General features: G+C 44.5%; 2 protein-coding genes across 3 annotated transcripts; both read left to right on the top strand.

Annotated features, from left to right (window-relative positions):
* The first annotated feature begins 55,296 nt into the window (after nt 1-55,296).
* LOC143788283 (calcium-activated chloride channel regulator 1-like) lies at nt 55,297-117,531 on the top strand. The gene is made up of 14 exons (XM_077277823.1): nt 55,297-55,477; nt 55,685-55,822; nt 56,886-57,036; nt 60,984-61,092; nt 71,404-71,587; nt 72,600-72,824; nt 76,220-76,444; nt 100,248-100,428; nt 101,020-101,117; nt 104,133-104,354; nt 105,716-105,986; nt 110,662-110,823; nt 112,760-112,996; nt 116,915-117,531. The coding sequence occupies exons 1-14, from the start codon at nt 55,319-55,321 to the stop codon at nt 117,319-117,321; spliced, it is 2,769 nt and encodes a 922-aa protein (XP_077133938.1). The 5' UTR covers nt 55,297-55,318; the 3' UTR covers nt 117,322-117,531.
* Nucleotides 117,532-162,219: 44,688 nt separating this feature from the next.
* Nucleotides 162,220-227,351, top strand: LOC143788479 (calcium-activated chloride channel regulator 1-like). Of its 2 annotated transcripts, XM_077278172.1 has the most exons (14): nt 162,220-162,435; nt 166,653-166,793; nt 173,647-173,797; nt 179,015-179,123; nt 191,292-191,469; nt 193,212-193,436; nt 194,228-194,455; nt 194,541-194,715; nt 197,734-197,840; nt 211,311-211,532; nt 213,040-213,310; nt 213,822-213,986; nt 216,158-216,394; nt 226,116-227,351. In XM_077278172.1, exons 1-14 carry the CDS (start codon nt 162,283-162,285, stop codon nt 227,339-227,341), a joined length of 3,588 nt encoding a protein of 1,195 aa, XP_077134287.1. In that variant the 5' UTR covers nt 162,220-162,282; the 3' UTR covers nt 227,342-227,351. The 2 variants fall into 2 exon arrangements, with proteins under 2 accessions (XP_077134287.1, XP_077134288.1); XM_077278173.1 differs by lacking the exon at nt 193,212-193,436.
* Nucleotides 227,352-241,213: the final 13,862 nt, after the last annotated feature.

The following is a 241,213-nucleotide window of genomic DNA, read 5'->3' as shown; positions in this document are numbered from 1 at the left end:
CCAGTTTATGAGGACATCCAGCAGAGGGCGCATCACCGTGACTCAATATAAGTATAGATCATCCAGTTTTCCTTTCAGCACCCGGGGTTTACAGGCACGAGCGAGTGCTTTAGCACAGCTCATGCCTGTAAAATGATTTAACCCCTTCAGATGGATTTAATTCGTGGGACGTGACAGATCAACAGAAGGTATGTATATTGTTGGTTTATTATTTTGCCAAGCGAGGGTCTTCAGGTGGATTGAGAGAGCAATAAAATATTAAAACAACCTGTGTGTTTATTTCATTAAAATACTTTTTAATAATGTGTGTGTTTTTTTAACCCTTTCATACAATTGGATTAATAATGGATAGGTGTCATAATTGACGCCTCTCCATTATTAATCTGGCTTAATGTCACCTTACAATAGCAAGGTGACATTAACCCTTCGTTACCCCATATCCCACCGCTACACAGGAGTGGGAAGAGAGTGGCCAAGTGCCAGAATAGGCGCATCTTCCAGATGTGCCTTTTCTGGGGTGGCTGGGGGCAGATGTTTGTAGCCAGGGGGGGCCAATAACCATGGACCCTCTCTAGGCTATTAATATCTGCCCTCAGTCACTGGCTTTACCACTCTGGCGGAGAAAATTGCGCGGGAGCCCACGCCAATTTTTTCCGCCATTTAACACTTTATTTTAGCAGCTACGGCACCCAAATTTTGCACATACACACTACTAACATTAGTAGTGTGGAATATGCAAAAAAAAAGGGATATGAGATGGTTTACTGTATGTAAACCATGTCTCATATCCTGTCGGGTTTGTGAAGGAGAAATGAAAAGCCGGCAATTGAATTACCGGCTTTTCACTAACACCGCTGCGTATTTCTCGCAAGTCACACTGCTGGTCCGTGTGGAATCCATATTTTTCTCGCCCCCATAGACTTTCATTGGTGATTTTTTTCCGCAATACGGTGACAAACGCAGCATGCTGCGATTTTGTATGGCAGTAGAAGACCGTATAATACGGATCCGTAAAATACGGCTGATAGGAGCTGGGCCATAGAGAATCATTGGGCCATGTGTTATGCGTATTTTACGGATGTATTTTCTGCGCTCATACGTCCGTAAAACTCGCCAGTGTGACACCGGCCATATAGTGGGCCTGATTTATTCACTTGTCTCCCATATATATATATATATATATATAAAAAAAAAAAAATTTAAATAAAGGGAGAATAATCTTGGCAAATCTGTGCCAGTGTTGTCTGTGGTATCTGTCATTCATTTTGTGCCACAGAAAATATACAGTGATATAGTGGGCCTGATTTATTCACTTGTCTCCCATATCCCCCCAAAAAAACATTAAATAAAGGGAGAATAATCTTGGCAAATCTGTGCCAGTGTTGTCTGTGGTATCTGTCATTCTTTTTTGCCACAGAAAATATACTGTGATATAGTGGGCCTGATTAAATCCTGCATTCTCCCACACATAAAGAGGGAAATTTCTATTGCCAGTGTGTGCATCTGCGTGCGTCAGTCCTGTTCGTGGCATATCTGCCAGCCTCTTTCTGCCAATCAAACTGTGTAGTGTAATCCAGTGGGCCTGATTGTTCCCTGCATTCTCCCACACATAAAGAGTGAGATTTCTATTGCCAGTGTGTGCATCTTAGTGCGTCAGTCCTGTTCGTGGCATATCTGCCAGCCTCTTTCTGCCAATCAAACTGTGTTGTGTAATCCAGTGGGCCTGACTGTTCCCTGCATTCTCCCACACATAAAAAAGGGAGATTTTAATTCACAACAAGTTTACGTACACCTTCTACCTGCTTGTACAGGACCACATAACGGTTGTTAGTTTGGTTTCATTTTTCCAAGAATGAGGAAGTCTGGTGGAAGAGGTCGTGGCCGTGGGCGGTCATTGCCAGCTGGTAATGATGGTGGTGGTGGTGGTGGAGCATCTGGTGGTAGTGGGAAAAGCAAAAAAGCACCTAAGTCTCAAGTTGTTGAGCCCGCGTCATCGTCTGGCTACACAAGGCCTCGAAGGCTCCCTTTTCTGGGAGTAGGAAAACCGCTTTTAAAGCCAGAGCAGCAGGAACAAGTTTTGGCTTTCATTGCTGACTCTGCCTCTAGCTCTTTCGCCTCCTCCTCGGAAAGAGGAGTGCGTCATCAGTGGATGTTCCCGGTCAGGGACAAGTCACTTCCTTGTGTTCTTCACCCAGAACAACAGAGAAGGATGCGTCAGGCGACACAACAGAATACTCCATGGTGCTATTTACACATACCGTTCCTGGGTTAGAAAGGGAAATTGTTAACAGGCCATGCCCATTACAAGATGAATCGGACATGGAGTGCACAGATGCACAGCCACAGCCAGATTATTATGCTGTTCCTTTGACTCAGATCAGAACATTGCCCTCGCAGTGAACTGATCCAGAATCTGACCCTGATGATACTATTAAGCCCCGTCACGAACGCTATAGCACCGGCTTACACGGTGACCCAGAGGAAGGTGCCCAGGACATAGAAGAGGAGGTCATAGATGACACAGTTGTTGACCCCGATTGGCAGCCATTGGGGGAACAGGGTACAGGCGGCAGTAGCTCTGAAGCGGAGGAGGAGGAGCCGCAGCAGGCATCAACATCACAACAGGTTCCATCTGGCAGGCCCGTATCAGGTCAAAAACGTGTGGCAAAACCAAAACCAGTTGTAGGACAGCGTGGCCATCCAGTTAAAGTAGCTCAGTGTGCAATGCCTGAAAAGGTATCCGATAGTAGGAAGAATGCAGTCTGGTATTTTTTTAACCAAGATCCAAATGATCAGTGCAAAGTCATCTGTAAGAAATGCTCAAGGACCTTCAGCAGAGGTCAGAATGTTTAAAATCTAAATACAAGTTGCATGCGTAGACATTTAACCACCATGCACTTGCAAGCCTGGACTAACTACCAAATGTCCCCTAACGTTGTAGCACCCTCTCACAATGAAGCTAGTCAGCAACGCTACATCCCTTCCCTCACTGTAAGCCCACCGTTTACCACACCACCAGCAGTAAATGTGGCGGTTTCGTCGCAAGGCCAAAGCCGTCAGGGAATCACCAGGTTCGTGGTAGGAAACACTGTATGTAGGACAACAGCAAGAATACCATCACCAACACTCTCTGTCTGCCATGTCCACCGGCACCCCCGCTAGTTCCACCCTATGCAGCTCTCCAGTCCAGCTCACCCTACATGAGACTCTCGTTAGGAAAAGGAAGTACTCATCCTTGCATCCGCATACACAGGGTTTGAACGCCCACATTACTAGACTAATCTCGTTAGAGATGATGCCCTACCGTTTAGTTGAAACCGAAGCTTTCAAAGCCCTGATGGACTACGCTGTACCACGCTATGAGCTACCCAGTCGACTGTTGTGAAATTGGATTCTGGGCACCCCCGGTGGCCACTGGTGGAATTGAACTTGTGTGCATCATCCCCTCTGTTCACCTGCTCCCATCAGGATGTGGGAGTCGCTATATAACCTTGCTCCTCTGTCAGTTTCATGCCGGTCATCAATGTAATCAGAAGCCTTTCTGTGCATGTTCCTGCTACCAGACAACTCTCAGCTAAGTTGGACTTTTGTCCTTGTTTGTTTTTGCTTTTTGTTCCAGTTCACAGCTGCTGTTTCGTTACTGTGTCTGGAAAGCTTTGGTGATCGGAAATTGCCACTCTGGTGTTATGAGTTAATGCTAGAGTCTTAAAGTAATTTCTGGATGGTGTTTTGATAGGGTTTTCAGCTGACCATGAAAGTGCCCTTTCTGTCTTTCTGCTATCTAGTAAGCGGACCTCGATTTTGCTAAACCTATTTTCATACTACGTTTGTCATTTCGTCTTAAATCACCGCCAATATATGTGGGGGCCTCTGTCTGCCTTTTGGGGAAATTTCTCTAGAGGTGAGCCAGGACTGTATTTTCCTCTGCCAGGATTAGTTAGTTCTCCGGCTGGCGCTGGGCATCTAGGGATAAAAAAAACGTAGGCATGCTACCCGGCTACTTCTAGTTGTGCGGCAGGTTTTAGTTCATGGTCAGTATAGTTTCCATCTTCCAAGAGCTAGTTCTCATATATGCTGGGCTATGTTCTCTCGCCATTGAGAATCATGACAGTTTGACCGGCCCAAAAAGGGTTAAATTACTGCTGAGAAAGGAGAGAAAAAAGAAGTCTGCTACAATTTTTTTTTTTTTTTTTCCCCTCTAGTTCTGAGTGTGCTCATAATTGAATCACTTGCTAGTCTGCCTATACTGCAGCCTCCCTCTCTTTCTCTCCTTCTAATCCTTGAATGGCTCTGTGTTCACCTGTTTGAAATGGATCTTCAGAGTGTAGCTACAGGTTTGAATAATCTTGCCACGAAAGTACAAAATTTGCAAGATTTTGTTGTTTATGCACCTATGTCTGAGCCTAGAATTCCTTTGCCCGAATTCTTCTCAGGGAATAGATCTCACTTTCAAAATTTTAAAAATAATTGCAAATTGTTTTTGTCCCTGAGGTCTCGCTCTGCCGGAGACCCTGCACAGCAGGTCAGGATTGTAATTTCCTTGCTCCGGGGCGACCCTCAAGACTGGGCTTTTGCATTGGCACCAGGGGATCCTGCGTTGCTCAATGTGGATGCGTTTTTTCTGGCCTTGGGGTTGCTTTATGAGGAACCTCATTTAGAGCTCCAGGCGGAAAAGGCCTTGATGTCCCTATCTCAGGGGCAAGATGAAGCTGAAATATACTGCCAAAATTTCCGCAAATGGTCTGTGCTTACTCAGTGGAATGAGTGCGCCCTGGCGGCGATTTTCAGAGAAGGTCTCTCTGATGCCATTAAGGATGTTATGGTGGGGTTCCCTGTGCCTGCGGGTCTGAATGAGTCCATGACGATGGCTATTCAGATCGATAGGCGTCTGCGGGAGCGCAAACCTGTGCACCATTTGGCGGTGTCTACTGAGGAAACGCCAGAAAATATGCAATGTGATAGAATTCTGTCCAGAAGCGAGCGGCAGAATTTTAGACGAAAAAATGGGTTGTGCTTCTATTGTGGTGATTCAACTCATGTTATATCAGCATGCTCTAAGTGTACTAAGAAGCCTGACAAGTCTGTTTCGATTAGCACTTTACAGTCTAAGTTTATTCTATCTGTGACCCTGATTTGTTCTTTATCATCTATTACCGCGGACGCCTATGTCGACTCTGGCGCCGCTTTGAGTCTTATGGATTGGTCCTTTGCCAAACGCTGTGGGTATGATTTGGAGCCATTGGAGGCTCCGATACCTCTGAAAGGGATTGACTCCACCCCATTGGCTAGTAATAAACCACAATACTGGACACAAGTGACTATGCGTGTTAATCCGGATCACCAGGAGATTATTCGCTTTCTGGTGCTGTATAATCTACATGATGTTTTGGTGCTAGGATTGCCATGGCTGCAATCTCATAACCCAGTCCTCGACTGGAAAGCTATGTCTGTGTTAAGCTGGGGATGTAAAGGGACTCATGGGGACGTACCTTTGGTTTCCATTTCATCATCTATTCCCTCTGAGATTCCTGAATTCTTGTCTGACTTTCGTAACGTTTTTGAAGAACCCAAGCTTGGTTCACTACCTCCGCACCGGGAGTGCGATTGTGCCATAGACTTGATTCCGGGTAGTAAATACCCTAAGGGTCGTTTATTTAATCTGTCTGTGCCTGAACACGCTGCTATGCGAGAATATATAAAGGAGTCCTTGGAAAAGGGACATATTCGTCCTTCGTCATCTCCCTTAGGAGCCGGTTTTTTCTTTGTGTCTAAGAAAGACGGCTCTTTGAGGCCGTGTATTGATTATCGACTTTTGAATAAAATCACGGTTAAATATCAATATCCGTTACCACTGCTTACTGATTTGTTTGCTCGTATAAAGGGGGCCAAGTGGTTCTCTAAGATTGATCTCCGTGGGGCGTATAATTTGGTGCGAATCAAGCAAGGGGATGAGTGGAAAACCGCATTTAATACGCCCGAGGGCCATTTTGAGTATTTGGTGATGCCTTTTGGTCTTTCAAATGCCCCTTCAGTCTTCCAGTCCTTTATGCATGACATTTTCCGCGATTATTTGGATAAATTTATGATTGTGTATCTGGATGATATTCTGATTTTTTCGGATGACTGGGACTCTCATGTCCAGCAGGTCAGGAGGGTTTTTCAGGTTTTGCGGTCTAATTCCTTGTGTGTGAAGGGTTCTAAATGCGTTTTTGGGGTTCAAAAGATTTCCTTCTTGGGATACATTTTTTCCCCCTCTTCCATCGAGATGGATCCTGTCAAGGTTCAGGCTATTTGTGATTGGACGCAACCCTCTTCTCTTAAGAGTCTGCAGAAATTTTTGGGCTTTGCTAACTTTTATCGCCGATTTATTGCTGGTTTTTCTGATGTTGTTAAACCATTGACTGATTTGACTAAGAAGGGTGCTGATGTTGCTGATTGGTCCCCTGATGCTGTGGAGGCCTTTCGGGAGCTTAAGCGCCGCTTTTCTTCCGCCCCAGTGTTACGTCAGCCTGATGTTGCTCTTCCTTTTCAGGTTGAGGTCGACGCTTCTGAAATCGGAGCTGGGGCGGTGTTGTCGCAGAGAAGTTCCAACTGCTCCGTGATGAGACCTTGTGCTTTTTTTTCCCGTAAATTTTCGCCCGCCGAGCGGAATTATGATATTGGGAATCGGGAGCTTTTGGCCATGAAGTGGGCTTTTGAGGAGTGGCGTCACTGGCTTGAGGGGGCCAGACATCAGGTGGTGGTATTGACTGACCACAAAAATTTAATTTACCTTGAGTCTGCCAGGCGCCTGAATCCTAGACAGGCGCGCTGGTCGTTGTTTTTCTCTCGGTTTAATTTTGTGGTGTCATACCTACCGGGTTCTAAGAATGTTAAGGCGGATGCCCTTTCTAGGAGTTTTGAGCCTGACTCCCCTGGTAATTCTGAGCCCACAGGTATCCTTAAGGATGGAGTGATATTGTCTGCCGTTTCTCCAGACCTGCGGCGGGCCTTGCAGGAGTTTCAGGCGGATAGACCTGATCGTTGCCCACCTGGTAGACTGTTTGTTCCTGATGATTGGACCAGTAGAGTCATCTCTGAGGTTCATTCTTCTGCGTTGGCAGGTCATCCTGGAATTTTTGGTACCAGGGATTTGGTGGCAAGGTCCTTCTGGTGGCCTTCCCTGTCACGAGATGTGCGAGGCTTTGTGCAGTCTTGTGACGTTTGTGCTCGGGCCAAGCCTTGTTGTTCTCGGGCTAGTGGATTTTTGTTACCCTTGCCTATCCCGAAGAGACCTTGGACGCACATCTCGATGGATTTTATTTCGGATCTGCCTGTTTCTCAGAAGATGTCTGTCATCTGGGTGGTGTGTGACCGTTTCTCTAAGATGGTCCATCTGGTTCCCTTGCCTAAGTTGCCTTCTTCTTCTGAGTTGGTTCCTCTGTTTTTTCAAAATGTTGTTCGTTTGCATGGTATTCCGGAGAATATCGTTTCTGACAGAGGGACCCAATTCGTGTCTAGATTTTGGCGGGCATTCTGTGCTAGGATGGGCATAGATTTGTCTTTTTCGTCTGCTTTCCATCCTCAGACTAATGGCCAGACCGAGCGGACTAATCAGACCTTGGAGACATATTTGAGGTGTTTTGTGTCTGCGGATCAGGATGATTGGGTTGCTTTTTTGCCTTTGGCGGAGTTCGCCCTCAATAATCGGGCCAGCTCTGCCACCTTGGTGTCCCCGTTTTTCTGTAATTCGGGGTTTCATCCTCGATTTTCCTCCGGTCAAGTGGAATCTTCGGATTGTCCTGGAGTGGATGCTGTGGTGGAGAGGTTGCATCAGATTTGGGGGCAGGTGGTGGACAATTTGAAGTTGTCCCAGGAGAAGACTCAGCTTTTTGCCAACCGCCGTCGTCGTGTTGGTCCTCGGCTCTGTGTTGGGGACTTGGTGTGGTTGTCTTCTCGTTTTGTCCCTATGAGGGTCTCTTCTCCTAAGTTTAAGCCTCGGTTCATCGGCCCGTACAAGATATTGGAGATTCTTAACCCTGTGTCCTTCCGTTTGGACCTCCCTGCATCCTTTTCTATTCATAATGTTTTTCATCGGTCATTATTGCGCAGGTATGAGGTACCGGTTGTGCCTTCCGTTGAGCCTCCTGCTCCGGTGTTGGTTGAGGGTGAGTTGGAGTACGTTGTGGAAAAGATCTTAGACTCTCGTGTTTCCAGACGGAAACTCCAGTATCTGGTCAAATGGAAGGGATACGGTCAGGAGGATAATTCTTGGGTCACTGCCTCTGATGTTCATGCCTCCGATCTTGTCCGTGCCTTTCATAGGGCTCATTCTGATCGCCCTGGTGGTTCTGGTGAGGGTTCGGTGCCCCCTCCTTGAGGGGGGGGGTACTGTTGTGAAATTGGATTCTGGGCTCCCCCGGTGGCCACTGGTGGAATTGAACTTGTGTGCATCATCCCCTCTGTTCACCTGCTCCCATCAGGATGTGGGAGTCGCTATATAACCTTGCTCCTCTGTCAGTTTCATGCCGGTCATCAATGTAATCAGAAGCCTTTCTGTGCATGTTCCTGCTACCAGACAACTCTCAGCTAAGTTGGACTTTTGTCCTTGTTTGTTTTTGCTTTTTGTTCCAGTTCACAGCTGCTGTTTCGTTACTGTGTCTGGAAAGCTTTGGTGATCGGAAATTGCCACTCTGGTGTTATGAGTTAATGCTAGAGTCTTAAAGTAATTTCTGGATGGTGTTTTGATAGGGTTTTCAGCTGACCATGAAAGTGCCCTTTCTGTCTTTCTGCTATCTAGTAAGCGGACCTCGATTTTGCTAAACCTATTTTCATACTACGTTTGTCATTTCGTCTTAAATCACCGCCAATATATGTGGGGGCCTCTGTCTGCCTTTTGGGGAAATTTCTCTAGAGGTGAGCCAGGACTGTATTTTCCTCTGCCAGGATTAGTTAGTTCTCCGGCTGGCGCTGGGCATCTAGGGATAAAAAAAACGTAGGCATGCTACCCGGCTACTTCTAGTTGTGCGGCAGGTTTTAGTTCATGGTCAGTATAGTTTCCATCTTCCAAGAGCTAGTTCTCATATATGCTGGGCTATGTTCTCTCGCCATTGAGAATCATGACAGTCGACACTTCTTTTCGAGAAAACCCATCCCAGCCCTCCACCAGCATGTAAAAGACCGCATAGTCCATGCACTCAGGCAATCTGTGAGTAGAAAGGTGCACCTGACAACAGATGCATGGACCAGTAGGCATGGCCAGGGGTGTTACGTCTCCATCACGGCACACTGGGTTAATGTGGTGGATGCAGGGTCCACAGGGGACAGCAACATTGGGACAGATCTTCCTAGCCCACGGTCTAGGAAACAGTTGGCTGTAGGCGTTCGTCCCCCCTCCTCCTCCTCCTCGTCCTCCAGCAGAAGCGAGAGCTCATCCACAGACCGCAGTCGCACGACCACTCCATCTGCAGCTGCCACTGTTGCACACGAGGTGTCCCATTATGGAACAGCTAGTGGCAAACGTCAGCAGGCAGTATTGGCAATGAAGTCTTTGGGCGACAACAGACACACCGCGGAAGTTTTGTCAGAGTTCTTGCAGCAAGAAACTCAGTCATGGCTGGGCACTGTACATCTTGAGGCAGGCAAGGTAGTGATTGATAACGGAATGAACTTTATGGCTGCCATAGCCCTTTCACAACTGAAACACATTCCTTGCCTGGCTCACACCTTAAACTGTTGTGAACTCCGTTTTCAGGCTCCCTCTTGTGGTCACAGATGGTATTGTGTGACTTTGGTTTTTTGGCTCCCCCTGGTGGTTTGGTTTATTATCCTGCGGGTCTGCTGGATCAGCTGCCTCGTTATTCACCAGGGAGGCTCCTATTTAGCTCTGCTTCACTTCCACTTGTTGCCGGCTGTCAATGTATTCAGTGCTATTCTGATTACTCCTGATTATCTCGTTTTCTGCCTCTTCAGGATAAGCTAAGTTCTGTTTGAATATTTTTTGCTCATCTGCCTGCAATATGATTTCTGTGTATGATGAGTCTAGTCCAGCTTGCTAATATATATAAAATTAAAACACAGTTATACCACCAATGTAGGGGATACAATAATATATATCCTCCTCAATACTCAAGATCCACCAATTCCTGGTATGCTGTGTAAGTGAGTGACAACCGCCACCTAGTGGAGACAAAAAACCCAACCACCTATCTATGGATCACCAGAGAGCACCAAGCCAAGAAAGTGTATTAAAGTTATACTTTATTCAATATACATCACAATAACTCCATAAATATTTTATAATATTAATAAACTAAAATCAATTAAAATTAATAGTTGAACACAGGACAAAAAGATGATAACATATAATATACCAGCCAAATTCACATAAATAATCCCTTAACCTCACGGTTTATATGTGAAGAATTCAGTAAGAGGATAAAAAGTGCAAATGTGCTATAAATATGTATAAAAGAGGGCAAACGCAATAAAAAATAAATTAATAAAGCACCCTGCTCTATAATTTAAACCATACTCAGCAGTGTTGAGCTCAAGGTGCAATTGTGCTCAAAGATATATGTGCTAAAATAATAGCATACAAAAGTGCAAAGTGCTACGGCATTGCATTCAGCCGATTCAATACCACACAAATGTGCAAAAAAACACGAGGGGGACTATCAAAATTGCAGGTAAATACCTATGAATGGCCGCGTCCTGTGTACACGCACCCCAACGCGCGTTTCGGATTCCTTCCTTCGTCCTGACGAAGGAAGGAATCCGAAACGCGCGTTGGGGTGCGTGTACACAGGACGCGGCCATTCATAGGTATTTACCTGCAATTTTGATAGTCCCCCTCGTGTTTTTTTGCACATTTGTGTGGTATTGAATCGGCTGAATGCAATGCCGTAGCACTTTGCACTTTTGTATGCTATTATTTTAGCACATATATCTTTGAGCACAATTGCACCTTGAGCTCAACACTGCTGAGTATGGTTTAAATTATAGAGCAGGGTGCTTTATTAATTTATTTTTTATTGCGTTTGCCCTCTTTTATACATATTTATAGCACATTTGCACTTTTTATCCTCTTACTGAATTCTTCACATATAAACCGTGAGGTTAAGGGATTATTTATGTGAATTTGGCCGGTATATTATATGTTATCATCTTTTTGTCCTGTGTTCAACTATTCATTTTAATTGATTTTAGTTTATTAATATTATAAAATATTTATGGAGTTATTGTGATGTATATTGAATAAAGTATAACTTTAATACACTTTCTTGGCTTGGTGCTCTCTGGTGATCCATAGATAGGTGGTTGGGTTTTTTGTCTCAGCTTGCTAATATGTGATCTCTTTTTGCTGGTAAGCTCTGGGGTACGGAGTTGCTTCCCCCGCACCGTTAGTTGGTGCGGGGGCTCGAGCAATCTCTGCGTGGATATTTTGAATAGGGTTTTTTATTGACCGCACAGTTCCCTTCCTATTTTCTGCTATCTAGTATTAGCGGGCCTCATTTGCTAAATCTGATTTCATCTCTGCGTTTGTGCTTTCCCCTTAACTCACCGTTAATATTTGTGGGGGGCTATTCTATATCTTTGGGGTCATTCCACTGAGGCAAGTGAGGACTTACTTTCCCTCCAGGAATAGTCAGTTTCTCAGGCCGTGACGAGACGTCTAGGATTTTTAGGTAACGTTCCACGGCTGCCTATAGTTGTTTGCGGATAGGATCAGGTTGCGGTCAATCTAGTTACCACTTCCCCAGAGCTAGTAGTCTGTTCAGTTACTTAGCTAGTCCGACCTGCGATCCTTGCCACTAGGATCATAACATTAAACCTGGTGGTGCAGTGCTTTCTGAAAAGTTATCCGGGGTTACCCGACCTGCTCCTGAAAGTGCGCAGACTTTGCTCGCACATCCGCCGTTCGCCCGTACACTCCAGCCGTATGCAGAACCATCAGCGGTCTTTGCAACTTCCCCAGCATCGCCTAATCATCGACGTTGCAACAAGGTGGAACTCCACACTGCACATGCTTCAGAGACTGTGCGAACAGAGGCGTGCTGTTATGTATTTGTGGGAGGATACACATACACGGGTAGGCAGTTGGATGGCAGACATGGAGTTGTCAGGTGTGCAGTGGTCGAAGCTACAAGACCTGTGTCAAGTCCTTCAGTGTTTTGAGGAATGCACACGACTGGTTAGTGCAGACAAAGCCATAATAAGCATGAGCATCCCCCTAATGCACCTGCTGATGCAAAGTTTGACGCACATAAAGGAGCAGGCGTCTGCAGCCGAGGATGAGGGAAGCCTAGATGACAGTCAGCCATTGTCAGCTCAGGGAAGTCTACAGGACAAGGTGGGGGGCGAAGAGGAGGAGAACGAGGAGGATGATGGGGATGAGTATTTTTTGGATGAAGAAGCTTCTCAGGGGGCAATAGAAACTGCTGTCGTTGCAAGGCCGGGTTCAGGTTTTTTGAGGGAGACAAGTGACGTTGATTTGGCCGAAAGTGCTCCTCAACCCAGCACATGCACTGATTTGACAACTGAAACATTGGCCCACATGGCGGATTATGTCTTGCGTATCCTCAAAAGGGACCCACGCATTATAAAAATGATGACCGATGACGATTACTGGTTGGCCTGCCTCCCTGATCCTCGCTATAAAGGCAAATTGCAAAATATCATGCCACATGAGAACCTCAAACAAATATTGGCAACCAAACAAGCTACTCTTGTAGACCGTTTGATTCAGGCATTCCCAGCACACAGCGCCGGTGATGGTTCTCACACGAGCTGCAGGGGGCAACAGGGCAGAGGTGTTAGAGGTGCACAAATCAGAAGTGGCGTTGGACAGAGAGGTTTTCTGACCAGGTTGTGGAGTGATTTTGCAATGACCGCAGACACTACAGGTACTGCAGCATCAATTCAAAGTGACAGGAGACAACATTTGTCCAGTATGGTTACTAACTATTTTTCATCCCTTATCGATGTTCTCCCTCAACCGTCATTCCCATTTGATTACTGGGCATCCAAATTAGACACCTGGCCTGAATTAGCAGAATAGGCATTGCAGGAGCTTGCTTGCCCAGCAGCTAGTGTGCTATCAGAAAGAGTATTCAGTGCTGCTGGTTCAATACTGACCGAAAAAAGGACTCGTCTGGTGACCCAAAATGATGATGATCTAACCTTCACTAAAATGAACCACTCATGGATTTCTAATTATTTTGCCCCACCTTTCCCGGCTGACACCTAGCTTTCCTGAAAAAAGGTCTTGCTTTGGGACTGGTGTTACTGACTGTTCCAATCTCTAAATTTGCAGCTGCGGTTTGTACAGCATACAACATGTTTACACCTCCCTAAATGGCCTAACTCCCCCCACGGGGCCGTGGTCTCGCCACTTGGCGCAAGCACCCGTCAGAGTGCCGTTTGTCTGAAGAGGTGGGTGTGCCCACTTTTGGTCGACGGCACTGCCACTGGGTCCGTCATAGTACAATGAAGTGTCTCTGGCGGTGGTGGCGCGCACCCAACGTCAGACATGAGGGGCCCTGGTCCTGTACCGCCGGCCACGAGAGAGTGCCCCCCGCAGCTCAAACAGTGCTCTACCACTTGCAAAATTATCTCTCGCTGCTCCAACACTGTTTAGTCTATGCGCTGAAATCCTTCAATGCCTGGCACTGACAATAACAATTTGTTGACATGTATGATGCTATTTAAAATAGGCAGGGGCCCTGTCCTACTTTTACAACAGTAAATACTTTGCGCCAAATTACAATGTCTGAAAGTCAGCATAGGAGCCCAACCCTGTACCGAAGTATGCCCCCCCTTTTTTTTGGGGGGGGGGGGCGAGATGTTGACATCTATTTAGTTTTTGGGAGTACTTACTGTCTGCGGTCCCTCCTTCGAATTGTCCTCCGCTGAGCACAGCAATGCTGCCTGTGTACCCCTGCCACATAATGGAAGCTGCATAGAGCCTATTTTGTTATTTTAGGCCTTCTACATCTGTCTGCGGTCCCTCCTTCGAATTGTCCTCCGCTGAGCACAGCAATGCTGCCTGTGTACCCCTGCCACATAATGGAAGCTGCATAGAGCCTATTTTGTTATTTTAGGCCTTCTAAGTCTGTCTGCGGTCACTCCTTCGAATTGTCCTCCTGAGAGCACAGCAATGCTGCCTGTGTACCCCTGCCACATAATGGAAGCTGCATAGAGCCTATTTAGTTATTTTAGGCCTTCTAAGTCTGTCTGCGGTCCCTCCTTCGAATTGTCCTCTGCTGAGCACAGCAATGCTGCCTGTGTACCCCTGCCACATAATGGAAGCTGCCTAGAGCCTATTTTGTTATTTTAGGCCTTCTACGTCTGTCTGCGGTCCCTCCTTCGAATTGTCCTCCGCTGAGCACAGCAATGCTGCCTGTGTACCCCTGCCATATAATGGAAGCTGCATAGAGCCTATTTTGTTATTTTAGGCCTTTTACATCTGTCTGCGGTCCCTCCTTCCAATTGTCCTACGCTGACCACACCAATGCTACCTGTGTACCCCGCCACATAATGGAAGCTGCATAGAGCCTATTTTGTTATTTTAGGCCTACTAAGTCTGTCTGCGGTCCCTCCTTCCAATTGTCCTCCGCTGACCACACCAATGCTGCCTGTGTACCCCTGCCACATAATGGAAGCTGCATAGAGGATATTTTGTTATTTTAGGCCTACTAAGTCAGTCTGCGGTCACTCCTTCCAATTGTCCTACCCTGACCACACCAATGCTGCCTGTGTACCCCTGCCACATAATGGAAGCTACATAGTGCCTATTTTGTTATTTTAGGCCTACTAAGTCTGTCTGCGGTCACTCCTTCCAATTGTCCTCCGCTGACCACAGCAATGATGCCTGTGTACCCCTGTAGCCTAATTTAAACCGCATCGAGCCTGCTTTATTATTTTAGGCCTAGGAAGTCTGTCTGCGGTCCCTCCTTGAAATCGTCCTCCGCTGACCACAACAATGCTGCCTGTGTACCCCTGTAGCCTACTTTAAACTGCATAGAGCCTACTTTCTATTGTAGGCCTACTACCTGTGTCTGTCTCGGCCAGTCCACTCCTTACAGTTGTCCTCCACTGAACAAAGCTATGCCGCCTGTGTACTCCTGTTACCATTTGTGAACTGCATTTATCCTACTTACTTATTTGTGCCTAGTAACTGTGTAAGCCTCTCATAACAGTTGTCCTCCACCACAGAACCCAGTTATGCCACTTGTGTACTCCTTTTACCAATTTTGAACTGAATATAGCCTTCCTTTTTATTTTAGGCCTACTTCATGTGTCAGAGCCACTAATTACACATGCCCTCCTCCGCTGAACCACGCTATGCTGCAAGTGTACTCCACTCCAATTTTGAACTGCATTTTGCCTAATTACTTATTTAGGCCTACTTATTGTGTCTGTCTCCTGTTATGGTTCTCAATGGCAAGAGAACATAGCCCAGCAAACATAAGTACTAGCTCTTGGAAGGATGGAAACTAAACTGACCATGAACTAAACCTGCCGCACAACTAACAGTAGCCGGGTAGCGTTGCCTACGTTTTTATCCCTAGACGCCCAGCGCCGGCCGGAGGACTAACTAATCCTGGCAGAGGAAAATATAGTCCTGGCTCACCTCTAGAGAAATTTCCCCGATAGGCAGACAGAGGCCCCCACATATATTGGCGGTGATTTTAGATGAAATGACAAACGTAGTATGAAAATAGGTTTAGCAAAATTGAGGTCCGCTTACTAGATAGCAGGAAGACAGAAAGGGCACTTTCATGGTCAGCTGAAAACCCTATCAAAATACCATCCTGAAATTACTTTAAGACTCTAGTATTAACTCATAACATCAGAGTGGCAATTTCAGATCACAAGAGCTTTCCAGACACAGAAACGAAACTACAGCTGTGAACTGGAACAAAATGCAAAAACAAACGAGGACTAAAGTCCAACTTAGCTGGGAGTTGTCTAGCAGCAGGAACATGCACAGAAAGGCTTCTGATTACAATGTTGACCGGCATGGAAGTGACAGAGGAGCAAGGTTAAATAGCGACTCCCACATCCTGATGGAAACAGGTGAACAGAGGGGATGATGCACACCAGTTCAATTCCACCAGTGGCCACCGGGGGAGCCCAAAATCCAATTTCACAACAGTACCCCCCCCTCAAGGAGGGGGCACCGAACCCTCACCAGAACCACCAGGGCGATCAGGATGAGCCCTATGAAAGGCACGGACCAGATCGGAGGCATGAACATCAGAGGCAGTCACCCAAGAATTATCCTCCTGACCGTATCCCTTCCATTTGACCAGATACTGGAGTTTCCGTCTGGAAACACGGGAGTCCAAGATTTTTTCCACAACGTACTCCAACTCGCCCTCAACCAACACCGGAGCAGGAGGCTCAACGGAAGGCACAACCGGTACCTCATACCTGCGCAACAATGACCGATGAAAAACATTATGAATAGAAAAAGATGCAGGGAGGTCCAAACGGAAGGACACAGGGTTAAGAATCTCCAATATCTTGTACGGGCCGATGAACCGAGGCTTAAACTTAGGAGAAGAAACCCTCATAGGGACAAAACGAGAAGACAACCACACCAAGTCCCCAACACAAAGCCGAGGACCAACCCGACGCCGGCGGTTGGCAAAAAGCTGAGTCTTCTCCTGGGACAACTTCAAATTGTCCACTACCTGCCCCCAAATCTGATGCAACCTCTCCACCACAGCATCCACTCCAGGACAATCCAAAGATTCCACCTGACCAGAAGAAAATCGAGGATGAAACCCCGAATTACAGAAAAAAGGAGACACCAAGGTGGCAGAGCTGGCCCGATTATTGAGGGCAAACTCCGCTAAAGGCAAAAAAGCAACCCAATCATCCTGATCTGCAGACACAAAACACCTCAAATATGTCTCCAAGGTCTGATTCGTCCGCTCGGTCTGGCCATTTGTCTGAGGATGGAAAGCAGACGAGAAAGACAAATCTATGCCCATCCTAGCACAGAATGCTCGCCAAAATCTAGACACGAATTGGGTTCCTCTGTCAGAAACGATATTCTCCGGAATACCATGCAAACGGACCACATTTTGAAAAAACAGAGGAACCAACTCAGAAGAAGAAGGCAACTTAGGCAGGGGAACCAAATGGACCATCTTAGAGAAACGGTAACACACCACCCAGATGACAGACATCTTCTGAGAAACAGGAAGATCCGAAATAAAATCCATCAAGATGTGCGTCCAGGGCCTCTTCGGGATAGGCAAGGGCAACAACAATCCACTAGCCCGAGAACAACAAGGCTTGGCCCGAGCACAAACGTCACAAGACTGCACAAAGCCTCGCACATCTCGAGACAGGGAAGGCCACCAGAAGGACCTTGCCACCAAATCCCTGGTACCAAAGATTCCAGGATGACCTGTCAACGCAGAAGAATGAACCTCAGAAATGACTTTACTGGTCCAATCATCAGGAACAAACAGTCTACCAGGTGGGCAACGATCAGGTCTATCCGCCTGAAACTCCTGCAAGGCCCGCCGCAGGTCTGGAGAAACGGCAGACAATATCACTCCATCCTTAAGGATACCTGTAGGTTCAGAGTTACCAGGGGAGTCAGGCTCAAAACTCCTAGAAAGGGCATCCGCCTTAACATTCTTAGAACCCGGCAGGTAGGACACCACAAAATTAAACCGAGAGAAAAACAACGACCAGCGCGCCTGTCTAGGATTCAGGCGTCTGGCGGACTCAAGATAAATTAGATTTTTGTGGTCAGTCAATACCACCACCTGATGTCTAGCCCCCTCAAGCCAATGACGCCACTCCTCAAAAGCCCACTTCATGGCCAAAAGCTCCCGATTCCCAACATCATAATTCCGCTCGGCGGGCGAAAATTTACGCGAGAAAAAGGCACAAGGTCTCATCACGGAACAATCGGAACTTCTCTGCGACAAAACTGCCCCAGCTCCGATTTCAGAAGCGTCGACCTCAACCTGAAAAGGAAGAGCAACATCAGGCTGACGCAACACAGGGGCGGAAGAAAAGCGGCGCTTAAGCTCCCGAAAGGCCTCCACAGCAGCAGGGGACCAATCAGCAACATCAGCACCCTTCTTAGTCAAATCAGTCAATGGTTTAACAACATCAGAAAAACCAGCAATAAATCGACGATAAAAGTTAGCAAAGCCCAAAAATTTCTGAAGACTCTTAAGAGAAGAGGGTTGCGTCCAATCACAAATAGCCTGAACCTTGACAGGATCCATCTCGATGGAAGAGGGGGAAAAAATATATCCCAAAAAGGAAATCTTTTGAACCCCAAAAACGCACTTAGAACCCTTCACACACAAGGAATTAGACCGCAAAACCTGAAAAACCCTCCTGACCTGCTGGACATGAGAGTCCCAGTCATCCGAAAAAATCAAAATATCATCCAGATACACAATCATAAATTTATCCAAATAATCACGGAAAATGTCATGCATAAAGGACTGAAAGACTGAAGGGGCATTTGAAAGACCAAAAGGCATCACCAAATACTCAAAGTGGCCCTCGGGCGTATTAAATGCGGTCTTCCACTCATCCCCCTGCTTAATTCGCACCAAATTATACGCCCCACGGAGATCTATCTTAGAGAACCACTTGGCCCCCTTTATGCGAGCAAACAAATCAGTCAGCAGTGGCAACGGATATTGATATTTAACCGTGATTTTATTCAAAAGCCGATAATCAATACACGGTCTCAAAGAGCCATCTTTCTTAGCCACAAAGAAAAAACCGGCTCCTAAGGGAGATGACGAAGGACGAATATGTCCCTTTTCCAAGGACTCCTTTATATATTCTCGCATAGCAGCATGTTCAGGCACAGACAGATTAAATAAACGACCCTTAGGGTATTTACTACCCGGAATCAAATCTATGGCACAATCGCACTCCCGGTGCGGAGGTAATGAACCAAGCTTAGGTTCTTCAAAAACATCACGATATTCAGTCAAGAATTCAGGAATCTCAGAGGGAATAGATGATGAAATGGAAACCACAGGTACGTCCCCATGCGTCCCCTTACATCCCCAGCTTAACACAGACATAGCTTTCCAGTCAAGGACTGGGTTATGAGATTGCAGCCATGGCAATCCAAGCACCAACACATCATGTAGGTTATACAGCACAAGAAAGCGAATAATCTCCTGATGATCCGGATTAATCCGCATAGTTACTTGTGTCCAGTATTGTGGTTTATTACTAGCCAATGGGGTGGAGTCAATCCCCTTCAGGGGTATAGGAGTTTCAAGAGGCTCCAAATCATACCCACAGCGTTTGGCAAAGGACCAATCCATAAGACTCAAAGCGGCGCCAGAGTCGACATAGGCATCCGCGGTAATAGATGATAAAGAACAAATCAGGGTCACAGATAGAATAAACTTAGACTGCAAAGTGCCAATTGAAACAGACTTATCAAGCTTCTTAGTACGCTTAGAGCATGCTGATATAACATGAGTTGAATCACCGCAATAGAAGCACAACCCATTTTTTCGTCTTAAATTCTGCCGTTCACTTCTGGACAGAATTCTATCACATTGCATATTCTCTGGCGTCTTCTCAGTAGACACCGCCAAATGGTGCACAGGTTTGCGCTCCCGCAGACGCCTATCGATCTGGATAGCCATTGTCATGGACTCATTCAGACCCGCAGGCACAGGGAACCCCACCATAACATCCTTAATGGCATCAGAGAGACCCTCTCTGAAATTCGCCGCCAGGGCGCACTCATTCCACTGAGTAAGCACAGCCCATTTACGGAATTTCTGGCAGTATATTTCCGCTTCGTCTTGCCCCTGAGATAGGGACATCAAGGCCTTTTCCGCCTGAAGCTCTAACTGAGGTTCCTCATAAAGCAACCCCAAGGCCAGAAAAAACGCATCCACATTGAGCAACGCAGGATCCCCTGGAGCCAATGCAAAAGCCCAATCCTGAGGGTCGCCCCGGAGCAAGGAAATCACAATCCTGACCTGCTGAGCAGGATCTCCAGCAGAGCGAGATTTCAGGGACAAAAACAACTTGCAATTATTTTTGAAATTTTGAAAGCAAGATCTATTCCCCGAGAAAAATTCAGGCAAAGGAATTCTAGGTTCAGATATAGGAACATGAACAACAAAATCTTGTAAATTTTGAACTTTCGTGGTGAGATTATTCAAACCTGCAGCTAAACTCTGAATATCCATTTTAAACAGGTGAACACAGAGCCATTCCAGGATTAGAAGGAGAGAGAGAGAGAGAAAGGCTGCAATATAGGCAGACTTGCAAGAGATTCAATTACAAGCACACTCAGAACTGAAGGGAAGGGGAAAAAAAAAAAAAAAAAAATCTTCAGCAGACTTCTCTTTTCTCTCCTTTCTCTGTCAATTAATTTAACCCTTTTTGGCCGGTCAAACTGTTATGGTTCTCAATGGCAAGAGAACATAGCCCAGCAAACATAAGTACTAGCTCTTGGAAGGATGGAAACTAAACTGACCATGAACTAAACCTGCCGCACAACTAACAGTAGCCGGGTAGCGTTGCCTACGTTTTTATCCCTAGACGCCCAGCGCCGGCCGGAGGACTAACTAATCCTGGCAGAGGAAAATATAGTCCTGGCTCACCTCTAGAGAAATTTCCCCAAAAGGCAGACAGAGGCCCCCACAAATATTGGCGGTGATTTTAGATGAAATGACAAACGTAGTATGAAAATAGGTTTAGCAAAATTGAGGTCCGCTTACTAGATAGCAGGAAGACAGAAAGGGCACTTTCATGGTCAGCTGAAAACCCTATCAAAATACCATCCTGAAATTACTTTAAGACTCTAGTATTAACTCATAACATCAGAGTGGCAATTTCAGATCACAAGAGCTTTCCAGACACAGAAACGAAACTACAGCTGTGAACTGGAACAAAATGCAAAAACAAACGAGGACTAAAGTCCAACTTAGCTGGGAGTTGTCTAGCAGCAGGAACATGCACAGAAAGGCTTCTGATTACAATGTTGACCGGCATGGAAGTGACAGAGGAGCAAGGTTAAATAGCGACTCCCACATCCTGATGGAAACAGGTGAACAGAGGGGATGATGCACACCAGTTCAATTCCACCAGTGGCCACCGGGGGAGCCCAAAATCCAATTTCACAACAGTCTCCCATTACAGTTGTCCTCCACTGTACAAAGCTGAGCTTCAGTCTTCAGGCTCTCATTAAGTAGTTGTTGTTAATATGTGTGGTTGGGGCCTACTATCGGTGTCTGGCCCTCAAAGGGGTTCTCCAGGTTTACTTGCCTGAGCTTCAATCTTCAGGCTCTCATTAAGTAGTTGTTGTTAATATGTGTGGTTGGGGCCTACTATCGGTGTCTGGCCCTCAAAGGGGTTCTCCAGGTTTACTTGCCTGAGCTTCAATCTTCAGGCTCTCATTAAGTAGTTGTTGTTAATATGTGTGGTTGGGGCCTACTAACGGTGTCTGCCGCTCCCTAGTGTTGTCCTCCACTGTACAAAGCTGAGCTTCAATCTTCAGGCTCTCATTAAGTAGTTGTTGTTAATATGTGTGGTTGGGGCCTACTAACGGTGTCTGCCGCTCCCTGGTGTTGTCCTCCACTGTACAAAGCTGAGCTTCAATCTTCAGGCTCTCATTAAGTAGTTGTTGTTAATATGTGTGGTTGGGGCCTACTAACGGTGTCTGCCGCTCCCTGGTGTTGTCCTCCACTGTACAAAGCTGAGCTTCAATCTTCAGGCTCTCATTAAGTAGTTGTTGTTAATTTGTGTGGTTGGGGCCTACTAACGGTGTCTGGCCCTCAAAGGTGTTCTCCAGGTTTACTTGCCTGAGCTTCAATCTTCAGGCTCTCATTAAGTAGTTGTTGTTAATATGTGTGGTTGGGGCCTACTATCGGTGTCTGGCCCTCAAAGGGGTTCTCCAGTTTTACCCTAGGGGAACGTCTGTTGATAAATGGGGGAAAGGTCTTTAAAGGGGAAATGTTTGTGACGCCACCTGTGGTATTCGGTCAGGGTGACCGACCCCACAAGTGAAGTGTATCCCCAGGGCTTCCCAGAGTGTAAATGGTGAATGGTGTGAGGTGCAGTGAATAACGAGGACACCAGGTTGCAGTCTCTTTACCTTTACTGAAGGCTTCAGTGTCCACAGTCTAGGGTACGGACCACAGGGCAGGCAGAGTCCGGCTGGTCTGAAGGCAAATCCATAGTCCCCTTATCCAGGTGGAATTCAGTAGCCTTCGTCTAGCACCTGGGTGTTGTAGTACCTCCCTGCTGAGCTTCTCGGTAAGGTCCTCACAACTATTGGAGATGTTAAGTCTCTTTCTCTCTGTCCCCCTGATGGATAGGATAGGACAAAACCCATATGACTGGTGGCCTGAGGCTTTTTACAGGGACCCTACGACGCCCCGACCCCCACAAGTTGCCACCGTGCCTCCTGGGTATAAGGTCGGGCAGCTAACGTGGAATTAACTGTCCTGCCAGTCTCTGAAGTAAAGCGTAGAGATCCTTACTCCCCTGGTATTCTGGCCACCGGGATTCCTGCGCCTCAGAAGGAGGCAGCCTTTCACAGGGCAGTACTCCTCTTCTGGTTTCCTCTCCTTTTGCTATGACTTCGTTTCTCACTCACTGCAATACACTTCTCTTCAATGTCTCTTTCTTAGGACGCTGCCGCACGTGGGGCAGGCGCAGCTCCGTTGACCCTCGTCCTCCTCAAACCGCAGTCTGGATCTGACTGGAGCTCACTCCAGCCAGCTTCTCTCTGCTGCTGACTTCTGACTCTGACTAACTTCCTATCCCAAACCACCAGTTTTACCTAACCGTGAGGAGTGCCCTAATAGATAGAAGCTTAGCTCCCCCTGGCGGTCTGGAGTGTGAAGTGTGTTGTGTGGTTTGTGATACCTGGTAAAGAGATCTCCTTTATTGCCTTCAGAAGTAATATCACTCCCCCTGGTGGAAGAATAACATTACTGCAACGACCAGGACTCTGGGGCGCTGCAGAGAGGTCTAGGATCATTACAATCGCAGTGTGGAGCGTTGTTTGTTTCCCTGGCTCCATGCGTTCTTGGTGCAGTTATGCATTTGTATAGTGGTTTGTGCAATTTGGCGCACCTTTTCCTCACCTGTGTTATGCACTTTTTGTAATAAAGATTAATTATATTTTACATACATTTGCGGACTACAGTATATGGTAGTTTTTTTGGTCTTCCTACCTTTTCTCTCCTTTCAGCTGTGTGTGCATCTAAGGTCGCACATTCAGGTGAAATATATTGCTGCTCCCTACACTCCAAGCTTTTTAAAGCCGCCGGCCACTCAGATGTCAACAGTCAACATTTCTGTGCCCGTCATGGGTGGTGCATGACTTTACACCGACAGTGGAGGATGAAGAAGACAATGTTTGCTGTGGGAGTGAGGACAAGTAAGAATTATTTATTTATTTTAAATATGTTTTGAAAGAGCACCAGACATTATTAATAAAGAGACCCAGGCAGGGGACATTATAAACTAAGGGGTCCAGGATGGGGGACCTTATTAAATAAAGGGCCCAGGGTGGGGTGCAATATTACAGAAAGGGGGACATTACAGAATAGGTGACATTATTACAGGACAGGACAAGGACGGAGGACATTATTATAGAATAGGGAACATTATTACAGGAATAGGCCAAGGTGGGAGACTTTGTTACTGGATAGGGGCCAGAATGGGTGACTTTATTACTGATAGAGGCCAGGAAGGGGAATATTATTGCTGGATGGAAGACATTATTAAAGGACGGGGGACATTAATGCAGGATACAAAAAAATAGAAAAAATCAGACTGCTCCAGCGATGAAAAGGTAAGTATAAAACTTCTCTTTTACTGACATATCATGGAGGATAGGGCAGACCAACACCTTTTTTGGCATTCAAGCCTTAGTCATGATAAATTTGTAAATGACAAATATGCCCTTATAAACAGTATCAATAGAACAAGTAACCCATGTGTGAATATCTACCGATACTACTGGTTGATATTCACACAAGGGTTGCTTGTTCTAATGATATATTAGCAATTATTTTCTATTCTTTCCTAAATCTTTTTGATATGCTGTGTCAATAATTTAATTACAATATCCTCTGTATTTGAGTCTAGATTTTATGTTGTCAGATGCTTTAATAAAAAATTGCCTTCATCAGAGCATAACCTTCTTGCTCTTGAAAATTCCCCTAAGGTATGGATGCAATGGTGTGAAATGGATGGACACTGTTGGCTCGTAGTGTGGTATTCCCACTGATAGGTTTGCGATATGTAGAACATATGAAGTTTATGGAGAGATTTCTCTGGAATAAGACATCAAATCGCAGATATCAAGGTGTCATTTTATTAGACTTTATATAAGCTTCATGTCCATGTAGACCAGAGGTGTTAAACTGCATTCCTCGAGGGCCGCTAACAGGTCATGTTTTCAGGATTTCCTTAGCATTCCACAAGGTGCTGGAATCATTCTGTGCAGGTGATTAAATTATCACCTGTGCAATACAAGGAAATCCTGAAAACATGACCTGTTGGTGGCCCTCGAGGAATGCAGTTTGACACCTCTGATGTAGACGGCTTAGAAGGCTTGATCCTACTGACAGATTCCCATTAAGGGGAAGGCAAAATGTTTATCCAGCTTACATACATCAGTGCATACGAATAAAGCACATCTGTCAGTTCAGATGTGACAATATTCTGTTATTTTCACAATATAATGACCCCAATGTATTCCAGAATGCAAGAACTATTACAAGGTTGTACACACAACTGGTAACAAGGAAGTATTACCAGTAAATTATTGTTTAGCACAAGGAAAAAGAACAACAGACGCACAAGTGGTGAAACTGAACGTATGTTTGTTTGATCAACTCAAAGCACACAAAGTAAGGAAGTAAAATGTAATCGCTTTAATCACTTAAAGGGGTTGTCCTGGCTGAATTCAGAAGTCTGCAGTCTGATGAATTGTGATATTGTCACTATAACCCTACACACCTTGTGTGGGTGGTCAGTCATGTTACCATATGTATATGATTTGAATACTTGTGGTCACGTACCGACTAGTCTCATCCCGATTCTCACAATTCTTTTCTATTGAGAGAAGCCAGGAAAGTCTAGTCAGGATGTTACCCCCATTACACAAATTTCATTTACAGTCAAGTGACCACCAACCCACATGGGGAATACAGAAGAATCGTAGCAGTGCACACATCGCACATTGTCACAATTTGGCACATTGAGGGACTGCACAATATTTATTTCTGTATGGACAACTCCTTTAAGAATGCATCCAGTTATAGCATTGCCGCAATTTCTTATTTGTTTATTTTATCATTACTGCGTTCCGAAAGAGACAACTGTTTTTTCTGTGTTGAGGTTGTTTTTTTTTGTTGGCTGTTTTTTTTTGTCGGCTGTTTTTTTTGTCAATGATATCATCTTGGTGTTCATACAAGTTATCAATTAAATTGTATTAACTCATTCATGGGAAAGAAGGGTGGAAAAGAATTAATATGTTTCCATTGTTTATTTTTTAAGTTTTAAATATTACAAAATTCCTTGTAGATAAATAACATGTTGGGGGTGAGGCAGAATGAATACAAACAGTATTTTAGGATTACTGTTTTTATTTTTTTAAGAAATAACTGCGAAGGATAAATACACACACTTTATGTTGCATATACACTGCATGTTACACAGCCAGACACACAATCTCCATGCTATACATACTTTACTCTAAACAGACTGCATTTTATAAACACAACTCATGTGATTACACACATACACAATCCACACTTTATGTTATCACAGACTCCATGCTAAACACACACACGCACACGCACACACACACTTGACTTGTACTTTAAGTCTTTGTTTAAACTACTTATATTAAGCTATTCCCTCTTGTTTTAAAAAGCAAACCTTAATAAAACAGTTGGTTCTGTCATGACCTGTTATAATTAGTGATGGGTGAGCATGCTCAGCACTGCTCGGTGCTCGTTAGATCATCACTTGTTGGAAAAGCGTGACACTTGATCGAGTATCTGGGTGCTCGCTCAGCATGCTCTATTTCCCGCCCTGCATGTTTGGCGTCTGATTTTCAGCCATTAAACATGCAAGGATTGCCTTCCAATAAGGGTAATGCCATAGCCATGTTGCCTACTGGCATTACTATGATTGGCCAGCTGCATAGCGGCATCGGGTCTATATAAGACACAGAGACGCCATCTTGGGCGCATTGTATCGGGAAATAGTGTAGGGAGAGTCATTGCTGCAGAATGGACAGTGTGTTGTATAGCGTGTACTTGGATGCTGGTGCAAGATTAACCCCTTCCTGACATGTGTTTGACATGTACTGCTCTGCGGGAGCTGCATTCTTGCAATCAGCAGTACATGTATAGCGGCTAGTGTTGAGCGATACTTTCCGATATCGGAAAGTATCGGTATCGGAAAGTATCGGCCGATACCGTCAAAATATCGGATCCAATCCGATACCGATACCCGATCCCAATGCAAGTCAATGGGACGAAAATATCGGAATTAAAATAAACCCTTTATAAACTTGTAGGTTCATTCTACATGAAGGAAAACAACTAAGAATAATGTAGGATGTATTGGGGGACGTGGCGGAGACATTAAAGGCACAGAGGTTTAGCCCAATGTAATAGAATAGCAGGTTTTTGTTTTTTTTTATGACGTTCGGCGGTAGAAAGATTTAGACTATGTTAATTTTTTTTTATTTTGTCAGATATTGATGTTTCACTACTTCCACGCCCTTCACCTTCTTTTTTACTTCTCCCACACTTTCTTCTTCATTATCCTCATCATCAGCTTCTTTGACATCAACTTCTTCACCTTATTCATCTTCTTCTTCATCTTCTACCTATTATTTTTTTGGTTACATTGTTCATATTCTTTTTATTTTACTATTATCTTCATCATATTCTACTTCTTCATCATATTCTTATTTGTGACAGGCATTCCCGTAGTTGTTATCTATAAAAGTTTGAAGATTACACCTTCCGTTCTGCCTGTCACAAAACAGTTACATTTGTCCGCGTTCAGTTTGGCCTGCAGCATCAGGCTTTATCCAGGGGCACCACGAGGAGGAACGGACTCACCCCCATACACTGCTTAGTCTTCTTCTGCTTATAATTTAGATAATATTTTTTGCTCTGATATTTAGTGTTATGCTTAATGTTCTTCTGCTCTTTGTTCTGCAGCCTCTTGTTCTTCTGCTTCTTGGTCTTCCAGGTCGTCGTCGTCTCCAGGGTCGTCGTCTCCGGGGTCGTCGTCATCGGGGTGGTCTTCAGGGTCGTCGTCTCCGGGGTCGTCGTCATCGGGGTGGTCTTCGGGGTCATCGTCTCCAAGGTCGTCGTCATCACGGTGGTTGTCGTCTCTGGTGTCGTCGTCATCTTAGGGGTGGTCTTCTGGGTCATCGTGTTTAGTCTCTTGAACTTGGAAATGTAGCAGAAGGTACAAGAAGGCTGAGAAAATGCCGAGAACCAGCTGATGGAACTGGAACTCGGATGGCTACCCGAAGGTCCAAGAGCCAATGGAACTACCGAGGACCAGCTGACGTTACTGGAACCCGGTTACTAAGCAGGAGGTACCCGTGCCTGAAAGCACTACCAAGGACCACCTGACGTTGGTGGAACTCGGATACCCAGAGGGAGGCACCTAAGCCAAAGGCTCTGCCCGGAACCAGCTGACGGTACTGGAACCAGGATGGGGAGCAGAAGGTACAAGAGCAAAAGACACTGCCGAGAACCAGCTGACGGTGCTGGAACCCGGATGGGTAGCCGAAGGTCCAAGAGCCAATGGAACTACCGAGGACCAGCTGACGTTACTGGAACCCGGTTACTAAGCAGGAGGTACCCGTGCCTGAAAGCACTACCAAGGACCACCTGACGTTGGTGGAACTCGGATACCCAGAGGGAGGCACCTAAGCCAAAGGCTCTGCCCGGAACCAGCTGACGGTACTGGAACCAGGATGGGGAGCAGAAGGTACAAGAGCAAGTGTCTGCGTGGCTTTTGCAGGACACGATGCCGGCTGCACAGCAGGGGAACAGCTGGCGGTGCTGAACCCCACTGACACATTGGCTGGTGTTTTTCTCTGTGCAGCTAGCAGTACCGGGCCCCAACTGGCGGTGTTGGAGCCCGGGGTCAGCAGGAGGAGGAGATGGAGCAGAGTGTAGGCCGAAGCCTGCACTGGCGGCAGCTTTTGGGTCTGTTGTGCCTGCGTGGCAGTTGCAGGACACGTTGCTGGCTGCACAGCAGGGGAACAGCTGGCGGTGCTGAACCCCACTGACACATTGGCTGGTGTTTTTCTCTGTGCAGCTAGCAGTACCGGGCCCCAACTGGCGGTGTTGGAGCCCAGGGCTCTGCAGGGGGAGCAGAGTGTAGGCCGAAGCCTAATTGAACCAATTTCAAAGGTAACCTTTAACCCCCCCTCAGGGGTTACAAAGTAGAAGAGCCACAGCTTATGCAGCAGTAGTGCTGCACAAGTCAAAGGTTGCTCTTTTAATTTCGCTCCTTGCACACGCTGAATGAAACACGTATAACATTTAGCCCTTTAAACAGTCAAACTGTGTTGGAGGCGCGAGTTCCCTTTGTAATGAGACGCAGCACAGATGTCAAGAATCCCACCTTGGTGCTGGGTGCAGCCTCCTGAGCGTTGTTATTTGCTGTACAGGAGTCTGCGCTGTCGTGTGATCCCCTGGCCTAGCGCTGTTAGCGCTGCCCATGTTCTGGCATCATTTAATGTCGGCCGGTGCGGTTCGCGATGACCATGAATCCCAGCCCCGCAGTGTCTTAACATTGTTAAAACACTGCGGGGCTGGGATTCAGGGCCTGGCGCAGCACATATGTTCGCCTCTCACACTCGGGTCCTTACACCCGCTTCAGACTGTGCGGCGTCATCTGATCCCTTATCGCATGCCACGGCCATGAAGCCGCACAGTCCGCAGAAGGCGGAAGGAGATGAGGGACAGGCGAACTGATGCACTGATCATGCCCGTCAATCACACCCTCGCAGTCCCAATAAATAAGACAACGAGGGGCGTTGTGTAGGTCAGGGCGGCCGCAGAGGCGCAGGCAGCCAAACAATGATGCCAGAAGACGGGCAGCGCTACCAAGGGGGTTGCAGCGTGTCATTACAAAGGAAAGTCACACCACCGGGACGGTTAAATGGTCACACAGAGGACACATTTTAGACGTGTTTTCAGTTCCACATGTGCGAGGAGAATACGTTTATGAGCCACCTTGCACACATGCAGCATTACCGCTGTACAAGGTGGCCTTTAAAACGTACAAACGCCTGGGGGAGGGGGGACAGGTTCCCTTCAATTTCAGTTCTTGTGTCTGCGTGGCTTTTGCAGGACACGATGCCGGCTGCACAGCAGGGGAACAGCTGGCGGTGCTGAACCCCACTGACACATTGGCTGGTGTTTTTCTCTGTGCAGCTAGCAGTACCGGGCCCCAACTGGCGGTGTTGGAGCCCGGGGTCAGCAGGAGGAGGAGATGGAGCAGAGTGTAGGCCGAAGCCTGCACTGGCGGCAGCTTTTGGGTCTGTTGTGCCTGCGTGGCAGTTGCAGGACACGTTGCCGGCTGCACAGCAGGGGAACAGCTGGCGGTGCTGAACCCCACTGACACATTGGCTGGTGTTTTTCTCTGTGCAGCTAGCAGTACCGGGCCCCAACTGGCGGTGTTGGAGCCCGGGGTCAGCAGGAGGAGGAGATGGAGCAGAGTGTAGGCCGAAGCCTGCACTGGCGGCAGCTTTTGGGTCTGTTGTGCCTGCGTGGCAGTTGCAGGACACGTTGCCGGCTGCACAGCAGGGGAACAGCTGGCGGTGCTGAACCCCACTGACACATTGGCTGGTGTTTTTCTCTGTGCAGCTAGCAGTACCGGGCCCCAACTGGCGGTGTTGGAGCCCAGGGCTCTGCAGGGGGAGCAGAGTGTAGGCCGAAGCCTAATTGAACCAATTTCAAAGGTAACCTTTAACCCCCCCTCAGGGGTTACAAAGTAGAAGAGCCACAGCTTATGCAGCAGTAGTGCTGCACAAGTCAAAGGTTGCTCTTTTAATTTCGCTCCTTGCACACGCTGAATGAAACACGTATAACATTTAGCCCTTTAAACAGTCAAACTGTGTTGGAGGCGCGAGTTCCCTTTGTAATGAGACGCAGCACAGATGTCAAGAATCCCACCTTGGTGCTGGGTGCAGCCTCCTGAGCGTTGTTATTTGCTGTACAGGAGTCTGCGCTGTCGTGTTATCCCCTGGCCTAGCGCTGTTAGCGCTGCCCATGTTCTGGCATCATTTAATGTCGGCCGGTGCGGTTCGCGATGACCATGAATCCCAGCCCCGCAGTGTCTTAACATTGTTAAAACACTGCGGGGCTGGGATTCAGGGCCTGGCGCAGCACATATGTTCGCCTCTCACACTCGGGTCCTTACACCCGCTTCAGACTGTGCGGCGTCATCTGATCCCTTATCGCATGCCACGGCCATGAAGCCGCACAGTCCGCAGAAGGCGGAAGGAGATGAGGGACAGGCGAACTGATGCACTGATCATGCCCGTCAATCACACCCTCGCAGTCCCAATGAATAAGACAACGAGGGGCGTTGTGTGGGTCAGGGCGGCCGCAGAGGCGCAGGCAGCCAAACAATGATGCCAGAAGACGGGCAGCGCTACCAAGGGGGTTGCAGCGTGTCATTACAAAGGAAAGTCACACCACCGGGACGGTTAAATGGTCACACAGAGGACACATTTTAGACGTGTTTTCAGTTCCACATGTGCGAGGAGAATACGTTTATGAGCCACCTTGCACACATGCAGCATTACCGCTGTACAAGGTGGCCTTTAAAACGTACAAACGCCTGGGGGAGGGGGGACAGGTTCCCTTCAATTTCAGTTCTTGTGTCTGCGTGGCTTTTGCAGGACACGATGCCGGCTGCACAGCAGGGGAACAGCTGGCGGTGCTGAACCCCACTGACACATTGGCTGGTGTTTTTCTCTGTGCAGCTAGCAGTACCGGGCCCCAACTGGCGGTGTTGGAGCCCGGGGTCAGCAGGAGGAGGAGATGGAGCAGAGTGTAGGCCGAAGCCTGCACTGGCGGCAGCTTTTGGGTCTGTTGTGCCTGCGTGGCAGTTGCAGGACACGTTGCCGGCTGCACAGCAGGGGAACAGCTGGCGGTGCTGAACCCCACTGACACATTGGCTGGTGTTTTTCTCTGTGCAGCTAGCAGTACCGGGCCCCAACTGGCGGTGTTAGAGCCCAGGGTCAGCAGGAGGAGCAGGGGGAGCGGAGTGTAGGCCGAAGCCTGCACTGGAGCAAGTTGAAAGGAAACCTTTAACCCCCCCCCCAGGCGTTTGTAGCTGGAAGAGCCATCGTGTACACCACTAATGCTGGAAAAGGTAAACTTAGCTCTTTTAATTATGGTCCTTGCAGATGCTGAACCTAACACTTATGAAATGTGTCCCCTCACAGCGTTCAACCGTCCGGTAGGTGGAACTTTCCTTTGTCATGTGACGCAGCACAGCCGTCATTTTTACCCCCTTGGCGCCGTGCGCCGCCTCCTCAGCGTTGTTTGAATCTGTCCCGGAGCCTGCGCTGTTAGGTTACCCCTTGGCCATGCACACATTTCGCGCTGCCCGTCTTCTGACATCATTTGCTGTCAGGCTGGCTGCGCCTGTGTGGGTGCGCTGTCCGAGATTCAGCCTCGCGGTGTCGTGTAATGTAATCCCACCGCGGGCCTGGGATCCGTGGCCATGCGCAGTGCATATCCTCACCTCTCACTCCCCTCCCTACGGCTTCTTCAGACTGTGCGGTGTCACGGCCGTGGCATGCTATTAGGGATCAGCTGACACCGAACAGTCTTTAGAAGCCGTAGGGAGGGGAGTGAGAGGCGAGGATATGCACTGCGCATGGCCACGGATCCCAGGCCCGCGGTGGGATTACATTACACGACACCGCGAGGCTGAATCTCGGACAGCGCACCCACACAGGCGCAGCCAGCCTGACAGCAAATGATGTCAGAAGACGGGCAGCGCGAAATGTGTGCATGGCCAAGGGGTAACCTAACAGCGCAGGCTCCGGGACAGATTCAAACAACGCTGAGGAGGCGGCGCACGGCGCCAAGGGGGTAAAAATGACGGCTGTGCTGCGTCACATGACAAAGGAAAGTTCCACCTACCGGACGGTTGAACGCTGTGAGGGGACACATTTCATAAGTGTTAGGTTCAGCATCTGCAAGGAGCACCACAAAAAGAGGCACTTTTTCCCTTTGCATCATTACTGCTGCACAAGGTGGCTCCTTCAGTAACAAACGCCTGGGGGGGGGGGGGACAGGTTCCCTTAAATTTAACTTGTTGTGCCTGCGTGGCGGTCGCAGTACACGTTGCCGTATACACAGCAGGGGAACAGCTGGCGGTGCTGAACCCCACTAACACATTTGCGAGGTGTTTGGCTCTGTGCGTACAGCACTTCTGGACGGCAACTGGCGGTGTTAGAGCCCAGGGACAGGTGGAGGAGGAGGAGGTTGGAGGAGGTTGGAGGAGGTAGGAGGGATTGCCACACACACAGCAGGGGAACAGCTGACGTTACTGAACCCCAATAACAGAGGAGGGACTGTTGACTGTGCGTACAGCACTTCTGGACGGCAACTGGCGGTGTTGGAGCCCAGGGACAGGTGGAGGAGGAGGAGGTTGGAGGAGGTTGGAGGAGGTAGGAGGGATTGCCACACACACAGCAGGGGAACAGCTGACGTTACTGAACCCCAATAACAGAGGAGGGACTGTTGACTGTGCGTACAGCACTTCTGGACGGCAACTGGCGGTGTTGGAGCCCAGGGACAGGTGGAGGAGGAGGAGGTTGGAGGAGGTTGGAGGAGGTAGGAGGGATTGCCACACACACAGCAGGGGAACAGCTGACGTTACTGAACCCCAATAACAGAGGAGGGACTGTTGACTGTGCGTACAGCACTTCTGGACGGCAACTGGCGGTGTTGGAGCCCAGGGACAGGTGGAGGAGGAGGAGGTTGGAGGAGGTTGGAGGAGGTAGGAGGGATTGCCACACACACAGCAGGGGAACAGCTGACGTTACTGAACCCCAATAACAGAGGAGGGACTGTTGACTGTGCGTACAGCACTTCTGGACGGCAACTGGCGGTGTTGGAGCCCAGGGACAGGTGGAGGAGGAGGAGGTTGGAGGAGGTTGGAGGAGGTAGGAAGGATTGCCACACACACAGCAGGGGAACAGCTGACGTTACTGAACCCCAATAACAGAGGAGGGACTGTTGACTGTGCGTACAGCACTTCTGGACGGCAACTGGCGGTGTTGGAGCCCAGGGACAGGTGGAGGAGGAGGAGGTTGGAGGAGGTTGGAGGGATTGCCACACACACAGCAGGGGAACAGCTGACGTTACTGAACCCCAATAACAGAGGAGCGACTGTTGACTGTGCGTACAGCACTTCTGGACGGCAACTGGCGGTGTTGGAGCCCAGGGACAGGTGGAGGAGGAGGAGGTTGGAGGAGGTAGGAGGGATTGCCACACACACAGCAGGGGAACAGCTGACGTTACTGAACCCCAATAACAGAGGAGCGACTGTTGACTGTGCGTACAGCACTTCTGGACGGCAACTGGCGGTGTTGGAGCCCAGGGACAGGTGGAGGAGGAGGAGGTTGGAGGAGGTAGGAGGGATTGCCACACACACAGCAGGGGAACAGCTGACGTTACTGAACCCCAATAACAGAGGAGGGACTGTTGACTGTGCGTACAGCACTTCTGGACGGCAACTGGCGGTGTTGGAGCCCAGGGACAGGTGGAGGAGGAGGAGGAGGTTGGAGGAGGTAGGAGGGATTGCCACACACACAGCAGGGGAACAGCTGACGTTACTGAACCCCAATAACAGAGGAGCGACTGTTGACTGTGCGTACAGCACTTCTGGACGGCAACTGGCGGTGTTGGAGCCCAGGGACAGGTGGAGGAGGAGGAGGTTGGAGGAGGTAGGAGGGATTGCCACACACACAGCAGGGGAACAGCTGACGTTACTGAACCCCAATAACAGAGGAGGGACTGTTGACTGTGCGTACAGCACTTCTGGACGGCAACTGGCGGTGTTGGAGCCCAGGGACAGGTGGAGGAGGAGGAGGTTGGAGGAGGTAGGAGGGATTGCCACACACACAGCAGGGGAACAGCTGACGTTACTGAACCCCAATAACAGAGGAGGGACTGTTGACTGTGCGTACAGCACTTCTGGACGGCAACTGGCGGTGTTGGAGCCCAGGGACAGGTGGAGGAGGAGGAGGAGGTTGGAGGAGGTAGGAGGGATTGCCACACACACAGCAGGGGAACAGCTGACGTTACTGAACCCCAATAACAGAGGAACGACTGTTGACTGTGCGTACAGCACTTCTGGACGGCAACTGGCGGTGTTGGAGCCCAGGGACAGGTGGAGGAGGAGGAGGTTGGAGGAGGTAGGAGGGATTGCCACACACACAGCAGGGGAACAGCTGATGTTACTGAACCCCAATAACAGAGGAGGGACTGTTGACTGTGCGTACAGCACTTCTGGACGGCAACTGGCGGTGTTGGAGCCCAGGGACAGGTGGAGGAGGAGGAGGTTGGAGGAGGTAGGAGGGATTGCCACACACACAGCAGGGGAACAGCTGACGTTACTGAACCCCAATAACAGAGGAGCGACTGTTGACTGTGCGTACAGCACTTCTGGACGGCAACTGGCGGTGTTGGAGCCCAGGGACAGGTGGAGGAGGAGGAGGTTGGAGGAGGTAGGAGGGATTTCCACACACACAGCAGGGGAACAGCTGACGTTACTGAACCCCAATAACAGAGGAGGGACTGTTGACTGTGCGTACAGCACTTCTGGACGGCAACTGGCGGTGTTGGAGCCCAGGGACAGGTGGAGGAGGAGGAGGAGGTTGGAGGAGGTAGGAGGGATTGCCACACACACAGCAGGGGAACAGCTGACGTTACTGAACCCCAATAACAGAGGAGCGACTGTTGACTGTGCGTACAGCACTTCTGGACGGCAACTGGCGGTGTTGGAGCCCAGGGACAGGTGGAGGAGGAGGAGGTTGGAGGAGGTAGGAGGGATTGCCACACACACAGCAGGGGAACAGCTGACGTTACTGAACCCCAATAACAGAGGAGGGACTGTTGACTGTGCGTACAGCACTTCTGGACGGCAACTGGCGGTGTTGGAGCCCAGGGACAGGTGGAGGAGGAGGAGGTTGGAGGAGGTTGGAGGAGGTAGGAGGGATTGCCACACACACAGCAGGGGAACAGCTGACGTTACTGAACCCCAATAACAGAGGAGGGACTGTTGACTGTGCGTACAGCACTTCTGGACGGCAACTGGCGGTGTTGGAGCCCAGGGACAGGTGGAGGAGGAGGAGGTTGGAGGAGGTTGGAGGAGGTAGGAGGGATTGCCACACACACAGCAGGGGAACAGCTGACGTTACTGAACCCCAATAACAGAGGAGGGACTGTTGACTGTGCGTACAGCACTTCTGGACGGCAACTGGCGGTGTTGGAGCCCAGGGACAGGTGGAGGAGGAGGAGGTTGGAGGAGGTTGGAGGAGGTAGGAGGGATTGCCACACACACAGCAGGGGAACAGCTGACGTTACTGAACCCCAATAACAGAGGAGGGACTGTTGACTGTGCGTACAGCACTTCTGGACGGCAACTGGCGGTGTTGGAGCCCAGGGACAGGTGGAGGAGGAGGAGGTTGGAGGAGGTTGGAGGAGGTAGGAGGGATTGCCACACACACAGCAGGGGAACAGCTGACGTTACTGAACCCCAATAACAGAGGAGGGACTGTTGACTGTGCGTACAGCACTTCTGGACGGCAACTGGCGGTGTTGGAGCCCAGGGACAGGTGGAGGAGGAGGAGGTTGGAGGAGGTTGGAGGAGGTAGGAAGGATTGCCACACACACAGCAGGGGAACAGCTGACGTTACTGAACCCCAATAACAGAGGAGGGACTGTTGACTGTGCGTACAGCACTTCTGGACGGCAACTGGCGGTGTTGGAGCCCAGGGACAGGTGGAGGAGGAGGAGGTTGGAGGAGGTTGGAGGGATTGCCACACACACAGCAGGGGAACAGCTGACGTTACTGAACCCCAATAACAGAGGAGCGACTGTTGACTGTGCGTACAGCACTTCTGGACGGCAACTGGCGGTGTTGGAGCCCAGGGACAGGTGGAGGAGGAGGAGGTTGGAGGAGGTAGGAGGGATTGCCACACACACAGCAGGGGAACAGCTGACGTTACTGAACCCCAATAACAGAGGAGCGACTGTTGACTGTGCGTACAGCACTTCTGGACGGCAACTGGCGGTGTTGGAGCCCAGGGACAGGTGGAGGAGGAGGAGGTTGGAGGAGGTAGGAGGGATTGCCACACACACAGCAGGGGAACAGCTGACGTTACTGAACCCCAATAACAGAGGAGGGACTGTTGACTGTGCGTACAGCACTTCTGGACGGCAACTGGCGGTGTTGGAGCCCAGGGACAGGTGGAGGAGGAGGAGGTTGGAGGAGGTTGGAGGAGGTAGGAGGGATTGCCACACACACAGCAGGGGAACAGCTGACGTTACTGAACCCCAATAACAGAGGAGGGACTGTTGACTGTGCGTACAGCACTTCTGGACGGCAACTGGCGGTGTTGGAGCCCAGGGACAGGTGGAGGAGGAGGAGGAGGTTGGAGGAGGTAGGAGGGATTGCCACACACACAGCAGGGGAACAGCTGATGTTACTGAACCCCAATAACAGAGGAGCGACTGTTGACTGTGCGTACAGCACTTCTGGACGGCAACTGGCGGTGTTGGAGCCCAGGGACAGGTGGAGGAGGAGGAGGTTGGAGGAGGTAGGAGGGATTGCCACACACACAGCAGGGGAACAGCTGACGTTACTGAACCCCAATAACAGAGGAGGGACTGTTGACTGTGCGTACAGCACTTCTGGACGGCAACTGGCGGTGTTGGAGCCCAGGGACAGGTGGAGGAGGAGGAGGTTGGAGGAGGTAGGAGGGATTGCCACACACACAGCAGGGGAACAGCTGACGTTACTGAACCCCAATAACAGAGGAGGGACTGTTGACTGTGCGTACAGCACTTCTGGACGGCAACTGGCGGTGTTGGAGCCCAGGGACAGGTGGAGGAGGAGGAGGAGGTTGGAGGAGGTAGGAGGGATTGCCACACACACAGCAGGGGAACAGCTGACGTTACTGAACCCCAATAACAGAGGAGCGACTGTTGACTGTGCGTACAGCACTTCTGGACGGCAACTGGCGGTGTTGGAGCCCAGGGACAGGTGGAGGAGGAGGAGGTTGGAGGAGGTAGGAGGGATTGCCACACACACAGCAGGGGAACAGCTGACGTTACTGAACCCCAATAACAGAGGAGGGACTGTTGACTGTGCGTACAGCACTTCTGGACGGCAACTGGCGGTGTTGGAGCCCAGGGACAGGTGGAGGAGGAGGAGGTTGGAGGAGGTAGGAGGGATTGCCACACACACAGCAGGGGAACAGCTGACGTTACTGAACCCCAATAACAGAGGAGCGACTGTTGACTGTGCGTACAGCACTTCTGGATGGCAACTGGCGGTGTTGGAGCCCAGGGACAGGTGGAGGAGGAGGAGGTTGGAGGAGGTAGGAGGGATTGCCACACACACAGCAGGGGAACAGCTGACGTTACTGAACCCCAATAACAGAGGAGGGACTGTTGACTGTGCGTACAGCACTTCTGGACGGCAACTGGCGGTGTTGGAGCCCAGGGACAGGTGGAGGAGGAGGAGGTTGGAGGAGGTTGGAGGAGGTAGGAGGGATTGCCACACACACAGCAGGGGAACAGCTGACGTTACTGAACCCCAATAACAGAGGAGGGACTGTTGACTGTGCGTACAGCACTTCTGGACGGCAACTGGCGGTGTTGGAGCCCAGGGACAGGTGGAGGAGGAGGAGGAGGTTGGAGGAGGTAGGAGGGATTGCCACACACACAGCAGGGGAACAGCTGATGTTACTGAACCCCAATAACAGAGGAGCGACTGTTGACTGTGCGTACAGCACTTCTGGACGGCAACTGGCGGTGTTGGAGCCCAGGGACAGGTGGAGGAGGAGGAGGTTGGAGGAGGTAGGAGGGATTGCCACACACACAGCAGGGGAACAGCTGACGTTACTGAACCCCAATAACAGAGGAGGGACTGTTGACTGTGCGTACAGCACTTCTGGACGGCAACTGGCGGTGTTGGAGCCCAGGGACAGGTGGAGGAGGAGGAAGTTGGAGGAGGTAGGAGGTTTTGCCACACACACAGCAGGGGAACAGCTGACGTTACTGAACCCCAATAACAGAGGAGGGACTGTTGACTGTGCGTACAGCACTTCTGGACGGCAACTGGCGGTGTTGGAGCCCAGGGACAGGTGGAGGAGGAGGAGGAGGTTGGAGGAGGTAGGAGGGATTGCCACACACACAGCAGGGGAACAGCTGACGTTACTGAACCCCAATAACAGAGGAGCGACTGTTGACTGTGCGTACAGCACTTCTGGACGGCAACTGGCGGTGTTGGAGCCCAGGGACAGGTGGAGGAGGAGGAGGTTGGAGGAGGTAGGAGGGATTGCCACACACACAGCAGGGGAACAGCTGACGTTACTGAACCCCAATAACAGAGGAGGGACTGTTGACTGTGCGTACAGCACTTCTGGACGGCAACTGGCGGTGTTGGAGCCCAGGGACAGGTGGAGGAGGAGGTGGAGGTTGGAGGAGGTAGGAGGGATTGCCACACACACAGCAGGGGAACAGCTGACATTACTGAACCCCAATAACAGAGGAGCGACTGTTGACTGTGCGTACAGCACTTCTGGACGGCAACTGGCGGTGTTGGAGCCCAGGGACAGGTGGAGGAGGAGGAGGTTGGAGGAGGTAGGAGGGATTGCCACACACACAGCAGGGGAACAGCTGACGTTACTGAACCCCAATAACAGAGGAGGGACTGTTGACTGTGCGTACAGCACTTCTGGACGGCAACTGGCGGTGTTGGAGCCCAGGGACAGGTGGAGGAGGAGGAGGTTGGAGGAGGTAGGAGGGATTGCCACACACACAGCAGGGGAACAGCTGACGTTACTGAACCCCAATAACAGAGGAGGGACTGTTGACTGTGCGTACAGCACTTCTGGACGGCAACTGGCGGTGTTGTAGCCCAGGGACAGGTGGAGGAGGAGGAGGAGGTTGGAGGAGGTAGGAGGGATTGCCACACACACAGCAGGGGAACAGCTGACGTTACTGAACCCCAATAACAGAGGAGCGACTGTTGACTGTGCGTACAGCACTTCTGGACGGCAACTGGCGGTGTTGGAGCCCAGGAACAGGTGGAGGAGGAGGAGGTTGGAGGAGGTAGGAGGGATTGCCACACACACAGCAGGGGAACAGCTGACGTTACTGAACCCCAATAACAGAGGAGGGACTGTTGACTGTGCGTACAGCACTTCTGGACGGCAACTGGCGGTGTTGGAGCCCAGGGACAGGTGGAGGAGGAGGAGGTTGGAGGAGGTAGGAGGGATTGCCACACACACAGCAGGGGAACAGCTGATGTTACTGAACCCCAATAACAGAGGAGGGACTGTTGACTGTGCGTACAGCACTTCTGGACGGCAACTGGCGGTGTTGGAGCCCAGGGACAGGTGGAGGAGGAGGAGGAGGTTGGAGGAGGTAGGAGGGATTGCCACACACACAGCAGGGGAACAGCTGACGTTACTGAACCCCAATAACAGAGGAGGGACTGTTGACTGTGCGTACAGCACTTCTGGACGGCAACTGGCGGTGTTGGAGCCCAGGGACAGGTGGAGGAGGAGGAGGAGGTTGGAGGAGGTAGGAGGGATTGCCACACACACAGCAGGGGAACAGCTGACGTTACTGAACCCCAATAACAGAGGAGCGACTGTTGACTGTGCGTACAGCACTTCTGGACGGCAACTGGCGGTGTTGGAGCCCAGGGACAGGTGGAGGAGGAGGAGGTTGGAGGAGGTAGGAGGGATTGCCACACACACAGCAGGGGAACAGCTGACGTTACTGAACCCCAATAACAGAGGAGGGACTGTTGACTGTGCGTACAGCACTTCTGGATGGCAACTGGCGGTGTTGGAGCCCAGGGACAGGTGGAGGAGGAGGAGGTTGGAGGAGGTTGAAGGAGGTAGGAGGGATTGCCACACACACAGCAGGGGAACAGCTGACGTTACTGAACCCCAATAACAGAGGAGGGACTGTTGACTGTGCGTACAGCACTTCTGGACGGCAACTGGCGGTGTTGGAGCCCAGGGACAGGTGGAGGAGGAGGAGGAGGTTGGAGGAGGTAGGAGGGATTGCCACACACACAGCAGGGGAACAGCTGACGTTACTGAACCCCAATAACAGAGGAGCGACTGTTGACTGTGCGTACAGCACTTCTGGACGGCAACTGGCGGTGTTGGAGCCCAGGGACAGGTGGAAAAGCAGAGGAACACAATGTAGGCCGAAGCCTGAGAAAGTCGAAAGGGAACCTTTAACCCCCCCCCAAGGCGTTTGTAGCTGAAAGAGCCAGCTTGTGCAGCACAAAAGATGCAAAAGGAAAAGGTGGCTCTTTTCATCATGCTCCTTGCAAACACAGAACTAAACACTTATAAAATGTGTCCCCTGCAACCGTAAAACCGTCCTGGAGGTGGGACTTTCCTTCGTAATGTGACGCAGCACAGCCGTCATTCCTACCCCCCCGGCGACGCGCACTGGCTCCTCAGCGTTGTTTGATTCCGTCCCGGAGCCTGCGCTGTTATGTTATCCCGTGGCCAGGCACACTTAGCGCTGCCCGTCTTCTGGCATCATTTGGTGTCAGGATGGCTGCGCCTGTGCGGCCGCGCTGGCAGAGAGCCCGCCTCGCAGTGTCTTCTGATTTAATCCCACCGCGGGCCTGGGATCCATGGACATGCGCAGTGCATATCCTCGCCTCTCACTCCCCTCCCTACGGCTTCTTAAGACTGTGCGGTGTCACGGCCGTGGCATGCTATTATGGACCAGCTGACACCGAACAGTCTGAAGAAGCCATAGGGAGATGAGTGAGAGGTGGAGGTTCAGATATGCACTGGGCATGTCCATGGATCCCAGGCCCCCAGTGGGATTAAATCAGAAGACACTGCGAGGCGGGCTCTCTGCCAGCGCGGCCGCACAGGCGCAGCCATCCTGACACCAAATGATGCCAGAAGACGGGCAGCGCTAAGTGTGCCTGGCCACGGGATAACATAACAGCGCAGGCTCCGGGACGGAATCAAACAACGCTGAGGAGCGGGTGCGCGGCGCCGGGGGGGTAGGAATGACGGCTGTGCTGCGTCACATTACGAAGGAAAGTCCCACCTCCGGGACGGTGTTACGGTATCAGTGGACACATTTTATAAGTGTTAAGTTCTGCGTGTGCAAGGTGCTAAACAAAAATAGCTACCTTTTCCTTGTGCAGCATTACTGCTGCACAAGGTGGCTCTTTCAGTAACAAACGCCTTGGGGGGGGGGGACAGATTCCCTTACATTTCAGTTGTTGTGTCAGCGTGGCGGTCGCATGACACATTGCCGGCTACACAGCTGGGGATCAGCTGACGTTACTGAAACCCAATAACACTGGGTCGTATGTTTTGACTGTGCAGACGGCACTTCTGAGCCTCAACTGGCGGTGTTGGAGCCCAGGAATTTAAGTTCAGGTGGTAGAAAGATGAACACAACAGGAGACCTGGATAACGTATACAGTGACCTAATTATTTAATCAGGAGGAGGAGTGGCAAATTCCTGCGAGATCCAGGCCTTGTTCATTTTCAGGAAAGTAAGCCGGTCAACGTTATCGGAGGATAGTCGCATGCGACGGTCAGTTAGTACACCACCTGCAGCACTAAAGACACGTTCCGATAATACACTGGCCGCAGGGCAAGACAGCACCTCCAATGCATACTGGCTTAGCTCTGGCCATGTATCCAGCTTTGAGACCCAAAACTTGAAAGGGGAAGAGCCGTCTGGGAGTACAGCAAGAGGGCAAGACATGTAGTCTGTCACCATCTGACGGAACCGTTGCCTCCTGCTGACTGGAGCCGTCTGTGATGGTGTAGACTTTTGTGGGGGGCACAGAAAACTGTGCCACAGTTGGGCCATACTGGTCTTGCCTTGGGCAGAGGCACTGCTTCTGCTCCCTCTTTGTGCAGAGCCTCCACCACTGCCTGGACGCACTGAGCTGCTTTGGAATGCACTAGCAGAACTTCTCTCAGTTGGAATGGAGAAGATGATGGAATTGACCAGTGTGTCTTGGTACTCCCGCATTTTTCGCTCCCGGTTCAACGGTGTGATGAGGCTTTCTACGTTGTCCCGGTAGCGAGGATCGAGGAGGGTGAACACCCAATAATCAGACATGTTGAGAATGTGGGCGATGCGGCGGTCGTTTCTCAGGCACTGCAGCATGTAATCCACCATGTGCTGCAGACTGCCAACTGCCCAAGAAACGCTGTCCCCTGCTGGAGGCGTGATCTCTGCCTGCTCGTCATCACCCCACCCTCGCTGTACGCACTAAGTACTGGACAATTCGGTAACTCCCTCCTCTGGACGGACGTCTTCCTCCTCCATTGACTCCTCCTCATCCTCCTCACAAACTGTCCCCTGCCTACGCGTTTGTGAGGAACCACGTGGCGCTGACTGTCCAGAAGATGATGGAAATGGTGAATCCTCATCCTCCACCTCTTCCACAACATCATCCCTTAGCGCTTGCAGTGATTTTTCAAGCAGGCAGATAAGGGGGACAGTCATGCTGACTAGTGCATCATCTGCACTCGCCATCCGCGTGGAATAATCAAAGGGACGCAAAACCTGGCAGACGTCATTCATAGTGGCCCACTCTGTGGTTGTGAAGTCTGTACGGCGCTGACTGCGACTTTTTTGCGCCTGAAGCAGCTGGTACTCCATTACAGCTTGCTGCTGCTCACACAACCGCTCCAACATATGTAACGTGGAATTCCACCTGGTAGGTAGGTCACATATGATGCGATGTTCCGGCAGGCGGTGTCGGCGCTGCAGAGCCGCAATGCGCGCTTTTGCCGTGCTGGAACGCCGCAAGTGAGCACACTCTAGGCGGACCTTGTGCAGCAGTGCATCAAGATCCGGATAGTCCCTCAAAAAGCTCTGCACGACCAAATTGAGCACATGTGCCAGACATGGGATGTGAGTGAGGTTGCCGAGGCCCAGAGCTGCCACCAGATTTCGGCCATTATCACACACTACCATGCCTGGCTGGAGATTCGCTGGCACAAACCACACATCGCTCTCCTGCTTGATGGCATTCCAGAGCTCCTGCGCTGTGTGGCTACGATTCCCCAAAAAAATTAATTTCAACACGGCCTGTTGACGTTTGGCCACGGCTGTGCTCATGTCGGTCGTAACAGGTACACGTTCATCACGGGTCCATGTGGAGGTGGACTGTGACGGCTCCTGCAGCGATGATTCTGAGGAACTGGTGTAAGAGGAGGAGTCAATGCGTACAGAATGGATTCCTGCAATCCTTGGAGTGGGCAGGACACGTCCTGCGCCACTCGCACGGTCTGTACCCGGCTCAACGACATTAACCCAATGGGCAGTGAGGGAAAGGTATCGCCCCTGTCCATGTTGACTGGTCCACGCATCGGTGGTGAGGTGGACCTTGCTACTGACGGCGTTCAGTAGCGCGTGTTTTATGTGTCCCTCCACATGCTTGTGCAGGGCAGGGACGGCTTGCCTGCTGAAGTAAAAGCGGCTGGGCACATTGTACTGTGGGACTGCCAATGACATCAAGTCACGGAAGCTGTCAGTCTCCACCAGCCTGAATGACAGCATTTCCAGTGACAGAAGTTTGGCAATGCCTGCAGTCAGAGCCTGTGCTCGTGGGTGGTTTGACGAGAAAGGCCGCCTTTTCTCCCATGCCTGTACTACCGATGGCTGTAGACTGGGCTGGGAGTGTGTGGATGACTGGGAAAGTGGTGCTGCGGGTGGAATTACAGCGGGTCTCTGGACAACAGGGCCAGAGGTTCTTCCACGGCGATCCTGGGAGGAAGCCGAACCAGCTGCGTGTGAGCTAGAGGAAGAGGCAACACGAGCTGAAGAGGTGGTAGCTGCCGCTGTTGGTTGGCCTACCTCTTCAGTGTGTTTTTCTAACTCCGCCGGGTGCCTGTTGCGCACATGTTTCCACATGTTGGAGGTATTGAGGTTGCTGACATTTTTCCCTCTTTTGACTTTTTGATGACACACCTTGCATCTGACATAGCAAATGTCATCTGCAACTGTGTCAAAAAAGGACCAGGCACTGCAAGTCTTGGGAGCGCCCTTTTTGGCTTTTGGAAGAGACATGCTCCTAACGGGTGCCAAAGCGGAGGCTGCAGGATCCGCAGTCTTCCCCCTCCCTCTCCCTCTTTGGGCCGTACGGGGAATCTCTTCCTCAGAGCTGCTCCCACCACCTTCCTGTCCCTCACGCCAAGATGGGTCGAGGACCTCATCATCTACACTACCCTCTGCCCCCCACTGCTCCTCCTGGGTAGTCTCAGCAGCAGAGCACGCACCAGTAAGTGGCACCTGAGTGTCATCATCAGCTGATGCGGCCTGCGATGTGGTGACCGGAGCCACTGGCCCACCCGCCTCTTCAGAGGAAGACAGAAAAAGCTGTTGGGCATCACTGCACCCTGCCTCTTCTTCCATTTCTCCAATGCTGCTTGGCTGGCCCCCTGTTTCCAAGCCAAGAGATTCAGAGAACAGAAGTAGAGACGGCTCCTGTCCTGGGCTCTCTGTCTGCCTGGGCAATTTGGCAGGTGGTGAAGAGACAGATGGCTGCTCTCCAGTGCTCTGTGTCTGAGAGGATGTGGCACTAATGGAAGTTGATGCATTAGCTGCCATCCATCCGACAACAGCTTCAATTTGTTCTTGACGCAGCAGCGGTGTACGGCGCTCTGACACAAAGCTGCGCATGAACGACTGTTGCCTGGTGAAAGTGGGTGCTGATGAGTCACCGGTGCCCGCAGCAGGCACAGAATCCCCACGTCCCCTTCCTGCTCCGCGCCCACGCCCACGCCCACGTGCCTTACTCACTGCCTTCTTCATCTTGGTTGACTGATAAAGATAAGCAGAAAAGTACTAACGGATTTGTGTGCTTATTCCTGAGCAACTCCTCCTAACAGGTATAAGAAACACTAATTTTCTAAAGTGTGGACTAGACTTTAATATGAGCTAATGTGGCCTACACAAATGTAAAGTGGTGTCACTGGTGTGTTTGGTGAACTTTATTATTTATTTATTTTTGGGGGGCTGAACTGACAACAGATAGAGCCCGTGCAGACAGACGTAAACGGCGCTGCAAGGCCCAAAAACCCTCCTCTACGTTATCCTATGTAGTGTTTTTCCACAAGTTAGCTGGAGACGGGTGGAAAGACACTAATAGGATTTTTTTAAATAAATTAGCAGCAACCTACACTACTTGAAAAAAAAAGAAAATTGATTTGGCGGTATGACGCAGTGAACAACCCTGAGCTGGAGACAACCAGGCTATGGCTGCTCACAGACTACAGGGCGAGCTGCAATCACACGGAGACCGTGCAGACAGCCGTAAACGGCGCTGCAAGGCCCAAAAACCCTCCTCTACTTTATCCTATGTAGTGTTTTTCCACAAATTAGCTGGAGACGGGTGGAAAGACACTAATAGGATTTTTTTAAATAAATTAGCAGCAGACTACACTACTTGAAAAAAAAACAAAACAAAAAGAACAGTATGAGGCAATGAACCACCCTCCCTGAACTGAATACAACCAGCTATGGATGGCCTATGTGGCTGCACTCAGACTAGAGAGTGGGCTGCACTCACACACACACACACACACAGACCTTGCAGATCGCTGTGAAAACAGCGGTACAAGGCAAAAGCAAGGTGAATAGTAGGTGAACACAGCGGTTGCTAAATTAGCCTTTGGAAAGCACAAAGAAGCAAATCGCTATCTCTAAACTGTCCCTCAGTCAGCAAACAGCGTCCTGTCACTAACTGAATTCACAGCAGAGTGATCGCAAAATGGCGCCAGCGACTTTTAAACTGCAGCATGACATCATTTCAGCAGCCAATCACAGCCTTGCCAGTAGTTTCATGCCCTCCATGCTAAACAGGATGTGCCCACACTTGGAATCATTCTCATTGGCTGAATTTCTGCATTTTGAATCTTGGAACTTCCGATTCCGGTATCCGATACGCGGCAAGTATCGGAATCCCGGTATCGGAATTCCGATACCGCAAGTATCGGCCGATACCCGATACTTGCGGTATCGGAATGCTCAACACTAATAGCGGCACAATTGTGTGATCTCATGCTGAGCGCTGCGGCGATTGTGTGTGGGTGTCAGCTTTGTGTCAGCTGAAAATGTTGTGCTCTGACTAGTGTAGGGATAGGATGCACTCGAGTAAGAGACAGTGTCAGACTCTGTGGGTGGAACAGCCTCTCCATGGGCACTGTGCACCAGTCCGTGTGAGGGAAATTGTCCAAACACAGCGTTGCTTCTTTCAAAAACTGTAATGAAAGTAGGAATAATTTTCTGGCACATCAGTTTACAGTGATTTTAAAAAGTTTGTTTCACTGGATTTGTGCAACATTTTTGATAATTTTTTCATCAACAATCCTAAAGTGTTAGTAGCACCTTTGCTTGAAGCAAATGCAAATTATTTGCTTCTTTTTTGGGTAGTTCTTTTCATTAACTCGATGTGCCTTATTTTCAATTTACATATGGATCTAGTAAGGGATTAGGTCAGTTTCTTGACTTGAGAAAACATTCTCTTGGAGGCATTTCCAACCACATTTTTGTTTTCGACTCTTCCACAGTCGTCAGCATAAGGCCTCATATGAACTCCAAGGCTCCAGTTCATGAGGACATCCAGCAGAGGGCGCATCACCGCAACTCAAGGTAAGTACAGATCATCCTGCTTTCCTTTCAGAACCCGGGGTTTACAGGCACGAGTGAGTGCTTTAGCACAGCTCCTGGCTGTAAAATGATTTAACCCCTTCAGATGGATTTACTTCGTGGGACGTGACAGAACATCTGAAGGTATGTATATTGTTGGTTTATTATTTTGCCAAGCGAGGGTCTTCAGGTGGATTGAGAGAGCAATAAAATATTAAAACAACCGCTGTGTTTATTTCATTAAAATACTTTTTAATAATGTGTGTGTGGTTTTTTTTAACCATGTCATACAATTGGATTAATAATGGATAGGTGTCATAATTGACGCCTCTCCATTATTAATCTGGCTTAATGCCACCTTACAATAGCAAGGTGACATTAACCCTTCATTACCCCATATCCCACCGCTACAGGGGAGTGGGAAGAGAGTGGCCAAGTGCCAGAATAGGCGCATCTTCCAGATGTGCCTTTTCTGGGGTGGCTGGGGGCAGATGTTTGTAGTCAGGGGGGGCCAATAACCATGGACCCTCTCTAGGCTATTAATATCTGCCCTCAGTCACTGGCTTTACCACTCTGGCGGAGAAAATTGCACGGGAGCCTACACCAATTTTTTCCGCCATTTAACCCTTTATTTTAGCAGCTACAGAGCCCAAATTTTGCACATACACACTACTAACATTAGTAGTGTGGAATATGCAAAAAAAAAAGAGGGATATGACATGGTTTACTGTATGTAAACCATGTCTCATATCCTGTCGGGTTTGGGAAGGAGAAATGAAAAGCCGGCAATTGAATTACCGGCTTTTCACTAACCGGTGCGTATTTCTCGCAAGTCACACTGCTGGTCCGTGTGGAATCCGTATTTTTATCGCCCCCATAGACTTTCATTGGCGATTTTTTTGCACAATACGGTGACAAACGCAGCATGCTGCGATTTTCTACGGCCGTACAAGACCGTATAATACGGATCAGTAAAATACGGCTGATAGGAGCTGGGACATAGGGAATCATTGGGCCATGTGTTATGCGTATTTTACGGACGTAGTTTATGCGCTCATAAGTCCGTAAAACTCGCTAGTGTGACGCCGGCTTTATTCCAATACTTTAAGGCTGTGTGCATACGTTCAGGATTATTCACATTTTTTTCTCATTTTTTCATGATAAAAATGCTATAAAAATGCTTAAAAAATCATTTTTAATGCAATCTGCAATTTTTGTGCACATGATGCGTTTTTTTTTCCGTGAAAAAAACGTATCACGGTAAAAAATGCAGCATGTTTATTAATTTTGCGGATTTTTTGTGTTTTTCTCGCTATTTAATGCATTGGGAAGCTTCGGAAAAAAATGAGCAAAAAACGCGCAAAAATGCAGAAAAAACGCATGCGTATTTCCTGCAGAAAAAGTCCAGTTTTGTTCAGGAAAATTCTGCAGAAAATCCTGAACGTGTGCACATAGCCTTAACCCCTTCACGACCTTGCCCTTTTCCGTTTTTGCATTCTCGTTTTTCGCTCCTCTCCTTCCCAGAGCCATAATTTTTTAAATTTTCCATCAATATGGCCATGTGAGGACTTGTTTTTTGCGGGACAAGTTGAACTTTTCAACGACATTATTGGTTTTAGCATGTCGTGTACTAGAAAACAGGAAAAAAAATTCCAAGTGTGGTGAAATTGCAAAAACAATGCAATCCCACAATTGTTTTTTGTTTGGCTTTTTTGCTAGGTTCACTAAATGATAAAACTAACCTGCGACTTTGATTCTCCAGGTTATTACGAGTTCATAGACACCAAACATGTCTAGGTTACGTTTTATCTGAGTGGTAAAAAAAAATTCCAAACTTTGCTAAAAAAAAATAATTGCACAATTTTCCAATACCCGTAGCGTCTCCATTTTTCGTGATCTGGGGTCAGGTGAGGGCTTATTTTTTGCATGCCGAGCTGGCATTTTTAATTATACCCTTTTGGTGCAGATATGTTCTTTTGATCGCCCATAATTACATTTCAATGCAATGTCGCGGCGACCAAAAAAAACGTAATTCTGGCGTTTCTAATTTTTTTCTCGCTACGCCGTTTAGCGATCAGGTTAATCCTTTTTTTTATTGATAGATTGGGCGATTCTGAACGCAGCCATATTTGGCATATGTGTAGGTTTGATTTTTCTTTTATTGTTTTATTTTGAATGGGGCGAAAGGGGGGTGATTTAAACTTTTATATTTTTTTATTTTTTTTATATTTTTTAAAACTTTTTTTTAAACTTTTGCCATGATTCAATAGCCTTCAATTCAATAGAAGCTGGCACAACTCGATCGGCTCAGTTACATAGAGGCAATGATCAGATCACTGCTATGTAGCTGAATTGCAGGCTTGCTATGAGCGCCGACCACAGGGTGGCGCTCACAGCAGGCCGGCATCAGTAACCATAGAGGCCTCAAGAACCTCTGTGGTTACTGTCCTGATGCATCGCAGACCCCCGATCATGTGACGCGGTCGGCGATGGGATCATTTCCGGCCCCGCAGCCGGAAGCGCCAGTTAAATGCCACTGTCAGCATTTGACAGCGGCATTTAACTGGTTAACCCCTCCATGCCGCGGCCCGTTTTTGTGTTTTCGTTTTTTGCTCCCCTCCTTCCCAGAGCCATAACTTTTTTATTTTTCCATCAATATGGCCATGTGAGGGCTTGTTTTTTTGCGAGACGAGTTGTACTTTTGTCGCGGCGACCAAAAAAACGTAATTCTGGCGTTTCGAATTTTTTTCTCGCTACGCTGTTTAGCGATCAGGTTAATGCTTTTTCTTATTGATAGATCGGGCAATTCTGAACTCGGCGATACCAAATATGTGTAGATTTGATTTTTTTTTATTGTTTTATTTTGGATGGGGGAAAGGGGGGTGATTTAAACTTTCATATTTTTTTTATTTTTTCATATTTTTAAAAACTTTTTTTTTACTTTTGCCATGCTTCAATAGCCTCCATGGGAAGCTAGAAGCTGGCACCACTCGATCGGCTCTGCTACATAGTAGCGATCTGATGTTCGCTGCTATGTAGCAGAAATGCAGGTGTGCTGTGAGCGCCGACCACAGGGTGGCGCTCACAGCAGGCCGGCATTAGTAACCATAGAGGTCTCAAGGACCTCTATGGTTACCATCCTGATGCATCGCTGACCCCCGATCATGTGATGGAGGTCGGCGATGACGTCATTTCCGTCCGGAAGCGCCGGTTAAATGCCGCTGTCTGCGTTTGACAGACGCATTTAACATGTTAATAGCGGCAAGTAAATAGCAATTTCACCCGCCGCTATTGTGCGCACATGTCAGCTGTACAAAACAGCTGACATGTCGCGACTTTGATGTGGGCTCACCGCCGGAGCCCACATCAAAGAGGGAGACACGACATGCGCAGTAATAGTACGGCGCATGTCGTGAAAGGGTTAATAGCGGTGGGTGAATCGCAATTTCACCCGCCGCTATTGCGGACACATGTCAGCTGTTCAAAACAGCTCACATGTCCCGGCTTTGGGGTGGGCTCAGTGCTGGAGCCCACATCAAAGCAGGGGACCCGTCCTCTGCAGTAATAGTATGGCGGAGATCGGGAAGGGGTTAAAAATCGGCGTCGGGAGGATGGGAGCAGGAGTGGAATGGACGACGGCCGTTTCGCGCTGCAGTGGCGCTTCTACTGGTCACACAGGTGAGTGAAACTGACATCACCTTTTAACAGAGGGAGGCAGCAAAACCCTACCCCGGTGCTTAAACACATGTGCGGCAGCTATACACAACAATTAAAATGTCGAGTGCGCATAATCCATATGGCCTCTCTTTTTAGTAGAAGCTTATGCAGATCTCCTCCTTGCACTGGAAGAGACACCCTTTCTATGCCAGCAAAGGAAAGCACCTGTGCATTGGAGGTGTGTCTCTTTCATCACGTGCAAAACGACCCATGTGGTTTATGTGGTTTTATGTTGCTGTAAGTCCTTCTATATTGGTAAGACCATTCGCCCCCTCTATGTGAGGTTCAGAGACCATTACAACTTGATCGGTTCAGGCAAGGGAGTTCCACGTTTGATTAAACATGTTAGGGAATTCCATGGAGGAAACTCACAGGTGCTTTCCTTTGCTGGCATAGAAAGGGTGTCTCTTCCAGTGCAAAGAGGAGATCTGCATAAGCTTCTACTAAAAGAGAGGCCATATGGATTATGCGCACTCGAGCGCAGGAATCCGCTGGTTTGAATGAAAGATTGGATATGTCTAGTGTTGAGCATTCCGATACCGCAAGTATCGGGTATCGGCCGATATTTGCTGTATCGGAATTCCGATACCGAGATCCGATACTTTTGTGGTATCGGGTATCGGTATCGAAACAACATTAATGTGTAAAAGAAAGAATTAAAATAAAAAATATTGCTATACTCACCTCTCTGACGCAGCCTGGACCTCACCGAGGGAACCGGCAGCGTTGTTTGCTTAAAATGCGTGCTTTTCCTTCCTTCCGTGACGTCACGGCTTCTGATTGGTCGCGTGCCGCCCATGTGGCCGCGACGCGACCAATCACAGCAAGCCGTGACGTAATTTTCAGGTCCTTCTAGGCATTCAGTATTTTAAAATTACGTTCCGGCTTTGTGATTGGTCGCGTCGCAGTCACATGGGTGACGCGACCAATCACAAGCCGTGACGTCACGGGAGGCAGGAGACGCGCGCATTTTAAAATGCGCGCGTCTCCTGCCTCCCGTGACGTCACGGCTTGTGATTGGTCGCGTCACCCATGTGACTGCGACGCGACCAATCACAAAGCCGGAACGTAATTTTAAAATACTGAATGCCTAGAAGGACCTGAAAATTACGTCACGGCTTGCTGTGATTGGTCGCGTCGCGGCCACATGGGCGGCACGCGACCAATCAGAAGCCGTGACGTCACGGAAGGAAGGAAAAGCGCGCATTTTAAGCAAACAACGCTGCCGGTTCCCTCGGTGAGGTGAGTATAGCAATATTTTTTATTTTAATTCTTTATTTTACACATTAGTATGGTTCCCAGGGCCTGAAGGAGAGTTTCCTCTCCTTCAGACCCTGGGAACCATCAGGAATACCGTCCGATACTTGAGTCCCATTGACTTGTATTGGTATCGGGTATCGGTATCGGATTAGATCCGATACTTTGCCGGTATCGGCCGATACTTTCCGATACCGATACTTTCAAGTATCGGACGGTATCGCTCAACACTAGATATGTCCATTTTCCTGTAATAAGCCGGTTTTATTGTGTTTTTGTATTGTTTTCATTTGTTTTCTAAATGCATTTTAATTGTTGTGTATAGCTGCTGCACATGAGTTCAAGCACCGGGGTGGGGTTTAGCTGCCTCCCTCTGACCAGTAGAAGCGCTACTGCAGCGCGAAACGGCCGTCGTCCATTCCACTCCTGCTCCCATCCTCCCGACGCCAATATTTTAAAGTATTGGAATAAAGACTTTTTTTAACCAATGAGTGCCATCCATTTCATTCAATTTTTGTATCTATTATGGCTATTTTCTTTGGAGTGGCACCCAGGCTCATGGAGCACTTAATGCTGTATATATGCTTGCAGCATCAGCTCATGGAATTACCTGTGGGCTTCCCCGCTGTGCGGATTAACACTTTGTTGGATATAACTAGTATGGTTTGTGAAATCTTGCAGACAGATTCCCTTCAATAAGAGTAAATAAGACCTTAATACTACAGTATATAAACTACAGTATGTAGAGAAATTTGCCAAATTTACCATCAAAGAAGACGTTACTTGCCATAAATATGTGCAGCGCCCCAGAGTCCTGGTCGTTGCAGTACTGTGGCTCCGCCGCAAAGGGGAGCTATGGTACGTCTGATGGCACTGAAGGAGTTCATCTGACCAGGTATCACAGACACCAATACATTTCACAGCCGGGCCTCCAGGGGGAGCTAAGGGTTCTATTCATTAGGCCACTCCTCACATACTGGTAAAACTGGGGGTCAGGCAGGAAGTTAGAAAGAAAGCCGACTGGATGGGAACCAGGCAACACCTTGTGGCAGAGGGTGTTGCAGGGGAAGATTCGGTAGGGTCCCTGTCAGGGGTGGGATCCTGACAGAGACTTGGCAACTTGAGCGAACGTAACGGGGCCGTGCCTGCTCAGCATAGCGGCGGTGCCCAAGGAGGGATTGGAAGCGAGATAGATTGTGCTGAGTGAGAAACGAGATCAAAGCAAGAAGGAGAATACCAGTAGGAGTCGTGCTGTAAGACCGAGGCAACATCCTACTGAGGCGCATAACCGGCGGCCGGAACGCCAAGGGAGTATTACAATATTCAGCTTCAAGCAATACTCTAAACCAACGGCATCAGGCATCAGGGAGGGACAGAGGATTAGCAGAACATCATCTAATCGAGTTGTGAGGGAACTTAAGAAACTGACACAACAGTTGTGGGGACTTTCCGTAAGCACAGCAGGGAAGGACCGCAACACATAGCGCTAGAAGGAAGGCACAGATTTCCACCTGTTAAGAGAACTCTGGAAGTGCCATTGGACCGGCCGGACTTGCGAAGCCTGGTTATCCGGACTCCGGACTGAGGACCCAGAGATCTTCAGTAAAGAGGTAAAGAGACTGCAACCTGGTGTCCTCGTTATTTACTGCACCGCACCACCACATCCACCTATCATCATTATCCGATACAGTGCGTCCCTCGGCAGGGTCACGGACCGGGGCCTAGCCACCGTGACAACCCCAGAGCAGAGACTCAGAGGCCCGGTACCGGGTACCCCTCGGCCCTGCGGCGGTGGGGGCGCTGCATATGCGACGCCCACCTGGGTCGTGGGGTACTCGGAACTGGGTTGGACAGTTCTTTGGGGAAGTCACGGGGCCGTGACCCAACTCCGTGGCCCTGGGCGTGCAATAAAAATGCAAGGGGGAAAGTTATTTGGGATTGATTTGTGACGCCACCCGTGGTGTTTGGCAAGGGATGGCCGACGCTGTGGTTCAGGTCCACTGGGGCTGATGGTGATGCAGCAAAGAAGGTACAGCTCCCCACGGGTAGAGCGGGGCCCCAGGGCAAATAAAACAGGCGCTTCAGGCGGTGGTGAATGTTGGGGTACGGAGAATAAGCAAGGGATGCAGAAAAATAGAGTTTTCTTTACCTTTACTTCTCGGTAGATGAACATGCAATCCGGGGTACCAGTTACCGATGACAGAAAGAGTTCGGCTAGCCTGGAAGCATTCAGGGATCCACCTTACCAGGTGGGGTTGGAGGCCTTCCTGCTGCGTTCCCTTATCGGGTCCCTGCTGTCTGTAGCTAAGCTGCTGCCCTCTCCTGCATGTTGGCTTTGTCCTGTATGGCAGACAGCGCGAGCCTATCATGGGCACTGCATTTTCACTGGCAGCATCGGGTTCTTGGCCTGCTGTGGTGCCGCCAGGTGTTCGGTGTGGCCAGGGGGCTTACAGTCCCCTGCCCTCCAGATATGGCTGTCGGGGCGTACAGCACCCGCACAGCCAAGGACTCTGGCGTCCTTCTTGTCAGCGCTCCGCTCCGGGGTCAGCTCTGATGCAGCTGCAATTCCCCAGAGTCCTTGTCTCTGCTCCTCTCTCTCTTCTCACACTCACTCCCTCACAGACTACACTGACTCCTCCTCTCGACCAGAGAGGGCAGATTCCCAGAAGTCTGGTCTAGAGCTCCCCCTTCTGGCCTGAGGTCAGAATTGTGATGCATGCTGTGTATTACCTGGCATGGGGACCTCTTCCTGCTTCCAGGCATGACATCACCCTTCAGAGGGAGGCAATGTCACCGTGGCAACCGGACTCTGGGGTGCCACAAATATGTATTTTTAAGTGATGTATATGCAGCTGTTCTCCTGAATCTGGTGGTGTTTTTCTTTTGCTTCCGTGCACCACCATTCCTGAGATTTAGCCCCTCGCTTCCTTGTATGTAAATCTAGCTTTTTTAACATGAGAACCACACCCACTTGGCTAAAGAGACTAGATTTACTTACTGGGAAGAGGGGTCATATACCTAGAGAACAGGAAGGAGCAGGAATAAAAGAAAAAGAACGTTATATTTGTGGCAAGTGACAGCTCCACTTTGACTGCTCCTGCCAAAATTCTGATTAACCGTTCTGAAAATATTGTTAAATAAAAGGTACTGAAATAATTGGGGGATATCACTAAAAGATAACATTTTTAAAGTTTTTAATCCTTCCTTATGTACATACAGGGAATATTAAAAACCTGATCAATATGTCAGGAGGAAACTCCCTCTCCATCATAAACTAACAGTTGCAGGTAAACACACACCTCCAATGGTAACAGAGATGACAGAGCAAACATATATATAGGAGGCTTTCACAATCGATTCTGTCAGTGAACGGTGCCTGTACAAAGCAGAGGATGAAGCTCTGGATGCTCGCAGGGTTCATTGTGGCATCAGAAGTCTTCTGGAGTGCCGGCAGTTCTATGGTTAAACTTGACAATGGTGGATATGAAGACATCGTCATCGCCATTAACCCAAGTTTACAAGAAGATGCAAAAATAATCACCAAAATCCAGGTACTTCCAGAGAGATTCCTTTAAGTTACTGAGTAATCACATATTAGACTGCAAGCTCATAGGACCAGGTTCTCTTTCTGTATTTGCCTTGTTGATTATTAACTGCTTTATAATGTATTGTGAATATTCAATGAATGTGATGGCATTAGATAATGATTATTAAAATCTAAAACATGTTCCATTACTCCATGTTTTATATTTTTTCAGGATATGATAAAAGAAGCAACCACATATCTGTTCTACGCCACCAAGAAACGACTTTATATAAGAAGCGTAAAAATCCTAATCCCTGCATCCTGGCCCAACAGAAATTACACCAAGAGTAAAACAGAGACCTATGACAAGGTTCAGTATAAATGCTCCATGTTGTTCCTAAATGTTTTCCTTTATTATATTAGTAATTGATTCACTTATGGCTACAGTTTTATAATGGAAATGTAAATATGAAAAGTTTAGATGTATTTTTTGTGTGGTGTAATGTCAATTCTATTATTATCGTGACGCACTACAGCTCCATAAGTTCAAAATATCTGGTAATGATATCTTCATCAGTACAGTTATGATGTACTGCCGATGATGCTGATGTTTTTCTCATGCAGTGGAGATTATTGATGTTGCATATCTTTTTCTAAAATGTTATGCAGCTAGTAATATAAACACGTGTAAGAGAAAATGGCCATGTGCTGTAAACTTGCTTCATATATATGGGTGCTTGAGTGGCTATATGTATCTGTCACAGATTTAGAAGCCATATACCAACAATATTTTTTTTTGTCAGACTACTGATTGTCAAAAAATGGATGGCAATTTACTCCCCTGGAAAAAAAAAGATAAATAGTTTGATACCTTCCAAACAATTCCGTTGAAAAAAAAAATTAAAATGAAAGCAAAATTTAGCCAATATGGGCACCTGGAGTTAAATACTGGAAGAACTAATAACCAAATTCAAATCACTTATTTTTTTTCCACACTACTACTTTTTCCCTTGCATAACCATTCTTTAGTAATGATTAATAAGTGGAGTGGGATTAACTTGGGTTTCAGGCGGCGTTCACACTTATAACAATAATAAAGATATACTGTACATTCTAATGAATTTCCAAGGATTGGCGTGAGAATAGAATACCAGCTATCAGTAGTATTAGCTATTAATTATAGGACGCCAAAAAGTAGAAACTAATGAGAAAAACAAGTCTGTGTGGGTTTCTGAAACAAAGAGGAATCGGAGACTTCACTTTTTAGTTCACGCAAAGATTACCCTAACGAGGTGAAGGTCACTACCACAGCAAGCCGCCTCCCAGCCAGAAAGTGTTTTTCAGTTGATTGGTATTACCTGTTATATTGCAATCATAATTTATTTATTTAATACTAATTACATTAATTAATTTTCCGTATATATCCCACCTAGGCAGATGTTATTATTGCTAGCCCTTACTTGAAATACAGAGATGATCCATACACTTTACAATACGGACGCTGCGGGGAACCAGGAAAGTACATTCACCTAACACCTAAATTCTTACTGGATGACAATCTAATCTCAGTGTATGGACCTCGAGGTATGGAAACTTAGAACAGAATATTTAAAGGGATTTTCCACTACTGTGGTACTGATGACATGTTCTTGGATAGGTCATCAATATCAGATCGGTGTTGGACTGACACCCAGCAGCTCCAACAAATAGTTGTTACCAGCTCCAGCGACAGCTAAGTAAACATATAAACTGTGTATGGAGCTGGAACAGCACAGCTCTGTCCACTGTTTAGTGGCTGCTCACACATACTAGGAGCTAAGCTCAGGCACCTGGGAGCCGCCACTTGACAGTGTTAAGAACTGTGCTGTTCCGAGTACGAAAATTGTTGATTGAGTTATTGATGATCCATACACTTTACAATACGGACGCTGCGGGGAACCAGGAAATCTTTGATTTCGTCAGAAAGACTATACCGAGTGGAATACCTATTAGGATTACAGGGTTCGAGCAGAGGTGTATGGATGATCCTCTGGGAGGGGGGGTTATTTCTTTTCTGTATTCTTCCTTTACTAGTGTACAGAAAGAGAAAAAGCTTAAATTTATGCGACAATGGGAGGAGGATCTAGGGTTTGATATCTCATTGAAGGAGTGGCAGAGCTGTTGTGATGCCTTGTCTAGGGGCTCCCATCAGGTATCATTGGTTGAATCTTCTCTTAAAGTCTTACATAGAACATACCTGGTCCCAACGAGACTGCATATCATATATCCACTGGTTTCTGACAAATGCTTTAGGGGTTGTGACGCACCGGGGGACATGAGTCACATATGGTGGTCCTGTCCGGTGGTTGCTGATCTGTGGCGGGAGGTGAAGCTTCTACTGGATAGGATGATTGAAAAAGAGACATCAATGAATCCATTGACCCTCCTTCTGGGATTAAAACCGCAGGGGATATCGAAAAAAATGCACAGACTGGTGGTGTTATTGGGAATGGCAACCAAAATACATATAGCGTCAAAATGGAGATCTCCTGCACTTTCAATATCTCTTGTCAAAGAAAGAATGAACACTATCATGATATATGAACGCATTCAAGCGACAAGAACTGATAGCTGGAACTCCTTCTTCCAGACCTGGTCACCATGGCTTGAACTGTGTCCGGATGGTCAAATGCAGTTGGCTCTTACTTTGTCTCCCTGAGATATAACTTTTTATTTCTATCATCGAAAGAGTGAAAACTCTGACCTGGATACTATTGATTACCGATCAGTGCTTACTGTTAAGTAGGAGTATTATTATTGTACTAATTGCAGAGTGGTTTTAAACTGTAGTTGGACATGCACTTATTCCCTTTTGTTTCTGTCTTGTCTTTGTCTCATCTTTCATTATTCAACATTAATGCTTTCCCCACATATTACAATGTTAGCGTTGATAATTATGCAAATTTTTGTATTTTATGTACTCCTATGTTGGGAGATTATTGTGAAATTTTTGTTTTCCAAATAAAAAATATTGAAACAAAAAAAAAAGAAATACAGAGATGATCCATACACTTTACAATACGGACGCTGCGGGGAACCAGGAAAGTACATTCACCTAACACCTAAATTCTTACTGGATGACAATCTAATCTCAGTGTATGGACCTCGAGGTATGGAAACTTAGAACAGAATATTTAAAGGGATTTTCCACTACTGTGGTACTGATGACATGTTCTTGGATAGGTCATCAATATCAGATCGGTGTTGGACTGACACCCAGCAGCTCCAACAAATAGTTGTTACCAGCTCCAGCGACAGCTAAGTAAACATATAAACTGTGTATGGAGCTGGAACAGCACAGCTCTGTCCACTGTTTAGTGGCTGCTCACACATACTAGGAGCTAAGCTCAGGCACCTGGGAGCCGCCACTTGACAGTGTTAAGAACTGTGCTGTTCCGAGTACGAAAATTGTTTACATCCGACTGCTGAAGCCGATAACAGCTGATCAATGGGGGTGTTGGATGTTGGACCTGGATTGACATGATATTAACATCCAAATCCGATGGACAAATCATCATTATTAAAGTAGTGGACAATATGTTTAATATTGGTTCATTGCAAATAAATTGATGTTGATTTTAAATAAAATGTGTGATATTTTCATCTTGATCCATAGTGTAAAACATGCAAAATTATATATTTAGCAACTTAGGCCATGTTCACATTGCATGTTGCATTTTTTCTGCAGCCAAAACCTGATCTCTTTTCAGTAAAAACAACTTGCAAATAAAATGCAGGTTTTGCTGCCTTATATGTTGCTTTCCTTGCTGCATTTTTGTTGCTTTTATTGCTGTGTTTTTCTAAGCTCCCAAAGTTCAGCTTTACTTCCACTCTACGGTCACCTGAGTTCATGGAAAAATACACAATTGCAAATGCAAAACAGGGGAAGTTGAATTGGTAGGGCATTGGTTACTTAACACATTGGTAGGGCATTGATTTTGTTGGACATTGTTTACTTTCACACATTGGTCAGGCATTGAGTTGGCTGGACATTGTTTACTTTTACATAAATCACTCATTAAATTAAACTGTACTAATATTATCAGCCATGCTCATATGAGAATACCAAGATATTATAGTTCCATATAAAGGATTTTTGTGGATATTGTCCGCGCTGCTGAACAAATCGAAATCCGGACGTATTGATGAAAAGGAATGGTGGTTTTATTCAACGCGTTTCGAAGATATGTGTGTGGTATTTCCTGAGGAAGAAGTCATATACAGACTTCGAAATGCGTTGAATAAAACCACCATTCCTTTTCATCAATACGTCTGGATTTCCATTTGTTCAGCAGCGTGGACAATATCCACAAAATTCCTTTATATGGTTCCTGACATGGTCAATCCTTGACCCATGGATCTGCGGCAGCTGACATTTATATGCCCTATCAATGGGGCACCAGGTGAGCAGTTTTCTGAATAACAGATTCTGGAATTGTCAGATAAGACCCTATGTGCGCTTCTTCTCTCCTGTAGTTTTTTTTGTAAGATATTATGGTTTACATTTGGGAAAATTACAAAAATAAATGGGATTCACATCCTGCTCTACCTGAAATTTTATCCACCAACAACGCTGTGAAAAACGAATAGCAGTTTTTTTGTTGCATTTTTGCACTTACTCGTTGTTTTATGTGTGAAAACATGCTTCCAAAACGCTGCAAAAATGCTGAAAGTATTGACTTGCTGCAGTTTCCAAAAATGTAACAGTTTTCCAAATCAGCCAAGGAAAAAAAACAAGCCTGTGCATGACCTTTCTCAGTCTCATAGCTTTTGCTGGTACTGTAAAAAGCAGCCTTTAATTTTCATTAAAAAATGCAGCAAAAATGCATTGTGTGAAGAAAGCCTGAAGGAAACTATGTAATCAGTAAAGTGTGGGCAGTTGTGCTTGTTAATTTGTATTTTATGGCGCAGCATCCTACAGTCTAAACTCTAAGGCCTTGTTCACACACTGCAGATCTATCATGTTTTTGTGGAGTTTTTTCTACTCTGATTTGTCACAAAACCTGAAGAGTTTCCTGATTACCAGCAAAGTGAATGAGAATCTTGAAGTCTCATGTACACGTTTCTAATTTTTCCCTTGCAAATTTGGTGTAGACTTGAATCTGCAGAATGTCAATTCTTAGAGATTTTGCTGCAGATTTCACCCATACTAATGAGTGGGGGAACATCTGCCACAAAAACCCAGTATTTCTGCACCAAATACTTAACGTTTTCACATACCCTTATAATCACATCATATTTAGTACATTTTCCCTCCATTAAGTTCCCTTATATAGTAACCAAAGACCTTCTTTTTTTGAGCCACTAAACACCATTGAGATGTATTTTTGTAGTGATGAAAGAAGTTGAAGCTTTTATGGAAACTTTTTGATAACCATCAAACACCTTTAAATAGATTAAAAATTCGTAATATTTGGGGGTGATTTAGCTCCTATAATTGCTCAACAATTCATTGAGCATGTTTTGTAACACATTTCATATTATGTCTTAAGGAAGAGTGTTTGTCCATGAATGGGCTCACCTACGATGGGGTGTCTATGATGAGTACAGCACAGACACTCCCTACTACATTGGACAAAATGGAAGAGTAGAAGCAACAAGGTCCCCATTATATTCTTGTACTTAGGTATAGAATGGTGAAGTTGGCATAAGTTCATAGTAAAGTGATTTCCATTATAGCTTTGATAACATTCTCAGGGAAGTTACCAAATTGTTTTTTTTCCTGGTTGAGCTCTCTCCAATCCTTCCTGAATGCAGCACTCCGGATCATATTCATTTCCAACCGCTACACTGATGCCTCTACCCTGTGCCAGTCATTGCACTGGTTGCCAATCTACTACAGTGTTCAATATAAACTTATCACTCTCAACCACAGTGTGCTCCATGTTTCAGCACCACACTACATCTCCTCCCTTGTCTCAGTCTACTACCATGCCCATGACCTCCATTCTGCTAATGACCAAAGACTAAGATCCTGAATAATCCCAACCTTCCCCTCACATCTTTAAAACTTCTCACGTGCTGTGCTAATTCTTTGGAATGCACTACCAAAGTCCATTCGATTAATTCCCAATACCCCCAGTTTTAACTCATTTTTTTGGACTGGCCTATCGCCCCACCCACTTATCTAATTATCCTTGTTTTGCCAAATTAGGACCCTTGTAGCATCTATTTTTCTATGATATATTTACAAATTCTTAACAAATTTGTAAAGAAATAAGAGAGAAGGAAATATTTTCACCCAAAGTGAATGTAATGGGAGAAAGAAAAAGAAAGTAAATCTTACCAGAGGCTGAACAATAGCCATAGCAGCCATAGCAGTAGGTGGCCTTGGACACCAGCCAAATAAATCTCCCCAAAACCTGCATCTGCTTTGCTACTAGTAATACATTCCTACAGGATGCAGCACGTTCAATGACAGGAGAGGCAGTGGGCTGGGATCTGATCTTATAAACCTGGGAAGGAAAGAGATAAATAAACAATTATCTTGCTCGAAGGACATAAGTATTAACCCCTTAACGACCGCCGATACGCCTTTTAACGGCGGCCGCTAAGGGTACTTAAACCACAGCGCCGTTAATTAACGGCGCTGTGGAAAAAGTGAATAGCGCCCCCCAGAGTCGGATTTTCTCTGGGGTCTCGGTTGCCGAGGGTAGCCGAGACCCCAGAGAACATGATTCGGGGTTTTTTACCGACCCCCGAGTTGCGATCGCCGGTAATTAACCATTTACCGGCGGTCGCAACAACAACAAAAAAAACGCGATTTGCCATTTAATTTCTCTGTCCTCCGATGTGATCGCACATCGGAGGACAGAGAAATAGGGTCCCCGATGGCCCCCGATAGCCCCCCAATACTCACCTATCTCCCTCGGTGCTCCTCGTGGCTCCTGATGGGCACCACCATCTTTTTTACGGGGAAAAAATGGCGGGCGCATGCGCAGTGCGCCCGCCGCCCGGCACCCGGAAGATCTTTAGGGTCTTGGCTGCCGGGGGTAGCCGAGACCCCAAAGAACATGATCGGGGTCGGTTTTTACCGACCCCTGTTTTGCGATCGCTGGTAATTAACTGTTTACCGGCGACCGCAAAAAAAAAAAAAGCGATCTGTAATTCTCTGTCCTCTGATGTGATCGCACATCAGAAGACAAAGAAATAGGGGGATTCGGGGACCCTATCATACTCACCCGGTGTCCCTGGGTCCTCCTGCGTCTCCTCTTGCCGGCCGGCTTCTTCCTTGGGAAAGAAAATGGCGGGCGCATGCGCAGTGCGCCCGCCATCTGCTGCCATCTGCCGGCCGGCAGGAGAGACGAGTTGGGGCTAAAATTTGGGTTAGGGTTAGGGCTAGGGTTAGGGTTAGGGCTAGGGCTAGGGTTAGGGTTAGGGCTAGGGTTGGGGCTAAATTTAGGGTTAGGGTTGGGGCTAAATTTAGGGTTAGGGCTAGGGTTAGGGTTAGGCTACTTTCACACTAGCGTTTTTTGGCTTCCGTCGCAATGCGTCGTTTGGAGAAAAAACGCATCCTGCAAAAGTGCTTGCAGGATGCGTTTTTTCTCCATTGACTTGCATTAGCGACACATTGTGACGGATTGCCACACGTCGCATCCGTCGTGCGACGGATGCGTCGTGCTTTGGCGGACCATCGGCACAAAAAAAGCTACATGTAACTTTTTTTGTGCGACGTGTCCGCCATTTCCGACCGCGCATGCGCGACCGGAACTCCGCCCCCGCCTCCCCGCACCTCATAATGGGGCAGCGGATGCGTTGAAAAAACAGCATCCGCTGCACCCGTTGTGCGGCGCTTACAACGCTAGCGTCGGTACGTCGGTCCGACACACTGCGATGGGCCGAGTACAACGCTAGTGTGAAAGTAGCCTTAGGCTTCTTTCACACTTGCGTCGGAACGGGGCGGTCGCAATGCGTCGGCCCGACGTACCGACGCACGTTGTGAAAATTGTGCACAACGTGGGCAGCGGATGCAGTTTTTCAACGCATCCGCTGCCCAGTCTATGTCCTGGGGAGGAGGGGGCAGAGTTACGGCCACGCATGCATGGAAATGGCGGACGCGACGTGCAAAAAAAAGGTTACATTGAACTTTTTTGTGACAACGGTCTTCCAAAACACAACGGATCCAGTGCACAATGGACGCGACGTGTGGCCATCCGTCGGTAATACAAGTCTATGGGCAAAAAAGGCATCCTGTGGGCACATTTGCAGGATCCGTTTTTTGTCCAAAACGACGGATTGTGACGGATGCCACACGACGCAAGTGTGAAAGTAGCCTTAGGGTTAGGGTTGGGGCTAAAGTTAGGACTAGGGTTAGGGTTAAATTTAGGGTTAGGGTTGGGGCTAAAGTTAGGGTTAGGGCTAGGGTTAGGGTTAAATTTAGGGTTAGGGTTGGGGTTAAAGTTAGGGTAAGGGCTAGGGTTGGGGCTAAAATTAGGGTTAGGGTTGGGGCTAAAGTTAGGGTTAGAGTTGGGATTAGGGTTAGGGTTTGTATTAGGGTTGGTATTAGGGTTAAATTTGGGATTAGGGTTGGGATTAGGGTTACGTTTGGGATTAGGGTTGGGATTAGGGTTAGGGTTGGGATTAGGGTTAAGGTTAGGGTTGGGATTAGGGTTAGGGGTGTATTGGGATTAGGGTTAGGTTTGAGGTTAGGGTTGAGATTAGGGTTAGGGGTGTGTTGGATTTAGGGTTTTGATTAGGGTTATGGTTAGGGTTGAGATTAGGGCTGTTTTGGGGTTAGGGTTGTGATTATCGTTAGGGTTGTGATTAGGATTATGGATCGGGTTGAGATTAGGGTTAGGGGTGTGTTGGAGTTAGGGTTGGAGTTAGAATTGGGGGGTTTCCACTGTTTAGGTACATCAGGGTGTCTCCAAACAAGACAGCCAATTTTGCGCTAAAAAGTCAAATGGTGCTCCCTCCCTTCTGAGCTCTGCCGTGCGCCCAAACAGTGGTTTACCCCCACATATGGAGCATCAGCGTACTCAGGATAAATTGGACAACAACTTTTGGGGTCCAATTTCTCCTGTTACCCTTGTGAAAATAAAAACTTGGGGGCTAAAAATCTTTTTTGTGGGAAAAAAAAATATTTTTTTATTTTCACTACTCTGCATTATAAACTTCTGTGAAGCACTTGGGCATTCAAAGTTCTCACCACATATCTAGATAAGTTCCCTGGGGGGGGTCTATTTTCCAAAATGGGGTCACTTGTTGGGGGTTTCTACTGTTTAGGTACATTAGGGGTGTACAAACGCAACATAACGCCCTCAGACAATTCTATCAAAGTCTGCATTCCAAAACGGCGCTCCTTCCCTTCCGAGCTCAGCCATGCGCCCAAACAGTGGTTTACCCCCACATATGGGGTACCAGCATACTCAGGACAAATTGGACAACAACTTTTGGGGTCCAATTTCTCTTGTTACCCTTGTGAAAATAAAAACTTGGGGGCTAAAAAAATCTTTTTTGTTAAAAAAAAATATTTTTTATTTTCACGACTCTGCATTATAAACTTCTGTGATGCACTTGGTCATTCAAAGTTGTCACTACACATCTAGATAAGTTCCATGGGGGGTCTAGTTTCCAAAATGGGGTCACTTTTGGGGGGTTTCTACTGTTTAGGCACATCAGGGGCTCTCCAAACGCGACATGGCGTCCGATCTCAATTCCAGTCAATTTTGCATTGAAAAGTCAAATGGCGCTCCTTTGCTTCCGAGCTCAGCCATGCACCTAAATAGTGGTTTACCCCCACATATGGGGTGTCGGCGTACTCAGAACAAATTGTACAACAAATTCTGGGGTCCACTTTCTCCTGTTACCCTTGGTAAAATAAAAATTTGGAGGTAAAAAGATCATTTTTGTAGAAAAAATGCGATTTTTTTATTTTCACGGCTCTACGTTATAAACTTCTGTGAAGCACCTGGGGGTTTAAAGTGCTCAACACACATCTAGATAAGTTCCTTAAGGGGTCTAGTTTCCAAAATGGTGTCATTTGTGGGGGGTTTCCACTGTTTAGGCACATCAGGGGCTCTCCAAACGTGACATGGCGTCCGATCTCAATTCCAGCCAATTCTGCATTGAAAAAGTAAAACGACACTCCTTCTCTTCCAAGCTCTGCGTGCGCCCAAACAGTGGTTTACCCCCACATATGGGGTATCGACGTACTCAGGAGAAATTGCACAACAACTTTTGTGGTCTAATTTTTCCTGTTACCCTTGTGAAAATAAAAATTTGGGGGCAAAAAATCATTTTTGTAGAAAAAAATCGATTTTTTATTTTCACGGCTCTACGTTATAAACTTCTGTGAAGCACTTGGGGGTTCAAAGTGCTCACCATACATCTAGATAAGTTCCTTAAGGGGTCTAGTTTCCAAAATGGTATCACTTGTGGGGGGTTTCCACTGGTTAGGCACATCGGGTGCTCTCCAAACGCGACATGGCATCCGATCTCAATTCCAGCCAATTCTGCATTGAAAAAGTCAAACGGTGCTCCTTCACTTCCAAGCTCTGCGGTGCGCCCAAACAGTGATTTACCTCCACATATGGGGTATCGACGTACTCAGGAGAAATTGCACACCAACTTTTTTTGGTCTAATTTCTCCTGTTACCCTTGTGAAAATAAGAATTTGTGGGCGAAAAAATTATTTTTGTGAAAACAAATGCGATTTTTTATTTTCACGGCTCTACGTTATAAACTTCTGTGAAGCACTTGGGGGTTCAAAGTGCTCACCACACATCTAGATAAGTTCCTTAAGGGGTGTAGTTTCCAAAATGGTGTCACTTGTGGGGGTTTCCACTGTTTAGGCACATTAGGGGCTCTCCAAAAGCGAGATGGCGTCAAATCTCATTTCCAGCCAATTCTGCATTGAAACAGTCAAACGGTGCTCCTTCACTTCCAAGCTCTGCGGTGCGCCCAAACAGTGGTTTACCTCCACATATGGGGTATCGGCGTACTCAGGAGGAATTGCACAACAAAATTTGTGGTTAAATTTCTGTTTTTACACTTGTGAAAATTAAAAAAAATGGTTCTGAAGTAAAATGTTTGGAAAAACAAGTTAAATGTTCATTTTTTTCTTCCACATTGTTTCAGTTCCTGTGAAGTACGTAAAGGGTTAATAAACTTCTTGAATGTGGTTTTGAGCAGCTTGAGGGGTGCAGTTTTTAGAATGGTGTCACACTTGGTTATTTTCTATCATATAGACCCCTCAAAATGACTTCAAAGGTGATGTGGTCCCTAAAAAAAACATGGTGTTGTAAAAATGAGAAATTGCTGGTCAACTTTTAACCCTTATAACTCCCTAACAAAAAAAAATTTTGTTTCCAAAATTGTGCTGATGTAAAGTAGACATGTGGGAAATGTTATTTATTAACTATTTTTTGTGACATATCTCTCTGATTTAAGGGCATAAAAATACAAAGTTTGAAAAGTGCAAAATTTTAAAAATTTTCGCCATATTTCCGTTTTTTTCATAAATAATCGCAAGTAATATCGAAGAAATGTTACCACTATCTTGAAGTACAATATGTCACGAAAAAACAGTCTCAGAATCAGCGGGATCCGATAAAGCGTTCCAGAGTTATAACCTCTTAAAGTGACACTGGTCAGAATTGTAAAAATTGGCTCGGTCATTAAGTACCAAATTGGCTCTGTCACTAAGGGGTTAAAGCCCCAATCATCATCTCATTGTCTCCTTGCCTTAAAGAGGTTTTCCCACAAATAATGTAGATTTCAATCAACCGATCTTGGAATTAAAATAAGTTTCACAATTGGAAGTATTAAAATGTCCCTGTACTGAGATAATCTTATAAATGTGCCCCGGCTATGTATGGTGTAAAAAAAACAAAAGTCTTGTACAACCCTTTTAAGGTGGAACACTCACATAAGTAAATCTGATCCAGTGTTAAAGGGAACCTGTCACCCCCAAAATTGAGGGTGAGGTAACCTCACCATCATCAGGGGCTTATCTACAGCATTCTGGAATGCTGTAGATAAGCCCCGATGTATCCTAAAAGATAAGAAAAACAGGTTATATTATACTCACCCAGGGGCGGTCCCGCTGCTGATGCCTCCTATCTTCATCAGATGACGTCCTCTTCTGGTCTTCACGCTGCGGCTCTGGCGCAGGTGTACTTTGTCTGCCCTGTTGAGAGCAGAGCAAAGTACTGCAGTGCGCAGGTGCTGGGCCTCTCTGACCTTTCCCAGCGCCTGCGCACTGCAGTACTTTGCGCTGCCCTCAACAGGACAGATAAAGTACGCCTGCGCCGGAGCCGCAGCGTGAAGACCAGAAGAGGACGTCATCGTATGAAGATAGGAGGCGCCGGACCGGACCGCCCGCCCAGGTGAGTATAACCTAACCTCCTTTTCTCATCTTTCAGGATACATCGGGGGCTTATCTGCAGCATTACTGAATGCTGTAGATAAGCCCCTGATGCGGTGAGCTTAGCTCATCTTGAATTTTGGGGGTGACAGGTTCCCTTTAATGATTTATGATTAAGGAGTCATTTGGTCAAACTCACCCCCTAGTCCTGTGATACCAGCTCTGTGCAGGAAGTGTCGGATGTATTCATGTTATGCAGACTCTTCTTCCCCCATGTGGCTGATTGACAGATTTCCCCATATGCATAGTAACATGGAGAAGGCTGTCAATCAGCAACTCAAGGGTGAAGGAAAACCACAACTTATAAATACATTCAAAGTTTTTTGCAAGAAGATGGTTGAGAGTTGTTAGAATTAAAATGCGAGCTGGACCAAATCACCCCATAGTCATAAGCTACTCAAGACAAATAAATATTATTAGGGATTTTTATTTCAGAGAAGTAGCATGAAGTAGCTGAATGGTTCTCTTTAAATATTTCAGACACAGAAAATACAATTTAATCCATAACACATTTCCCATTTCAATATAATGTATCCATCCTTATAATATTGTCAAGGAAAGTGATTTTCTGAAGGCTTCACTCTTGTATATGTAAGTTTGGAATACAACCATTATAACACTTCGAGGTGCTCCACAGCTGTTACTCAAATCTAAGAACATATTCCAGGTGGATTCCGATTTGTTTCAATTGCTGGAACATATGTATCCTCTTTACCTTATTGCTTGGATCAACATATCATGTATGGTGTGAGATTAGAAGCTTTAGAAAAAACAGTGATTTGGTGAAGCACGGATGTGACGTACGTTGTGGTTAGTAAAGGATTTTGCTAGCATGTTGCTATTATATTTAATTAGCTTTTTTGAGAAATTGTAATCCATTGGATTTTCTGACCTTTTTTTTTTTAAAAGAAACCCCTTAATGACCACCAATGTGACATGAAACTGACCTGCGGTATAAGACAATAGCTTCCTCCGTCGGGTGACAATCCAGGAGCTGTCAGATGTAGACTATAGATGACAACTTGGTGCATTAACAAAGATCAGTGTTTGCACTGAACATGGCCGTTTAACCCAGTAAATATTACTGTAAATAGTGTCTACAGCATCTAGATGGCTAACAGATAGTGATAAGCAAGTATACTCGTTGCTCGGGTTTTCCCGAGCACGCTCAGGTGATCTCCGAGTATTTGTTATTGCTCGGAGATACAGTTTTCATTGCCTCAGTTGCAAGATTTACGGCTTCCAGATACGCTGAATACATGTGGGAATACCCTAACAAACAGGCATTCCTCACATGCATTCAGCATATCTGGCAGCCGTAAATCATGCAACTGAGGCGATGAAAACTAAATCTCCGAGCAATAACAAATACTCGGAGATCACCCGTGCGTGCTCGGGAAAACCCGAGCAACGAGTATATTCGCTCATCACTATTAACAGAGTGTGGGGGGTTCCTTTTTAACCCCATGGGCATCCTGAGATCTTGATCGTGTGGTCCTGATATTTGCCATGGCAATTCATGGCCAAATAACGGCCTTAGAGTCTGCCGGTTATAATGACCTGTTCAGAAGTTAGCGACATTTAGGTGGCAAAAATACATTTTTTCATTCCTGTCATGTCACTTTGCATTAATTCCCGAAAAGCACCTGAAGGGTTAATAAACTACCTGAAAGTAATTTTGAATACGATGAGAGGTGCTGTATTTAAAATGGTCTCACTTTTGGGGGATTCCAATATATAAGACCCTCAAAGTCAGCTCAAAACTGAGTAAGTCCCTAACGAACTGAGTTTTGTAAATTTCCTTGAAAAAAATGAAAACTTTTAAACTTTTTAAAATGTTAACAAAATAAAACAATATTTCACAAATGGTATTTGGGAAATGTCATTTATTAATGTTTTGTGTTGTATGATTATCTGGATTAAAGGTATAATCAAAGGTTCAAAATTGCTAATTTTTTTTTGTCAAATTTTTGATATTTTTATAAATAAACACAAAACATATCAACCCAAATTTACCATTATCATAAAGTATAATGTGTCACGAAAAAAACAGTCTCCAAATCAAAGTGATATGTTGAAGCATTTCAGAGTTATTGCTACATAAAGTGGCAATGGTCAGATTTAAAAAAAAAAATGTGGCCCTGTCATTAAGGGGTTAAAAAAAATAGTTTTGGAAATCATTCTGATAGAAGGAATCCACTCACTGCCCTGTTGCTGCTGCTCTAACAATCTAAGGAAGACCTGATCGACTGCGGGGTCAAAAGGTAGTTGGGAAGTCATTATCAGCATAGCTATTTTTTTTTTAAGTCTGAAAACTTTCACATGAATAAACATGTTAGGTCTATAGACTGAACTTTATGGACTTGTGTTTTCTTTCAGGCATTAACACTATGAAAGTATGAAATAGGTTTATAATGAAAACTAGATCACTTCACTTAGCTAATAAGAACAGTATATATTAAAGCATTTTTTCAGAGAATTGCAAAAAATGAAGAAAGAAAATGCTATAATTATTACATTTCTAAATATTGTTAATTAGGATATTATATACATGTAGTCAAGAAATGTAATCACTATAGTATATTAAAGTGGCTACCCTCATGTTATACAGTGTTTCACTGCCAGAAACTTGTCCTAGAATATTAACAGAACAGGTGCTTGCGAGCATCTGCAGTAGAAAGCTCCACTTCTTCTCTTTTTGTGTAATAGTAAGCTCTGCTGCTTTGACTATTAACTTTGTAATACGTAATATAGGTTACCTATCTCCAGGTCAAAGCAGTTTCTCTGTATTCAGAAAGACAGCAGTGTGAGCAGCCTCTTCTTATCTCAGCACCCCTGATATCTGCAGTACTAGATCAGATAGACAGAGTGGACAGCAATGCGAGCAGCCTGTTTTGTGCTAAGCACTACTGGTATCTCCACTATTACATCAGATATACAGGATGGACAGAAGTATGATCAGCCTCTTCTTACCTCATCCCCACCTGGTATCTCAAGTACTAGGTCAGACAGGTTGGACAGCAGTGTGAGCAGCCTCTTCTTACCTCAGGACCACTGGTATCTCCAGTATTAGAATAGCTAGACATGATGGACAGCAGTGTGAGCAGCCTCTTCTTACCACAGCACTCCTGGTATCTCCAGTATTAGATCAGATAGACATGATGGACAGCAGTGTGAGCAGAATCTTCTTACCTCTGGACCCCTGGTGTCAAAATTTCCACTTTGAGCACATATTCCTACAAACAAAAACAAAGATGTGGCAGAGCTTTCTACTGCACATGCTCAGACAATGGTCCTTTAAAATTTTAGGACAGGTTTTCATTAGTGTAACAAGATGGCAACCATTTTGATATATTATGTTCATTGAGTCCCTAGACAAAACAAGTGGAAATTGCAAAATTAAAGCTCTTTAGACATTTATGTTATTTCCTTCTTCTTTCTTCCTTTCTTCTTTCTTTCCAGGGAAACAGTGCTTATATACGCTTCCTGCTTACTCATTCTCTCTTTTTTAAATAGGAATAATATAAGTGTTATTTGTATTCCAGGTGTTCCAGATACATTCGTGGTGTTAATTTAAAGAAAAAAGATCAGTGTCATGGAAATTTTTGTGAAATGAAGCTCTGCAATTTTGATGAAAAAACAGGCCTATATGAAACTGGTTGTGTTTTTGTTCCAGTGAAGAACCAAAACATCAAGCAATCCATCATGTATTCACAAGCAATTCCATCTGTGAGTATTCATGAAAATTGTCACCTGGTTTGGATTCTTGTTAAGGGGAACCTGTCAGAAGACTCAGCCCTAAGTAGGGATGAACGGACCAGTGGAAGTTCGGGTTCGGACGAACTTGAGGACAAAGGTTGGTTCGGGTACCAGAACTTGACCCAAACTTGACCCCGGACCCGACCCGAGCCATATATATGTCAATGGGGACCTGAACTTTGGTGCTGTAATAAGGCTGTAAAATGGTCACAGTAAGGATCTGCGCTGCAGCCTTTCAACAAGCTTTATTAGTCTGCCGAACCTGAACAGTAAACAGGACTTATAGTAAGTAGTGATGAGCGAGTATGCTCGTTGCTCTGGTTTTCCCGAGCACGCTCGGGTGGTCTCCGAGTATTTGTTAGTGTTCGGAGATTTAGTTTTCATTGCCACAGCTGAATGATTTACAGCTCTAGCCAGCCTGAGTACATGTGGGGATTCCCTAGCAACCAGGCAACCCCCACATGTACTCAGGCTGGCTAGCAGCTGTAAATCGTTCAGCTGCGGTGCTGAAAACGAAATCTCCGAACACCAACAAATACTTGGAGACCACCCGAGCGTGCTTGGTAAAACCAGAGCAACGAGTATACTCGCTCATCACTAATAGTAAGAAGTCCGAGTTCGGAGTCCGGTATGGTTACAGTTCGGATTCGCTAATCCCTACTCCTAAGCCATATATGTGGCAATGCAGATCAAAGAAAATCGAATAGTAAATTAAATAGAAATTCACATTATTCAAACTGAGAGATGTCTAAGTCAGGGGCAGAACTTTCACAGGTTAATATAAGATTTTTCAGACCAGCTAGCTAAGTGAAGGAATTTATAGCAAAGTAGTAGGACATTTCCAATGAAGACTATTTTGAATGTTGCTTAGTTTTGTATTTCAGAAGCAAATAAATGAAAAAAAAAACATATTTTTAAAGCAAAATATAAAATACAAAAGCAGAACATATTCAATGTTTATTTTACATATTTCTCTTTTCAGGTAACTGAATTCTGCGATTCCAGTAATCATAACATTGAAGCTCCAAATCTACAGAATAAAATGTGTAACTCTCTCAGTACATGGGAAGTCATAATGAACTCTACTGACATGGCGTCCACTCCTCCGATGACCAGCACCAATATTCCTGTCCCTACTTTCACACTTATCCAGAAAAGAGACAGGGTTGTCACTCTGGTACTGGATGTTTCTCCAAGTATGCTCAATGTAAGTTATCAATACCATTGTTTGTTATATTTGGATCATATATTAGTAATTAGTATCATCATAAAGGCATTTTCACATGCGGTAGACTTGGTGCAAAAATTCTGTGACCCGTGGAAGCGTGTACAACACGAAACGGCCGTCGTCCTGTTCCTCTGCCTGTACCATCTGCCCTGTACCTGCTTGCATTACCTTGTCCATGCAATTCTCTTGAAATAAAGGACTAAGGTTTTTTCGTCACTGGATTTTGAAGTGCTGCTGCATTTTTTTCTTTCTTTTAATTGATCAAACTTTACAGATAGTACTTACAAAGTGTAAGTGTCATGTGCATAAGGCCGGGGTGACACTTAGCATAGGGAAATACGGCCCGTTTTTTACAGGCGTAATACACAGAAATGTTCCCTAAACAGTGATTCGTATGTCATGTGTAGGCAGGGTGTGGCTGCGTATGTCATCCTCCGTATGTAATCCGTATGGCATCCGTACTGCGTTTTTTTATCGCAAAATGGACATATAATGGATCCATAGGCTCAAATATTCGTGAAAACATATATACAGTGTATATATATATATATATATATATATATATATATATATATGAATATATATATATATATATACAGTATATGTCATTGACACCGGCTTTTAAGCTATCTAGCACTGTATTAACTATAAATATATATATGTGTCTCTGACATATACATACTGTATATATATACAGTACAGACCAAAAGTTTGGACACACCTTCTCATTTTAAGATTTTTCTGTATTTTCTTGACTATGAAAATTATACATTCACACTGAGGCATCAAAACTATGAGCTAACACATGTGGAATTATATACTTAACAAAAAAGTGTAAAGCAACTGAAATTATGTCTTATATTCTAGGTTCTTCAAAGTAGCCACCTTTTGCTTTGATGACTGCTTTGCACACTCTTGGCATTCTCTTGATGTGCTTCAAGCGGTAGTCACCGGGAATGGTCTTCCAACAATCTTGAAGGAGTTCCCAGAGATGCTTAGCACTTGTTGGCCCTTTTGCCTTCACTCTGTGGTCCAGCTCACTCCAACCCATCTCAATTGGGTTCAGGTCTGGTGACTGTGGAGGCCAGGTCATCTGGCATAGCACTCTATTACTCTCCTTCTTGGTCAAATAGCCCTTAGACAGCCTGGAGGTGTGTTTGGGGTCATTGTCCTGTTGAAAAACAAATGACGGTCCAACTAAACGCAAACCGGATGGAATAGCATGCCGCTGCAAGATGCTGTGGTAGCCATGCTGGTTCAGTATGCCTTCAATTTTGAATAAATCCCCATCAGTGTCACCAGCAAAGCTCCCCCACACCATCACACCTCCTCCTCCATGCTTCACAGTGGGAACCAGGCATGTAGAGTCCATCCGTTCACCTACTTCATACAAAGACATGGTGGTTGGAACCAAAGATCTCAAATTGTCCATTCCTTGTGTTCTTTAGCCCAAACAAGTCTCTTCTGCTTGTTGCCTGTCCTTAGCAGTGGTTTCCTAGCAGCTATTTTACCATGAAGGCCTGCTGTACAAAGTCTCCTCTTAACAGTTGTTGTAGAGATGGGTCTGCTGCTAGAACTCTGTGTGGCATTGACCTGGTCTCTAATCTGAGCTGCTGTTAACCTGCGATTTCTGAGGCTGGTGACTCGGATAAACATATCCTCAGAAGCAGAGGTGACTCTTGGTCTTCCTTTCCTGGGGCGGTCCTCATGTGAGCCAATTTCTTTGTAGCGCTTGATGGTTTTTGCCACTGCACTTGGGGACACTTTCAAAATTTTCCCAATTTTTCAGACTGACTGACCTTCATTTATTAAAGTAATGATGGCCACTCGTTTTTCTTTACTTAGCTGCTTGTTTCTTGCCATAATACAAATTCTAACAGTCTATTCAGTAGGACTATCAGCTGTGTATCCACCAGATTTCTGCACAACACAACTGATGGTCCCAACCCCATTTATGAGGCAAGAAATCCCACTTATTAAACCTGACAGGGCACATCTGTGAAGTGAAAACCATTCCCAGTGACTATCTCTTGAAGCTCATCAAGAGAATGCCAAGAGTGTGCAAAGCAGTCATCAAAGCATAATGTGGCTACTTTGAAGAACCTAGAATATAAGACATAATTTCAGTTGTTTCACACTTTTTTGTTAAGTATATAATTCCACATGTGTTAATTCATAGTTTTAATGCCTTCATTGTGAATGTACAATTTTCATAGTCATGAAAATACAGAAAAATCTTTAAATGAGAAGGTGTGTCCAAACTTTTGGTCTGTACTGTATATATGCCTATACTATGTGTAGACATTTATTCTATCTATTCTTTTCTAACCTGTCAGTGTGATTTTACTGTACACTGCGCTGAATTGCCGACTTTTCTATAGAACACCGCAGCGTATTTCTCACAAGTCACACTGATGGTCCGTGTGTAATCCGTATTTTTCTCGTCCCATAGACTTTCTTTGGCAGATTTTTTGCACAATACGCTGACAAACGCAGCATGCTGCGATTTTCTATGCTAGTAAAATACGGCTGCAAAATATACGGCAGATAGGAGCTGCCCCATAGAGAATCATTGGTCCGTGTGCAATGCGTTGTTTTTGCGCCTCCCATATGTCCGCCAAACTCCCTAGTGTGACTCCGGCATAACTCCTGACTTCTTCGTGGTCCTACCCCGACAGCGCCGTTTCGCTAAAGAGCTTCTTCCAATAGGGGCAAAATGGCACCGTCGGGGTAGGAGCACTGTAAAGAACCCAAAGGTATGAACTGGGATATAAACTGGTGCGCATGCAGCATGGAAGCGCACGTTCACACTGGCCACTGAACAGAAAAAACAAAGACAGAAACATAATGATTGAATACCTTGCAGTAAATAAAGTAGTAAATAGTGATGAGCGAGTGTACTCGTTTCTCGGGTTTTCCAGAGCACGCTCGGGTGATCTATGAATATTTGTTAGTGTTCGGAGATTTAGCTTTCATCGCCGCAGCTGAATGATTTACAGCTACTAGCCAGCCTAAGTACATGTGGGGGTTGCCTGGTTGCTAGGGAACCCCCACATGTACTCAGCCTGGCTAGTAGCTGTAAATCATCCAGCTGCCATAATGAAAACTAAATCTCCGAGCAGTCAGATATACCTGGAGACCACCCGAGCGTGCTCTGGAAAACCCCAGCAACGAGTATACTCGCTCATCACTAGTAGTAAACCCTATTTGATTTTGATGCACTATTACTGTTTATTTATTTACTGCAGGGTATTCAATCATTATATTTTTGTCTTTGTTTTTTGTCTGTTGCCTGATGAGAACATATTAGCAATTACTTCAGTTAACTAAATAAAAACTTTTAAAACTGACTTTTCGTTATTTTACACATACAGGGATTTCGGCTCCAGAGACTCTATCAAGCTGCAGATATTTTCATCACTCAGATAATTGAAACTGGATCCTCTGTTGGAATTGTCACATTCTCATTTTATGCATTACAAATGTCACCATTGGTGAAAATAACCAGCGATGTCCAACGAAACCATCTAAAATCTTTACTTCCAACTAAAACCATTAGTGGAACAAACATCTGCGCAGGAATCCTGACTGGTTTTCAGGTAATTATTAGACATGCTTTATGTAGCATTATTTTGTGTTTTACAAGAACGGTGCCAATTTAATTTCAGACAGTTTTCCCATGACCCTTATGTTCATTGATACAATTACCTAAATGTCAAATCTATATATATAATTTTCTAAGGTCCACTTCCGTCTGTCTGTTTGTCTGTCACAGAAATCCCGCATCGGTGATTGGTCGCGGCCGGCTGGGCGCGACCAATCAGCGACAGGCACAGTCTGGCCACGAATTGGCCCCTCCCTACTCTCCTCCAGTCAGCGCCCACATAGTGTTTTAGCAGTCCGTTAACGCTGCCATTAACCCTGTGTGACCAACTTTTTACTATTGATGCTGCCTATGCAGCATCAATAGTAAAAACATATAATGTTAAAAATAATAATAATTAAAAAAATCATTATATTCTCACCTTCTAGCATCTGCAGCAGCCTTTCCCGCTCCTCGCGATGCTGCCGTCCCAAGAATGCTTTGTGGCAATGACCCCAGATGATGTAGCAGTCTCGCGAGACTGCTACATCATCACGGGTTATTGCCGCAAGGCATTACTGGGATTGGAGCATCATGAGGAGCATCGCTAAAGGCCTGGGCTGGATCCAGCGGCTGCTGGAAGGTGAGTATATAACTATTTTTTATTTTAATTCTTTTTTTAACAGAGATATGATGGCCACATTGCTATATACTACGTGGGCTGTGTTATATACTATGTGGGCTGTGCTATATACTGTGTGGACTGTGTTATATACTGCATGGCCTGTGTTATATACTACGTCGCTGTGCTATATACTATGTGGGCTGTGCTATATACTACATGGCTGTGCAATATACTACGTGGCTGTGCTATATACTACGTGGCTGTGTTATATATATACTACGTGGGCTGTGTTATATACTGTGTGGGCTGTGCTATATACTATGAGGGCTGTGCTATATACTACGTGGGCTGTGTTATATACTGCGTGGGCTGTGTAATATACTGCGTGGGCTGTGCTATATACTACGTGGACTGTGCTATATACTACATGGGCTGTGTTATACACTGCGTGGCTGTGCTATATACTACGTGGCTGTGTTATATACTACGTGGCTGTGTTATATACTACGTAGCTGTGCTATATACTACGTAGCTGTGCTATATACTACATGGGCTGTGTTATATGATACGTTTGCTGTGAGACTCTTTCAGACGGGGCCCTCAAAAACCTGGAGCTGGCCCTGGCTTCTCTGATTGATCGCGCCCGGCCGGCTGCGAACAATCAGTGTCAGACGCAGTCCGGCCACGAATTGGCACAGGATTTGAACCACGCTTCGCTAATTGGTCGCACCCGGCCGAATCCTGTGTATTCATTGCATTATTCTGAAATCTTCATAAATAAACTATATACATATTCTAGAATACCCGATGCGTTAGAATCGGGCCACCATCTAGTAACTAATAAGCAACCAGTGCTTCCTCTACAATAGTGTTTCCCAAACTGTGGTCCTCAGGGCCCCCAACACGTCGTGCTCTTAGGATTTTCTTAGTATTGCATTGGTGATGGAATTATCATCAAGGCATCAGAAATTGCAACAGATTCTCTCATTCCTGGGCAATAATAAGAATATCCTGAAAACATGATCTGTTGGGGGCCCTGAGGGCCAGAGTTTGGGAAAGGCCGGCATCCCACTGGCGAGTTTTACGGACGTAAGAGCGCAGAAAATACGTCCGTAAAACTAGCCAAATAAACGGCACAATTATTCTCAATGGGGCTGCTCCTATCAGCCGTATATTACGGTTCAGTATTATACGGCTTTCTACGGCCGTACAAAATCGCAGCATGCTGCGTTTGTCAGCATATTGCGCAAAAAAATCACCAATGAAAGTCTATGGGGGCGAGAAAAATACGGATTCCACACGGACCAGCAGTGTGACTTGCGAGAAATACGCAGCGGTGTTAGTGAAAAATCGGTAATTCAATTGCCGGCTTCTCATTTCTCCTGCACAAACCCGACAGGATATGAGACATGGTTTACATACAGTAAACCATCTCATATCCCCTTTTTTTTGCATATTCCACACTACTAATGTTAGTAGTGTGTATGTGCAAAATTTGGGCACTGTAGCTGCTAAAATAAAGGGTTAAATGGCGGAAAAAATTGGCGTGGGCTCCCGCGCAATTTTCTCCCCCAGAGTGGTAAAGCCAGTGACTGAGGGCAGATATTAATAGCCAGGAGAGGGTCCATGGTTATTGGCCTCCCCGTGGCTAAAAACATCTGCCCCCAGCCACCCCAGAAAAGGCACATCTGGAAGATGCGCCTATTCTGGCACTTGGCCACTCTCTTCCCACTCCCTGTAGCGGTGGGATATGGGGTAATGAAGGGTTAATGCCACCTTGCTATTGTAAGGTGACATTAAGCCAGATTAATAATGGAGAGGCGTCAATTATGACACCTATCCATTATTAATCCATTTGTCTGAAAGGGTTAAAAAACACACACACACATGATTAAAAAGTATTTTAATGAAAGAAACAAACAGGTTGTTTTAGTATTTTATTGCTCACTCAATCCATCAGGAACACCCTCGCTTGGCAAAATAATAAACACACAATATACATACCTTCGGATGTCCTGTCACGTCCCACGAGGTAATCCATCTGAAGGGGTTAACTAATATTACAGGCAGGAGCTGCGCTAAACCACTCGCTCGTGCCTGTAATCCCCGGGTGCTGAAAGGAAAGCAGAGTGATCTATACTTACATTGAGTTGCGGTGATGCGCCCTCTGGTGGATGTCCTCATGAACTGCAGCCTGGGAACTTTTTCCCACGCTCCAGGTCATATGAGGACATCCAGTAGAGGGCGCATCACCGCGAATGAAGGCAACTATAGGTCATTGACCTACATTTCCTTCATTCGCCGGGGATTACAGGCACGAGCACACAGCTGCATTAGCAGGGCTCGTGCCTGTAAAATATTTTAACCCCTTCAGATGGATTACCTCGTGGGAGGTGACAGTACATCAGAGGGTATGTATATTGTGTGTTTATTATTTTGCCAAGCGAGGGTGTTCCTGATGGATTGCGAGAGCAATAAATTATTAAAACAACCTGTGTGTTTATTTCATTAAAATACTTTTTAATCATGTTTGTGTGTGTTTTTTTAACCCTTTCAGACAATTGGATTAATAATGGATAGGTGTCATAATTGACGCCTCTCCATTATTAATCTGGCTTAATGTCACCTTACAATAGCAAGGTGGCATTAACCCTTCATTACCCCATATCCCACCGCTACAGGGAGTGGGAAGAGAGTGGCCAAGTGCCAGAATAGGCGCATCTTCCAGATGTGCCTTTTCTGGGGTGGCTGGGGGCAGATGTTTTTAGCCACGGGGGGGGCCAATAACCATGGACCCTCTCCTGGCTATTAATATCTGCCGTCAGTCACTGGCTTTACCACTCTGGCGGAAAAAATTGCGCGGGAGCCCACGCCAATTTTTTCCGCCATTTAACCCTTTATTTTAGCAGCTACAGCGCTGAAATTTTGCACATACACACTACTAACATTAGTAGTGTGGAATATGCAAAAAAAAGGGGATATGAGATGGTTTACTGTATGTAATCATGTCTCATATCCTGTCGGGTTTAGGCAGGAGAAATGAAAAGCCGGCAATTGAATTACCGGCTTTTCACATATATCGCGCTGAAGTAAATATAAAAACAGAATATATATATATATATGTGTCTCAATGATATATATATATATATATATATATATATATATATATATATACTGTATATATGTTTTAACGGACATTTGAGCCCATAAATCCATTAGATGTCGGATTTGCAAGCCTGCGAGAAAATTTCGCAGTACGGATGCCATACGGATTACATACGGAGGATGCCATGCGCAAAATACGCTGACACACCCTGCCTACGGGCTCATTTCCACATGCAAGGCACACGTCCGTATCTCGCATGTGGAAACCAAGCTCTGGCGCCGGCACTCCAGAGCGGAGCGTGCGGCCGCATAGGAACACATGGAGCAGCACGCTCCGCTCCAAAGTGCCGGCGCCAGAGCTTGGTTTCCACATGCGAGATACGGACGTGTGCCTCGCATGTGGAAATGAGCCCTAAGGAGGACATACCGACCACTATTTTGGGAACATTTCTCCGTATTACGGCCGTAAAAAACGGACCGTATTGTCTTACGCTGAGTGTGACGCCGGCCAAACCCTGCTCCACAGTGACTTGATTACCATGGAGGCTTGACAAGCTTTACACCTATTGTACAGTTCACCCTTTTTTGCTTTCTCATGATAAATATATCGTTTGATATTATGGGTTGATTAGAGTGATATAGAATTTATATTGTCTTTTTATATTTTCCTGTTTTTTACACAAACAAAAAAATATATTTTTGGGGGGAGAATATACTGAGAGTCTTTTTCATTTTTCTGAGAACAAAGCTGTATGGCAGGTTGTTTTTTGGTAACAAGCTGTGCTATTATTTTTATATAGTGCTAACATATTCCGCATCGCTTCACACTCATTATCATCACTGTCCCTGTTGGGGTTCACAATCTAAATTCCCTATCAGTATGTCTTTGGAATGTGGGAGGAAACCCACGCAAACACGGAGAGAACATACAAACTATTTGCAGATGTTGTCCTTGATGGGGTTTGAACCCAGGACGCCAGCGCTGCAAGGCTGCTGTGCTAACCACTGAGCCACCGTGCTATACAGTATATCAGTATCATATTCAGTTATTTGCAATGTTTTGATCTTTTATACACTCGTCCAAGTTGAAACTGCAGCACAAAGAAGGAAAAGTTGTGGAATTATGGAAATCCCACAATCGATAGAATGGAAACATTTTCAAATGATCTTGATTTATTCAGTGTTGAGTAGGAGCGGCACCCTCAGGAATACGCTCGTTTACATGCTTTGCCTGCTATCAACTAGGTTTTAAAAGAGAGTTTGTCAGCAGGTTTTTGCTTTAGAATCTGGTAACAACATATTGTAGGGACAGAGAGCCTAATTCCTGCAATCACTTACCGGACTGCTTGATGCAATTTTAATAAAATCCCTGTTTTCTCTGCTGTAGATGTACCAGTGCTATGACTGCTGAGCTGTGCATAACGCACCCACACCACTGATTGACAGGTTACATTGTCAGAAAGCTGCCAATCGGTGTTGTCGGCAGGGCTACATAGAGAAGGTGGACCTGAACTTCCTAGCGTGATACACTACAGCTGCTCAGCAAGAGACTCATCCATGGAAGCTCTCTGACCCTTAATTTGTTTCTCTTAGATTTAGTAGCAAAAACCCACTGACGGTTTCCCTTTAATGATTGTCTGAGGAATCAGAGGTGGACACACCATTGGGTGTAACCAGTGCAACCTCATAGAGACCCACTTCCACCTCCAAAGCAGCAAAAATATTTTGTCACAGACACAAAGAGGGTCCCTATACTGTTCCTGCACAGTGCGCCTCTCCTGTCTGTGTCCGCCCCTGTGAGGAATGTTTTGCCATACTGAATGCCCTAGGGCACACAAATCATCAATATGTACTTTTGCCGCCCCCTTTGCAATTGCTCACCAATTGAGTTCCAAATGTTGATGCGAGACACGTCAGGAGATGTTGCAGACCATGATAGCAAGTTTGAGCTACGCAGGCTGCTCACAGTAGCATGAGCAAAATGTAGGCTGGAATTGTTGTGTTGAAGAATGTCTCCTGGTAATCTTTTACATTCCCTCTTACTGAATCCGTCATGACATTTCCCATGAGGTCTTACGTCCAAATCAAAAGCGGGACTCGTCACTGAAGAGAATATACCTCCATTCCGAACTCCATTGCCGTCTTGCTAAGTATCATAATAGCATTTGAGAGAGGTAGCGGGAGGTCAATGGAATATCTGTAGCTGGACGTTTGGGCATAGCCTAATATTGTGCAAAAAAATTCTGGTTTCTGAAGACACTGAATGGTGCCTTAGTCTTGGTATATGATATTTACAGTAATTTTGGGTCGCCCGCCAGGGCCGTGGGGCACTCGGTACCGGGTCCAGTCTTAAAGCAGATGTAACGGTGGCTGCGACCTGATCCATGACCCTGGGTGCCCATGTGAAGGGGGTTAGTTAATTATAGTTTGTTGTGACGCCACCTGTGGTTTTCGGTCTGGGTGACCGACAATGCTTTAAAGGGGGTCCTCTGGGGGATGTTGATGCAGCAGTTATGGTGACGCTTCCCACAGGTGCAGCGGGGTCCCCAAGGCTCCCAAGGTGTGTGGCAGAGATGTTATATGCCGAGGAATGAATAGAGGACACAATGTATAAAGTCTTTACCTAGTTTACTGTTGTTAGCAGGCCACAGTCCAGGATACCAGGCACGGGTGGTGGTGGTCCGGTCGGCTCAGAGGCAATGGGAGAATCTCCTTCATAGTTGAGGTCCATGAGCCTTTCCTCCTTGCGCTGTGGTGTGAGGTCCCTCCTGCCTGAAGCTTTCTAACAAGGTCCTCGTTCTTTCCCCCTGTCCTGGGACAGGTACCTGCATGACGGGCAGCTTGAGCCATTTTACAGGGACTCTATCATGCCCCGGGCTCTTCAGGTGCTGCTGCATCTCAGGTGTGGTGTGGGCCAATCACATAAAGTTCTTAGTCCTCTGATTCTGCCAAGTGTCATACAGTTCCACTAAGGCCTCGGGCTCCCGGTACCCGGCTTCTGTGCTATGGCTCTGAGGGTGTCCTACCGCTGTTCCCCTCTGAGCCCTTTATCTCTCCTCTGCTCCGTCCTTCTGTAGCTCCACCACATACAACAACCCTTCAGGTTCTCTCTCTTTCCAGAGGCTGCAGCTCCCACGTGGCTGCTAAGACTCTCTGTCTGCACTCAGTTCCAGACTTCTTTCTCCTTCAGTGTCACTGACCAACTAACAAGCTCCTCCTCCAGATCAGGACACACAAAGCCAAGGGAAGCTCCCCTGAATCCAGGCCCTGAGGTCCCCCCCTGGCCTGGATTTGGAATGTGTTTGTGTGTGGGTGCCTTACCTGGTAAAGAGAACTCCATTGCCTCCAAGCTGACATTACCCTCCCCGAAAGGAAGGCAACATCACTGTAGCAAGAGGTTAACTGGGGTGATACACTCCTGCCCCATTAACACCAGCACTACCGGACTGGGAAAAGAAAAACACAAGCATTACAGGTTAAAGACAATTTTTGGACATGCATGTCAACAGGTGAAAACTTAAACATCCCTTTATGGGAGGTGCGGTTCTTGAACGTCACATAACGAAAACTTTTTATTACAAGAGCACACAGGTAAAAGTCCAAACTTTGAGGTAGCAAGGCACATTGACCAGTCCTGGTCTCCACTGCGCCAGGCAGTTCTGCTCCAAATCTGTAAGGCAAAACAAGTATACATACTGGCCTGTTCACGCTACCAGCGCGTGGCAATATCAAAGAGGGGCACCGGAACAGGTGCCAAACTATTTATAATACTTCAAGATGAAAGAAAAAAATGAGCTGCACAGCCTGTGTTAGGGCAATGAATCAACAGCAGTAAGTGGTGACAGGCTGACTAAAGTTCAGGAGGTGCTCGCATGGAGATTAGAAGCAATCCAGAAAATGAAAACAGAAGAATGCGGCAGCACTCACCCGACTGTGGTCCAATTCTTTATTTAGAACATGGATAAATGCAGCTTTTCGGTCCGAGGGAGTGCAGTTGGATGGGAGGTGAGCAGGTGAATGACGACAGCTGTTTCGCGCTGTTACAAGCGCTTCTACAGGTCCGTGGACCTGTAGAAGCGCTTGTAACAGCGCGAAACAGCTGTCGTCATTCACCTGCTCACCTCCCATCCAACTGCACTCCCTCGGACCGAAAAGCTGCATTTATCCATGTTCTAAATAAAGAATTGGACCACAGTCGGGTGAGTGCTGCCGCATTCTTCTGTTTTCATTTTCTCTATTTATAATACTGTTCTTAGGTAACAACGTCCAATTTAACTGTAAAGAAAAGCATTAGCACAACATATTTACAACTTTTACTTTCACGCAGGTAAATGTCTCTTTAGGGTACGTTCACACAGGACTTTTTTGCTGCTTTTTTTTGCTGCTTTTTTTTATGCTAATTTTCAGCTGTTTATAGGTGCGTTTTTGGTGCGTTTTTTGGGTGCGTTTTTTGTGCGTTTTTGGTGCGTTTTTTTCATGCTTTTTTTGTGGTATATGGTGAATCAAACATGTTTGATGACTACACCAAAGACACTCAGTTAGTACTCAAGCACGCAGGTATTTACCTACTACCTGGTCATTTAATTTGTTAGAAAAGGACACCTCACAATGGCTCTTCACACCTGACAATGGCTCACAATGGCTCTTCACACCTCACTACCAGGAACTCCCTCACAATAGATCACAATCAGGACACCTCACAATGGCTCTCCACACCTGACAATGGCTCACAATGGCTCTTCACACCTCACTACCAGGAACTCCCTCACAATAGATCACAATCAGGACACCTCACAATGGCTCTTCACACCTCACAATGGCTCACAATGGCTCTTCACACCTCACTAACCACACCCCTAAGCTCTTGGCTGTGAGATCCCTTCCTGCTGGCCATGATTTTCTGCACAAAAAAAGCAGCAAATAATGCTACATGCGTTTTTTCAGCGTTTTTGCAGCGTTTTTTTCATCACCCATTCAAGTCAATGGGTGAAAAAACGCTGCAAAAACGCAGCAAAAACGCTGAAAGAAGTGACATGCCCTATGTCCAAAAAAAGCAGCAAAGCAGAAAAAACTGATCAAACAAAAAACCAACGTGTGTGCATGAGATTTCTGAAATCTCATAGGCTTTACTGGTACTGTAAAAAGCAGCTGAAAATTAGCATAAAAAAAAGCAGCAAAAAAAAGCAGCAAAAAAGTCCTGTGTGAACGTACCCTTAGGGTACGTTCACACAGGACTTTTTTGCTGCTTTTTTTTGCTGCTTTTTTTTATGCTAATTTTCAGCTGCTTTTTACAGTACCAGTAAAGCCTATGAGATTTCAGAAATCTCATGCACACACGTTGGTTTTTTGTTTGATCAGTTTTTTCTGCTTTGCTGCTTTTTTTGGACATAGGGCATGTCACTTCTTTCAGCGTTTTTGCTGCGTTTTTGCAGCGTTTTTTCACCCATTGACTTGAATGGGTGATGAAAAAAACGCTGCAAAAACGCTGAAAAAACGCATGTAGCATTATTTGCTGCGTTTTTTGTGCAGAAAATCATGGCCAGCAGGAAGGGATCTCACAGCCAAGAGCTTAGGGGTGTGGTTAGTGAGGTGTGAAGAGCCATTGTGAGCCATTGTGAGGTGTGAAGAGCCATTGTGAGGTGTCCTCTGTTTGTGATCTATTGTGAGGGAGTTCCTGGTAGTGAGGTGTGAAGAGCCATTGTGAGCCATTGTGAGGTGTGAAGAGCCATTGTGAGGTGTCCTGATTGTGATCTATTGTGAGGGAGTTCCTGGTAGTGAGGTGTGAAGAGCCATTGTGAGCCATTGTGAGGTGTGAAGAGCCATTGTGAGGTGTCCTGATTGTGATCTATTGTGAGGGAGTTCCTGGTAGTAAGGTGTGAAGAGCCATTGTGAGGTGTCCTAGCAGCTGAAAATTGGCATAAAAAAAGCAGCAAAAATTTGCAGCAAAAATCTGCAGCAAAAAAGTCCTGTGTGAACGTACCCAAAAAACGCACCAAAAACGCACCAAAAAAACGCACCTAAATTAGCATAAAAAAAAGCAGCAAAAAAAGCAGCAAAAAAGTCCTGTGTGAACGTACCCTTATAGTTTCTTCCAGGGCAGGTCCTGGCGTGTACAGCTTCCTGACTGAGGAAGTTCTTTGGTGTGTGTCACAACTGGTGACTCTGCTGCAAACAGTCCATCATGAGATGTTTGTGTAGCCTGGGTTTGCTGTCTCATTGCAGTGGCTACATGGGCATAAGCATGCTGTGCTGGGCACAGTTTAACATGAAGGGCATAGTATCACCTTTCTCCATGGTGCCGGGTATAGGTCACTTTATCTCCGGGGTATAAGTCACGGTCAGGGTGTCCTCTTAGGAGATGTGATTCCACCTCCCTGCGGTTGACGAACAGTTCCCTGTGTCCTATTTGTTCCCTGATAAATCCCCATCCTTTGTCCAGGTTGAAGGAAATAAAAGTTCCTGTTCTAATTGGTCCTCTGTTTGCGGGTTTAGCTGTGCCGGATTGGGCTTTAGCTAGCAGGTTCTTTTCCTCCATAGCCTTCCATCTAGTTTTACGCTGTTTTTCCTCAGCTGCTAGTTTTTGTATCTGCTGTTTGCAGTGGTCCTCTGTTTCCGTGATTTTAACACTGTTTGCTGCCGATTGGGCCTCTATTGGGAATCCCATAAGATCTATACTAGTATGCTTCCAATAAACAGTCTCCTTAGGCCTGCATGCCTGCAGGGGCGATGTTACTGGTGTCATTGGCTCAGTAAGGGCGTCTCCCATGTCAGTCATATGATCCCAGGTTTGGGCAGTAGTAATCTGTCTGAGCATGAAGGTTGGCGGGGGCGCTAAGGGTCCCACTAAGGTGTCTTCAGCTACCGGGGCAGTTTGTATACCTGTCTCGCCGGTGACGATGTCTTGTTCTGTCTCCACTGGGGTCTGGATCTCTTGCTGGGGTGCTTGGTCCGCAGGCTGCAGGGCCTGGGGCTGCGGCGTGGTTGTCTTGGTTTTCGGCATCTCGCTTTCCGGTGGTGTTTCATTTTCTGGCTCCGTTGGGGTTGCAGTCGCGAGGTCCAGGTTCTCCATTGGTGACGTCACCCTTTCCAGCAGATCGTTGCTTTCCGGCTCCACCGAGGTCGAAGGTGCAAGTTCCGCCGGGGCTGGGAGCACGGCTGGTGAGTACCGTCGTTGCGGCTGGGCAGTTGTCATTCTACGGACCAGGGATTCTTTCCAGGCGGCTACCACTGTCATCTGGGTCAGTAGAAGTTGCTGGGCCAGCTGTTGTGAATTCTGCTTTTGGGCTCCCTCCGGTGGTTGTAGGAGGTAATGCAGTTGTCCCTGAGTTGCAGTCCTGGTCAGGTGTTTCTGCTGATTGCAGTTCTGACTGGGGTATTTAGGCGAGCAGGATTCATTAGTCCTTGCCAGTTGTCCATTGTTGTTGGGAGGTGTTGGTCCTTGTTTGGTCCCTTCTGCCTTGCTACCAAACCAGCAAAGATAAGTGTCTGGTTTTGTTTCTGTTGCACACATGCTGTGTGCTCAATAATTCAGTGCTATTCAGTTTTTGTCCCGCTTAGATTGTGTCAGTATGTTCTCAGTCTTGTTGGATTCTCAGGAGTTGCAGATATACATTCCATGTCTTTAGTTAGATTGTGGAACTTTTTGTATTATCTGCTGTGGATATTTTTGGAAGGGTTTTAGTACTGACCGCTTGGTATTCTGTCCTGTCTTTCCCTATTTGGCTAGAGTGGCCTCTTTTGCTGAGTTCTGTTTTCTGCCTGCGTGTGTCTTTCCTCTCCTATTCACAGTCAATATTCATGGGGGGCTGCCTATCCTTTGGGGTTCTGCTCTGAGGCAAGATAGCATTCCTATTTCCATCTACAGGGGTATTTAGTTCTCCGGCTGTGTTGAGGTGTCTAGGGTTTGTTAGGCACACCCCACGGCTACTTCTAGTTGCGGTGTTAGTTCAGGGTTTGCGGTCAGTACAGGTTCCACCTACTCCTGAGAAAGTTTCATGCGGCTCCAAAGTCACCAGATCATAACAGTACAACTGGCCAACAATGAGTTAAATGCATCTCAGAAGAAGGGAAGAAAGGTGTTGAGTCATTTTTTTTTCTGCAGTTCGTTTTGTCTTTTCTTCCCTCTTTTTCTCTGGGGGGCTGAGGAGTCTCGTGTTAGCATGGATGTTCAGGAATTAGCTTCTCGTGTAGACCAGCTTGCTGCTAGGGTACAGGGAATTTCTGATTATATTGTTCAGACTCCTGTTGTAGAGCCGAAGATTCCTACTCCTGATTTGTTTTTTGGTGACAGGTCCAAATTTTTGAGTTTTAAAAACAACTGCAAACTGTTTTTTGCTCTGAGACCTCGATCCTCTGGTGATTCCATACAGCAGGTTAGAATCGTCATTTCCCTGCTGCGTGGCGATCCACAGGATTGGGCATTTTCCCTGGAATCTGGAAATCCGGCTTTGCTTAATGTAGATTCCTTTTTTCAGGCTTTAGGACTATTATATGATGAACCTAATTCTGTGGATCAAGCGGAGAAAACCTTGTTGGCCCTGTTTCAGGGTCAAGAGGCGGCAGAATTGTTTTGTCAGAAATTTAGAAAATGGTCTGTGTTGACTAAATGGAATGATGATGCTTTGGCGGCAATTTTCAGAAAGGGTCTTTCTGAATCCGTTAAAGATGTTATGGTGGGGTTTCCCACGCCTGCCGGTCTGAGTGATTCTATGTCTCTGGCCATTCAGATTGACCGGCGCTTGCGGGAGCGCAGAACTGTGCGCGCTGTGGCGTTGTCCTCAGAGCAGAGTCCTGAGCCAATGCAGTGTGATAGGATTCTGTCTAGAACAGAACTACAAGGAGTCAGACGTCAGAATAGGTTGTGTTATTATTGTGGCGACGCTTCTCATGTCATTTCAGTCTGCCCTAAGCGGACAAAGAGGATCGCTAGTTCATTTACCATCAGTACTGTACAACCTAAATTTCTGTTATCTGTGTCCTTGATCTGCTCATTGTCATCATTTTCTGTTATGGCGTTTGTGGATTCAGGCGCCGCTTTGAACTTAATGGACTTTGAGTTTGCCAGGTGTTGTTTTTTTCCCTTGCAGCCTTTCCAGAACCTTATTCCTTTAAGGGGCATTGATGCTACACCTTTGGCTAAAAATAAGCCTCAGTTTTGGACACAGGTGACCATGCGCATGGCGCCAGCCCATCAGGAAGATTGTCGATTTCTGGTGTTGCATAATTTACATGATGCTATTGGAGCGCCCCCACTGCCGCCGGGCCGAGGGGTACCCGGTACCGGGCCTCTGAGTCTCTGTTCTGGGGTTGTCACGGTGGCTAGACCTGGTCCGTGGCCCTGCCTGCGCGGGGGAGCGTCCAGTGAACGGTGAAGGTGTGGTGGTGAGGTTGCAGTGCTGTGCAGGTCGCGGTAAATAACGAGGACACCAGGTTGCAGTCTCTTTACCTCTTTACTGAAGGATTCTGAGTCCTCTGTCCGGAATACGGTCAACCAGGCTGCGCAAGTCCGGCCGGTCCAATGGCACCTCCAGAGTTCCCTTTGCAGGTGGAAATCTGTGCCTTCCTGCTAGCGCTATGTGTTGTGGTCCTCCCCTGCTGTGCTTACGGGATAGTCCCCACAACTGTTGTGTCTGTTTCTCGTGTTCCCTCACAACTCGATTAGATGATGTTCTGCTAATCCTCCGTCCCTCCCTGATGTTACGGTTGGGACGCACCCGTATGACGGGTAGGCTCGGAGCTCTTCCGGGACCCTAGAGTCGCCCCTCTCCACAGGTTGCCCCCTATGTCTTCTTAGGTGATTTAGGTGAGACAGCCCGCCTGTGACTGACTGTCCTGCCGTTGGTTTGAAGTATTGCCTGAAGCTATATATAGAAATACTTCCTCGGCGTTCCGGCCGCCGGTTGTGCGCCTCAGTAGGATGTTGCCTCGGTCTTACAGCATGACTCCTACTGGTATTCTCCTTCTTGCTTTGATCTCGTTTCTCACTCAGCACAATATATCTCGCTTCTGATCCTTTCTTAGGGCACCGCCGCTATGCTGAGCAGGCACGGTCCCGTGACGTTCTTTCTCGTTGCCAGGCCTCTGTCAGGGTCCCAAACCTGACAGGGACCCTACCGAATCTTCCCCCACAACACCCTCTGCCACAACGTGTTGCCTGGTTCCAACCCAGTCAGCTTTCTGTTCTAACTTCCTGCCTGACCCCCAGTTTACCCACAAGGTGAGGAGTGGCCTAATGAATAGAACCCTTAGCTCCCGCTGGAGGCCCGCTTGTGAAATGTATTGGTGTATGTGATACCTGGTCAGATGAACTCCTTCAGTGCCATCAGACGTACCATAGCTCCCCTTAGCGGCAGAGCTTCAGTACTGCAACGACCAGGACTCTGGGGCGCTGCACTCCCCCCCGGTTAAATCCAGTACTCCTGGACTGGGAAGAAAACAACAATACAGGTTAGCAAAAAGACATACAATTTTAAAATACAGGAACAATAAGCAAGTTTGAATAGAGCTTCCCTTTATGGGAGGTGAGGACACTTGAACGTTACAAAACATGGTTAAATATTATGGCAACATGCTATAAATAACTTTCTTTTACCCAACCGGGTATTCTACTTAGTGCAAACTTTGAACCATAATTTAACATTGCCTTTAAGGACGTACACACTGAATCCACTAAAGACCTTCTCATAAAACATTATAATACTAATTAACTTTTCTCTTTCATTCTCCTACTTTATGTCTGCAGGACCGCCTGTCCTAACTGCTCCAGACCTACTGCCTCTCCTTTCTATGCAGGACCGCCCCTTTCTGCCCGGGCCTACTGCCCTTCCACTACTATACACAGTATAGAACATAACATCCAGCTTTCAGTTTAGGATCAATGAGCCATCTCTGTATGGCTCCCAAGAGGACTCACCACTAACCCCTACGGGTTCACTTCCTGTCCTCATCTACTAGCAACATTATTAAACAGTTCTTACAATTAACTAGTTAGTTACATTTTAACTTCTACACATTAGCATTATTACTCTCTCTTTCAAAACATCATTGCCACTTTACTGTCTTAAGGCAATACTACTCATAAGTGCAACAGGTAAACATCCCCTTTAAGAGGGGACCAAGTCTTTATGAGGTAGCGCAGCTTCTCCAGCTACCAGTCCGTACACGGTAAGAACTCCGGTGCGGGTTCCAAGAACTGTATCTTCGCAAAGCGTCCTTCTTGTATGTAAAACCAGTAAGGAGCACCTTTAAGAAGGTGCAAACTATTTACAAGGAGTTTGTATCATGCATCGTTCATGATTCCAGCAGTTTCTTAGTAACGGAGCAAAAGGTAGAAAAACAACCAAAAAGCAATAGGGATCCCGGGTCAACAAAGGGATCCCTTTAGAGTTAACCCTGGATGGGTTTTAGCAGCAACATAGCAGAAAACAAACAGTTTGAAGAACTATTTACATATAATGCAAAGTTTTAAGATCTTACTCTTGTAGTGCAGAAGGTGGTTTCCTTCCGGGCCTCACCAGACCAACGGGTCACGCTGCCGATCCAAGGAGCGGTTCCTGCCCCAGCAATGACAGGATCCCTCGCCGTGATGCCCTCCTCACTGATGGGCCGGCACGCCCCCAAGGTACGTGGTGGGTCCGGGTTCCCCGCTGCTCCGCAGGGACAGGTTCCATTGCCTTTTCAGCAGGAGGTTCGTCTTCTGGTGTTCCGGCAGCGGCCTGGAGTGCGACGCACCGCTGGATGCCCCGAGCTACCCAGCTGACCTCCCTCCTCCATCTGGTGTAGGTCACAGCGTCATCTGGCTCCAGGTCGCGAGCGAACCTTCCTCCGCAGGGCTCCAATTCCTCCCGATCTACACGGACCTGTAGCGGCTCCCCAATCTCCTGTATAACTCCCCGTCCGTGTCAGGAGTTAAAGGACACCACTACACCCCAGTGTGACGGCGGGGTTTCCTCCACGCTGGTCAGGTCAATCTGGGCTGCAGGCTGGGGCCGGCTCCGCCATGCCGTCATCAGGCGCCGCAGGTGTTCGGCCTCCGGCAGGATTCTCATGCCCTGCGCCCGCAGCGTACCTTCAGCCACGGCCGGGTTGGGAGGAGCAGGGGACACCGGAGACAGGCGGACCTCCGTGGGCTGGCCCAGCCGAGCGAGCACGCGGGCATCAGCCTCCAAGCGGCGTGCTATCTGTCGGGCCTCAGCTGCGGCCACACACTCCTCGGACATCTGCCAGTTGGGTCGACCCATCGGTGGCTCCGTAAGGGCCAGTCCCCGCAACAATGGCGCCTCCGAGGCTGTGCCAGGTGGTGCGGCTTCATGCCGAGTCAGGTCATCCCCACGCGGTACTCCCGACGTTGCCATCTTTATCTCCTCTCCAGTGTCTTCTTCCCGCGGTCTCTTTCGTGGGCGGCCCCGTCTCCATGGTCTCCACCCTCCAAACAGGATCAGGAGGCGGACCTCGGCTGTTGACGGACACGTCCTCAGGACACAGAAATATTTAGACTGGGCGGCCATTGTCTTTCGCGCTCTACAGCTTGTCTACGCCTACTCCACGCCCCTCTTCTTCTCCTGCGCTTCTCCTCAGCGCTGCAATGGCGGCGGTTTTGGCGGTAATCCTTGTAGTAATGGCAGCACACAGTTCTCCCAATAAAGCACAGTCCAAGCACGATAAATCACAGTTCCAAGGCACACATGACCTGATTCTTCAGGCATAAGTAGATCCTGTTCGTGACGCCAAAATGGAGCGCCCCCACTGCCGCCAGGCCGAGGGGTACCCGGTACCGGGCCTCTGAGTCTCTGTTCTGGGGTTGTCACAGTGGCTAGACCCGGTCCGTGGCCCTGCCTGCGCGGGGGAGCGTCCAGTGAACGGTGAAGGTGTGGTGGTGAGGTTGCCGTGCTGTGCAGGTCGCGGTAAATAACGAGGACACCAGGTTGCAGTCTCTTTACCTCTTTACTGAAGGATTCTGGGTCCTCTGTCCGGAATACGGTCAACCAGGCTGCGCAAGTCCGGCCGGTCCAATGGCACCTCCAGAGTTCCCTTTGCAGGTGGAAATCTGTGCCTTCCTGCTAGCGCTATGTCCTCCCCTGCTGTGCTTACGGGATAGTCCCCACAACTGTTGTGTCTGTTTCTCGTGTTCCCTCACAACTCGATTAGATGATGTTCTGCTAATCCTCTGTCCCTCCCTGATGTTACGGTTGGGACGCACCCGTATGACGGGTAGGCTCGGAGCTCTTCCGGGACCCTAGAGTTGCCCCTCTCCACAGGTTGCCCCCTATGTCTTCTTAGGTGATTTAGGTGAGACAGCCCGCCTGTGACTGACTGTCCTGCCGTTGGTTTGAAATATTGCCTGAAGCTATATATAGAAATACTTCCTCGGCGTTCCGGCCGCCGGTTGTGCGCCTCAGTAGGATGTTGCCTCGGTCTTACAGCACGACTCCTACTGGTATTCTCCTTCTTGCTTTGATCTCGTTTCTCACTCAGCACAATATATCTCGCTTCTGATCCTTTCTTAGGGCACCGCCGCTATGCCGAGCAGGCACGGTCCCGTGAACTTCTTTCTCGTTGCCAGGCCTCTGTCAGGGTCCCAAACCTGACAGGGACCCTACCGAATCTTCCCCCACAACACCCTCTGCCACAACGTGTTGCCTGGTTCCAACCCAGTCAGCTTTCTGTTCTAACTTCCTGCCTGACCCCCAGTTTACCCACAAGGTGAGGAGTGGCCTAATGAATAGAACCCTTAGCTCCCCCTGGAGGGCCGCTTGTGACATGTATTGGTGTATGTGATACCTGGTCAGATGAACTCCTTCAGTGCCATCAGACGTACCATAGCTCCCCTTAGCGGCAGAGCTTCAGTACTGCAACGACCAGGACTCTGGGGCGCTGCACTATTGTGCTGGGTTTTCCGTGGTTGCAGGTACATAATCCTGTATTGGATTGGAAGTCTATGTCTGTGACTAGTTGGGGTTGTCAGGGGGTTCATAATGATGTTCCCTTAATGTCCATCTCCTCTTCTTCCTTTTCCGAAATTCCAGAGTTTTTGTCTGATTTTCAGGATGTATTCGATGAGCCCAAGTCCAGTTCTCTTCCACCGCACAGGGACTGTGATTGTGCGATTGATTTGATTCCAGGCTGTAAGTTTCCTAAGGGCCGACTCTTCAACCTGTCTGTGCCTGAACATACCGCTATGCGGAGTTATGTTAAGGAGTCTTTGGAGAAAGGGCATATTTGGCCATCTTCTTCACCCATGGGAGCGGGATTTTTTTTTGTTGCTAAGAAGGATGGCTCCTTGAGACCCTGTATTGATTATCGGCTCTTGAATAAGATCACGGTCAAGTTTCAATACCCTTTACCTTTGCTTTCCGATTTGTTTGCTAGGATTAAGGGGGCTAGTTGGTTTACTAAGATTGACCTTCGGGGGGCGTATAATCTTGTTCGTATTAAGCAGGTTGATGAATGGAAAACTGCTTTCAATACGCCCGAAGGCCATTTTGAATATCTTGTGATGCCGTTCGGGCTTACTAATGCTCCATCTGTTTTTCAATCTTTCATGCATGATATCTTCCGGACTTATATTGATAAATTCTTGATTGTTTATTTGGACGATATTCTGATTTTTTCTGATGATTGGGAGTCTCATGTGGAACAGGTCATGATGGTTTTTCAGATCCTTTGTGACAATGCTTTGTTTGTGAAGGGGTCTAAGTGTCTGTTTGGGGTACAAAAGGTTTCATTTTTGGGTTTTATTTTTTCTCCTTCATCTATTGAGATGGATCCGGTTAAGGTTCAGGCCATTCATGATTGGATTCAACCTACGTCCGTAAAGAGCCTTCAGAAATTTTGGGGTTTTGCAAATTTTTATCGCCGTTTCATTGCTAACTTTTCCAGCGTGGTTAAAACATTGACCGATTTGACGAAGAAAGGCGCTGATGTGGCGAATTGGTCCTCTGCGGCTGTTTCTGCCTTTCAGGAGCTTAAACGTCGATTTACTTCTGCTCCGGTGTTGCGCCAACCGGATGTTTCTCTTCCGTTTCAGGTTGAGATTGACGCTTCTGAGATTGGGGCAGGGGCCGTTTTGTCTCAGAGGGATCCTGTTGGTTCCTTGATGAAACCGTGTGCCTTCTTTTCCCGTAAATTTTCGCCTGCTGAACGCAATTATGATGTCGGCAATCGGGAGTTGTTGGCTATGAAGTGGGCGTTTGAGGAGTGGCGACATTGGCTTGAGGGAGCTAAGCACCGTATTTTGGTCTTGACCGATCATAAGAATTTGATTTACCTCGAGTCTGCCAAACGGCTGAATCCTAGACAGGCTTGATGGTCATTGTTTTTTTCCCGTTTTGATTTTGTGGTCTCGTATCTTCCAGGTTCTAAGAATATTAAGGCTGATGCCCTTTCTAGGAGTTTTTTGTCTGATTCTCCTGAGGTCCTTCAACCGGTCGGCATTCTGAAAGAAGGGGTGGTTCTTTCTGCCATTTCCCCTGATTTACGACGGGTTCTTCAGGAATTTCAAGCTGACAGACCTGATCGCTGTCCAGTGGGGAAACTGTTTGTTCCTGACAGATGGACTAGTAGAGTGATTTCTGAGGTTCACTGTTCTGTGTTGGCTGGTCATCCTGGTATTTTTGGTACCAGAGACTTGGTTGGTAGGTCCTTTTGGTGGCCTTCTTTATCACGTGATGTGCGTTCTTTTGTGCAGTCCTGTGAGACTTGTGCGCGGGCCAAGCCTTGTTGTTCTCGTGCTAGTGGGTTGCTTTTGCCATTGCCGGTCCCTGAGAGGCCCTGGACGCATATTTCTATGGATTTTATTTCTGATCTTCCTGTTTCCCAGAGGATGTCTGTTATCTGGGTTGTTTGTGACCGGTTCTCTAAGACGGTTCATTTGGTGCCTTTGCCTAAATTGCCTTCCTCTTCAGATTTGGTTTCGTTGTTTTTTCAGCATGTGGTTCGTTTGCATGGTATTCCGGAGAATATTGTGTACGACAGAGGTTCCCAGTTTGTTTCTAGGTTTTGGCGGGCCTTTAGTGCTAGGCTGGGCATTGATTTATCTTTTTCCTCTGCATTTCATCCTCAGACAAATGGCCAAACCGAGCGAACTAATCAGACCTTGGAGACTTATTTGAGATGCTTTGTGTCTGCTGATCAGGATGATTGGGTGGCCTTTTTGCCATTGGCCGAGTTTGCCCTTAATAATCGGGCTAGTTCGGCTACCTGGGTTTCTCCTTTTTTTTGTAATTTTGGTTTTCATCCTCGTTTTTCTTCTGGGCAGGTTGAGCCTTCTGACTGTCCTGGTGTGGATTCTGTGGTTGACAGGTTGCAGCAGATTTGGGCTCATGTGGTGGACAATTTGGTGTTGTCTCAGGAGGAGGCTCAACGTTTTGCTAACCGTCGTCGGTGTGTTGGTTCCCGGCTTCGGGTTGGGGATCTGGTCTGGTTGTCTTCCCATCATGTTCCTATGAAGGTTTCTTCTCCTACGTTTAAGCCTCGTTTTATTGGTCCTTATAAAGTTTCTGGGATTATTAATCCGGTGTCTTTTCGATTGGCGCTTCCGGCCTCTTTTGCTATCCATAATGTCTTCCATAGATCTTTATTGCGGAAATATGTGGTACCCGTTGTTCCCTCTGTTGATCCTCTGGCCCCTGTGGTGGTTGATGGGGAGTTGGAGTATGTGGTTGAGAAGATTTTGGATTCTCGTTTTTCAAGGCGGAAGCTTCAGTATCTTGTCAAATGGAAGGGTTATGGCCAGGAGGATAATTCTTGGGTTTTTGCCTCTGATGTCCATGCTGCTGATTTGGTTCATGCTTTTCATCTGGCTCATCCTGATCGACCTGGGGGCTCTGGTGAGGGTTCGGTGACCCCTCCTCAAGGGGGGGGTACTGTTGTGAATTCTGCTTTTGGGCTCCCTCCAGTGGTTGTAGGAGGTAATGCAGTTGTCCCTGAGTTGCAGTCCTGGTCAGGTGTTTCTGCTGATTGCAGTTCTGACTGGAATATTTAGGCGTGCAGGATTCATTAGTCCTTGCCAGTTGTCCATTGTTGTTGGGAGGTGTTGGTCCTTGTTTGGTCCCTTCTGCCTTGCTACCAAACCAGCAAAGATAAGTGTCTGGTTTTGTTTCTGTTGCACACATGCTGTGTGCTCAATAATTCAGTGCTATTCAGTTTTTGTCCCGCTTAGATTGTGTCAGTATGTTATCAGTCTTGTTAGATTCTCAGGAGTTGCAGATATACATTCCATGTCTTTAGTTATATTGTGGAACTTTTTGTATTATCTGCTGTGGATATTTTTGGAAGGGTTTTAGTACTGACCGCTTGGTATTCTGTCCTGTCTTTCCCTATTTGGCTAGAGTGGCCTCTTTTGCTGAATTCTGTTTTCTGCCTGCGTGCGTCTTTCCTCTCCTATTCACAGTCAATATTCGTGGGGGGCTGCCTATCCTTTGGGGTTCTGCTCTGAGGCAAGATAGCATTCCTATTTCCATCTACAGGGGTATTTAGTTCTCCGGCTGTGTCGAGGTGTCTAGGGTTTGTTAGGCACACCCCACGGCTACTTCTAGTTGCGGTGTTAGTTCAGGATTTGCGGTCAGTACAGGTTCCACCTACTCCTGAGAAAGTTTCATGCGGCTCCAAAGTCACCGGATCATAACAGCCAGCTCCTCCATTTCTGCAGTGAGAAGCTCCGGGTCCATGGTAGGTTGCAGATCCAAGGTTTCATGCCACTCCGGACCGGGGACATCTTCACAAGTGTTGGCAGATTCTGGCTGTCTTTCACAGCTATCCGCCAATGTCTTTTTCAGGTAGCGTGTAGCCATGCTGCTGCTCTGCTTTCCCGCGTCTTTCTCTATCACGCTTCCTGGGCATTCTGGGCGGTGTCTCTTCCATTTTCCCGCCGGCCATCTCTGGGGGTCGATCCGTCCTGGTGACGACATGTTTTTCTGGCATGAAAGTCACTGTAGTGGATGGATCCAGCTTTCGCGCCAGTTCTTGAACTCCACCCATTGCAACACATCTTTTCTTGTTCTCTGTCCGCCTCGTGGCACAGCAATGGCAGCCATATTACAATTTCACACAGTATAACACAGCCCATTACAGTCCATGGCGCACAGGACCCATTTCAATGGGTCGGTCCATCCTGTTTGTGATGCCAAAATGGGTCGCCCGCCAGGGCCGTGGGGCACTCGATACCGGGTCCGGTCTTAAAGGGGATATCACAGTGGCTGCGACCCGGTCCATGGCCCTGGGCACCCATGTAAAGGGGGTTAATTAATGTTTGTCGTGACGCTACCTGTGGTTTTCGGTCAGGGTGACCGACGCTGCTTTTAAAGGGGTCCTCTGGGGGATGTTGATGCAGCAGTGATGGTGACGCTTCCCACAGGTGAAGCGGGGTCCCCAGGGCTCCCAAGGTGTGTGGCAGAGATGTTATATGCCGAGGAATGAATAGAGGACACAATGTATAAAGTCTTTACCTGGTTTACTGTTGTTAGCAGGCCACAGTCCAGGATACCAGGCATGGGTGGTGGTGGTCCGGCTGGCTCAGAAGCAACGGGAGAATCTCATTCCCAGTTGAGGTCTGTGAGCCTTTCCTCCTTGCGCTGTGGTGTGAGGTCCCTGCTGCCTGAAGCTTTCTAACAAGGTCTTCATTGTTTCCCCCTGTCCTGGGACAGGTACCTGCATGACGGGCAGCTTGAGCCATTTTACAGGGACTCTATCATGCCCCGGCCTCTTCAGGTGCTGCTGCGTCTCAGGTGTGGTGTGGGCCTATCACATAAAGTTCTTAGTCCTCCAGTTCTGCCCAGTGTCATACATTTCCACTAAGGCCTTGGGCTCCTGGTACCCGGCTCCTGCGCTATGGCTCTGAGGGTGTCCTATCGCTGTTCCCCTCTGAGCCCTTTATCTCTCCTCTGCTCCGTCCTTCTGTAGCTCCACCACATTCAACAACCCTTCAGGTTCTCTCTCTTTCCAGAGGCTGCAGCTCCCACGTGGCTGCTAGGCCTCTCTGTCTGCACTCAGTTCCAGACTTCTTTCTCCTTCAGTGTCTCTGACCAACTAACTAGCTCATCCTCCAGATCAGGATACATAAAGCCAAGGGAAGCTCCCCTGAATCCGGGTCCTGAGCTCCCCCTCCTTGCTTGGATTTGGAATGTGTTGTGTGTGGGTGCCTTACCTGGTAAAGAGAACTCCATTGCCTCCAAGCGTGATATTACCCTCCCCAAAAGGAAGGCAACATCACTGTAGCAACCGGTTACCTGGGGTGCTACAATTTCACTTGGACTGCAAAAATAGATCACTTTCGCTACATCCCATTCTTCAAATCTGATGAGAACAATGCTATAAGAGGTCTTCTGGAGGGAATGTCAAATCAGTCTTATTCCTGAGATTATGGTGTTGGGAGGCATAATGTACAGTAGCCAAACCTGTCTTCATTCCAGAAAAACTAACAAATCAGCATTACATTGATTTGGTCATGGAACCAGTGGTACAACTATTTCTTTAGTGTTCCAGGAGTCATTTTCAACATGACAATGCCAGTCCACATGTAGATCTTGCTACTGTGAGCAGCCTGCGTGGTTTAATCATGCCACTATGGCCTGCAGTGTCTCTGGACATGTGTACCATCGAACACTTCTGGGATGCTATTAATGGGCAATTGCAAAGAGAGATGCCAGCAGCGGATCTTGATGATTTGCCCTAGTGCATTAGTGTGGAAGAACATTCCTCAAAGTTACAGCGCCATCTCTCCTGCGAGTGTCTCGCCCCGTAACAGCGCTTATTCCTCACATTTCCAGGCGTATTAAGGCGCTTACTTCTCCCGGGCATTGTCTGACGCTGACACCTGTGTGGACCCATACAGGTTATTTGTGGCTTCCAGTACTTCGAAAACTGTTTCTGATGAAGGTCTTGTTATTAGACCGAAAACGTTTACATTTTTGAACTGGATGCACTTAATAAACCAATTGTTCACCTTTCATCGTTGCATATAAGATCGCCTGAGTGCCAAGTAATTTATTGCTATTATATGACGGGTTGGATACCTAACTTGTGCACCTCTAAGAAGCCCTGAGTGCCGTGTTCACTACTTCTTCATTCCATATATGTATTCGTCTATTTCTAGGTGAACAAAAAATTTGATGGGTCAACAGATGGCACAGAAATTGTCTTACTGACAGACGGAGAAGACCTTTATGACACTAGACGGTGCTTTCCTGATATAAAAGAGAGTGGCGCAATTATTCATTTCATAGCTCTTGGTCCAAGCGCCTCCAAATCCCTGGAAGATATTGCTGAAATGACAGGTGGGTTTACAAGTGTGAGAAATAAAGACTCATACACATTGCAACAGGACCTTACGGCACTTGGAGCTTCAGAGAAATCTGCAATGATGAACTGGTTCTGAATGAGATATTCTTCCTAGAAGCATTGCTCCTAGGAGAAACACCTAATATATATAGGATACGTATGGAGCTTGTAAATATCTTCACATTTGTCAGATTTATGCAAAATCAAATAAAAAATTCTGCATAAACACAGAAGTATAGAGGGGTACAGTAGAGGCCTTATGCACCTTAATAGCAGCCTTATTACAGCTCCTCATAAAAAGTACAGAACAGCAGTACTGCAGCTCAGTGCATGAGCCATTACCGTAAAAATCCGCCTTTTTCTGTGCACGTGTATGAAACCTGTTAAGTGAGTAAAAATTGTACAACTGTATGTGGATGAAAGATCGTCGTCATGCAAAAGCTGCCAAAGGGAAAGTAAAAGGCTATTGAATTTGCAGCATCTGCAGGCATGAATAGACAAGCAAACAAAGGAAGAAAAGGCATGAATGTGCAAAGTATATTTTAGGGCGATTGCAACAAACAAATAATATTTATTTTTTTCCACAGGTGGATTAAACTACAGAGCCACGGATAAAGTGGACAGCAATGGTTTGATAGATGCTTTCAGCGGGATTCAGCCTTTGACTGGAGACGTTTCTATTCAGGTGGGACACCTTCACATTTCTATATCTGTATCTCTATCAGATCAGAAATATATAGTAGAGACCCTGCCCATTTTCATTTTCACGTTTCTGTTTTTCCCTCCCCTTCTTCCCAGAGCCATAACTTTTTTATTTTTCCATCAATATGGCCATGTTAGGGCTTGTTTATTGTAGGACAAGTTGTACATTTGAACGACACCATTGGTTTTACCATATCATTTATGGTACTCAAAAAAGGGAAAAGAATTCCAAGTGTGGTGAAATTGCAAAAAAGTGCAATTCCACAACAGCTTTTTAGATTTTTTTTACCATGTTCACCAAATGCTAAAATGGACCTGCCATTATGATTCTTCAGGTCATTCCGAGTGCATAGACACCAAACATGTCTAGGTTCTTTTTTATTTATGGGGTGAAAAAAGATTCAAAGTTTGTTACAAAAAAAAAAAATTGCACCATTTTTCCGAGACCTGTAGCGTCTCCATTTTTCATGATCTGGGGTTGGGAGAGGGCTTATTTTTTGCGTGCCGAGTTGACGTTTTTAATAATACCATTTTAGTGCAGATGCAATCTTTTGATCGCCCTTTATTGCATTTTAATGCAATGTCGCAGTGACCCAAAAATAAAGTAATTCTGGCGGTTTTGAATTTTTTCTCACTGCGCAGTTTAGCGATCAGGTTAATCCCTTTTTTTATTCTTATTTTTTTAAGCCCTCACCCAACCCGAGATCACGAAAAATGGAGACGCTGCGGGTATTGGAAAATGGTAAAAAAAATAAAAATTTTTTTAGCAAAGTTTGGAATTTTTTTTCACTACTTCCATAAAAAAGAATCTAGACATGTTTGGTGTCTATGAACTCAGAGGCAATGGAGAATCATCATGGCAGGTAAGTTTTAGCATTTAGTGAACCTAGCAAAAAATCCAAACAGAAAATAAGTGTGGGATTGCACTTTTTTTGCAATTTCACCGCACTTGGAATTATTTTCCCGTTTTCTAGTACATGACATGGTAAAACCAATGGAGTTGATCAAAAGTACAACTTGTCCCACAAAAAATAAGCCCTCACATGGCCATAGTGACAGAAAAATAAAAAAGTTATGGCTCTGGGAAGAAGGGGAGCGAAAAATGAGAATGCAAAACCCAAAATAGCTCCAGTCATGAAGGGGTTAAAACTTTTTTTAACTTTTGGCATCCTTCAATAGTCTCCATGAGTGAATAGAAGCTGCCATAACCTGATTTGCTTTTCTACATACAGGCAATGATCAGATCGCCTATATGTAACAGAATTGCTGACTTGCTACGATCGCCGACCACTGGGTGGTGCTCATAGCCATCCGGCACTGACAACCATAGAGGTCTCTAGGAGACCTTTGGTTGTCATGCCAACCCACCGGTGACCCGCGATCATGTGACGGGGGTCACAGGTGGGAGGATTTCCAGCCCGATGGCCAGAAGCGTACGTTAAATGGCTCTGTCAGAGTTTTACAGTGGCATTTAACTTGTTTATAGCTGCAGGTGGATCACGATTCCACCCGCAGCTATTCCAGGCACATGTCAGCTGTTCAAAACAGGGATCTCATATTGGCACAGGTCTATTTCACCTACAGTTAAAGGGGATATCCGGGACTTTATTAAAAAAAAATGCATAAGCACTTTCAGTCAGGTAGTTGTTACCTACCTGCCTGTTGTGCTTGGCACCATTCTCTGCTGGCACAGACTTCCGCACATGTCACATCAGCAGAGTGGCAGTTTGTCTTCCTGTTCACAGGGCCAGACTACTGGTGTAATGCTGATTAAGAGCCTGTCCTCCGCTGCCTAATTGGAGAAGTTGGCAGTCAATCAGCATGACAGTAGCAGTCCCGCCCTGTCAACAGGAAGAGAAATTTCTGCTTTGTTGACAGGGAGCAGCTGAATCTCTGGCAGGAGCAGTCAATGACTGGTGCAGGGTATAACAGACAGGTAGTTGGCTTTGTTAGCAGCTACATACCTTTTTTTTAAACCCTGGATATCCCATTAAATTGCAGCCTTGTATGTCTCCTCTACTAGGGGTTTCCAAAGTCAGAATTGGCATCAGCCAATTTGTTCAGCAGAACCTGTGGACCTGCAGCACAGTGTCCTGAGCCAAGTCTGCCTGTGTAAAAAAGAATAGAAGCTTTGATAGAGTATCTGTCAATGGCCGCTACACGTTGAATAATTACATAAATAATTTCTCCCCTAACAATCCCTTTAAATGCATTTCAGTTTGAGGGGTTATATTGGAATTGTTATCTGATCAGGGGCATTGAAAACAGAGTATGCTCGGGGAAACAAGGCCTTACACATTTACAAAAGCCAACTGACACACCAATAGTGTCAAATCTGAAGGTCATCTGGAAAAATATTTAAAATGTTTTAAGAAGTTATGGTCGTTGCTTCTAATTTGATTTCTCAAAATAGGTGAAAGAAATATTGCTATGCATAATTTACAAAAGAGAAAAGTGGAAAAAAGCCAGAATAAAATTAGAAGCATTATAAGTGAGAGCGTTATGAAGCTACTTACAGTGAAGGAAATGGTTATTTCTCGCTGCGAAATGCAAATAAATGTATGTAATTTATACAATGTGATTTTCTGGATTTTATTTTTGATATTCTATCTCTCAATGTTAAAATGAACCTACCCTTAAAATTATAGACTGTTCATGTCTTTGTCAGTGGGTAAATGTACAAAATCAGCAAGGGATCAAATAATTATTTCCCCCACTGTATAAGAGCTGTCTTTATTGCCCGTAGCAACCAATCACAGCACAGCTTTCATTTCATAATCGGCTATTGAAAAATGAAAGCTGCGCTGTGATTGGTTGCTGTGGGCAACAAAGACAGCTTCACAAATCTGACCGAATGTTTCCAGACTAAATATACATTAAACATAGCAATTGTTTCACAATATTCACATGTAACAAATGATGTTAACATGAATATTTCCAGAGATGGCTGACCTTCCTTGTATTTTTATGGAAACATTTCCTGTTGATATTTTAACAGCTGGAAAGCACTGGATCAACTGTTCAGCCGAGCAAATGTATGAATGGCAGCGTCATAATAGACAGCACGGTGGGAAATGACACTTTCTTTCTAGTTACCTGGAGAACTGCAGTACCAAACATTACGTTACATGATCCTAATGGTCTATTATATACAGAGGCAAATTTCATCAGTGACTCTACCTCGAAATCTTCCAGACTGGCAATCCCAGGAACGGCTCAGGTAAAACGTGTCTGTAATTATGGATATTTTGTATTAATCAGTTATTAATATTGGTAGTCTGGTCACGATATTTATGACCTACTTCAGGATAGGTTATCAATATCAAATCTGTGGGGTAGGTAGGTAGCACCACCTGGCACCAATGGGGATCAGCTGTTATCAGCTCTGGTGGTGGTTGGATGTGAACATTGTGTACAGCTCTATTCAAAGTGTTGTGATCGCTGCCATGTACTGCAGATCATTGCTTATTCTCTTGAAAAAGTGCTGATCTGCTGGACTCAACAACAGCTGCTAAATAGAGATGAGCAGATTGATTCGCAGAAGATCGACTTTGAGTAGAATTTCCTCGAATTTTCAGGTGTGTACGAATTTGAACACTTTGTAATTTGATTTGTGAGGATTGCAAAAGAAAAAAATGTCCTGAGTCATTTCATGCACTACTGAAGAGTGGGCCACGCTGCCATGCGGCTTCCCAATTATACTGTGCAGCTATCAGATCACATAGTCAAGCATAGCCAATCAGAGGAGACTATCACAGGGACTCTAAATGTGAGGGCTGGCCAAGCAATGCCATTTTAGGTTTTTCCAATGTAGGGATAGAAGTCAGAGCACACAGCTTATTCCACATAGGGACAGAAAAAGGAAAGGACCAAATGGGACTGTGTTGTGTTACCAGACTGCAGAAACACATACAAAATAGGAGTGGTAGTCTCAGTCTGTGTGTGATAATATTCCAAGGATTCAAGTGATACAGGGAGGCGCTGTACCTGAATAGTCAGTGTGACTGTGAATTAATTGATCTGTAATTTACTGCAATAACAAAATCACCTTAATAACAGCACCTTTTATTATTTTTCACACACTGACAACAAGGTGGTCCTTTTAATACCCCTGTGTCCTAATTTTGCCACTAAACATAAATCCTGAAACCAAGGCTTGTGTATCACAGACTGTGTGCTGTCTGGATTGTGATATGTGCAAGTCATCTTTTTATAAAGAGAAAAGAAATATCTCCATGATCCAGAAAATTAGACACAACTGTCTACCTCACACAGCGTGCATGTTATAAAAAATAATAAATGCAATACATATATATATATATATATATATATATATATATATATATATATACAGTATGTGTGTGTGTTTGCACACTTCATTGCTGTACTAGTCCATTATTAGAACCGTAAGTGCTACCTGAATACCGTTGTTGATTACCACTGGTTACCATCCATTTATTCCTTACTAGATAGGTTGAGTTCACTTGGAAAATAATAAAGCTGATTTTTAATTAAAGAGCTGAAAAATGGTTTAATATGTGCTTTTGGGCTTCTTGACTTGCGGTATCTTTATATTTTCAGAGAGGAACGTGGTGGTACAACCTGTGCAACTCACTTGCAGTCAGTGAAAACATATCAATTATTGTAAACTCTAAAGCCGTAGATAAGAACGTGCAACCGATCACCGTCCAAGCTCACATGAATGCCGTCCGAAATAGCTATCCTAATCCAATGATTGCCTATGCATCAGTCACTCAGGGGCTCCAACCTGTGACAGGGGTGAAAGTTACCGCCATTATTGAACCCGATGTGGGAAATTTAACTTATCTGGACCTATTGGACAATGGAGCAGGTAATCTATTGTGTAAACTAAAAAAATGTGAATGTTAGGAAAGTCTAATAACCACTTTTACATTGTGCAAAATGATAAAATATTTGATTACAGCTTTCAATGGCTAAATGTACAGAATGTTTTCATACATAAGTCATTCGCCACTGAAGTTTCTGCAATTGTCCATTTCGTCATAATGAGGCATCGCAGAAATCCATACACAAGCTGCATATTACCCTATTGAGATGTATAGAGAAGACTTTCAGTTGAAGAAAATTCTACAACAAATCTGTTAAATTGGGCTTTATTCACATATCAGTATTTTTGATAAGCATTTAATCAGTATTTGATCAGTATTTTTATGCCAAAACCAGGAACTTCTCCAAAACACACAGAGCAGGTGCCAATCTTTCTGTTACTACAGGATGTGCTGATGTTTAGTGGACTCACTAGACCACTGATGGTGCAGTGGTAGCTGCATACCCGATACTCAAAGAGATAGGACAATGAGCTTCAAAAAACCAAAGATATTTATTAAAGGAAGCTAAGAAAAGGGAAAAGGTGCCTGAGGGAAGAACCCTCTGGTACACGACACAGAACCACGTAGTGGAGCACCGGGCAAGGTGTACCCCTATACAGGCGTTCCCCCGTCGAAAAACCAGGTGGCCTAAATGCCGCGAAACCCGGACCAGAGGGATGACCCGTACAGACCGTATAGAAAAGGTGGAGTAAATCGCGGAAACTCTGTGCAATCCCAGAAAGGCTGATCCAGCCGACAGTGATATATGGATGGTTCCATGAGGAGAGCCTTGGTCAGCCTGGAGTAGAAACCAGAGTGTCCAGAAGAATACAGGATAGGAAACTGCCTGCAGTGGAATCTGAGGAGACAGAGGTATTAGTAATATGCCAACAACAGTCTTCAGATTGCAGAGCACAGCAGTGTGTGGCCTGAACAGGAGGCAAGGATCCCATGGAATGAACACATTGCCCAGGCACTTCCCTTACGGGGAGGATGCCTTTTATGCACAGAGCATCACAGCACAGATAGCTCTAATAGAGATCAGGTGCTCTGCTGCTTTAAGTATGTGCAGGAAGCTGGGCGCGCCGCCTAAGAGCATTTTCAGGAGACCTGCCAAGGGGATGCAGGTTACTATCAGAGAAAGGAGCCACTGATTGTTTGGAGCCACTGATAGGGTGAGCAGTACCAGTGGAGCTGCGTGATAGGCTCCGGTCTCCCTGCATAGCGGAGACTGGGCCCACGGCTGAGGCATGACACTTTCAATTATAGTTTTTCCCTGTAAGTTCCACTCCTGGTTTTGGCACACAAATACTGATGCAAAATACTGACCAAATAATGATGTGTGAATAAGCCCTTATGGGAATATATCCTACCAGCTCTACTTGTCTGCAAAGTGTGGAATGTTTAACTCTTTCATGAGCAGAACACACAGTTTAGAAAGAACTGTGCTAGTGGGTTAATGTTTTTTTTCTATTTTGCTTGCTAGATGCTAGGTACATTTTGACATTTTGACAAGTTTGACTACTAAGAGATCTCGGGAATTTTATACCAGTTAATATTTTTCGGGTAGCTTTACACTCCACGACCTGCGGCCAATAATCATCGTTGATTGTCATGTTTACCGATATATGTTTTCTGGTCAGTAGTCATTTAATATAACAGAACAATCAATAATAGCTCATTCTGAGTGCAGAAGATATCATTGATCTCAGCATCACATGACCTATTCATACAGAATGTTGTTCTTCCAAGAGCGATCATTTTTAAGCAAACATCAAAATAATTTCACCCAAGAAGTAAACGTTTCGCTCATTTGTTGAGTGATTTTCAACCTGTTTATCCATGGCTGATTATCCGGAATTAAGTGTTCCTAGGAATGCTCATTCATGACAGTCAACTAGTGTAAATGCACATTAACAATGTTAGAGGATTATCATAACGTGCTTTAAAATTTGTATTTAGCATTTTTTTTGTTACAGAAAGCGATATAATTGCAGTTCCATGTCATCTAAGGGGCTGACACAGGATAAAAAGTGATCTGTCAATAAAGTTCATATAAATGGTTGGAGACTGAGAAGCTCTGGAATTCCAAAGTCCATCCAAATTCTCTCTTGGTGTCTACTTCTTTAAATTGTTTGCATGGGGATCCACTAGGACCTATAACTTCCACTAGTGACATAAGAAAAGTCTGTTCTGTCATTTTCACACTGATATATATGTCCATTGGCCGAAGCCTGCTCTTGCTGGTATCATCCAGTCACAGCTGCTGGCTTATGCTGTCATCTGACAGTGTGGGAACTGCAGGTCTCTGACCGGTGGTAATGATCTTACCACCGATCAGAGCCTGTATTTGCAACGCTAGCATGCAGATGACAGCATGGAAAAAAAAGATGTTCAGAACCCCATATTCATCTGAATAAGATCCGGATTCGTGTACTGTTCTGGTACCCAAATCAAACTTTTTTTTAACTGTTTGGCTGAACCTGCCAGACCCGAACATCCAGGGGTTCGCTTATCACTAGTTGTCACACAACAGCTTTATGGCCTATATGGAATATGGGCAGTACGAAAAATGTATTGGGTGCAAAAAGCAATTGGTTTGTGTTTTCATGACCTTATAAAGGGCCAACAATAGAGCCATTACCTTCTATTTTGGGTTGGATTTTCAAATTCAATTCTTTAAATTTAATCCTGGACCATTTTTGATATTGGAATTATCTCCTTTATCCTTTTGTTCTCTGGTCTTTTATTTTGTTTGTTTTGTGTGAGTTTATATTACTTTGTCCTCAGATGATTATAGTGACTGCCGCTCATTGTAACTCTTGTATTATGTAACCACTAGATGGTGGCCCGATTCTAACGTATCGGGTATTCTAGAATATGCATGTCCACATAGTATATTGCCCAGCCCACGTAGTATATTGCCCAGCCACGTAGTATATTGCCCAGCCCACGTAGAATATTGCCCAGCCCACGTAGTATATTGCCCAGTGACGTAGTATATTGCCCAGTGACGTAGTATATTGCCCAGCCACGTAGTATATTGCCCAGCCACATAGTATATTGCCCAGCCACGTAGTATATTGCCCAGCCACGTAGTATATTGCCCAGCCACGTAGTATATTGCCCAGTGACGTAGTATATTGCCCAGCCACGTAGTATATTGCCCAGTAACGTAGTAGATTGCCCAGCCACGTAGTAGATTGCCCAGCCACGTAGTATATTGCCCAGTAACGTAGTATATTACCCAGTGACGTAGTATACAACACAGAGCCACGTAGTATATTGCACAGCGACATAGTATACAGCACAGAGTTACATAGTATATTGCCCAGCCACGTAGTATATTGGCCAGTCATGTAGTATATTGCCCAGCTACATAGTATATTGCCCAGCCACGTAGTATATTGGGCAGTCACGTAGTATATTGCCCAGCCACGTATGTCACAGGTTAAAAAATAAAAAATAAACATATACTCACCTTCCGATGGCCACTTGTAGTACTGTCGCTTCCTTCTTACGCAGGCGCGCAGGACCTGTGATGATGTCGCGGTCACATGACCGTGACGTCATAGCAGGTGCTTCTCGCAGACCATCCTTGCCACCGGAACCTGCGTCGCGAGGAGCGGGAAAGGCGGCGGAAGGTGAGTATATAATGATTTTTTATTTTTTTATTATTTTTACCATTAGATGTTTTTACTATTGACGCTGCATAGGTAGCATCAATAGTAAAAACTTGGTCACACAGGGTTAATAGCAGCGGTAACGGAGTGAGTTACCCGCGGAATAACGCGGTCTGTTACCGCCGGCATTAACCCTGTGTGAGCGGTGACTGCGGGGAGTATGGAACGGGCGCCGGGCACTGACTGAAGGGGAGTAGGGAGGGACTAATTGGACTGTGGCCGTCGCTGATTGGTTGCAGCAGCCATGACAGGCAGCTGGCGAGACCAATCAGCGACTTGGATTCCATGACAGACAGAGGCCGCGACCAATGAATATCCGTGACAGAAAGAAAGACAGAAAGACAGAAGGACAGACAGACAGAAGTGACCCTTAGACAATTATATAGTAGATATCTACATATATATCGGTTTACCAATACATGATAAAATTGTTTTAAGAGTAATTTACTCCTTTTGACCAAAGATATATTGTGAACACACAGTTCAATAAAAAGAAAGAGTTTAAGGCCAGGGTCACACTTGCGAGAGTGATTTGATAAACTTGCGCGAGTCTCTAGCATCAATACTCTGTGCTGCCGCCGGCACTCGGGACTGGAGTGTGTTGCTGCATCTATTACTATGCCGCCGGGTATAGATGAGAGAGACTCGCGTGAGTTTCTCACATCACACTCGCAAGTGTGACCCCGGCCTAACATAGGGAGTTTTCTGACTTAGTTTCCTCCAAGTTTTCTGTTTCAGACTTTGCAAATGCATCTGCACCTTGTACTTACAGAAATCGCTACCAGGTGATCAGAGTGTGAGCCAGATTAAAGTAATCACATAATTTTATTATTCACATGTAAAGCGCCATGAAATAAATGGTGCTACAATAATAAATAATAATAATAATTATTATTTTATTAACCCTCTGTGTGCTATACTATACTGCACTCCTTTGTAACATTTTATTACTCATGCAGTTGTAGCTGAAAATTGCTTCTGTTGCTTTATTCAGGTGCGGATGTAGTGAAGAATGATGGAATCTTCTCAAAGTACTTCTTCTCTTATACTGGAAATGGAAGATATAGCTTAAAAGTACGTGTAGAAGGAAAAGATGGTAGTCAACTGGTAGCACCCACAAATCGGGCCCTTTATGTGCCTGGCTATGTGGAAAATGGTAAGTAGCATAGGTCCATTGAAATCTACTTAAAATTTGGATATCAAGCAAATGTCTTCTAAATATCTCTTGTGAATAAACTTTTGTTATAAATGTCCTTCAATTTTATTGCTGTAGAGTCCCTGTTACTCCTGCACATAACAGATTATGCTGCTATAATGTTGGATGTTAAATATTTTCTTAATTTTTTTCCATATATTCTCAAATTATTTTAAATTTTTTTATTAGTCCCCATAAGCACCTTGAACCTGCAATCTCTTAATTGCCTGTACACTATATTACTATATTACATTAATGCAGTCTGTTGTATGATTACTAGTCTCCTTTATATTAGAAATATCATGACAGACATCGAGGCCTTCAGAAGTCCCCTGGCTGACATGGCAAACTATGAACACATTTCATGGGGGAAGAAGGTGGGCGATGACCTCCTGAGTGGAGGTTGCAGTTTTGGAGGCCTTTAAATTCTTTTAATTGCTCTTGTAATGTGTGAAAGCAGCATTTAAGAGGTTGAACTATGGCTATCAAAGTTAGCTCCGATGACTGCAGTTATTCTTGGGTTCCATCACCAACGCTGAATGTAGCAGGCTCAACTCTTGAGCCTGCTCAATGCAGTAAAGCCAGACTTTTGCACATATATGTACGTCGTAAGTCGCAAACGTTTTATGGCTGGCAGGTTGGCAATAACACCTGCAATAAAACTTATTGTGTTGATTGTTGCAGAGAAAACAAAACATATTTGGTTCGTATTGCAATAGAAGACAGGTTGCAAGAGCCAAGTTTCAAACATTTTTGATATTACTTCATTATTAAAATTTATTCACCCAAAATCATCAAAACTTTGCATTTTTGCATGCCAGTCTTTATGAAAAATTAGTTTGAGTAAGACGTGCCACCTTCATTAAGATGTGTGGTCTAAATGAATTTGGATAACCCTTCAGCTGCCATATAGCACTGTGAGAAATGTATTTCAGTCAGAGAAGGAAGAACAGTTCTAGTTTATGGCACATTTGTAGTGTAAATTATGATGAATTTGCTAGCTGTATTTGGGCAATTTTCAAAAATTTGGAATAGTTAGCTGGGAATTGACGTAAAAATGTCAAATGTTGCTAACTTTTTCAGCAAATATGAGATGCCCAAAAATCTGGTGACATTTCAAACAGTTTTAATGCCAAAATTCTGGTAAAAGAAAACCAGCCCCATAGTCTTTGTAACCATTTTCCACTCTGGCAAAAGTTAAGTTCACACACTGAGTTTATGGTGAGTTTTCGACACTGTATATTTTCGCTTGTACAAAAAAAATGAAGCAAATTACAGTTCAAGAAAAGTGGATGGGATTTATAGTAATCTCATCCCCACTGTGCCTTTTCTTCACACTGCGTAAACTTACCAGCGCTGCGTGTTTGAAATCCTCAAGATTTCATTTTCTCTTGCGGATACGTGGTTTTTTATTTGTGGATTTGCTCCATTGAATTTCATTAAATGCACAAAATTTACAGGTCAAAAAATGCTTTTGTGCTTTTATTGAATTTATGCTGCCGAAACTCTCTAAATACGTTTGTGATCCACACGGTTGCATCAATAAAGTTTTGTTAGAGCCAAGTGCCAGGAAGTGTCAAAAACAAAGCAGCTTAATTTAAAATATGACATAAAAAAAAGAGAGAAAAGCCGCATTGTCAAAAACGTGATTAAAACGTATGTTAAAAACGCACTCAAAAACACAAGGCAAAAAACAAAATTAACGTTATTTAGCTAATGGGTGTAGCAATTCTGTAGAAAATCGACAGGTTTAAAAACTCAGAAAATTCTCATTGTGGGAATGAAGCCTTAGAGATTAGAATCTTATAAGTAAACCCTACACTAATTTCTCAGAACAGGCTAATAAAACAAATGACATGGTTCTTCACATCACAGAAATATTCTATTTCTATTGCAGGTACAATAGTCATGAATGCTCCAAATCCTATTGAGAACGATACAGCTGTTGATGCTAATTTGGGAAATTTCAGCAGGATATCATCAGGAGGATCATTTGTGGTAAATAATGTGCCTTCTGGTCCCAGTCGAGATATTTTTCCACCTGAGAAGATATCTGACTTAAAAGCAAAGATAGAGGGAGACAGAATTGTGCTCTCCTGGACGGCCACTGGTGATGATCTGGACCAAGGAGCTGGTGAGACATTTACTTGTGATATTTGTTTTTTTTTTTTGTAATTACACTTTTTATTCTTCATATGAAGTGTTATTACAGTACTTGGGATGGTCAACTACTTGGGCACCATCAAGCCTGAGGAAAAAGAGAAAACAGTGCTTGTGTAGCCCTGCAGCCCCATTACTATTCTTCTCTCGCAGATTGGTGGCAGAGCTCATTGTGTATATAAGAAGAACTTATTTAAAATAAATTTATCAGCAGGATTTCACATTCTAAATCATTTATTTGTGCATGTAAGCACTTTCAAAGACAATTCCAGCAATCATTTTTCATGTCTAGTCTGTTCCTCCATTACTTAGAAAACAGCATTGAATTGATATACAAATGGGGCTGTAGATTTGAAACCTCTGTCACTCCAGCTCTATTAGTACGGGCTAAATAGCAAAAAGAAGAAATTGCAGCCAGCTCACCACATACGGCTCATAAAGTACAGGGGCATGGGATTCCGTTCTCACCAAACATAGAAAATCCAATAGAAACAAAGTAGTTCCAGCTCTGGATATAATGCAAAACTTCATTGGAAAAATTAAAAATTGTATTCCATATTACTCCCAGAAAAAACCAGATATGAGTTTCAAATGCACTGCAGCGTCCTTTTTGTGGACTACAGCTCAATTCCCTGCTCAGTTCCACACCTTTCTGCTTGACTAATGGCTCCTTTGATTGAAATCATACAGCATTGACTCTGTCAGTCAAGCAAGAGGAGGCAGCACTGGGTGGGAGTGACAGAGGCATCAGATCTACAGCCTCATTTACATATCAATTGAAACACTGATTTCTCAGTAATTGGAAAGGCCATGTAAGGCTATGTGCATACGTTGCGGGTTTTACCGCCGATCTGCAGTGTTTCTGCAGCTGCGGGTCCACAGCAGTTTCCATTGCGTTTACAGTTACATGTAAACCCTATGGAAACCGCAAACCACTGTGCACATGCTGCGGGAAAAACCGCGCAGAAGCGCAGCGGTTTACATTCCGCAGCATGTCACTTCTTTGTGCAGAATCGCGGCGATTCTGCACACTTAGGAATTCATTGATCCGCTTACTTCCCGCATGGGGCTGTGCCCACCATGTGGGAAGTAAGCGGATAATGTGCGGATGGTACCCTGGGTGGAGGAGAGGAGACTCTCCTTCAGGCCCTGGGAACCATATTTGTGTAAAAAAAAGAATTAAAATAAAAAATAATGATATACTCACCTCTCAGCGCTGCACACGGCCTTCCGGTCGCAGGGTTGCTTTGCGAGCAGGGCCTGCGATGACGTCGCGGTCACATGACCGGTACGTCACGAAGATCCTGCTCACACAGCATCTTTGGAACCAGACCGCTGAGTGCAGCACCGAGGAGATCGGGACGTCAGAGGGTGAGTATAAACCATTTTTTTAAATTATTTTTAACATTACTATTGATGCTGCATATGATGCTGCTATTGATGCTGCATATTGCTGCATATGCAGCATCAATAGTATAGGAGTAAACCCGCAGCGGAAACCGTAAGACAAACCGTGATAAATCTGCAGGAATAACCGCAGCAGTTTTGCCCTGCAGATTTATCAAATCCGCTGCGGGAGAACCCGCAGAGGACCCTTCCTACGTGTGCACATAGCCTTAAGGTATGGCTAGACTTGTCTTTAAAAGAGCTTCATTAACATATAAATAATTTAGGATGTGAAATCCTGCTCATAAATTCCCTTTAAATAAATCATTCTTCTTATAAATACATTGAGCTTTTGTCATCAGTCTGCAAGAGAAAACAGTTATGGGGTTGCAGGGTTACAAAAGTACTGCTTTCTTTGCTTTCTCAGCTTTGATGGTGTCCAAGTGGTTGGGCTCACATCAATCATAAAACAAAACTCAAGTTGCTTTGTTACACACATTCAACAAAAACACACATATACATATATAGTCTTGACCAAAATTGTTGACACCCTTGAAAATGAAGTATTTCTCCCAGAAAATGAGTGCAATTACACATTGTAACGAAAGTAGCGGAAACACTGTTTCGTGGACCGAGGAGAGCCTGAAGGGGCTTAACTAGGTGAACAACTTACTCTCTGCTAGAGCCACTGATGGTGGGGTTAGACTTGGCATCGGATCTACGCCAGGTGCTACTCCAGCATAGACCTCAGACACACGGCAGCTGACTCCCAAAGGGGCATGCAGTTGGCAATGCCAGTGATGGTAGACTTGGCAGATAAAGACAGAAACGGCAGGTACTGGCAGGAAAAGTTGGTTTACAGACTACGATGGCAAGTGCAGGCAGCTACAACTGGTATACAGACTGACATGGCAGGTGTAGGCAGGTATGACTGATATACAGGGAGGCATGGAAAATACAAGCAGGTGCAGCTGGTATACAAACTGGCCCAGCAGGTGCATGCAGGAACATCTGGTATACAGACAGGCACGACAGGTGCAGGCAGGTACGGCTGGTAAACAGACATGCACAGGAAGGTATGGGTGGTATAGAGGCAGGAACAACAAGTAGAGACAGGTGCTGGCAAGTATGGCTCATATACAGGCAGGCAGGTGACACAAGCACGTCTGGAATACAGGAACACATAGTAGGTATGGGAAGACAGGTACTGGCAGGAACATGCAGTGACAGGCAGGTACTGGCAGATACAGGGGACCTGATAATTAGCAAACGTGCAACAACATGTTGTTCAGGCACCTACCATCAGGTGAAGGTGCCTTAAATAATTAGTGTCTCCCAGCCATCAGCTGGGGACACTTTAGGATGGCCTGCGCTGTCCCTTTAACAAGAAGGGAGCTTGCGCTCCATAAGCACAGTGCCCAGGGATCAGCGAGCCATGTGCAGACCTTGGGCAGTGTTAGGAAGAGGAGGAAATGCGGGACAGGGGCCTCGGCGGTAAGGGAGTTGGCATCTCTGCTGAGGAAAGAGGGCAGCATGCAGAGATGCCAGGGCAGCATGCAGAGATGCCGGCACTGCACACGTTTTGCTGAACACGTTTATTTCCTTTTTGTTTATTGGAAAAAAAAAGCAAATTGGACATCATTTCACACAAACACCCAAAAATGGTTCGGACAAAATTTTTGGCACCCTCAACTAAATACTTGGTTGCACACCCTTTGAAATAAATAACTATAATCAATCGCTTCCTATAACCATCAACAAGCTCCTTATACCTCTCAACTGGAGTTTTGGACTACTCTTCTTTTGCAAACTTCTCCAGGTGTCTCATATTTGAAGGGTGACTTCTCCCAACAGTAATCTTAAGATCTCTCTAGAGATGTTCAATGGGATTTAGATCTGGACTTACTGCTGGCTACTTCAGAACACTGGTCACTCTATTTCTACCAAAAATCCTTGAGTAATCTTCATATTTCATGATGTCTTGCACACAGTCAAGCCAACTAGTGCCAGATGCAGCAAAACAAACCCAAACCATCTTTTAACCTCCACCATATTTGACTGAAGGTGCTGAGTTGTTTTCTTATTGGCCTTATTCCATTTTTGTTAAACAGTAGAGTGATGATCTTCATTAAACAGCTCTATCTTGGTCTCATTTGTTTACAAGACAGTTTGCTAGAAAGATTTTGACTAACTCACACACATTTTGTCAAACTGCAGTCTAGCTTTTTTATATCTCTATGTCACCAGTAGAGTCCTTTTGGGTCTCCTGGCATAGCGTTTCATTTCATTCAAATGTCAACAGATAGTTTGCTCTGACACTGATGCACCTGAGCTTGCAGGACAGCTTGAATGTCTTTGGAACTTGATTGGGGCTGCTTAGCCATGATTTTCCTGGAATTCCTGGATGGTTGGTAACCCTGCCCTGCTCCCAGATTCATGAGGAACCATTTTAGTTTTTGACCCTTTGGCCCTGAGCTCATTTTGTTTTCTTGTGTTCTTATTTCAGCATCGAGCTATGACTTGAGAATGAGCACTGATCCCAAGGAGCTCCTGGACTCATTTAACACTTCATTTTCCGTGAATATTTCCAACCTCATTCCACAGGTGGCTGGATCCAGTGAAACATTTAGTTTTGTTCCTGAAAATGTTGTCATTCAAAATGGTACAATCCTGTACTTTGCATTATCTGCAGCAGATAAAGCCTCTCAGGCATCATCTCCGTCCAACATAGCGCAGGCAGCTCTAATTATTCCTAGAGTAGACAGGTCTAACTCTACTGATGCCACCACTGCTGCTCCTGCTGATGCCACCACCGCTCGTCCTTCTACCAGCACAAATGATACTGCAGAAATAGTGAAAATTCCAGTAGTGTTTCTGCTGATCTGCTGTTACCTGTCATTACAGCTTGTGTAACCATTGATGGTGTTGACATTACGTAATATCTATTTTTATATCTACTGTTACTATCTATCTTAGGACAGAATCCCTGAATAATGAGAATGTCTCCAACTATGTAAAGCCGAACCAAGAAATGATCAATAGATGAATATTTTTTTATTGAATGCAGTTGATGTTCATTATTTCCATATATTTTGATGCTAAATAAAAAAAATCTTGATTCAGGTGTACTGCGCAGCCCATGTCATGCGTCAACTGCAAGTCGGAGTCTCTTCCAGATTTCCTAGTTTATAATCTGTGAAAGTTAAAAAGTATATCCATCTCTATGGGTCTGTGAAAAACACGTACAGCGCATGCATGGATGGCATCAGTGTGCAGTCTGTGATTAACATTGCAAAGTATAGGATAAGCTATGTATGCCATTATTTCTTTATCCACTCCGGAAAAACACGGATGGCACGCTGATGAGACACTGATCCAAAACACCGATGCAAGTACTGTTTTTTCAGGTACCATTTTTTTTTCGGACATGTAAAGAGGGCCTTACATGTAGGAGTTTGTGGGCTTAGTTGCATTTGTCAGTGGCCCCATTTTGAGGTACATTATACTATTTATGGTCACAAAAAAGGGTAAAGACATGTATGAAAGATGAGTTGCACTTCCTAAATTTTAGAAAATGTGCATTTTTATTAAAGGGTCACTGTCACGCCCTCCAGCCGTTATAAACTAAAAGAGCCACCTTGTGCAGCAGTAATGCTGCATTCTAACAAAGTGGCTCTTTTAGTTTTTGGTGCAAGTATTCCCAAAATAAAGCGTTTTGAAACTTAGCCAAATTACCTGTCTCTAGTCAGGGAGATGGGTCCTCACTCCCCAGCTTGAACCGCTACTCTGCCGTCACTCCAATCTTCATGGTCTTTCGGCGCCGCCCCCCTCAGCGCTGTTTACGCTTTAAAACTGGCGCCTGCGCTGTGTGCTACTGTGCTGCGCAGGCGCAGTAAGCTCTGGCCGTCTGACGTCCCAGCCAGGCTTGCAGACTGCGCCTGTGCGGGCAGTGCGGCCACCCACCTTTGGAATCCCAGCCCCGCACTGTGTTATGAGAAAATAAGCAATAACTATGTACTATAAAGAGTCGTGTGCAGAGTCACCCAGGTAAATTGGGTCATAGAAAAAGTCTCATGTGGGAAAGAGGACCCCATGCGTATCACCACAGGAGGTGGCTTCCTCTTGGTGTCAAACTGTGTCTGCATTATATATTTATATGCATATAATATGTACAATGATCATCAATGAGAAAACCCCATTTGAAAATTACTCTGCCACCACTAAGTTTCCCTGTAGGCATAATGCATTTACCTTTACGCTACTCCCCTTTGTGACTCCATTAGTTCCAAAAAATCACAGTACTCACAGGAGACCAAGATGAGACCAAAATAATGTATGATTTCAACCATGATTTTCGACCCTGAAACACTAAGGAGTTTCAAATAAAAACATACTTTAAAAGCTGTCAGGGACCAAGCAGTGCAAGAGACTGGTTGGACACACACACATACACAAACAGTACAGCAGAGTTGTGTATGCAGAAAAACACTCCATTACAGCTGAGTGTAAAGACAGGCACCTTTGTATAGCAGAACTGACTATGGGTTAGGTTTGTGAGTCGCCCCGCCAGGGCCGTGGGGTACTCTGTACTGGGTCCTCAGTTTACAGGGGGATGTCACGGTGGCTGCGAACCGGTCCGTGGCCATGTGCGCTCATGCAAAAGGGAAAGGTCTTTAAAGGGAATAAAGTTTGTGTTCGTGACGCCACCTGTGGTATTCGGTCAGTGGGGACCGACGCTGCTTTAAGGGGTCCTCTGGGGTGATGGTATGGCAGCTAGATGGTATAACTTCCCACAGGTGAAGTGTATCCCCAGGGCTCCCGTGGTGTAGATGGAAGATGGTGAGGAGTGCAGTAAAGAATGAGGACACAAGGATGCAGTCTCTTTACCTTACTTACTGAAGACTTCAGCATCCGCAGTCCAGAGCACCAGATCACAGGTCAGGCAGGGTCCGGCCAGCTTGAAGGCAAGTTAGGAGTCCCCTTACCCAGGTGGAAATCAAAAGCCTTCCTCTAGCGCCGTGGTGTTGTAGTTCCTTACGGCTTAAAGCTCCACATAAGGTCCTCACAGATGTTTTCACTCTCTCTCTGTCCCCCGGTTAGGATAGGACATAACCCATATGACTGGTGGCTTGAGGCTGTTTATAGGAACTCTAGCACGCCCCGGCCTCTGAGGGGTGCCACTGTGCCTCCTGGGTGTTAGGTCGGACAGGTAACTTAGAGTTCAGCTGTCCTGCCGATCTCTGATGTAAGCCATAGAGGTCCTTACACCCTCGGTGTTTCGGCTACCAGTCTGTGCGCCTCAGAAGGAGGCAGCCTGCTCGGGGCTGGTCTCCCCCTGGTATCCTCTCCTGTGCTTCGTTCTCCTGCACGTTCACTGCAATCTATTCAGCTTTCTCAATGTCTCCTTCCAGGAGCTGCTGCACTGTGGCGGCACAGCTCCGTAAACCTTCTGCTGCCTCAGACTGATCCAGTCCATCTCCTGACTGGACCTGGCTGGACCTGACTCTGACTTTCCCTACAGGCGACCAGTTCTATATATATGGGAAGTCACCTAGCAAGTAGGATCAAAAGCTCCCCCTGGTGGCCTGGAGTGTGAATGTGTTGCATGTTTGTGGTACCTGGTTGCAGTTATCCCTTCTTGCCTTCAAGCGTAACATCACTCTCCCCGTGAGGAAAGCAATGCTACTGTGATGACCAGGACCCTGGGGCGCCACATTTGTCTAGGAGATCACATTGACAGAGTAACTGAGCTGAGTGAGTATGACCAAGAAGTCAGTAAAGAGGAAAGCTGCATGGTAGCAGCATATACAAACTACCTAAATACATGATCTGGCCTAAAAACATTTAAGAATGTGACATCAGTGGTGAGTGCCACGTTACCATAGAAAGTCAATGTGCAGTGGAGCAAAATGAAGGAGGACACAGAGCACAGTGCAGTGCCCCAGAGTCCTGGTCATTGCAGTATTGTCGCTCTTCCACAAGGGGGAGTGATGGTACGTCTGATGGCACTAAAGGAGTTCACCTGACCAGGTATCACAGTCACACACTACACTTCACACTCCGGCCACCAGGGGGAGCAAAAGGTCCTATCTATTAGGCCGCTCCTCACACTCGGGTAAAACTGGGGGTTGGATAGGAAGTCAGGGAGAAAGCTGCTGAGAGAGACCCAGGAAAGACCTGTCAGGCAGACAGGGAGAGAAGGAGGAACATCGGAGCTGCAGACAGAGGTCCCTGTCAGGGGTGGGATCCTGACAGAGACTTAGCAAGAGATAGAACGTTACGGAGCTGCGCCTGCACCTCATTGCGGCGGCATCCTAAGGAAGGACAAGAAGCGAAGTATATTGTGGAGAAGTGAGAAACGAGATCACAGCACAAGGAGATAATACCAGGAGGAATCCTGCCTTGAGATCGGCAACATCCTTCTGAGGCGCGTAGCCGGCGGCCGGAACGCCGAGGGAGTAATAGGCTCTACGCATTGCTCTGAACTACGGCAGGGCAGTTAATTCCAAGTTGGCTGTCCAACCTTTACAACTAATGAAGACAACGGAGGCAAATTGTGGGAGAGGGGCGTCTCTAGGGTCCCTATAAAATAGCTCCAGGCCTACCCTGTCATACGGGTGCGTCCCTTCCATATCATCTGGGGGACGTAGAGAGAGAGAGAGAAACAGAAACAGACACAACAGTTGTGAGGACTATCCCGTGGTGCTCAGCAGGGAGGTACTACGACAGACAGGCGCTAGTAGGAAGGCTACTGATTTCCACCTGCAAAGGGAACTCTGGAGGTGCCTTCGGACCGGCCAGTCTCAGCCAGCCCTGTTAGCAGTGCTCTGGATTGTGGATGCCGAAGCCTTCAGTAAAAAGGTAAAGAGACTGCAACCCTGTGTCCTTGTCATTTACTGCGACCTACACCATCACCATCTACACTTCTGGGAAGCCCTGGGGACATACTTCACCTGTCGGAAGGTATAACATCTAGCTGCCATTCCATCACCCCAGTGGACCCCTAGCAGCGTCGGTCACCCTGACCGAATACCACAGGTGGCGTCACGAACACTTGTCAAACTCTGACCTACATCTTTAATTGGGCGCCCCTTAGCAGGGCCACGGACTGGGTCGGGCCACCGTGACATCCCTAGAACTGAGACCGAGGGACCCGGTACCGAGTACCTCGCTGCCCTGCGTTTGGGGGCCGCTCCAACAGCACTGAATTGAGCAGTATTCAGTAAATTACTACAGAGCCATACTCTCTAGCTGCAATGGTCATCTATGAAAAATTTTAACAAAACCTCTTCACAAAACCATCTCTTAAAAGGACGACACCCAGCTCACAATCTGTAGTCCCTACATCAAACTATACAAAGCTAATTAACCCATTATATTATATATTTTGGAATGAAGTAGAAAACCTATGTAGTCATGGCTGGGTAAAGGGAGAGCACAAGGGTCAGATGTCTTGGGACATCCTTCACTTTGAGGTCATATTGATCTCCAAAACTGACACTCTGTAATCAGACAATTATTTAAGTGTCAAAAATCAAAAAGTCCAAATGCACAAAGTAAGCGTTAGGCACTTCAAAAATTCATGGAAAACACTGAAGACAGGTGTAAGGTAGATCCACCTGCTAAGAAGAGATTACCAACATCATAGAGATAAAATAATGTATTTTTTATTGATATACAAAATTAAAACCATTTTAAAACAGAGGGTATAGGACCTCCAATAAAGAGAGTGAAAATTGCTGCAAGCCAAATATATTGTTGATAATGGGGAGGTAGGCACAGAAAAAGCAAGTCAAAAGGGAGGGTGGTGAAATGAGGCTGTGTGCTTATGGCAGACAAGCAAGTGTACCAGTGAATGCTGTGCAGTCCCTTGCAGGGCTCTGCAGAATATTCAAATAAAATTGATTATTGCAACAAGAAGGGAGCCTATGTATAATGTGTAAATGTAAAGATTCCTTCCCACAGTACTGTATATATGACTATAAAGGCATAGGATGCTGATTAATTACCTCCACACAGATGGTAGTGCAGTAAGGATGGCGTGCAGGCATTCCTCTCACACCCGACGGGCGCCGTTTCACTATTGCTTCTTCCAGGGGTCAGAATCCAACCCCTTTTAAGTTGGGTTTAATTAGAGTGCTCACACATTCTCTCTTTCTGTCTTTCCTCTCCTTTCTGAATGTGATGTGATCCTCTACGTTTGTCCAGAGTCATGGCTTTCGTCTAGTCAGGTTTCTGTAATACCGACCATATGGTTATCTGTAGCTGACAGTCTCCAAAGCATGGATTTGATATCCACAGATTATATTTCAAAAGACACTATAATAAAAGGAGACTGAATGCAAGAACAAAATGAAGCAGCATTCGAGAGTTTCAACTCTTTACGGGGCCATTTTTAAGCCATTTCCAGACCAAACGAGGAGCCACAGTTTAGAAGACCATATTCCTTATGCACCATAGTCACATAGTTTAGGTGCAAAAGAAAAATCTGAAGTGACAACAAAATTTATTTTAAAACTATATTAGTTTTTATTCAATTAAATACAACACATTTAAAAAATGTTCAGGAATAGAAATTAGCTGGAGTAATGGAGGTAAACCAAAAGGAAGGTTCCCAGCCGGCATTAATTTGACAGATTAATTAGGTAAAATAGTAACCGCAAAAGAGCAAACAATATTTAGATATAATAAAGTGCATTGTGCAAAAAAGGAGTGTAAATATTACATATATTAAATAGTCATAAAGTGCTTTTCCACAAAAGGACCTAATCAATATTTAAATTCACCACCAGAGGGTAGTGTTGCATAAAGAATCAAACTGTTTAATTATCAATTCATAATCTGTGCCAATAAATACGAGTCACACTAGTGTTAATCCCTATTTTACATCCTATCACCAACCAAACAAACAAATAGCTTCAATAGCCAGAATGCTGCTGTGAAGGTTAGAAAAAAAACACAATCACTCTGAGAGTATCAAGTGCAAATGATAACACTGAAATCCCTTATTACCTGATTATTTAGGTGCTCGCTTAGCATGCAGCTGTCACAACCCTTTGCCTCCTGCCCCGACGCGCACGTTTCGCCACCGTGCTTCTTCTTCTAGCTACAGTTTGTCAAGTCCATGCTTCAGCAGCAAAGACCCAGCCATTCTACTGCTTTAAAGTGTTAATTAATCTAACACTTCCGGTTAGATTAATGTCAGCTCATGACTCTCCGTGCCTTGAAATAAATATATAATGATGACTGTCACACACAGTGTCGGACTGCAGCACCTTGGGCCCACCAGAGAAAATCATTCTTGGGGCTCACAATGTAGCTACGTAGAAATAAATTCAAGACTATCTATTGTGTGGTAAAACACGCTAATATCAGGGTATAATATAAGGTAGTACACATCTTAATTACATAGCAGGGGTTGGGGTAGCCCCCTCATAGAATATAAAGTAGCCCTCCTCATAGAATATAATGTAGCCTCCCTCATGGAATATAATGCAGTCCCCCTCGTAGGTTTTAATACAGCACCCCACAAAATATAATGCAACCCCCTCATAAGGTATAATGCAGTCCTCCATAGAATATAATGTAGCATCCTCGTATTGCATAATGCAGCCCACCTCTTATATAGTATAATGCAGCCCCTCCACATAATATAATGTAGCCCCCTCAGAGTATAATGCAACTGCCTCATAAGGCAGCCCCCCATAGAATATACTGAAGCCCCCTCATAGGGCATAATGCAGCTCCCCTCATATAGTATGATGTAGCCCCCTGAGAGAGTAATGCAGCCCCCCACATATAATATAATGCAGCCCCTCCACAGAATATAATGTAGCCCCCTCAGAGTATAATGCAACCCCCTCATAAGGCAGCCCCCCATAGAATATACTGTAGCCCCATTCATAGGGCATAATGCAGCTCCCCTCATATAGAATGATGTAGCCCCCTGGGAGAAAAATGCAGCCCCCACAAAATTATAATGTAGCCCCCTCATCGGGTATAATGCAGCCCCCCTCCACCACCATCATTGTTCTCCCCCTCCACCCCCATCATTGTACTCATCAACACCTCCATCATTGCCTTCTCACCCACCACCTCCATCATTGCCTCCTTCCTCACCACCATTGTCCTTTCCATTACTACCATCTTTGTCCTTTACACCACAACCATCATTGCTTTCTCCCCCACCACCCCATCATTGCCCATTCCAACACCTCCATCATTGCCTCCCCCACCACCATCATCATTGTCCTTTCCACCACAACCATCAATGCCTTCTCCCCATCACCCCATCATTGCCCATTTCACCACCTCCATCATTGCCTCCCCTACCACCATCATTGCTTCCCCCACCACCATCATCATCATTGCCTCCCCACCACTATCATCATTGCCTCCACCACCATCATTGCCTTCTCCCCCACCACCCTCATCACCCACATCATTGCCAATCTCAAATATCTTCAATACACACACAACACCACTATCACACATACAGCACCACACACAGACAGCACCGCACCACTCTCTCTCTCTCACACACACACACACACACACACACACACACACAAAGCACCACACCACATACACACACAGCCGCACACACGCAGGCAGGCAGAGACACATACACACACACACAGCACCCACTCACCTTTCTGCACGTTCCCAGCAGCCACAGCACATCCCAGCTGCTTCCTCTCTGAAACAGCTATTCTGAATGATGACGTCATCCAGCCACGCTGAGTCAGACAGGAAGTGCCGGGCAGGTGGGCAGGAAGGAGGACAGCGTCAGATATCTGCAGCTCTGCTCCGGACCCAAGCTGCAGGGATCACAATCAGGGTTCGCCGCCCTTTAGGGGCCCACCTCCGAGACCCAGATTCAGCAGCACCGGTAGGCAGTATTAGCCTCAGCCTGCGGCTAATGCTGCCCGCTCTTAAAGTGAAGTGGTATTCACTCCTCTCCATGCCCATGGGGGCGTGGGGAAGCGTGAATATTAATTTCTCTTTAGCAGCGGGGACAATCTTCTGTCTCCAGCTGCTGCTCTCTGGCACCGGGAGGGCCCCCTTGACTCAGGGGACCCATAGCAGTTGGGTGTGCTGCTATTAGCGACACGCCACTGGCTGGGGGGCCCCTGGAGCACTGGGGGCCCTAGGCAGCTGCTGGCCAATATGCCAGCAGGTGTCAGTACCTGGGCCCACCTCTAATGCAGGGTGTGTGATAGAATTGCATTTCTGAATCTTTTAATTTCAAAAGAAAAAATGGCTCTTTACAACTTCCATTTTACATAAACAGACATCAACAAGCAACTTACTTAGGTAGGAAAGCCATCACCCCACGACTTTGAAGAGAGGTATCTCCAAGGGTCAATTGCTTAGACTTAGGTAGAATTGTTCAAGTCTTATAGATTTTCTTAAACAGGGAGATAATCTAAAAAGAAGATGTAGTAAGAGAGGATACCCTGAAAATATCATTAGTACAGCGTATCATCATGCATTGTCAATTGATAGGAGAACCCTACTAACACCCTGACCGAGACAGGAAGATGAGGACATTACATGCCTCATCGGTACTCTTGATGGTGATAAAATCATGGATATCTTGAGAAGATTTTAGGGGATTCTGAGGGAGGAACCTGATATCGGTCAGTGTACTGCATCTATACAATCTGTTACATTTAGGCTATGTGCACACTTTGCGGGGTCCTCTGCGGGTTCTCCCGCAGCGGATTTGATAAATCTGCAGGGCAAAACCGCTGCGGTTATCCCTGCAGATTTATCGCGGTTTGTTCCGCGGTTTCCGCTGCGGGATTACTCCTATACTATTGATGCTGCATATGCAGCAATATGCAGCATCAATAATAATGTAAAAAATAATAAAAAATGGTTTATACTCACCCTCTGACATCCCGATCTCCTCAGCGCTGCATGCGGCGGTCCGGTTCCAAAGATGCTGTGCCGAGAAGGACCTTCGTGACGTCACAGTCATGTGACCGCGACGTCACGGTCATGTGACCGCGACGTCACGGTCATGTGACCGCGACGTCACCGCAGGTCCTGCTCGCACACCAACCCTGACCGGACGGCCGCGTGCAGCGCTGAGAGGTGAGTATATCATTATCTTTTATTTTAATTCTTTTTTTTTTTTACACTAATATGGTTCCCAGGGCCTGGAGGAGTCTCCTCTCCTCCACCCTGGGTACCATCTGCACATTATCCGCTTACTTCCCGCATCGTGCGCACAGCCCCATGCGGGAAGTTAGTGGATCAATGCATTCCTATGTGTGCAGAATCGCAGCGATTCTGCACAAAGAAGTGACATGCTGCTTAATGTAAACCGCTGCGTTTCTGCGCGGTTTTTCCCGCAGCATGTGCACAGCGGATTGCGGTTTCCATAGGGTTTACATGTAAATGTAAACGCTATGGAAACTGCTGCGGACCCGCAGCATCAAAATCGCCACGGATCCGCAGTAAAACCTGCAAAGTGTGAACATGGCCTTAGAAGTGGACCATTTGGTTCACAGCCATTTCACGCCTCTATCTCATCCTAGCATATACAATGAGACATTTTGCTAATTGCAGTACAGCAGGAGTGGTTTACATGTGTACGTGTTCTTGCCCCATTGATTGTGTGGGCAAGATGAAAAGACAACTTTGGGTACACATCAGTGAATATGTGGGAGATGTCCAAAATGGCAGAGATGTTACTCAGACACACAGGGGTGACCTCAATATGATTTCCTTCAGGGTAATTGAGGTTTTTCCTCCCTCTTTTAGATTAGGGTACTGGGACAAAAAAATCATACAGCATGAGGCAAGGGATTAACAAGCAGTTGAGCTTTTTCAGTTTTATTTAACCTCCTTTCTGTGTTTAATGAATTTGGATCCTATGTTGGATAGTGTCAGCTTAAGCTGTATAGACTTTCTTTGCCATAGTGTGTTTTGCATATTGTATTGATGCATAATTATGTTTAGTTTATTTTATTGGTTTGTTGATATTGGGGTATGAATAGCCTTAAATATAATATGATGTGGGGACATGTCTGAGATGTCATGCTGAGAGGAGGTGCAGCAGGAGAGCTCCCTTCAGGCTGCACAGACTCAAGGCTCCACAGCTTCACCACTAGCCAGCTATCCTTATGAGATGAGCCCCAGGAGAGCAACGACCCTGTCACATGCGGGTCCATTTTTTGCTGCTTCGGCGATAGCCTTGGATGAGTTCCTCCTCAGAGAGCCAGGGACTCTGCGGTCCTGACTAGGGTTGAGCGAAACGGGTCGGCCATTTTCAGAAGTCACCGACTTTTGGCAAAGTCGGGTTTCATGAAACCCGACCCGACCCCTGTGTGGGGTCGGCCATGAGGTCGGCGATCTTCTGAATCTGGGATTGGAATTCCGATACCGAGTTCCAATATGTTTGCGATATCGGGAATCGGTATCGGAATCCATATTTAAGTGTAAAATAAAGAATTAAAATAAAAAATATTGATATACTCACCTGTCCAGCGGCCCCTGCAACTTACCGAGGGAACCGGCGGCCTGCTTTGGTTAAAATGAGCGCGTCCAGGGCCTTCTAGGAATTTAGGACCTGAGAATGACGTCCGCGGCTTGTGATTGGTCACGTGGCGGTCACATGGGCCGCCGCGACCAATCACAAAGCCGTGACGTCACGGAAGGCCCTGGACGCGCTTATTTTAACCAAAGCAGGCCGCCGGTTCCCTCGGTAAGTTGCAGGGGCCGCCGGACAGGTGAGTATATCAATATTTTTTATTTTAATTCTTTATTTTACACTTAAATATGGATCCCAGGGCCTGAAGGAGAGTTTCCTCTCCTTCAGACCCTGGGAACCATAGTATCCCATTGCACTGCATTGGGTTTCGAGTTTCGGCCGACCCCGACCCCGACTTTTTTATAGGATCGGCCGATTTCACTCGACCCGACTTTTGAGAAAGTCGGGTTTCGTGAAACCCGACCCGATCCTATAAAAGTTAAGGTCGCTCAACCCTAGTCCTGACACCATCTTGTTGTTATGAAGCTGATTTGGCTGCTTCACAGGAGGAGGAATGAGAAGCCGGCAGTACAAACGTGGGGGAGCTTCTGATCTTGGCATGAGACAGTTAGCCAAGGGGGGATGAGGTGGACAGACACCCGGTGTAATGTGCTTGAGTCTCTGGCGGCAATGATTCATCAAAATCCTAATATCTCAGGGGTGGAAGTCAAGAATAAGATGTATAAGATATCATGATAACACAAGACCCACTTAAATAAAATAAACACACAACAACTTAGTTATGGAATATAATGGCCGTGGCGTTTTATTTTGGGTTACCTTTAATAAATTAATCATTCATATAATAATAAATAATAAAACCAACAACTGAATTGAAATATGACCAAGACTTCCAGTCCACCTGGAAAACCAGGCGATTTTCCCACAAATTAAACGACACGACATAAAATAAATAGGGAGGGAGGGCGGGATCTTCTTCTTTCTTCCTGACAGGAATGACTCTGACCGTTAGAAACAGCTGCTCTTTATAAACAAATTTTTTCCCGCATTTTTTGTCTCTGCCAATCAGAATCAAAGAAAAAAGGCTGCAAGCCATCTGACAAAAAAAAAAACGGTTTGAACCTGCTCGTGCACAGCACAGCTTACTCAGGAACTAAATTAACCCCTTCAGAAAAAACCTTATAACATCATGAATCCATATAACATAAATTAATTTTTATATTAATCCATTGGGGTCTGTGTTCTCATGAGACCCCCCTTGTATTTGCAAGGGGAGGGCTTCCATTATTTGCTGATGACATTTTATTGACCCTTAGTAAGCTTCATACAACATTCCACAACGTCATGATTACTTTGAACGAGTATGAACATTTGTCAGGAAACAGATTTAAACACCTCTAAAACAGAGGCTTTGCCCTTGAATATCCCTCCTAATATCTTTGATCATTTATTATCAAACTTCAAATTTAGATGGAAAACTGAGGCTATTAAATATTGGGGAGTAAATCTGTCCTCTTCCTATAATAATCTATATAATAGTAACTATCCATTTCTATTTGGAGAATTGAGGAGGCTACTGAATAAATGGTTGCTACTTTCGCTCTTACTGATTGGCCGGATAACCTCAGTTCCCTGGGGGGACTTAGATCTCTCCAAACCGCTGTAATGAAGTTTATATGGAATGATAGACACCATAGACTATCCAAGCGAGTTCTTACTTCTCATAGAACACAAGGGGGCTTGTCGGTTCCTGACATCACTAAATACTATTGGGCAGCTAACCTGGGAACCTTTGTATGTTTCATAATGGGCTTACAATAAATGGACCGAAATAGAAAAGTTATGGTTGGCCCCAATTCACCCGAACTCCCTTTTGTGGACTAGAAAGTCTATTAAGATACCATTTACTTTGCTGGGCCCTATGCAGCTCACAAAGGGATCTTTGGCTTTTACATGTAAAGCGTTTCAGGTTGGTCTCCCCCAATTCCCCCATGATATCTTTAATTTTTCTGCCTCTGATGTCAAATAGTATGAAACCGACAATGGTCCATCTGTGGATTTTGGTGTGATTGTTTCGATATGTAAACTTAGTTGATTTTAGGTTCCAATGTTTGATGTTAATAAGTCTAAATTTGCTAACTAAGGCTACTTTCACACTAGCGTTAACTGCATTACGTCTCAAAACGTCTTTTTTCAGAAAAAACGCATCCAGCAAAACTTTTTGCTGGATGCGTTTTTTTCCCATAGACTTGTATTGGCGACGTATGGCGACGGATTGGCATACGTCGTGTACGTTTTACGACGTATGCGTCGAAATTTGGCGACACGTCGTCTCAAAAAAACATTGATTGTAACGTTTTTTGTCTCCGCCTAAAAAACGTGTCGCGACGCATCCTGCGGCATACGTCGTTGGCTGCAATGGAAGCCTATGAGCGACGGATGCGTCGGGACACGTCGTACGACGCAATACAGCGCTGCAATACGTTTTTTTTACACTGAGCATGCTCAGAAGCAGAATTTTGTTGCCAATTGGCCAGACACCCCCAAATCTATATAAACCTGGCCTGGGCCTTCAACCCCACATATGCCAGCAAGAAGACCAAGAGAGAAGACTGCCAGCAAGACCCCAGCCAGCCTGCCACAAGACCCCAGCCAGCCTGCCACAAGACCCCAGCCAGCCTGCCACAAGACCCCAGCCAGCCTGCCACAAGACCCCAGCTAGCCTGCCACAAGAGTCCAGCCAGCCTGCTACAAGAAGCCAGCCTGTCACAAGACTGCAGCCAGCCTGCCGGCTCAAGACTCCAGCCATCCTGCCACAAGACTCCAGCCACCATAGAGCCAGTGTGAGTATTGCAATTTTTGTGTGCATCTGTGTGCCTGTGCATTTGTGTGTATGAGGTACTACTGACTACAGCAAGAGCTTAAAACCTGAAGAGAACCTGAGGCCTGCCATCGTCCTGCACCAGCCAGTGCCGAGGCCTGCCATCGTCCTGCACCAGCCAGTGCCGAGGCCTGCCATCGTCCTGCACCAGCCAGTGCCATGCTAGAGTCCAGATCCACCATGATGCCAGCCACTGTGAAGACCTGCAGCTCCAGCCAAAGGATTGTCAGCCTTTTGTATGTGTGTGTAATGTGTGTGTGTGTGTGTGTATGCGTCTTCTGATTGGGTTCACCTTTCTGCCTTTGTTGTACATATGTGTATTTGCATAAAGCTTATGTGCGTGCATGTGTATGTGTGTATTTTTGGACGGCTGTGTGCTTTTGTATCATGTGCCTGCACCTTATTATGCCTTTGTCAATCTTATGCCTGTTCATGTGGGAGGGTATGTGTCCCTGTTCAGGATTGCATCAGGATTTGGTCAGGATTTTCCATCAGTATTTGTACGCCAAAATCAGGAGTGGGTGATAAAAGCAAAAGTGTGCCTGTTTTCCTATTATACTTTCCCTAATTTTTACACTCCTGGTTTTGGCGTACAAATACTGATGTAAAATCCTGACCAAATCCTGATGCGATCCGGAATGTGGACACATACCATGCATGTTTGTGTGCGTCTTGTTGATTGCATGTGCATTTGTCCATGCTTTAATTAGTTAATTGCCTTTTTCTGATGTATTGACTGTATAGTGGTCTGTGCAGCATGTGGTTTAACCCCTTCACCCCCAAGGGTGGTTTGCACGTTATGGACAGGGCCAATTTTTACAATTCTGACCACTGTCCCTTTATGAGGTTATAACTCTGGAACGCTTCAACGGATCCTGGTGATTCTGACATTGTTTTCTCGTGACATATTGTACTTCATGATAGTGGTAAAATTTCTTTGATATTACCTGCGTTTATTTGTGAAAAAAATGGAAATTTGGCGAAAATTTTGAAAATTTCGCAATTTTCCAAATTTGAATTTTTATGCAATTAAATCACAGTGATATGTCACACAAAATACTTAATAAGTAACATTTCCCACATGTCTACTTTACATCAGCACCATTTTGGAACCAAAATTTTTTTTTGTTAGGGAGTTATAAGGGTTAAAAGTTGACCAGCAATTTCTCATTTTTACAACACCATTTTTTTTTAGGGACCACATCTCATTTGAAGTCATTTTGAGGGGTCTATATGATAGAAAATACCCAAGTGTGACACCATTCTAAAAACTGCACCCCTCAAGGTGCTCAAAACCACATTCAAAAAGTTTATTAACCCTTCAGATGTTTCACAGGAATTTTTGGAATGTTTAAATAAAAATGAACATTTAACTTTTTTTCACACAAAATTTACTTCAGCTCCAATTTGTTTTATTTTACCAAGGGTAACAGGAAAAAATGGACCCCAAAAGATGTTATACAATTTGTCCTGAGTACGCCGATACTCCATATGTAGGGGTAAACCACTGTTTGGGCGCATGACAGAGCTCGGAAGCGAAGGAGCGCCATTTGACTTTTCAATGCAAAATTGACTGGAATTGAGATGGGACGCCATGTTGCGTTTGGAGAGCCACTGATGTGCCTAAACATTGAAACCCCCCACAAGTGACACCATTTTGGAAAGTAGACCCCCTAAGGAACTTATCTAGATGTGTGGTGAGCACTTTGACCCACCAAGTGCTTCACAGAAGTTTATAATGCAGAACCGTAAAAATAAAAAATCATATTTTTTCACAAAAATGATCTTTTCGCCCCCAATTTTTTATTTTCCCAAGGGTAAGAGAAGAAATTGGACCCCAAAAGTTGTTGTACAATTTGTCCTGAGTACGCTGATACCCCATATGTGGGGGTAAACCACTGTTTGGGCGCATGGGAGAGCTCGGAAGGGAAGGAGCGCCGTTTGACTTTTCACTGCAAAATTGACAGGAATTGAGATGGGACGCCATGTTGCGTTTGGAGAGCCACTGATGTGCCTAAACATTGAAACCCCCCACAAGTGACATCATTTTGGAAAGTAGACCCCCTAAGGAACTTATCTAGATGTGTGGTGAGCACTTTGACCCACCAAGTGCTTCACAGAAGTTTATAATGCAGAACCGTAAAAATAAAAAATCATATTTTTTCACAAAAATGATCTTTTCGCCCCCAATTTTTTATTTTCCCAAGGGTAAGAGAAGAAATTGGACCCCAAAAGTTGTTGTACAATTTGTCCTGAGTACGCTGATACCCCATATGTGGGGGTAAACCACTGTTTGGGCGCATGGGAGAGCTCGGAAGGGAAGAAGCGCCATTTGACTTTTCACTGCAAAATTGACAGGAATTGAGATGGGACGCCATGTTGCGTTTGGAGAGCCACTGATGTGCCTAAACATTGAAGCCCCCCCACAAGTGACACCATTTTGGAAAGTAGACCCCCTAAGGAACTTATCTAGAGCTGTGGTGAGCACTTTGACCCACCAAGTGCTTCACAGAAGTTTATAATGCAGAGCCGTAAAAATAAAACAAAATTTTTTTCCCACAAAAATTATTTTTTAGCCCCCAGTTTTGTATTTTCACAAGGGTAACAGGAGAAATTGGACCCCAATAGTTGTTGTCCAATTTGTCCTGATTACGCTGATACCCCATATGTGGGGGGGAACCACCGTTTGGGCGCATGGGAGGGCTCGGAAGGGATGGAGCGCCATTTGGAATGCAGACTTAGATGGAATGGTCTGCAGGCATCACATTGCGTTTGCAGAGCCCCTAATGTACCTAAACAGTAAACCCCCCCCCCCACAAGTGACACCATTTTGGAAAGTAGACCCCCTAAGGAACTCATCTAGATGTGTTGTGAGAGCTTTGAACCCCCAATTGTTTCACTACAGTTTATAACGCAGAGCCGTGCAAATAAAAAATATTTTTTTTCCACAAAAATTATTTTTTAGCCCCCAGTTTTGTATTTTTCCAAGGGTAACAGGAGAAATTGGACCCTATATATTGTTGTCCAATTTGTCCTGAGTACGCTGATACCTGATATCTGGGGGTGAACCACCGTTTGAGCGCATGGCAGAGCTTGGAAGGGAAGGATCATCATTTGCAATGCAGACTTAGATGGATTGGTCTACAGGCGTCACATTGCGTTTGCAGAGCCCCTAATGTACCTAAACAGTATAAACCCCCCACAAGTGACCCAATATTGGAAACTAGACCCCCCAAGGAACTTATCTAGTTGTGTTGTGAGAACTTTGAACCCCCAAGCGTTTCACTACAGTTTAGAACGCAGAGCCGTGAAGATAAAAAAATAAAACATTTCCCCCAAAAATTATTTTTTAGCCCCCAGTTTTGTATTTTCCCAATGGTAACAGGAGAAATTGGACCCCAAAAGTTGTTGTCCAATTTGTCCTGAGTGCGCTGATTCCCCATATGTGGGGGGGAACCACCGTTTGGGCGCATGGGAGGGCTCGGAAAGGAAGGAGCGCCATTTGGAATGCAGACTTAGATGGAATGGTCTGCAGGCGTCACATTGCGTTTGCAGAGCCCCTAATGTACCTAAACAGTAAAACCCCCCCACAAGTGACACCATTTTGGAAAGTAGAACCCCTAAGGAACTCATCTAGATGTGTTGTGAGAGCTTTGAACCCCCAAGTGTTTCACTACAGTTTATAACGCAGATCCATGCAAATAAATTTTTTTTTTTTTTTCCACAAAAATTATTTTTTAGCCCCTAGTTTTGTATTTTCCCAAGGGTAACAGGAGAAATTGGACCCCAAAAGTTGTTCTCCAATGTGTTCCGAGTACGCTGATACCCCATATGTTGGGGTAAACCCCTGTTTGGGCGCACAGGAGAGTTTGGAAGGGAAGAAGCACTGTTTTACTTTTTCAACGCAGAATTGGCTGGAATTGAAATCGGACGCCATGTCACGTTTGGAGAGCCCCTGATGTGCCTAAACAGTGGAAACCCCCCAATTATAACTGAAACCCTAATCCAAACACACCCCTAACCCTAATCCCAACAGTAACCCTAACCACACCTCTAACCCAGACACACCCCTAACCCTAATCCCAACCCTAATCCCAACCGTAAATGTAATCCTAACCCTAACTTTAGCCCCAACCCTAACTGTAGCCTTAACCCTAGCCCTAACCCTAACCCTAGCCCTAGCCCCAACCCTAATGGGAAGATGGAAATAAATACATTTTTTACATTTTTTTAATTTTTCCCTAACTAAGCGGTTGATGAAGGGGGGTTTGATTTACTTTTATAGCGGGTTATTTAGCGGATTTTTATGATTGGCAGCCATCACACATGAAAGACGCTTTTTATTGCAAAAAATATTTTTTGCGTTACCACATTTTGAGAGCTATAATTTTTCCATATTTGAGACCACAGAGTCATGTGAGGTCTTGTTTTTTGTGGGACGAGTTGACGTTTTTATTGGTAACATGTTCGGGCACGGGATATTTTTTTGATCGCTTTTTATTCCGATTTTTGTGAGGCAGAACGACCAAAAACCAGCTATTCATGAATTTCTTTTGGGGGAGGCGTTTATACCATTCCGCGTTTGGTAAAATTGATAAAGCAGTTTTATTCTTCGGGTCAGTACGATTACAGCGATACCTCATTTATATCATTTTTTTTTGTTTTGGCGCTTTTATACGATAAAAACTATTTTATAGAAAAAATAATTATTTTGGCATCGCTTTATTCTGAGGACTATAACTTTTTTATTTTTTCGCACATGATGGTGTATGGTGGCTCGTTTTTTGCGGGACAAGATGACGTTTTCAGCGGTACCATGGTTATTTATATCTGTCTTTTTGATCGCGTGTTATTCCACTTTTTGTTTGGCGGTATGAGAATAAAGCGTTGTTTTTTGCCTCGTTTTTTTTTATTTTTTTACGGTGTTCACTGAAGGGGTTAACTAGTGATATAGTTTTATAGGTCGGGTCGTTACGGACGTGGCGATACTAAATATGTGTACTTTTATTGTTTGATATTTTTTTTATTTAGATAAAGAAATGTATTTATGGGAATAATATTTTTTTTTAATTTATTTATTTAGGAATTTTTTTTTTATTTTTTTTTTACACATGTGGACATTTTTTTTTAACTTTTTTACTTTGTCCCGGGGGGGACATTACAGATCATTGATCTGGCAGTGTGCACAGCACTCTGCCAGATCTGCGATCTGCTGTGCAGGGCTGCAGGCTTACCAAGTGTCTGCTCTGAGCAGACACTCGGTAAGCCACCTCCTTCCCTGCAGGACCCGGATGCCGCGGCCATCTTGGATCCGGGACCTGCGGCGAGGAGGGAGGTAGGAGACCCTCAGAGCAACGCGATCACATCGCGTTGCTCCGGGGGTCTCAGGGAAGCCCGCAGGGAGCCCCCTCCCTGCGCGATGCTTCCCTATACCGCCGGCACACCGCGATCATGTTTGATCGCGGTGTGCCGGGGGTTAATGTGCCGGGGGCGGTCCGTGACCGCTCCTGGCACACAGTGCCGGATGTCAGCTGCGATAGTCAGCTGACACCCGGCCGCGATCGGCCGCGCTCCCCCCGTGAGCGCGGCCGATCGCGTATGACGTACTATTCCGTCCTTGGGAAGTAGGGCCCACCCCACATGGACGGAATAGTACGTCTAATGACAGAAAGGGGTTAAATGTGTTTTTTTTTTTTTTTTTTAAATCTGATGTATTTTTTTAAAAAGTCTAGCGGTCTGCAGCTTGTGGTTTAAGGGTATGTTTCCATGTTACGGATGGGCGGCGGTATCGCCGCAGCGGCGAAGCCGCTCGGCGCTAAGCCCCGCCCCCTTAATGGGACGCGATCATGCCAGATGTGTTAACTCTTCACATCCGGGATGATCGCTCTCTCCCATAGGGCCCTGTGATATGCCTTGCGGGGACACTGCGTCCCCGCAAGGTGTACGGGCATGCTGCGATCTGAAAAGACGCGCAGCATGTCCATAGTCGCAGGGCCGCCGTGTGCGGGTTTCCACGCATAGTGGAGACAGGATTTCATCAAATCCCCTCCACTATGCAGGAACATCTGGACGCTGCTTGTTTGACACTGCAGCGCTGCGCAGCGTCAAACAAGCAGCGTTTCCTGAACGTGGAAACATACCCTGAATGTGTGAGTGTGGGTTTTTTTTTCGATTTAAAAGTGTTGATTTTATTTTAATTACTGTTAAAACCATTTGCAGTTGATGTACTTGTATTTAAAATAAAGAGCATGTCAGCTCCTAATTGTGATTTAAAAAAAAAAGAGTGAAAAAAAAAGAAAATAATAACATTTTTGTTAACAAAATGTCCGTAGTATCATTTAATACAGGTAAATTTAAAACAGGTGTACAGGTCCTTCTCTGTCATGATCTCAATGGCAAGAGAACATAGCATAAGCATATATAGGAACTAGCTCTTGGAAGATGGGAACTGAGCTGACCATGAACTAAACCTAACGCACAACTAGCAGTGGCCGGGTAGCATGCCTACGTTGATTCTAGATGCCCAGCCCAGCCGGAGGACTAAATAAAGCTAGCAGAGGAAAATATTAGTCCTAGCTCACCTCTAGAGAAATACCCCGAAAGGAGACAGAGGCCCCCCACATGTATTGGCGGTGAGTTGAGATGAAATAACAAACGTAGTATGAAAATAGGTTTAGCAAATTTGAGGTCCACTTACTACATAGCAGAAGACAGAAAGGACACTTTCATGGTCAGCTGAAAACCCTATCAAAAACACCATCCAGAAATTACTTTAAAACTCTGGCATTAACTCATAACACCAGAGTGGCAATTCCCGTTCACAAGAGCTTTCCAGACACAGTAACGAAACTACAGCTGTGAACTGGAACAAAATGCAAAAACAAACATGGACAAGAGTCCAACTTATCTAGTAGTTGTCTAGGAGCAGGAACAAGCACAGAGAGGCTTCTGATAACATTGTTGACCGGCAAGCAACTAACAGAGCAGCAAGGTTATATAGCGACTCCCACATCTTGATGGGAACAGGTGAACAGAGAAGATGAAGACACCAGTTCAATTCCACCAGTAGCCACCGGGGGAGCCCAGAATCCAAATTCACAACAGTACCCCCCCCTCAAGGAGGGGGCACCGAACCCTCACCAGAACCACCAGGGCGATCAGGATGGGCCCTATGAAAGGCACGAACCAGATCGGAGGCATGAACATCAGATGCATTCACCCAAGAATTATCCTCCTGGCCGTATCCCTTCCACTTGACCAGATACTGGAGTCTCCGTCTGGAAACACGAGAGTCCAAAATTTTCTCCACAACGTACTCCAACTCACCCTCAACCAACACCGGAGCAGGAGGCTCAACGGAAGGCACAACCGGTACCTCATACCTGCGCAATAATGACCGATGAAAAACGTTATGAATAGAAAAGGATGCAGGGAGGTCCAAACGGAAGGAAACAGGGTTAAGAATCTCCAATATCTTATACGGGCCGATAAACCGAGGCTTAAACTTAGGAGAAGAGACCCTCATAGGGACAAAACGAGAAGACAACCACACCAAATCCCCAACAGAAAGCCGAGGACCAACACGACGGTGGCGGTTGGCAAAAAGCTGAGTCTTCTCCTGGGACAACCTCAAATTGTCCACCACCTGCCCCCAGATCTGATGCAATCTCTCCACCACAGCATCCACTCCAGGACAATCCGAAGATTCCACCTGACCAGAGGAAAATCGAGGATGAAACCCCGAATTACAGAAAAACGGGGACACCAAAGTGGCAGAGCTGGCCCGATTATTGAGAGCGAACTCCGCCAATGGCAAAAAAGCAACCCAATCATCCTGGTCAGCAGACACAAAACACCTCAGATATGTCTCCAGGGTCTGATTAATCCGCTCGGTCTGGCCATTCGTCTGAGGATGGAAAGCGGACGAAAAAGATAAATCTATGCCCATCCTAGCACAGAATGCCCGCCAAAATCTAGACACGAATTGGGTCCCTCTGTCAGAAACGATATTCTCAGGAATACCATGCAAACGAACAACATTTTGAAAAAACAGAGGAACCAACTCGGAAGAAGAAGGTAACTTGGGCAGAGGAACCAAATGGACCATCTTAGAAAAACGGTCACACACCACCCAGATGACAGACATCTTCTGAGAAACAGGCAGATCTGAAATAAAATCCATCGAGATGTGCGTCCAAGGCCTCTTAGGAATAGGCAAGGGCAACAATAATCCACTAGCCCGAGAACAACAAGGCTTGGCCCGAGCACAAACGTCACAAGACTGCACAAAGCCTCGCACATCTCGTGACAGGGAAGGCCACCAGAAGGACCTTGCCACCAAATCCCTGGTACCAAAAATGCCAGGATGACCTGCCAACGCAGAAGAATGAACCTCAGAGATGGCTCTACTGGTCCAATCATCAGGAACAAACAGTTTATCAGGTGGGCAACGATCAGGTCTCTCCGCCTGAAACTCCTGCAAGGCCCGCCGCAGGTCTGGAGAAACGGCTGACAATACCACTCCATCCTTAAGGATACCTGTGGGCTCAGAGTTACCAGGCGAGTCAGGCTCAAAACTCCTAGAAAGGGCATCCGCCTTAACATTCTTAGAACCCGGTAGGTATGACACCACAAAATTAAACCGAGAGAAAAATAATGACCAGCGCGCCTGTCTAGGATTCAGGCGCCTGGCGGTCTCAAGATAAATCAAATTTTTGTGGTCAGTCAATACCACCACCTGATGTCTGGCCCCCTCAAGCCAATGGCGCCACTCCTCAAAAGCCCACTTCATGGCCAAAAGCTCCCGATTCCCAACATCATAATTCCGCTCAGCGGGCGAAAATTTACGGGAAAAGAAGGCACAAGGCCTCATCACGGAGCAGTCAGAACTTTTCTGCGACAACACTGCCCCAGCTCCGATCTCAGAAGCGTCGACCTCAACCTGAAAAGGTAGAGCAACATCAGGCTGACGCAACACAGGGGCAGAGGAAAAACGGCGCTTAAGCTCCCGAAAGGCCTCCACAGCATCAGGGGACCAATCAGCAACATCAGCACCCTTCTTAGTCAAATCGGTCAATGGCTTAGCAATATCCGAAAAACCAGCAATAAATCGACGATAAAAGTTAGCAAAGCCCAAAAATTTCTGAAGACTCTTAAGAGAAGAGGGCTGCGTCCAATCACAAATAGCTTGAACCTTGACAGGATCCATTTCAATGGAAGAGGGGGAAAAAATATATCCCAAAAAGGAAATCCTCTGTACCCCAAAAACACACTTAGAACCCTTCACACACAAAGAATTAGACCGCAAAACCTGAAAAACCCTCCTGACTTGCTGGACATGAGAGTCCCAGTCATCCGAAAAAATCAGAATATCATCCAGATACACAATCATAAATTTATCCAAATAATCGCGAAAAATATCATGCATAAAGGACTGGAAAACTGACGGAGCATTAGAAAGACCAAAAGGCATCACTAAATACTCAAAGTGGCCCTCGGGCGTATTAAATGCGGTTTTCCACTCATCCCCCTGCCTGATTCGCACCAAATTATACGCCCCACGAAGGTCAATCTTAGAGAACCACTTGGCCCCCTTTATGCGAGCAAACAAATCAGTCAGCAACGGCAATGGGTATTGATATTTAACAGTGATTTTATTCAAAAGCCGATAATCAATACATGGTCTCAAAGAGCCGTCTTTTTTTGACACAAAGAAAAAACCGGCTCCTAAGGGAGATGACGATGGACGAATATGTCCCTTTTCCAAGGACTCCTTTATATATTCTCGCATAGCAGCATGTTCAGGCACAGACAGATTAAATAAACGACCCTTTGGGTATTTACTACCCGGGATTAAATCTATGGCACAATCGCACTCTCGGTGCGGAGGTAACGAACCAAGCTTGGATTCTTCAAAGACGTCACGATAGTCAGACAGGAACTCAGGAATTTCAGAGGGAATGGATGATGAAATGGAAACCACAGGTACATCCCCATGAGCCCCCTTACATCCCCAGCTCAACACAGACATAGCTCTCCAGTCGAGGACTGGGTTGTGAGATTGCAGCCAAGGCAATCCTAGCACCAAATCATCATGTAGATTATACAGCACCAGAAAGCGAATAATCTCCTGGTGATCCGGATTAATACGCATAGTTACTTGTGTCCAGTATTGTGGTTTATTATTAGCCAATGGGGTGGAGTCAATCCCCTTCAGAGGAATAGGAGTCTCCAAAGGCTCTAAATCATACCCACAGCGTTTGGCAAAGGACCAATCCATAAGACTCAAAGCGGCGCCAGAGTCGACATAGGCGTCCGTGGTAATAGATGACAAAGAGCAAATCAGGGTCACAGATAGAATAAATTTAGACGGTAAGGTGCAAATGGAAACAGATTTACCAAGCTTTTTAGTGCGCTTAGAGCATGCTGATATAACATGAGTAGAATCACCACAATAGAAACACAACCCATTTTTCCGTCTAAAATTCTGCCGCTCGCTTCGGGACAGAATTCTATCACACTGCATACTCTCTGGCGACTTCTCAGTGGACACCGCCAGATGGTGCACTGGTTTGCGCTCCCGCAAACGCCTATCGATCTGAATAGCCATTGTCATGGACTCATTCAGACCCGCAGGCACAGGGAACCCCACCATAACATCCTTAATGGCATCAGAGAGACCCTCTCTGAAAGTCGCCGCCAGGGCGCACTCATTCCACTGATTAAGCACAGACCATTTACGGAATCTTTGGCAGTAAATTTCCGCTTCATCTTGCCCCTGAGATAGGGACATCAAAGTTTTTTCTGCCTGAAGCTCCAAATGAGGTTCGTCATAAAGCAACCCCAAGGCCAGAAAAAACGCATCCACATTGAGCAACGCAGGATCCCCTGGTGTCAATGAAAAAGCCCAGTCTTGAGGGTCGCCCCGGAGCAAGGAAATCACAATCCTGACCTGCTGTGCAGGGTCTCCGGCAGAGCGAGATTTCAGAGACAAAAATAATTTGCAATTATTTCGAAAATTCTGAAACCCGGATCTATTCCCCGAGAAAAATTCCGGCAAAGGAATTCTCGGCTCAGATACAGGTGCATGACAAACAAAATCTTGCAAATTTTGTACCTTCGTGGCGAGATTATTCAAACCTGCAGTTACACTCTGAAGATCCATTACAAACAGGTGGACACAGAGCCATTCAAGGGTTAAGAGGAGGTAAGAAGCAGCTAGACAGCAATTAAGGGCTAGGCAGCAAAACTCTGAGGGGAAAAAAAAAAAAATTTCCCTTCAACACTTCTTTTTCTCCTGCTTCAGCCCAAACAATTAACACTTTGTTGGCCGGTCAAACTGTCATGATCTCAATGGCAAGAGAACATAGCATAAGCATATATAGGAACTAGCTCTTGGAAGATGGGAACTGAGCTGACCATGAACTAAACCTAACGCACAACTAGCAGTGGCCGGGTAGCATGCCTACGTTGATTCTAGATGCCCAGCCCAGCCGGAGGACTAAATAAAGCTAGCAGAGGAAAATATTAGTCCTAGCTCACCTCTAGAGAAATACCCCGAAAGGAGACAGAGGCCCCCCACATGTATTGGCGGTGAGTTGAGATGAAATAACAAACGTAGTATGAAAATAGGTTTAGCAAATTTGAGGTCCACTTACTACATAGCAGAAGACAGAAAGGACACTTTCATGGTCAGCTGAAAACCCTATCAAAAACACCATCCAGAAATTACTTTAAAACTCTGGCATTAACTCATAACACCAGAGTGGCAATTCCCGTTCACAAGAGCTTTCCAGACACAGTAACGAAACTACAGCTGTGAACTGGAACAAAATGCAAAAACAAACATGGACAAGAGTCCAACTTATCTAGTAGTTGTCTAGGAGCAGGAACAAGCACAGAGAGGCTTCTGATAACATTGTTGACCGGCAAGCAACTAACAGAGCAGCAAGGTTATATAGCGACTCCCACATCTTGATGGGAACAGGTGAACAGAGAAGATGAAGACACCAGTTCAATTCCACCAGTAGCCACCGGGGGAGCCCAGAATCCAAATTCACAACACTTCTCAAAAAATTAGCATATAGTGTTAAATTTCATTATTTACCATAATGTAATGATTACAATTAAACTTTCATATATTATAGATTCATTATCCACCAACTGAAATTTGTCAGGTCTTTTATCGTTTTAATACTGATGATTTTGGCCTACAACTCCTGATAACCCAAAAAACCTGTCTCAATAAATTAGCATATCAAGAAAAGGTTCTCTAAACGACCTATTACCCTAATCTTCTGAATCAACTAATTAACTCTAAACACATGCAAAAGATACCTGAGGCTTTTAAAAACTCCCTGCCTGGTTCATTACTCAAAACCCCCATCATGGGTAAGACTAGCGACCTGACAGATGTCAAGAAGGCCATCATTGACACCCTCAAGCAAGAGGGTAAGACCCAGAAAGAAATTTCTCAACAAATAGGCTGTTCCCAGAGTGCTGTATCAAGGCACCTCAATGGTAAGTCTGTTGGAAGGAAACAATGTGGCAGAAAACGCTGTACAACGAGAAGAGGTGACCGGACCCTGAGGAAGATTGTGGAGAAGGACCAATTCCAGACCTTGGGGAACCTGAGGAAGCAGTGGACTGAGTCTGGTGTGGAAACATCCAGAGCCACCGTGCACAGGCGTGTGCAGGAAATGGGCTACAGGTGCCACATTCCCCAGGTAAAGCCACTTTTGAACCATAAACAGCGGCAGAAGCGCCTGACCTGGGCTACAGAGAAGCAGCACTGGACTGTTGCTAAGTGGTCCCAAGTACTTTTTTCTGATGAAAGCAAATTTTGCATGTCATTCGGAAATCAAGGTGCCAGAGTCTGGAGGAAGACTGGGGAGAAGGAAATGCCAAAATGCCTGAAGTCCAGTGTCAAGTACCCAGTCAGTGATGGTGTGGGGTGCCATGTCAGCTGCTGGTGTTGGTCCACTGTGTTTCATCAAGGGCAGGGTCAATGCAGCTAGCTATCAGGAGATTTTGGAGCACTTCATGCTTCCTGGCACCTGCTCACAGTGCCAAAACCACTGGTAAATGGTTTACTGACCATGGTATTACTGTGCTCAATTGGCCTGCCAACTCTCCTGACCTGAACCCCATAGAGAATCTGTGGGATATTGTGAAGAGAAAGTTGAGAGACGCAAGACCCAACACTCTGGATGAGCTTAAGGCCGCTATTGAAGCATCCTGGGCCTCCATAACATCTCAGCAGTGTCACAGGCTGATTGCCTCCATGCCACGCCGCATTGAAGCAGTCATTTCTGCCAAAGGATTCCCGACCAAGTATTGAGTGCATAACTGAACATTATTATTTGATGGTTTTTTTGTTTGTTATTAAAAAACACTTTTATTTGATTGGACAGGTGAAATATGCTAATTTATTGAGACAGGTTTTTTGGGTTATCAGGAGTTGTAGGCCAAAATCATCAGTATTAAAACAATAAAAGACCTGACAAATTTCAGTTGGTGGATAATGAATCTATAATATATGAAAGTTTAATTGTAATCATTACATTATGTTAAATAATGAAATTTAACACTATATGCTAATTTTTTGAGAAGGACCTGTATGTACCAATGGTTATACTTGCAATACACAGTTGGTTGAGGGCACTTTTTTTTAATAAAGGTTACACTTAAAGTTTTTTTGGGGGAGGTGATTTTTGAAAAAAAATGTGGTAAATATATGTTTACATGGTGGGTTCACATTTAAAAAATTTTTTTTGGGAACATGGAAATGAATGGTATACCGTGCACCTGTTTTGGGGTTTTGGTGTTCACATTTAATTAACTTTTCTCACATCATTTTAGCAGGGTGTTTATAAAAACATTACCTAGTTTAGGGGGTGGTCTAACTAGAAATCCATTATACTTATTATAGATACACCAGGGACCAGGACCACAGCCGCCGCCTGTCAGCCCAGGACCAGCCCACCAGGACCACAGCCACCAACTGTTAAATGTAAGTTTTGAAGACCCCAAATCTGCTGCTTCAATGTGTAGAGCAGATTGCAAGTGTCTTTAAACTTACAGAAAAACCAGGACCACAGCCGCCGCCTGTCAGCCCAGGACCACAGCCGCCGCCTGTCAGCCCAGGACCACAGCCACCGGCTTACTTCCACAACAATGTCCTCTTCTGACAGCCCTCCTCCACAGCAACAGCGTGTATCGGTAAGTTAACACAAATTTTTTTATTTTTTTTTTTAAATTTACGTTTTTTTGGATCACTACATGCATAAATTATGTTTCAACAGGAAGCTGAATCAGATGAGGAGCTGCCAGAAGGGGGCGAGATGGGTGGAGAGATGCAAGTGGAGGAGGAACCAAATGTAAGTAGTGGTGAAACAGTTGCTTCGCACATCACACTGCACCATACACAAAACAGATTTTCATACATAACTAAACACAGAAAATATATGCCTACCTATAACTGAGAATTTGTTTCCTTTATTTCAGGCTGCTGCTGCTGCTCCTGCTGCTGCCGCTGAAGGTTCTCCCAGACACTCCCAGAGTCGGCGGACTCGTCGCCGCGGTCGGCCATCAGTGAGTTTTTTTTTGGGGGGAGGGGGATTCTATTGGTACTTTAGTGTTTCAGTGTACTAATTAGTTTGTTTTTCTTCTTTTTTTTGGCACAGGCTTCACAGCGTGCTCCCGCAGAAGATGATGATGATGATGACGACATAGATATCGAGAATCTCATCGAGGAGGTTCGCGAGCGGGAGCCGCTGTGGAACATGGCTGACCGCAGGCATGCCGATACCGGTGTCACCCGTCGGCTCTGGGACGAAGTGTGTCGCAACCTGTTTCCAAGGCGGGAGAGCCTTCATCCTCAGCAGCAGAGCAAACTAGGTAAGTATTCACTTTCCAGTGATGTTTTGAGCTGACTGTAATGTATTGCATTTACCAATTTTTTTTTTTTTCTTTTGATTCTTGTCTTCACAGTTGGAAAGGTTAGGAAGCGGTGGCGGTCACTGAGGGATCGCTTTAAGAGGGAATTCAACGATGAGATGAAGGCCCCGAGTGGCTCTGCAGGAAGGAAGAGGAGCAAATACAAATATGGCCAGGCTCTCTCCTTCCTGAGGCGAACAATGCTGAGCAGACTGTAAGTATTCTACAGCCCACTAATAACCATGTTAACCTGTCTACTTAGTTTGCTTTCAGTCAGGGCTTTTTCATTCCAATGTATTAATTTCTTTTGTTTTTTCTTTCACAGCACCTTCTCCAGCCACCGGGCGCCTGCATCTTCCTCTGCGCCCTCTGGAGCGATCCCTCCTGAGTCCGCCACTGAGGGCCACGTCGGTAGGCCCCACACCTCTGTGCCCTCCTCTGACCCCTCTGTCCCCTCCTCTGACCCCTCTGTCCCCTCCTCTGACCCCTCTGTCCCCTCCACTTCATCCGCCCCAAGCAGTGGAGCATTATTGCAGGCTTCATTGCTCGCATCTGATGCTGAACAGTTAGCGTTCCCTTTACCCCACCCCTCTGATCCTGCCACCTCGACACCACCATTAGGTTCGTGGCGTCAGCGACAGAGGGGTCAGGAAAGGAGCTATGCTCCTGAGTTCTTGCACCTGAATGCATCCTTCCAAGGCTCTTTCAAAATTTTGGGAGAGCAAGTGACTGCTGGTTTCAACATGGTGCAGTCACGCATCAGTGAAACAAGCCAGGAAACCAGCAGTCGCTTGGATAGGCTGCATTCAGCTGTAAGTCCCGATCCGGCCAATATTTTTTTCCAATCCATGCTCAGGAGCATGGAGAAGCTTTCTTTTGAGCAACAGATGCGGGTAATGAATACCTGCCATAATGCTCTACTGCAGGCCGTTAATGAATCTACCCACACACCTACCCACACCTCCACTCCAATTCCACCCCAGGCCCCATTTCCACACCATACCCCCCATTACCAAACCCAGCCCCAATACCCACACCAGCACCATTACCAAACCCAGCTCCAATCCCCACACCAGCACCATTACCAAACCCAGCCACAAACCCCACGCCAGCCCCATTACCCAACCCAGTCCCACTACCCTACCCAGTCACAATACCCGACCCAGTCCCCACAACAATCCCGGCCCCCAGACCAAAGTACTTCCCCAATGTTTTCTTTACTCAGCTTTTCTCTTCCCCCTACCCCAACACCACCCCCCTCTGGTCAGCCTCTTGGTTTAACCCCCCCTTCCACTGCACCCCAAACAAGTAGGGTTTCCCCACCTATCGACGTGGTCCAACCTTCCTGCCCCTCCTCCTCTCATATCTCCACCCAACACTTTGAAGACTTGTAAATATGTTTTTAAATGTTTATGTCAAAAAACTTTTGCAAAGTTTTCCAAAAAAAAAAGGAAAATAACAAAAATCTATTTTTTTTGGCAAATAAAAAAAAAAAAAAAAAAAAAGAGTTTAAATAAAATTCTGATTATAATTGTACTCTTTGTGTGTCTGTGGATTTATTAAGGTAACATAATAAAAAAGGTTTAATAAAAACAAACACCAGACATGTTAAAGGTATAACATAATGGTTTTACTAGCAAGAAAACCATGCTTTTGGGCCTTTTTTTTTTTTTTGGGCAGAAAAACATTTTTTACATGAACAAAACACATGGGAAACAGGTTACACATGGGAAACAGGTTACACAATCATGTCTTGCCACGGGATCCGCCCGACAGGTGAGACAAAATAATCGGCAAACTGGTCCCTCATCCTTGTAACTGAACTTGTAGAGCGAACCGAGCTGCTGCGGTAGTCCCACAAGGTGGTCTCCAAATCTTCATCATCCAAGGAAACGGGCTCCTTTGAAAGGACAAAGTTGTGGAGCACCACACAGGCGTTAACTACCTCATCTATAGTTGTTGTTTTCAGCTTGATAGCCGTCAGCAGTACTCGCCACTTCGCCGTCAATATGCCAAAGAAACACTCCACTACTCTTCGTGCCCTAGTAAGCCGGTAATTAAAGACCCGCTTGGTATGGTTTAAGTTCCGGCTACTGTACGGTTTCAGTAGGTGCGGCGACAGTTGAAAGGCTTCATCACCTACAAAAACATATTCCAGGGCTGGGTCATTTGTTCCTGGCAGTGGTCTGGCTGGCGGTAAATCGTAGCTCTCTCCATAAAGGCAACGACCCATCGGAGAGTTTTTAAGAACTTGCGAATCGTTGGACCGTCCATATGCTCCGATGTCCACGGCAAGGAACCTGCAGTTGGCATCTGCAATAGCCATAAGGACGATGGAGAAATACTTCTTATAATTATAATACTCCGATCCTGTTCCTGCCGGTTTCGCAATCCTTATATGTTTCCCGTCAACTGCACCCACACAATTAGGGAAATTGCAAATTTGCTGAAACTCTTCAGCACTTCGCAACCAGATTTCCATGGATGGTTGGGGGATATACTCTGGTTGCAAAGTGGTCCAAACAGCCCGACATGTGTCCTTCACTATTCCAGAGATAGTTGAAATGCCCAGCCTGAACTGATAATGGAGCGAAGTCATAGATTCACCCGTAGCTAGGAAACTTTAAAAAAAAAAAAAAAAATGTTAGAAAAAATTGCACAGACCAACAAGTTTTAATATGGCACTGTTAATTTTTTTTTAAGGACGGGACACACAATAAAACCAGCATGAAACCGGTGTAAAAAAAACAGTGGAATGTCCGCCAAGAAAACCCAAATTACATGCTGCAGAAAATAGTGCAAAGTATTGTCTGCAGCATGTAATATAACATTCAAAATGACCAATGACAGAAAAAAAAGCAGTTGCATGTCATCAAACCCAAAAAACTAAAAAAAAAAAAAACTGCAGAAAATGCAACGCAATATTTCAGCGCAGTATTTTCTGCAGTCTGTTATCTAACATTCAATATCAGCAATGACATTTAAATAAAGCAGTGGAATGTCCGCCAAGAAAACCCAAATTACATGCTGCAGAAAATAGTGCGCAGTATGTCAGCGCAGTATTGTCTGCAGCATGTAATATAACATTCAATATCAGCAATGAAATAAAAAAAAGAGGCTTACCGCAGGGTCACCATCAGCCGCTCCGCCGGTGTGATGGCAAGCCTCATCCTTGTATCCTGTCTTCGGATGACATCCTCCAGTTTTGCAAGCAAAAAATCGAAATGTTCAATCCTCATCCGCACGTAGTTGTGGAATTTGTGTGGATTGTGCCGCAACTCCAGGTACAGAGTGGACTGGACACCCCGGGTCATCCGTAGTTGATTAATCGGATGAATCCACAGTCGCCTCCGTCTCCGTTGCTGCAGAAGCATCCTACGCCTTTCCGCTGCCGCCTCCTTCTCCCGTACTATGATATCCAGGCGATTTGTCTCAAAGATAACGTCGGTAACCAAACTAGCAATCCTCCCAAGAACACCTTCCATCGCTGCCACAAAACTAAAACCCACAAAGATGGGCTGTAAAAACAGTACTATATAGTTTTTCAAATTTTTCAGTAGCCAATCAAATTTGGGAGCCTCCCATTTTAAAAACGGATCCGTCGTAAAAACGGATGCAACGGATGGTAAAACGTATGCAACGTATGCAACGCATCCAGTATTTTCGACGGAAACGTTTAGCGGATTTGCGACGGATCCGTCGAAATGCTGGATGCGTGGCATACGTTTGTCACCGTTTTTCACTTTTTTGACGCATCCGTTTTTTCGGCAAAAAACGGATTTGCGACGTAATGCAGTTAACGCTAGTGTGAAACTAGCCTAAGGCCTCTTTCACACTTCAGTTGTTTGGCGTCAGTCTAAAACCGTCATTTTCCTCAAAAAACGGATCCGTTTTTTTTCTCGACGGATCCGTTTTTTTCCCCATAGACTTGCATTAGCGACGGATTGTGACGGATGGTCGTCCGTTCCATCCGTCATGCGACGGATCTGTCAAAATTTAGCGGACGTCATCTAGACATTGACGGTCATTGCAACGTTTTTTGTCTCCGTTGAAATGACGGATCGCGACGGATCCGTCGCGTCCGTCATTCCATAGAATGGCCACCTATGGGCGACGGATCCGTCGCGACCGTTATTTCGACGGATCCGTCGCCCCAATCCGTTTTTTCAATTTTTTTCAATTGCGCATGCTCCAAAAAGTATATACAACCCCCGAGTAACGGATCCGTCAAAAAAACGGATCCGTTACATCCGTTTTTTCAACAATTGTGACGGATCCGTCGATCTGTCACTTTGTCGGAAGTGACTGACGCCAAACGACTGAAGTGTGAAAGAAGCCTAATGGAGAGTTCATTCAGTTTATGGAGATTAAATATCTTGCGCCTTCACTATATGGCTCATTGACAGTTTCTCAACCAACTGAAATTGAGAAGTTATGCAAAAAAGGCTCGTCAGCTAAGGGACTAATAATATCAGATATTTATAAAATTATAAATTCTCCTTAGGGTGATCCACCCTTGAAACATCCTTTTATAATTAGATGGTAGTCTTTCTTGGGGAGGGAGTTATCTCCCAAATGTTGGGTGAACCAGTAGAAAATGTTGATGTTTCGGTATCATTCTCCTGAGCTCCTTCACAAATTGAATCATCAGCTCCTAAATATATGCTGATGATGTTGTTCAGCACCAGGTCCTCAGTTCCACATGTTCATGTCTTGCCCTGGGCTGGCTGGATTCTGAGAATAGGCAAAAACCCTAAACCAAAAGGTTATTTATGTGGAGGTTGAGCCAAATACTGCTATATACTTACTAAATGTTTCTCCTAGAGGGATGGGGAAAAACTCGGGCAGATTATTATTACATATACTAACCACAGCTAGGGGTTTTATCGCCCTCCAATGGAAGCAGACCACTACTCCCTCCTACCAAAATATATTAAGTAGAATAGCTGACATTTGCAGGATGGAATACATGACAGCTTTAATGAATGCGAGAGTGAACAGATTTGAGGTTGTATGGGCTCCCTGGGACTATTTTTGGGGTCAAAATAATAATTCGGACCTTCTTGGTTTCTTAAAACGTTTCCTCTTCCCTTCCCCACCCTGTGTGTGTCTCATCTTATTTAGTATTGTTGTTAAATAAGAATTATACTATGAATATGTGGATGGAGTCTACTTAATTTGGCATCAACTATAACTTCTGTTGGATCATTTGTCTTTTTTTCACACAAATGTACAACAAATTATATTGTGGTACCATGTTAGCGAGAAAATCGATGTAAATACTTTTATGCCCAACGATGAAAAAAGTATTCATGGAGTGATACCTCTATTGGCTATCCAGAAAAAAATATCTGTTTGCAAACTTTTAGAGCACAGATGCTCCTTCTTCAGGCAGGATTACAAATGAATTAATAAGACAAAGGCACGACATTTAAGAGATTTTACAGCAGGACATTTGTTCATGAAGTAGAAGAGGTGATGCCTCCTAAAGATAAGCCAAGGAAATCAAATTAGGGTTTTTGAAATGGAGAGGCGGTGCATCACTTACATGCTATGTCTATAAGACGTTCCTATAATTTTAAGGGGCTAGTATCAAACTTCACTGAATATTATTGCATATGAGGAAAACAGAACAATTGTGGATTTGGCTTATCTGGCTTAGCAATATATGTGCCTCTGATTGTTACTTTCCTATGTACATCAGTGACTGGGTACCTTATATGGCGCTCATTTTCTAAATGAATGGCCTTGGATATATGTAAGGCATTGATATCTTTTTGATCTGTTTGAATATTGCTTTCTTGTAGTCACGCGTATTTTTGTTTAATTATTGCTGTACATTGGTGTGATATATGTAGGGTGTATTAGGATTATTGAGGGCAAACCGATGGAAAGCGTGATTGTAGAGTGCCAACTTCGGTAACAAGGCAGGGTAAGTTATAGGCCAATGTCGGACTAGATCACCTGCCCTACCCTCACTGTTTCACTAATATGACAAGCCCGTCTTTTTAAAGTATTTAATCAAAATTATTGTAAATAGTAGGAGGGTCTTTTTTAGCTGTTTTCATGAATCAGGACCAGTTGTCAATTTCATATATAAGTTTTCCAAAGCTGACTGTTTACCAGAAATACCAATATGTAGTTCACAGTTGGAAAGCTTTGTCAGTTGAATGCAAACATGTATAGTTAAAGCTCCAGAATATGACTTAGAGGGGTTATCCACTACTTAGATATTGATGGTCATGTATGGAATAGATCATCAATGTAAAAGCGAAGGATGTCCGACGCCCAGCTTCTTCATTGATCAGCTGTTTGCAACTGCAGTGGCCAGATGTAACATTGTTGCGGACCCAGGACAGTACAGCGCTGTTCACACTCTAGTGGCCATTTTGGTGTGCTGCCACTCAGCTCTCATTTGTGTGTTATTGAGAACCACTACATAGTGTTTAGACTGTGCTGTTCTGGCTCTGTACACTGTTTACATTCAGCCACCGATGGCTCTGCAAACACCTAATCGGTGGAGGTGTTTGACACCCATTGATCTGATATTGATGACCTAGCCCAAATATAGCCCATTAATAACTAAATACTGGACAACTTCTTTAAAAATGAATATGTTACCATTATAGAGGAGCCAACTCACAGTCTAATCCTTTATCTGTTGCATTGGGGCAGTACTTTTTCACTCATAGTTATCATACAGATTAAGGCCTTCACATGTCCGTTTTTTGTGTCCGTATGAGGTCGGTTTTTGTAAGGACCACAAATATGGACACGCACACCCATTGTATTCAATGGTGGTGCGCGCATGTCAGGTTTTTCACAAGGACCATGTGTCCGTGTGAATAACCCGCAGATGTCATTTTTTTGCGCAGCATGGACAAAATGCCTCCCAAACATGTGCACACTGCTGAAAGCCATGTGTTATCAGCGTGAAATGTACTGGCACCTGGGAACAAGCGGTACAGTTCACACTGTACCGCTTTTTATCAATCATTTTAGCATTTGGGCCTTAATCTCTCTGTTTTACTCTACTTTTTAAGTTTAATTTTTAAGGTCTATAGATATTTTAGTGATAAAATATATAATTGGTGGAGAACAGTTGAACTTGATGGACCTAGGTCTTTTTTCAAAAACCTATGTAATTGTGTAACTACCAAAACTCTTTTAATTAGTCCTCAGTAACTTTGCTTATCCAGATGTTTATGAAATGTGACTTTTTCACATTACAGTAAGGTCAAAAAGTAAGCACACCCTAGATTAGCTGCATTTTTATCTTCTGTAGATTGAAGCTAAAAGCCATGTAATTAGGTAAATCTGACAAAACAATAATAGTGTTGAGCTGTTGGCACTTCAGGTGGTTTACCGCTAATGGGTGCACAACACTGGTATTTGACAAACATTTTAGATTAGAAGTCTAATCATGACTTGACCATGACTTTCTAGTAGTACCCTATAAGCACATTACATTTACTACATTTTATTAAAGAGGTTTTCTAAAGCTATTACATTACTTTAGTTAGATAACATGAAAATCAGCAAGTTTGCAATTGACTTGCTTTTTCTGTCTGCTTTCAGATCTGTCTACTAGCTGCTTTGCAAAGTGTAATGAGAGCTTTTATCTTTCATAGTGTACAGCCAGTTTACATGGAGCTTGGCCTCAAGTTCCTGCCCAGACCCTGGGCTGGCTGATACTGTGCAGTAGTTACATTCAAGGAGAGGGTGTGACTCTTAATATCTCAGCCACCACTCTCCAGCCCATTGATTTCAGTAGTTACCTCCTCAACTCACTCCCTCCCCCCTCTGCTGCTGGAAAGCTGCTATGCAAAATTACCAAACCGTAGCATCATTTGCTTCCAAAGCAGGACTCCTAATCATGGCTTTCACTGTCCCATTAAATGTGATTGATTCAAATAATCTGTTATCTCAATATGTAAATATAGTAGTAGCAATGGACACTCCAAAACAAACCACTAATAGCTGAATGTGTTAAAACAGAACTTGTGCAGAGATTTATAGTTCCACTAATACTTCAGCTCTGCTACTCACCAGTACTGCCAGTCAAAAAGGAGAGCCCACCCTGCCAGAAACCAGGAAATACCTAAACTGTAAGGATATTGCATAGCATAGAACTGCTCAATGGACAACGTGAAAATAACCCTTTAAATACACTGTAAATCTATATTTAACTTCTACCATTTAGCAGAAACAGGTGTCTCTGTACTAATATCAAGGCATATTTTTGTCAAAACAAGTAGCATTGTTATTAACACAATTTGGGGGTATATGGATTTTAGCAAGGGCCGTGTAAGCAATCTGTGGTGGGGCCCACTGCTTTTAGGGGGGTCCACTCTACAATTTACCAGATCTGCAGCTGAAGAGTGTTAGAAACTGAGTCTCCTAATAATGATGGTGCAGGTTTTGTTATAGAGCCATGTCGTGAGTCTAACTGCTGTAATTGAAGCTAAGTTAGATGTTCATGACAATAGCAGCATTTAATGGGAACCTGTCACATGAAAATTGCTATTAACCTGTAGACATAGGGTAATCTGCAGGTTAATAGTGTTCTGAAACTGCCCAGCACCTATACTTAGAGGCAAGTTGCAGAAAATAAATGAACTTTATTATTGTGCATTGCCCCAATTTTATACTCTTGTATCAGCAAGTCAAGCATATGTAAATGCAAAATAAATATTCATCCCTTCCCCCACCCATAATCCCAACCACCCCTCTGCGCTGGCGTCAGTGATTCAGTCAGACTGCCGTATTACTTGCCTGAGGATCACATCACAATCCTTGGACTGGTCATCTGCTCTCCTGCGCTGAGCGTGAAAGGATGTATTTCTATACAGCTGTCACAATACGACTAGGAAGTCGTACATAAGGTAGTGAAAATAAGATAAATAGTTAAAAGTTAGGGACTAGCGTATAGTGGGAGATGAAAGCCTCAGTAAAAATGGACTGCTTCCTGATAGGAGAAGCATAGGGAAGTTCATTAACCAAGGCCTAGTTGCAGTGGGTGAGACTCAGACATTCAGAGCAGTGGGAGGCCTTACTGAGATCCCTTGTGGACATTCCTGCAACGTCTGGCGCTCAAGGACAGGTACTACAAAGAGTGCCTTATCCTCTGGTGTACAGAGGAAGTTGGATGTGGAACCGCATTAAAGGAAGGTAAGGGATCCCGGGTGTACTGTGTAACTGAATAGGAAATCCCTGGGCATGACAGAGTCAGTACATGTGGGGACAGTCCTGGAGGACGGAACCGTAATGCTGAAAATTTACTGTATTAAGGAAACAAGGAATAAGGAGTGTTATGCCAGAAACCGTGTGTTACAATCAGATGAACTTGAACTGTCAAGTAAACTTTTGAGTGTTGAAAAAAACTACGTGTGCCCTGAGTTATATGCGGTGGCTCTGAAAGTTGGAGGCCTTTAGATGGCGGAGGCCTGCGGCCTACAAGTGAGTGTGCTACACCACAGACCTGACAGCACATTGGGACTGGGACACAATTTTCCTGTAAAGTGTCGGTGCATTATCGAGCAGCATCTTGTTTGTGGCTACCGCTCTCCATCACTATGCAACAAAAAAAGGAAAACACCGCAATAAAAGCTACATATTCTCAAAGGGCTGCCCAAGGCCTATTTCAGGATACTATTAGTATGGTAAGCAAAAATGACCTGACATATTCCCTTTAACATGCTGAAAATGGGGTAAGGTGTCCCTACCACGCATATTGGCCACACAACAAAGCGGGCCAGGTTGTTTTATCATACTAAACCTTATTTTTCCAAAGAAGACTACATTTAAAGGTATTCCACCTCAACCATTTAGGTAACCCTGGTAAAAGCGACTCAAAATGTGCAATGGGGTTCCTTTGGTGGATCTAGCACTTGAATTTTAAACTTAAGAAGCACTTTATTCTCACTAGTAATGCTGACATGCACTGTTATATAGATTAATTTTTAGCTCTATTTCTGGTTATACATACTATAGGGACTCTTACTGGTGTGACCCTATGGGCAGGTACAGATGGCCGTAAATTCTCTCATCTGAGAGAATTGGATCAATTTTGCAAATCACACTCTGTTCAAACTGTGATCAGAGTTTGATCAGAGCGTGAGCTTAGTGTGATCCAATTCTCTCTGATGTGGAAAAAATGCAAAAATGTATCCTTCTCCATTCTATCGGTCCTTGGAAATTGGACTGCATTCAGATGTCATCCAAGTGCGGTCTGATGGTTTCCTAGGACTTATTGACTTGCCTGGCCAACTGCGATCTGAATATCAGTTCAAACTCAGACATTCAATGATTATTTTCCTCGGACCAGCTTAGTCTGAAGAAAAAAATCTGACACGTGCATGGCCCCACAGAATTACATTGGTCTGCTTCAGAGCCTTGGGTTGTCTGATGAATTTAAAGTAACATTTTTTACATTCCCATTTGGACTACTTTTCTGAAAACTTTGGTGTTGTTAGAGAGGAGCAAGGAGAAAGATTTCATCAAGACATCAAGGATTTGGAAACGACGATACCAAGATAGATGGAACGTGAACCTGATATAGGACTACTGTTGGAAGCTTCACAAAGAAGATCTGTAGGCCTGGAGAAAAAGAATCAAGAGAAGCTTTAAAGAGAAAAGGAAAAGGCACAATAATTAATTTCCAATAAAGTTACCGTACTTAATGAATATTCAGTAAGAAGTTTTTATATAATATTTTGTACATTTTTGGCTTCAATAAAGATTTTTCTTCTTCATCTTCCTTATGCATAATTTTGAGCTTTTTTGTGTAAAATCCATGGAGGTTAAACACAGAAGTGTTTTTTTAATCATGGCAAAAGAATCAGTCACTAAATTTGAAATTTTTTTTACAAACCCAAATTTTGCATACCTGTGATTATTTGTATGGTGCTTATTGGTCTTCCATTTCTTGAATCTTCCTTTACTGACCATTTTTCGCATTTGTAATTTTAATTGTCATCTAATAAATGGATTTTTAAAATATATATCTTTAGTGGACCTAAAATTCTTCACGAAGATCCTTTGTAGGTTGTTTTCAGGGCTGTATTTGCCACTAGGCACTTGAGGGCATGTGCCTAGGGCGCCAGGATGTGGGGGTGGCACCTGAGCAGGTGTTTTTTGTTTTTTTTTAGTCTGGGGCCATAGCGCACCGGTATCCCCGCCTGCTAAGGAAACTGGCACCTGGCCAGGTGAGTATGTCATTTTTTTTTATCGTAGCAGCAGCAGCATATGGGGCATATTATTCTATGGAGCATCTTATGGGGCCATGAACCTTTATGGAGCAGCATATGGGGCCATATTATTCTATAGAGCATCTTATGGGGCCATCAACTTTTATGGAGCATTATATGGTCATATTATTCTATGGAGCATCTTATGGGGCCATCATTAACCCCTTTCTGCCAGCTGATGGAATAGTACGTCAGCTGGCAGATCCCCTGCTTTGAGGTGGGCTCCGGCAGTGAGCCCACCTCAAAGCCACGACATGTCAGCTGTTTTGTACAGCTGATATATGCGAGCAATGAGCGCGAGAGGAATCGCGATCCGCCCGCGCCCATTAACTAGTTAAATGCCACCGTCAAGCGCTGACAGCGGCATTTAACTAGTGCTCCCAGCCGTGCGCCCGTAAGTGCTCGCACCGCTGACCCCCGTCACATGATCGGGGGTCAGCGGTGCATTGCCATAACAACCAGAGGTCTCCTTGAGACCTCTATGGTTGTTGATGGCCGATTGCTTTGAGCACCACCCTGTGGTCGGCGCTCAAAGTACACCTGCCTTTCTGCTACATAGAGGTGATCTGTACTAGCAGAGCCAATCGAGTTGTGCATGCTTCTAGCCTCCTATGGAGGCTATTGAAGCATGCCAAAATTTAAAAAAAAAAAGTGTTTAAAAATATAAAAAAATAAAAAAAATATATAAAAGTTCAAATCACCCCCCTTTCGCCCCGATCAAAATAAAACAATTTAAAAAAATATCAAACATACACATATTTGGTATCGCCGCTTTCAGAATCGCCAGATCTATCAATAAAAACAAAGGATTAACCTGACCGCTAAATGGCGTAGCGAGAAAAAAAATCAAAACGCCAAAATTACGTTATTTTCGTCTCTGCGACATTGCATTAAAATGCAATAACGGGCGATCAAAAGAACGTATCTACACCAAAATGGTATCATTAAAAACGCCAGCTTGGCATGCAAGAAATAAGCCCTCACCCAACCCCAGATCACGAAAATTGGAGATGCTACGGGTATCGGAAAATCGCGCAATTTTTTTTTCTTTTTTTAACAAATTTTGGAATTTTTTTTCACCACTTAGATAAAAAATAACCTAGACATGTTAGGTGTCTATGAACTCGTATTGACCTGGAGAATCATAATGGCAAGTTAGTTTTAGCATTTAGTGAACTTAGCAAAAAAGCCAAACAAAAACAAGTGTGAGATTGCACTTTTTTTGCAATTTCATCACACTTGGAATTTTTTTCCCGTTTTCTGTTACACAGCATGGTAAAACCAATGGTATCGATAAAAAGTACATCTCGTCCCGCAAAAAATAAGCCCTCACATGGCCATATTGACGGAAAAATAAAAAAGTTATGGCTCTGGGAAGGAGGGGAGCGAAAAACAAAAACAGCTCCGGGGGTGAAGGGGTTAACCTTTTATGCAGCATTATATGGGGCATATTTTAATATGGAGCATCTTATGTTGCCATTATTAAACTTTGTGCAGCATTATATGGGGCACATGTTTTGTATGGAGCATCTTATGGGGCCCATCATGAACTGTATGGAGCATTATATGGGGCTCCTGATTCAATATGGATATTCAAAACCATTTAGCCTACTTATGTCTCAGTTAATTTTACTTTTATTTGTATCTATTTTTATTTTTGAAATTTACCAGTAGCTGCTGCATTTCCCACCCTAGGCTTATACTCGAGTCAATAAGTTTTCCCAGTTTTTTGTGCAAAATTAGGGGTCTCGGCTTATACTCGGGTCGGCTTATACTAGAGTATATAAGGTAATTCTCATGTTTTTATTTATGTTAGGAGCATTAAAGGGGATGTCCAGGTTTGTGATGAGGCTGCAGTCATTTTTTGTGACTGCAGACTTCTGAGTTCTCACGGTGCACACTGCACGCTGTCAGGATTCTCACTTGCTGGCGATTTACATACATGCAGTAATGCGCTGACTAGACATGTGTGGCCTCACTCAATGAAAATGAACTGACCGAGGCTGGGCACGTCTAGTCGGAATGTGGTCAGAAGTATACAAATCACATGCTTGTGCTGACATGACTGTCCACTGGCAAGGGAGAATCCTAAAAGTGTGCAGTGCATTAGTTGTGAGAATTCAGAAGCTGCGATGTCAGGATTCAGCTCTGCAGGTTCCAGGAGTCGTCACATGGACACTTCACTCACATGCGATTTTCATACTTGTGGTCCTGTGACAACAAGCACTCTTCTACTTCTCTCAGTTTTTCACTGAACATTGAGAGCATTAGGGAGATGAGCTTGTGGGTACATGACTAAGTGTGCAAATTGCGTATGTCCTTGAGGAGGCGCCAAGCTGAATTCTTGCCCCGGGTGCCAGAAAACCTAGATACATCTTTGCTGGTATGCTACTGCGAGCGGTGATTACTGGGATCGGTGGAGGGATGTCTGTGCACAATGCAGCACAGGCAGTGAGGCAGGGACTGAGGGTGTGCACAGAGAGAATGGAGACCCAGAGACTGCCTATCCCAGTCTTCACCGTAGCCTGGAGCCCTCATTATCATAGGAATATTTCAGTTAATAAATAAATTGTTTTTCTAAAGCTTTATAGTGCAGTTTTAGGTCAGAGAGGGATGTTAGGGATGAGCTGGCAAGGGGCAGGGACCGGTAGTGATGGCTACTTGCGGACATGTGCGGCACTTGCGGGTTTGCACTTGCGGTGAGACAAAAAAAAAACACAGCTAGCAGTGTTTTTTCCGTTGCTGCAAGTACCACATTTGCCGGATTGTGGCAAAACTGCAAGTGCCGCACATGTCCGCAAGTCCCATAGGGAATGAATGAGGCCGAACACAGTGTTGCCGTATGTAGTGAAATATGTATAGGTATATATGTGTGACTTCAGTAATTTAACATCTGTCCTGAGCCTGCAGGCCTCACAGGGGTCACAGCATGTTAACCTGAGAAGGCAGTCTCCTGTCTCCAATCTTGCCAGGGGGTCTTGCTAAGAAACAGGGACGGGAAGCGTTTCACACCTTCTGGCTCTTTTTAAGAGAGATGCCAATTACAGCCTGACACTATCCATCTATGAGAAGCTTTACACAAAGAGTTTCAGAGAAAATAATATATTCATTGGTGGAGTGGCCATAGACCAGTCACAAACCAGCAATTATAATATTAACCTGAGAGGCTGGTCTAGAAACTCGACCTCCAGGTTGACTATAAATTAGGCCTACACACAAAGAAAGATGTACACATGTGGGGGCAGCCTGGAAGCTGATGTGATCCATTTCATGTTTATCCCTCCCCAGGGACAGAGAATCAGAATGCAAAGTTCGATATTTCTGTAAGTTATCCCTTTATTTTATCACTGTTTTTGCATATTTGTATGTCACTTTATATTCTCATATTTTTATACCTTTTATGTAAGCACTGTACCTTTTCTATTAAAGCTTAAAACTAGAATAAGTCTGAACCTTGTATGCTCTAAAGAATCCATAGCCTTAAAGTGTGTGATCCTTATGATTGGCAGACAGTAGTATTAATATTTCCGGGACTCATAGCCTGTGTGTTCGGTGAGTGGTGGCAGCGTGTATGAGCGGGGTGTGTGGCCTGTGTTGGTGTGTGATTTATGTTCCCATTACAGCATAGGACAGAGGTTGAATGTTGGACTGAGTGAGAGGAGATAGATTAATCTTTGCAGGCGCAACCCCAAGTCACGTGCTGAGAAGCAGGTACGTGATACCGTAAGTGATCCGTTACGCTGGAGATGCGGAAAAACTGCTGGATCTGCTGCAAAAGGCTACTTTTACATTAGCGATTTTTGCCAAAGTCACTGCCGATAGTGTCATACTCACCAATGGGGGAGGCAGCACTAAAAGTGCCTAGGGCAGCAGAAACTCTAAATAAGGCCCTGGTGTTTCTGTATGTAGGAGTACTTCACCATTTGCAGTTATGGAATTTGTATTTAGGAGGACTTTTTTTTTCCTATTTAGCGTTATGTTCCCAGTCTTGCTATGTATGCCTAGTGACTATTTTGATGGTCATTTATTGCTTAGACAGGAATATCTATCTCCATGCACAATGCAGCATTTGCCGGGAGTTCTGAAATAGCCAAATGGGCTGCACTACACTATTTCCATAACTCCCATTCAAGAGAATCCTTGTTACTGAAGTACTGAGTTGCACCCTTTCTATAACGCCTCATTCAGACATCAGATTTTTCATGAATGAAAAAACAGACAGTTTCATTATGATTTCCATCAGACCTTCATCAAATTTTCCCAGGAATGTCATATGATATTTATTAGTTTTGCTCAGATGAGAAAAAAAAAAGTTTCTCCGCCTTCTCCTATCTGAGGGTATGTGCACACGTTGCGGATTTGCCTGCGGATGCGCAGCGGATTGGACGCTGCGGATTCACAGCAGTTTTCCATCAGGTTTACAGTACCATTTAAACCTATGGAAAACAAAATCTGCAGTGCACATGCTGCAGAAAATACAGCGCGGAAACGCTGCGTTGTATTTTCTGCAGCATGTCAATTCTTTGTGCTGACTCAGTGTTTTACATCTGCTCCTTTATAGGAATCCACAGGTGGTAAAACGCAGGTGAAATCAGCACAAAAAACGCTAATCCATGGGTAATCTGCAGGTAAAACGCAGCGCGTTTTACCTGCAAATTTTTTAAAAATTGGCCGGAAAATCTGCACAGAAATCCGCAACGTGTGCACATAGCCTAACAGTCCTTGAAAAAAAAGATATTTTTTCACAGATTCATAGACTTAATGAATTGCCAAGTTTGATCCAACACTCAATGATCAATAATGGACATGCCTCTGCGATTTTTCACGGACCATATAGTCCGCCAGATTAACTGACATGTGAACAGCTGCATGGACTATCTCATTGATACGAAAAACACGATAGCACTCAGAAATTATAACTTGACATCTGAATGAGCCCTAACTCAGATGTCCTGTTTTAGAAGTATTTTATGATATCTTAAGATACCTGCAATTTTGTAAAATAGAACCATATGATAGGTTCTTTAACAGTTCATATGTGCGTTATGTTGGAAATGCTAAATTTATGGTGTCAATTCTCGAACATTGTTAAAGTGAAGAATAAAACAAGGACACTTTATGCAATATTGTTATAAAGTTATATGTTTAAATCAGCCTATAATGTTGAATGACCTCATATGTCAGCGTTATAAAAAGATCTAACTGCCTGCCAGTGATCTGCACCAGTGGTAGGCATAAGAGCCATAAGCAGGACCCATCCTCCACACAAACGGTGAGCAGCGGGCAGAAGATCCACCAAGACAATGCAGATCACATTCAGTTTTATTATATTTCTTCACTTATTTTCAATGTTGGAGAGTTCATTTATCCAGCTGAACAATGGCAGCTACGAAGATATAGTCTTTGCAATTAACCCTGGACTACAGGAAAATGACCTGCTAATTGAAAAAATTAAGGTAGGACTAATATTTTAAATAATACAGAAAAATCCCTTATTTTCAGCTAATGGAGGGCAACAGTGATTACAGAATACTCCTTAATTAGGTCAGTATAGCCTATCTACAGCAGGAACCTACTTTATGGAAGGAATGATTCTTTTCCACCAGAAATCCAGAGGACCTTCTACTGCGCTAAGCTTTGATTTTTGAATTACTCACTTGTGATTCTTTCTTAGGCCGGCGTCACACTAGGCGTATGAAAATACAGTCTGTTTTTTACGACCGTAATACGCAGTAATTGTCCCAAAACACTGTTCCGTATTCAATGCGAGGATGTGATTTTTACGCACAAATTTATCTGTGTGTCATCCGTATGGCTTCCATACGGCGATTTTTTCTCGCAGGCTTGCAAAATGGACATATCATGGATCCATCGGCTCAAATATTCTAAAAAATATATATACAGTCTCCATATATATATATATATATATATATATATATATATATATATATATATACACTCACCGGCCACTTTATTAGGTACACCATGCTAGTAACGGGTTGGACCCCCTTTTGTCTTCAGAACTGCCTCAATTCTTCGTGGCATAGATTCAACAAGGTGCTGGAAGCATTCCTCAGAGACTTTGGTCCATATTGACATGATGGCATCACACAGTTGCCGCAGATTTGTCGGCTGCACATCCCAAAGATGCTCCATACAAGGCAGGATGGATCCATGCTTTCATGTTGTTTACGCCAAATTCTGACCCTACCATCCGAATGTCGCAGCAGAAATCGAGACTCATCAGACCAAGCAACGTTTTTCCAATCTTCTACTGTCCAATTTCGATGAGCTTGTACAAATTGTAGCCTCAGTTTCCTGTTCTTAGCTGAAAGGAGTGGTACCCGGTGTGGTCTTCTGCTGCTGTAGCCCATCTGCCTCAAAGTTCGACGCACTGTGCATTCAGAGATGCTCTTAGGCCTACCTTGGTTGTAACGGGTGGCGATTTGAGTCACTGTTGCCTTTCTATCAGCTCGAACCAGTCTGCCCATTCTCCTCTGACCTCTGGCATCAACAAGGCATTTCCGCCCACAGAACTGCCGCTCACTGGATTTTTTTTCTTTTTCGGACCATTCTCTGTAAACCCTAGAGATGGTTGTGCGTGAAAATCCCAGTAGATCAGCAGTTTCTGAAATACTCAGACCAGCCCTTCTGGCACCAACAATCATGCCACGTTCAAAGGCACTCAAATCACCTTTCTTCCCCATACTGATGCTCGGTTTGAACTGCAGGAGATTGTCTTGACCATGTCTACATGCCTAAATGCACTGAGTTGCCGCCATGTGATTGGCTGATTAGAAACTAGTTGTTAACAAGAAGTTGGACAGGTGTACCTAATAAAGTGGCCAGTGAGTGTATATATACATATATCATCAGTGAGACACATATATATATATATATTTATATTTAATTCAGTGCTAGATAGCAGAAAAGCCGGTAATTCAATTGCCAGCTTTTGCTATCTCCTTCACAAACCCGACAGGATATGAGACATGGTTTACATACAGTAAACCATCTCATATCCCTTCTTGTATTACATATTCCTCTTTACTAATGTAACAAGTGTCTCTGTGTAAAATTTGGGTGCTCTAGCTGTTAAATTAAAGGGTTAAATCCCGGAAAAAATTGGCATGGGCTCCCGTGCAATTTTCTCCACCAGAGTAGGAAAGCCAGTGACTGAGGGCAGATATTAATAGCCTAGGGAGGGACCATGGTCATAAGACCCCCGTGGCTACAAACATCTGCCCCCAGCCACCCCAGAAAAGGCACATCTGGAAGATGCACCTATTCTGGCACTTGGCCTCTCTCTTCCCACTCCCCTGTAGTGGTGGGATATGGGGTAATGAAGGGTTAATGTCACCTTTCTATTGTAAGGTGACATTAAGCCAGATTAATAATGGAGAGGGGTCAATCATGACACCTATCCATGATTAATCCAATGTACTGTAGTTACCTCCAGTCACGGTGATGCGCCCTTTGCTGGATGAACTCATATGAACTTGGGAAATATTCTGCAAAGTTCCCAGGCTCGAGTTCATGTGAGTTCATCCAGCAGAGGGCGCATCGGGAGGAGAAAATTGCGCGGGAGCCCACGCCAATTTTTTTCGGGATTTAACCCTTTAATTTAATAGCTAGAGACCCCAAATTTTACACAGAGACACTTGTTACATTAGTAAAGAGGAATATGTAATAAAAGAAGGGATATGAAATGGTTTACTGTATGTAATCCATGTCTTATATCCTGTCGGGTTTGTGAAGGAGATAGGAAAAGCCAGCAATTGAATTACCGGCTTTTCTGCTATCTAGCACTGAATTAAATATAAATATATATATGTGCCTCACTGACATATATATATATATATATATATATATATATATATATATATATATATATATATATATATATATATATATCTATATATATATATACACCTATTCTATGTGTACACATTTGTTCTACCTATTCTATTGCAACCTGTCAGTGTGATTTTACTGTACACCGCACTGAATTGCCGGCTTTTCTATAGAACACCGCTGCGTATTTCTCGCAAGTCACATGCATGGTCCGTGTGTAATCTGTAATTTTCTCGCCCCCATAGACTTTCATTGGCGGATTTTTTGAGCAATACGCTGACAAACGCAGCATGCTGCGATTTTCTACGCCCGTAACATACTGTATATTACGGATGCGTAATATACAGCAGACAGGAGCTGCCCCATAGAGAATCATTGGGCTGTGTGCAATGCGTATTTTCTGGACGTATTTTCTCGCTAGTGTGACGCCGGCCATATTGGTTGATTGACATCAGAATAATTTTCTCTGTTGGACCAAGGATCTTCAGTCCCACATACCTCTTTGGTACCAACTTACATAGTAGTTGTACTATACTGTAAATACATTCTTATTTTTTAAGTCCTGGGGTCTATCCCAGTACATGTCAATTGGTGATGAATTTATACTTCAGTTAGGCTGGTCTAACACATCCCTTTATTATTTTCCCGTCTTTCAAAAGCAACCAATATTTTTTCAATATGCTGGACCCATTTTTGGCCCATTTGTCAGCTTTTTTCATGTGTTAAGTTGTTTTTAGTTTTTCTACCCATTTAACAGTAAAGGATGGAGAGCACATCCCTGTGCTATTTGTTTTTTCTCTGAGCCATTGACTTGCATTGGTGACCTTGATCTGCAACATGGATCATAGTAGGACGTGTCTCCTTTACTTGTTCTTTTTCCCTTTTCAAAGGACACGTGAAAAGGCAAACTCATTGTAATAGGTCTGTGATCTATCCATAAAAGTAACAGATATCGCACCGAAAAAAACCAAAAACTAATGCCAATGCAACCGCCACGTTTTTCAAGGCGAAAACTCTTCAGGTAAATTCCAGCGGTTCTGAATAGTCTTGGAAAAGCTGTTTTGATGTTGGTTTTCTGATGGCTCAACTTCCAACGCCTTTGCTCTATTTTTTAAAGTTTTTAGTGCAGACAGCTTCAAGACAAAGTCACCCAAAGAATTAACATGTTACTTCTTTTATAGGAGTTGTCAGTGTTACTGCAGACTTATTAATTCCCTCAGCGCATGTACTGTGCTCTGTGGGGATTCGCCAATTTCCGACCCAAGACTGGAGGATATGCATGAGTTATACATAATCCCGGCCCGTGAGCGTGGCCTTGCTCCATTCACTTTTATTGAGCGAGGCCTCTCCCCCTGGCCGGGAGTATGTATAACTCATACATATCCTCCGGTTCCAGGTCTGAAACTGACGAATCCCCGCAGTGAGTGCTTTGGGGGGATTCACAAGTCATAAGGGGATTTGGACCGGACAACCCCTTTGACTTCTGCAAAATGGAATATGTGCACAACTGCACCGTTTTGACATTGCTGTAGACTACGTTTTGTGGCAGTTTTGTACATTTTTCCTACTTGGAATCCACCTGAAAAATAATTTGTTTTATAATTGGACAGGTACGTTCCTCACATGCCTGAAATAGCTTTAGCATCATATAACTTCTTTTTTGTCTCCAATCTAATTTTCTAGGACAGATTTCTTATTTCCTCATTGCTGGATAGATGAATGAATGGTCAGATTTTGTGAGAGGTGAAGGTACAGTATTTCAGTTGTGATTGATTTGCTAACTTCAACTATAGAGCATTGTATCTCATTTCTATGCTAGCAAATGGTGAAAGAAGCATCGGCTTACCTATTCCAAGCTACAGAGAACCGACTTTCCATAAAAAACGTGAAGATTCTAATTCCATTAACTTGGACGTTAAAAACCAGCTATGAATCAAGTACAAAAGAAAGTTATGAAAAGGTGAGAAGGTTTTCCATACCCTGAATATATCAATACGTAAGTTTTAAACATTTCTTTCAACATATAGAAGGTATTACTGTGGCCACAACATTGACCCTTTAACAACCATGAAATGTTTTGTTTTTTTTGTTTTTGCTCTTCACTCCTCTTTTTCCAATGTTTCCATTACATTTATATTTTTCCATCGACATGGCCATGTTAGGGCTTGTTTATTGCGAGACAAGCTGCAATTTCTATTCACACCGAGCATATTACCATACAATGCATTGAAAAATGGTAACAAAAATTCCTCGTGAGCTGAATGGCGAAAAAAAAGCAATTCTGCTATTGTCCCTACAGCATTCATTGCATGGTAAAAATTCTTTGAAGACCTGATTGTCTAGGTTAGTGTAACTATGAAAATACCAAGCTGACATAGACTTTTTTTCTTCTATTTATGTCTATGTTCCCATGATGAGCTTTTGGTGACTTTTTATGCTACAGAATTTCTGCAGTATTTCTGAACCTATTACATAAATTAGATTACTTGTGTTTTTTCTTAGTGTTTTTGTGTGTTTTCTTTACATGCAGTTTTTGATGCTGTGTTTTTGTCTCTTGTTGGTATGTCATGCTTTAAATAAAGCTGATTTGGTTTTGATACTTCCTGGTACTTGGCTTTGGCAAAACTTTACTGACATACTTAGATGTGGATTACATGTGTGTTTTTGATGCCTTATCGCAGCGTAATTGCACTAAAAACCTATTTGCGTTTACTTGCATTTTTTCCGCATCTAATGCAAGTCTATGTGAAATATTTGAACAGAAAACTCAGCGTATCTGCAAAATAAATTAACATGTTGTGGATTTGAAACAAGCATTGAAGGTCAGTTTATGCTGAGTAAAAAAAGCTCAATGTGCATAAGATTTCTATAAATCCTATCCACTTTGCTGGAACTGTAAGCAAAAATACTCATCATCAAAAACCCATGAAAAGCTCATCGTGGGAAGGTAGCCTTACAGTTTCCATATTTTTTTAATATTTTGATAGAGTGGATTTTTATGGATGTACCGATACCAAATATGCTTATTTTTTCTTTTCTTAATATTTAATGGGGAAAAATGGGGTTGATTTACGATACGATACGATACACTTTATTGATCCCGTGGGAAATTATGGTATCACAGCAGCACAACTTAAATCATAAAAATCATAAAAATCATAAATGAATTACTTAATTGACATGACAGTGGAGTTGACAGAAGAACATTATACATTAGAATAGGACATACACAACGGGTGAACTGAAATGTAGAGAAATAAAGTAGACATTCACCTTGATGATTTAACCCTAATATTATTGTTGTACATTCCCATAGCAGTTGGCACAAACAATTTCCTATATTTTTCCTTCAAAAATTCAAAAAATTCAAAAATTTGAATTTTTGATCACTAAATTGTCTCCTCGAAAACTCAATCTATATCTTAGCTTTAGAGGAACATCAAGATTGCAGAGATGGGGTCTTCAGCAGGACCCCGTCTGTCATAGTAGCCTATCAATTTTATTTCTTAACTATGGGCCTAAAAGCTAACTGGCAAATAGTTGCTAACTTCCTGCTTGTTCTACATAGTATTGGCTCACAGCGGTCATGGACTGCTCCTGCCAGTGATTCAGCTGCTTCACATAAACAGAGCAGCTCTTCTTCTTCTGAGCTGCTCTGTCAATGGGGCGTCACTGCTGACCTCATGCTTTGACAGCCGGCTCCCCACAGTTATGCAACAGAGAGCTGGCTGTCAGTCAACATGATGTCGGCAGTCACGCCCCATCAACATGGCAGAGCAGAGGAGTAGCAGCTTCTCTGTCAGTGTTACATCTGTGGAAGAATCACCAGCAGTAGCGGTCTGTGACCGCTCTGTGCCATCAGCAATGTGTGCTGGACACAACAGGCAGGAAGTTAGCAACTACCTGCCTGTTGGTTCTTTGACTCATGGTAAAAAAATTCAATAGTTCAGGATAACCCCTTTACTTTACATCAGAAAGCGGGAAGAAACTAAACCACCGCAGCAAAATAACATGTAAATACATTTGAGTTTTTGCATTAATTTTATCACAATGGTGCAGCCCCTTAATACTGGTATAAGGGCTTCATTGTTAAAAATAAAGCACAGAAAAACAGGACAAAATTCCAAATGAGTTGTCATTATAGTTTTGTTTTGGGTGTCTTTTTACCATGTTCATTGTACAGAAAAAATGACTGACAATATGAGTTTTGTAAGTGAATGCAATTATGTTGACACCGCACTTACAGTACATCGTATTTGCATTATTTTAGTGGTTTAAAAAGATTCGGAACTTCTGAATTTTGGAAATTTAAAAAAGAATAAAATTGTTTTGTTTTCCTTTTTTTGGGAGGGGCGGAGCTGACGTTTTTATTGGTACATGCAAAGTTTTGATTGTTTTGTATTGCATTTTTGCAAGTGATCACAAAACAGCAATTCTGACATTGTGATTTTTCTCTTTATTGTGTTTACCTTATGGGTTAAATAATTTTACATTTTGATAGATCAAACTTTTGTGGGCATGACAATAGCAAATGTGCTTAGTGTTTACTTTATTTTTCAATTGAGAAAACAAAGGGCTGATCTTTTATTATTTAAAAAAAACCTTTTTGGGGAGAACTTTACCTTCAAATCAAACCTCCGGTTGCGTACATCAGATAAGAAAAAAATGTAACATGTCCAGGTTTATTATAGAACAGTGACCTACATAATCATTGCTTCCAGGGGAGTATATTGCTAACATACAGGGCTGCATGGAGCACAAATAATCAAAAACATTGGTCCCTCTGGCGCCTCCAATATCCTTGCAATGCCAGATTATTTTATTGCCCCTTCCTAAAGTGCAGCAGTAGAGAACACTAAAACCATTGAAAGCGTCATAATGAGCAGCCCTGAGCTAAAACCACTGAAAGGACAGTGGTAAAAAGAAGAAAATAACTAATTTAATCCAAGAACGTACCTCATCTCAATTTACAATCAGAAATGGAAAAAGTGTACAGACATTTAACCCCTTGTGGGAGCACGTCTATGAAAATATAATTTTATTTCTAGAGCTAGAACACTTTAATTTTTCCATCATTGTAGCCAGTGGCATCACTTGAAGCTTATTGACTCCAATGCTAAATTTTCAATGGGACCCCCAATCCCCCAATCATTGCAGGTCTTTAATAATATTGGTCTTTTCATATAGGACAAAGGGACTTTTTGGGCCCCTTAGGTTCCAGGGTCCGGGCGCGTTTGCAACCCCTGCAACTATTTTAGTTACACCTTTGACTGTACCTTGTGTTTCCTGTACAAATTGTATTTTTTAATTGCGCTATTTTAGTGTACATATAATATATTAATAAGCTTTTTTTATATGTCATTATCTTGGGAGATGTAAAAAAAAATAACAGCAATTCTTTTATTTACAGTATTTATTTTTTGAGGGTTTACGGCAGTCACCACAAGGTATAAATGAAAAAGTCAGTATATTCTGCAGATCAATACAAATGAGGCGATTTCAAATACATATAGGTTTTTATGTTTTATTCTTTTTGCGCAATAAAATACTTTATTACACTTTATATATTCTATGGATGGAGCTGTGTGATGATGAGATGACTTTTTATGCATCATATTGGGGTACACAGGACTTTTTAATTGCCTTCTATTGCATTTTTGTTGCCAAATGGGATGAGCAAAAAACAGCAATTCTTGTTTTTTGTTTTTTTTTTATAAAACCCTGTGGATGCCACTATTGGTATTGTCAGTGGCATATAAGGGGTTAAGCTGCCAGTATCACAGCTAGGTTTAATCCTATCAGTTGCACAAGAGCACGGTTATGCATTATAGTCACCCATTTGCTGCTCCAGGAACTGGCACCTGACTCCTTACACAATTCAGGAAACATGCTGTGTTGCTACTTTACAGTGAAAAAAAATGCTAGTTTTTTTTGTAACAAATGAACAACCCCTTTTTACCATTTCTCCACTGTGCAAGTTGGTTAACCAGTATGGCTGCTATTAATGCATTTATATGACTTCTTGCCAACCTTTTCTACACCTCTAAGCAACCATGGGGATTTTTTGCAAAAAAAATTGCAACATTTTGTGATTTTACCCTGCTTTTTGCCACTTTCCAGAAGTGATCATGTTTAGCTTTTAGGTTTTGGACACTATTAAGAATTACGACTTTTGAAAAAATAAATGCATCAGTGCAGGTTGTTTTCCAAGGCTGACATCTTTCTGCGAGAGCAGCTAATGGAGCTTGGTCCCATCACTGCTTTTTAACCATGCTTTTTTAGTCACTAACAGCGGAATTTGAGTATCATGATTGCCAGTGCACTTGTGCGTCTGCGCTCATCACCACTCCAATTCAAAGTGATCACATGGTGTTAAAGGGATGTATGAACACCTGCTGAAAGCACGCATGGCTGACATCTTTGGATATGTTCACATTGAGTTTAAGGGTCCAATAACCATGGACCCTCTCTAGGCTATTAATATCTGCCCCCAGTCACTGGCTTTACCACTCTGGCGGAGAGCCCACGCCAATTTTGTCCGCGATTTAACCCTTTAATTTAATAGCTAGAGCCCCCAAATTTGACACACAGACACTTCTTACATTAGTGAAGAGGAATATGTAATAAAAGAAGGGATATGAGATGGTTTACTGTATGTAAACCATGTCTCATATCCTGTCGGGTTTGTGAAGGAGAGAGCAAAAGCCGGCAATTGAATTAGCGGCTTTTATGCTATCTAGCGCTGCATTAAATATAAATATACATATATAGGTGTCTCACTGACATATATATATGTATATATACCTATTCTATGTGTATATATCTACTCTATTCTAACCTGTCAGTGTGATTTTACTGTACACCGCGCTGAATTGCCGGCTTTTCAAAGGACACCGGTGCATAAAAATCGGACAGAACTCGCATGGTGCGAGTGCTGTGCGATTTGTTTCTCGCACCCATTGACTTGCATTGGCGAGTCTCATCCGAGAATCGCAGCAATATGCAGCATGCTGCGATTTTTTTCTCAGCCGAACCAGATTTTTCTCAGTCCGATTTCGGCTGAGAAAAAAAACGCAAATGAAAAGACACCTATTGAATAACATTGGTCCGAGTGCAATCCGATTTTTTATCAGATTGCACTCATCCATTTTTCTCGCAAGTGGAAAGTGGCCCTAACTCTCACTTCAGTGGCTTCATTAGGACTTGCATCTGAAGCCCTGCAAAACGGGATTTGGCTAGGCAGCAAGATGTGGTTTGCCGCGTCTTGGAGCCTGCCACTGATAGACGTATATGTCAGAAAATGATGTCTGATGCAGCACACAGTGACTCCATCTGCATCCTTAGAATAAATGACCCTGTCAGCGCATTCGCCCGAACCCCATTTCCAGGGGCTTAAGACAAGAGGGTGGGTAAAACGTGATAGTAATCGAGCCCCAGTCATCCTTCATAGCAGAACATCATAGTAGAAAATGATCATAGCAGAATGTCAGATTGAGTATATACTGTAATGCGGTAATATTGTAGTATATAGAAGAAGTGATAAAACAATTGCAGATTCAAAACAAGGACAACAAAACAAAATAGAATAAAAAAAAGTTTTACAAAACATAAAAAGTTAAGAAGTTTAACACAATAAAAAGAAAATTTCAAATCACCCCACCTTTCCATGTTTAAAAGTAAAGAAAAAAACTATTAAATATATCCCACATTGCTGCCTCCATTAACATCTATCAAAAAAATAATTAGTCCACGGAATAAATGCTGGAAAGAGAAAAAAATCAAAATGAGAGAATTGCTGTTTTTTTCTTTGCGGTACATCCGCAAAAAACAAACAAACAATAAAAAACTAAAATTTTGAATATATCCCAAAATAGTATTAATAACAATATCAATTCACCATGCAAATGAAAAGCCCTCTCATATCAGCATCTATGGAAAAATAAAAAGTTAATTGTCTCAGAAAATGGACACAATAGACAATTTTTATTTTCGTACAAATTGTACATTTTTTCACCATTCAAGCCTATCCAAGTTTGGTATCCAAACACTGTTAAAATTAGGGAATTGTTTTTTTTTGCCATTTCACTACTTTAATTTATTTTTCCTTTTTTTCCAGTACATCATATGATAACATGATGCTATTCAAGACTACAGCTTGTCCCACAAAAATCAAGCCCTCATATGGCTATGATAATGGAAAAATATAAAGTTATGACTTTTAGAAGAAGTGGAGGAAAAAATTAAAAAGCAAAAATGATTAAAGATTAAAAAAATACTCTTGATAATGGATGACTGACCCCATGTGTCTAGTTAGGAAACAGACAACGGAGTATGCCTGAATCTTTAACTTATGCATATTTTCCAGTCTTAGGCTAAGTTCACATTAGCGTTTCTGTGTGCAGCGTATCATCTGCATACGCAATCGCATGCCAAAATGCTTGCAACAGCAAGCTTACGCATGCGCATCATCTTGAGCATGACGCAAACAAAAACGCTGCGTGTGCATGCGTTTAAATGCGTTTTGCCATGCGTTTGTGTTTTTTATGCTCATGATAGAAGCGGTGACATCATTTTCCGATGTATGCGGATTATACGCTACGCACAGAAACGCTAATGTGAACCCGGCCTAAGTCTACAAAAAAAACAGGCTGATAAGCTCTCTAATGAGAAACTTTGGGTTCTCACCTTGCTTTACATTTATATAAGTAGATTTAACTAGGAAAAGATTAAAAAGAGCTTTGGATGGACAACTCACTTTGAAAATAACACTTTCATAATACAACGCTCTCATCGTCTATATTTTGTTCCAACAGGCAGATATTATTATTTCAAGTCCGATTCTGAAATTTGGTGACTTTCCATATACTGCTCAGTACCGAGGCTGCGGGGAGCAAGGAGAATACATTCATCTAACTCCTGATTATTTGCTAAATGCAAATCTGTCCTCAGTATATGGATCTCCAGGTAATATTCTAATACTCCATGAATGTTTTTAAAACTTAATAGATGTACAAAATGTCAGACTGGAGTGATACAGGCCACCAGTAAGACTGACTGTTCAGCCACATACAAATATTACATTACCCTCATTTACAAATTTCCCTATCCTTAATAGTAAACTGGTAAACTAAATAATAAATTGCTTCGTTTGGTAAATGAATGGTGAGATGCTGCTTCTGTCTGTAGGTAGCAAATCAAATGTATTGGGCCAACTACTGCTCATTTTGGGTGTTGGCTTACTCCTGCACAGTGGCCCACCAGGGAATTCTCCTGTTCCCCTGAAAGCCAGTCCGAGCATGCATTTATGATATTATGTCTTGTAGCACAGGTGAGGTATTTGTAAACTAATGCATTGAGAACATTTTGATGATTGATTGTTGCATATTACACATATCTTCCTTCTTACCCCTAAGAAGGACTTGTCACCAGGTCAAAAATGAATGTCCACTTTTGTTTTACTTCTTCCATTCCTCTTAGTATGATGGGTTTTTTTTTTCAGAGACATGGGCCTTTTTATTTAGTGCAAATTTTGATGGTCTTTACCAAGGGGCTTGGTGCATAGAATTCTCTTGGGGTGCGTATCTTTAGTTTGCTTTGCATTATTACCTTGTGAGCTATGCCACCTTGGAAAACACTATTAAAAGTAGTATCACATAAATGGCCATATCTTAAGAACCGTATAGCAAATATAAAAAATAAACAAATCAATGCAGTATGGAATAAGAGGGAATAGCAGGAATAAAACCAAAGAAAAATCTGGCAACTTTTGAGCTGTTGACAGGGATAACAATATCAGACATCATCAGTGATGATGCTTTGTTTCCGGGTGGGGAAAGCATCGGCAGCAGTGATGATATCACGTTTGCGTATTCCAGCATACATTGGGGATTCTCAAACAAAACATCTGTTAGGGCTAGCGGAACGCACCAAATAATAAGAAAGATAGAGTAAGGTGCGTTCGCAGCCCGGGGTCCACTGTGCAGAGATGGAACCTGCTGCCAAGTAATGACGGACTATATGGCGGTACAATTTGGATACACACATGGGTTAATTTCACCCTGTGTGAAGGAAACGAACCCTGTTGCGTCACAGGGCCGCGGTACCGCACCAAGAGACAAAGCAAGGAGTCTCAGAACTCAATCCCAAGACACAGGATTTGAGTTTATATAGACCTCTTGCGCTCGACACCGCAACTGGGGTGTCAGAGTGAAAGAAATAATAATAAAGATGCACGAGAGTGCGTGCGGTGCTGCACTGGCGGACGCCACTAACCACCCAGGCTTGGGTCAGGAAAGCGCTGTGAAAGTGCACGGCGCCGCACTGGCGGTCACAGCAATTAGATGCTGTATTGTGTGTTACGTGCTGATGGCTAAGTCGGGCGCTAGATAGCAATCATCCACCTTATGCGAGCAGTCATACTCAAGGGAGGGGATAATTAATGAATGACTTTCACACATCAACACACACACGTTTACAAGTTTACACTAGCGCATGGCGGTGCGGTCATGCGAACCTATTATAGCTGCAGCATGTACAGGACCTTCCCAGAAGGACCAATGGGGGGCTGCCACAGAAGTTGAGCACCTTCAGGACCTTCCTGGAGGACCAGTGGAATCTGCTGCAGTATCTGAGCATGTGACCCTCGATCTCCAACGGGAGATCTTGCCCTGGGCATGCTCAGAAGGGGAAAAGCAGGACTTAGTCCCAAATGCATCTGCTCGCCGCTGCCCAGCACTGGCTTCAATTGCAGAAGCTGGAAAAGCAGCAGTAACCCTATGCACAGAGTGAGACTGAGCAAGACGCTGAGCAGACTCCACTGCGGCTGGAGAAGAATGGGAGACCGCAGCAGACATGGTTTGAGATTCCCCCTGTGCAGTGGTGGGAACTCGACTCCTAACAACATCATTGGAACAAAAGTAAAAAAAAAATTAAAATAAAAAAACAGGATGATAGAGAAGAGCAGGAATTGTAGGGGAATTTTCAGTTAAGTATATTAGAAAAAATATTAGATTTAAATTATAGATTTGGTTTCAGAACCTGCTTAGTCTCTATTTTGCGTAGAACCATTGAGGGTTTTCTAAGATATGCTATCCTGAAATATCTTGCTAAATATAACCTCATAACCCAGCATCAACATGGGTTTATGAGTTATTGTTCCTGTCAAACTAATCTGATCAAATTTTCTTAGGAGGTAAGTTCCAGACTGGACCAAGGTAAGTCTGTGGATGTTGTCTATCTGGAAATTACAAAGGTATTTCAATAAAGTGCCACATAAAGTTTCATATATAAATCGGGAATAATAGAACTAGGAGAAAATTTGTGTAATTGGGTTAACAAACAGTGGTTAATAATGGAACACATTCTGACTAGGTCAGAGTTAATAGTGCAGTACCACAGGGGTCAGTATTGGGCCCTCTCTTTAAGCATTTATTAATGACTTTCCAGAGTCACAGTAAAATGTCAATGTAAATTTTCAATTTTTGCAGATAATAAAATTTCAATGTTTGCAGATGATACTAAACTCTGCAAGGTAGCTAACACAGAGAAGGATAATTTAATATTACAGAGTGATCTATGTAAGCTTGAGCTGTAGACTAAGAAATAACAATTGAATTTTAGTGTAGATAAATGTAACGTCACGGACTGGTGCTGAGGAAGTTAAATGTACAATTATGTGCTAAATGGTAAAACACTGGGTAAAACTGTCAATGAAAGACTTCGTGTATGGGCGGATGGCAAAGTCAACTTTATTGACTAGCTGCAAGCAGCTGCTAAAAAGGCATACACAATCATGGAATGCAGTAAAAGTGGCAAAAAAGCTCAATACAAGTCACTAATGTGTCCACACTTAGAATACTGTGCACAACTATGGGATCAATGTATAAGAAGGACATAGCTGACTGGAGCAAGGGCAGAGAGAAGCGACCATGGTTAAGGGAATGGATGGACCGCCATACGAGGACAGGTTATCAAACTGGAGCTAATTCAGTTTTGAAGAATATTTTTTTAGGGGTGATCTTATTACAATGTACAAATGTATGAAGGAATAGAAAAGAGATATTTTAATTATATTTTTACACCTAGGGCTTCAATGATGATAAGGGGGCATCATCCACATTTAAAGAAAAAAAAGGTTCATTCATCATAACAGAGATTCCCACGCTCGAGTTCATATGAGTTCATCCAGCAGAGGGCGCATCACCGCGACTCAAGGTAACTGCAGGACATTCCCCTGCACTCCATTCATTCACAAAATTTTACAGACAGGAGTACAGCTGCATTAGCAGGCTCCTGGGTGTAAAATGATTTAACCCCTTCAGATGGATTTACATCGTGAGATGTGACTGAACGACGGAAGGTATGGGATATTGTTGATTTTTTATTTTTCCTTTTTTACAGAACGAGGGTCTTCAGGTGGATTAAGAGTATAATAAAATATTAAAACACCCTGTGTCTTTATTTCATTAAAATACTTTTTAATAATGTGTGTTTTATTAACAATTTCGTACTATTGGATTAATAATGGATAGGTGTCATAATTGACGCCTCTCCATTATTAACCTGGCTTAATGTCACCTTACAATAGCAAGGTGACATTAACCCTTCATTACCCCATATCCCACCGCTACACGGGAGTGGGAAGAGAGTGGCCAAGTGCCAGAATAGGCGCATCTTCTAGATGTGCCTTTTCTGGGGTGGCTGGGGGCAGATGTTTTTAGCCAGGGTGGGCCAATAACCATGGACCCTCTCTAGGCTATTAATATCTGCCCTCAGTCACTGGCTTTACCACTCTGGCGGAGAAAATTGCACTGGAGCCCACGCCAATTTTTTCCGCGATTTAACCCTTTATTTTACAAGCTAGAGCGCCCAAATTTTGCACATGCACACTACTAACATTAGTAGTGTGGAATATGCAAAAAAAAAAAGAGATATGAGATGGTTTACTGTATGTAAACCATGTCTCATATCCTGTTGGGTTTGTGAAGGAGATAGCAAAAGCCGGCAATTGAATTACTGGCTTTTGTGCTATCTCGCGCTGAATTAAATATAAATACAGTATATATATATATATATATATATATATATATATATATATATATATATATATATGTGTCTCAATGACATACATTTTTATATATATATATATATATATATATATATATATATATAGACTGTATATATGTTTTAACGAACATTTTAGCCAATAAATCCATTAGATGTCGGTTTTGCAAGCCTGCAAGAAAATATCGCAGTACGGATGCCATACGGATTACATACGGAGGATGCCATGTGCAAAATACGCTGCCACACCCTGCCTACGGATGACATACGGATCACTATTTTGGGAACATTTCTGCGTATTACGGCCGTAAAAAACGGACCGTATTTTCATACGCTGAATGTGACGCCGGCCTAAGAGCGATAAACTTCTTGACCAAAACAGTTCCACAAGGATGCTCCAACCTCAAAACATACTGTGGCTCATGTATTTAAAAGGAATGTTTATTTGGGAATTGAGCTAATGTTACAATCAACTAACATTTTTGGCAATTTTTGTTTTCCTACCACAATCTGAATTAAACATCTTTCAGTTTTCACTCTGGCCACTCCTGCTATTCTAGACTCTTACATAGTGTCCTTTTAGGTAATTCACAAGTACATTAGCAGCAATGGACTGACTCAGACCCTATCTTTTGTATTGAAGCATCTAATGACTGTGAGCAAAGATCATCGGAAAGGTAAGGAGAGCATGGTCAGATGAACCATTGCCTATTATGAATGGTGGTTTCTATGTCATCAGCTGTGTATAGAGGTGTTACCTGTCATTGTAATTCTGCCTGTGCGATCATAATGAGACATTTGAAAAGTCTTCTGTGAGGAACAGGAAGTATGAATCTAATAAAGCCCTGTGGCCAGTGTTAAATTGCAAGATTTTTACTTAATTTCTTTCTAATACAGATCATGATATGAAAAAAAACATTACCAAGAATGTTTAAAAAAATTATTTCACATAAAGTCTAATATAAACAATAGGTAATTTTCTGATTATATATTCCCATTAAGTACATTTTTGTAAACTCTTTTATCATGTAAATTATTTAGAAAGTGATTAGTCTTATGTCTATAATCCACAAAATAACTAGACTTTACATTTCAGGTATGTGTTTTGTTTTTTCTTAGGAAGAACATTTGTCCATGAATGGGCGCACCTCCGCTGGGGAGTCTTCGATGAATATAGCACTGAGAGTCCCTATTACATTTCTAAAGAACTTAAAGTTGAAGCTACAAGGTGAATAATTATATTCACTGTGAATATTATGTTTCTTTCATGTACAATCATAAGGCACATTGTTCTGTAACAATAATGACACTATTAATCATTCCTGAGAGGGATAGGTTATTTATTTAGTCTGTAGGAATATACATACACTGCTCAAAAAAAATAACGGGAACACTAAAATCCCACATCCTAGTTATCACTGACTGAAATATTCAAGTTGCAAATCTTTATTTACTACACAGTGGAATGTGTTGAGAACAATAAAACATAAAAATGATCAATGTAATTCAAAATCAATATCCCATGGAGATCTGGATTTGAGGATTTGGAATGATACTCAAAATGAAAGTGGAAAATCAAACTACAGGCTGATCCAACTTCAGTGGAAATGCAAGACAAAGAAATGATGCTAAGTAGTGTGTGTGTGTAGTGTGTGTGGCCTCCACATGCCTGTATGACCTCCCTACAATGCCTGGGCATGCTCCTGATGAGGTGGCAGATATTCTCCTAAAGGATCTACTCCCAGACCTGGGTTAAAGCATCAGTCAACTCCTGGACAGTCTGTGGTGCAACGTGGCATTGGTGGATGGAGCAAGACATGATGTCCCAGATGTACTTGATTGGATTCAGGTCAGGCCAGTCCATAGCATCAATGCCTTCATCATGCAGGATCTGCTGACACACTTCAGCCACATGAGGCCTAGTATTGTCATGCATCAGAAGGAACCCAGGGCCAACTGCACATGTATATGGTCTCACAATGGGTCTGAGAATCTCTTCCTGGTATCTAATGGTAGTCAGGGTACCTCTGGCTAGTGCATGAAGGGCTGTGCGGCCCTACAAAGAAATGCCTTTCCACGTCATTACTAACCCACTACCAAAGTGGTTATGTTGGAGGATTTTGCAGACAGCACAACTTTCTCCAAGGTTTATCCAGACTTTATCACGTTTGTCTCAAATCTGCCAATCTTGGGGTTCTCTGGCAAATGCCAATCGCGCTGCAAGGTGTCGGCCTGTAAGCACAACACCCACTTGTGGCTGTCGGGCCCTCATACCACCCTCATGGAGTCTTTTTCTGACAGTTTGAACAGACACATGGATGTTAGTGGCCTTCTGGAGGTCATTTTGCAGGGCTCTGGCACTGCTCCTGTTTCTCCTTGCACAAAGGAGGAGATAGCGGTTCTGCTGCTGAGTTGTATCCTCCTATGGCCTCTCCCACATCTCTTGGTGTATTGGCCTGTCTCCTGGTATCTGCTTCATTCTCTGGACACTGTGCTATCAGACACAGGTACCCTTCTTGCCACAGCTCACATTGATGTACCATACCGGATGAGTTGCACTACTTGAGCAACTTCTGTGGGTTGTAGACACCGCCTCATGCTACTGTACAGTACCTCTATGCATGAGAGCAATGAAAAAATGCAAAAGGGACCAAAACAACAGCCAAAAAGTCAGAGAACAAAGAAATGGTCTGTCGTCACCCCCTGTAAAACCACTCCTTAGGGGGGTTGTCTTGCTAATTGCCTATAATTTTTACGTGTTATCTGTTCCATTTGCAAAACAGCAGGATAAATTGATTCATCATTGTTGCTTTATAACTGGACAGTTAAATTGTGTTCTTTAAGTGTTCCCTTTATGTTTTTGAGCAGTATATGTATACAGTTTTGTGAAAAGTGTTTGTCCCTTTCCGATTTTCTATTCTTTACATGTTTGTCACACTTAAATGTTTCAGATCACCAAACAAATTTAAATATTAGACAAAAATAACACAAGTAAACATAGAATCCAGTTTTTAAATGAAGGTCTTTATTCTTAAGGGAAAAAGAAACCCAAACCTACAGGGCCCTGTGTGAAAAAATGATTGCCCCCTAAGCCTAATAACCCTTGCCACCCATAGCAACAACAACTGCAATCAAACGTTTGCGACAACTGGTAAATGGTAATGAGTCTTTTTTAATGTTCTGGAGGAATTTTGGCCCACTCATCTATGCAGAATTGGTGTAATATAGCCACATTGCAACATTTCCGAGCATGAACCACTTTTTAAGGTCATGCCACAACATCTCAATTGGATTAAGGTCTGAACTTTGACTAGGCCACTCCAAAGTCTTAATTTTGTTTTCTTAAGCCACTCAGAGGTGGATTTGCTGGTGTGCTTTGGATCAATGCCCCATTGCCTAACCCAAGTGCGCTTCAGCTTGAGGTCACGAACAGATGGCCAAACATTCTCCTTCAGGATTTTTTGGTAGACATCAGAATTCATGGTTCCATTTTCCACAGCAAGTATTCTAGGTCATGAAGCAGTAAAACATCCCCAAACCATCACACTACCACCACTATATTTTACTGTTGGTATAATGTTCTTTTCTGAAATGCTTTGTTACTTCTACGCCAGATGTAATGGGACAAACACCTTCCAAATATTCAACTTTTGTCCCGTCAGTACACAGAGCATTCTCCCAAAAGTCTTGGGGATTATATTCAAGATATTTTCTGGCAAAACTGAGACAAGCCTTTATGTTCTTATTGCTCAGCACTGGTTTTCATCTTGGAACTCTGCCATGCAGGCCATTTTTGCCCAGTCTCTTTCTTATGGTGGAGTCAAGAATACTGACCTTAACTGAGGCAAGTGAGACATGCAGTTCTTTGGAAGTTGTTGTGGGGTCTTTTGTGACCTCTTGGATGAGTTGTTGCTGCACTTTTGGGGTAATTTTGATTGGCCGGCCACTCCTGGAAAAGTTCACCACTGTTCGATGTTTTTGGAATTTGTGGATAATGACTCTCACTATGGTTCGCTGGAGTCCCAAAACTCTAGAAATGGCTTTATAACCTTTTCCAGATTGGCAGATGTCAATTGCTTTGTTTCTCATTTGTTCCAGAATTTCTTTGGATCGCAGCATTATGTCTAGCTTTTGAGGATCTTTTGGTCTACTTCACTTTGTCAGGCAGGTCCTATTTAAGTTGTTTCTTGACTGAAAATAGATATGGCAGTAATTAGGCCTGGATGTGGCTAAGGAATTTAAACTCAGCTTCCTAAAGATGTGGTAAACCACAGTTAATTTATGTTTTAACTGGGGGGCAATCACTTTTTCACACAGGGCCCAGTAGGTTTGGATTTATTTTTCCCTTAATAATAAAGACCTTCATTTAAAAATTGGATTTTGTGTTTAGTTGTGTTATCTTAGTCTAATAATTACATTAGTTTCATGATCTGAAGCATTTAAGTCTGAAAAACATTCAAAAGAATAAGAAATCAGGAAAGGGCAAACAATTTTTCACACGACTGTATGTGTATATATGTGTATATATACATAGATAGTTAAATAGATTACATGGCATAACAGCGTGGCAAACACCGCTTCTGATCGGCTGTAAAATTATTACTTCCAGTCAGACAGCCGTGTTTCGCACATTGTCAAATGACAGCATGAGCCCGCAGCTATGATTGGAGCTATAAAGTTTTCCTCCGGTTATTGGTGTCGGCTGATGGGACTACTGCTCCTATCAGCCAATGCCTGCTGCCACTAGTAACAGTAAGAGCAGGAGCGGCTGATGGGAGTTTTCATCAGCCGACTTCTGCACTGTAAATAAATAATTAAAAAATAAAACCGGCATGGTTCCCCTGTATTTTTGATAAACAGCTAGGCAAAACTCATAGCTGCGGGCTGCAACCCTCAGCTGTCAGCGTTAGCAAGGCTGGTTATCAAGATTAGAGGGGTCCCCATGTCATATTTTTTCATTATTTAATTAAATAGATTAACCCCTTACTGACATCGGACGGGATAGTACGTCCGATGTCAGCTGCTCTGCTTTGATGCAGGGCTCTGCGGTGAGCCCGCATCAAAGCCAGGACATGTCAGCTGTTTTGAACAGCTGACATGTGCCCACAATAGCGGCGGGTGAAATCGCGATTCACCCGCCGCTATTAACTAGTTAAATGCCGCTGTCAAACGTAGACAGCGGCATTTAACTACCGCATCCGGCCGGGCGGCCAGAAATGACAGCATCGCCGACCCCCGTCACATGATCGGAGGTCGGCGATGCTTCTAAATTGTAACCATAGAGGTCCTTGAGACCTCTATGGTTACTGATCGCCGGTAGCTGTGAGCGCCACCCTGTGGTTGGCGCTCACAGCACACCTGATTTTCTACTACATAGCAGCGAACAGCAGATCGCTGCTATGTAGCAGAGGCGATCATGCTGTGCCTGCTTCTAGCCTCCCATGGAGACTATTGAAGCATGGCAAAAGTTAAAAAAAAAGTTAAAAAAAATGTGAAAAAAATAAAAAAAATATAAAAGTTTAAATCACCCCCCTTTCGCCCCAATCAAAATAAATCAATAAAAATAATCAAATCTACACATATTTGGTATCGCCACGTTCAGAATCGCCCGATCTATCAATAAAAAAAAGCATTAACCTGATCGCTAAACGGCGTAACGAGAAAAAAAAATCGAAACGCCAGAATTAAGTTTTTTTGGTCGCGGCGACATTGCATTAAAATGCAATAATGGGCGATCAAAAGAACGTATCTGCACCGAATTGGAATCATTAAAAACGCCAGCTCGGCACGCAAAAAATAAGCCCTCAACTGACCCCAGATCATGAAAAATGGAGACGCTACGAGTATCGGAAAATGGCGCAATTTTTTTTTTTTTTTTAGCAAAGTTTGGAATTTTTTTCACCATTTAGGTAAAAAATAACCTAGTCATGTTAGGTGTCTATGACACTACAATCTTGTAATGACCTGGAGAATCATAATGGCAGGTCATTTTTAGCATTTAGTGAACCTAGCAAAAAAGCCAAGCAAAAAACAAGTGTGGGATTGCACTTTTTTTGCAATTTCACCGCACTTGGAATTTTTTTCCCGTTTTCCAGTACACGACATGGTAAAACCAATGATGTCGTTCAAAAGTACAACTCGTCCTGCAAAAAATAAGCCCTCACATGGCCAAATTGACGGAAAAATAAAAAAGTTATGGCTCTGTGAAAAACGAACACGGAAAAACGAAAAATCCCACGGTCATGAAGGGGTTAAAAAAACGGCATGGGGTCTACCCCATTTTTGAAAACCAGCCAAGCTAAAGCAGACAGCTGGGGGCTGGTATTCTCAGGCTGGTAAGAGGCCATATATATTGCCCAACCCCAGACTAAAAATAGCAGCCCACAGCCGCCCAGAAAAGGTGCATCTATTAGATGCGCCTATTCTAGCACTTTGCCTGGCTCTTCCCACATGCCCTATAGCGATGGCAAGTGGGGTTCATATTTGTGGGGTTGATGCCAATCTTGTATTGTCGGTGAGATCCCTGTTAGCACAGTGAGAAAAATATTCTTCAAATCCTGAAGGTCACATGGGCTCCTTCTAGGAACTCTGAGCTTTAATTTGTTCCCTAAATTTACTATTAGATTCAGGTCTGGTGATTGGCTGGGCAATTTTTGCAGATTTATTTTCTTTCTCTGAATCCAATTGAGAGTTTCCGTGGCTATGTGTTTTGGATCATTGTCTTGCTGAAATGCCCTCTTTCGTTTCTTCTTCATCATCATGGTAGATGGCAGTAGATTTTTATCAAGAATGTTTCCTTATATTTGTCCATTCACCATTCCTTTCATAACAAGATGTTTGTGAATGCAGAAAAAAGGCCCCACACCATGATGTTCCCATCTCCAAACTACACTGTTGGTATTGTGTTTTATCATAGTGTGTATTATGGCATCCAAATAGTTACATTTTGGTCACATCTGACCAGACTATATTCTCCCAGTATTTCACAGGCTTGTCAAAATGTTGTTAAGCAAACTTTAAATGTGACTGAACATGCATTTTATTCAGCAATGGAGCTTTGAGTGGTGAGCGTGCATACAGGCCATGTGTCACGATTCCTCCGCTCATTGAATGATTGCTATGCTGTTCTATGGAAACTGTCTTGCTGAACTGTCTGTATCTTGATTGATAGCTTGGCTGGCCTTGCTGGGCTGTCGGTGTGCTGATTGACAGCTCTGCTGTCCAATCTGTGTGCTTCTTGGTGAGTGTTAGCCTGATTCTGTTGCTCTGAGTTCTGCTCTTATGCTGCCTGACCCTTTGGACCGTGTTCCCACTATCCCTTTGTCTTGTCCATCGGCTTTTGACCCGCTATCTCTTGTTATAGACCCTGGACTGTGACCTGACTTATGTATTTGTTTTTTTCCTTGGTTATCTACGTACTCCATTGGTATTGACCTCGGACTCTTCTGCCTCACGGCCTGTCCGTGAGTAGTGACTAACATCACACCATAGAGGTAGAGTGCATTACTTATAGTTTTCTTTGAAATAATTGTACCTACTAATTCCAGGTATTTCTGTAGCTCTCCACAAATGGTCCTTGGATCTTGGGCAACTCTTCTGATAATTATTTCACTTCTCTGACTGAAATTTTGCAGGGAGCACCTGGTTACAGACAGTTTATGGTACATTGATGTTCTTTACGAATCCATATTATGGCCTCAACAGTGTTCCCTGGAATCTTCAGTAGTTTAGAAATTCTTCTGTCAATGTCATCAGTATATTTTGCAACAATCGGGTTGCAAAGGTCCTGAGACAGATCTCTGGTTTTACCCATCATGAGATGTTTCTTGTGTGGCACCTTGGTATTGAGACACTTTTTTTTATAGTTGAATCAGTTGATATTTTTCACTAAGTGGATTGCTTTCTAATTGCTGATAGATTTCAGCTAGTGTCATGACTTTCCATGGCTTTTTGCACCTCTCTTTCTTTATGTGTTCAATACTTTTCCCTATGTCATTTCTCGTTATTACACATAATTTAATTTATGGACATCTATGGATTGATTTATTTGCTTGTGTGGATTGGATGAGTTGCTATCAACATTTGGTGAGAATTTCATGTCAATAGCACCATTAGAAATACATTTACTTAGAAAATTGGTAACGTGTTCAATACTTACTTTACCCGCTGTATATATACAGTGGAGAAAATAAGTATTTGAAAAACTCCCGATTTTGTAAGTTTCCCCACCTACAAAGAATGGAGAGGGCTGTAATCTTAATCGTATTTACATTTCAACTGTGAGGAACAGAATCTAAAAATAAAAAACAGAAAATCACATTGCATGATTTTTAAAGAATTAAATTGCATGAAATAAGCATTTGATCACCTACCAACTAGCAAGAATTCTGGCCCTCACAGATCTGTTAGTTTTTCTTTAAGAAGCGCTCCTACTCCGCACTCATTACCTGTATTAATTGCACCTGTTTGAACTAGTTATCTGTATAAAAGACACCTGTCCACACACTCAATCAATCACACTCCAATCTTTCGACCATGGCCAAGACCAAAGAGCTGCCTAAGTACACCAGCGATAACATTGTAGACCTGCACATGGCTGGTATGGGCAACAGGACAATAGGACAGCAGCTTGGTGAGAAGACAACAACTGTTGGTACAATTATTAGAAAATGAAAGAAACACAAGAGGACTGTTAATCTTCCTCGGTCTGGTTCGCCATGCAACATCTTGCCTCGTAAAGTAAGAATAATTCTGAGAAAGGTCAGAAATCAGCCTAGGACTACATGGGACGAGAGGACCTGGTCAGTGACCTGAACAGAGCTGCGACCACAGTCTCAAAGGTTACCATTAGTTACACACTACGCCGTCATGGATTAAAATCCTGCAGGGCATGTAAGGTTCCCCAGCTCATGCTAGCACATGTCCAGGCCCGCTTGAAGTTCACCAATGAGAATCTGGATGACCGGCATGGGAGAAGGTCATGTGGTCAGATGAGTCCAATATAGAACTTTTTGGTATCAACTCCACTCGCTGTATTTGTAGGAAAAAGAAATATGAGTACAACTACAAGGACACTGTCCCAACTGTGAAACATGGTGGGGAAAACATCATACTTTGGGGGTGCTTTTCTGTGTTTCCGAGGCACGTTTCTTGACATCATACTTTATGAGGACAATGAAAGATGAATATAGGACTTCAGTAGGAGGAAAATTACTATGTAAAGGCTGGAATATTGTGAAATATGCTCTTCTGTGACCCCCCAACAATTTTTTTTGAGGGGGGCTCAGTTAGAACTTCTGCTATGGGGCTCTATGATTTCTATGTATGCCCCTGCTTATAGTAATAGCACCATCTTGTTCTCCTTATAATAATAATAATTACCCCTGTGCCTCCACATAATAATGATGTCCCCCATATTTCCTTATGATAATAATGCCCCCCTCTGTTTCCCATTGTAATAAGTTCCACCAATGCCTTCTTATAGTTATACAGCCCCCCATAATAATAATGCCACTGGTGCTTTCATACAGTAATAATGCCCTACTGTGCCTCCTTATCATAATAATATACCTCTCGTGAGCCTTCATATAGTAATCATGCTTCCTTGTGCCAACATATACTAATAATAATATCTCATTGTGCTTCCATATAGTAATACACCCCCCAATATCTCCTTATAATAATAATGCCTCCTTGTGTTTCCTTACAGTAGTAATGTCCCTCAGTGCCCTCTTACAGTTATACAGCCGCCCAAAACAGTAGTGCCCTACCGTACCTCCTTATAGCAATAATATCCCCCTCCAGTGACTCAATGAAGTACCACATATAGCAGTAATGTTTCCTGTGCCTCCTTATAGTAATCGTACTTCCTTGTGCTCACATACGGTAATAAAGCCCCTCTGTGCCTCCTTATGGTAAAAATGTCCCAAGTGCGTTCTAACAGTTATACAGCCCCTCTGTGCCTCCTTGTAGTAATAATGCCCCCTGTGCCTCCATATAGTAACAATGCTGTTTTGTGCCTCCTTATAATAATATTTCTCCAACTGTGCCAAGCAACAAATATAATAAAGAAGTGATGGCATGGTGCCACCTAATCAGGGGCGTATTTAGAGTTTCTGCTGCCCTAGGCACTTTTAGTGCTGCCTCCCCCTTTGGTGAGTATGACACTATCGGCAGTGACTTTGGCAAGAATCGCTGATGTGAAAGTCGCCTTTTGCAGCAGATCCGGCAGTTTTTCTGCATGTGCTGCGTAACGGATCACTTACAGTAACACTGCGTTCGGCCTCATTCATTCCCTATGGGATTAGCTGCACTTTGCCATGATCTGGCAAATGCGGTACCATACCTCCCAACTTTTGAAGGGAAGGAGGTATAAAGCTTGCGGCGCACGTAGTGCGCCGCGGCAAATTTTAGGCCACACCTCTGACCACACCCATTTCACAACTAGTCACACCCATATCCACGTCCCAACCACAGCCATTTAGCACTGCTGATCACACTGTTTTATATACAATAATTATAACCGAAAAAATATGGCCACAGTGCTCCATACTGTATAATGGCCACACATGATGCTCCATACTGTATAACGGCCACACATGATGCTCCATACTGTATAACGGCCAGACATGATGCTCAATACTGTATAATGGCCATTGGCCACACATGATGCTCCATACTGTATAACAGCCAGACATGATGCTCAATACTGTATAATGGCCATTGGCCACACATGATGGTCCATACTGTATAACGGCCACACATGATGCTCCACACTGTATAATGGCCACACATGATGCTCCATACTGTATAATGGCCACACATGATGCTCCATACTGTATAATGGCCACACATGATGCTCCATACTGTATAATGGCCACACATGATGCTCCATCCTGTATAATGGCTACACATGATGCTCAATACTGTATTATGGCCACACACAGTTCTCCATACTGTATAATGACCCCCCTCCTGTATGCATGGCTCATATTCGCCTCCCTGTATGCATGGCTCATATTCCCCCCCCCCGTATGCATGGCTCATATTCACCCCCCTACTGTATGCATGGCTCATATTAACCCCCCTTCTGTATGCATGGCTCATAGTCCCCCCCCCTGTATGCATGGCTCATATTCACCCCCCTACTGTATGCATGGCTCATATTAACCCCCCTTCTGTATGCATGGCTCATATTAACCCCCCTTCTGTATGCATGGCTCATATTAACCCCCCTACTGTATGCATGGCTCATATTCCCCCCCCCCTGTATGCATGGCTCATATTAACCCCCTTTCTGTATGCATGGCTCATATTAACCCCCTTTCTGTATGCATGGCTCATATTAACCCCCCTTCTGTATGCATGGCTCATATTAACCCCCCTTCTGTATGTATGGCTCATATTCACCCCCCACCCCCCCACCCCTGTATGCATGGCTCATATTCACCCCCCACCCCCCACCCCTGTATGCATGGCTCATATTCACCCCCCACCCCCCCACCCCTGTATGCATGGCTCATATTCACCCCCCACCCCCCACCCCTGTATGCATGGCTCATATTAACCCCCCCCGTATGCATGGCTCATATTCCACCCCCCATCTTGAATGGCGAGGCTTACCGTCCTCCTTCTTCCCCCCTCCCCTGTCTCCCCATCCCTCAGTCATACTCACCTGTTCCTCACCGAACGGCCGCGACGTCCCTCTGGCTGTCCCGACTCCCGGCGCGCTGCACCTTCTTCCTGCGTGAGCGGTCCGGTGATACCGCTCTGCTAATTAAGGTCATGAATATGTACATATTCATGACCTTAATTAGCAGAGCGGTATCACCGGACCGCTCATTCAGGACGAGCTCCAGACGCCGAGACCAGGCATCGCTGGAGCAGGTGAGTATCGTCTTCAAGGGGGGAGGCGGGGGGGCGGGGCGGGAGGTGACCCAGCTTTAAAAAAAAAAACAAAAACAAAAAAAACCCAAACCTTGCTCAGGTGCCGCCCCCTGCAGTGTCCCCGCCCTAGGCACGTGCCCTCACGTGCCTAGTGGCAAATACGGCCCTGCACCTAATGTTTCCTGTGTAGCACCAGCCTTTGCCAGGTTGCAGGGTCTTCATGAGTAAGTGGCAAGGAACATAACCGATGGCTGCCTATTCTGCAACAGAAAAGAACATTATCTACGTCTTAAGAGCCAGGTTATCGTTAAAAGGCCAATGTGACCCACTACCATACCGGCCCATCTGGAATCTTCTAGCCAAACTCTGCTGCTATCTATATTAAGAGTCATAAGTCCTTGTTAGATATACTTATTAATATTTAAAGAGTTACTTTATGATATCCAGAGAGAACCTTTCTGTGTGTTTAGCTTAGAGACAATAGGGTGCTGCACTTACATCTGGTATTAGATAAATATACACAGCACATTGTAAATTTTGAACAAACACCTTCTACTTTTTACAGAACATCAGATTTCTTCATTGTTTCTTTGTTTATGATCTTCAGGGTTAAAATCTAACTTTCACTGAATTCTGGAGCACATGGCAGAGACGTGTGCACTGGGTATATGTGAGTCCTTAGGTCACTATCTGACAAAGTTGCATGCTTTACTTGTTCTGCCATGAAAAATATTTAGAATTGAGAGTCCTCAGTGGTTGATACCTTTTAATGGCTAACTGAAAAGATGGTAACAAATTGCAAGCTTTCGAGACTACGAAGGTCTCTGTAGTCTGGAAAGCTTGCAATTTGTTACCATCTTTTCACTTAGCCATTAAAAGGTATTAACCACTGAGGACTCTCAATTCTAAATATTTTTCTATCTACTGGCTAACACGGTACCAAGATATATATCTTTCTTGTTCTGCCATGTCATAGTTTTGTGTGGCTCCATATTAGGGAGATCTTCTTCCCTAAAAGTAAAGTACTAACAATAGAAATATGAATGTTTTCTTTATATGTTATCTGCTTTCTGCATTCACTTTTGTTTTTTGCTTAAAAAATATATTTGTCGATTCTGCCTTGGTCTTGAAGAGTAATATATATTTAGACCATCCTCAAGGGGCTTCGTAGTGGACATACCAATTTTTCCTATCATCTCCATAAACCATACATTTCCTTGTCATACTGTGCTGCTCTATGAGCGCTCTCTACTTTATCTTCTAGTACGCATTCTCCTACTGAGCAATTGTGATCTAATTTGCCGATGGATTGAGAGTTTGATTTCTCACCTATTAGACCTCTCTCAAAGGTCACAAAGGTATAGTTCCAATTCTGTGCCAGTCCTCTTGCTGGTACTGGTGTCCTCTAGCTTTTATTGGAATATTAGTTAGAAAGATTCCCTATAAATAATACTTCCCGGTTTCTGGATGTTTCCATGGCTTTAAATATTTCTCTAACCTTCTCAACCAGATGCTCCGCCAATGTTAAAGGCCGTAACATAATACAGGAATGTGACGAGGATGTTTGTTCGGTAAGAAACTGCAAAGTGGATGCTGAGACTGGTCTTTATGAACAAGGTTGTCTCTTTTTGCCTGAGAGAGTCCAGAACGTGCAGGAATCCATCATGTATTCTGCAGCGATTCCATCTGTAAGTATTAATCAGGTTAAATACCTAAAGCCTACCAACAGTTATAGTAGGTTCTAATATGTTGCACCACATCCTTGACATGAAATCTGTGTGGTGATACTGCATAATTGCACCATTGCTTGTTCATCGGACAACACATGAACACAAAGTGGTATACAGGCCAAAAACCATGCATATTGAGAAGCTGTGCACATGGAAAATTATATAGCCACATATGGACACCTCCATGGAAAGGATAAATAATAGATCAAAATTAAAATTAAAAAACGTCTCTGCGCTGTATAGTGTGAACATGTGCGGTAATTAGTCCAATAAGCTACCATCCACACTAATCCCCATCAATCCCCATCAATTGTGTAGTAATACACCACCAGGGTGATTGTTTTGTCTTGTGCATCTTTTTATATATATGTCTTTGCATATGTGTCCCTTTACCTAGATGTCCTATAGGTGTGAATAGCACAGGTAACAATATCTCTAAATTCAGGTTTCTAATATATAAAAATATTTATTATTGCATAAAAAAGTGTTTTGGAACCAGACATAAGGAAAGAACTTAAAGGGACTCTGTCACCTGAATTTGGAGGGAACAATTTTCAGCCATAGGGGCGGGGTTTTCAGGTGTTTGATTCACCCTTTCCTTACCCGCTGGCTGCATGCTGGCTGCAATGTTGGATTGAAGTTCATTCTCTGTCCTCCGTAGTACATGCCTGCACAAGGCAATCTTGCCTTACGCAGGTGTGTACTATGGAGGACAGAGAATGAACTTCAATCCAACATTGCAGCCAGCATGCAGCCAGCGGGTAAGGAAAGGGTGAATCAAACACCCAAAAACCCCGCCCATATGACTGAAAATTGTTCCCTCCAAATTCAGGTGACAGGGTCCCTTTAAGTGATTCTGAAATGCGTTGTTTTATGGAGTTAAATATTTTTAATAGTTCTTTATCCTTTTCATGACGGCACCAATATGTATCTTGCATTTTTCCATGTGCGGTTTCTTATTGGTTAAGGTTTGAGAGTTGATTTTCATCAGCAGCCGTAATTCACTTTTCTTGTGTTTTATCCAGTTTTGTGCCTGCCATTGCACAACTTCAGCCGGTGAGTGGATATCATCCTTTAGCCATTTCATCACTTCTTACAGTTTTACACAATCAAGCACTTCTCCTGTGTTCTTTTTCCATTGAAGTCATATATAAGATGTGATATACTGTTAAAGCACACTGGTTTATTGTGATTTATGTGCCTATGACTTACTATGTTTCCTTAGATTCTAAGACTTAGAAGCTTTGCTGCCATTCATGTTACTGAGATGGATCATGCCTATAGGGGTTTTCCAGTCTTTTGATATTGATGACCGATACTTTACATCCAGCTGCAGCTAGAGCTGGTAGCAGCTGATTGGTGGGACTGCCACCTAAAATCCTGATATTGATGACCTATCCTAAGGAAAGGTTATCTACATTTTCGACCAGAAGCCCCTTTAGACATGTTCTTCCTTAACCACAAGCTCTGTGTGCTTCAACATGTACAAAGAAGTCCCACGTCCGGCTTGTGCCTACCAGCTACAATGGGCTATGTACTCTGAATTTGCACCAGATAAGTTCATGTACATGTTTTTCACTTTCCTTTACTTGTATTGCACTAGTTCATTATAGGCTTTTTTCACCTTTCACACCGAAAGTCAAGAGTAATTATGCTGGTTCTTTATTGACCACCCATGTTATTCTTTTTTCTATTCTTAGATAATATCGTTCTGTAATGACAGCAATCATGTCATTGAAGCTCCAAGCCTACAAAACAGAATGTGTAATTGTCACAGCACGTGGGACATCATCATGAACTCCACAGATATCATCTCCACTCCTCCAAGATCTGATACTGATCTACCTGTTCCTACATTTACGCTAATGCAATCTAGGAGAAGGGTCATCACATTAGCATTTGATATTTCCGCAAGCATGGGTCCTGTACGTAGATCAACAAAAAAAAAAGTTAAATTCACATTATTAGTAAATCAATACTACTTTGTCAGAATATGTTAACACAACTAAGTTTTTTTTATTGGTGACACAGATGGCGACCCAGTGTATAACCCAACCACAAAGTAATAATGAGCCACAGAGCTCCCAAAATCCACAGCTGGAAAAAAGTTACATTTGAGCAGGAAATTAAAAATCACACTGGAGATATTTTTATTGTATTTTGCTTTTTCTACAGAATCAGTCGACAACATTGTGAGCAGCAGGGTGGCTCAGTGGTTAGCACTGTTGCTTTGCAGTGCTGGGGTCCTGGGTTAAAATCTCACCAAGGACATCATCTTAAAGGAGTTTGTATGTTCTCCATGTGTTTATGAGGGTTTCCTTCAGGTTCTCTGGTTTCCTTACACACTTCAAATACATAGTGATAGGGAATGTAGATTGGGAGCTCCAATGGGGACAGTGAAGAAAATGTGTAAAACATTGGCTCTATATAAGTGAGCATAATAAATAAATAATAATAATTGTGTCCCAGATTAATATGAAATGTAGAATATTAAAAAATCTTGCTAATAATATATATACCGTAGTTATAATTACACCATATTGTTTCCCACCATCCATATGTTTACTAGGTATAACATGAACATTTTTTAAATTAAAGAACCTGAAACAGATGTGGAATAGTGTCATTCCAAAAGTCATATATAATAAGAACTTACCTTTCTCATAAGTCCAAACCTGGTATGTGCTAACGAGTATTAACTTTCCTTTCTTTCCAGTCAGGACGCTTTAGCCGTCTGCTTCAAGGAGCTGAATTTTTCCTTACTCAGATTGTTGAGACTGGGGCGTATGTTGGGATTGTTGAGTTCTATACCTTTACATTCACTAATTCTGAACTTATTCAAATAAATAATGAAAAGGATCGTGCAACATTAATTTCATTGCTCCCCCCTAAAGTGGCAAATGATGGTGCCAACATCTGTAAAGGAATTCTTGAGTCACTTAAGGTATATTGTTTTAGTAAGTCCAAGTTAATATTAAAGTTTAACAACAGTTTAGATCCTGCCATTGAGTTTTTTTTTATCGTTTTAGGTAAATAAAAAGTTTGATGGCTCAACTGCTGGAACTGAAATTTTGCTGGCCTCAGACGGAGACATAGATCTTGCAACCTGCACTGGGGACATATTAGCTAGTGGTGCAGTTATCCATATAGTAGCACTTGGTTTTGAGACATCAAAGAACCTTGAAGATATTGCACTTATGACTGGTAGGTGTAGCCCATTGACATTTACTATCTGGGTTGGGACAATAAACAACTGGAAACAAAAACTTCAGTCCATCCATGAGCAAAAGCTCATTTGAAAAATTGGCCTACAGCTTCTCCCACAATCAGGTGATCATTCTAAAGCTGGCCATACACAGTAACATATCGAGCAAACTTGGTTAACTATGTATAGTATATGATACACTTCAAACTCTCCCCTGTTAATACATGTCAAAGGAGATAATGATTTGGCTATTAGACTTGAATGTCTTTTTCTTGGGAAGTAAAGCAACCTCTAGTTGAGTGTATGCTTGGCAACATATGTATGTGCATGGCGGAGGGCTCAATAGACTCAACTGTTGGATTACTGGAATATCCAGAAGACATGTTATCAATGTTTCATGGATGTTGAACTTATCTCACCTGACCCCAACCCACCTGGTTAAGTATGAATGTTAAAGTGCTGAACTCAAAAGTTTGTGAACCCGACAACAGTTTCCATATTTCTGTATGAATTTGACCTAATAATACATCCAATTTTCACACAAGTCCTTAAAGTAGATAAAAAGAAACAAATCAAACAAGTCAAAATATTAGAATTTGTAATTTTTTAAATGAGTGAAATGATCCAATATCACATGTCTCATGTATGTAAATGTATGTGAACCTTTGCTTTTTCTGACCCCTTTGTGCAGAAATAACTGTATTTAAATGATTCCATTGTTGATTAGACCTACACATTGGCTTGGAAGAACTTTAGCCCAGTTTCCCTACAAAACAGCTTCAACTCTGGTATGTTGGTGGGTTTTCTGTCATGAACTCTTCACTTCAGGTCCTTCCACAATATTTTTATAGGATTAGGGTCAGGACTTTGTCATCATTCTAAAACTTTAACTTTATTTATTTAACCATTCTTTTGTAGAACGAGTTGGGTGCTTTGGGTCATTGTCTTGCAAAATGACCCACATTCTCTTGAGAGTCAGCTCAAGGAAAGAAATCCCATTATTTTCCTTTTCAATTTGCTGATGAACAGCAATGTACTTTATTGGAGAGCAAGGCAATGTGAGAGAAGCCTTTAATTGCTTAGAGCTCACCGTGATTTCATTTTTGACCTCGTAAACTTTTATACACCTTGTTCTTGGGGTGACCTTTGTTGGTCGAGGTTGAGGGAGGGTAAAATGGTCTAGTATGTCCTCCACTAGTACACAATCTGTCTGAAAGTGGATTGACTGACTCCTAAGGCTGGGTTCACATTGCGTTAGGGCAGTCCGTTAGACGGACTGCGTTACACTGCGGCATAATGCGGTGTAACGCAGTCCGTTAATGCTGCCATTAATCTCTATTTCTGGTGCATTGCTAGCGCACGCCCAAAATGGGCGTGCGCTAGCGATGTGCCGTCATTGAGTGATGGACCCTGGGACGCGGGCTGCAGCATTTCCGGGTCCGTCACCGCTAGCGCAGATAGAGCATCTGCTAGCTCTATCTGCGCTAGCGCGATGGCATGTCGGCTCTTGCGTTAACGCAGCCCGTTTAGCGCATGTGTTGAACGGGCTGCTTTAACGCAATGTGAACCTAGCCTCACTCTTCATGAATGGTTTTGTAACATTTTCCTGCTTGATAAGAATCAGCAACTCTTCTTCAGAGGTCTTCAGAAATCTCCTTTGTTCATGCCATTACACAATTCCACAAACGTGTTGAGGAAATCAGACTTTAAGAAATCTCTATTCTTTAAATAAAGCAGTTTGCCTAGTCACTCCTGACTCACCTTATTGATTGAAAAAAGCAAACTCTAAAGGCCCCGTCTCACATAGCGATTTACCAACGATCACGACCAGCGATACGAGCTGGCCGTGATCGTTGGTAAGTCGTTGTGTGGTCGCTGGGGAGCTGTCACACAGACCGCTCTCCAGCGACCAACGATCAGGGGAACGACTTCGGCATTGTTGAAACTGTCTTCAACGATGCCGAAGTCCCCCTGCAGCACCCGGGTAACCAGGGTAAACATCAGGTTACTAAGCGCAGGGCCGCGCTTAGTAACCCGATGTTTACCCTGGTTACCAAAAAAAAACAAACACTACATACTCACCATCTGATGTCCGTCAGGTCCTTTGCCGTCTGCTTCCTGCTCTGACAGTGCCGCCGTACAGTGAGAGCAGAGCGCAGCGGTGACGTCACTGCTGTGCTGTGCTCTCACTGTACGGCAGCAGTCAGTGAGAGCAGGAAGCAGACGGCAAGGGACCTGACGGACATCAGATGGTGAGTATGTACTGTTTGTTTTTTTTTTACATTTACGCTGGTAACCAGGGTAAACATCGGGTTACTAAGCGCGGCCCTGCGCTTAGTAACCCGATGTTTACCCTGGTTACCAGTGAAGACATCGCTGGATCGGTGTCACACACACCGATTCAGCGATGTCAGCGGGACCTCAACGACCAAAAAAAGGTCCAGGCCATTCCGACACGACCAGCGATCTCACAGCAGGGGCCTGATCGCTGGTACATGTCACACATAGCGAGATCGCTACTGAGGTCGCTGTTGCATCACAAAACTTGTGACTCAGCAGCGATCTCGCTAGCGATCTCGCTAGCGATCTCGCTATGTGAGACGGGGGCTTAATTTCACCTTTAAATTATCTGCTAATCCGAAATGTTCACATACTTTTTCCACTCACAGATCTTTCATATTGTATCATTTTCATTATTGGAAAAAATGACAGGACTATTTATTTATTTGATTTGTTTCTCTTTATCTGCTACCTGATTTTATAAAGTTTGATGCAGATTTAGGTGAAATTTATGCAGAAATATGGACAATTCTGAAGAGTTCACAAACTTTCCAGCATTAATGCATTTGCAGCTCCTTTTTCTCACTTCTATATGGATTCAGAACAGATGAGTCCTTTTGCTCAGCTGTTTCTAAAATATGTGCTGCAAAAGCCTAAAGTTGGAATGCCACTATAATATTTGGTAAGTGGCAAAATATTTAAAGAAGAAAAATAACAAATATATTATTCTTTTGCAGGGGGACAAAAGCATTTTGTAAAAGATGCATCTAAGACACATGACATATTCTATGCCTTTAGTGCACTCTCCAGTCAAAACGGAAATGTTACTCAACAATCTATCATGGTAAGATACAAGTTACTTGCTTCTATATTAGTCACAAAGACAATGAAAAGAGTGGTGGTCAAGCATGCCCTCCACTGCTACATTCAGGATGTTCATTACAAAACATTTACAACTCTGTGATCGCATGGGCGCATTGGTTGTGTTCATATGATTATCATCAGTGGTGTATGCTCTATCAGTATTAAATAAATGTAAGCTTTTGTCCAAGAGGGATAAAAATAAAATAAAAATGAAACAAACTAATGAATGAAATACAGTGAGGAAAACAAGTATTTGATACACTGCCGATTTTGCAAGTTTTCCCACCTAAAAAGAATGGGGAGGTCTGTAATTTTTATTGTAGTTATACTTCCACTGTGAGAGACAGAATCTAAAAATTAAAAAAATGAAAATCACATTGTATGATTTTTACATAATTACTTTGCATTTTATTGCATAAAATAAGTATTTGATATAATAGAAAAACAGAACTTAATATTTTGTACAGAAACCTTGGTTTGCAATTACAGAGGTCAAACATTCCCAGTAGTTCTTGACCAATTTTGCACTCACTGCAACAGGGATTTTGGTGCACTCCTCCATACAGATCTTCTCCAGATCTTTCAGGTTTCAGGGCTGTTACTGGGCAACATTGAGTTTCAGCTCCCTCCAAAGATTTTCTATTGGGTTCAGGTCTGGAGACTACTGGGTGTCAGCTGATTCTGACAATCTCAGCATTTAGCAGCCATGCAGAGGGAGGGAGTCCACTCTGCATTCCGATTGGCGCAGTCATAGGGGGGGCGATCATTGCCATGGTGACCCAATCTCACCATGAAAACATCAGGGTCACCAGGCACTGGCAAGTTATTCATCTTGTGTCTGCATGGCTGACAGTTCCAGTGCTGTTGTGAATTTGGATTCTGGGCTCCCCCGGTGGCTACTGGTGGAATTGAACTGTGTCTTCATCTTCTCTGTTCACCTGTTCCCATCAGGATGTGGGAGTCGCTATATAACCTTGCTGCTCTGTTAGTTCCTTGCCGGTCAACAATGTTATCAGAAGCCTCTCTGTGCTTGTTCCTGCTCCTAGACAACTACTAGATAAGTTGGACTCTTGTCCATGTTTGTTTTTGCATTTTTGTTCCAGTTCACAGCTGTAGTTTCGTTACTGTGTCTGGAAAGCTCTTGTGAACAGGAATTGCCACTCTGGTGTTATGAGTTAATGCCAGAGTTTTAAAGTAATTTCTGGATGGTGTTTTGATAGGGTTTTCAGCTGACCATGAAAGTGTCCTTTCTGTCTTCTGCTATGTAGTAAGTGGACCTCAAATTTGCTAAACCTATTTTCATACTACGTTTGTTATTTCTTCTTAACTCACCGCCAATACATGTGGGGGGCCTCTGTCTCCTTTCGGGGTATTTCTCTAGAGGTGAGCTAGGACTAATATTTTCCTCTGCTAGCTTTAGTTAGTCCTCCGGCTGGTGCTGGGCATCTAGAATCAACGTAGGCATGCTACCCGGCCACTGCTAGTTGTGCGTTAGGTTTAGTTCATGGTCAGCTCAGTTCCATCTTCCAAGAGCTAGTATATATATATGCTGATGCTATGTTCTCTTGCCATTGAGATCATGACAGTTTGACCGGCCCACTAAAGGGTTAAAATCCTTGGCTGAGAAAGGAGAGAAATAAGTAGTCTGCTGAAATTTTTTTTTTTTTTTTTTTTTTCTCTCCTTCTTTGAATGGCTCTGTGTCCACCTGTTTGTAATGGATCTTCAGAGTGTAACTGCAGGTTTGAATAATCTCGCCACGAAGGTACAAAATTTGCAAGATTTTGTTTGTCATGCACCTGTATCTGAGCCGAGAATTCCCTTGCCGGAATTTTTCTCGGGGAATAGATCCGGGTTTCAGAATTTTCGAAATAATTGCAAATTATTTTTGTCCCTGAAATCTCGCTCTGCCGGAGACCCTGCACAGCAGGTCAGGATTGTGATTTCCTTGCTCCGGGGCGACCCTCAAGACTGGGCTTTTTCATTGACACCAGGGGATCCTGCGTTGCTCAATGTGGATGCGTTTTTTCTGGCCTTGGGGTTGCTTTATGACGAACCTCATTTGGAGCTTCAGGCAGAAAAAACGTTGATGTCCCTATCTCAGGGGCAAGATGAAGCGGAAATTTACTGCCAAAGATTCCGTAAATGGTCTGTGCTTACTCAGTGGAATGAGTGCGCCCTGGCGGCGACTTTCAGAGAGGGTCTCTCTGATGCCATTAAGGATGTTATGGTGGGGTTCCCTGTGCCTGCGGGTCTGAATGAGTCCATGACAATGGCTATTCAGATCGATAGGCGTTTGCGGGAGCGCAAACCAGTGCACCATCTGGCGGTGTCCACTGAGAAGTCGCCAGAGAGTATGCAGTGTGATAGAATTCTGTCCCGAAGCGAGCGGCAGAATTTTAGACGGAAAAATGGGTTGTGTTTCTATTGTGGTGATTCTACTCATGTTATATCAGCATGCTCTAAGCGCACTAAAAAGCTTGGTAAATCTGTTTCCATTTGCACCTTACCGTCTAAGTTTATTCTATCTGTGACCCTGATTTGCTCTTTGTCATCTATTACCACGGACGCCTATGTCGACTCTGGCGCCGCTTTGAGTCTTATGGATTGGTCCTTTGCCAAACGCTGTGGGTATGATTTAGAGCCTTTGGAGACTCCTATTCCTCTGAAGGGGATTGACTCCACCCCATTGGCTAATAATAAACCACAATACTGGACACAAGTAACTATGCGTATTAATCCGGATCACCAGGAGATTATTCGCTTTCTGGTGCTGTATAATCTACATGATGATTTAGTGCTAGGATTGCCTTGGCTGCAATCTCACAACCCAGTCCTCGACTGGAGAGCTATGTCTGTGTTGAGCTGGGGATGTAAGGGGGCTCATGGGGATGTACCTGTGGTTTCCATTTCATCATCTATTCCCTCTGAAATTCCTGAGTTCCTGTCTGACTATCGTGACGTCTTTGAAGAATCCAAGCTTGGTTCGTTACCTCCGCACCGAGAGTGCGATTGTGCCATAGATTTAATCCCGGGTAGTAAATACCCAAAGGGTCGTTTATTTAATCTGTCTGTGCCTGAACATTCTGCTATGCGTGAATATATAAGGGAGTCCTTGGAAAAGGGACATATTCGTCCATCGTCATCTCCCTTAGGAGCCGGTTTTTTCTTTGTGTCAAAAAAAGACGGCTCTTTGAGACCATGTATTGATTATCGGCTTTTGAATAAGATCACTGTTAAATATCAATACCCATTGCCGTTGCTGACTGATTTGTTTGCTCGCATAAAGGGGGCCAAGTGGTTCTCTAAGATTGACCTTCGTGGGGCGTATAATTTGGTGCGAATCAGGCAGGGGGATGAGTGGAAAACCGCATTTAATACGCCCGAGGGCCACTTTGAGTATTTAGTGATGCCTTTTGGTCTTTCAAATGCTCCGTCAGTTTTCCAGTCCTTTATGCATGATATTTTTCGCGATTATTTGGATAAATTTATGATTGTGTATCTGGATGATATTCTGATTTTTTCGGATGACTGGGACTCTCATGTCCAGCAAGTCATGAGGGTTTTTCAGGTTTTGCGGTCTAATTCTTTGTGTGTGAAGGGTTCTAAGTGTGTTTTTGGGGTACAGAGGATTTCCTTTTTGGGATATATTTTTTCCCCCTCTTCCATTGAAATGGATCCTGTCAAGGTTCAAGCTATTTGTGATTGGACGCAGCCCTCTTCTCTTAAGAGTCTTCAGAAATTTTTGGGCTTTGCTAACTTTTATCGTCGATTTATTGCTGGTTTTTCGGATATTGCTAAGCCATTGACCGATTTGACTAAGAAGGGTGCTGATGTTGCTGATTGGTCCCCTGATGCTGTGGAGGCCTTTCGGGAGCTTAAGCGCCGTTTTTCCTCTGCCCCTGTGTTGCGGCAGCCTGATGTTGCTCTACCTTTTCAGGTTGAGGTCGACGCTTCTGAGATCGGAGCTGGGGCAGTGTTGTCGCAGAGAAGTTCTGACTGCTCCGTGATGAGGCCTTGTGCCTTCTTTTCCCGTAAATTTTCGCCCGCTGAGCGGAATTATGATGTTGGGAATCGGGAGCTTTTGGCCATGAAGTGGGCTTTTGAGGAGTGGCGCCATTGGCTTGAGGGAGCCAGACATCAGGTGGTGGTATTGACTGACCACAAAAATTTGATTTATCTTGAGACCGCCAGGCGCCTGAATCCTAGACAGGCGCGCTGGTCATTATTTTTCTCTCGGTTTAATTTTGTGGTGTCATACCTAACGGGTTCTAAGAATGTTAAGGCGGATGCCCTTTCTAGGAGTTTTGAGCCTGACTCGCCTGGTAACTCTGAGCCCACAGGTATCCTTAAGGACGGAGTGGTATTGTCAGCCGTTTCTCCAGACCTGCGGCGGGCCTTGCAGGAGTTTCAGGCGGATAGACCTGATCGTTGCCCACCTGGTAAACTGTTTGTTCCTGATGATTGGACCAGTAGAGTCATCTCTGAGGTTCATTCTTCTGCGTTGGCAGGTCATCCTGGCATTTTTGGTACCAGGGATTTGGTGGCAAGGTCCTTCTGGTGGCCTTCCCTGTCACGAGATGTGCGAGGCTTTGTGCAGTCTTGTGACGTTTGTGCTCGGGCCAAGCCTTGTTGTTCTCGGGCTAGTGGATTATTGTTGCCCTTGCCTATTCCTAAGAGGCCTTGGACGCACATCTCGATGGATTTTATTTCAGATCTGCCTGTTTCTCAGAAGATGTCTGTCATCTGGGTGGTGTGTGACCGTTTTTCTAAGATGGTCCATTTGGTTCCTCTGCCCAAGTTGCCTTCTTCTTCCGAGTTGGTTCCTCTGTTTTTTCAAAATGTTGTTCGTTTGCATGGTATTCCTGAGAATATCGTTTCTGACAGAGGGACCCAATTCGTGTCTAGATTTTGGCGGGCATTCTGTGCTAGGATGGGCATAGATTTATCTTTTTCGTCCGCTTTCCATCCTCAGACGAATGGCCAGACCGAGCGGATTAATCAGACCCTGGAGACATATCTGAGGTGTTTTGTGTCTGCTGACCAGGATGATTGGGTTGCTTTTTTGCCATTGGCGGAGTTCGCTCTCAATAATCGGGCCAGCTCTGCCACTTTGGTGTCCCCGTTTTTCTGTAATTCGGGGTTTCATCCTCGATTTTCCTCTGGTCAGGTGGAATCTTCGGATTGTCCTGGAGTGGATGCTGTGGTGGAGAGATTGCATCAGATCTGGGGGCAGGTGGTGGACAATTTGAGGTTGTCCCAGGAGAAGACTCAGCTTTTTGCCAACCGCCACCGTCGTGTTGGTCCTCGGCTTTGTGTTGGGGATTTGGTGTGGCTGTCTTCTCGTTTTGTCCCTATGAGGGTCTCTTCTCCTAAGTTTAAGCCTCGGTTCATCGGCCCGTATAAGATATTGGAGATTCTTAACCCTGTTTCCTTCCGTTTGGACCTCCCTGCATCCTTTTCTATTCATAATGTTTTTCATCGGTCATTGTTGCGCAGGTATGAGGTACCGGTTGTGCCTTCCGTTGAGCCTCCTGCTCCGGTGTTGGTTGAGGGTGAGTTGGAGTACGTTGTGGAGAAAATCTTAGACTCTCGTGTTTCCAGACGGAGACTCCAGTATCTGGTCAAGTGGAAGGGATACGGCCAGGAGGATAATTCTTGGGTGAATGCATCTGATGTTCATGCCTCTGATCTGGTTCGTACCTTTCATAGGGCCCATCCTGATCGCCCTGGTGGTTCTGGTGAGGGTTCGGTGCCCCCTCCTTGAGGGGGGGGTACTGTTGTGAATTTGGATTCTGGGCTCCCCCGGTGGCTACTGGTGGAATTGAACTGTGTCTTCATCTTCTCTGTTCACCTGTTCCCATCAGGATGTGGGAGTCGCTATATAACCTTGCTGCTCTGTTAGTTCCTTGCCGGTCAACAATGTTATCAGAAGCCTCTCTGTGCTTGTTCCTGCTCCTAGACAACTACTAGATAAGTTGGACTCTTGTCCATGTTTGTTTTTGCATTTTTGTTCCAGTTCACAGCTGTAGTTTCGTTACTGTGTCTGGAAAGCTCTTGTGAACAGGAATTGCCACTCTGGTGTTATGAGTTAATGCCAGAGTTTTAAAGTAATTTCTGGATGGTGTTTTGATAGGGTTTTCAGCTGACCATGAAAGTGTCCTTTCTGTCTTCTGCTATGTAGTAAGTGGACCTCAAATTTGCTAAACCTATTTTCATACTACGTTTGTTATTTCTTCTTAACTCACCGCCAATACATGTGGGGGGCCTCTGTCTCCTTTCGGGGTATTTCTCTAGAGGTGAGCTAGGACTAATATTTTCCTCTGCTAGCTTTAGTTAGTCCTCCGGCTGGTGCTGGGCATCTAGAATCAACGTAGGCATGCTACCCGGCCACTGCTAGTTGTGCGTTAGGTTTAGTTCATGGTCAGCTCAGTTCCATCTTCCAAGAGCTAGTATATATATATGCTGATGCTATGTTCTCTTGCCATTGAGATCATGACACAGTGCATTGCAATGCTGGTGCATTGCAATATATAAGAACTAAGATAGACTGCAGAAAGTGAAAGTCCCATAGAAGGACTTAGTAAAAAAAAAAAGTAAAAAAGAGATCAAAGAAAATTGTAAAAATATTTTGGAAAAAAAATATCACAAAATAATAATAAACAAATAAAAAATAGACTGTACCCATAAGTAAATATTTTTATGGAAAAAAATAAAAAGTACACACATTTGGTATTGCCATGTCCAGGACAACCTGACCTATAAAAATGTCCCACCAGTAAACCCCTTTAGTGAACACCGTAAAAAAATAATTAAAAAAGAGGCCAAAAATGATACTTTTTCATCGTACCACCAAAAAAAAGTGGAATAAAATGTGATCAAAAAGACAAATGTAAATAAAAATGGTTTTGCTGAAAACGACATGTTGTCCTGTTCCACAAAAGCAAGCCACAGTACAGCTGAATTAGTGAAAAAAATCAAAGTTATAACTCTCAGAATAAAGGAATGCAAAATTAATACTTTTCCATGTAATAGTTTTTACTGTATAAAAGTTACAAAACAAAAAACTATATAAATGTGGTATCACTGTAATTATACTGACTGGAAGAATAAAGCTGCCTTATCAATTTTAACACAAGTGGAACTGCATTAAAAAATAAATAAAAAAACAATTTATGAATTGCTGAGGCTTGTTCATTCTGCCTCTGTATTGCCAAGTTTTTAACTCTAAGGTTCGGATACGGCTTTGAAGAAGGCTACTACTTGCAATATAACACAATTTTATTTAAAAATACAAAATTAAAGGAATAATATGATTGGATAGTATGATTGCATACACATTTGTATATTTTAATAATTGACGTAGTCGGCAGGATACGCAGAAGGCTGTTTGTTTTTGTTTTTTTGTTTTTTGTTTGTTTTTTTTTTGCGATATAATCACAGGACTCTGTGTGATAGTATGATTGCATACACACTTGTATATTTTAAGATACAAAGTACATATAAGGATTAAATTCATATAATGATTAAGTACATATACTCACATCATCCATCACCAAGGGGCTTTTAAACATCATCCGTCTGGAAAATCAGAGAAGCAACACCAAGACAGAGAAACCCTGGAAAATTCACAACACTGCTCGGGTGTCCCCAATTATGCAGGTATCTTCAACACTGTACATGTAAGTACAGGTATTCCAGTTTATGCTTCTGTCTTAAGGCTGAGTCACACATAACGATATCGTTAACGATATCATTGCAACGTCACGCTTTTGGTGACGTAGCAACGATCCCGCTAACGATCTCGTTATGTGTGACAGCGACCAACGATCAGGCCCCTGCTGGGAGATCGTTGGTCGTTGAGGAAAGATCAGGACCATTTTTTGGTCGCTGATCACCCGCTGTCATCGCTGGATTGGTGTGTGTGATGCCGATCCAGCGATGTGTTCACTTGTAACCAGGGTAAATATCGGGTTACTAAGCGCAGGGCTGTGCTTAGTAACCCGATATTTACCCTGGTTACCATTGTAAAAGTTAAAAAAAAAACAGTACATACTCACATTCTGATGTCTGTCACGTCCCCCGACATCCACAGGTTTAAAACTGTTTTCGGCAGGAGCGCTGCTAATGCACGCGCTGCTGCCGAGAGCTTCCCTGCACTGACTGTGTCAGCGCCGGCCGTAAAGCAGAGCACAGCGGTGACATCACTGCTGTTGCTGCCGGCGCTGACACATTCAATATCGGGTTACTAAGCGCGGCCCTGCACTTAGTAACCCGATGTTTACCCTGGTTACCCGGGTGCTGCAGGGGGACTTCGGCATCGTTGAAGACAGTTTCAACGATGCCGAAGTCGTTCCCCTGATCGTTGGTCGCTGGAGAGAGCGGTCTGTGTGACAGCTCCCCAGCGACCACACAACGACTTACCAACGATCACGGCCAGGTCATATCGCTGGTCGTGATCGTTGGTAAGTCGTTTAGTGTGACGGTACCTTTAGTCATGTTTCTCTGGCCTTATATAGTGATTTGCACTATGTTTAATTTGGTTTCACCCTGCCCTTCAAGTGGCCAGCTTTCAAGAAAAGATGAGACCAAGATATCAGTCATACATCAGACAATGGGTCATAAACCCAAAAGATACATAAAAGCCCACAAGGGTTAGACAAAACTACCACAGACAGAGGGTAAATAAACCTTGTTTTACAATAACAAACAAACTTAAAACTGTTTGTAACCTCAAAGGTCTTCAGACAATTAATAAACAGTTCTCAAGATTGTGTCACAATGAGCATTGTCTGTCTGTAAATGTATGACAAGAAATGCTGCTCTGTAATGGTCTGAATGCATTCAGTATATTTCAAAATGGACTCAAAATAGCCATTTTTATATTCACATTACAGCCTCCCAAAAATTGCAATAGAAAGCAATCAAAAAATGTCATGTGATCAAAAATGGTATCAATAAAAACTTATAAAAAAAAGACATCACATGACTCTGTCAGCAGAAATATGGAACAATTATAGGTCTCAAAATATGGTGATGCAAAGACTTGTTTTTGCAAAAAAAGCTTCTTTTAGTGTGTGACAACAGCCAAACATAAAAAAAAGTAAAAATCTGCTATTGCTGTAATCGCACTCACTCGAAGACTAAAATCACTTATACCGCAGGAGGAATGGCATGAAGAATAAATAAAATCAATCCTTCACTTACTGTTGATTTGTTCTTTCTGCCTCTCAAAGATCCCAGTAAGACTCGGTGCATATTTATCCTGCACTCTACGCTGATCGCTTACATCGAGGTTTCCATGTAAATCTCTGAAATATGTGATTCAGACGGAACCCCAGGTGGAAGATTCCCTATAATGAGGCTGTTGGAGGCACTGTGAACACTGGCTGGCCTATGAACCACCTTTAGGTGTGCATAAAAGTGCTGCCGGCCACACTTTTGTGCAACGCTGAAAAGAAAGACAGCGCTGAGCAGAGGCCATATGGAGTCCAGAGTAACTCTGGTTCCCCATTATAGTGAATGGATCTCTCAGGAGTTTCATCTGAATCACATCACTCATAGTTAGATGGAAACACCGATATAAATACTCAGCATAGTGAGGCAGAAAAATATGAATCCAAATGTTATGTAAAATGTTCTTAACAAAAGCTTAAAATCAATCCACAAAACAATGCAAGTCCCCACTCAAGTCCTTCAAAAGGCTCTGGAAAAGCAAAATGGCTCCTCCAACCCCAAAAGAAATCCAGCAAATTCTGTGCTCCCAAGTCCAAATGCCCCTCTCCTTTCTGAGCCCCGCAATGTGCCTAAACCACTTTTAGCGACCATATGTTTGGCATTTCTGTAGTGATGAGAGCCTGCCTAATTTACGGGTGCCTGTTTCCAGAAATATGAGTTGTGGTAGTTATAGTGAGTTGTAGTTGTAGTAACCAGCACAATGTACTGCTAACTACAACGTACTGGGCACTACAATGCCAAACTTCACTCAGCAACATCCATTATTGCTTGTTTCTGGAAAATATCCATGGAGTCAAAAATCATCAACACACCTGTTGATACATTCCCAATGGGGTATAATTTTAATAATGGGGTCACTTGAACGGGAATTCTGCCCACCTAGCATTTAGGGGCTCCGTATATGGAATCTACAAACTATTCTAGGAAAGTCTGCGCTCCAGGAGGCAAGTAACACTCTGTCCCTCCCCAGTCTTGCCATGTGTCTAAGGCCCCTTTGACACATCAGTTTTTTGCTGTCAGTCACAATCCGTTGACTCAACGGATCGACGGATCCGTCACAGATTGGGAAAAACTGATGCAATGGATTCGTTTTTTCGGCGGATCCGACTAGCGGATCTGGCTAATTGGATTGGAGCATGCTCAGTAAAAAAAGGATTGCCACTGATGGCAAAAAACTGATGTGTGAAAGGGGCCTAAGCAGTACTGTACAGCCACATATGGGGTATTTCTACATTCAGCAGAAATTGTAGGATACATTTGGTGCCATTTTTACCCATTTCCCTGTGTAAAAATGTAAAATCTGGGTCTAAAACAAAATTTTGGTGGTAAAAATGTAATTATTTTTTCTTCACAGACCAATGGTATAATATTCTGTGACTCACCTGTGTTGTCAATATGATCACTCCACCCATAGATGAATTAATTGAAAGATGTAGTTTGTAAAATGGGATGTGTTATGGGTGATTTTTCTATTCAGGCACCTTAGAGGCTCTACCAATGTGACATGGCACCCTCAAATCAGTCCAGCAAAATCTGAACTCCAATATGGCGCTTCTTCCATTCTGAGCTGCGCACTGTGCCTCAAAAATACTGAGGAGAAATTGCAGAACAAATTTTCTGGTCCATTGTCTTCTACTATTCTTGTGAAAATGAAAAAATATTGGGCTAAAGCAACATTTCTGGGTGAAAAATATATTTTTTTCATTTCCACAGATCAGCGTTGTAAAATTCTGTGAAGCACCTGTGCGTTCAAGGTGCTCACCACAGATCTAAATAAATTCCTCTTGAGGAGTATAGTTTTTAAAATGGGGTCACTTGTGAGGGTTTTCTACTGTTTAGGCACATCAGGGGCTCTCCAAACACAATATGATACCTGCAGACCATTCCATCAAAATTTGCGTTCCAAAAAATCACATACGGGGTATCTGAGTACTCAGGCAAAATTGCACAACAAATTTTTGAGTCCATTTTCTTCTGTTACCTTGTGAAAATAAAAAAAAATTGACTAAAAGAACATTTTTGTAGGAAAAATGTGATTTTTGTTTTATTTTTCAATGCTCTACAGTATAAACTTATGTGAAGCACCTGGAGGTTCAAGGTGCTCAGCACACATTTAGATAAGTTCCCTGAGAGGTTGGGGGGGTTTCCACTGTTTAGGCACATTAGGGGCTCTCCAAATGTGACATGACATCAGCTAATTATTCCACCAAAAAGTCAAATGGAGCTCCTTCGTTCCAAGCCCTGCTGTGCGCCCAGACAGTAGTTTTACTCCACATATTGGGTATCAGTGTACTTTTGCAGAAAAAAATGTATGCTGCAATTTCTCCTGTTCCCCTTATGAAAAAACAAAATTTTAGGTTAATAAACGTTTTTGTGGGAAAAATTAGATTTTTTTTATTTTCACAGCTCAATGTTATAAACTTCAGAGAAGCACCTGGGGGTTCAAGGTGCTCACTGCACATCTAGATAAGTTCCCTGAAGAGTCTAGATTCCAAAATGGTGTCATTTGTGCGGTGTTAACACTGTTTAGGCAGGTCAGGAGAAATCCAGAGGCGAAATGGCATCCGCTTATTATTCCAGCAAATTTAGCATTAAAAAAAGTCAAATGGTGCTCCTTCCCTTCCAAGCCATGCTGTGCACTCAAACATTTTCTGTCATATAGATACCTCAAAGTCACTTCAAATGTGATGTGGTCCCTAAAAAAAATGGCTTTGCACACTTTGTTGAAAAAAATTAGAAATCGCTGGTCAACTTTTAACCCATATAACTTCCTAACTCAAAAAAATTATGTATCAAAAATTGTGCTGATGTAAACTAGACATGTAAGAAATATTATTTATTAACTATTTTGTGTGACATAACTCTCTGATTTAAAGGGAACCTGTCACCCCGTTTTTTCAGTATGAGCTAAAAATACCGTTAAATAGGGCCTGAGCTGTGCATTACAATAGTGTATTTTGTGGACCCCGATTCCCCACCTATGCTGCCAAAATACGTTACCAAAGTAGCCGTTTTCGCCTGTCAATCAGGCTGGTCTGGTCAAAGGGGCGTGGTGTCTTCCCCCAGATCTTGCTTAGTTTTCCGTTGGTGGCGTAGTGGTTTGCGCATGCCCAAGGTCCCGAATCCACTGCACAGGGGAGTGAAAAGACCGCGATGTGCGTTATTTCCCTGTTGATCGGTGGGGGCGGCCATCTTCCTTTGGCCGGGTGTGCGCAGATGGAGCGCTCTGCTGCCCGCGGCTTCAGGAAAATGGCCGCGGGATGCCACGGGTGCGCAGATGGAGATCACGGTGGCCATTTTCCTGAAGCCGAGATGCGAATTCTGCTTCAGGAAAATGGCCGCCGCGATCTCCATCTGCGCACGTGCGGCATCCCGTGGCCATTTTCCTGAAGCCGCGGGCAGCAGAGCGCTCCATCTGCGCACGCGCGGCCACAGGAAGATGGCCGCCCCCACCGATCACCAGGGGAATAGCGCAGATCGCGGTCTTTTCACTCCCCTGTGCAGTGGATTCGGGACCTTGGGCATGCGCAAACCACTACGCCACCAACGGAAAACTAAGCAAGATCTGGGGGAAGACACCACGCCCTTTTGACCAGACCAGCCTGATTGACAGGCGAAAACGGCTACTTTGGTAACGTATTTTGGCAGCATAGGTGGGGAATCGGGGTCCACAAAATACACTAGTGTAATGCACAGCTCAGGCCCTATTTAACGGTATTTTTAGCTCATACTGAAAAAACGGGGTGACAGGTTCCCTTTAAGGGCATAAAGATAAAAAATTGAAAAAATGTCTAAATTTTTGCCAAATTTCAGTTTTTTTTTGTTTTTTTTTTACCAAGAAACGCAAGTCATATTGAAGACATTTTACCACTATCATGGATTACAATATGTCACGAAAAAACATTCTCAGAATCAGTGGGATCCATTGAAATGTTCCAGAGTTAGCACCATATAAAGTGACACTGGTTAGGAATGTGAAATTTGGCCAGATCATTAAGGTGAAAACAGACTTGGGAGCTGAAGGAGTTAATGAAGTAGCCTGGTCCGAAAATGGACAGGTATCAAGTAACCATCTAGTATCATATTCATGTATGGTTTTAAATTGGATTGTTTTCATCCAGAATAAACCTGTTAATTTGTGACTTCACTCTATAAAATTGATCACATAAGACGTTTTGATATGTCTCCTGCTTTACTTCTCTTGTTTTGTAACAGCTGGAAAGTAAGAGTGCAAATCTAGAACCAGAAGGTTGTTTGAACGGCACCGTTTTTATTGACCGCACAGTTGGCACGTCCACATTCTTCCTAGTAAACTGGCAGTTTGCTGTACCCAACATCCGTCTGAAGGATCCCAAGGGAACTAACTACCATGAGGCTCAGTTCACCAATAGTACAATTTCTAATTCATCTGAACTTCAAATTCTGTTAAAAGCAGAGGTAATACATACTAATAATTATCAGAATGGCATCATTTAAAGGGAATCGCTCAGCTGTTTCTTACTAGATAATCTGAGAGCAGCATAATATAGGGACAGAGAACCCGATTGCTGCAATATATCACTTACTGGACTACTTGGTGCAGTTTTTACAAAATCCCTATTTTCTCTGATGTAGATGTAGTGGTGTTATAAATGCTGAGTTGTGTATAACCCCACCCACACCAATGATTAGCAGCTTGCTGACCATTTACATTGGCAGCTTCCTGTGTACAATCAGTGGTGGAGTTGAAGTTATACAGATTAGCTGGACTGCCTGGCACGTCACATCTAGTTCTGCAGTGATAATCTCCTTGTAATAGAGTGCAGGGTAGACAATGTGACCATGGAGCAGACAGACCAACTGTTGAGGGGAATTTATTAACAGGAGGAAGATTCTCCTCGCAGAGAGTAAATGGGGTTAATAGAGATAAAGCAAACAGTAAACAGTTAAGCGGAATCGAAATGGTTAACGAATGTTCTTGTAACTTATCAGTCCAGGGAGGTCCTGACTGGAGGGTCCTTATTCCAACGTGGGTACAGTCACCAGCAGCGCTTGAGATCCTGAAGTCTCTCCTCTGTCTCCTGGGAACTGGAGACTCCGGGGTTAAGTCTTTTCTCCCAGTGAAGCTGGAAGCAGGAAGTAACACAGCCACTCTGCTGGGAGTCTCTGTATATTAGGCTGGCAGTCTTTCTGCAGCAGCAATGCTACACACACACTGAGCACTTTGCTTGTCACACTCAGGGGTCCTGGCTTGTCAGTGCGGTCACCGGGGCTGCGCGCTCAGGTCACTGTCAGGGAATACATCTTCTCTGATTACGGAGGCTTCCAAGTCCACACTCTCACCTCCAGCCTCCACTACGGCTGGTATCTCAGCCTCAGTGCCCTCACGGGGAGCACTCTCTCATGGGGAGTGCGGAGCTGCAGCCTGCTCTCTCTCTGGCGCGCTGTCCCCTGTCTCGCGCGCTCTGCTCTCCTGCTCTTTTCTGACCACACCCCTCTCTCTTCCTCTCTGCTCCCAGCAGTCACATGGTCCCCACTGTCCAAGGCAGAAAGTCCTCCCCCCAACAACCCAGCTGTCCGACTAAGTGGTTCCAGGTAAGGAGCAGGGAAAGCAACCTCCTTACATCCTGCTGATAAAACATTGAATGTATTAAAACTACAGAACAGAGACTAATAAGTGACATATCCCTGGAATCGGTCTCTCTGCCTCTATATTATGCTGCTCTCAGATTAAATAGCCCTGGTGACAAATTTCCTTTAATATTAAATAGTCAGTTATTGCACAGTTATATTTATTCATATTCGATGCCTGCAGTTTGGCTACATTTTTTTTAAATTACTTTAAAAAACATTACAGATTGAGCTAAACATGACAAAGTGTATAAATGCGGACAATCACTTTATAAAATATATGTACTTTGTTCTTTTTCATATGACTTACTCAATATCAGTTTTGTTTCTTTAGACTGGAGCCTGGAATTACACCCTTTGTAATAACCTTAAAACAAAGCAGTTAGTAGGTATAACAGCGACATCTAAGGCTGCAGCTGAAAATGTGCCTCCAATTACCGTAAAAGTCCATATGAACAAAGACACAAATGATTACCCCGATCCTATGATTATCTATGCATCGGTGCACCAGGGTCTGCTGACTCTGACAAACCTACGAGTGACAGCAATTGTTGAAGCAGAAAGTGGAAATCCCACAGCCTTAGAACTTCTAGACAATGGAGCAGGTAACTTTATAACTTTTAAGAAGCGCTTTACATCTTTCTGAAAAACATTACCTTCCAACAACATTCATAAATGAAGCAGAATAATTTTCATAAAAAAAAAATTCTTAAAAGGTTTGTTTGGTGAAAACAAGTTATCACAGGATATCTACATGATAGATCGATTGGGGTCCGACTGCTGGAATTTCAGAATGGGAAACGTATCCCCTATTAGAATGGGGTGGCAATGCGCATGCTTGACCATTGCTTCATTCATCCCATAGCTCTGTGCCCATTTTTTTCTAGCAGGCCCATAAAGAATGAATGGAGCAGGCGTCCAACCTCCTACCCCATTAAATAATGGGTATAAAAGTTCCCAGTTCTGATGATCAGTGCGAGACCCAGAAGTTGCACCTCAGCAAGTAATGACTTAGCCAGTGGAAAAGTGAAATCTTGTTTTTAACCAGAGAAACCCTTTCAAAGCATAAAGTATGTAAAGAATATAGTACATATAATCATGCCTCTATTTTATTAGGCGCTGATGTCTTTAAGAATGATGGCGTCTATTCAAGATACTTCACTTCTTTCTCTCAAAATGGAAGGTACAACTTAAAAGTACATGTAGAAAGTAAAGAGACAGAGACCACACTTGTGCTGCCGACAAACCATGCTCTTTATATTCCTGGATATATAGAAAACGGTATGGAATTTTATGTGTACAATTTTCCTGTAACTTATTTTCTTAGGCCCTATACACATTACAGAGCCAAAACCCAAGACAGAAACAAAACAAACATACACCCTGCTGTAAGTAAATAAGTAAAAAGCAATAGTGCATATAAATAACATTGGGTACTTAGTAAAGTTTTTGATAAAAAAAAGAGTGACAGCTATCCCACCAACGTCCCACCAACGTCAAAGTGTACCCAAGTTCAGGATGGTCCTAACCTCTAGTATTAAAACCTTACCCTGTGTCATAGTAGTGACGTCATGTTTGAATAGGGCTGAGCAGGACCAGGTCCCAAACATGGACACACAACTAGCGGGGAGCTTTTTAAATGAAATATCCACCTCAAAGAAAGGGATATCACACACTTACCTGCACTAAATGCAGAAACCTAAAACTACACCGAAAAAAAAAATGAACTTGAGTACAAGTTCAGGAGAATGTCTGGGGGCACATGGACTGTCCTACAGCTCCGTACCATGACTCCTCTTGCTGCTGCATCCTGCCTTATCTAGTGCTGTATTTTGGTAGATATTCTCCTCTCTCAATACTTTGAAAGAAAAAAACTCCATAATACGGCAACTTATGAAGAAAGTCATGACTTTTTTCCATACAAAATAAAGAAGCATTTGGAGGTACGGTAATGCCCATATACTGCCTTGGGTTCTCTACTATGTCTCTGTGGCTCTGTGCAAAACTGAGACACAATACTCCCATGTTCATGAGTCCTTCCCCCAGTGGCGTAACTTGAAGCTTGTGGGCCCTAATGCAAAATCTCCAACCTAGGCTCCTGGGCCCCGATGTGATTGCAACCCCTGCATCTATTATAGTTATGCTTCTCCCTATTATTGTCCCATGGTATGCTTGAAAAATATTATGGTTGTAGACTGGAGTTTATTAGTAATTTATTAAAAGGTCGTTCTGGGTAAAATTCAGAATGTAAATTTTGGTCATACTCCTGGTGCTACCCGGTCATGATGTCACATTCCTTTTCTTACTGCTAAAATTCTCTGATGTCTTCTCTCTCTGGGTGGCCTGAATTTTCACAAATTCCAGTAGCGTCCTGGGTAGGCAATTGTCACACTGTGACTGTGCGTGAGATAGGGAAATGGGTCCTTCACTGTCCCTCGGACTGGGGCCCTAACTATCTCTGTTCCCAAAGGTACCTCTGAAGGTGAGGAGGTCTGGGCCTCGTGCCTCACTATTCTTCTGTTATTTTGTAAGCTGTCCCCACCCCCTCCACCAGTAGGCCCGGGACAGAAATGCTAGTGTATTAACACATAAGACAAAACAGGGATAACAGAAAAAAAGCCATTAACATACAAAAACACTCACCTAAGGCAGAGAGGTATATATTGGGAAAGGGAGGATGATAACAACCAAATAGGAATAGGACAAAGAGAAAAACATACATCCCAAAACAGCATACAACAATCTCCAGCAGCAACAAATGATCTCCAACTCAGCACAGCAACTCCAGCGAACCAGGAAATAGATCTTTCACTGGCAAGGAAGATAAAGCCTGTCCAGTGTTTATAGAGAGAGGGAATGACCAGATCAGTAGCAGCTGAGATATGGAGCTGCATGTTTCTAACCAGCTAGAAAGGGTTGTTAATCTCTTCAGCACCAAAAGAACCCATTTAATATGAGACACGAAACACACAGGCTAAATGTATGACCTGCAATTCACAATATGTAATGACTTTCTAACCTCAGATCTTCCAGGAGGACATAAACACACTCGTGGCAGCCATCTGTCTATGTGTTACACAGTTGGTTGTGGGCCATCATACAACATAGTATTGAAGACCCATCCGTTGAGATGTTGGAAGAGGTGCAAGTTTGACTGCCCGCTGAAAATGACCACTAGGAATATTAAAAAAAAATAGGATATAGGAGACTATCTTAGATTTCAGGGCTACAGACACAACTTGTATTTTGGAATAACCCTTTAATAAAAAGTAAATTCTCAACACCATAAATGCATAAAATATATATTTTTATACTTTTATCTAATGGATGAGTAGTATTGTTTGACTTCTACTTTTAGCAGATATTAGTGGATAGTTCTGGACCATATAAATCTAGCAAACAGTCTCATTAACATACTCATGGTTCAATTATTTTGTCATACATTTTTATAGGAGGAGAATCTATGAATCCTTCAAGATCAGCACTTACTGAAGACGATCTACGTATTACCGTTGGCCGCATTGGTAGAACTGCTTCAGGAGGTTCTTTCTTAGTAAATAATGTGCCAACCTCTCCACGGCCTATCATCCATAAACCTTGTAAAATAATTGATTTAGAAGCAAGTACGCAAGGAAACTCAGTCTTCTTGTCTTGGACAGCAAGTGGCGAGGATCTGGACCAGGGCAAAGGTATGTTTGAATAGGAACTATGTATGATAAGTAAACTGGGTCAAATCCTGTAAAACGTCACAATGACTTACAATAAAGGTCTACTGTTCAAAGTCTTTTCATAGTCGCCATTACTAAGCAAAATGAAATGAAAAGCATGTGTGAGCAACAATGAAACTTGTGTAACGTGGAAGGTGTCTTCCCTCTTTTATTGATTTTTTTGATCTCTATAATTTTAATAACAGTTTTTTTTTTCAGTGAATAAACAATAGAAAACATGACATTCTGTTCATCAATAACTAAACATACAGGTGCAAGATTGCATTATTGCCAATTCAATCCTGCTTCACTTGTTCCAGATAATAATAAAAACATATGCCAAAACATGTTCGATGAAAATCACACAACCGAAAACAGTGTAATACATCTGGTGCGTGTGTACCATTTTAGTACTTATGCCTTCTAGTATATCGATGATAAAATTGCACGGAGTATTGCTATATTAGGCCATGACATACTGAAGGCTCCATCACTGTGACCCTCATTTATACCCTAATTCCCTAATCACCAGGTCATTTTTCATTTTTACGCTTTTGTTTTTTTTCCTCCCCTTCTTCCAAGAGACCTAATTTGTGTATTTTTCCATCACCATAGTCATTTTAGGGCTTGGTTATATTCACCAAGACAAGTTGTTGTTTTGAAAGACACAATTTATTTTACCATATAATGCACTGAAATATGGAAATACAAATCAAAGTGAGGTGAAACGGAGAAAAAAAATGCGGTTTTGCCATTTTTGGGAGGCGTTGTTTCTATGGCATTCAGTGTTGTCTGTTGTATAGTTGTTTTTATATTTTATTGGCATAAAGTTCAGGACTCTAAAAAATAATAATAATAATAATAATTTCTATCCATGACCCTTTATGAAGGCTTGATTTTTGCATGTCTAGCTGATGTCTTTATTCACACCATTTTGGGATACAATGACGTTTTGGTTACTTTTAAGTGTGTGATCCAAAATTTTAAATAATTTGCAATTTTTTGCATGACTCGTTAAAGGGTTGATTGTGACTTGTAGGATCGCTACTTCCAACAGGTGGCGCTATAGAGTTAAGTCCTCTTTTTCTCAGAAGAGGCAATTTGCATATTTAATTTCCCAGAGGAGCATTGCACGGCGAATAAGCCTCCTTACCTTGACCAGCCAGCTGGTATGTCACTCTCCATAAGGAGAAACGTTACCCCTTAGACCCCAGTCCAGAGCCTCTCACCTAGCCAAATCAGTTCTCATGCTTCGCACTGACGAGGGCCAACAGCCCGAAACACCGTGTCTGCAAATTGAGATACTGATTTGGCTTTTATCCTAAGTCATATTGCACGACTCGTTAAAGGGTTGATTGTGACTTGTAGGATCGCTACTTCCAACAGGTGGCGCTATAGAGTTAAGTCCTCTTTTTCTCAGAAGAGGCAATTTGCATATTGCAATTTTTTAGACTTTTAAGAAAACCTTTTTTTTATTTTTTACTTACCCTTAAGGGACTTGAGCCTGTACTATGTATTGCAATATGAGGTGTCACATGGCCTTTGGGAGCCGATGCAAACAGTCCATCTAAATTCTGTCATCAGTAATTGAAAGTGCTATTTAAATGGTTAAGCAGCTGTAATTGGAGCTATCTCTGGTTTCTGCTGCTACAGGCAGATGCCGGCTGTAGAACACAACCTACATCTGCCGGGTATGGTGTAGGCTAAGATCCGGAGCCCATAGTATACTACCACGCCTGACGTCGGAAATGCTATTTTATCTTGTGTCAGGATAAAGTTAAAACAAGAGCCAAAGCCATTAGAAAACACTTTTGGTGTTTGTCATCACCGCTCTTCTAGTTTCAGAGGTTGCAAGTTAGGCACTCCATTAAAAAATCTAATCCTTGTAATTTGCCATCAATGCCTTTAGGGAGATAACCATAATATAATCTTCCAGACAACACTGTGAACATACCGTCCCAGATCATAGTGGGGGTGTTAGGAGTCAAGTTCCCACCTTTGAACAGAGGGAATCTCGAACCATGGCTGCTGCAGACTCCCATTCTCTTCTAGCCACAGTGGAGCCTGCTCAGCAGAGACATCGGTCCCAGCGTCTGGCTCAAGCTGATACTGTGCGCTTGGTTACTGCTGCCTTTCCAGGCTCTGCCTTTGTAGCCAGCATTGATCAGCAGCGAGCAGACGTTTCATGGACTGTCCTGCTTTTCCCATACTGAGCATGCCCATGGGACAACCTCCCATTGGAGGTCGGGGGTCACATGCTCAGGTCCTGTTGCGACTCCTATTGGACCATCAGGAAGTTCCCGGAGCGCTACTACTATAAAAGGTTTGCATGGCTGCTCGGCCATGCACTAGTGTACAACCTATTTTCCTGTGTGTCTGGATGTATGCTTGTCGATGGATGAAAGCTCCGACGCATTCCCCCTAGAGTTGTTGACTGCTCGCGAATGGAGGAGCAACATAGCGCCTGACAGTTCTATCTCACACCAGAGCACGATCTGTGCAGTAATCCTTTATCCTGACAATCGGTCAGTGTAGGGTGGGAACTCCCGTTTGGTCTCAGTTGCAGACTTGGGGCGTCCTCAGGCGCAGACTCAAAAGCCACCGAGGGTCAGAGTGAGACCAGGCACCAGCTTAGTGGGGGTGAATCTCAGGGATCCCACTAGTGTCTTCAGCTGCACCCTGTGACTGTTAATAGGGCACAGCATTTATTTAGGCGACTCTGTGAAGCAACAGAGATCGCTCCCTTTCACACTGGATGAGGTCTAAACCCACGTGTGAGTAAGCATCCATCCACCATTACTCAGCAGCAGGTACCATCTCTGCACGGTGGACCCCGGGCTGTGTACGCACCTCATATCTACCTCTTTATTATTTGGTGCGTTCTGCTAGCCCTAACATTACACTAGCGCCAGGGTCTGGCTAGTAATGGCGGACGAACAGCGACTGCAGCGGTACATCCAGCAGCTGGAGGGCAGGTGGGCGGCTCTCGACCACACAACCTCCGCTGTGGATGTTACCGCAGTAGCTGTTCAGGCTGCTAGCATGGCTGCAGCAAGTTTGTCTACTGCCACCCCTGTTCCGACATTATCTCCCCTCCCGCTGCCAGATAAATACTCTGGTGATAGCAAGTCATGTAGGGGTTTCACGAGCCAGTGCGTTATACACCTCGAGCTCCTGGCTGCACGTTTTCCCACAGAGCGGGCAAAGGTGGGATTCATTATATCTCTCCTGTCGGACAGCGCGTTGGAGTGGGCCACGCCGCTGTGGGAGCGCGACGATCATGTGGTGCAGAGTGCTCTGCTGTTTCTGAGCACTCTGAAACAGGTCTTTTTAGGACCTCGAGTCACCCAAGATATGGCGCTCCAACTGCTGGCATTAACTCAGGGCTCGTCCATGGTCAGCCATCTTGCCGTCCATTTCCGTACTTTAGCATCTGAGCTGGAGTGGCCGGATAAAGCCCTCATCCCTGTATTTTGGAGGGGGCTGGCTGACCATGTGAAGGATGCTTTGGCCACTAGGGAGATTCCCGCCACACTGGAGAAGCTAATAGCTGTATCAACTCGCATTGATCTTCGTTTTAAAGAGTGAAGGTTGGAGCGAGCCCAGTGTAGGCAGAGGTTTCAGCTGGCTCCCACCTTCGCCAAACCTCTGGAATCTGCGGTCCAGGCCTCCGAGTCACATGAGGCCATGGAGGTGTTACGAGCGGGCTCTAAGTCCCGGACCGCTTGTGCACTCAAGGTCTGTCATGTCTGCCGGCAGTCAGGATATCTTGCCTCCAGATGTTCCCAGTGGTCGGGAAAATATCAACGTCTAGTAGTTGTAGGAGGAGGTACACTAGACACGGCAACGTTTTCCTCCAAACTGTCCTTAAAGGGGACAATTACCATAGCCCATCCACTCTTATGGTAGAGCTTTGCGTGGATTCCGGGGCAAAGGGCAATTTTATGTCATCTGCCTTCGCCCAGCGACACGCAATACCCCTGGTGATGCTCGCCAAACCTGTGACCATATGAGTGGTAAATGGGTTGATACTACCCTCACAGATAACACACCAAACCATCCCATTTACTTTATTTCATGTCTCCATCTCATCAGGAGATTATCTCCCTGCTAGTCATTCCCAAGGGAATTGATGAGGTCCTGTTGGGGATACTATGGCTACGCTACCACTCTCCTCATATAGAGTGGTCCTCAGGGAGAATTCTGGGATGGAGTGAATCTTGTGAGGGTAGATGTCAGAGGGAGTGCGTTCAGGTTGCTACAACTGAAGTACCCACAGATCTTTCCTCTCTCCCCAAGCACTATTGGCCCTATGCGGATGTGTTCTCCAAGAGGGCTGCGGAGACCCTTCCGCCTCACAGCTCCAATGACTGTCCTATTGACCTCTTGCCTGTTGCTGAGCCTCCCCGGGGTCGAGTCTACCCGTTATCTCTCCAAGAGATGGAGGCAATGTCTCAGTATATCCAGGAGAATCTGGCAAGAGGATTCATTAGAAAGTCAGTGTCTCCTGCAGGGGCAGGATTCTTCTTTGTGCAGAAGAAGAACGGAGAACTACATCCATGCATGGATTACAGGAGTCTTAATGCCATCACCTTTAAGAATAAATACCCTCTGCCCCTGATATCTGAGCTCTTCGATAGGTTGCGGGGAGTGAGGGTATTTACTAAGCTTGATCTGCAGGGTGCTTACAACCTGATTCGCATCCGTGAGGGGGACGAATGAAAGATGGCTTTTAACACCAGGGATGGGCACTATGAATACCTGGTGATGCCCTTCGGGCTTTATAATGCCCCAGCCATTTTCCAAGACTTTGTGAATGATATCTTCCTGGATATGTTCTCCACCTCGGTTGTAGTCTATCTGGATGATATTCTCATCTACTCTCCAAATATAGACTCCCACCGGAGAGATGTTTGCAAAGTCTTCGACCTCCTACGGGCAAACTTCCTCTATGCCAAGTTGGAGAAGTGTGTGTTTGAGCAGGAGTCTTTGCCTTTCCTGGGCTATATCATCTCTGCCGAAGGATTGGCTATGGATCCTGCCAAGCTACAGGCTGTGATGGACTGGCAGGAACCCCATTCTCTCAAGGCGGTGCAGCGCTTTATGGGGTTCATCAACTATTATCACCAGTTTATTCCCCACTTCCCAACTTTGGTGGCTCCCCTGGTTGCCCTCACCAAGAAGGGAGCTAATCCCAAATTGTGGTTGGAGGAGGTCTCCAAGGCCATCCTCTCTATCAAGTCACATTTCGCTGGTGCTCCCATTTTACACCGCCCCGATATTGACAAACCATTTACATGGAGGTGGATGCCTCTTCCGTCGGTGCTGGAGTAGTCCTCTTCCAGAAGGATGCTCAAGGTCGGAAACATCCTTGCTTCTTCTTCTCCAAGACCTTCACACCAGCGCAGAGGAATTATTCCATCGGGGACAGGGAGTTGCTAGCCATGAAGTTGGCCTTTTCTGAGTGGAGACACCTCCTGGAGGGGGCTCGCTATCCTTTCCAAGTTTTCACCAACCACAAAAATTTGGTGTATTTGCAAACAGCCCAGAGGCTAAACTCTCGCCAGGCCAGATGGTCCCTATTCTTCTCCCAGTTCCACTTTACCCTCCATTTTCTCTCCGGGGAGAAGAACACTCATGCCGATGCTCTCTCTCGCTCCTTAGTGTCATCAGAGGAGGAGGAGCCTCAGCTTATTGTCCCTTCAGAGAGCCTGAGAACTGTGGCTCCGGTTTCGCTAGAGTCTGTGCCCCTGGGCAAGACTTTTCTTCCATCCAATTTGTGACCGGAGGTTCTCTCTTGGGCTCACTCATCCAGGGTGGGAGGACATTTTGGGACCAAGAGGACATCTGAGCTTCTGGCGAGGACATACTTGTGGCCGCATATGGCCCATGATGTCGGGGACTATATTCAGGCGTGTGTCTCCTGTGCCAAGAATCGGTCTCTTCGGCAATGGCCTGCTGGGCCACTTTACCCCCTGCCGGTGGCAGACAGGCCCTGGGAGATGGTCGGGATGGACTTCCTGGTGGGCTTACCCAAGTATCATAGTTTCACCTTTATCTGGGTAGCCACCGACCATTTTTCTGCACGAGCCTTGGCGGCGTTGTTCATTAAACATGTTTTCCGTTTACATGGCATGCCTGACAAAATTGTCAGTGACCGGGGTCCCCAGTTTGCGTCTTGGTTCTGGAGAGAGCTCTGTCGTTTACTCAGCATTGAGCTGAATATCTCTTCTGCGTACCCTTCTGAGACGAATGTGTTGGGAGAGAGGGCCAACCTCTGGTCTCTGGACTCTGGTCACATACCTGCGACATTTTGTCTCCGCCAGGCAGGATGACTGGGCATCCTTGCTATCATGGGTGGAATTTGCTTTGAATAACGCCGTAGCAGACTCCACCGGGCAGACCCCATTCCTCCCTAATTTTGGCCAGCATCCGCTCCGCGTGTCCCTTTGCCCATGCCCGTGTTATTCACCGACTCTAGGGTGGCAGACTGGGCGGTGGAGGCATGTGACATTTGGGACAGCACACAGGATGCCATCCGGGCCTCCAAGGAGAGAATAAGGGTTTCTGCTGATGCACACCGGTGCCCCGCTCCGACCTTTACTCCTGGTGACTTAGTGTGGTTCTCCGCCCGTAACATCAGGCTGCGAGTTGAATCCACTAGGTTTGCGCCTCGCTACATAGGTCCTTTCAAAATTCTAGAACAGGTTAACCCTGTGGTCTACCGTTTGGCTCTTCCTTCACGCCTGGGTATCACCGACACCTTTCATGTATCCCTCTTAAAGCCTGTCTATATGTCTCGGTTCTCCGAGTCATCTGCCAGGACATTGGGTTCATCCACGAACGAGTACGAGGTGAACTCTATCTTGGGGTGCAAGGTGGTACATGGCAACAAATACTATCTGGGGGACTGGAAGGGTCACGGCCCAGAGGACAGAACCTGGGAAGCACATTCGGGCTTCGCTGCTCATTGCAGCCTTTGAATGTAGCGAGGCTCTAGGAGGGGGGTAATGTTAGGAGTCGAGTTCCCGCCACTGCACAGGGGGAAGCTTGAACCATGTCAACTGCGGTCTCCCATTCTCTTCCAGCCGCAGTGGAGCCTGCTCAGCAGAGACATCAGACCCAGCATCTGGCTCAAGCTGATACTGTGCGCTTGGTTACTGCTGCCTTTCCAGGCTCTGCCTTTGTAGCCAGAATTGATCAGCAGTGAGCAGACGTTTCAGGGACTAAGTCCTGCTTTTCCCATACTAAGCATGCCCACGGGATGACCTCCCATTGGAGGTTGGGGGTCACATGCTCAGGTCCTGTTGCGACTCCTATTGGACCATCAGGAAGGTCCAGGAGTGCTACTACTATAAAAGGTTCACATGGCCGCTCGGCCAAGCGCTAGTATCAACCTATTTTCATGTGTGTGTGGATGTATGCCTGTCAGTGGATGAAAGCTCTGAATAATTCCCCTTCCTAGAGTTGTCGACTGCTCGCGAATGGATGAGCTACCTAGTGCCTGACAGTGCTATCTCACACCAGAGCACGATCTGTGCAGTAATCCTTTATCCTGACAATTGGTCAGTGTAGGGTGGGAACTCCCGCTTGGTCTCAGCTGCTGACTCGGGACGTCCTCAGGCGCGGCGGGCTCAAAAGCCACCGAGGGTCAGAGTGAGACCAGGCACCAGCTTAGTGGGGGTGAATCACAGGGATCCCACTAGCGTCTTCAGCTGCACCCTGTGACTGTTAACCGGGCGCAGCATTTATTTAGGCGACTCTGTGAAGCAACAGAGATCGCTCCCTTTCACACTGGGTGAGGTCTAAACCCACGTGTGATTAAGCGTCCATCCGCCATTACTCAGCAGCAGGTACCATCTCTGCATGGTGGATCCCGGGCTGCGAACGCACCTCATATCTACCTCTTTATTATTTGGTGCATTCCACTAGCCCTAACAGGGGGTCCCAACTCATAGGCAGGCACATACAGTATATGTTACTGATGTGGATAATCACAATACAATGAGAATGTTCCTTGTTGAAGATTTTCATTAGGAAAACTTTACCTGTCGGAATCAAGTTCCATGTAAGTGGGTTTAAAATGAGTCTGCCAACATGTTGAAAAATTGAGGACTGTTGACCAACTTGGTCAATAGGGTACCCACAAGGTTACAAAAGTTGCCTTATTGATGTGTGTAAATGCATGCCTATGCACATGACATCTTATGTCATATGCTATATTGCATATATCCAACATACTTTATATATTGTTCTTCCTTTACTGCATATTACTAGCCAGGAACTGCTGTTATCTAAAATTGCTCATTATACTATATAAACTAGCTTATATATTGTTTAGTGCTTCTATTGTAATGTGGGGTGCAGCAACTCAGGTGTGGTAAATATGCTAAATATGATGCAATACTTGGAAAAATGCTGCATAAATGATGCAAGAGAGTAGTGATAATCTTATGGCAGCCTCACCTCACTCAAATAATTGTTACAGTTAATAATTGTCACTGATAGTTCAAAGGGCTGAAGTTCCGCTCATTAGGAAAGAGGTTTGCACACTATCCTATGAGAGGTAATATAATATATGCCTCTTGAGGCAGCTGGGTTAGGGGACAGCATTGAGTAATAATTACAATGCATACCCAGACTAAGTGACAGACTATAAAAGAATTCAGTATCCTACAAGTAGAGATCATACAAATACAGAAAGAAAGCCTGGCAGGAGGAGGGAGAACTGTTGAACTTGGGTCATAGGTGGCTAGTAGTGATGAGTGAGTTTAGTCGTTGCTCGGGTTGCTGGGTATTTTGTCGTGCTCGGTGATTTAGTTTTCATTGCTGCAGCTGCATGATTTGCGACTGCTAGACAGCCTGATTACATGTGGGGGTTGCCTGTTTGTTAGGGAATTCCCACATGTATTCAGCCTGTCCAGCAGCCGCAAATCATGCAGCTGCGGCGTCGAAAACTAAATCTCCGAGCACGCCAAAATACTCGGAGACCACCCGAGCATGCTCGGGAAAACCTGAGCAATGAGTATACTCGCCCATCACTAACCAGGATACATTTGATAGAGGGAGATAACACCAAATTACCATCCTTTCTACCAGAAGCAGAGTAGTTTCAATTCTTTTGAATGACAAAATGCCCCTTCCTTAAAATATTTCAATTTGTTTTGCTGTAGCTGATTTGCTCCGACCCAAAGTCAGATTACATGATCACCAGTGAGGTCGAATTGAGACTCTAGCCCATCCAAATAACGAGCGACTGGAGAAAAGAAATGCACACTCGTAAGAAATCCGAATCTGTTTATTTTTCTGTGAATACTTCTTCATATACCATTTGCCGTCAATGTAATTCCCATTTAGAAATCTCCACCTGCCTCCACATTTTATGATAACTTTTATTTATTATGTACCCATACCACAGTTTTCGCAGACCTTCAGAACATTGCATATGAGATAAGCAAGTATTAGACCAAGTATAAACCTTGAATACGAGACTATAAGACTGGTTACTACAAAACAAAATGTAGAACAGAGAGAAAAAACATTCACCCTTCTAGATCAGTCTATATACACATACTTTCATGTTGTGATACTGATATTTCCTGGGAACTAAGATGAAACGTCGATAGGATATTGTGGTGGTAAAGTTTTTATTGAAGCTCATAGATTATTAAATAACGTACGTGTCATCATGTTTCTTTTTCAGCTTTGCGATATGACCTGCGAGTGAGCACAAAACTAAGAGATCTGAGTGACAACTTTAAAAGCTCAAGTGCGGTTGATATCTCCAGCATTAGCCCGCAACTGTTTGGATCCCGTGAAAAATTCACTTTTGAACCTGGAATGTTGATTGGAGAAAATGAAACTGTGCTTTATTTTGCTTTGACTGCCATTAATAAGGACAATCAAGAGTCAGATATGTCTAACATAGCACAGACGAAATTCTTGACCAACATAACTCCAGAATCTTCTACTGTCCTATTCAGTACCACACACACTGGCACCTCTGTACCGACACCTCAAACCATTACTATGGAAAATAGCGCGAGCACACCAACCAGTGACAAGTTACGCTCTACTGAGACCATTACTACAGACGTATACTCCACTATACAACCAACTAGGGTGGAGACCAGGTCATCATTACATAGTAGTCGTATTATACCCACTGACTACTCTAATCCAACAGTGAGCAGTACAGACACACCTGATGTTAATACTCCCAACAGTACTGTACCTAATTATACAGGCAGTTTCCAAACTCTTGTAAGTATATCCTCACCTCCCAATGATCACTTGACCTTGACTGAAACAAACTTGCCACCAATCGGAAGCACAATAACACCAACTACTGGTATTTACCAACCAACTCATAACACAGAGTCAGATGTCAAAACACTCACCTCAAAATATAGCACTATGCTCCCGACAGATGAAACATTGTCTGTTTTTAGCAACTCTGTGCGATCTGTTACCTTAAAACCATCATCTGATGACACTTTGCCACCCACCACTAGTGACTCAATATCACCAACTACTAGTTTGATGCCAACTGACAATAGTGATGCTACCATTTCTTCCACACTGTCGACTTTGATTGGGACAGTTCCTCCAACTCTCTTTACAGAACCCCCAAAGGAATACACCGGCACAACGACTGACACCTCTTTATCGCCAACAAACTTCACGGCTGGCAGCACTACCCCCAAAATCAGTGACACAGTACCTGTTACCAGTAAGATGATCTCTAACAATACAAGTAGCATTTCCCCACCAATTACAAAAACGAGTTCTTCTGCTTCTAATATAAATGTAACTGTTGTAGTAGTGGTTGTGTGTGTTGCAGCACTTTTAATCTGTATCATAATATGTGTTTCCATCTACTGTGTAAAAAAATCCAGAAGTGTTTCATTCACATCCACACTAGCGTAATAATAATAATCAATAAATACAGGCTAAATTCATTAAATTATGAGTTTTAAAAAATCTAAGCAGCAATATGTATGTCACCCGTCCAATAATTTTCAGTAGAAGACTCAGTACCCTGATATGTGCTCAGTGTTCACTATCAATAACCTAGAAGGGATAGTTGGGATTTTAGAGAGAAAAGATATTTAATTAGTAATTAGTTAGAAACAGCATCACTCTTGCCATGGACTGTCTGGTATTGCTACTGGGCATCAAATAAAGTCTTCCTGTCATGTCAGATAACGATTCAGAAAAAGCTGTTTGTGCGCATAAGAAAAAATGCTATTTCTGGCTTTGTTACAACATGTATCCTTCATCTTTCATCAGTTTTACCTCCTGCAAGCTTTTTCTTTAATTTTCATTTCTCTCTGAGCTGGTGGGTACAGAATGGCTGCTGTGATACACAGAATCTATACAGAAGACACAGAGAAAAGGATTCCTGATTGTTCTATGTAGCACAGAGACAACATCAGCAGCATACTAAATATTATACAGCAGTACTGAGCTGTGTGACTGTGAGTCCAGCGCTGAAGTAAAATAAATTTGCTAGATGATGCAGCATGAACTGCCCATGTCTGCCTGACCTCTTACTGCGCTGACTGTTTCTCACTACTCTTCCCATTCCCTTCTCCATAGACCTCAATATGCTGTGTAATCTAACATCTCACTGTGCTGGGAATCTGTCTTGCTTTGACCAAGATGCCTTGGAGTTGTTGTTTTTTCAGGAGGCAGGGTGGAGAGTGGAAGAAATGGCTCATAACATAAGCATGGAAATAAGCACATTTTTCCCATATAATATATTGCAAAGTTTCTTATTTTCACCTACACTATTAAATTATGCAAAGTTTGTTACATTTTTGTACTTCCATATCAAGCATATGCCTTTCTTGTCAGCTATTATTTCCTGTTTTATATTACAATTAGTGATGGTCGAGCAGTAAGCTGCCCAAGGTTTTAGTTACACTATTCTAGTGTGGGTGCACAAAAAGGAACTCTTTACTGTCTAACATAATTAGCAGTATTATTATTATTATTATTGTTATATTAATTATACCAATAAATATTTTATCTAAGAGACCCACAACACACCACTAATGCGTATTTGCAGTACCTGACTGTATCCTTGGCTAAATTTTCTACAGGGCTGCTATATATCGTAGGTGCATGAGGTCTCTGCTGCACCTCAGGATGTGTTCAATTCCTTACTGAGATATATGGATGTTTTGTGTACCTGAAAAAAATTATACTATTAAAAATGAAAAGATCAGGCAAAATTCAAATTCACCGCAAATTTAATATCCCTTATTATGCTCTGGGGTCTCTCCAGACTGCAGAGTATAATACCTGTAATATGTAAAAAAAAAAAATGTGGTCTTACTCACATCTTCTGATCCCCCACCACTCATGCTGCATTCCCCGAGCCTCTCATGCTGCACTGAACTTCTGGCTTTCATGGGGCCTGGAGGTTGATGTGCAAGCGCAAGGAAGTCACGGTAACATGATGTGTGCTGTGATCTTCCTGCACGCATGTGCAGAACCATGCCTGCCCCATGAATGTATCAAGTCCTGACTGTTAATATGCTTATTTTGCACATTTGTTTAATCAGGACTCTTTACCAGATGCAATACTCTAAAGAAAAATGTCATGATGTTTCTCATAAAAAAATGTAGTAGTTCATTGGATTGTCCACCAAAAAGCATCATTGCAGCAAAACATAAAATAGGTGAAATAGTTACAAAGAGACTGTCCATTTGTCCATATTAAAGTTTGTTCTCCATCTTTCCTGAGATTCTGAATGGTATATGGCAGAGGTCCCCAACCGCCGGTCCGCGGACCAGGACCGGGCCGTTGGGGTTTTTCAGCCGGTCCGCGGCGCCCCTGTTCAGCGGTCACGTGGGACCGCTCATTAGAGAAATGAATAGGCGGCTCCACCTCCCATAGGGGCAGAGCCGCATAATTCATTTCTCTAATCAGCGGTGCCGGTGACCGCTGACAGAGGAAGAGGCTGCGGCACCGAAGACCAGCTGTCCGGGGGAAGGAGCGGGACGCCGGGAGCAGGTAAGTATCGCATATTTACGTGTCCTCGTTCCACACGCCGGGCGCTGTCTCCATCTTCCCGGCGTCTCTCCGCACTGACTGCAGGCAGAGGGCGCGATGACGCATATAGTGTGCGCGCCGCCCTCTGCCTGATCAGTCAGTGCAGAGAGACGCCGGGAAGATGGCGCCGAGGAGCTGCAAGCAAGACAGGTGAGTATGTGTTTTATTATTTTTATTGCAGCAGCAGCAGCACAGCTATGGGGCAATAATGGACGGTGCAGAGCACTATATGGCACAGCTATGGGGCAATAATGGTGCAGAGCACTATATGGCACAGCTATGGGGCAATAATGGTGCAGAGCACTGTATGGCACAGCTATGGGGCAATTATGAACGGTGCAGAGCACTATATGGCACAGCTATGGGGCAATTATGAACGGTGCAGAGCACTATATGGCACAGCTATGGGGCAATTATGAACGGTGCAGAGCACTGTATGGCACAGCTATGGGGCAATAATAAACGGTGCAGAGCACTGTATGGCACAGCTATGGGGCAATAATGGTGCAGAGCACTATATGGCACAGCTATGGGGCAATAATGGTGCAAAGCACCAGGGAAACAAGCATGGTGCTCCCACTCATTCTGAACCTATGGTAAGTTGAATCACATTCTCATTATAAATGTCATAATTATATGATAAGTATGCACTAAGCTCCATCCCTCCATAACCCCACCCCCATATGACCAAAGCCCCGCCCCTGCCCCACCCCCACCGGGCCATGGAAAACTGGTCTTGCTTAAAGCCGGTCCCTGGTGCAAAAAAGGTTGGGGACCTCTGGTATATGGCGTCTGTCTCTGTCATGTAGCATGGTAGAAGTCTTCATGAAGCACATGTCTACCAGCTGTTCATTCCATCTGTGTGGAGTCTGAAGTCCGTAAAGAGTGAAGGAAAAGCCCCTAAGTGACCCCCCTATGAGCCGTGGATATATATGTCCCATAGAGCACGTGTTCTCTCTATATGGTGTTAACTTTTACTCTGAGCTAAATATACAGGAATAGCAAATGTAATGTCAGCGAAACCTTCCACGAGGCTCAGTACAGAATTGAGTTTAATAATAAGTCAATAATTAATATTTAACACTGACACAGCTTGAGATACCCAAACATTCTAGCGTGAGCGACAGGGCATCAGAAGATGCATCTTGGACACGTCTGGTGACAGTGACTATTCCATCAGAGCAGATGTCTACCCTGATGAAATAGTACAGGCTGCAATCAGTTAGCACGTGCTGATTAGCTGCAGCGGTCTTGTAACATGATGTCACATCACCAACTGGGAACAGCAGTGCCAACATCACTGAATCGGCGCCACTGCGGGATATGAGTATAAGCAATTAAGCATAGGTTGTCTAGAAATAAACAACCCCTTTAGGATAAGTCAAGGTGTGAAATTTTCAGTGAAAGTTTGTGATAATCCAAAACCAAACAGATACAGTTAAAATTTGTTGATCTACTGTATGTCAAGCCAGGAACCATCTGCACATGCACAGTACTGATTCTGCAATAAAAATCCCAGACAAATATGGATTGTGAACTCACCTTTAGATTTTCACTTTTATTCTCTAGAGCCTAGATTTTTGACTGGTTTCTGTGGTGTATTTCAAATCAAATTTGCTTTTAAAAGAAATGGCACAAAGTTTAAACTCAACTTAGAGGGTAATTTTTTGTCATTTATTTGTGCATGGAGTATTTGGATTAGAAATGTTGAGATTTACAGTGAGATCACCGCTAGCACAGTGAGAAAAAGTCTTACGATGCAGTGGTGAGTTCACCGGGAGAAATTTATCACTGTGAACTGCGGTGAACCCAACTCTGCACCATAAGACCTTTTTCTCACTGTGCTAGCAGTGGACTCACCCAGGTCACCACAGCTTCAGTGTCCTGCGGTAACCTCGATGACATCACGGCTAGTCACTGAGGATGAGCTTGCAGCATCTCATTCCCCAATGGCTCTCACACTGGATGGTCACATCTTGGCACAGTCCAGGTTGAAAACTGTTTATCCCCAAGCGTGGATTACGGCGTTTGACAAAACAACGGACAGGTGAGGGATATCATTGGTTTTTTTTTTTTTGGTTTTTTTACAGGAGACAATGGCTTTAGTGGAATGGGTGTGTTAGGACTGGCAGAATGCACCAAATAATAATTAGAGATGATATAAGTTGCATTCGCAGTCCGGGGTCCACAGTGCAGCTAAGACACCTGCTGCTTGGTAATGACGGACTATATGGTGGAATAATGTGAGTACACACACGGGTTAGCTTCAGCCGGTATGAAGGAAGCAAACCCTGTTGCGTCAAAGGGCCGCAATACCGCACAGAGAGCGCAACCAAGGCGACACAGAACTCTGCCCCCAGACTCAGGGTAAGAGTTCCTCTAGATCTCTTGCGCTCGACACCGCTACTGTGGTGCCAGGCAAACAACTAATGTAAATATTTACTGCACAGGAGAGTGTGCAGCGCCGCTCTGGCAGATGCCACTTACCTCCCTAACTAGGGCCAGGAAAGCGCATTATCTGTGCACGGCGCCGCTCTGATGGTCGCTGCTAACTTGATTCAGCAACTTGTGTAATTGTGCAGGATAGCATTGTTGGGCGCTAGGTAGCTCTACCATTCGCGAGCAGGCAACAACACTAGGGATGGGAATGATTCGGAGCTTTCATCCATCGACAGGCATTCATCCACACACACAAGTTAATAAGCTTACACTAGCGCATGGCCGAGCGTCCATGCGAACCTTCTATAGCAGTAGTGCTCCGGGACCTTCCTGATGGTCCAATAGGAGCTGCAACAGGACCTGAGCATGTGACCCCCGACCTCCAATAGGAGGTCATCCTGTGGGCATGCTCAGTGTGAGAAAAGCAGGACTTAGTCCATGAAATGCCTGCTCGCTGCTGAACAGTGCTGGCTACAAAAGCAGAGCCTGGAAAGGTAGTAGTACCCAAGCACACAGTATCACCTTGAGCCAGATGCTGGGATCGACTTCTCTGCTGAGCAAGTTCCACTGCAGCTGGAGGAGAATAGGAGACTGCAGTGAACATGGTTTGAGATTCCCCATTTGCAGCAGTGGAAACAGGACGTTAGGTGAGAATAACTATGTTTGCTATTTTTAAATAAAAAAATAAATGTGTGTGTTTTTATTTCAAATAAAGAACTTTATTCTTGCTGTGTGTGTATTTACAATATAACTGTAGAATTAGTAATGGAGAGGCGTCTTATAGACAGCTCTCCATTTCTAAGCCATGGGCTTGATGTCACCGGACAATACAAAGGTGACATCAACCCCATAAATATGAACCACATTTGCCACCACAGCAGAGCAAGTGGGAAGAGCTGGGCAAAGTGCCAGAATTGGCACATCTAATAGATGCACCTTTTCTGGGCAACTGCGAGCTGCTATTTTTTAGGCTGGAGGGTCAATAAACATGGCCCCTTACCAGTCTGAGAATATCAGCCCAAAGCTGTCTGCTTTAGCTTGATTGGTTGTCAAAAATTGTGAAAAATTATTAATTTAAACAATTTTAAAAAACAGCGTGGGGACCCCTCTATTCTTTAGCTTTACTAACGGTGACAGCTGAGTTGCAGCCCGCATGTTTTCAGTTTTGTCTTGCTGGCTAGCAAAAATACAGGGGAACCCACGCAGTTTTTTTCATCTATTTATTTAGAGCGCTAGCACGGCTGATGAACACTCCCATCAGTCCATCAGTCGTGCCTGCTCTCGTTAGTGGCAGCAGGCGTAGGCTGATGGGAGTAGCAGTCTTTCATCAGCCAACACCTGCTGACATGCAGTGAGCTTTTTTCCATGGGTCACAGTCACAGCTGCGGGGTCACGCTGACATCTGACCGACGATAAAGATCTTACTGCCGGGCCCTGTGTGAAAAATGTATATCTCCCTTAAAACATAAATTAACTTCACATCTTTGGTAAGCTGAGTTAAAATTACCTAGCCACACCCAGACCTGTTTACTGCCACACCTGTTCTCAATCAAGAAATCACTAAATAGGACCTGCCTGGCAAAGTGAAGTAGAATAAAAGATCCTCAAAAGCTAGACATTATGCTGCAATCCAAAGAAATTCTGGAACAAATGAGAAACAAAGTAATTGAGAGCTATCAGTCTGGAAAAGGTTAAAAAGCCATTTCTAAAGCTTTGTGACTCCTGTGAACTACAGTGAGAGCCATTATCCACAAATTGCAAAAATATGGAACAGTGATGAACCTTTCCAGGAGAGGCTGGCTGACCAAAATTACCCCAAAAATGCAGCAATGACATCCATTAGGTCACAAAAAAACCACACAACAACATCTAAAGAACTGCATGCCTTACTTGACTCAGTTAAGGTCAATATTCATGACTCCACCATAAAAAGAGTTCCAAACCAAAAACCACTGCTAAGCAATAAGAATGTGAAAAGCTCATCTCAGTTTTGTCAGAAAACATCTTGATGATCCCCAAGACTTTTGGGAGAATACTTTGTGGACTGACAAGACAAAAGTTTAACTTTTTGGAAAGTGTACTGTATGTCCCATTACATCTGGTATAGAAGTAACACAGCATTTTACAAAAGGAGCATCATACCACCAGTGAAATATGGTGGTGGTAGTGTGATGATCTGGGGCTGTTTGGCTGCTTCAGGACCTGGAAGACTTGCTCTGGTAAATAAAACGATGAATTCTGCTGTTTACCAAAAAAAATCATGAAGGAGAATGTCTATCCATCTGTTTGTGACCTCAAGCTGAAGAGCACTTGGGTTATGCAGCAGAACAATGATCCAGAAGGTCCACCTCTGAAAGATTTACGAAAAACAAAATTAAGACTTTGGAGTGGCCTTGTCAAAGCCATAACCTTAATCCAATTGAGATTCTGTGGCATGACCTTAAAAAGGCGGTTCATGCTCAGAAACCCTCCAATATGGCTGAATTACAACAATTCTGCAAGGATGAGTGAGTCAAAATTCCTCCAGAGCATTGTCAAAGACTCATTACCAGTTATTGCATATGCTTGATTGCAGTTTTTGCATCTAAGGGACATCCAACCAGTTATTTGGTTTAGAGGGCAATCAATTTTTCACACAGGGCCCTGTAGGTTTGGATTTCTTTTCCTGTTAATAATAAGGACCTTAATTTAAAAGTTTCATTTTGTGTTTACTTGTGTTATCTTTGTCTAAAATTGAAATTTTGCTTTGTGATCTGAAGCATTTAAGCGTGACATACATGCAAAAAAAACAGGAGATCAGGAAGGGGGCAAACACTATTTCACACAATTGTAGAATGAAAGTATTGCGGAATCTTACTTCTTTATATTACCTTGTATATAATCATTATAGTAAGTGATAAGACATAATCTCGAATTAACCTTATGAAGATAAAGCAGTAATAAACATAAACATGCAGCAATTGTATATTACAAAATAGCATATCGCTATATGGCCGCCGTCACACTAGCAGTATTTGGTCAGTATTTTTCATCAGTATTTGTAAGCCAAAACCAGGAGTGGAACAATTAGAGGAAAAGTATAATAGAAACATATTCACCACTTCTGCATTTATCACCCACTCCTGGTTTTTGCTTGCAAATACTGATGTAAAATACTGACCAAATACTGCTAGTGTGACGGCAGCCTATTAATGAATGAGGCATTGTACAGAGCCTCGGATTCTGTGAAAAATGGCAGACCAAATAAGGCAGCTCACTAAAAAGTGAGACTCCATTATAGTGAATTGGGTATGTTGAAGTCATTGGAGAGTATCATGTGAAATGTTTCCATTGTTCTGCTCCTATGATGTAGCAGAAAAACAACAATTTGTATGCGAATAACAAATAAAATTATATTTTTCTCACTCGTATATTTTATAGCAAAATTTAGGGAGAAGAGGTTTTAGGCTATGTGCACACGTTGCAGATTTCCTGTGGATCCTCTGCGTTTTTTCCGCTCAGATTCGCTGCAGATCCGCAAGTGATTTACAGTACAGTGTAAATCAATGGGGAATACTAAATGCTGTGCTAATGGTGGGTAAAAATCCGCACGGAATCCGCAGCGGATTATTTTAAGTACCATGTCAATTCTTTCTGCGGATCTGCAGTGTTTCTGTACCCACTCCATTATAGAAATCCGCAGGGGTAAAAGGATGAAATCCGCAGAAATCCGCAGTAAATCCGTAAAAAAAGCGCAGATTTTGACCTGCAAATCCTGCCAAGAGGTGCAGATTCCGTGCAGAAAATTCTGCAGGCAAATCTGCAACGTGTGCACATACCCTAAGGAGATCATATTGGTGAAGTTCTTAGACATCACAGATTTCCAGATGGAAAGGACTGTATAGATATCTGCAGGGTCATTGTGCTGGAATAATCTACTCTGATCCTGACAGAAAAGGTTGCTCATAGTACTGTACTTACTGAACATAACATCTCAGGAGCTGTTCTTGTTGGGCTCGTATTAGCAGTAGGTGGGAAGTAGTATATTTTCCCAGGGCATTTCTGTTTGGTAAGTGAAGAGCTTCACCTTTATTTAGCGTATATCTTTCCAATACACCCATAAAAGTGAGATAATATATTGTGCAATGGATACGAGTCACCAGACATTCTGCTGCATGAGGTGCCATTAACAAGAGATATTGGCACAGCAATGCAGTACAGTCATGAACAAAAATAAAAAAACAACATCCACCAAGGTTACCATTTTGTTTTCTGGAGAACTTGAAAAGTCTCAGCAAACTTTTTTCATGGATACTGGAAAACCGTAATGACAGTAAAGTTTATAAGTGATATATAGCTGTTATATCATGTTTCAGCTCTGAGAAGGGACGGCAACAATTACCATCTATCTATATAATCGTCTAAGGGTCACTTCTGTCTGTCTGTCTGTAAGGTAAATCCCGCGTCGCTGATTGAATCAGTGATGGGCACAGTCCGGCCGCGAATTCGCCCCTTCCTACACTCCATCAGTGCCTCCTCCATACTCCCCTCCAGTCAGCGCTAACACAGGGTTAATGGCTGCGTTACACCATGTTATGCCGTGGTGTAACGCAGTCCGTTAACGCTGCTATTAACCCTGTGTGACCAACTTTTTACTATTGATGCTGCCTATGCAGCATCAATAGTAAAAAGATCTAATGTTAAAAATAATAAAAAAATAAAAAATGATTATATACTCACCTTCCGGCGCCTTTCCCACTCCTCGCAACGCTCCGGGCCATGCATTGCGGTCTTGCGAGATGATGACGTAGCGGTCTCGCGAGACCGCTACGTCATCATCTCGCGAGACCGCAATGCATTCTTGGGACTGGAGCGTCGCTAGGAGCATCGCTAAACGCCTCACCTGGATCCAGGGGCCGCCGTAAGGTGAGTATATAACTATTTTTTATTTTAATTCTTTTTTTAAACAAGGATATGGTGCCCACATTGCTATATACTACATGGGCTGTGTTAGATACTACGTGGGCTGTATTATATACTGCGTGGGCTGTGCTATATACTATGTGGATGTGTTATATACTGCATGGGCTGTGTTATATACTGCGTGGGCTGTGTTATATACTACGTGGCTGTGTTATATACTGCGTGGCCTGTGTTATATACTACGTCTCTGTGCTATATACAGTGGGGCAAAAAAGTATTTAGTCAGTCAGCAATAGTGCAAGTTCCACCACTTAAAAAGATGAGAGGCGTCTGTAATTTACATCATAGGTAGACCTCAACTATGGGAGACAAACTGAGAAAAAAAAATACAGAAAATCACATTGTCTGTTTTTTTATCATTTTATTTGCATATTCTGGTGGAAAATAAGTATTTGGTCAGAAACAAACAATCAAGATTTCTGGCTCTCACAGACCTGTAACTTCTTCTTTAAGAGTCTCCTCTTTCCTCCACTCATTACCTGTAGTAATGGCACCTGTTTAAACTTGTTATCAGTATAAAAAGACACCTGTGCACACCCTCAAACAGTCTGACTCCAAGCTCCACTATGGTGAAGACCAAAGAGCTGTCAAAGGACACCAGAAACAAAATTGTAGCCCTGCACCAGGCTGGGAAGACTGAATCTGCAATAGCCAACCAGCTTGGAGTGAAGAAATCAACAGTGGGAGCAATAATTAGAAAATGGAAGACATTCAAGACCACTGATAATCTCCCTCGATCTGGGGCTCCACGCAAAATCCCACCCCGTGGGGTCAGAATGATCACAAGAACGGTGAGCAAAAATCCCAGAACCACACGGGGGGACCTAGTGAATGAACTGCAGAGAGCTGGGACCAATGTAACAAGGCCTACCATAAGTAACACACTACGCCACCATGGACTCAGATCCTGCAGTGCCAGACGTGTCCCACTGCTTAAGCCAGTACATGTCCGGGCCCATCTGAAGTTTGCTAGAGAGCATTTGGATGATCCAGAGGAGTTTTGGGAGAATGTCCTATGGTCTGATGAAACCAAACTGTAACTGTTTGGTAGAAACACAACTTGTCGTGTTTGGAGGAAAAAGAATACTGAGTTGCATCCATCAAACACCATACCTACTGTAAAGCATGGTGGTGGAAACATCATGCTTTGGGGCTGTTTCTCTGCAAAGGGGCCAGGACGACTGATCCGGGTACATGAAAGAATGAATGGGGCCATGTATCGTGAGATTTTGAGTGCAAACCTCCTTCCATCAGCAAGGGCATTGAAGATGAAACGTGGCTGGGTCTTTCAACATGACAATGATCCAAAGCACACCGCCAGGGCAACGAAGGAGTGGCTTCGTAAGAAGCATTTCAAGGTCCTGGAGTGGCCTAGCCAGTCTCCAGATCTCAACCCTATAGAAAACCTTTGGAGGGAGTTGAAAGTCCGTGTTGCCAAGCGAAAAGCCAAAAACATCACTGTTCTAGAGGAGATCTGCATGGAGGAATGGGCCAACATACCAACAACAGTGTGTGGCAACCTTGTGAAGACTTACAGAAAACGTTTGACCTCTGTCATTGCCAACAAAGGATGTATTACAAAGTATTGAGATGAAATTTTGATTCTGACCAAATACTTATTTTCCACCAGAATATGCAAATAAAATAATAAAAAAACAGACAATGTGATTTTCTGTATTTTTTTTTCTCAGTTTGTCTCCCATAGTTGAGGTCTACCTATGATGTAAATTACATACGCCTCTCATCTTTTTAAGTGGTGGAACTTGCACTATTGCTGACGGACTAAATACTTTTTTGCCCCACTGTACTATGTGGGCTGTGCTATATACTATGTGGCTGCGCAATATATTATGTGGCTGGGCAATATACTACATGGCTGTGTTATATACGCCGTGAGCTGTGCTATATACTACATGGCCTGTGCTATATAGTATGTAGCTGTGCAATATACGTGGCTGGGCAATATGCCTCGTGGCTGTGTTATATAGTACGTGGACTGTGTTATATACTACGCGGGCTGTGCTATATACTACATGGGCTGTGTTATACACTGCATGGGCTGTGCTATATACTACAAGGGTTGTGTTATACACTGCGTGGGCTGTGTTATATACTACGTGGGCTGTGCTATGTACTACGTGGGCTGTGTTATACACTGCGTGGGCTGTGCTGTATACTACGTGGGCTGTGTTATACACTGTGTGGGCTGTGTTATATAATACGTGGTCTGTGCTATATACTACGTGGGCTGTGCTATATACCATGTGGGCTGTGCTATATACTACGTGGCTGTGCTATATACTATGTGGCTGTGCTATATTCTACATGGGCTTTGTTATATACTGTGTGGGCTGTGTTATATACTACGTGGCTGTGTTATATACTGCGTGGCCTGCATTATATACTATGTCTCTGTGCTATATACTACGTGGGCTGTGCTATATACTATGTGGGCTGTGTTATGCACTGCATGGGCTGTGCTATATACTACATGGGCTGTGTTATACACTGCGTGGGCTGTGTTATATACTACGTAGATTGTGCTATATACTATGTGGGCTGTGCTATACACTGCATGGGCTGTGCTGTTCACTACGTGGGCTGTGTTATACACTGTGTGGGCTGTGCTATATAATGCGTGGGCTGTGCTATATACTACGTGGGATGTGCTATATACTATGTGAGCTGTGCTATATACTATGTGGCTGTGATATATGCTACACAGGCTGTGCTATATGCTACTTGGGCTGTGTTATATACTATGTGGCCTGTGCTATATACTACGTGGCCTGTGCTATATGCTACATGGCTGTGCTATATGCTACGTGGGCTGTGTTATATGCTACTTGGCTGTGGTATATTTCTCTGCTGTATCTGTGCATCATGAATCGTGGTATGTGTTAAAGAGGGGGGCCCACTGAGACTCTTTTGCCCGAGGCCCTCAAAAACCTGGAGCAGGCCCTGGCTTCACTGATTGGTCACGCCCGGCCAGGCGTGACCAATCAGCGACAGGCGCAGTACGGCCATGAATTGGAGCGGAATTTGAATCACGCTTCACTAATTGGTCGCGGCTGGCCGAATCCTGTGTATAATCCTGTGTAGTTTATAAATAAACTACATACATATTCTAGAATACCTGATGCGTTAGAATCGGGCCACCATCTAGTACACTATAAAATACCGACAAATACAATCACAAAAAAACTGTGCATTCACAGACATTATTTTTTTAATAGAAACTAGAAACAATTGGCTGATTCATTAAGACTGCTGTTGTACACACCAGACTTAATGAAAGGGATGTGGTGGGTTAAGATGCGACAAAATCAATAAAAGGCGCACACTACTTAATGAATTTGGTGCACCTTCACAGTGATGTGCAACTCACCAGAAATGCTACTCTATTGAGACCATGAATAAAGCTTAACACCGAAATACGTAGTTCTATCCCAGTACTTATTTTATTTTTGCTGAAATGCCAGTTAATGTTCCTGGATGTTTTTAGTTATGAAATGAAAGTCAAGTTTTACATACTTACTAGTGATGAGTGAGTGTACTCGTTACTCGGGTTTTCCCAAGCACGCTCGGGTGACCTCCGAGTATTTGTTAGTGTTCGGAGATTTAGTTTTCATCACGGCAGCTGAATGATTTACAGCTGAGTACATGTGGGGGTTGCCTGGTTGCTAGGGAATCCGCTCATGTAATCAAGCTGGCTAATAGCTGTAACTCATGCTGCTGAGGCGATGAAAACTAAATCTCCGAGCAGTCAAATACTCGGAGACCACCCCAGCGTGCTCGGGAAAACCCGAGCAATGAGTACACTCGCTCATCACTAATACTTACCTGAAATGATGTCTCACCGCTGGATTCTTCCTCCTTTGTATATATGAAGTTGCAGCTCTGAAACTATCTGTGCAGGTCCTTCCATTCTCAGAACAGAATAATTTCTCTGACTAGTGAAATTACCAGGTTTTTCTTTTTTTATTTTTGGCATAGGTTACACCACTAGAGTGGAATAACTTTTGATGAATTTTTCAGTTGAGCACTGCCACAATCAATCCTGGCTATGCTTCACACATCTTGGCAGAGCTGGCCGAAAATTGTCAAAAGTCTCAATATCGGGTGACTTATCAAAGTGTTTTAGGGCAGAAAACTGGTATAAACACTTTCATGAATTGGTTCCAATGTCGGTTATTTTTATAGATTGTCCAGGAACTTATTGACGATTGGCAATCCTTCTTTAACTTTCTAGAACTGTTATAGTACATGGATCCTAACATTAATGGTGGCATCCTTACCAACCTTTATAAAAAGAGAGAGCATCTATTAACAATAGC

The sequence above is a fragment of the Ranitomeya variabilis genome, chromosome 8, assembly GCF_051348905.1.
Source record: "Ranitomeya variabilis isolate aRanVar5 chromosome 8, aRanVar5.hap1, whole genome shotgun sequence".
NCBI lineage: Eukaryota > Metazoa > Chordata > Amphibia > Anura > Dendrobatidae > Ranitomeya > Ranitomeya variabilis.
Note: the sequence above shows the minus strand (reverse complement) of the source record. Positions and strands in the feature narration are given on the sequence as shown.

What these genes read in the sequence shown, in the direction of transcription:
- LOC143788479 (XM_077278172.1), top strand. Translation starts at nt 162,283, where the DNA reads ATGCAGATCACATTCAGTTTTATTATATTTCTTCACTTATTTTCAATG. An exon ending in AAATTCTGTTAAAAGCAGAG is followed by an intron (nt 211,533 to 213,039) that starts GTAATACATACT and finishes TTGTTTCTTTAG; the next exon opens with ACTGGAGCCTGGAATTACAC. An exon ending in ACTTCTAGACAATGGAGCAG is followed by an intron (nt 213,311 to 213,821) that starts GTAACTTTATAA and finishes CTATTTTATTAG; the next exon opens with GCGCTGATGTCTTTAAGAAT.
- LOC143788283 (XM_077277823.1), top strand. Translation starts at nt 55,319, where the DNA reads ATGAAGCTCTGGATGCTCGCAGGGTTCATTGTGGCATCAGAAGTCTTC. An exon ending in AAATAATCACCAAAATCCAG is followed by an intron (nt 55,478 to 55,684) that starts GTACTTCCAGAG and finishes ATATTTTTTCAG; the next exon opens with GATATGATAAAAGAAGCAAC. An exon ending in CTGGAGACGTTTCTATTCAG is followed by an intron (nt 101,118 to 104,132) that starts GTGGGACACCTT and finishes ATATTTTAACAG; the next exon opens with CTGGAAAGCACTGGATCAAC.